The sequence below is a fragment of the Gadus chalcogrammus genome, chromosome 23 (assembly GCF_026213295.1).
Source record: "Gadus chalcogrammus isolate NIFS_2021 chromosome 23, NIFS_Gcha_1.0, whole genome shotgun sequence".
Classification (NCBI taxonomy): domain Eukaryota; kingdom Metazoa; phylum Chordata; class Actinopteri; order Gadiformes; family Gadidae; genus Gadus; species Gadus chalcogrammus.
In genome coordinates, this window is record NC_079434.1 from 12797970 (window position 1) to 13032969 (window position 235000).

General features: G+C 43.2%; 11 protein-coding genes, 1 long non-coding RNA gene and 2 pseudogenes across 25 annotated transcripts; 4 read left to right on the top strand and 10 right to left on the bottom strand.

Annotated features, from left to right (window-relative positions):
• Positions 1 to 2: 2 nt before the first annotated feature.
• Positions 3 to 8517, top strand: LOC130377674 (uncharacterized; the record flags this gene model as incomplete). Its single annotated transcript, XM_056584830.1, has 5 exons — positions 3 to 44; positions 2585 to 2723; positions 3422 to 3555; positions 3981 to 4186; positions 5733 to 8517. Coding segments are annotated over 5 exons (1710 nt in total), but the record flags the coding sequence as incomplete, so codon positions are not given.
• A 444-nt stretch (positions 8518 to 8961) lies between these two features.
• LOC130377338 (leukocyte elastase inhibitor-like) lies at positions 8962 to 21282 on the top strand. 3 transcript variants are annotated; one of them, XM_056584409.1, is made up of 10 exons: positions 13842 to 14134; positions 14978 to 15159; positions 15612 to 15731; positions 16806 to 16931; positions 17335 to 17452; positions 17950 to 18092; positions 19825 to 19902; positions 20211 to 20300; positions 20541 to 20721; positions 21047 to 21282. In XM_056584409.1, exons 1-10 carry the CDS (start codon positions 14131 to 14133, stop codon positions 21268 to 21270), a joined length of 1266 nt encoding a protein of 421 aa, XP_056440384.1. In that variant the 5' UTR covers positions 13842 to 14130; the 3' UTR covers positions 21271 to 21282. The 3 variants fall into 3 exon arrangements, with proteins under 3 accessions (XP_056440383.1, XP_056440384.1, XP_056440382.1); XM_056584408.1 differs by lacking the exons at positions 13842 to 14134; positions 15612 to 15731 and adding an exon at positions 8962 to 9117 and having other exon boundaries at positions 16791 to 16931; XM_056584407.1 differs by lacking the exon at positions 15612 to 15731 and having other exon boundaries at positions 13846 to 14134; positions 16791 to 16931.
• A 5970-nt stretch (positions 21283 to 27252) lies between these two features.
• LOC130377365 (leukocyte elastase inhibitor-like) lies at positions 27253 to 35296 on the bottom strand. 2 transcript variants are annotated; one of them, XM_056584463.1, is made up of 10 exons: positions 35143 to 35296; positions 34499 to 34680; positions 32753 to 32872; positions 31871 to 32011; positions 31386 to 31503; positions 30801 to 30943; positions 29454 to 29531; positions 29056 to 29145; positions 28629 to 28809; positions 27253 to 28247 (listed from the first exon to the last, which is right to left on the bottom strand). In XM_056584463.1, the coding sequence occupies exons 2-10, from the start codon at positions 34673 to 34675 to the stop codon at positions 28021 to 28023; spliced, it is 1275 nt and encodes a 424-aa protein (XP_056440438.1). In that variant the 5' UTR covers positions 34676 to 34680; positions 35143 to 35296; the 3' UTR covers positions 27253 to 28020. The 2 variants fall into 2 exon arrangements, with proteins under 2 accessions (XP_056440438.1, XP_056440440.1); XM_056584465.1 differs by lacking the exon at positions 32753 to 32872 and having other exon boundaries at positions 27256 to 28247.
• A 23297-nt stretch (positions 35297 to 58593) lies between these two features.
• On the bottom strand, positions 58594 to 76934 carry LOC130377091 (leukocyte elastase inhibitor-like; annotated as a pseudogene).
• A 122-nt stretch (positions 76935 to 77056) lies between these two features.
• LOC130377092 (leukocyte elastase inhibitor-like) lies at positions 77057 to 87356 on the bottom strand. Of its 2 annotated transcripts, none has more exons than XM_056584062.1 (9): positions 87196 to 87356; positions 84093 to 84274; positions 81701 to 81841; positions 81180 to 81297; positions 80559 to 80701; positions 79571 to 79648; positions 78958 to 79047; positions 78529 to 78709; positions 77057 to 78148 (listed from the first exon to the last, which is right to left on the bottom strand). In XM_056584062.1, the coding sequence occupies exons 2-9, from the start codon at positions 84267 to 84269 to the stop codon at positions 77922 to 77924; spliced, it is 1155 nt and encodes a 384-aa protein (XP_056440037.1). In that variant the 5' UTR covers positions 84270 to 84274; positions 87196 to 87356; the 3' UTR covers positions 77057 to 77921. The 2 variants fall into 2 exon arrangements, with proteins under 2 accessions (XP_056440037.1, XP_056440038.1); XM_056584063.1 differs by having other exon boundaries at positions 87180 to 87356.
• A 680-nt stretch (positions 87357 to 88036) lies between these two features.
• LOC130376963 (copine-3-like) lies at positions 88037 to 98589 on the bottom strand. Of its 3 annotated transcripts, XM_056583891.1 has the most exons (17): positions 98480 to 98589; positions 98064 to 98207; positions 97423 to 97602; positions 94575 to 94649; positions 94399 to 94470; positions 94172 to 94252; positions 93688 to 93777; positions 92604 to 92702; positions 92403 to 92489; positions 92239 to 92298; positions 91973 to 92106; positions 91689 to 91743; positions 91535 to 91586; positions 91315 to 91448; positions 90288 to 90524; positions 89948 to 90061; positions 89099 to 89189 (listed from the first exon to the last, which is right to left on the bottom strand). In XM_056583891.1, the coding sequence occupies exons 2-16, from the start codon at positions 98196 to 98198 to the stop codon at positions 89951 to 89953; spliced, it is 1602 nt and encodes a 533-aa protein (XP_056439866.1). In that variant the 5' UTR covers positions 98199 to 98207; positions 98480 to 98589; the 3' UTR covers positions 89099 to 89189; positions 89948 to 89950. The 3 variants fall into 3 exon arrangements, with proteins under 3 accessions (XP_056439864.1, XP_056439865.1, XP_056439866.1); XM_056583889.1 differs by lacking the exon at positions 89948 to 90061 and having other exon boundaries at positions 88037 to 89189; XM_056583890.1 differs by lacking the exons at positions 89948 to 90061; positions 98480 to 98589 and adding an exon at positions 98333 to 98473 and having other exon boundaries at positions 88037 to 89189.
• A 1492-nt stretch (positions 98590 to 100081) lies between these two features.
• LOC130377675 (copine-3-like) lies at positions 100082 to 120453 on the bottom strand (annotated as a pseudogene).
• LOC130376964 (uncharacterized) lies at positions 111211 to 111969 on the top strand. Its single transcript, XR_008894116.1, has 4 exons — positions 111211 to 111324; positions 111404 to 111475; positions 111571 to 111804; positions 111902 to 111969. It is a non-coding gene; the product is annotated as an uncharacterized LOC130376964 (long non-coding RNA).
• Positions 120454 to 123154: 2701 nt separating the features above from the next.
• On the top strand, positions 123155 to 124301 carry LOC130376836 (regulator of microtubule dynamics protein 1-like). Its single transcript, XM_056583735.1, has 5 exons — positions 123155 to 123312; positions 123507 to 123562; positions 123702 to 123789; positions 123904 to 123934; positions 124049 to 124301. The coding sequence occupies exons 1-5, from the start codon at positions 123166 to 123168 to the stop codon at positions 124237 to 124239; spliced, it is 513 nt and encodes a 170-aa protein (XP_056439710.1). The 5' UTR covers positions 123155 to 123165; the 3' UTR covers positions 124240 to 124301.
• Positions 124302 to 128188: 3887 nt separating this feature from the next.
• Positions 128189 to 164569, bottom strand: LOC130376834 (NEDD4-like E3 ubiquitin-protein ligase WWP1). 4 transcript variants are annotated; one of them, XM_056583732.1, is made up of 25 exons: positions 164430 to 164569; positions 157158 to 157214; positions 156609 to 156696; positions 156295 to 156430; positions 150687 to 150811; positions 149313 to 149471; positions 148660 to 148732; positions 139762 to 139979; positions 138368 to 138797; positions 137406 to 137501; positions 136827 to 137001; positions 136045 to 136099; positions 135149 to 135233; positions 134841 to 134969; positions 134482 to 134554; positions 134278 to 134349; positions 133792 to 133880; positions 133384 to 133543; positions 131885 to 132018; positions 131405 to 131545; positions 129817 to 129937; positions 129578 to 129682; positions 129068 to 129164; positions 128801 to 128873; positions 128189 to 128394 (listed from the first exon to the last, which is right to left on the bottom strand). In XM_056583732.1, the coding sequence occupies exons 3-25, from the start codon at positions 156673 to 156675 to the stop codon at positions 128295 to 128297; spliced, it is 2913 nt and encodes a 970-aa protein (XP_056439707.1). In that variant the 5' UTR covers positions 156676 to 156696; positions 157158 to 157214; positions 164430 to 164569; the 3' UTR covers positions 128189 to 128294. The 4 variants fall into 4 exon arrangements, with proteins under 4 accessions (XP_056439707.1, XP_056439706.1, XP_056439708.1 ...); XM_056583731.1 differs by having other exon boundaries at positions 135149 to 135236; XM_056583733.1 differs by lacking the exons at positions 136827 to 137001; positions 137406 to 137501; positions 138368 to 138797; ... (6 more) ...; positions 157158 to 157214; positions 164430 to 164569 and adding an exon at positions 136451 to 136785 and having other exon boundaries at positions 128192 to 128394; positions 135149 to 135236.
• Positions 164570 to 165344: 775 nt separating this feature from the next.
• LOC130377540 (agouti-signaling protein-like) lies at positions 165345 to 173263 on the bottom strand. The gene is made up of 3 exons (XM_056584699.1): positions 173035 to 173263; positions 166341 to 166414; positions 165345 to 165846 (listed from the first exon to the last, which is right to left on the bottom strand). Exons 1-3 carry the CDS (start codon positions 173165 to 173167, stop codon positions 165643 to 165645), a joined length of 411 nt encoding a protein of 136 aa, XP_056440674.1. The 5' UTR covers positions 173168 to 173263; the 3' UTR covers positions 165345 to 165642.
• Positions 173264 to 185373: 12110 nt separating this feature from the next.
• On the bottom strand, positions 185374 to 202068 carry snx16 (sorting nexin 16). 4 transcript variants are annotated; one of them, XM_056584349.1, is made up of 9 exons: positions 201818 to 202066; positions 200349 to 200902; positions 198613 to 198699; positions 194086 to 194234; positions 193638 to 193707; positions 192102 to 192250; positions 191382 to 191456; positions 190250 to 190287; positions 187992 to 188076 (listed from the first exon to the last, which is right to left on the bottom strand). In XM_056584349.1, exons 2-8 carry the CDS (start codon positions 200754 to 200756, stop codon positions 190272 to 190274), a joined length of 954 nt encoding a protein of 317 aa, XP_056440324.1. In that variant the 5' UTR covers positions 200757 to 200902; positions 201818 to 202066; the 3' UTR covers positions 187992 to 188076; positions 190250 to 190271. The 4 variants fall into 4 exon arrangements, with proteins under 4 accessions (XP_056440321.1, XP_056440324.1, XP_056440323.1 ...); XM_056584348.1 differs by having other exon boundaries at positions 190250 to 190290; positions 201818 to 202065; XM_056584346.1 differs by lacking the exon at positions 190250 to 190287 and having other exon boundaries at positions 185374 to 188076; positions 201818 to 202068.
• Positions 202069 to 209174: 7106 nt separating this feature from the next.
• Positions 209175 to 222158, bottom strand: LOC130376961 (calponin-3-like). Of its 2 annotated transcripts, XM_056583887.1 has the most exons (8): positions 221909 to 222158; positions 213178 to 213299; positions 212864 to 212930; positions 212459 to 212596; positions 212213 to 212329; positions 211980 to 212126; positions 210094 to 210418; positions 209175 to 209487 (listed from the first exon to the last, which is right to left on the bottom strand). In XM_056583887.1, exons 1-8 carry the CDS (start codon positions 221963 to 221965, stop codon positions 209483 to 209485), a joined length of 978 nt encoding a protein of 325 aa, XP_056439862.1. In that variant the 5' UTR covers positions 221966 to 222158; the 3' UTR covers positions 209175 to 209482. The 2 variants fall into 2 exon arrangements, with proteins under 2 accessions (XP_056439862.1, XP_056439861.1); XM_056583886.1 differs by lacking the exon at positions 209175 to 209487 and having other exon boundaries at positions 210080 to 210418.
• Positions 222159 to 222287: 129 nt separating this feature from the next.
• Positions 222288 to 234847, bottom strand: alg14 (ALG14 UDP-N-acetylglucosaminyltransferase subunit). Its single transcript, XM_056583888.1, has 4 exons — positions 234668 to 234847; positions 233797 to 233948; positions 233080 to 233202; positions 222288 to 225633 (listed from the first exon to the last, which is right to left on the bottom strand). The coding sequence occupies exons 1-4, from the start codon at positions 234810 to 234812 to the stop codon at positions 225403 to 225405; spliced, it is 651 nt and encodes a 216-aa protein (XP_056439863.1). The 5' UTR covers positions 234813 to 234847; the 3' UTR covers positions 222288 to 225402.
• Positions 234848 to 235000: the final 153 nt, after the last annotated feature.

A 235000-nucleotide genomic window follows, 5' to 3' on the forward strand; every position in this document is an offset into this window, starting at 1 on the left:
TATACGCCTCCTCCACCATCGTGGACTACCTTGGATTCCATCAGGTGTGTCTGCTCCCCCTCACTTTGTTTATCCCTCAGCCCAATCAACATGACCAAAATAAAAAAGTTCACACGTTCAACAAACTCTCTTCTCTCATTGAACTTAAGCGTCTCTAAAAGCAGTTAACAACAGCCTCAAGCCCTCTGCCCCCTCTCCTCCACCCCCAACCGTGTGTGTGTGTGGTGTGGTGTGTGTGTGTGGGTGTGGGGTGTGTGTGTGCATGCCCCTAGTGTGCCAGTGGTATATGTATGATCAACATGGGCGCACCTGCCCTGCTGGTTTGGGAATCCTTGCACACAATTTATAAAGTGCTTTCACTGTAAAATCCCCCATGAGCCTGTAGCTTCACCACACACAACATCACAGACCTCTTGATTCTTCTGCTACAGTGTCTCCACCACAGCAGACAAGTCTCGCAGTGACACACCACCAAGAAATTGACATGGAAACCACAGAGTCTACACACCGCCACATTGGTGTGTGTGTGTGTGTGTGTGTGTGTGTGTGTGTGTGTGTGTGTGTGTGTGTGTGTGTGTGTGTGTGTGTGTGTGTGTGTGTGTGTGTGTGTGTGTGTGTGTGTGTGTGTGTGAGAGAGAGCTAGTGTTTGGCAGGTGTGAGGACAGAGGACGTCGCAAAGCACATAGTTAAATATGCACACGTGTGTATTTGTGTGCATGTTGAGGCTACGCCATCATCCGTCAACGTGTGTGTGTGTGTGTGTGTGTGTGTGTGTGTGTGTGTGTGTGTGTGTGTGTGTGTGTGTGCGTGTGCACGTCATGGAGCCTACACATGATACAACTTCTAAAGAGAGATTCATTCAGGAGGTGTATTCCCGAGCTCTACCCAAGCTCTGAGCAGAGCACTTCCTCTGGTTTCCGTGAACTTTGAGGTCCAAAACACAAAATGGTGGAACTAGACAAAGGGGGATGTTGCATGAGTCAGGAGAGAAAAGAAGTTAAGGTGCCCACATGTTGGTGGGCTACCATAGGCTTAGCAAGTTCCCAAAACGCAGCGTCAGAGCTGCTTCGATGGAAGACATCTTCTGGATGTCTAATACACCGCAGAACAAAACAAGGCCCACCAATACCCAGGGAGAAATGAGTAAATTTAGTGAGTAGAACCACAAGGAAGTCTTAAAGGCCCGAGCAGGAAACTCCCATGGCCAGCCTTTGATCGCATTTGTTTCTCTGACAGCTCCAGCGTTTGAAGGTCAGGGAAGGAAGACCGAAGAAAGAACAAGAAAATCTCTCATGCTCCCCCCCAACCACCCTTCCTCTTCTTCTGTACTTTTTCTTTCTCTCTTCTCTTTACGAGAAATATAAACAATAGTCATCCGATCCGTCCGTCTGTCTGTCTGCCCAAGCTGCGGTGGGCTGGGGACGGACCAGACCGCAGAGGGCCAATGGGAGCCCTCCCTGGGAACACTGTGTTTTCAGAGGCAAGCGATCAAAAAAGCTTGCGTGCCTCCACAGTGGAAAGAAAAGAGAGAGTGGGAGGGAGGGAGGGAGGGAGGGGGAGAAGAGAAGGGTTTGACATTTTAAGGATGCCGTCCGTCATGGGATGACTGTGTGTGTGTGTGTGTGTGTGTGTGTGTGTGTGTGTGTGTGTGTGTGTGTGTGTGTGTGTGTGTGTGTGTGTGTGTGTGTGTGTGTGTGTGTGTGTGTGCGTGCGTGCGTGCGTGCGTGCGTGCGTGTGAATATGTGTGTGTGCGTGCGTGTGAATATGTTTGTGTGTGTGTGTGTGTCTGTGTATTTCTGTGTGTATCGGGGAGGGGGGGCGGGGTTGTAAGCTAAGCTGTGCTGGACTGCTCTTTGGGAGTCGGTGTCACGCGATGTTTGACAAACACAGCTGCCCTCACCAGCCCTGCAGCTGGCCTTGGCCCCCATGTTGTACTGAGAGAGAGAGAGAGAGAGAGAGAGAGAGAGAGAGAGAGAGAGAGAGAGAGAGAGAGAGAGAGAGAGAGAGAGAGAGAGAGAGAGAGAGAGAGAGAGAGAGAGAGAGAGAGAGAGAGAGAGAGGGAGGGAGGGAGAGGGAGAGGGGGGGGGGGGGGGGGAGAAAGAGAAGGAGGGAGAGGGTGAAAGGGAGCGAGAGAGGGAGGGAGAGAGAGAGAGAGAGACAGACAGACAGACAGAGAGAGAGAGAGAGGGAGAGAGAGAGAGATTCTTCTGCCCTTCTGCACAGGCTCTTCGTTAACATCAGTGGAGCGTGTGGTTGATAGGTTGACTGTTGCCCTGCCATGGAGATGGCAGGGGGCCCCCCTGTAGGGGGCGATTACTCAGTGCCAACCTTGGACAGGAAGCACAACAATCTCTCTCTCTCTCTCTCTCTCTCTCTCTCTCTCTCTCTCTCTCTCTCTCTCTCTCTCTCCCTCCCTCGCCCACTCCCTCTCCCTCTCTCTAGTGCTGAATAGCAGGGGCTAATGTCAATGTTGACACAAAACACATGACAAAATATACGGGAAATATTGTATATTGAAAATGTCTCACCTCTATAACCTGACTGACTGATTACTGACCACTTCCCATCTGTTGTCTCTCTGCAGACGGACGTGATGCACCAGAATGTGTTTGACTACATCCACATTGACGACCGCCAGGAGTTCAAACGCCAGCTGCACTGGGCCATGTGTCCCCCACAACACAAGGGGGCGCACCAGGAGCACCAGCTCCCACCGGGGACTGGTGAGTCACAAAGGCCTGAGATAGAAAGAGAGCGTTGGGGGGGCGCGGGGGGGTGGTGGGGCACTGCCCTGGGTTGAGTTGCTGTGGGTGTGCACTGAGGACACAGGGGGTTTACTCTCTGTGCCTTCTGGGCCAATGGTGGTCCAACTCAAAGTGACGTCAATATTTAGAATCGGGTCCGAATTAAAGACTGATTACCGTCTCTCTAGCCACGCAAATTTGAAATACTTTCCGCTGATGAGATCATGCTCGGGAGAACGCAGTCACTGTCATCTGTCAAAGAGTAACGTTTGACGCTGAACAATATTTGAGGCATAAATCATTACAGTATTTTCATTAACATTTTTTCACTTAAATTGAGAAACCCCCCGCGGGCCAAAAGTAATACTGCATTACCCAAGTCCTGATTTTGCCAACTTCATATATTCGTACCAGCGTTGGCCTCTAAAGGGCGCTATCAATCATTTTCTAAGTAGGGCGTCTCTCCAACTCGGAGCGGAGATTTTTTTTTCATCCGTCTTTCCACTGCCATATGTTTGTCGTTTAAAGCGTTCATTTGTAATGCCACATACACTTTCCTCCGCACGCGATTCTAAATTGGCTTCTGTTCTTCTCCTCGTTGCCTCTTCTTCTTCATCTGGTCCTCCTCCTCCTCCTCCTCCTCCTCCTCCTGCTCCTCCTCACCTCCTCGGGAGCAGGTGAGGAGTACGTGGTGAGCAATCTCTTCCACTCCCCTGACGGAGGCAGTATCCCCCCGGAGCTCAACTCCTTCCTCAACCGTTGCTTCATTGCCCGGGTGCGCTGCCTGTTGGACAGCACCTCTGGCTTCCTGGTGAGTGTTTACAACACACACCCGCTGGTGCCCCACACACAAAACACTCATGCCCCCCCCCCCCCCCCCCCCCCCCCCCCTCACACACACACACACACATACACACACACACACATACACACACATACACACACATACACACACGCACACACACATAGATATCCCGGCACACACACACATACACACAAAACCCCTGCCCCACTCACACACCCACACACACACACACACACAAACACACAAACACGCACACAACACCCATCCCCCCCACATACACATACACACAACCCAAATAAATGCAATAGTTATCCTTTGAACACAAATTCTTAAATAAGTTATCAAACATGTCTGACAACACAACCTAGCCACCATTTGGGCCTGAGCCGCCGGGCGACTCGTCCCTAAAGGTTTCCCCCCGTCCCTCTCAGACTATGCAGTTCCAGGGACGACTGAAGTTCCTCGTGGGGCAGAAGAAGAAGTCTGGCTCGGGGGCCCTGCTGCCGCCCCAGCTGGCCCTGTTCTGTGTGGCCGTGCCCCTGCTGATGCCCTCCATCACAGAGATGAAGATGAAGAGCCTGCTGCTGAGGGGGAAGAGCAGGGGAGGCCCTGGGTTCCTCCCAGGCATGGATCCCAGGTGAGGAGCACACACACACACGAGGAACATCTAGTCTTAGTACGAGCTCCTCCTCCTGCCCCACCGCGCGGAGCGTGACACTGGCAGAGTGGAGGGCGGTGCTCACCGTCGCCCTACACAGGTTGATCGTAGATCCGACCCGAAGGTTGACGGCAAAGTACTATGTTTTAGCTAGGTAATTTGTAAGTGAAGTTGCACCTATCTTCAGTCTATTATTACCTAGGATTCATCTTAACTAAGCTTAATGTCGTTTATGTTGGATTGATGCCTCTCAAACCCAAAGTGGTTCATGTTTACTAATTACCCATAACTAAATATATATGATATATGATGAAATGACGTACGACATAGTGCCAAGAATATAGAACAGGAGCTTTGAATGTTGATTATAATCCGATGCAGATGCAATGCAAAAATAGTTTCCAGACTCCGGGAATTCCCTGTGACAAATGAAAGACGACTGGTCTTATCAGCCTAACTGTAATAATATGGAAATGTACATCCTGTCAGTTGAACACTCATTTGATCCGTCGTTGCAACCCAGATATATTTTAATCTACAATAGGTACAACAGACGTTCTCTAAAATAACAAATCCACACATTTTGAGGTAGAACTCCAATTCCAGTTGTTCAGTGTACGTCGAAAAACGTTTGTGAGCCCTTGCGGGGCTGTGTGAGTTGAGACCCTGAAAGACCAGTACGATAAGTAGTGTCCTGGTTCTATGATTGGTAATGCGGGGATCCCAACGGTGAACGGCCCACCCGGTCCTCAGGCCTTTGCTGGATCAAAAGCGAGACCGGAGAACCATAGACTGGGAGATGGCCGAAAGGATGCCAAGGACTGCAGGATAGCAAACACGCCTACAGCTATGCCGGGAAAACACATGCACACACAGTTTTCTTTGAAAAATGGGTTTACCTTGGTTAGAATTCCTTGCAGTTGCAAAACATTTTTAGGCCATTCATCTTTTAAAGGAACAGTTTGCCGTTGTAAGACATTGAGCCTATCATTGGGGGTAGTTAGAATCGTTTTTTTAGATAATGAAGTTATTGATTGAGTCTCATGGTTCTCTTGCAGCAGTTTGAGAACCATGAGACTCAACCATGAGATAGAATCACTGATTTCAGTTTAAACTACATGATTAAAAAAATTCCTTGTCCACTACCCCAATGCTAGCCTCCTCTATATCGGCGGAAAGTTTTTTTAATGAGATACCATATGATTAGGCAGGATGTTGAAGTATGAGACGACAGGTCCTGGGAGAGTTAGGTCACTTTTGTAAAGTCTCATAGATTCCAGTGAACTATGCTGAAATACTTGTGCTCATTCGTTTGTTAGTTCAATTCTGCCCGTAATGGGGGAAACCCTAGCCAAATCAAAAATGAAAAGCAGGCGATCTGCACTAATTCATAAATTGACTTATGTATACACTATAAGTCTACTCTAAGGCTAGGAAGACATGATGGTAACTCATTGTCCTCGTCTTCTAACCATCTGCTTTGTTTCTCCCTGCCCCATCCTATTGCGCTCCTCCTCTCTCGCAGCGAGCGAGGGGAGCCTTTCAGGAGACATTCAGGGAACGGAGGGATGGGGGAGGCCTGTGACCCTCTCTTGCTCCCTTGCTCCACGCCGAATGATGCCCAGCGGGGCCAGCACACCCCCTGGACCCCCCTCTCCAAGGACAACATCAAGTACCGGCCGGAGGGCTTCTACAACCAGGACGAGCCCCTCAACTACTGCAAGACCTCAATGGCTCCCCACAAAGGCCTCAGCCCAGGCCTGGGCGGTGGGTGGCCTCAGCGGCCCAACTCCGGAGCCATCAGGGCGGGGCAGGGAGGTGGCTACCTCCCCTCTAACAGGATGAACAAGGCCAACCACTACGGGAAGCCGTACCGCCAGCCCCCCAGCTGCAACGGAGGCCGGGGTGGCGAGGTGTTTGTCTCCCGTCTCTATGGCAACCTCCAGAGCCCAAACGAGCCGGACACGTACTGCGTGGACCTGGTGAAGAGCGAGGGCGGCTACGGCGAGTGCTACAACGCGCACCTGATGGCGGAGATGCCGCCCATCAAGGTGGAGCACGACTCGGACTCGGAGAACGGCCTGGACCCCTACGGCCGGCCCTGGGCCTGCCGCGACCCGGGCCTCATGGAGCGCTGCTACGGCAACGCGCTGTACGACCCCAACACCGGCGTCCAGCTCAAATCCGAGGCGGACTTCTACGACCAGCCGTACTCGCCGTGTCTGCGGGGGAAGGCCGCCATCAGCCCGCCGTACGTCCACCACGGTCACTACGACAACTACGCCGCCGTCAATGGCGTCAACGCGCCAGGGCGGCTGCAGAAGTACAACAAAGACCCCGGCCACATGCACAACAACAACAACCAAAACAACCACAACAACAACAACAGCCAGTTCAGCCCCCACCGGGGCCCGCACCCGGACCCCCTTTGTAGCAGCCAGACGCTGAACCTCATTGACGCCCAGGCCTACCAGGGCGCTCCCATGGAGCCCCACAAGGCCTTCATGCAGCAGGACTACGGCAAGCACAACGGCTACGAGTTCAAGGGTCACGGCATCATCCACTCCATCAAGCGGGAGCCAATGGACTCACCGCCGTGGTCGGAGAACGGCCATGACATGGGCCAGGCCTTGATGGGTGCCACCCGGAACGGTATGCCCTGCGCCATGAACGCAGGCCACCTCAAAACCAACCCGTACGTGTACATGCAGTGAAGAGCAGCAGGAGGTGTGTGAGGGGAATGGTGTTGCTGAAGTATTGTACATGCAGACGGGATGTTTGTTCTTTCGTAGAAAAGGATAGTGAGGAGTTTCATGTACTTGCATAACAAATTCACCCTTACATATACAAGAATAATACGTATTCCTTTTTTTCTTGAGGAACTTTCACTGTCAAAATTGTTGATTGCCTCTCGAATTAGTCATTAGAGAGACAACATTTTGAGACTTGACTTTGCAAATTTAATTTGCAATATAAAACATAGTACATAAGAGTTTTTAATTCAACTTGCACATTAGATTCGACAAGGGTACACAAATTTGGTCCGAAGGTGAAATACTTCTGCAACATTATTACCTACATAGTGGAAACGAGTACCTTTGCTGTGACACATGTGGACATTCTCGTGGTCCTTCCCTGAAAGAAACTAAACACATGTACAGTAATGTAAATCAATTTATCATGGCTTATCATGCACATGCACCAGCAGTACACAAAAACTACCTTTTAAGTCATGAAGACATCCAGGCTATTACACCGAGAGATATCAGCTTTCATTGGACAAAGGTTTCAGGGACTAGCATTGTGACAATCAAAAACAGTGATGCATACATTTTGTTTTGTTCTGTTTTTTGGATATGGTGACAAGTCCTGTTGACACCCGTTTGGTTTTTGTGCTTTGTGTTGTTCACACCTGGCTTTTTTGAGGTTTGGGGGATTTTAGTGTTTAGAGTCAAACGTTATTGTCGGTTAATATGAAGGTATACAGTTGTCGTGGTAATAAGCATATTTGTATCACCTTTGTTTGATAATCAGGGCCTGCAGCACATCTGACCTTGTTTCCAAAGAGGCCAAAGTGCTCTGTAGAATACAATGTCCCTGTTTGTTGGTCATGTGAAACGCCACTGCGTCATGCCCATCACAGTAAACTGCAGGTTGCTGACGTCCAACCTTCCAAAATAGTTTACAGAATGAAACCCTGTATGTTCGTCAACAAAGATTGGAATACATTAGTCTTGTTGGTTATTTCTGCTGTGGAGGGAAGGGGATCTTCTTATTGGCACATCATTAATGCAAGGCAACACATTACCTCTGTGCTTGCCTTCACAAAATTGTCTTTAAAAAGCAAATAATGATTATCTTTCTCTGACTTACTAGTTTCTAATTCAGAATGACTACATCGAAACCATACCCATAATTATGCAAGCAATGTCAGGCAAAAAAAAAAATCAAAATGGTTAAACTTTGCACAAATATACTGAATGCATGCATGCATAAAAATCAACTCCGTTCTGTGAAGCTACTATTGTAGTTTTAGTTGCACTATCGCGAGAGTTTCAATAAAAAGTCCAGCCTTCGCAGACAGGTTGCTTATTATCTTTGAAACGTGTTGCTTTTCAATTAATGTCAAAATGATTAATATTTATTGTCGGAGGCAGAAGTTCGTATTTAAAAAAAAAAAAAAAGGTTTTGAAGGCTTTGCTTGCTTTTTGATAAATACTGATAACGAGAGATGGTAAATACAGTGTACATATTGCAGTGTTTCTACGTGTTTTTGCATCTATTAAAAATACTTCTTTATATATGCACTTCTGGACTCAAGTCTTTTATATTCTCCTGCTATAAAGAAGTTTGTGGGTCCAGGTGTGGACCAACTGACTTCGTGTTGTTAGTGTTAAATAGTTGTATTAACATGGTAAATCACATGATACAAATTGTAAAAAGCATCTCATCGTTCCATTCTCATGAATTGTAATGTCGGTGATGAGGAGGTGAACAGGGAGGGGAGGAGAGGCTGGTGAGACTCGCAGTTGGGGTGAGACAATAGCGTGACCGTAATTCTCTCCACGATTGCTTCAATTATCACAGATGGGTACCTTACGTTACATACAACATGAGTTATTATGTGTGGGGGAAACAAGGGGTTAAGGCGGTATCGTTCATCACTAAGTGATCTGACGAGCCAAATCGCTTGCGGCGATCACGCGCCGCTTCCGATGTTAACCGCCGCGGAACTTCTACTTCCGCGTCACGCACCAGCGTTGTGGCCTCTGCCGTATGGAGACGACCCGCCCCGCGGTGCTCTCAAACCTTCTGATTTTTATCCCCTGATAAATAATGGATCCCCGCCGGAGCCGAGGAGAAACGGGTCGCACTAGTACCCGCACGACAGCTTCTTCACACGAGCAGGGGTAACTTTACACTATTTGTCGTACCGCTGTCTCAGGCAGACGGGACACTGCCAAGGGACTAGACTAGAGGCAACATCAAACACACACACACACACACACACACACACACACACACACACACACACACACACACACACACACAAAGCGAGAGAGCGAGATGAGACACCAATTGTGAATTATACAACTAACCTCCTTTTGACCTAAACTATTGACCTATGACTTTAATGTTAACTTGGAACATAAGATGCACATAAAACATCTTACTTCATGTTCTTCTTATCCCGAGCATGCTTTAAACATGAAGGATGGTAATATTGACAGCATGGGATGTGTATTTGACACTCATGACCAGGACTTGTACACTGTATTTATAATAATCATTTATAATAACAGTTGCCATATGAGAGAGGACAAGAAGTGATTAGGGTTTGACACCATCCACTTTACTACATCGATAAAGCATCAACCAGGCATTTCTCCCTTCTGTCATCAGAGGTGCTTCCACCATTTAGCCGGACAACAGAGAAGGTATCTGGAATATAGTTCTCAAGATTAAGTGCCGCATATCATGGACCCTCCAAAATCGCTCATTTTGAAGGAGGGGCAGAGAAAGTCAATCGTTGTGATCTGTGATTAATATGCAAGGGGGTTACCATCAAACTGAACCGAGGCTGAACCCAACTCGTACATTAATTTCCATCCCTCTCTACATGCATGCATCATCGCTACCATCCAACCCTCCCAGCCAGCCATCTCCACTATTGATCAGCGGCTGGATTCCAACGCCGCAGTGGCTCTAGAGTAGAACAACGCGAGCCCAGACCCAACACAGTGACGGCTCGGACACCACTTATGGCGAGTAGGCCTACAGTCCTCCAACGGAGGAAATAACGACCGGCCTATCGCTTCTACGTCCATGCGACAGCGTTGTTAAAAGCAGCAGGCTGAGAATGAGCTCAGTAGCTAAACCGTAGGCCTATATGACAATTACGCAGCACAGGATGACGGTTAACATAATGGGTAATTAAATTAGATTGGATTGGATGGGATTTAAATCAGTGAGCGGGGTCAGTGTTTAAATGCCGGGATCACCTCCCCCAGAAGTTTCAATCAGGGCTACGACTATTTTTGGAGACTCTTGTCTTTACTCCTGCTCCTGTAACTTGAGGTCAAGAGCGACAGGGTCTAATCTTCCGTTTGCGCAGACGAGGTAGCAATTGAAAAGGGGATCCAGGTGGGACTCACTCGTAGTTTTTGAGCAAACATCTGGCTGAACGATACTTTTACTGTTTGGACCTTATTGAACCTCTAACCACCGAAAACATTTATTTTACCTGTGACACTTCATGCTTACTTGGGCTGCATAACACCAAGCTAATCAAACGGAGTTACGCCTCATTAGGGGAGGGGAAGGTGCAACTCGACACCCGAACGGAAACTGCGGTCATGCCATCTGCACGTCGGAGAAGCTCGGTCACGCCATCGCAATTTTAAAAAACATTATTGCGCATCTTCATACGGTAAAGGTATTTTGCGCCGACAGGGCCTTCATAGTGCATTCCAGTGCACCTCGTAAACTCATAAATATTCCCGATTTCCACGAAAGTTGTTTTAAACGGACATGATTAAATTATGATCATTAGTATTAGCCAATCAAACACACACACATAGGGTAATGTATGCATTACTATGCCTAAAAAATCATAACAGAAATATAATAAAATAAAAAATCAACCACATAGGCTATGCCTAGCGATTCAGTGCAGTTCTTTTTTTACTGTAGCATTTCTTTTATGCATAGGCTAGATGTTAACCGTTCTGTCGTGTTCGGGTCATATCTGACCGATTTCCTACTTCCATCAATCATGAATATATATACAATTGCTGATCACCACTTTCATTGAATTTTGAGTGGTTTAGTCAACTTTGTAACACCTGTACCACGAAGCTCGCTTAGAGGGTTAGCGAGGTATGTTGAGCTCCAAGCCTGGGTTAGTTGTACCACGAAAGTCGATCTCTTTTAGCGTCGCTGTATCACCATGGTGACTTATGCTCGCAACCAAACCTGGTCGGGAGCAGTTTTTCGGCTTAGTCTAGCCGGAGATCGGCTACTTAAATCGGCGTGCGCAGCTTCCTAGCCCCTCCTCTGACAATGGCGTCACCATTTGTGGGTGTTCCCGTGGACCCCGGCGCACTTCTCCGGAGACAAGGGTTTTACGGGACAGAACCGATCCCTTGGCATTGTCTGACGATATTCAGATTTCAGACTTTATTGTCATTGTGCAAACAACGAAATTGGGGTTCTTCATGAGAGATACAGATTCTCATCAGAGGGTGTTCGTTATTTGATCGTCCTTTTGGACCTTATGTAGACAAAATGTTTACTGTTGCGCATTGTGTCTCAGTGACAGAGTGCTAGAGTGGAGGTAGCGCGTCAGTCTTGAATTTTTGCGCGGGGGGTTCGACTCCCAAGTGACGCGAATTTATGTGAAGCTTAAAAAGTCCTAATTCTCATGCATATGGAATACTTATTCACTAAAGCTTATGGAATTATATTTTTGTGCTTATTTCGAACTTCAACCCATATTTTCAAGGCCGTGCTGGCACCACATCTATGGGGGTAAAATGCATGATGATAGACCGGCGAATTTGAACCCCGGTCGCTGGCGTTCGGGTCTTATACTAATCCACTACTAGGCTACAGCCGCTACCTTTTAGCGGCCGTAAACATGCGATACATTTCTTAAATAGGGTGTATTTAAAGTGAATTCCCTAAATGATAGAATAAGGCAGGATGGACGTTGCTTATGCATTTTTAAATCATCATCATTCTATTTGGATTAATGGCGAACAATTCTGCATTTGGCATAGTTATTTTACAGACAATATGCAGAATATTTTCACTTATACTCATATAGACTGCTTGATCTATCGTAAAGGTGAGAAAAATGACGCAAAAAACGCCCCTTGCACGTGAACGCGCACTGAACCTAAAGCGGAAAACCTGGTTCAACTAATTGAATCTAAAGTGAGCTTCGTGGTACCATTTAACTCTGATTGCGTGTTGCGGCTCTGTCGAGCCAGGTTTTCCCAAGAAAGCCTGGGTATGTTCAGCGAGCTTCGTGGTATAGGGCTGGGCTAGGGTAAACCAGCCTGTTAGCTGGAGGACAACCCGATGAATAATAACATTAATACCTTTAGGCCAAAGATGACGGCCACACACACACACACACACACACACACACACACACACACACACACACACACACACACACACACACACACACACACACACACACACACACACACACACACACACACACACACACACACACACACACACACACACACACACACACACACACACACACACACACCGATTATCTGTGAGGGTAACGTGAGATTGATCCGACACGAGGAGAATGTCTCTACCTACTGGTTGTTTGTGTGCATTGCACTTGACATACATTTTTATAAACGTCATGCATTCTAATCTTGATGTAACAACCGCAATCAAAGACTTCCAGTTCTTAATGTCACTATTAAAAGCTGTAATATATACATTATATACATTTTGAACAAGCTAGACACTTGTATGTTGGGTAATGTATGACTACGTCACAAGCAGGCTGCGAGCCACTGCGCTCCAATGCTCTGGTAAGAATTGTTTACAGTGGAACATGGCCTCTGGGCCGGCGATCGGCGAGGCGATCGACTAGGGCGGCAAATCTGTTCGGGCGCCCTCTGGTGGATTTAATTAATTAATTAAATTGAATGAAACAAGCGAAATAAAAAATGTTGATTATTATACATGTTCCAAAATGGAACGGACGAGGGGGGAACGGGGGATAACTGTTAGTGCGGATTGAAACCCCTTACTGAAGCTCGCAGGGCAATGGCTGTGAATCCCACCAATTTTTGTAATGATTTACTTTTTATATCGATGTTTAACAGCATGCTTAACAGCACGTTTAAGTAGTATTCATGCAGTAGCATTCTTGAAGCCAACAAATGCCCTTAAATTATGTGGCTAGTGTGCATGACCATAGTTTGTATATATCTTGTATTTTCCTTTGTACCTTGGATTGTGTTTCTTTTAAGAGCACAAACACAAGCTGGAACACTTTAACTGCACAGCCATCCTCTTGACCTCAACTTTTTTTGTTTAGCATTATAATGGATGCTTATGAATACACACACGCACACGCGTGTTCTGCATCACAACTGTGCATGTATTAAACACATAGGTCCATATATTGTCTTACAGTATATACATGTGTAAGATTGGTCCATAGTCTATGGGGAGTTGTGCACAAAACATCGAATTTTATTATTACCAAAGTATTGTTTAGTGTGGTTTGTGTGTGTGTGTGTGTGTGTGTGTGTGTGTGTGTGTGTGTGTGTGTGTGTGTGTGTGTGTGTGTGTGTGTGTGTGTGTGTGTGTGTGTGTGTGTGTGTGTGTGTGTGTGTGTGTGTGTGTGTGACATAGATGACAGTATTGGTAGCTCTCTCCTTTCCAAACGGATGCTGACGCCTGTGCTGTCGCCGTCTCTCCTTAGGCGGAGTTCTATGTTTTTTAAATAAAGGTCTACTCAGAAACTAAACTTGTTGTAATCTGATTAGACGTCCAGTTGTATTAGTGGTTTTCGGAGTTTTCAACTCTTATCATTTGCTGCTCGCTTCATGATTAGCTGCAATCACTCACTACATGGTAAAAAGTAAAACGATGCACAGCTGCCTATTGTATTTGGATAGACAGTTGGTACACATAGAGAATCTTAGTGTAAAGCATTGTGTAGTAAACCTGAGTAAGGTTATAACTGTATTTTCCCCAATCGGCTTGCCGTAGAACTCGAAACCCAATGACAATTCAGGAAGTAGGGCTACTCCTTGGCGTTGGCCAAATATTGATTAGGCTTGAGCAAAAGGATTTGGGCGTTTCCGAATACCATCGACATTATCTATAAAGACTCTTCTCTTACCTGGTCGCTTGTCAAGGACAGGAATACACTGATGGGTAAATAAGTTATATGCCGTGAAAGACTTATCCATGGCTTTAAATCTTTTTAAGTTTGGTTTATTTATTATGTTTTTTGGATTGTTTAAAGTAAGTGTGTCGCACTTTGAATACATGACAAATAACAACGTTAGATCAGAATAGGTAACACTTCCTGACATGTGAAATGCTAAAGTAATATATTTAAAACAATTACTGATGCTTGCCACCTTTGGGACTTTGGCTGGAGTGAGACTGCAAAATATCGGTGGACGCGCGCGGCGAACATTTTGACAACCCTAACCCTATATATTTGACTTCTTTATTCAAAGTGTATTTTAATGTGCAAAGTGACAATGAAATCCTCAAAAAAATTTGCAAAAGTTATAACAATAAAAATAGAATAACATTTTGTCAAGGTGCGCGGTCGGTCCAAATAGATATATAGACAGATCTAGCCTACATAGGATGTTTCCTATATATTCTGTGGTCTAGTGAGTGATCAACGGACGGAAAAAAGTTTATTATTATTTTTTTTTTTTAAAGATGGGCTATTTTGCATGACATTACTTACGTGAGCGTGAGATTGATGCTGAAAGCGTGAGTGTCACGTCAGATGCGCTTTTGCAACCTTGTTTAGTTTACAATGTTGCAAATTGAAATGTCAGCTGTACGTTTGTTACAAGGGCTATTCAAATGATGGTATCAAGGAAAACTTCGCACTGTTCACTTTAATCAGTTTTTTTCTTGTGTTCCTCTTCCTCTTTCATGTTTGACCGACGGGGCATTTTGTGAATTCCGGACATAATGGATACAACACAGTTAATGTTTCATTATTCTCTCACGTTTCTTTCTATGTATCAGACACAATGGCATCCTCAACCCCTTTGACCCAGGCCAACACCACCTTTACCCTGGCGTTGTTCAAAAAAATCACGGAGGAAAACAAGTCTGGCAATGTCTTCTACTCTCCTCTCAGCATCTCTTCGGCCTTGGCCATGGTGCTGCTGGGTGCACGGGGGAACACCTCCACACAGATGTCAGAGGTATACACGCACACACGCGCCCTTAACAGGGCCGTCGCACCCGGGACGTGGCCTGGCGGCATTTTGCCGCTGAGCGCAGTGTGCGGCTCCTAGCCACTAGGGGGTGGTAGAAAATTCAAAAGATGATTATTTATTTATTTTATTCCAATGGGCCCCCCTCTGCCTTGGACCCCCCCCACAGCTGTCCACCTTACACCCGCAGTACGACGGCCCTGGTCCTTAACCTGTCAACCAACATTGAGGGTTGAACACACCTCAGCCTATTGCCAGGGTATTTTCTTTTTTTTTCACATGCATGTGTGCTTGCAAATACTCATGAGCAACCACACACACACACACACACACACACACACACACACACACACACACACACACACACACACACACACACACACACAGTGTGCACACAGCTGACCTCCTCGTGACCCCAAGTCCCTGCCGAACCCCCCCAGGTGCTCTGCTTCTCCGAGGCAGAGGGACCCCAGCAGCAGGCTCTTCCAGCACTGGCACAGATGCAGATGCAGCAGAGGGCGCCCACCACCTTTCTGCCACAGTTTCTGCTCAAGAGGATGGTACCAGGAGCCAAAGCCTCAAACGGGGCCATTTTGGATGTTGTAGCTAGCTTAAGTTACACTAACAGGTGGCTGATGTCTTTTGAACTGCAGGTCATGAGGCCAGAGAGCCAGTGGAGAAGTTCTGGGATGTTATGAGCAAGGCCGCCTTAAATCACGGGCTTACCTGGGCTGAAGCACCAGGGCCTACGACGACCAGGGGGCCTATCATGAGCTTCAGTAAATGTTTTTATTTAATTTTTTGTTTGTTTTGTAATACTGGCTCATGATGCCTCCCGATCTGCTTAGACCCAAGACAATGTGATTTTTTGTTTGGGGCTTACGAAGATCGAAGGCCTATCATGAGCCTATCAGCCTATCATGCCCCGACAACGGCAAAATGTCGGAAAATAATTGACACATCTTCATTGTAAGATCCCCCATCAGGGGGCCTAAAAAACCTCTCAGCCCCAGGGCCCAATGGCAGGTTAATGCAGGCCTGGTTATGACTGAGATGCGATGGGATGCTGTGTGACATGGCTGCTTCTTTACTAATGGGATGCCTTCATTCCCAATGTGGGACTTGTTGAGTGTGTATGCTGTGTTTGACTGTTTCTTTCTTGCTGTTTCTGTAAGAAAAATACTAAAAGCGCTAATCGTTGTTATTGCTAGACCGATTGAGCTGGTGAAGACTTCAGACTCACCTAAGCTCCTGCCTTAGAAATGTACAAAGCAAGATGTTTATTATGCCATACCTCTTTTAAATAATATATTGACAAATACATATTTCCCTCTCTGTCATTTTCCTTAAGGCTAGCAAATGTTTGCCTGTGGGTTCTTTCAAAGTCAATGGCAGTAGCATTACATTTCTTGCTGCTACTTACTACGTTCTAGTCTGTTTTGTGTGAGCATTCAGGTGGTGGAACGCGGCTGTACATGATCTTGCTGGTGGACAGGGGAAGCGGCAATCTCTCCCGCAACCTCTCCTCTCTCAGACAGTGGTCTAAGACCACTGGTCTTACGATGTGTTTCTCCCCCTCCCACCCATCCCTCCCCACACACATACTCTGCACGATGTAGGCGCTGCAACATCAGAAGGGCGAGGAGGACATCAACGCCAGCTTCTCCAAACTGCTGAGCGAGCTGAACAAGCCAGACGCGCTGTACTCCCTCAGTCTGGCCAACAGGCTGTATGGAGAGAAGACTTACCAGTTTGTTCAGGTGAGGATTAAATCTCAGAAGTGCAGTTCTATTCTTCTTTTCTGTACAGTAATTCAAGGTATGGTAGGTATTTTGTCTTTATTTTTACTTCTCATTTCTACTCATAATTAATTAACACTCAAAAAGACTGGGTAGTCCGGTTTTACGTCTGCATATTTATGCCTATGTGAAGTCAGAACACAACTCAGAGACGATAAATGATCATATTTAGTTGTTGCCCAGCACTAATGGCATCATTGATGAATGATGGCATGAATACGTCAATTAAAAGAAAATGTGAGAGGCCCATCATCTCATCATGTGACTTTCCATACATGACCTGGACCTATTTATCCTCCTTCTATAGGTATTATGCAATTGATTGTGTTATGCTACATGTGCGGGGTTGGTTGAATGTTTCCAGGGGTTCCTGGATGAAACCAGGAAGTACTACCAGGCAGACCTCCAGTCTGTGGACTTCAAAACCAAGGCAGAGGAGGCCAGGGTGGAGATAAACACCTGGGTGGAGAAACAGACACAAGGTGGGACACAAACACATGCAAACAAACCCACATACATTGTGTATGTGTGCTAGTAGTACTTCACACGTCTCTTGTTGTGTTATCTTGAAGTCGCAATGTGTTACATTTCAACTAATTGGTATCTTAAAGCTACCCTGACAATGTTATCAATAGTGGTTTCAATAATGTTATTATGTTATACATGATATAAAATAAATTATTTAAATTCTGGCCAGCCTATACCTCTCTCTTGGTTTACAAGAATCTCTTGACACTCAAAAAATCCCTCCTACTCACACCACCCAGCCAGCTGAGCTATGCTAGTTTGCATCACTCAGTTTCCAATCCAGTGAGTGAACAGAACCCTGTCATTGAGTTTTAGCATTCTGAACGTCCCCGTATACTCACTGGGAGGGGTTCATTCTTACACATTGCGACCTTACACATTCAATCGGAAGTTTCCACCAAAATGCTACATTTTCTTTCCTTCTTTTGATTCTTCGTCTTTGTTCACCTAGATAAAATCAAGGACCTGTTGGTACCTGGTGTGGTTGACTCGCTGACCAGGTTGGTGCTGGTCAACGCCATCTACTTCAAGGGAAAGTGGGACGAGCCGTTCAAGGAGGAAGCCACCGAGGAGACTGCCTTCAAACTGAACAAGGTAGCGCTGCAAGACCAGAGCCAAGGGTGGGCCAGTTCACCACTGCCATCTTGGCACTGGCACCCACCACAAATCAACCTAATGGTTGCAGATTGCAGGCTAGACTTGCAACAGCCAGCCCTCCATGCCTGGGAAACGTTATAGTGTCCGGTTGGGATTTGAGTCAGAGATGTGGAACATTTGAGAGTTTTTATTTCCTTGCATAACAAGCTTCATGTGTCTGTGAAGAGGGGGATAAATATGTTTGGTGAACAGAGAATTGATCTCCATACATCTAAGAAACATACAATTGCTGCTTTGTCTAACTTGACAGTTTGCTTGACACATTTTGTTAAAATATCAGTCTCTTTTATTTCAGAGCTATTTTCAAAATGGTCATCGTGTGCGTAAGAACCAGTCTTGCCACATACAGTATATGTATATGCTGACAGAGCACCATAATGAATGTGAAGGACACACACTCACTTCCACACAAAGAGGAGCTGCAGCGTGACAGAGGGGTGTGACCTCAACCGGGCTTGGCCGTGTTGCAACACAGAGCACACCCCCAAAAACATGTCTTGAGTGTGCTGATGAATCACATTTGTGAATGATGAAATTAAAATCAGGCCAACAAACGTTCATCATCCTTGTGATTAGAAAGAGAAATACGGCAAGCCACATCTTAGATTAGATTTCATGGACCGGCGTGTGCAATGTCAAGACTAGTCAAGTCAAATATGTTTGACCTGTGTTTAGTTACAGTTACAGTCCCAAAGGCCTTCGCAGGCCATACAGTTATGAAACCCTCTAACCTTAGCAATCAAAAGAGGAGCAGAAACTCCCTTAAATGGCAATGCAGGATGCAGGCTACCTTGACCGCATACTAGTGATCAAATTAGCAGAGGACAGTGCACACATATTCCTTCTGTACAGTTTTTCTTTGGACCAGCAATCTCTACAAAACCAACATTTCCATTTGTTTTTACTTGTTGTAGTTCATTCTAGTTTCGGGGGATGCAAGGCTTTTAAAATGGCAGCTAGAATCCATTGAGGAAAAATCCATGAGCATGGCAATATGTTTTTTCTTTTAATACATATGTATATCTAGTACATTAATACATACATTTCTTTTAATACATATGCTGAATGCACATAATAAGAATTCATGCACTAGCCACCTCCCAATTACCTTATATCATTATTAGAGCTGTCAGTTAAACACGTTATTAACGGCATTAACGCAAACCAATTTTAACGGCGTTAATTTTTATAACGGGCGATTAACGCAAATTATTATTATTTTTTTAAAATACATAATATATATATATTTATTTTTTTGGGCTCAAAACAAAGAAGCAGTAGCCTGACTGCTATGTTTAAGGCGTATCTTTGTATGTTCATCGTTTAATTGCATTATAGGCTTTTTTTAGTGCCGTCCTGTTTTGATCAGTTTATGCCAATGTTGTTAACAATAAAAAAACATTTGCACAAGGCAAGCCGATGCACTTCTCCATGTTGATAAGAGCATTAAAATGAGAAAAATAAATGGGACAAAGAATTCAAGGGATATTTAGCATAGAAAAAAAAAAAATGATTAATTGCGATTAATCGTGAGTTAACTATGGCATTAATGCGATTAATCGTGATTAAATATTTTAATCGCTTGACAGCCCTAATCATTATTAATATTATAAATAAGAAATATATATTATGAATGCATAACCCTGCTTGTCTTTTGTTTTACCCTCAGAATGACACTAAGAAAGTGAAGATGATGTACCGCAAAGCAACGTTCCCACTTGCCTTCATTCCTGAGGCGAATTGCCAGGTGACCCCATTGTACTATTTAAACTATCAGTGGTTACCAGCCGAATATTTCGTGTTAATTGTTTAGCTAGGTTTGTGGTGCACCAAGCTCATTCTTTATTATCTGTAACTTATGCAATCCTCTTTGTTTCAGAATAATTACAATGTCATACTGGGCACTGATTCCATACACTTTATTCAAATAAAAAAATAAATATGTTAATGTATGATATCCAATCATTTTTATATCTTACTATTTTTCTATCTTGAGAAATTGCTATAAACAGTTTCCTTTGGGATTAATACAATACTCTGAATGTGTTGGTAAAGATCCTGGAGCTGCCCTATGAAGGCAAAGAACTCAGCATGCTGATCTGCCTGCCTATGGAAATTGAGGACGGCACCACCGGCCTGGAGAAGGTAGGAACAGTGCAGAGAGGTACACGCAATAAAAATAACGACCAGTATTAAAGTGGCAGTGAACTGTAATGTCATCGTTACCCGGAGAAAAACATCTCCCTCCCCCTTCCCCTTCCTCGTCGAACTGAGAGCCAATCATCTTTTTTTAGTTTATAGTGAATTCGAGCTAAAGCAGGTGGCAATGGAATCAGACCCCACACGCTAACATTCAAATCAACCACCACCCCCAATTGTCTTCAGCTGGAAGCGATGCTGACCTACGAGACCTTCATGGAATGGACCCAGCCAGACAGGATGGGCCAGAGGGAAGTCTTAGTGGGCCTGCCGCGATTCAAGATGACCCAGACCTACGACATGAAAGACCTGCTGGTCAGCATGGGCATGGTGGACGCCTTCGACCAGGGCCTCAGTGACTTCTCTGGTAGGGACCACACAGCCGGATCGCGTGATCCAATTGTATTATATATCTTAAAAATACGCTATTGGAAGGGACCATATTACGTTCTTTAAAAAAAGGTGAATTTCCAATTTGCTTGACAATAAACACGACAATAGATACATTTAACTACATTAGAGATTTGCCAAAAAAAACTAAATATTCAATAAACGGCTGCCACTGCCCGGGCTGCTGAACACAGTCGTGAATGATAAACTCATTCAGCGCCAGCGGTAAACACTCCCACAGCCCCCGTATCATGTGTGCTAGAGAGCTCCACACCCCCTCAACACCTCCTCCTCTCCGATAGGCATGTCCTCGGCCAACGACCTGGTGCTGTCCAAGGTGGTCCACAAGGCCTTCGTGGAGGTCAACGAGGAGGGCACCAAGGCCGCCGCCGCCACGCATAGCCGGCAGAACCTTTGCTTCAGGATAACCCCCGAATTCGTCGCCGACCACCCCTTCCTCTTCTTCATCCGCCACAACCCCAGCAAGAGCATCCTGTTCGCCGGCCGCTACAGCTCACCTGAGTGATGGCTGAGAGTGGGGGGCAGAGGGGCGGGGGGGGGGGGTGGACACGTGTCTGTGAGAGCCTCCGATGTGAGGTGCATATAGCGCTTGCCTACATTCATTAAGTGTTCACTTGTCTTTTAAAGGTCCAATGGCATGCTTCTTTATGGATGCTTTAATATAGATATTAGTGGGCCCCTAACACAGTATTTAAAGACGTTCCCGAAATTCAGCCGTGGTGCAGAATTACGGCCACTACGAGTCAGTCGCACATGATTGAGCTTTCCCCAAACACGCCGTTTCGGTGTCTGTAGCTTTAATGCAAATGAGGAGGAGAGAGGCGGGTCAAGGAGGAGGGTGGGGGTTGGGCCCAGAGCAGCTTGCGGCCACGGTACCATGCGCTCTATTTACAGTAGATGTATCGCAATGGCGAGGCACACACAGCCTTTGGCCGTGTTCTGTCAATATTCTAGAACACTCCGGGTGCTCCGGCGGGAGTCCTGGAGTTCTATGTCTAAATTATATCATATTATACATAGATATCTATATCATCATAATATATATTATCACGGCCAAAAGCTGTGTGCGCCTCCAGACGATATCATGAATCTCAAACGACTGTGTCGGGTTCACTGAGGTCTCTGGTTCTTCCACGTCCACATCAATCTGAAGTAGACTGAACCACGACATGGAGGAGAAAGGGATTGTTGTGTGCGATTGTGTACCGCAGTGTTTTGGTTTTACGAATAGGTTATGGGCCAATTGCTCTGTCAGTTAGCATTGCTGCGCTTTAAAACCGTACTCCTTAAAACTGAGGTTTTGGAGTTTAACACGCAGCTGCGCACGAGGTTGAACGTGATTGCTGTGTAACGACTCGTACAGGATCAGCTGATTCCCAGCTGACTCGGTTTAAACTGCTTGGAAACCGGAAGTACTCTGATTTCTATTATACCCCAGCAGATGCAGTCTTAACTTAATGGTGGATGCATTTTGTGCTATAATTACCAACAAAAACTTAATGGGAATGTAAAGTGAACTTTAATATAATAAAACGATCATAAATAAAAACGCTAATAATGTTGACATATATTATGAAATAGTCTTCTAGGCTACTTTCTGTGGAAATCTGAGTCTGGAATCTGCCCTCACCTACCTCAATCACCTACTCAATTACTTGTCATTGCTAACCATTTTAGTTAAGCATTGACCTTTTAATGTTTCGTTGAATGGTACGATCCTCTGTGCGTTCATTTATTTTTTTTACAGACAAATAATCTTTTCTTTGTAGAGTTTTAGTTGGGCACTTTAAGCAACTCCTATATCGTAGCCTGTATTGTACTGAAGGCCTATGTGGTGTAATAAGTGTAAATGTATCATACCTATTAATAATAATTCATAATACTAATTCTGTGTCTTCGTGTCGGTTATGATGGAGCCTTGTTTCATCCTGCAAACTGGTTTAGTCTCCTCTAAAACCACGTCAGTGTCGAGATTAGACTAACACGCACAAAATACGCCCTCTAGCGTCTAATATGAATTTCTCTGAAACGCAGCTGCAGGTTAAACCACAAGTATATATGACACAGCAATGGGGCTTAAGACGTCACGTGACTTCTTGAGTTTAAAACCGTATTAAACTCTCAAAAGTGGCTAAGCTAGCGACAGAGCAATTGCCCCTATAGGTCTCGGGCTAGGCTGTGTCACTAAAAAAAAAGCTGTCCATTCGCATCTCAGAGTGACGTAACTAGACACCAGACAGCGATAAAAAAAATAAAAAAAAAGGTCAAGTTCAATACAAAAATAACTTATTTTACGCAGTTTAAACGTACTAGTCTAAACTGCTTAAAATGGAAAGATATTCCAAGGTGTCCCATCTATTTCCTAGCCAGCGGACCCTAGTTTAAGGGGAAAACAACACAATTGACGGCAAGAGGTCACCATATTGTTGTTTTGACGAATCCTGCGCAGCCCGCCCCCCCTTTTGAAAATAATCTCCCGATTGAAATGCATTGGTTTAATATTGAATGAATTAGTAGTAGACCATGTAGCTATTATCGTTATAACAAGATCGGTATCTGACCATGAAAATCCACTTACACCAATCCAATCAACGAAGAGGGTTTTAACACCAAGTAACACAGTGTACTTTTTCTATGGGGAATGTGGTTCAGGTGTGACAATATTTAAATATTTATAATATATAAAACTAGCCTATACGTAGGCCTACAGCATATCATACATTTGACAGATAGAGTTAGACAATTATATGTATAGGGTTAGGCCGAATTCGGTTAAAATGCAGCCTCTGCCGGCCCGCAACTAGATCGTCTCGTTGTCTCGTTATATGCTTTATAAGTTAATTATATTTAAATTATTATAACCATGTTGTTATGTTAGCAGAGTCACACTCTCACGGCGGAATAATAATTCTAAATCATTTCTCTCTTTAGCCGTACTGGCGTAGTTCATTTGTGAACCACGAACAGACGCACGCTCTCCTAGAGCCAAGTGCAGAGAGAGGGAAAATGCCTGTGACATTCCCTTGTATGGTCACAGCAATGGCGCAACAGCGCCTCCTTTTGGTTCTGAACAGGTAACTACAGTTACATGCAATCATACATATATCATACATATATCAACACTCCCACTTATGAATGACATGTATACTGTACAACTTTAACATATTCAAATAAACAATCAAAAAGAACATGGCAGTCAAATGTCAAACATTTATAATCAAAAAGAGCATGGCCGTCAAATGTCCAACATTTATAATCAAAAATTACATGGCAGTCAAATGTCAAACATTTATAATCAAAAGGAGCATGGCAATCAAATGTCAAACATTTACACACCAAACATGATCCCTGCAAATTTCATTAGCTTGAGTTTGGATACAGGCTTGGTCATAGCATCTGCAACCATGTGGGACAGTACACAAGTGTCATCTTCTGTTCTCTTATGGTGGACCTAATGAAGTGATACTTAATGTCCACATGCTTACATCTCTGCCTGCACACAGGGTTCCTAACAAGTGCAATAGCACCCTGGTTCTCCTCATAAACAACAGTTTTCATGTACCCATAGGTAGTGGCGATTCTAGAAAATTGTACATGGGGTGGCAGAAGGGTGGCAAGTTAAATTCAAGGGTGGCAAATCACACACACAAAGTCAAGTCAAGTCAAGTCTTTTTATTGTTGGAAACACACATGCCTGGTGTCTATATGTATTTATTTATACCAATCGCTAATGAAAACAGTTAACATATTGTGTCTATCTTTCTGTTTGTCTATATTTTAAGTTTTGTGTGTCTGTCTGTGTGTCTGTCTGTCAGTCTTGCGTCTATCTACCCGTCCATCTCTACACAAAAGACTTAAAGATTCAGTGTGGTTCCCTTCGGATGATCCGCCCATCATCCGAGCACATCGGGAAACAGCCACTGAAAAGCCAATTTAATACTTATTTTCTCTCCCTTTGATTAATATTAAATCAATTTAATATTTGATTCATTTACATCACCTCGTTGTGATGGGTTGTCATTGTTAATATTCATAAGACTCAGAGCTACGAGGAAAGGGCTAGTGGATTCTCTGCCTGTGGAGTTGCGTGTTTGGGAGGTCCCATTGTGCGCCGGCTGGACTTGATGTGGTGTCGATCGTTTGAAAAGTAATTGTGTTGTCTGTTACCTGAGAGAAGGGCAACACCTCCTGCCTTTGCACTGTGAAAGCGTGTGTGTGTGTGTGTGTGTGTGTGTGTGTGTGTGTGTGTGTGTGTGTGTGTGTGTGTGTGTGTGTGTGTGTGTGTGTGTGTGTGTGTGTGTGTGTGTGTGTGTGTGTGTGTGTGCGCGCGTTTGGATCTGTCCGATCTCGAAACCCCACCGTCAATCGCAATCAGTGTGTCAATGGCGAGCACGCACTCGTCCACACACGAACACAACAGGCATGCAGATTAAGACACATGCGACCACCCATCACATTTTCTTGATTCAAGTTTCAGCTGTACTGTACCTTTTTTCATCACTGCAAGCGTACAGTTGGCTTGTCTCCAGTTCTTTGGCTTTCAAACCGTTTCTGTCTTCATTTGAATGAAGCGGCAGATGCGCACGGTGAGAAGAGAGCAAATAGGATTCATGGACTCAACCATTTTACAGGGGAGGGGGGACATAAAGATTTTAGTTCTTAAACTTAAACAAGTTACCAATGAGATCAACAGCTTCAGTAGCAAAAAATATAATACCATTCACTAAATGTATATTGGAGACACTTCTAACAACCTGGGTGGCAAGTGGGGTGGCAAGCATTTTTTGGGGGGTGGCAGCTGCCACCCCTTGCCACCCCGGTAGTTTCGCCACTTATACCTTTCAGTTGCTCCAAATAGATACACTCCTGTATTGTTAGAGCTAGAGCCATGTACTCGGCTTCGCACGTGGATAGTGGTACTGTGGGCTGCTTCTTAGTTTTCCATGAGACCAATGAGCTGTCTTTACTCATGCTCACACAATAACCACTTGTACTACGCCTGTCGCTGGCGTCTGACCCCCAGTCTGCGTCCCTGTATGTGCGAAGGCCTAGACCCTCACTGCTCTTTCTAAAACAGCTGTTTGTCTACAGTACCCCTGAGATAGCGCAAAACATGTTTCACTGTAACAAGTGCTCATCTGTGGGGTTAGCGAAATGCTGTGATAGTCTGCTTACCACAAAGCATAGGTCAGGTCTTTTACAGGTAGATGAGACTGCCGACAACTTCTCTGTACTTCTTTACATCAGCCATTTCAGGCGCATCCTCAGAATAGTCTTATCTTTTGGTCACATGGTGTCTCCCTAGTTCTACACTCCTGCATGTCAAAACGATTTAGGATCTTTCCAACATACTTCCCTTGTGACATCTTCACGCAGCCATCAGACGTCTCGCCATAATCCATCCCTGCCCTTGGGCTATATCCTTCACAAACCTGGCCTTGTACTGGTCATGTCCATAACTTTCCTCCTTAATCGAGTATACCCACCTACCTCCCACTGTCTTTCTGCCCTCTGGCAATGTAGTCATGGTAAAGGTCTGGTTGTCCTCTAAGGACTCAATCTCCTCGTCCATTGCTCTTTTCCACTTTCCTGATTCAGTTGATGTCATGGCCTCTTTCAAGGTCAGCGGCACACCACAAACTGCTCAGTAGCAATAGTCTATACTAGTGAGTGTACTTTCCTCCTCGTCACCATCTCCCTGAGTATAATCTCCCAGATACCCTGGGGGTCTCTGGTGGGATATTTTCCACTGCTTGAGGCCTGTGGCGTCACCCTAGGGTGCTTCTCGCCATCATCCTCTGGTGACTGTGGACCGCCAGTCTGTATGTCTGTGCTGAGGACACTGGGTTGTGGTGTCTCTCTCTCCTCACCATCTATTTTGGGGTCCAGCCCTAACTCCTGAGTCCCGTTCTCGCAGGTTGTCTTTGTATCTAACTTTACCAGCCTGGGCTTTTGCACTTTCCCTTTATTGGGGTAGTAATCTAGAAAGGCGGGACTGCCCTTGTCATGCCCTACAAAGAGTCCTCTCTCACACCTAGGATCTAGTTTACCTCTGTCCTGTTGGTAGGCGTAGCATCCTGACCCAAACTTGTGCATCTTGGCTAGATCCCTGTCAGTGCTGTATAAGGGGTAGTGCCTGTGACGAAAAACTGTAAGATATGATTAGCATTACAATTACGGAGAGACACTTTCATAAAGTTCTGAGTGTCTTCTAGTTTCGGTGTTCCTGAATCCTCGAACGCCAGACTTCCGAGCGCATGATGGTTGAAACTGGAACACGGAAATGAGGTAGGGTTTTTATGTGACGTCAAAGTTTGCCAGGTTGGTCCTAAATCCGCAATTATCATACAGGCATGCTCTCGTAGCTCTCTCCAAGTATAAGATATTGATTTATTTTTCGTAATCTGATCATATGATTATACATACTTACTTACTAGTCAATACAAAATGTTACAGCATGTTGTTCTTATTAGTAAAAAAAAAAAAATCATATTCGAGTGTATGAAAGAATTGCTGTTTTTTATATTGTTATTTATTTCTGAGGGCATAAGGCTCCTAAAAGAATAATTATTAACCATTAATTATGGTAAGGGGATAAGGTCAAAGAAACAATTTACAACCACCAACATTGAGCATGTTTAGTCTTTATAAAGTCTCTATAAGCCAGACACAAATTTACACACACTTAAAATAAATGTTTTCCACGGTTAATGACATCTTTGGTTGAATAAAATTCATCATTAAGTGTATATCTGGCATACTATGTCATTAGAAAAATACAACCAAGCTACTACTACTGCAGTAAAGGAGTTAATGTGGAGGACTTAAAGCGGTTTAGAATGGGCCTACATATGGGGGACCTAAGGCTGGAGAGTGACAAACCGGGGGTATACAGCGCAAGGCTAGTGTGTCATACCAGTAAATCCATTGTTCCACTCAGTGTTGACCCAACAGTAGACTGTATGTGAATGCATACCACCAACATGAGTGATCTCAATGCAAAAAAATTATTATATACGGAATTATTATATAATGCTAAAAATGTATTATGTACGGAAATTATATACGTGCATCGAAAAAAGTTTCGAAGCACCACCCCGGTTTGATTAAGGCAGGTCTCCTCCAGTTTAAAAGACAAGTGAACACTTAATAGATGTGGGCAAGCGCTATGCACTTCACACTGGAGGCTCTCATAGACACGCACACACACGCACACACACACGTGTCCACCCCCCCCGCCCCCCACCCTCAGCCATCACTCAGGTGAGCTGTAGCGGCCGGCGAACAGGATGCTCTTGCTGGGGTTGTGGCGGATGAAGAAGAGGAAGGGGTGGTCGGCGACGAATTGGGGGATAATCCTGATGCATCGCAGCATCATGATGGCAGCGGTGGCGGCGGCGGCCTCGGTGCCCTCCTCGTTGACCTCCACGAAGGCCTTGTGGACCACCTTGGACAGAACCAGGTCGTTGGCCGAGGACATGCCTATCGGAGAGGAGAAGGTGTTGAGGGGGTGTGGAGCTCTCTAGCACACTTGATACGGGGGCTGTGGGAGTGTTTCACTACCGCTGGCGCTGAACGAGTTTATCACTCACGACTGTGTGCTCAGGCGGTGCAGCCTCGGCAGTGGCAGCCGTTTATTCAATTGTTAGTTTTTTTAAACAACTTTAATACAGTTAAATGTGTCTATTGACGGATTCATTTATAATTTATTTATTTATATATATACATACAGTGCTTATAGTATCAAGCAAATTGGTTATTCCCTTCTTTTTTCTTAAAGAACGTAATACGGTCCCTTCCAATAGTGTATTTTTAAGATATATAATACAATTGGATCACGCGATCCGGCTGTGAGGTCCCTACCAGAGAAGTCACTGAGGCCCTGGTCGAAGGCGTCCACCATGCCCATGCTGACCAGCAGGTCTTTCATGTCGTAGGTCTGGGTCATCTTGAATCGCGGCAGGCCCACATTGACTTCACTCTGGTCCATCATGTCTGGTCGGGTCCATTCCATGAAGGTCTCGTAGGTCAGCATCGCTTCCAGCTGAAGGAAGACAATCGGTGGTTGATTTGACTGTTGGCGTGTGGGGTCTGATTCCATTGCAAGTGAGCCACCTGCTTTAGCTCGAATTCACTATGAACTAAAAAAAGATGATTGGCTCTCAGTTCGACGAGGAAGGGGAAGGGGGAGTGAGATGTGTTTCTCTGGGTAATGATGACATTACAGTTCACTGCCACTTTAACACTGGTCGTTCTTTTTACTGCGTGTACCTCTCTGCACTGTTCCTACCTTCTCCAGGCCGGTGGTGCCGTCCTCAATTTCCATAGGGAGGCAGATCAGCATGCTGAGTTCTTTGCCTTCATAGGGCAGCTCCAGGATCTTTACCAACACATTCAGAGTACGGTATTAATCCCAAAGGAAACTGTTTATAGCAATTTCTCAAGATAGAAAACTAGTAAGATATAAAAATGATTGGATATCATACATTGACATATATTTATTTATTTAAATAAAATGTATGGAATCAGTGCCAAGTATCACATTGTAATTATTCTGAAACAAAGAGGATTGCATTAGTTACAGATAATAAAGAATGAGCTTGGTGCACCACTAATTTAGTTAAACACTTACTGAATATTCGGCTGATAACCACTGATGGTTTGAATAGTACAATGCGTTTACCTTACCTGGCAATTGGCCTCAGGGATGAAGGCAAGTGGGAAAGTTGCTTTGTGGTGCATCATCTTCACCTTCTTAGTGTCTTTCTGAGGGTAAAACAAAAGACAAGCAGGGTTATGCATTCATAATATATATTTATTATTTATAATATTAATAATGATGCTAATTGGGATCAATTTTTATTATGTGCATTCAGCATATGTATTAAGAGAAACCACATATTGCCATGCTCATGGATTTTTCCTCAATGGATTTTAGCTGCTATTTGAAAGCCTTGCATCCCCCATATGGGAATACAAAAATAGAATGAACTACAAACAAGTGGAAAGAAATGGAAATGTTGATATAGAAATTGCAAATGGTCGGGTTGTTGGACCAAAGAAAATCTGTACAGTAGCAAAATGTGTGTACTGTCCTCTGCTAATTTGATCCATAGTATGCGATCAAGGTAGCCTGCATCCTGCATTGCCATTCAAGGGAGTTTCTGCTCCTCTTTTGATTGATAAGGTTATAGTCCATAAAATCGAATCTAAGGTGTGGCTTGCCGTATTTCTCTTTCTAATCACAAGGATGATGAACGTTTGTTGGCCTGATTTGAATTTGATAATTCAAGAATGTGATGCATCAGCAGACTCAAGACATTATTTTTGGGGTGTGCTCTGTGTTGCAACACCCGTCTGTCACACTGCAGCTCCTCTTTGTGTGGAAGTAAGGGTGTGTCCTTCCCATTCATTATGGTTCTCTTTCAGCATATACATTCAAGAATGTGATGCATCAGCAGACTCAAGACATTATTTTGGGGGTGTGCTCTGTGTTGCAACACCTCAACAGGGCCAAGCCCTGTTGAGGTCACACCCGTCTGTCACGCTGCAGCTCCTCTTTGTGTGGAAGTAAGGGTCTGTCCTTCCCATTCATTATGGTTCTCTTTCAGCATATACATGTACTGTATGTGGCAAGACTGGTTCTTACGCAGACGATGACCATTTTGAAAACAGCTCTGAATTAAAAGAGAGAGTGATATTTTAACAAAATGTGTCAAGCACGTGTTAGAAAAAGCAGCAATTGTATGTTTCTTAGATGTATGGAGATCAATTCTCTGTTCACCAAACGTATTTATCCCCCTTTTCACGGACACCTGAAGCTTGTTATTCAAGGAAATATAAACTTCTCTCAAATGTTCCACATCTCTGACTCAAATCCCAACCGGACACTATAACGTTTCCCAGGCATGGAGGGCTGGCTGTTGCAAGTCATAGCCTGCAATCTGCAACCATTAGGTTGAGTTGTGGTGGGTGTCAGTGCCAAGATGGCAGTGGTGAACTGGCCCACCCTTGGCTCCGGTCTTGCAGCGCTACCTTGTTCAGTTTGAAGGCAGTCTCCTTGGTGGCTTCCTCCTTGAACTGCTTGTCCCACTTTCCCTTGAAGTAGATTGCGTTGACCAGCACCAACCTGGTCAGCGAGTCAACCACACCAGGTACCAACAGGTCCTTGATTTTATCTAGGTGAACAAAGAAAAAGAATCAAAAGAAGGAAAGAAAATGCAGCATTTTGGTGGAAACTTCCAATTGAATGCGTAAGGTCGCAATGTGTAAGAATGAACCCCTCTCAGTGAGTATACGGGGACGTTCAGAATGCTAAAACTCAATGACAGGGTTTTATCCACTCAATGGATGGGAAACTCATTGTTAGGGTTAACCCTAACCCTTGAAAACCAAGAGAGAGGTATAGGCTGGCCAGAATTTAAATAATTTATTTTATATCATGTATAAGATAATACCATTATTGAAACAACTATCGATAACATTGTCAGGGTAGCTTTAAGATACCAACTAGTTGAAACACATTGCGACTTCAAGATAACACAATAAGAGACACACGTACTACTCGCACACATACACAATGTATGTGTGTTTGTTTGCATATGTGTGTTAGTGTCCCACCTTGTGTCTGTTTCTCCACCCAGGTGTTTATCTCCACCCTGGCCTCCTCTGCCTTGGCTTTGAAGTCCACAGACTGAAGGTCTGCCTGGTAGTACTTCCTGGTTTCATCCAGGAACTCCTGGAAACATTCAACCAATCCCCCACATGTAGCTTATCACAATACATTACATAATACCTATAAATGGAGGATAAATAGGTCCAGGTCATGTATGGAAAGTCACATGATGAGATGATGAGACACCTTTTATTTGTATTAACGTATTCATGCGATCATTCATCAATGATGCAATTAGTGCTAGGCAACAATTAAATATGATCATTTATCGTCTTTGAGTTGTGTTCTGTGTACCCAGTGTTAACTAATTACGAGTAGAATTGAGTAGAAAAAATAAAAACCTATCCTACCTATAATACCTACCTACCATACCTTGAATTACTGTACAGAAAAGAAGAATAGAACGGCATTTTTGATATTTAATCCTCACCTGAACAAACTGGAAAGTCTTCTCTCCATACAGCCTGTTGGCCAGACTGAGGGAGTACAGCGCGTCTGGCTTGTTCAGCTCGCTCAGTAGTTTGCAGAAGCTGGCGTTGATGTCCTCTTCGCCCTTCTGATGTTGCAGCGCCTACATCGTACAGAGTATGTGTGTGGGGAGGGGAGGGGAGGGGGAGAAACACAACGTAAGACCAGTGGTCTTAGACCACTGTCTGAGAGAGGAGAGGTTGCGTGAGAGATTGCTGCTTCCCCTGTCCACCAGCAAGATGATGCACAGCTGCGTTCCACCACCCGAATGCTCACACAAAACAGACTAGAATGCCATGTACTTTGATAGAGCCCACATAGGCAAGGCAGAGTCAAACATTTGCTAAACTTGAGGAAAATGACAGAGAGGGAAATTGTAGAAATATGTAAAGTTACATTATTGAGAAGAGCTGAGGTGAGTCTGAAGTTTTCACAAGCTCAATCGGTCTAGCAATAACAACGATTGGCGCTTCCAGTATTTTTCTTACAGAAACAGCAAGAAAGAAACAGTCAAACACAGCATACACACTCAACAAGTCCCGCATTGGGAATGAAGGCACCCCATTAGTAAAGAAGCATTCATGTTACACAGCATCCCATCGCATCTCATAACATCCCAGAAAATCTCCACTGGCTCTCTGGCCTCTTGACCTGCAGCCCGTTCAAAAGACATGCACACAACGTCATAGCAGTGCAACGGAAGAGAAGAAGGAGCCATGTTATTTCCCTGGGGATAATAACGCTTTGGTTGACTCCAAAAGACCCTGATCAGCCACCTGTTAGTGTAACTTAAGCTAGCGACAAAATCCAAAATGGCCCCGTTTGAGGTTTTGGCTCCTGGTACCATCCTCTTGAGCAGAAACGGTGGCAGAAAGGTGGTGGGCGCCCTCTGCTGCATCTGCATCTGTGCCAGTGCTGGAAGAGCCTGCTGCTGGGGTCCCTCTGCCTCAGAGAAGCAGAGCACCTGGGGGGGTTCGGCAGGGACTTGTGGTCACGAGGACGGCTGGGGTGTGTGTGTGTGTGTGTGTGTGTGTGTGTGTGTGTGTGTGTGTGTGTGTGTGTGTGTGTGTGTGTGTGTGTGTGTGTGTGTGTGTGTGTGTGTGTGTGTGTGTGTGTGTGTGTGTGTGTGTGTGTGTGTGTGTGTGCTTATAAGCATGCATTAACATGCAAAAATTGACAAAATACAATTAAACAGTTGAAGTCAAGAGGATGGCTGTGCAGTTCAACAGTGTGCCCGCTTTTGTGTGTGTGTGTGTGTGTGTTTGTGTGCGTGCGTGTGGTTGCTAGTGAGTATTTGCAAGCACACATGAAAAAAAAAGAAACAACTCTGTCAATAGGCCGTGGCATGCTTAACCCTCAATGTTGGTGGACAGGTTAAGGACCAAAGTAGGTCACTGGGTTTTACGGCATTCAACTCCTCGGGAGGACTCCGGTGACTCAAAGCCCCTCCTTGCATTCATCACTCATTGCATACCTTTCTCTGTCAGTCGATCTTCTCTTTTTTTACACATTTACATTAAGGCACACATGGCTTCTTTTACTAGCGTCAACGGAAGATAAGGAGAGGCAAGCTCTTGATAACAACCAACTAGAAAGAGAACACTTATCCATACAACAAGGTCTAACCCCATGGTTGTGCAAGACACCTGAGCTTAGTTAACAAGTTGAATTAACTGCATGAATACTACTCTAATGTGCTGTTAAACATGCTACCTACAGTGAAGGGGGGGACCTCACTAACCACCAAGAGCTTGCATCCCCTATAAACAGCAAAACTTAAATCCTACGGAAAACCGTAACATACACAGTCATACATATTGTGAAAGAGCGAAAAGAGGGATGGGCAAATGTCTTTGTGGAATACAACTACTACTGTTTGTAGTAGGTTTATTGGTTTATTGGCATTACACATCTGGTGTGTGTGTGTGTGTGTGTGTGTGTGTGTGTGTGTGTGTGTGTGTGTGTGTGTGTGTGTGTGTGTGTGTGTGTGTGTGTGTGTGTGTGTGTGTGTGTGTGTGTGTGTGTGTTTTGTTGCTATAGTAACATAACATATGAAAAGGGAGTGGGGGATCACAGAACAGTCAGCATTGTGCTGACTGTGAGATAAACCTACAATGATTCATACTGAAAAAGGCTGAATAGGATTGCAACCATGTTGATTTTTAAAAAGGGCAGGTCATGAGACAGGTGAGATCATGAGCAGGATACATAACCTTCAGTGGTAACACTGAAGGTTACACTTTGGTTCACTTTGATAACACATTGATAGTATTCTAAAACAATGATTTCTAAATGAATGGTCCTAACCTAAAAAGGGAAATATTATGCATATCATTTCATTTATTTTTCTTTACTTTTATATTTCTGTATACTATTACTCAACAAGAATGTTGCGACATGCCTTTACCAACTTAATTACACTTAACCTATGGAATAAACCCATACATTCACTGTGTAAAATGATTTAATTGTGTAAATCATTTTCCCAAATACATCCACTTCAAATGGTGCATCCAAACTAATTATGCTACATACTTTCACGTATTAGGTGTGCGTGCGCGTGTGCTTGCTCGTGTGCGTGCGTGTATACCTCTGACATCTGTGTGGAGGTGTTCCCCCGTGCACCCAGCAGCACCATGGCCAAGGCCGAAGAAATGCTGAGAGGAGAGTAGAAGACATTGCCAGACTTGTTTTCCTCCGTGATCTTTTTGAACAACGCCAGGGTAAAGGTGGTGTTGGCCTCAGTCAAAGGGGTTGAGGATGCCATTGTGTCTGATACAAAGAAAGAAACGTGAGAGAATAATGAAACAGTAACTATGTTGTATCCACTATGTCTGGAATTCACAAAATGCCCTGTCGGTCAAACATAAAAGAGGAAGAGGAACACAAGAGAAAACACATACAAGTGAACAGTGCGAAGTTTTCCTTAATACCACCATTTACATAGCCCTTGTAACAAAAGTACAGCTGTCATTTCAATTTGCGACATTGTAAAGTAAATGTTTAGAACTCCTATTACTTTAGCATTTCACATGTCAGGAAGTGCTACCTATTCTAATCTAACGTTGCTATTTATCATGTATCCAAACTCCCACACACGTACACACTTACTTTACACAATCCTAATAAGACATAATAAATCGACCTATATATGCCTATAAATATATAACACTAACTTAAAAAGAGTTAAAGCCATGAGAGAGTTAGTCTTTCAACGTCATATGAACTACTTACGCAGTGTGTTCCTGTCCTTGACAAGCGATAGGTAAAGGTAAGAAAAGAGTCTAATGTCGATAATGTCGATGGTATTCGGAAACGCCCATAACCTTTTACTCAAGCCAATCGTTGGCCAACGCCAACGAACCTGTCAGGAGTGCTTCCTGAATTGTCATTGGGTTTCGAGTTCTACGGCAAGCCGATTGGAAAAAAATAAATCGTTATTACCTACGCGGGTTTAAATAGCAATTGTTTGAAAAGATACTACACAATGCTTTATACTAGGACTATTCTATGTGTGCCAACTGCCTTCTTTTATTATATCCAAATACAATAGGCAGCTGTGCATCGTTTTACTTTTTAATATGTAGTGAGTCATTTGCAGCTAATCATGGGAGCAGCAAATAACAGGAGTTGAAAACTCAGAAAACCACTAATACAACTAGACGTCTATTCAGAATACAACAAGTTTAGTTTCTGAGTAGACCTTTATTTATAAAACAGAGATCATCGAACTCCGGCTGAGGAGAGAGAGCGACAGGCGTCAGCATCCGTTTGGAAAGGAGAGAGGAACAAATACTGTCATCTATATCTCACACACACGCACACACTAAACTGTGACCAGTTTAGTTAAACTGTGAACAGTTCAGTTAAACTTGAACTGAAAAAAAAAAATGACAATGTACCCTACATATAAACTGGTGGGTCAATTCATAACATGATAATCCAGTCAACGATGAAAGATAATGCAGGAGATACACATTAGTTAAAATTGTAAATGCATGATCAACAATGAATTAACGTGATGTTGAATTAGGGTTAAGGAGTGGATAGTGAATTTTGGACAACAATGGACTTGATGAAGCTTTGGGGCTACTCTTCTCTGGAAATGATACTCCCTTCTTTGGAAATTATACCATGTCATGAGTCTCCTGGATTGTGATTAATATAACATTCCTGAGACACAAATCATGACACAGAACGCAAAGTAACGGCACTGAAACAACAAAAGCCTTAGAATATAACAAAACATTGTTTACATCATTGGCCTGAACAATACTTTTTTTTCTTCCTCCATGGGCCCCTGACGCCGTCTGGGCCCCGGGCAGCTGCACCTGTTGCACCGCCGATTTTTACTCCACTAACTCCCTCATCATGCAAAATTAGACCGTCCGCACGGGAGCCAGCGTGGGGTTGGTGCTCCCGTTGTTGTCGGTGGGTTCAGGCCGACGTGAAAAAGCCCACCACCTGCGTGGGGACTTCAGCCAACACACTCCGGGCCAGGGCCTCTGGGGGGGCCTGGATCAGGGAGGAGACATGACACATCGGGGGGTTTGATATCGTACACGAGGACCAGAAGCACATATCCAAAAGCACTTAACAGCAACAGAGTCAATTAATGAACTTGAGGAAGGGGTGGGCGGTCTACATGCAGTGAATGAATGAATGCTGTAGTCAAACCGCACTCCAGTTACAGCTGTCACTCTCTGGCTCTCCCCAAGTACCTGTGTCTGTCAATACATGTACAGTATGCTTGTTGCAGTTGACCTCTAAGCATGAAACATCTAAAGACAATAGATAAATTAGACAATACATAAATTAGACACTTAGACACACAATAGATAAATTAGACAATAGATAAATTAGACACAAATTAGACACAATAGATAAATTAGACACAAATAGGCGCCAAATAACAATGTATTATAAAAACTTTCACTTTGCTGGTTAATATATGCTTGCATTAATAATGCAGGTTATAAAGGCAGCCTAAAACGAATGTTTAAAAACGTTGGTAGCCAAGCCAGTATGTCACAGTTTCACTGATATTTGAATGAAATCTTACAAGGCCTCGAACAGATACAAAAGAGAAAAGATAACCAGGGCAATGGCAAGGGCAAGGGTCACCCTTCTAAACAATGAAAGAAAATCGTCTCAAAAATGACATCTGAATGGGAAAGGGGGTGGCATCCACATGGAGACGTACAAAAAACGCTTCTGAGCTTAAGGACAGAAAGTCATGCATGGACTGAGGGAGAAAGGTATGAAGGTATTATTGTAGCAAAAGTCTTTAGCACCTGTTACTGCAGAAGTTGCCAAAAAAAACATAGATAAAAAAAAAAAATTGAATCCCCCCCATCGCCCAAATGATTCGAAAATATGATTTAAGAGCCGGTTTGAACCGGTAAAATGATAGTCACCAGATATCACGCGATCACCAGATAGATAGGCTAGTGGTACATACCCACCTGCAAAGAGTATGCTGCATCTCTATAGGTCCATGTCTGGCAATGCGTGTCCCGTGTCCTTGCTCTCTGTCCAAGAGCCAGTGCGGCGACTGGTGGTCATTAGGGGCAAGTGGGGCTCGGCCCCACCTACTCTCACAAGAAAAAAATAAAAGAAAAAGAAAAAATAAATTAATTTATATATATATATATATATATATATATATATATATATATATATATATATATATGTATATGTATATGTATATGTATATGTATATATATATATTTATGTATATATATATATGTATATGTATATATATATATATATATATATATATATATATATATATATATATATATATATATATACATATATATATATATATATATATATATATACATATATATATATACATATATATATATATATATACATATATATATATATATATATATATATATATATATATATATATACATATATATATAAAAAAAAATATCTCCCCGGAAAGTACTAGAAAATAAAAAGTTCGGCGCTTTTATTTAATTTTTAGTCGACCCTGGCTTGCCTCTTCCGGCTGAGTTCCTCTGGAGGGGCAAGGGGCTCTAGCCCATGCTCTGACAGCCCAATGCAATGTGTATGGAGTGGCGAAGTCCCGCCCCTTCCGGTAGAGCTCATGGGACCTATGAGATCGAAAAATATGAATGGGTGTCAATGGAGAGAAAATAATTATTTTCTGGTCCCAGTCTTTATATGCCCTGGATTACACATATGTTGTTTGTGGATTTAAATGATAATTTTTCATGCAAAGAAAACTAAACATTTTCGTGAAGAAGTTTGATCATTTTAGGTTTTATTTGAGGCCGCTTCTTGAACTACAGCTCTTCGCTGCCCTCGACGCATATGATATACGTCACCACACCCGCACTTGGAACTCGGCACAGAGATGGCGATCTCTCTGCTCCACTTCACCACTTTTTTTCAAGGCGAGGATAAAAGCATAGAAAGAGGTGAAAACCACTATAATTTGGGGCATGTGGAGAGTTTTAGTTATGTGCCATCTCTGTGCCGAGTTCCAAGTGCGGGTGTGATGACGTGTATCATATGCGTCGAGTGCAGCGAAGAGCTGTAGTTCACAAAGCGGCCTCTCATAAAACCTAAAATTATCCAACTTCTTCAGGAAAAAAATTTGTTTTCTTTGCATGAAAAATTATCATTTAAATCCACAAACAACATATGTGTAATCCTGGGCATATAAAGACTGGGACCAGAAAATAATTATTTTCTCTCCATTGACACCCATTCATATTTTTCGATCTCATAGGTCCCATGCGCTCTAACGGAAGGGGCGTGACTTCGCCACTCCATTGGACTTGAAACATTGAAATGCGCATGCTCAGAGTGTTTCTCTGTTGAAGTGGACGGAGATTATTTTACGTCCTGGTGGGGCTAGCCCCACCGGGACCACAATGGACATATATGGTTCGTTCCACTACAGCGTCATTTGGTTTTTCACAGTTCATTGGCTGTAGGGTGAGGCAAGTGATGAGTCATGACTCGTGTGACCTCCCACCTCACCTCACGTGCCGCTCGAAGGAGAAGGATAACTTTGCTAACAAACATGCCGGAGGCACACAACAAGAATGTGGTAGGTAGATCATCTATTGGAGCACAGATTTGAGACCCTTAGTCTGGAGGAAAAATTAAAGGTAAAACGCCTTATGTCTTGTGCTCTTCAGTCTATTTATGTTTTCCCAGTCTTATATGTTCCCACTGCTGGCCTGCGCCTTGTAGTGGTGGCGAGTGGGCTTTAAACCAAGACAGGCCATTCTGAATCTTTTCTTTCACAGCTATTTTCTTTGATTTCTCCTCCAGGACACTGCTTAGGCCTATGGGAGGTGTACTCCATGGTGAAATGATATTGGGTTTTATAGTAGCTCTTACAGCTGTTTGCAGTAGTATCATTTTATTCTGAGGTTTACGGGAAGCTTAGTTTAAAGTTTAAAAACTTTTAAAAACTATACTTTCATTCTTGCAATGTTTTGATGTCAGCAATAAAAGATTAAAAGCTGCACTAATGTACTTTATTAATTTAATATATATAACTGATACATGGAGAACAGTCCCTTAGTTAAAAAACAAAAAGCCCAGCATACTGAATAGTGTTAAAGTACGTCCACACCAGAAGCGAATTGAGCGACCAAATCGCCGGAAGTCATTCACTTTCTATGGGCAAGAGCGACCAACGCTACCAGCGGCCAAAGTTGAGCGACCAGAGCGTCAAAAAGAAGTTGAAAACGTTTTAACTTTATGCAAATGACTATGACGCGCCTCAGCGGCCAAACACTGACAGCCAATCGGAATGTAGACGCTCTTCGCTTGCGTGGATCCCAGGGAACACCGGCAGGCACTTTGGTTCCTACCTACCTTTATTCACTCACTGAACAAAATGTCGGCGGAAGTATTAATCGCGGCTGTAACTGGGCACCCGGTGTTGTACGACCCAACCCTTTTTCAGTTCAGAGATCGAAACGCCATAGTGGTTTGGATACCAAGTGATGATAAGCGGGAGTATTTATACATCTAGAACGTTCGTATTTAAGCGGGAATCATTTTCATTTGCTTTCCATGCCACCAATCTAACCAACCAATCGCGTGTAGCATGCTTTAAACAAAACCCAAAAAGGTTTGGAAATCGTCACACAAACAAACTAATCGACAAGACAAGGGATAAATGACAATATATCTCTTGTCTTTTATCCCTCTATTCCCCACTATTCACGGAGCCTGAGGTGAATAATTCTTAATTAAATAGTCTAGATAGATAGCCTAGTCAAGTCTTTATTGATACCAAACGACACAAATCGTCGGGAATCCATTTAGGTGGTTCGGCCCACACAGGACAGTAGCCTACAAGACCACACAGAACAAGTCTGACTGGACATACACACAATACATCACATTAAAAATAGACACGCGTTGATAGATAGATATGTTCCATTATTTGCTTTGCGGAGCCAACCAGTCCTGTGCACGTATGCAAATTAGCCATGTGCGCCAATGTCGATTTGTTTTGAGTGCGACGAATGAGTGCAGATGGAGATCAGTGAAACATATTTTAACTAGCCTACTACAGCACGCAGGGTTTTTTGTTCTCGGTTGTAATTAGCCTACATTTTAGGAGTTTTTTTATATTCGGGGGAATCACTGTTGTCGAAGCACTTTATCCAACAAGCAAAACCGTCTCGGCAATATGGCCAAAGTGTATGGGAGTTAACTCTTTGATATGGCTGTCTGTGCTAAAAGCAGATGGCTCCTTTTAAATCCGTCTGCATAATTGAATTGTACGTCATGAGCGACTTGAGCGACCAAAGCGAACAGAAATATTCGCTGAGAAACTTTGTGAGCGACCAAAGCGTCTGACGCTTTGGTCGCTCCTGGTGTGGACTTACGGTAATGGTTGTGATGGCCCCAGGGCTGAATAGAGAATGGGAAACACCAAGACAGGGCTACAAACAGCATCGTGGGACACTTGACTTAGTAAGATAAAAGAAGGAAGCTCAATCTCTATTTTGATATACTTTAGCTTTTTAGGAAAATTACCATTTTTATTTGTAATATATTAGGGCTGTAACTTTTCCAAAAATGAATTTCAAACAAAACTAGAACCCCATCATTTTTTTGGATGGATGTCTGTATCCCTGAAAAGCCAGTAGAAACACTTACAAAAGTGAAGGGGTCTACCATTTTTGTTGAATGATTTCGGCAGTTTTGACACTAGAGTATGAATGCCCTTCACAGCTCAGATGTTGTACTAGATTATTTACATACAGTCCTGTGTTGTGCAGGATAGCCGGGAGCAGGCCGGGAGTCAACGTCTACAAAGATCGCCACAACTGTGAAAATAAACGGGTTTCGTCACGAACACTGATTCGTCATTTAAAAGATTAAAAAATGTTAGCCTAGCCCCACCTGTTTTTTACATGTAGAAACGACACTGCCTACTCCAGACCCATCCAAATGAAATTTTAAAACCCACACCTATTAAAAATGAAGTCATTGGCATGAGATGCACGGCTAACCAATGGCATGGAGGCACTGGGCGTGTCGGATAATCATAATTAAATTCCAATAACACCCCTTCCCCCCAAATCCAGAATTTGCAACAGAAGTCGTCAAACTATTATTTGAACAACCCAGTTAAAACTCAAACTATAGTACATTTCAGCAAATAGCAACTTAACTTTAGTCGTGGCTTGATAAGGACTTAAACATATAGTGGGGAGTGTCAGAGCCTAACCAAATACCTAATCATAATTGTTGCCCCATACCCCAGAAGCTCCTGTTGATATTTACAATGATCTGATATAGAAATAGTCATTAATAATCACAGGGCTCAGGATTTGTAGTCAGTGCGCCCAAATATTGAAATGGTTAAACCTGCACTATGTAACTTTTCCACTAGAGCTAATAACTCTATTAAACAAGAATCTACAATTTCAGAACTAAAAAGTTTTCAAGAATAATACGCCGATCTACAAGTCGATCCATACAGTGAGTTGTTTACGATAAAGCATTTTCATTTGTTCTGATAAACCTTTTGACATTAACAGTCATCTGAAAATGGTGAAGCCACAACTCAAGTCACTAGAGAGGCTGCTGATAATAATCAGCCTACATAATGCAGGTTAACACCGTTCTATTAGATTCCACTATCTCCATCCATCTGGCTGGGTCTGAGGCTGCTATGGTTTGCTTCGTCACACTGACTGGACACTAACCATCTAGAACTGCTTGATAAGGGCTAACGTATCTAGAGGGAAAACAATTATGGTGTTTTTTTCGCCCCGCATGAGACTACATTTATTATTACTACTTATTTATTTATTTATTTTTTGTTTTTTAAAAAATTTATGATGACTATATGCTCTGTAAGGTGACCTTGGGTGTTTTGAAAGGCGCCTCTAAATTAAATGTATTATTATTATTATTACATTAGCATCAAGTGAGCATTTTGTTGCAAGCTCATCCATGCGTCCTCTACTTTACTTAGAATGTTATTTTGCTTTCCGATGTAAGTTGCGCACTGTCCTTGCAACTCTTTCCATTTCGTTAGTAGCGTACGTCTTGTGTCCCCATGACTGCATGTTGCACGGCTCTAAGGAAAAGCGACAAATTAAAAGTCACCGATATGCAGGCAGTCCCTCACCCTTTTCCTTTCCTCCCCCAGGAATCCACCTGTGCCGCCCAGTTGATCACCGAGGACGAGGGCTTGGGTCGACTGGCCCACACGGTGTAGGTCTTGGTGGACCTCGCGCCGACTGCTGCCAGCCACCGCCGCACTAGCAGACCGGAGCTGCTAGGGGCGGACAGGCTAAGCACTGCTCCTTCCTTCTCTTAGCTCCATGTCGTCCACTGATTTTGCTGTCATCCAAAGGTCCAAAATGGTACCCAAAAAAATCAATGAAACACTTAGTTTGTAATCATTGGTTGTTGAAAGTGAAAGATGGATTCCTTCCGTGTTTACAAGTAAAAGCAGGCGTTTAGTTCGATTTTTTTTGGTTTTCAAGCAGGCCTTTATAAATTATGCACATTGCAAGTTTAAGTCGAGCAACTTGTTTTAAAGTTGATTCATATTTATTTTTTTATAGGATTTTTAATTTTAAACATTTTTTTACTCGTCAAACATCTAATTATCAGGCAATTATTCATACGGCGTTATCATTATCATTATCGGCCATTCCCTGTCGTCGTCATTCAGTAAATTCAAATAAAATGCTATACATTTTGATCGACTATATGGGCAGTGACTTGAGTGTTGCTGTTTATTCCTGTGCCCATCAGACTCCATCCCACCTCTCATATTCAGTCGACGAAGAGAACACAGTCTATCTCTTGTTAAACAGTTCTACCGATAACTATAACCCTAACCCTCAACCAATCAGAACCCATTATGAAGGGCTCATAGGCCCTATGGTTCTTTTTAGCCCTGTTAAGCTTGGGCGCAACTTTGAAAATGCTTTGTATTTTTGTTTTTTATGAACGTTTTTTGTAAATCTAACAACATTGTGTGATGTTACATCAAATCATGATGTCACAAGGGTGCAGCAGATAAAGCTGTTTATAGCGACCCCTGGAGTCCTGCCACGATAGATCTTCACTGGAGCTTGATGTAGAGTTAGAAGCCGAACAATGTCATGTAAGTTTTAAGTCAACTACCATAACCTCCGGCCACTTAGTAGTGTCTCGACGCTGCAGCGGGTGAGTGCTCTTGGATGGCAGCGCTCGAGACCTCGATCATTCGGCTTGAGCGTTGTCATGTGGTCTGAGTGACAAACATCATTCAGACCACGATTGAATGAGTGACAGAGTGAAGTCCGAAGATTAATGTCATGTAAAAGCCCTACTTTGGGTGGTCTCCACTACAAAGTGGAGACCACTACGTTATTCATACAGTCAAGTATAAGTTATTCATACAGTCAAGCATAACTTTTAACTATACCCAGGCCTGTGACTCCGTGGTGCAGCGGAGAGAGCACACGACTCTAGGCCCTGGAGTTCAAGTCCTGTCAGTATGTCTCTATTGCAAAAATTCTAAGGGAAGGTGGGGGACTTTACTTTCATCACTATGAAATAGTGTGTACAATAATGTGTCCTACTAAAAATTAGCAAGTGGCCTTTGGTTAATAACGACTCAGTGGGTTCACTGAATGTTCTCGGTGTTCAGCAGAGGATCAATTTACACTTAAAGTTCGGGGGTTCACTGAATAAATAGCACAATAGAGGCTTCGTCTCCATCTCATCTTCATAATTCTTTTTTTTTTTTTCCTGAGTAAGTTTGAATTCTGATCATAGAAAATTGAGAGAAAGGACTAGTGTTTGAAACGTAAACCAGGAAACAAGGAAAATCCTTGAGAAAGAAATCGAGTCCTGAAACTTTGTACGAAAATAAAGCGTTCAATTCTCCAACACACGCCATAACCCTTCGGTGTATAAGCTACATGTAGTGTTTGTTAAACACACGTTGGATTAATTTCATGATTTCACCTTGTTCAGTGTACAATGATTTCAACAACAACTTTTTTCCAGAATTTTCTGTATTGTTATTAAAAATAAATGATTTTTCCTTAAATCGAAGACCGTTAGAGGAACTGGGAGCTGAGTCCCATTGAACAGCCATAGATCCCGCACGGATGAGCCGCTTGGGACGCGGGAAATCAGTCCGAGGGAGGGGGGTGCTGAGAGAGAGTCTATTAAGACGTCATAATAAATGCTGCGCAACATCCATTTTTTTTTCATTTCATGTTTTTTTTCATGACGACCAATAAAAAACAACAGGTGTTGCCCCCCCATGTTTTTTTCATGGGTCCTCATGAAAAAAAACATAAGGGGTAACACTGTTGTTTTTTATTGGTCGTCATGAAAAAAAACATAAGGTGTAACACTGTTGTTTTTTATTGGTCGTCATGAAAAAAAACATAAGCGGTAACACTGTCGTTTTTTATCAGCGGTCATGAAAAAAAACATGAGGGGTAACACTTGTTTTTTATTGGTCTTCATGAAAAAAAACATGAGGGGTAACACTTGTTTTTTATTGGTCTTCATGAAAAAAAAACATAAGGGGTAACACTGTCGTTTTTATTGGTCGTCATGAAAAAAAAACAAGGGGTAACACTGTCGTTTTTTTCTGGCCGTTTTGAAAAAAACATAAGGGGTAACACTGTCGTTGTTTTCTGGCCGTTTTGAAAAAAACATAAGGGGTAACACTGTCGTTTTTTTCTGGCCGTTTTGAAAAAAACATAAGGGGTAACACTGGTTTTTTTCTGGCCGTTTTGAAAAAAACATAAGGGGTAACACTGTTTTTTTTCTGGCCGTTTTGAAAAAAACCAATAAGGGGTAACACTGTTGTTTTTTTCTGGCCATTTTGAAAAAAAACATAGGGGGTAACACTGTCGGGTTTTTTTGGCATTTTTGAAAAAGACATAAGGGTTAACACTCGTTTTTTTCTGGCCGTTTTGAAAAAACATAAGGGGTAAAACTGCCGTTTTGAAAAAAACACAAGGGGTAACACTGTCGTTTTTTTCTGGCCGTTTTGAAAAAAACATAATGGGTAAGACTGTCGTTTTGAAAAAACATAAGGGGTAACACTGTTGTTTTCTTCTGGCCGTTTTGAAAAAAACATAAGGGGTAACACTCGTTTTTTTCTGGCCGTTTTGAAAAAAACATAAGGGGTAACACTGTTGTTTTTTCTGGCCGTTTTGAAAAAAACATAAGGGGTAACACTGTCGTTTTTTTCTGGCCGTTTTGAAAAAAACATAAGGGGTAACACTGTCGTTTTTTTTCTGGCCTTTTTGAAAAAAACAGTAAGGGGTAACACTGTCATTTTTTTCTGGCCGTTTTGAAAAAAACGTCAGGGGTAACACTGTCGTTTTTTTCTGGCCGTTTTGAAAAAAACATAAGGGGTAACACTTGTTTTTTTCTGGCCGTTTTGAAAATAACATAAGGGGTAACACTGTAGTTTTTTTCTGGCCGTTTTGAAAAAAACATAAGGGGTAACACTGTCGTTTTTTTCTGGCCGTTTTGAAAAAAACATAAGGGGTAACACTAGTTTTTTACTGGCCGTTTTGAAAAAAACATAAGGGGTAACACTGTCGTTTTTTTCTGGCCGTTTTGAAAAAAACATAAGGGGTAACACTGTCGTTTTTTCTGGCCGTTTTGAAAAAAACATAAGGGGTAACACTGTCGTTTTAAAAAAAATGAGGGGCACTGTTTATGTCTATGTCAATTTGAAATGAAAGGTGAGGGTTGGCTTAGCTCAGGAGGTAGAGCAGTTGTCTTTTGAGCGACAGGTTGCGTGTTCAATCCCCAGGGGTGGCACAGTCTTTTTGTAAAAAACGTAAGGGGTAACACTGTCGTTTTTTTCTGGCCGTTTTGAAAAAAACGTAAGGGGTAACGCTGTCGTTTTGAAAAAAACGTAAGGGGTAACGCTGTCGTTTTGAAAAAAACATAGGGGGTAACACTGTCGTTTTGAAAAAAACGTAAGGGGTAACACTCGTTTTTTTCTGGCATTTTTTAAAAATCGTAAGGGGTAACACTGTCGTTTTAAAAAAAATGAGGGGTAACACTGTCTATTTATATGTCAATTTGAAATGAAAGGTAAGGGTTGGCTTTGCTCAGGAGGTAGAGCAGTTGCCTTGAAAGCGGACACTGTTTTTTTTTATTGGTCGTCATGTAAAAAAACATAAGGGGTAACACTGTTGTTTTTTATTGGTCGTCATGAAAAAAACCATAAGGTGTAACACTGTTTTTTATTGGTCGTCATTAAAAAAAACATAAGGGGTAACACTGTTGTTATTTATTGGTCTTCATGAAAAAAAACATAAGGGGTAACACTGTTGTTTTTGATTGGTCGTCATGAAAAAAAACATAAGGTATAACACTGTTTTTTATTGTTCGTCATGAAAAGAAACAAGGGGTAACACTGTTGTTTTTTATTGGTCGTCATGAAAAAAAACAAGGGGTAACACTGTTTTTTATTGGTCGTCAAGAAAAAAAACATAAGGGGTAACACTTGTTTTTTATTGGTCGTCATGAAAAAAAAACATAAGGGGTAACACTGTTGTTTTTTATTGGTCTTCATGAAAAAAAACATAAAGGGTAAACACTGTTGTTTTTTATTGGTCGTCATGAAAAGAAACATAAGGGTACCACTGTTGTTTTTTATTGGTCTTCATGAAAAAAAACATAAGGGGTAACAATGTTGTTTTTATTGGTCGTCATGAAAAAAAACATAAGGGGTATAACTGTTGTTTTTTATTGGTCGTCATGAAAAAAACAAGGGGTAACACTGTTGATATTTATTGGTCGTCATGTAAAAAAAACATAAGGGTAACACTTATTTTTTTATTGGTCTCATGAAAAAAAACATAAGGGGTAACACTGTTGTTTTTATTGGTCGTCATGAAAAAAAAAACATAAGGGGTAACACTGTTGTTTTTTATTGGTCGTCATGAAAAAAAACATAAGGGTAACACTGTTGTTTTTTATTGGTCTTCATGAAAAAAAACATAAGGGGTAACACTGTTGTTTTTTTATTGGTCGTCATGAAAAAAAACAATAAGGTGTAACACTGTCGTTTTTATTGGTCGTCATGAAAAAAAACAAGGGGTAACACAGTCGTTTTTTTCTGGCCGTTTGAAAAAAACTAAGGGGTAACACTGTCGTTGTTTTTCTGGCCGTTTTGAAAAAAACATAAGGGGTAACACTGTTGTTTTCTTCTGGCCGTTTTAAAAAAAACATAAGGGGTAACACCGTGGTTTTTTTCTGGCCGTTTTGAAAAAACATAAGGGGTAACACTGTCGTTTTTTTCTGGCCGTTTTGAAAAAAACATAAGGGGTAACACTGGTTTTTTTTCTGGCCGTTTTTGAAAAAAACATACGGGGTAACACTGTGGTTTTTTTCGTGCCGTTTTGAAAAAAACATAAGGGGTAACACTGTCGTTTTTTTCTGGCCATTTTGAAAAAAACATAGGGGGTAACACTGTCGGTTTTTTTGGCCGTTTTGAAAAAGACATAAGGGGTAACACTCGTTTTTTTCTGGCCGTTTTGAAAAAACATAAGGGGTAACACTGTTGTTTTTTTCTGGCCGTTTTGAAAAAAACATAAGGGGTAACACTGCGTTTTTTGAAAAAAAACATAAGGGGTAACACTGGTTTTTTCTGGCCGTTTTGAAAAAAACAAGGGGTAACACTGTCGTTTTGAAAAAAACATAAGGGGTAACACTGTTGTTTTCTTCTGGCCGTTTTGAAAAAAACATAAGGGGTAACACTGTGGTTTTTTTCTGGCCGTTTTGAAAAAAACATAAGGGGTAACACTGTCGTTTTTTCTGGCCTTTTTGAAAAAGGTAAGGGGGTAACACTGTCGTTTTTTTTGGCTGTTTTGAAAAAAACATGAGGGGTAAACTGTCGTTTTTTTCTGGCCTTTTTGAACAAAAACGTAAGGGGTAACACTGTCATTTTTTTCTGGACGTTTTGAAAAAAAACATAAGGGGTAACACTGTTGTTTTTTTCTGGCCGTTTTGAAAAAACATAAGGGGTAACACTGTCGTTTTTTTCTGGCTGTTTTGAAAAAAACATAAGGGGTACACTGTCGTTTTTTTCTGGCCTTTTTGAAAAAAACGTAAGGGGTAACACTCATTTTCTGGCCGTTTTGAAAAAAACGTCAGGGGTGACACTGTCGTTTTTTTCTGGCCGTTTTGAAAAAACATAAGGGGCAACACGTTTTTTTTTCTGGCCGTTTTGAAAAAAACATAAGGGGTAACACTGTCGTTTTTTTTTGGACGTTTTAAAAAAACATAAGGGGTAACACTGTAGTTTTTTACTGGCCGTTTTGAAAAAAACATAAGGGGTAACACTGTCGTTTTTTTCTGGCCGTTTTGAAAAAAACATAAGGGGTAACACTGTCGTTTTTTTCTGGCCGTTTTGAAAAAAACATAAGGGGTAACACTGTCGTTTTTTTCTGGCCGTTTTGAAAAAAACACAAGGGGTAACACTGTCGTTTTAAAAAAAATGAGGGGTAACACTGTCTATCTATATGTCAATTTGAAATGAAAGGTGAGGGTTGGCATAGCTCAGGAGGTAGAGCAGTTGTCTTCTGACCGACAGGTTGCGTGTTCAATCCCCAGGGGTGGCACAGTCTTTTGTAAAAAACGTAAGGGGTAAACACTGTCGTTTTAAAAAAAATGAGGGGTAACACTGTCTATTTATATGTCAATTTGAAATGAAAGGAAAGGGTTGGCTTTGCTCAGGAGGTAGAGCAGATTGCCTTGAAAGCGACAGGTTGCATGTTCAATCCCCAGGGGTAGCACAGTCATATTGAAAAAAACGTAAGGGGTAACACTGTCGTTTTTTTCTGGCCGTTTTGAAAAAAACATAAGGCGTAACACTGTCGTTTTTTTCTGGCCGTTTTGAAAAAAACACAAGGGATAACACTGTCGTTTTTTCTGGCCGTTTTGAAAAAAACATAAGGGGTAACTCTGTCGTTTTTTTCTGGCCGTTTTGAAAAAAAACGGCCGTTTTGAAAAAAACAACAAACGTAAGGGGTAACACTGTCGTTTTGAAAAAAACATAAGGGGTAACACTGTAGTTTTTTTCTGGCATTTTTTTAAAAAAACGTAAGGGGTAACACTGACGTTTTAAAAAAAATGAGGGGTAACACGGTCTATTTATATGTCAATTTGAAATGAAAGGTTAGGGTTGGCTTTGCTCAGGAGGTAGAGCAGTTGCCTTGAAAGCGACAGGTTGCGTGTTCAATCCCCAGGGGTAGCACAGTCATATTGAAAAAAACGTGAGGGGTAACACTGTCGTTTTTTTCTGGCCGTTTTGAAAAAAACACAAGGGGTAACACTGTCGTTTTTCTGGCCGTTTTGAAAAAAACATAAGGGCAACACTGTAGTTTTTTCTGGCCGTTTTGAAAAAAACATAAGGGGTAACACTGTCGTTTTTTTCTGGCCGTTTTGAAAAAAACGTAAGGGGTAACACTGTCGTTTTTTTGTGGCCGTTTTGAAAAAAAATAAGGGGTAACACTGTCGTTTTTTTTCTGGCCGTTTTGAAAAAAACATAAGGGGTAACACTGTCGTTTTTTTATGGCCGTTTTGAAAAAAACATAAGGGGTAACACTGTCGTTTTTTTTGGCCTTTTTCAAAAAAACGTAAGGGGAACACTGTCGTTTTTTTTCTGGCCGTTTTGAAAAACATAAGGGGTAACACTGTCGTTTTTTCTGGCCGTTTTGAAAAAAACAAGGGGAACACTGTCATTTTTTTCTGGCCGTTTTGAAAAAAACATAAGGGGTAAACACTGTCGTTTTTTCTGGCCGTTTTGAAAAAACATAAGGGGTAACACTGTCGTTTTTTCTGACCGTTTTGAAAAAAACATAAGGGGTAACACTGTCGTTTTTTTTCTGACCGTTTGAAATAAAACATAAGGGGGTAACACTGTCGTTTTTTTCTGACCGTTTTGAAAAAAAATAAGGGGTAACACTGTCGTTTTTTTTCTGGCCGTTTTGAAAAAACATATAAGGGGCAACACTGTCGTTTTTTTCTGCCGATTGAAAAAAAACATAAGGGGTAACACTGTCGTTTTTTTTCTGGCCGGTTTGAAAAAAACATAAGGGGTAACACTGTCGTTTTTTTCTGGCCGTTTTTGAAAAAAAACGTAAGGGGTAACACTCGTTTTTTTCTGGCCGTTTTGAAAAAAACATGAGGGGTAACACTGTCGTTTTTTTCTGGCTGTTTTGAAAAAACATAAGGGGTACACTGCGTTTTTTTCTGGCCGTTTGGAAAAAAAACATATGGGGGTAAACACTGTTGTTTTTTATTGGTCGTCATGGAAAAAACATAAGGGGTAACACTGTTGTTTTTTATTGGTCGTCATGAAAGAAAACATACCGTTGTTTTTTATTGGTCGTCATGAAAAGAAACATAAGGTGTAACACTGTTGTTTTTTATTGGTCGTCAGGAAAAAAACATAAGGGGTAACACTGTCGTTTTTTTGACCGTTTTGAAAAAAACATAAGGGGTAACACTGTCGTTTTTTTCTGTTGCGAAAAAAACATAAGGGGTAACACTGTTGTTTTTTTCTGGCCGATTTGAAAAAAAACACAAGGGGTAACACTGTCGTTTTTTTCTGGCCGTTTTGAAAAAACATAAGGGGTAACGCTGTCGTTTTTTCTGGCCGTTTTGAAAAAAACATAAGGGGTAACACTGTCGTTTTTTTCTGGCTGTTTTGAAAAACATGAGGGGTAACACTGTCGTTTTTTTCTGGCCGTTTTGAAAAAAATAAGGGGTAACACTGTTGTTTTTTATTGGTCGTCATGAAAAAAACATAAGGGGTAACACTGTTGTTTTTTATGGTCGTCATGAAAGAAAACATACTGTTGTTTTTTATTGGTCGCCATGAAAAAAAACATAAGGTGTAACACTGTTGTTTTTTATTGGTCGTCAGGAAAAAAAACATAAGGGGTAACACTGTTGTTTCTTATTGGTCGTCATGAAAAAAAACATAAGGGGTAACACTGTTGTTTTTTATTGTTCGTCATTGAAAAAAACAGAAGGGGTAACACTGTTGTTTTTTATTGGTCCGTCATGAAAAAAAAACAGAAGGGGTAACACTGTCGTTTTTTATCGGCGGGTCATGAAAAAAAACATAAGGGGTAACACTGTCGATAATCATCAAATAAAACATAGGGGGTAACACTGTCGTCTTTCTTTGGTTGTCATGAAATAAAAACATAAAGGGGTAACACCTGTCGTTTTTTATTGGTCGTCATGAAGAAAAACATAAGGGGTAACACTGTTGTTGTTTATTGGTCTTCATGAAAAAAAACATAGGGGGTAACACTGTTGTTTTTTATTGGTCGTCATGAAAAAAAAACATAAGGGGTAACTCTGTTGTTTTTTTTAAATGGTCGTCATGAAAAAAAAACAGAGGGGTAACACTGTTTTTTTTTATCGGCGGTCATGAAAAAAAACATAAGGGGTAACACTGTCGATAATCATCAAATAAAAACATAGGGGGTCACACTGTCGTCTTTCTTTGGTTGTCATGAAATAAAAACATAAGGGGTAACACTGTTGATTTTATTGGTCGTCATGAATAAAAACATAAGGGGTAACACTGTTGTTTTTTAATTGGTCGTCATGAAAAAAACATAAGGGGTAACACTGTTGTTTTTTATTGGTCTTCATGAAAAAAAACATAAGGGGTAACCCTGTTGTTTTTTATTGGTCATCATGAAAAAAAAAACATAAGGGGTAACACCTGTTTTTTATTGGGGCGTCATGAAAAAAAACATAAGGGGTAACACTGTTGTTTTTTAATGGTCGTCATGAAAAAAAACAGAGGGGGTAACACTGTCTTTTTTTATCGCGGTCATGAAAAAAAAACATAAGGGGTAACACTGTCGATAATCATCAAATAAAACATAGGGGGTCACACTGTCGTCTTTCTTTGGTTGTCATGAAATAAAAACATAAGGGTAACACTGTTGTTGTTTATTGGTCGTCATGAATAAAAACATAAGGGGTAACACTGTGTGTTTTAATATTGGTCCGTGCATGAAAAAAAAACATAAGGAGGGTAAGCACTAGTTGTTGTTTATTGGTCTCATGAAAAAAACATAAGGGGTTAACACTGTTGTTTCTTATTGGTCGTCGTGAAAAAAAAACATAAGGGGTTAACACGGTTGTTTTTTTAATTGGGTCGTCATGGAAAAAAAACAGAAGGGGTAACACTTGTTTTGTATTGGTCGTCATGAAAAACAACAGAAAGGGGTAACACTGTCTTTTTTTATCGGGCGGTCATGAAAAAAAACATAAAGGGGTAACACTGTCGATAATCATCAAATAAACATAGGGGGTAACACTGTCGTTCTTTCTTTGGTTGTCATGAAATAAAACATAAAGGGGTACACTGTCCGTTTTTTCTTGGTAGTCATGAAGAAAAACATAAGGGGTAACCTGTTGTTTTTTATTGGTCTTCATGAAAAAAACATAAGGGGTAACACTGTTGTTTTTTATTGGTCGTCATGAAAAAAACATAAGGGGTAACACTGTCTTTTTTTATCGGCGGTCATGAAAAAAAACATAAGGGGTAACACTGTCGATAATCTCAAATAAAACATAGGGGGTCACACTGTCGTCTTTCTTTGGTTGTCATGAAATAAAACATAAGGGGTAACACTGTTGTTGTTTATTGGTCGTCATGAATAAAAACATAAGGGGTAACACTGTTGTTTTTATTGGTCGTCATGAAAAAAAACATAAGGGGTAACACTGTTGTTGTTTATTGGTCTTCATGAAAAAACATAAGGGGTAACACTGTTGTTTTTCTTTGGTCGTCGTGAAAAAAACATAAGGGGTAACACTGTTGTTTTTTTGGTCGTCATGAAAAAAAACAGAAGGGGGGTAACACTTGTTTTTATTGGTCGTCATGAAAAAAAACAGAAGGGGTACACTGTCTTTTTTATCGGCGGTCATGAAAAAACATAAGGGGTAACACTGTCGATAATCATCAAATAAAACATAGGGGGTAACACTGTCGTCTTTCTTTGGTTGTCATGAAATAAAAACATAAAGGGGTAACACTGTCGTTTTTTATTGGTCGTCATGAAGAAAAACATAAGGGGTAACACTGTTGTTGTTATTGGTCTTCATGAAAAAAAAATAAGGGGTAACACTGTTGTTTTTTATTGGTCGTCATGAAAAAAAACATAAGGGGTAACCCTGTTGTTTTTTATTGGTCGTCATGAAAAAAAAACATAAGGGGTAACACTGTGTTTTTTTATTGGTCTTCATGAAAAAAAACATAAGGGGTAACTCTGTTGTTTTTTAATGGTCGTCATGAAAAAACAGAAGGGGTAACACTGTCTTTTTTTATCGGCGGTCGTGAAAAAAAACATAAGGGGTAACACAATCGATAATCATCATAAAACATAGGGGGCACACTGTCGTCTTTCTTTGGTTGTTCCATGAAATAAAAACTAAAGGGTAACACTGTCGTTTTTTATTGGTCGTCATGAAGAAAACATAAGTGTAACATGTTGGTTTTTTGTTTGGTCGTCATGAAAAAAACATAAAGGTGTAACATGTTGTTGTGTATTGGTCTTCAATGAAAAAAACATAAGGGTACACTGTTGTTTCTTACTGGTCGTCATGAAAAAACTAAGGGGTAACACTTTGTTTTTTAATGGGTCGTCAGAAAAAAAAACATAAGGGTACACTGTTGTTTTTTATTGTCTCATGAAAAAAAACATAAGGGGTACACTGTGGTTTTTTATTGGTCATCATGAAAAAAAACATGAAGGGGTAACAACTGTTGTTTTTTATGGTCGTCATGAAAAAAACATAAGGGGTAACACTGTCGTTTTTTCGGCCGCCATGAAAAAAACATCAGGGAAACTGTCGATAATCATCAATAAACATAGGGGTAACACTGTCGTTTTTCTTGGTCGTCATGAAATAAAAACATAGGGGTAACACTGTCGTTTTTTTTGGTCGTCATGAAGAAAACATAAGGGGTAACACTGTTGTTTTTATTGGTCTTCATGAAAAAAAACATAAGGGGTAACACTGTTGATTTTTATTGGTCGTCATGAATAAAAACATAAGGGTAACACTGTGTTTTTTATTGGTCGTCATGAAAAAAACATAAGGGGTAACACTGTTGTTGTTATTGGTCTTCATGAAAAAAACATAAGGGGTAACACTGTTGTTTCTTATTGGTCGCCATGAAAAAAACATAAGGGGTAACACTGTTGTTTTTTATTGGTCGTCATGAAAAAAACAGAAGGGGTAACACTGTCTTTTTTTACGCGGTCATGAAAAAAACCATAAGGGGTAACACTGTCGATAATCATCAATAAAACATAGGGGGTAACACTGTCGTCTTTCTTTGGTTGTCATGAATAAAAACATAAAGGGGTAACACTGTCGTTTTTTATTGGTCGTCATGAAGAAAAACATAAGGGGTAACACTCGTTTTTCTTTGATCATCATGAAAAAAAACATAAGGGGTAACACTGTTGTTTTTCTTTGGTCGTCATGAAAAAAACATAAGGGGTAACACTGTTGTTTTTTATTGGTCGTCATGAAAAAACCATAAGGGGTAACACTGTTGTTTTTCTTTGGTCGTCATGAAAAAAACATAAGGGGTAACAGTTGTTTTTTATTGGTCGTCATGAAAAAAACCATAAGGGGTAACACTGTTGTTGTTTTTTTGGTCGTCATGAAAAAACATAAGGGGTAACACTGTTGTTTTTTATTGGTCGTCATGAAAAAAACATAAGGGGTAACACTTGTTTTTTATTGGTCGTCATGAAAAAAAACATAAGGGGTAACACTGTTGTTTTTTATTGGTCGTCATGAAAAAAACATAAGGGGTAACACTGCCGTTTTTATCAAATGAAACATAAGGGGTAACACTGTTGTTTTTCTTTGGTCGTCATGAAAAACATAGGGGTAACACTGTTGGTTTTTATTGTTCGTCCTGAAAAGAACATAAGGGGTAACACTGCCGTTTTTATCAAATGAAACATAAGGGGTAACGCTTGTTTTTTATTGGTCGTCATGAAAAAAAACATAAGGGGTAACACTGTTGTTTTTTTATTGGTCGTCATGAAACATAAGGGGTAACACTGTTGTCTTTGTCAAATAAAATATGTTGTTTTTCTTTGGTCGTCATGAAAAAAACATGAGGGGTAACACTGTCTTTTTTCTTTGGTCGTCATGAAAAAAAACATGAGGGGTAACACTGTTGTTTTTCTTTGGTCGTCATGAAAAAAACATAAGGGGTAACACTTCGTTTTTTTTTGGTCGTCATGAAAAAAACCATAAGGGGTAACACTGTTGTTTTTCTTTGGTCGTCATGAAAAAAACATAAGGGTAACACTGTTGTTTATTTTATTGGTCGTCATGAAAAAACATAAGGGGTAACACTTGTTTTTTATTGGTCGTCATGAAAAAAAACAAAGGGGTAACACTGTTGTTTTTTATTGGTCGTCATGAAAAAAAACATAAGGGTAACACTGCCGTTTTATCAAATGAAACATAAGGGGTAACACTGTCGTTTTTCTTTGGTCGTCATGAAAAAAAACATAAGGGGTAACACTGTTGTTTTTCTTTGGTCGTCATGAAAAAACATAAGGGGTAACACTGTTGGTTTTTATTGTTCGTCCTGAAAAGAACATAAGGGGTAACACTGCCGTTTTTTTTAAATGAAACATAAGGGATAACGCTTGTTTTTATTGGTCGTCATGAAAAAAAACATAAGGGGTAACACTGTTGTTTTTTTATGGTCGTCATGAAAAGAACATAAGGGGTAACACTGTTGTCTTTGTCAAATAAAATATGTTGTCTTTCTTTGGTCGTCATGAAAAAAACATGAGGGGTAACCCTGCGTTCACACCAAAAGATGCATTTGCTGCCCGAACGCGTTGACGCCTGAGTTTTGCGGCGCGTCAAAGTTTTGCGGCGCGTCAAAGTTGAAATTTCAACTCGACAGCATTTGACGCGCCGCAAAATACGTGAACGCGCCCTTCGCCCGTCCCGCCGCAAATCAGATTTTGACGCGCCGCAAATCAAGTTTTGCTGCCCGTTTTCTCGGCAGCAAAACTCTACATTCACTTTGAATGGGATCACGACGCGCGTCAACTTTTTGCATCTTTTGGTGTGAACGCAGGGTAACACTGTCTTTTTTCTTTGGTCGTCATGAAAAAAACCCATAAGGGGTGACACTGCCGTTTTTATCAAATGAAACATAAGGGGTACCACTGTCGTTTTTTATTGGTCGTCATGAAAAAAACATAAGGGGTAACACTGCCGTTTTTATCAAATGAAACATAAGGGGTAACACTGTCGTTTTTCTTTGGTCGTCATGAAAAAAACATAAGGGGTAACACTGTTGTTTTTTTTGGTCGTCATGAAAAAACTAAGGGGTAACACTGTTGGTTTTTATTGTTCGTCCTGAAAAGAACATAAGGGGTAACACTGCCGTTTTTTTTAAATGAACATAAGGGATACGCTTGTTTTTTATTGGTCCGTCATGAAAAAAACATAAGGGGTAACACTGTTGTTTTTTTATTGGTCGTCATGAAAAGAATAAGGGGTAACACTGTTGTCTTTGTCAATAAAATGTTGTCTTTCTTTGGTCGTCATGAAAAAAACATGAGGGGTAACCCTGCGTTCACACCAAAAGATGCATTTGCTGCCCGAACGCGTTGACGCCTGAGTTTTGCGGCGCGTCAAAGTTTTGCGGCGCGTCAAAAGTTGAAATATTTCAACTCGAGCAGCATTTGACGCGCCGCAAAATACGTGAACGCGCCCTTCGCCCGTGCCCGCCGCAAATCAGATTTTGACGCGCCGCAAATCAAGTTTTGCTGCCCGTTTTCTCGGCAGCAAAACTCTACATTCACTTTGAATGGGATCACGACGCGCGTCAACTTTTTGCATCTTTTGGTGTGAACGCAGGGTAACACTGTCTTTTTTCTTTGGTCGTCATGAAAAAAACCCATAAGGGGTGACACTGCCGTTTTTATCAAATGAAACATAAGGGGTACCACTGTCGTATTTTATTGGTCGTCATGAAAAAAACCATAAGGGGTAACACTGCCGTTTTTATCAAATGAACATAAGGGTAACACTGTCGTTTTTCTTTGGTGGTCATGAAAAAAAACATAGGGGGTAACACTGTTGTTTTTTTATTGGGTAACACTGTTGTTTTTTATTGGTCGTCATGAAAAAAAACTTAAGGGGTAACACTGTTTTTTTATTGGCCGTCATGAAAAAAAACATAAGGGGTAACACTGTTGTTTTTTATTGGTCGTCATGAATAAAAACATGAGGGGTAACACTGTTGTTTTTATTGGTCGTCATGAAAAAAAAAACATTTGAAAAAAATATATATATATGTTGTTTTTCAAGTCATCATGGGGGAAAAAAACATAAGGGGTAAGGAGAGGTGGTCACCAAGGGGACAGGCTACGAAACAGATGTTCAAGAATGCTGGTAGGCCCGATACTGAGTAGACGTAACGACGAACTGGCGCCGGCTGATGGTCGATCCCCGGCTGAAGTAGGGAATGGTGATTGGTGATTGTCTGGTGTGTCAGGAGAAGGACCACTGGCGTCAAGTAGCCACTAGATGGAGGTATTGGACCGCGTAGCAGGACGCGGCGTGACATAACACGCCCCTCTACTTCCTACAACTTTTAATTAATTTAGGTTTGAACGAGTTCTCTCTAGAGCTGTCGGTCCGTTCTGGTCTAACATGGTGTACTCTGTAGAAGAGAACCCGGCCGTTCACTATGTAGTCTAGACGAAAGGGCTCATTTCTAGGATACGAAAACACATCAATTCATGTTTTCATGCTATAATTAAAACAATCATGAATATAATATTTAATTTCTGCCATGTCTGCGCAATAACCGTTTTAAAGGTCCCATGGCATGCTCGTTTAATGTATAATCATTAAAACGAGCCGTTTTAATGATTATACATATATTTCCTAGTCAATAGAAAAGGTTGCAGCTTTTTGTTCTTATTAGTTAATAAAATGTTCATATTCGAGTGTATAAGAAAAACTGGTAAACGGCTCCAAAATAATTATTAGCGATTAATTATGGTAAGGGAGTAAGGTCAAAGAAACAATTTACAACCACCAAAAAACGAACCTATATTTAATGTTGTTTAGTCTTTATTACGTCTCTGTAAGCCATACACAAATTCACACACACTTAAAATAAATGTTTTCCAATGGTTAATGACATCATCTTTGGTTGAATACAATTCAGCATTAAGTGTATATCTGGCATACTATGTCATTAGAAAAATACAAGAGAAGTAAAAGACAAGTGAACACTTAATGAATGTAGGCAAGCGCTGTGCGCTTCACACCGGAGGCTCTCACAGACACGTGTCCACCCCCCCCCCGCCCCCCCCCTCAGCCATCACTCAGGTGAGCTGTAGCGGCCGGCGAACAGGATGCTCTTGCTGGGGTTGTGGCGGATGAAGAAGAGGAAGGGGTGGTCGGCGACGAATTGGGGGGGTATCATCATGCAGCATCCCACCATCATGCGGCCAGCGGTGGCGGCGGCGGCCTCGGTGCCCTCCTCGTTGACCTCCACGAAGGCCTTGTGGACCACCGCGGACAGCACCAGGTCGTTGGCCGAGGACATGCCTATCGGAGAGGAGGAGGTGTTGAGGGGGTGTGGAGCTCTCTAGCACACTTGATACGGGGGCTGTGGGAGTGTTTCACTACCGCTGGCGCTGAACGAGTTTATCATTCACGACTGTGTGCTCAGGTGGTGCAGCCTCGGCAGTGGCAGCCGTTTATTCAATTGTTAGTTTTTTTACACAACTTTAATATAGTTAAATGTGTCTATTGTCGGATTTATTTATAAGTTATTATTTATATATATATACATACATTGCTTATAGTATCAAGCAAATATGATACTCCCTTTTTTTTCGTAAAGACGTAATACGGTCCCATCCAAAAGTGTATTTTAAGATATATAATACAATTGGATCACGCGATCCGGCTGTGTGGTCCCTACCAAGTCACTGAGGCCCTGGTCGAAGGCGTCCACCATGCCCATGCTGACCAGCAGGTCTTTCATGTCGTAGGTCTGCGTCATCTTGAATCGCGGCAGGCCCACATTGACTTCCCTCTGGCCCATCCTGTCTGGCTGGGTCCATTTCATGAAGGTCTCGTAGGTCAGCATCGCTTCCAGCTGAAGACAATTGGGGGTGGTGGTTGATTTGACTGTTAGCGTGTGGGGTCTGATTCCATTGCAAGTGAACCACCTGCTTTAGCTCGAATTCACTATGACATAAAAAAGATGATTGGCTCTCAGTTCGACGAGGAAGGGGAAGGGGAGGGAGATGTGTTTCTCCGGGTAACGATGACATTACAGTTCACTGCCACTTTAACACTGGTCGTTCTTTTTACTGCGTGTACCTCTGCACTGTTCCTACCTTCTCCAGGCCGGTGGTGCCGTCCTCAATTTCCATAGGGAGGCAGATCAGCATGCTGAGTTCTTTGCCTTCATAGGGCAGCTCCAGGATCTTTACCAACACATTCAGAGTACGGTATTAATCCCAAAGGAAACTGTTTATAGCAATTTCTCAAGATAGAAAATAGTAAGATATAAAATGATTGGATATCATACATTAACATTTTTTTTTAAATTTAATAAAATGTATGGAATCAGTGCCCAGTTGACATTGTAAGTTATTCTGAAACAAGAGGATGCATAAGTTTACAGATAATACAGAATGAGCTTGGTGCACCACAACCTAGCTAAACAATTAACACTGAATATTTGGCTGATAACCACTGATAGTTAAATAGTACAATGGGGTCACCTGGCAATTCGCCTCAGGAATGAAGCAAGAGGGAACCTTGCTTTGTGTACATCCATCTTCACTTTCTTAGTGTCATTCTGAGGGTAAAACAAGAACAATCAGGGGTTGCATTATAATATATATTTCTTATTTATAATATTAATAATGATATAAGGTATTGGGAGTGGCTACTGCAATGAAATTTATTCATGTGCATCATATGATTAAAGAAATGTATGTATTAATGCCATACATACATATCTATTAAAAGAACACATATTGCCGTGCTCACTGATTTTTCCTCAATGGATTCTAGCTGCTATTTTAAACCCTTGCAGACCCCCTAAACTAGAATGAACTACAACAAGAAAACAAATGTAAATGTTGGTTTTGTAGAGATTGAAAATGGTCGGGTTGTTGGTCCAAAGCAAAACTGTACGCAGCAATATGTGTGTACTGTCTCTGCTAATTTGATCCATAGTATGCGATCAAGGTAACCTGCATCCCGCGTTGCCATTTAAGGGAGTTTTCTGCTCCTCTTTGGATTGCTAAGGTTGGTTTCATAACTGTAGGGCTGCGTAGGCCTTTGGGACTGTAAACTGTAACTAAACACAGGTCAAACATATTTGACTTGACTAGTCTTGACGTTGCTCACCCGGTCCATGAATCTAATCTAAGTGTGGCTTGCCGTATGTCTCTTTCTAATCACTAGATGTGAAATGAACGTTTAGACAAAGCGCAATTATGTTTCTTAGATGTATGGAGATCAATTCTCTGTTCACCAAAATTATCCCTTTTTCACAGACACCTGAAGTTTTTTATCAAGGACGGATTAACATGACCACATGGGTCCCTGGGACAAACCAGCCAATACCACACGCAAAACACACACAGTAAACCGAATTTGGTTGCAATAACTCATGCAATCCACAATCCACACAGCCGGAGAGGAAAGAGAAAGAGAAAAAGATGAAAGAGTGAAAGAGAGAGAGAGAGAGAGAAAGAGAAAGAGAAGAAGAAGAGAAGAGAGAGAGAGAGGAGAGAGAGAGAGAGAGAGAGAGAGAGAGAGAGAGAGAGAGAGAGAGAGAGAGAGAGAGAGAGAGAGAGAGAGAGAGAGAGAGAGAGAGAGAAAAGAGAGAGGGAGAGAGAGAGAGAGAGAGAGAGAGAGAGAGAGAGAGGAGATGAGTGTGGTGAGTAAGGGTTACCCCCCTCCCCATGCATAATGATGTAAAATAATTAAAAGACTGACTATCAGAAGCCAGGATGCCACAAGTTGGAGGGAGGGGGGAGAGAAAAGAGAGGAAGCTGCAACGGTACGATATATGCAGCATTCTTAGAGAAGTATCCTCATAGAGGCAGTCTTGGATCCAATTGAAACGAGTACACTTACATTGTTTGATATAAGACAGTGGGGGGGGGAGGGAGGGAGAGAGAGAGGAGAGAGAGAGAGAGAGAGAGAGAGAGAGAGAGATTATCTAACCCCGCGGCTGCGGGGCAATGCATAGTGCCAGCCGCTCGCCTTAACGGCAGAACATGGAATCTGTCAGGTTAATATCATGACTTTTAAAAGCACTACTGACTTCCTCTAAACGAATTAAACGAGTCAAAATGTTGAGATGGATGGTATTTGTTGCCAACCAGGGCAGTATCTTTAGAGTCTTTTTCTTTCTTTCTTTTACTCTATGCCTGACCGGACCCGCTTAGCAACACGGTTTCTCCATTTTCACTGTGAAATTGACGGTGGACCACTACGACATTAACGTTCCGTCACGATATTCTTTTTAAATGACCAAGAGAATGATTTGGAATTTTTTTAATAAAAATAAATGAAGAATAATATATATATCAAGGCCCCCCCCCATTCGCCAGGGCACTGGACATGTGCCCTCTTTGCCCATGCGAAAATCCGTCATTGCTTGTTATGCAAAGAAATTTAACAAAGGTTCCACATCTCTGACTCAAATCCCCAACCGGACACTATAACGTTTCCCAGGCATGAGGGCTGGCTGTTGCAAGTCATAGCCGCAATCTGCACCATTAGGTTGAGTTGTGGTGGGTGCCAGTGCCAAGATGGCAGTGGTGAACTGGCCCACCCTTGCTCCGGTCCTTGCACGCGCTACCTTGTTCAGTTGAAGGCAGTCTCCTTGGTGCTTCCCTCCTTGAACTGCTTGTCCCACTTTCCCTTGAAGTAGATGGCGTTGACCAGCACCAACCTGGTCAGCGAGTCAACCACACCAGGTACCAACAGTTCGTGATTTTATCTAGGTGAAAAAAGACAAAGAAGTAAAAGAAGGAAGAAAATGCAGCATTTTTGGTGGAAACTTCCAATTGAATGTGTAAGGTCGCAATGTGTAGAATGAACCCCTCCCAGTGAGTATACTGGGACGTTCAGAATTCTAAAACTCAATGACAGGGGTTCTGTTCACTCACTGGATTGGAAAACTGAGTGATGCAAACTAGCAAAGCTCAGGCTGCTGGGTAGGAGGGATTTTTTATTTTATATCAGGTATAACATAAACATTATTGAAACCAACCATTGATAACATTGTCAGGGTAGCTTAAGCCATACCTGCCCACTAGTGGGAATGTAACACATCAATTTGGCATGTGTGTGTTTGTGTCCAACCTTGTGTCTGTTTCTCCACCCAGGTGTTTATCTCCACCCTGGCCTCCATCTGCCTTGGCTTTGAAGTCCACAGACTGGAGGTCTGCCTGTAGTACTTCCTGGTTTCCAAGCAGGAACCCTGGAAACATTCAACCAATCCCCCAGATGAGCATACAATAATTTACATAATACCTATAAATGGAGGATAAATAGGTCCTGGTCATGTATGGAAAGTCACATGATGCGATGATAGGCCCCTCATTTTTTCTTTTATTGACGTATTCAATGCCATCATTCATCAATGATGGCCCTTCAGTGCTGGGCAACAATTAATTATGATCATTTATCGTCTCTGAGTTGTGTCTGGACCTTCACATAGTGCATGAATATGCGACGTAAAACCGGTGTACCCAGTCTTTTTGAGTGTTAATTAATTACGAGTAGAAAAATACCTACCATACCTTGAATTACTGTACAGAAAAGAAGAATAGAACTGCAATTCTGAGATTTAATCCTCCCTTAACAAACTGGTAGGTCTTCTCTCCATACAGCCTTTGGCCATACTGAGGGAGTACACAGCGCGTCTGGCTTGTTCAGCTCGCTCAGCAGGTTGGAGAAGCTGGCGTTGATGTCCCTCTTCGCCCTTCTGATGTTGCAGCGCCTACATCGTACAGAGTATGTGTGGGGGAGGGGAGGGGAGGGGGAGAAACACAACGTAAGACAACTGTCTGAAGAGATTGACGCTTCCCCTGTCCACCAGCAAGATCATGTACAGCCTGCGTTCCCCCACCCTAATGCTCACACAAAACAGACTAGAACGTAGTAAGTAGCAGCAAAGAAATGTACTGCTACTGCCATGTACTTTGATAGAGCCCACATAGGCAAGGCACAGTCAAACATTTGCTAGCCTTGAGGAAAATGACAGAGAGGGAAATTGTAGAAATATGTAAATATATGTCAATATATTATTAGAAGAGGTATGGCATGATAAACATCTTGCTTTGTACATTTCTAGAGGCAGGAGCATTAGGTGAGTCTGAAGTCTTCACCAGCTCAATCGGTCTAGCAATAACAACGATTAGCGCTTCAAGTATTTTTCTTACAGAAACAGCAAGAAAGAAACAGTCAAACACAGCATACACACTCAACAAGTCCCGCATTGGGAATGAAGGCATCCCATTAGTAAAGAAGCAGCCATGTCACACAGCATCCCATCACATCTCAGTCATAACCAGGCCTGCATTAACCTGCCATTGGGCCCTGGGGCTAAGAGGTTTTTTAGGCCCCCTGATAGGGGGTCTTACAATGAAGATGTGTCAATTATTTTCCGCCATTTTGCGTTGTCGGGGGGGGGGGGGGGGGGGGTGCCCGCTAGTGGCCCCCTTTTTCTTGGCTCATGAAAGGCCTTCGATCTTTGTAAGCCCCAAAGAAAAAAATCACATTGTCTTGGGTCTAAGCCAATCGGGGGCATCATGAGCCAGTATTAAAAAATAAAAATAAATAAATAAACATTACTGAAGCTCATGTAGGGCGAATTTGCTCTTTCCTGGTTCACATCCTACCTGACGAACCGCACCTATCAAGTGACATGGAATGGCTCCTTGTCCAAACCTTGTACGCTTGAAACTGGTGTTCCCTCAAGGCTCTGTACTGGGGCCTCTTTTGTTCTCCCTCTTTACCAGATCTCTGGGCTTGGTAATTGCATCACAACGGCTTTTTCTATCACTGCTATGCTGACGACACTCAGCTATTTCTCTCTTTCCCCATCTGATTGCAACACGCATATCGGAATGTCTGGCGGACGTCAGCACCTGGAAAACTGCCCATCACCTGAGGCTTAACCTCAACAAAACCGAGCTCCTCCTAATCCCAGGGAAAGATTGCCCACACATGACTTACTGGTCACCGTCGAGAACATCACTGTATCTCCCTCTCCAACTGCCAGAAACCTCGGTGTGGTATTGGACAATCAGTTTATCCTGCACTGCAAATATCACTGCGGTCGCCCTATCCTGCAGATTTGCACTTTTCAACATCTGCAGAATCCGGCCCTTCCTCACAAGGGAAGCAGCTCAGCTTTTAGTCCAATCACTGGTCATCTCCCGCCTCGACTACTGCAACCCACTCCTGGCTGGACTTCCTGCCTCTGCGATTAAACCTTTGCAGCGCATCCAGAATGCGGCAGCACGCCTCGTGTTCAACCTACCGAAGTTCTCCCATGTGACCCCCCTCTTCCGGGACCTCCACTGGCTCCCTGTAGTAGCTCGCATCAAATTTAAGACGATGGTACTGGCATACAAGGCAGTCGATGGAACTGCCCCTGCCTACCTCCAAGCATTGCTAAAGCCACACACCCCAGCTCGATCCCTCCGCTCAACTACCTCAGCTGGACGCCTGGTACCGCCATCGCTAAGAGCTAGCAAGGCCGCTCAGCAAAGTCACAACTTTTCTCGGTTCTGGGACCTCAGGGGTGGAGCGAGCTCCCTGCCGCTCTCAGGACCGCAGAGTCGCTCACTATCTTCCAAAAAGGACTCAAGACTCACCTGTTCAGAGTCCACCTCGACACTGCATAGCCACCCTCCCCCTTCTGGCCACCATTGTACACTGTATTGTATTGTATTGTATTGTGTTGTATTGTATTGTACTTTAGCACTTAACTGTGTAGCAACTGCAGTAGCTGCTATCATGGTTGTAACACGGGGATTGGTTAGCCTAGAGATTGCTGTGCTTGCACTTGGTTCTATGAACATCCTATCTGTACCGACAGCAATATATTGTTTGACTATCTTATGACAAATGTACTGATTGTAAGTCGCTTTGGATAAAGCGTCCGCTAAATGCCCTAAATGTAAATATAAATGTAGGTGCTGGGGCTTCAGCCCAGGTAAGCCCGTGCTTTAAGGCGGCCTTGCTCAAAACATCCCAGAACATCTCCACTGGCTCTCTGGCCTCTTGACCTGCAGTTCAAAATACATCAGCCACCTGTTAGTGTAACTTAAGCTAGCTACAACATCCAAAATGGCCCCGTTTGAGGCTTTGGCTCCTGGTACCATCCTCTTGAGCAGAAACGGTGGCAGAAAGGTGGTGGGCGCCCTCTGCTGCATCTGCATCTGTGCCAGTGCTGGAAGAGCCTGCTGCTGGGGTCCCTCTGCCTCGGAGAGGGACCCCAGCAGCAGGCAGGGCAGCAGGCAGCGCACCTGGGGGGTTCGGCAGGTCACGAGGACTGTGGTCACGAGGACTGGGGAGGTCAGCTGTGTGTGTGTGTGTGTGTGTGTGTGTGTGTGTGTGTGTGTGTGTGTGTGTGTGTGTGTGTGTGTGTGTGTGTGTGTGTGTGTGTGTGTGTGAGACATAGATGAGGGTATTGGTTCCTCTCTCTCCTTCCAAACGGATACTGACGCCTGTATTGTCGCTCTCCCTTCCTCAGGCGGAGTTTGACTGCGTCAACAGCAAAAAAAAAAAGGAAATACCCTGTCAATAGGCTGTGGTGTGTTCAACCCTCAATGTTGGCGGACAGGTTAAGGACCAGGGCCGTCGTACTGCTGGTGTAAGGTGGACAGTTGTGGGGGGGCCAAGGCAGAGGGGGTCCCATGGGAATAAAAAAATAATAATCATCTTTAGAATTTTCTAACACCCCCTAGTGGCTAGGAGCCGCACACTGCGCTCAACGGCAAAATGCCGCCAGGCCACGTCCCAGAATTTGGGGACCAATGTAGGTCACTGGGTTTTACTCCATTCAACTCCTCGGGAGGATTCTGGTGACTCAAGGCCCCTCCTTGCATTCATCATAACATACGTTTCTCTGTCAGTCTTTCTTTTCTTTTTTACACATTTACATTAAGGCACACATGGCTTATTTTAGTACCGTCAACGGACGATAAGGAGAGGCAAGCTCTTTATGAAAACCAACTAGAAAGGAAACACGTCCATACACCAAGGTCTAACCCCATGATTGTGCTAGACACCTGAACTTTGTTAAAAAGTTTGACACGTGACTCGGCCACACGACTGTGGGTTCAGGTTGGAATCCAAGATTTATACAATTTACATTGCCCTAATGTGGGACACTGCCTAATCTGTCCCAGATTAGAGCAAACGCATTTTCTTGAGCAATTTTGCACATGGAGCACTAATATATGTGAAATGTCTTCTCTGAGTATGATACCTGAATATTTTTGCTTTTTTTGTTTTCAGTAGCCAACATCTTGAGGATTTCAGAATGGTATCAGGTGCGGGTCAAATGTAGTGGCTTAGTTTGGTAATATCGCACATAAATTGAAATTGCAAAAAGTGTCCCACATTAGGAGGACAACTCACCCTACACTAGCCACAGAATTTAAGGGCATTTGTGTGCGTGCGTGTATACCTCTGACATCTGTGTGGAGGTGTTCCCCCGTGCACCCAGCAGCACCATGGCCAGGGCCGAAGAGATGCTGAGAGGAGAGTAGAAGACATTGCCAGACTTGTTTCCCTCCGTGATCTTTTTGAACAACGCCAGGGTAAAGGTGGTGTTGGCCTCGGTCAAAGGGGTTGAGGATGCCATTGTGTCTGATACATAGAAAGAAACGTGAGAGAATAATGAAACATTAACTGTGTTGTATCCATTATGTGTCCGGAATTCACAAAATGCCCTGTAGGTCAAACATGAAATAGGACGAGGAACATAAAAAAACACATGATTTTGAACAGAGCGAAGTTTTCCTACCATTTACTAAAATAATAATAGGCTAATCAACTGTTGTCGGTCCGTTGATCACTCACGACCACAGAATATAGAGGAAACATGAGCGGTAGATCTTTCTATCTATTCGAACCGACTGCATTGCGTTGACCAGGGGCGGGCCGTACTATTAGGCAAACCAGGCATTTGCCTGGAGCCCCGGGCCCCATAGAAGGTTTTTGGGGCCCCCAATTTTATTTTATTTTTTTTTATTTTTTTTTTAAACTTTATTTTTCCCGATAAAACATTAAGAACAGTTTCTTATTTACAATATTGATCTGGTCAAGAGGGCCCCAATGCATATATTTTGTCCCCATATTTATTATTTTTATAAAAATCTCTTCACAATAGTAGCATCGGGATGTCTAATTATTACTCATGTTTTGACGATCTTTCCGTGTGCACCCCCCTTCAGTCTGCACTACATGGACTATTCCATGTACGCGCATCACGCTCATCATGCGTATGCGGAAATTATGTCAAATTCAAAACAGTAAGCGGTAAGAGAGAGAGAGAGAGAAATCGAGTGAGACATAAATCGAGTGAAACATGAAGCGATCGTACGAAAGCGGGTCACATAAAAAGAAAGACCAAAGGCAGGACTTTCTTTCAAAGCTGCCAAAGCTATCCAGCTGTTTTACAGCCACCGCAGTGGCAGCGGGACCGTCGGCGGATCAAGAGCAGCCGTCAACGTCGTTTGCTGTCACGTTACTGCTCCTTTCATTCCAAGTGGCTCTGGCTCAGCCAGCAGCGATGCTAATGACGTGTGTCAACAAACTGACGGAGATGATGCACAACTGGTAGTGAATATTTCTCACTCTCCTTCTTCCACTTTGGTTATTGAAATTTATGACAATAACGATAACAATGACTGCGAGACACATTTTCCTGTGGATGACCCAGCACTCTGGCCCAAGCTGCTGTGTCTTGGGCAGGTGCACACATATTCTTGTGGATGACCCAGCACTCTGGCCCAACGGCCGCAGATTCACAAAAGCATACTATTACATAGTAATGAAAAATGGTGAGAGGGTGAACAGGTCTTGGTTAGTCTACAGTGAAAGTGCAGACCGTGTTTTTTGCTTTTGTTGTTGCCTTTCTGGAAAACAAAAACAACTGAGTGAGGAAGGATTTAAAGACTAGAATAACCTTGCAATGCATCTAATCAACCATGAAAGGTCTGAAGAGCACAGGAAATATAGTGATAGCTGGACGCAGCTATCAGTGGGTTTCCAGTAGTGGTTTCCAGTAGCTCACAGCAGATAGCTGCTGTGAGCTACTGGAAACCCTCAGGTAAATGAGGACTTATGGTTAACAGTCAGTGTAATGTGTCAACATAACTAATCTTATTGTTTTGTATGTTATTCTCAATTTGTAAATAGATAATTAACATTTGCATGAAAGAAGGATAGTGACTTTTGTTCATCCCTTGTATGGAGTATCTCATTATGCGATATAAGGTACTGAGACCGGTAGATGCAGGGGCCCCCAAATGACTGTTCGCCTGGAGCCCCCAAAGGGCTAAGTTCGCCACTGGCGTTGACCGCAGTGCAGGGCTGATCTACGTCCTCCGCGCACCTTTCTCTGTTGATACGCCGCACCCTTTGCGTCTTTTTTTTGCGCGTGAAATTGTGACTGAAAGACGTGCGTTTTGGGAAAAGAAAATAAAGTGTTGGTTAAGGTCACTCTGGGAGCGTAAATAAATGCCTCAAACTAGTGCCAAGATGGCGAAAAGTTACCCAGAGAACTTCTCATAAATGGTCCTTTCCAAAAACTCTTCCAGTCTGTCTCCCTCCCACCTTCCATGTCTACTGTCTCTCTTGCCTCTCTGTGTTGGCTTTGGACCTTGTTGGAATTCAACTAGAACTTGTTGGTTTGGTGTTACTTAGCCTGTATTTTATTTATATTAGAAGTGCCTTTCGACTCGTAAGCACGGGAAGAACACTTCTATATAGGCATTCGTTTACTGAATATCTTAGTTTACTACTTAATCCATATGTAACAGTTACAAATATTTTAATTAGGATAATATAATACTTTAATTCTGATTTAACATTAATTCCATCTTGTTACTTTTTAATATCTGTCATTAGGCTAAATAAAGTCACGTTTGGCTACGAGCAGGGTCCAATTCTCGCAATATCAACCCTTAAGGTTTCTCATAATTTGACAGCCCTCCACAAAATAAAATGACAAGGTGTCTTAATGTAGTCTAGGCTATCAACCAATAAACAAATGATGAGGATGAGGATATGACACATTTTTACCTTTTGTTAAATTCCTTCTTTCTGGGACTGGGAATAAATTCAGAGGTCTTTGTTAAATGCATATCTATGGCAGCAGGTGTCTGACTGTGTCTTGAATGTCCTACGTCAACAACAGCCAATGGCTTTTATGTTATCCTTCCTTCAATTTGTTTATAATAAGTAAACGAGGACTGTTTTGTAAAAAAAAAAAATAGGTTATGGGTTGTCAAAAATGTTCGCCGCGCGCGTCCACTGATATTTTGCAGTCTCACTCAGCCAAAGTTGACAACCCTCAGTAAATGTTGAACCTATTCTAATCTAACGTTATTTGTCATGTATTCAAACTGCAACACACTTACTATAAACAATCCTAATAAAACATAATAAATAAACCTAACTTAAAAAGATTTAAAGTCATGGATTAGTCTTTCAACGGCATATAAACTACTTACCAATCAGTGTGTTCCTGTCCTTGACAAGCGATCAGTAAAGGTAAGAGAAGATTCTTTATAGATAATGTCGATGGTATTCGGAAACGCCCACAACCTTTTTTTCTCAAGCAGAAACAATCTTTGGCCAACGCCAACGCCAAGGAGCAAGGTGTAGGCCTATTTCCTGAATTGTCATTGGTTTTCGAGTTCTACGGCAAGCCGATTGGGGAAAATACATAGTTATAAGCTTACGCAGGTTTAAATAGCAATTGTTTGAAAGGATACTATACAATGCTTTATACTAGGACTATTCTATGTGTGCCAAATGCCTTCTTTTTTTTATATCCAAATACAATAGGCAGCTGTGCATCGTTTTACTTTTTAACATGTAGTGATTTGAGTTGTTGAAAAAAAGAGTTGAAAACTCAGAAAACCACTAATACAACTGGACGTCTATTCAGAATACAACAAGTTTAGTTTCTGAGTAGACCTTTGAATATAAAACATAGGTCATCGAACTCCACCTGAGGGGGAGAGCGACAGCACAGGCGTCAGCATCCGTTTGGAAAGGAGAGAGGAACAAATACTGTCATCTATATCTCACACACACACACACACACACACACACAGACAGACAGACAGACAGACAGACAGACAGACAGACAGACAGACAGACAGACAGACAGACAGACAGACAGACAGACAGACAGACAGACAGACAGACAGACAGACAGACAGACATTTCATAACATGATAATCAAGTCAACGATGAGAGATAATGCAGGAGATACACATTCGTTAAAATTGTAAATGCATGATCAACAGTGAAATACACGTGATGTTGAATTAGGGTTAAGGATTGGAAAGTGAATTTTGGACAACAATGGACTTGATGAAGCTTTGGGGCTACTCTTCTCTGGAAATTATACTCCCTTCTTTGGAAATTATACTGGGTCAAGAGTCTCCTGGATTGTGATTATTATAACATTCCTGAGGCACAAATCATGTCAAAGAACGCAAAGTAATTGTACTGTAACAACAAAAGCCTTTTTATTTATAGTTCATACTTTGGGAATGTGAAAATGTCCCCCCCTGCCCCTCCCCCCAGAGGCAAACACATAAGATATACAAATCTCCGGGAGCATCACTTGTCTTTTCGCCCTTGTGCGGCCTGTGCTACAGGTCTGTAATGGACTACGATCTGAACTAAGATGAAGCAGTTGATGACTAGGAAGAGCAGTCCGGCCAACCAGATGGCCAGGAATGTGTTGTGACCTTTGAACTCCAGGAAGTAGGCGGGGCCCAACCAAGCACCCTTGCAAAGGGAGAGAACATGTGTAACTTTGACTGAGTGACTGAATCACATAGGAGTTGATACTGTGTTTTTCTGTATCAAAGTGTATGAGTGCACCGCAAAAAGAAAATAAAAAAATTGACATCGATAGCTTTGCAATTCAAAAACATTGTCATAATAATTACATTGATCCAAATGTACAAAAGGATAAAAAAATATCCACATATCTTTTTGGTCTTTAATGGGAAAAAGTTCATGTTACCTGTCCGGTGAACCAGAGAGCCAGCAGGGCCACTCCTTGCCATGTTGAGAGACTCAGGTTAGGGATCACCAGTGGGAGCAAGCACAGGTACCACAGGAAATACTGGAAAAACAAGGACAGAAACATAGCCAATCAAGCACCGGCACCCAAGCAGGAAGTAATGGAGGAACAAGGTTGGACCATCAGCCCACAAATGCAGCCCAACTCTACACATTGAAATGAACAAAGAAATGAATGAAACCAATTTTTTTTATTTTTTTTATACCACCTCAACCATATTTAAAAATCATTCTACCATAATAGAGTAATATTTATTGTCACAACATAAAGGGACATTTTTTCGTCGCATTGCCCTTTGTTTTTTACCCTTTGTGTTCTGTGCATTTACGCTCTGTACCTGCGAGGTGCAGACTTTGTTGAAGGAAACAAAGATGGCCGTGTGCAGGAAGCAGCAGAGCGCCAGGTCGCGGTGATGGACCCAGGACACCAGGAGGAGCAGCGCTAGCTGGGGCATGAAGGCTGCCAGGCCCAGCCACTGGCTCCACTCACTGTCTGCATGCAGAATGAAGAATTACTTTATTCCCGAATCCAAGTTCCATAGAAAGACAATATAATAGACGATGCAAATACAAGGTCTACAATACATAGACATAACACAGCAGGGAGAAGCACCACCTGAGAAGCCACACCTAGAAGGGTTGCTTAGGCAGGGAAAACGATTTTAGTTGTCAAGTCCTTGGCAATGCAGTAGTAGGGGAATATAAGCAACCACAATCCCGTTATCATATTATGAAAAATATGGAAGTTCCCTGCTATAAGGGGCATATTCAAATAAAAATGATACTTATTTTTCAGTTCCCTGCTATAAGTGGCATATTAAAATAAAAATTATACTTATTTTCCAGTTTCACACACAGCTCAACTAGTGCTGCATTGGAGTTGAGTGATGGCTAGATGGATGGGAGGATACCAACCTGCAGTGAGATAGAGCATGTAAAAGTATGGGGAGAAGTTGTGCCTGATGTCCCTCCTGGTCAGGTGGTAGAGGTAGGTCTCATGGAGGAAGTCCCAGCCGTACCTTAACATAAAGGGACGAGACAGACAGGGGAGGGTGTTGGTGTTACCACTGAAGGTGTCTGAGGTGACCCTTCATGTTTCATTCAATTTAGATTTAAAAAGGTTCTTGTGGCATACAGCTGAACAGACTTGGCAGAAATTGAATATAATATTCATGGTTGTTTTAATTATCGCACGGAAATATGAATTGATGTGTTTTCGTCACCTAGGAATGAGCACTTTACATATACATAGAGAACTATTCTACAGAATACTCCATGTTAGACCAGAACGGACCGACAGCTCTAGAGAGAACTCGTTCAAGACCTATTTGTGTTTATTTTTTAGTACCGTTGTTTAAGAGCATGATAATGTTGTGATGTTGTCTATAAAATGTGCCACTCTGTTTCAATACACTACAAAGATCTGAGACGCTAAACCCTCTTTGGAGGATACTAAATACCGTTCTAACCAAACTCAAATTTCAAAATATCTTTTAAGGAGGTGACCCACATGTGATAGAAGAGTGCGCCAAGCCCAAAGAACACGATGGCTGCCACCACGGCGAACAGCAGCAGCTCTCCGTTCAGGAAGCTACGGAGGAACCCCCACAGACTGCTCCCCCAACCCCGGCGCTGCGGGTGCACTGCCTCCCTCCCCCCACCAGGGGTCACCTGCGTGCGGAGGGCCAGGGCGATGGGCAGAGCGTATGTGACCGGGTAGATCTTCATGTGGACCGACAGGCCGTACAGCGCTGCTGCCCACGTCAGACGACGGCCTTTAAAACAAAAAATGGACGCTTTTTATGGATCAGGAAAAATAAATATAAATATGAATAGACATAAGAGTCAGTATCTATTGACATAGAAATACATTATATTAAACCAGTCTATATAAAAAATTCATTTTCTTCGTTTTTAAGTAAGCCGTAAAAACAATGATACAAGGGATTTGGTTTGGTGCACTGTGCTGAAAGGCCCAATAAACGCACACTAGGGCAGCATCGTATAGCAGTAGGTATAGTTTCATCTACTTTTACTTTACTGTAAGTGCAAGTTACAATGCCTCACTCCTTAAATATTCCAAAACAATCCAGTACATCCAAACATAAATCCTACAGCAAGATGTAGGCTATAGTACTGGACATCCCTTGGTAAAACTAGTCCAGCATTATCAATGTACATCACAATTCATTGTTCATATTCATCAGAACTCCTCCACAATGTATGTATTCTGCAGACCACTCTAGAACTTGTTCGCCGTTGTTGTGTCTGGCTGTGAGTGCGTGCATGCTGCTATGCGTAGGCTGAATCGCATCAAGACAAATCTGATTGGCCAATCAGCTAACCAATCCATCCTGGGCAGTGTTCCTACAAAGCTCTTGCCTTTTGACATATGCACAGAGCTGAAATCTATTTACATTTTTAGCGTGTCAATTTGTTTGAAATGACATGAAATTAATTTTGTTGTATGTACTGTTGTATATGTTTAATAAACAATACACACAATGAAGAAATGTTTAAGAGTACATCTTTCTCATACACACACACACACACACACACACACACACACACACACACACACACACACACACACACACACACACACACACACACACACACACACACACACACACACACACACACACACACACACACACACACACACACACACACGTTATGTCTTTTTCACTGATCCAAGCACTGCAGTACAAAAATGTGGACTAGCTATGTTAAAGCACTAGCTTTTAGTCACACTAAAATCAAGCTAGCTAGACTAGCTAGCCAGGACAAAGGCTTTTAGTCACTCACACATCGCACGCACGCGCGCACACGCACACGCACACACACACACACGTTATGTCTTTTTCACTGATCCAAGCACTGCAGTACAAAAATGTGGACTAGCTATGTTAAAGCACTAGCTTTTAGTCACACTAAAATCAAGCTAGCTAGACTAGCTAGCCAGGACAAAGGCTTTTAGTCACGCACGCACGCACGCACGCACGCGCACGCACACACACACACACACACACACACACACACACACACACACACACACACACACACACACACACACACACACACACACACACACACACACACACACACACACACACACACACACACACACACACACACGTTATGTCTTTTTCACTGATCCAAGCACTGCAGTACAAAAATGTGAAGTAACTTGTAATTTGAGTAACTTTGTAGCAAAGTACTTTTTTACTCTTAGGTTTTCCAATTGGAACATTTACTTTTAGTGGGTAGATTTTGAAGGAAGTAATTGTACTTTAACTTGAGTATAGTTTTTCAGTACTCTACCCACCACTGGTTAAACTGTGGACTTGGTGTAAACAATTCGACTTTGATGGTGTGAACTCAACCATGTCTTCCATTTACGGTATGCAAGTCAACAACAGGTTGTCTCTGAGTCCAACCCACCTTCTAGACACAGCAGTGTACACAGTACTAGGGCCGTCAGTATGGACTCGGCATTGCCCCGGCTGGAGACACCCATGGGCAAGGGGTTGAGAAGCCACAGGGAGCAGACACGACACGCAACCTGGTCACAGATCAAAAATAAAATAACAAAGAGTTGGTTGTTCCCTCTCATCATTCAGAAAGATCCTGATTGATGAGATTCTTCTCATCATTCATCATGATTCTTCTAGTAAAAGCCCTTTGTGGCTGTGGCTGTGTAAAGTAGCGTACTACACAAAAATCACCTTGCTTGACCACGGCGAACCAACTTAAATTACAGATGTTCTGATACTCTTTTTATTTCCGATTCTGATTCCGGAACTCGCCCGATACCGAGTATATACCGCTACAGCATCGAGCATTAACTACTAATAGCACTTTTTCTAATTGAAGGGTTATGTATCAAGTTATTTCTGATACTGGTATCGTTATCTGAACAACTCTTATTTAAACTGACCTCTGAGCTGATCCCCCGCAGGCAGAGGTACTGGTAGATGAGCAAGCCAGTCAGCACATCACAGAGGATGAAGAGGATCTTCCCGAACGTGAAGTTCAGGTAGATGTTGGGAGTGAGAATCCAGGCCAGGACAGGAGTGTAACGGTATGTTGATCTGTTGTATGGCGACTCGCCCTGTGTGAAAAACACAACAGCAGCACTGAACACGACACAAACACATTATGTACAGCAAAAGCCATTATCAATTGTGTCATTATTGTGGTGGCAACTACGTTGGTTGTAAGATGTATGTGTATCAATGTATAGTGGTATTTGTATTTTATGAATTGCCATCTGTATTGTATTGTGGTTTTATGATATTGAAAACTGTATTGCGTTATTAGGTGTATTTTATTGTATTTTCATATCGGTCATGTATTGTGGTTCTATGATTCGATTTTCGTTCTATTTTAATACATGTCAAATCAGACAGTTGAAAATGATCAATACCCCTGTTGGAACTGTGTTGATTTGCACAGTCCATGTCAAATCAAATTCAAACATTTGATAGATCAAACCCCTTTGGTACCTTGCATCTGAAAATAATGACTTTTCCGAGTCACATGTAGCATAACTGATACACTACAACCACACATACCGATATACAAGATGAGAGATGACAAGTCTGCTTATGTTGATGAGGATACCTGAGTGATGAACCTCGCAGCATCGGTAAACACGTGATAGTCGATGTCTGTGTATTTCACCTCCATGGTTCTGTCCTGGTAGTCGCCATAAATGACCAAAGCGAGTCGTATAATAAAAGAAGCGGGGAAAAGGAAATGTTTCTTTGTAATCCATGATGTATACCATTCCATCTTTACAGCAGGTTATACGATTTATGGTTCAAATTGAACTAGAAACAGCAATGCGAAGTAGTGGATGCTGGATGAATGTCCGATTATGTTTTCCTTTTCTATAAACTTCATTTTAAGCAATGATTAAATTTACATTTACGGAGACTGTCATAAAATTTTGTAAGAGCGTCTTCAAGTTTCGGTGCAAGCATATTGATGGTTGAACCTGGAACCCGGAAATGCGATACGGTTTTTATGTGACGTAGAGGGTTGCCAGGTTTATCCTAAATCCGCAAGTTATTCATACAGACACACTCTCCTTGCTCGCTCCAACTAAGGGATTTGTAATTATTAGTCAGCCTTGGTCTGAATATTGATTTGTTTTTCGTAGCTTGATCATATATGATTATTATTACTTATTTCCTAGTCAATACAAAAATCAAAATGTTGCAGCATGTTTTTCTTATTAGTTATTAAAAAGATACATATTCACGTGCATAAAAAAAAAAGCAATTTATTATGGGGAATAATGTCAAAGAAACTAACCACCAAAAATGTATTTCATAATTTTTTGGTACGTTTGTTTAGTCTTTGTCTTTGTAAGCCAAACACAACTTCACACACTTAACATCACATCACATCAACATAACATCACCTAGCATGTGAGAGAAAAGTAAACTGCATTACTGACTGAACTACTGCATTAAAGGAGTTTATGTATTTAGGTATTTATTAGGTATTATTTAGGTATTTATTTATTTAGGTATTAGGTATTTTTTTATTTTTTTATTTTTTTATTTTTTTCCACAATGTCTTGTTTTTTAAAAAATTTATGATGACTATATGCTCTGTAAGGTGACCTTGGGTGTTTTGAAAGGCGCCTCTAAATTAAATGTATTATTATTATTTATTATTATGTGGAGGACTTAAAGCAGCTTAGAATGGGCCTACATATGGGGGACCTAAGGCTGGAGAGTGACAAACCGGGGGTATACAGCGCAAGGCTAGTGTGTAAGGCTAGTAAATCCATGGTTCCACTCAGTGTTAACACAACAATTAACTGGATGTGAATGCATACCACCAACATGAGTTACCTCAATACTAAAAACAAGTACATTTCAAAGCTTTGCAGCAACAACCCGGTCTGATCAAGGCAGGTCTCCTCCAGTTTAAAAGACAAGTGAACACTTAATGAATGTAGGCAAGCGCTGTGCACTTCACATTGGAGGCTCTCACAGACACGTGTCCACCCCCCCGCCCCGTCCGCCCCCCACCCTCAGCCATCACTCAGGTGAGCTGTAGCGGCCAGCGAACAGGATGCTCTTGCTGGGGTTGTGGCGGATGAAGAAGAGGAAGGGGTGGTCGGCGACGAATCGGGGGGGTATTATGAGGCATAACATCATATCGCCACCAGCGGTGGCGGCGGCGGCCTCGGTGCCCTCCTCGTTGACCTCCACGAAGGCCTTGTGGACCACCTTGGACAGCACCAGGTCGTTGGCCGAGGACATGCCTATCGGAGAGGAGGAGGTGTTGAGGGGGTGTGGAGCTCTCTAGCACACTTGATACGAGGGCTGTGGGAGTGTTTCACTACCGCTGGCGCTGAACGAGTTTATCATTCACGACTGTGTTCAGCAGCCCGGGCTGTGGCAGCCGTTTATTGAATATTTAGTTTTTTTTTTAAAAATCTCTAATGTAGCTAAATGTGTCTATTGCCGTGTTTATTGTTAAGTTAACTTATACGTTATTTACATATATATATACTGTGCTTATAGTATCAAGCAAATTGGCAATTCACCTTTTTTTAAAGAACGTAATATGGTCCCTTCCAATAGCGTATTTTTAAGATATATAATACAATTGGATCACGCGATCCGGCTGTGTGGTCCCTACCAGAGAAGTCACTGAGGCCCTGGTCGAAGGCGTCCACCATGCCCATGCTGACCAGCAGGTCTTTCATGTCGTAGGTCTGGGTCATCTTGAATCGCGGCAGGCCCACATTGACTTCCCTCCGGCGCATCCTGTCTGGCTGGGTCCATTCCATGAAGGTCTCGTAGGTCAGCATCGCTTCCAGCTGAACACAATTGGGGGTGGTGGTTGATTTGACTGTTAGCGTGTGGGGTCTGATTCCATTGCAAGTGAGCCACCTGCTTTAGCTCGAATTCACTATGACATAAAAAAAGATGATTGGCTCTCAGTTCGAGGGGGAAGGGGAAGGGGGAGTGAGATGTTTTTCTCTGGGTAACGATGACATTACAGTTCACTGCCACTTTAACCCTGGTCGTTCTTTTTACTGCGTGTACCTCTCTGCACTGTTCCTACCTTCTCCAGGCCGGTGGTGCCGTCCTCAATTTCCATAGGCAGGCAGATCAGCATGCTGAGTTCTTTGCCTTCATAGGGCAGCTCCAGGATCTTTACCAACATATTCAGAGAATTGTATTAATCCCAAAGGAAACTGTTTGTAGCAATTTCTCAAGATAGAAAAATAGTAAGATAGAAAAATGATTGGATATCATTTTTCTATCTTCTATCTTCTTGATTTTTCTATCAAATGAAACTTGAAAAAGGCCCCAGGCCGAAACGTTGTTCATTACAATATTATTCGGCATCTGAAAAAGAGTGTGCGGTTTCTCTTAACCTGTCGTTATCACGTACACGATACTGTCACCAGCACCTCGAAAAAGCTATTAAGAATTGGTGTGCGTTGGATTTCTCAACAAATGGATATCATACATTAACATATTTATTTTTTTATTTAAATAAAATGTATGGAATCAGTGCCCAGTATGACATTGTAATTATTCTGAAATAAAGAGGATTGCAGAAGTTACAGAAAATAAAGAATGAGCTTGGTGTACCACAAACCTAGCTGAACAATTAACACTGAATATTCGGCTGATAACCACTGATAGTTTAAATAGTACAACGGGGTCACCTGGCAATTCGCCTCACGAATGAGGGCAAATGGGAACCTTGCTTTGTGGTACATCATCTTCACTTTCTTAGTGTCATTCTGAGGGTAAAACAAAAGACGAGCAGGGTTATGCATTCATAATATATATTTCTTATTTATAATATTAATAATATTATTAGGTAATTGGGAGGTGGCTTGTGCATGCATTTTTATTATGTGCATTCAGCATATGTATTAAAAGAAATGTCTGTATATTAATGCATATATGCATATCTATTAACAGAAAACACATATTGCCATGCTCATGGATTTTTCCTCAAGGGATTCTAGCTGCTATTTTAAAAGCCTTGAATCCCCCGAAATTAGAATGAACTACAACAAGTGAAAACAAATGGAAATGTTGGTTTTGTAGAGATTACAAATGGTCGGGTTGTTGGTCCAAAGAAAAACTGTACAGAAGCAATATGTGTGCACTGTCCTCTGCTAATTTGATCCATAGTATGAGATCAAGGTAGCCTGCATCCTGCATTGCCATTTAAGGGAGTTTCTGCTCCTCTTTTGATTGCTAAGGTTAGAGGGTTTCATAACTGTATGGCCTGCGAAGGCCTTTGGGACTGTAACTGTAACTAAACACTGGTCAAACCTATTTGACTCAAGGTGTGGCTTGCCATATGTCTCTTTCTAATCACAAGCATGATGAACGCTTAGACAAAACAGAAATTATGTTTCTTAGTAGATGTATGGAGATCAATTCTCGGTTCACCTAACATATTTATCCCCCTTTTCGCAGACACCTGAAGCTTGTTATGAAATATAAACTTCTCACAAATGTTCCACATCTCTGACTCAAATCCCAACCGGACACTATAACGTTTCCCAGGCATGGAGGGCTGGCTGTTGCAAGTCATAGCCTGCAATCTGCAACCATTAGGTTGAGTTGTGGTGGGTGTCAGTGCCAAGATGGCAGTGGTGAACTGGCCCACCCTTGGCTCCGGTCTTGCAGCGCTACCTTGTTCAGTTTGAAGGCAGTATCCTTGGTGGCTTCCTCCTTAAACTGCTCGTCCCACTTTCCCTTGAAGTAGATGGCGTTGACCAGCACCAACCTGGTCAGCGAGTCAATCACACCAGGTACCAACAGGTCCTTGATTTTATCTAGGTGAACAAAGACAAAGAATCAAAAGAAGGAAAGAAAATTTAGCATTTTGGTGGAAACTTCCAATTTAATGTGTAAGGTCGCAATGTGTAAGAATGAACCCCTCCCAGTGAGTATACGGGGACGTTCAGAATTCCAAAACTAAATGACAGGGTCCTGTCCACTCACTGGATGGGAAAATGAGGGATGCAAACTAGCATAGCTCAGCTGGCTGGGTGGTGTGAGTAGGAGGGATTTTTTGAGTGTCAAGAGAGGTATAGGCCGGCTAGAATTTAAATAATTTATTTTATATCAGGTATAACATAATAAGATTATTGAAACCACTATTGATAACATTGTCAGGGTTGCTATAAACTGCAAACTAGTTGAAATGTAACACATTGCGACTTCAAGATAACACAATAAGAGACACACGTACTACTCGCACACATACACACTGTATGTGTGTTTGTTTGCATATGTGTGTTTGTGTCCCACCTTGTGTCTGTTTCTCCACCCAGGTGTTTATCTCCACCCTGGCCTCCTCTGCCTTGGCTTGGAAGTCCACAGATTGGAGGTCTGCCTGGTAGTACTTCCTGGTTTCATCCAGGAACTCCTGGAAACATTCAACCAACCCCGCACATGTAGCATAACACAATCAATTGCATAATACCTATAAATGGAGGATAAATAGGTCCAGGTCATGTATGGAAAGTCACATGATGAGATGATGGGCCTCTCACTTTTTCTTTTTATTGACGTATTCATGCCATCATTCATCAATGATGCCATTAGTGCTGGGCAACAATTAAATATGATCATTTATCGTCTCTGAGATGTGTTCTGATTCCATATAGGCATGAATATGCAGACGTAAAACCGGACTGAACAGTTTTTTTGAGTGTTAACTAATTACGAGTAGAAATGAGAAGTAAAAATAAAGACAAAATACCTACCATACCTTAAATTACTGTACAGAAAAGAAGAATAGAACTGCATTCCTGATATTTAATCCTCACCTGAACAAACTGGTAAGTCTTCTCTCCATACAGCCTGTTGGCCAGACTGAGGGAGTACAGCGCGTCTGGCTTGTTCAGCTCGCTCAGCAGTTTGGAGAAGCTGGCGTTGATATCCTCTTCGCCCTTCTGATGTTGCAGCGCCTACATCGTACAGAGTATGTGTGTGGGGAGGGGAGGGGAGGGGGAGAAACACATCGTAAGACCACTGTCTGAGAGAGGAGAGGATGCGTGAGATATTGCCGCATCCCCTGTCCACAAGCGAGATGATGCACAGCCGCGTTCCACCACCCGAATGCTCACAGAAAACAGATTAGAACGTAGTAAGTAGCAGCAAGAAATGTAATGCTACTGCCATTGACTTTGAAAGAACCCACAGGCAGAGTCAAACTTTTTTTTTTAGAAGAGGTATGGCATAATACACATCTTGCTTTGTACACTTCTAAGGCAGTAACTAAGGTGAGACTGAAGTCTTCACCAGCTCAATCGGTCTAGCAATAACAACGATTAGCGCTTCCAGTATTTTTCTTACAGAAACAGCAAGAAAGAAATTAAACAACAGTCAAACACAGCATACACACTCAACAAGTCCCGCATTGGGAATGAAGGCATCCCATTAGTAAAGAAGCAGCCTTGTTACACAGCATCCCATCGCATCATATAACATCCCAGAACTTCTCCAATGGCTCTCTGGCCTCTTGACCTGCAGCCCGTTCAAAAGACATGCGCACAACGTCATAGCAGTGCAACGGAAGAGAAGAAGGAGCCGTGTTATTTCCCTGGGGATAATAACGCTTTGGTTGACTCCAAAAGACCCTGACAAGCCACCTGTTAGTTTAACTTAATTAAGCTAGGGGCAACATCCGTAATGGCCCCGTTTGAGGCTTTGGCTCCTGGTACCATCCTCTTGAGCAGAAACGGTGGCAGAAAGGTGGTGGGCGCCCTCTGCTGCATCTGCATCTGTGCCAGTGCTGGAAGAGCCTGCTGCTGGGGTCCCTCTGCCTCGGAGAAGCAGAGCACCAGGGGGGGTTCGGCAGGGACTTGTGGTCACGAGGACAGCTGGGGAGGGCAGCTGTGTGCACACTGTGTGTGGTGTGTCTGTGTTTATTCATAAGCATGCATTAACATGCAAAAAAAAATTGTTAAGGTCAAGAGGATGGCTGTGCAGTTCAACAGTGTGCCAGCTTTTGTGTGTGTGTGTGTGTGTGTGTGTGTGTGTGTGTGTGTGTGTGTGTGTGTGTGTGTGTGTGTGTGTGTGTGTGTGTGTGTGTGTGTGTGTGTGTGTGTGTGTGTGTGTGTGTGTGTGTGTGTGTGTGTGTGTGTGTGTGTGTGTGTGTGTGTGCTCATGAGTATTTGCAAGCACACATGCATGTGAAAAAAAAAGAAAATACCCTGTCAATAGGCTGAGGTGTGTTCAACCCTCAATGTTGGTGGACAGGTTAAGGACCAGGGCCGTCGTACTGCGGGTGTAAGGGGACAGCTGTGGGGGGGGGGGGTCCAAGGCAGAGGGGGGCCCATGGGAATAAAAAAATAAATAATCATCTTTAGACTTTTCTACCTCCCCCTAGTGGCTAGGAGCAGCACACTGCGCTCGTCCCAGAATTTGGTGCGACGGCCCTGTTAAGGACCAATGTCGGTCACTGTGTTTTACTCCATTCAACTCCTCGGGAGGATTCCGGTGACTCAAAGCCCCTCCTTGCATTCATCATCACATACGTTTCTCTGTCAGTCTTTCTTTTTATACATTTACACTAAGGCACACATGGCTTCTTTTACAACCGTCAGATAAGGAGAGGGAAGCTCTGAAAGCCAACTAGAAAGAGAACACGTCCATACACCAAGGTCTAAGCCCACGATTGTACAAGACACCTGAATTTAGCACAATCCAAGGTAAGAGAAAATACAAGATCCATACAAACAATTTATATGCACACTAGCCACAGAATTTAAGGGCATTTGTTGGCTTCAAGAATGGTACTGCATTAATACTCTACTTTATCTACTTTAACATACTGTTAAGCATCCTTGATGTTTAAGAGCTTGCATCGACTGTTAAAACGTAAATGATACGGGAAATCGTCATCCGCACTAACAGTTAATCCCCCGTTACCCCCATTGTCCCTTCCATTTGGGAACATGTTTAAAAAATATGTTTTATTTCGCTTGTTTCATTAACGCTATTATACCGTACTCAACAAGAATGTTGCGATATGCCTTTACCAACTTAATTACGCTTAACCTATGGAATAAACCCATACATTTACTGTGTAATTGGTTAGATGCGAACTCAACATAATTTTCAGAATACACACACTTCGAATGGTGTATACATAATAATTATAATACATACTTTCACATTATGCGTATGCGCGCGTGTGCGTGCGTGCGTGTATACCTCTGACATCTGTGTGGAGGTGTTCCCCCGTGCACCCAGCAGCACCATGGCCAGGGCCGAAGAGATGCTGAGAGGAGAGTAGAAGACATTGCCAGTCTTGTTTTCCTCCGTGATCTTTTTGAACAAGGCCAGGGTAAAGGTGGTGTTGGCCTCGGTCAAAGGGGTTGAGGATGCCATTGGGTCTGATACAAAGAAAGAAACGTCAGAGAATAATGAAACATTAACTGTGTTGTATCCATTATGTCCGGAATTCACAAAATGCCCCGTCGGTCAAACATGAAAGAGGAAGAGGAACACAAGAAAAAACGCATACAAGTCAACAGTGCGAAGTTTTCCTTGATACCATCATTTGAATAGCCCTTGTTACAAACGTACAGCCAGGCTCGGACTGGTAATCTGTGATACCGGGCATTTGCCAGAAGGGCCGGTCCACATTTCGGCGTGCGAGGGCCGGCCCTCCTTCAATCATACCGGCCCCAATACTGATTATACGACCGCCTTACTTACCTGACAATACGGATAACTCAAAGAGCCCAAGAAAGAACCTAACGTCAAATTGTTGCAATGGTGCATCCAGTATATATAGCGCTTCCTTGTCATGCACATCTATGTGACGGTTGGTATATGGTATAATTTTCTATTTCTTCAAACTGTAAAATCCTGTTTCTTCAAACTGTACAATCATTGCAACAAACTAAATTAAAATAAAACTAAAATGCTTTCTTTAAACTAAACTACGATTTTCTTCTTATATTTGGCGAATTTATGTTCGAATATTTTGCAAAAATATGTTGCGGTGCACGATGGGATTATACATCTAACAGCGAACGTTAACGGTCCATGGATGCTGCGGATGTTGCTTCGCTTATATTTTAATTTCAGTGGATGGGCTAAAAATCATGGAAAGAGTTGGCAAAAGGAGAAAGGGGGAGCAGAGAAGATTCGGGACAAAAGGCCGAAATCTCTACAAGCTGAGGCGTCTGGATCTTAAAATAGATCGCTTGTTTGCTGTGGCCAGTGCTTCAACCGTTGCTGCTAGTGCCCCCGACGTCCCTGCTGCTACAACCTGACATAATCCATTGCTTGCTAGCAGGACTGTCCGGGTATGTTAAACCGTGAGGATTAATGTGGAATAATTGCAACTTGCAAGAAGCCCCGCGATCAAGACAGCGTCAAGGTAGGCCGTTTGGTTTTTAATTGTGCCCACCGCGACATGTTGAATTCGGCTCACAGGTCTTTCTTAAAGGGGTAGTTCAGAATTTTGGACATAGGGCCTGATTCCGAAGTGAGCATTGGTATTCTATATCACTGGAGACAGTTTAACACATTTCATTCAGTCCTTCTAGTTGCAGAGTTCGCTCGTGCTAGGCTAGCGCACGTCAACGGGCAATGCTAGCCTGCTATTAAAAACAGTCTTACCCACTCCACAGTACACCCGAGGTAAATCAATTATAACGCCAGACTATAGATTGAAATGTCTGTGTTGATAGAATAATGTAAGAAATAAAACTAACCTTGCATCGCATGAATCATCGAGGGACTACTTTCTCAGCAGAAGTGGAATTCTACTATGCGCTGGTTAGGTTTGTAACCGAATCACGACAGAAGAACGTAAACAGAGAAGCGTGGGACAGAAGCGCAATTGAACGACTAGGCAACATGATGTTTCAGTGTGCTTTTAGAAATTGTAGAAATAAACGGTACAGATGGGCACCACAAAGTTTCCACCAATTTCCAGTGCGAGATCCAGAAAGGACTCAACTGTGGCTTGTTGCTGCTGGCTTTGACATCGAAACACCGGCTCGTACATGTACGGTTCGTTGGACAACAAATTCCTTATAATCGTCTTCAAAAGCAGATGCATCGCTAACTCCTCCAAACGTGGCCATATCTTGTTAATTTAATACGCTTGTAGAATTCCTTCGTTCACTGTACTCTGCGTTTGTAGCAATGACAGCGGCAGGTAACCTAGGTATCAGTCCGCCACTGCCGTAGCCTACGTACAGGAATATAAACACTGCTGCTGAGACCCCGCAATTCCCTCAAAATGCAATGCAATGCAAGGTTGGTTTTATTTCTAACATTATTCTATAAACAGACATTTAGATTTATAGTCTGTCGTTATAATTGATTTACCTCGGGTGTACTGTGGAGTGGGTAAGACTGTTTTTAATAGCAGGCTAGCATTGCCCGTTGACGTGCGCTAGCCTAGCACGAGCGAACTCTGCAACTAGAAGGACTGAATGAAATGTGTTGAAAACTGTCTCCAGTGATATAGAATACCAATGCTCACTTCGGAATCAGGCCCTATGTCCAAAATTCCGAACTACCCCTTTAAGTAGGTTCGCTGAAGTTGGTTCGGCTCATTTGCGCTAAAGGGGGGGGGGGGGGGGGGGGGGTCGGTCGGTCCATAAGGGGCCGGTGTAGATGGAAAAATGCCAGGGCCGAAAATCGTTCCCAGTCCGACCCTGCGTACAGCTGACATTTCAATTTGCAACATTGCAAAGTGAACAAGCTTGCAAACGCATCCTGCGTGAGACATTTCAGCATCAATCTCATGCTCACGTAAGTCATGCAAAATAGCCCATAGCAAAATAGCCCAAAAAAAAACAAAACCTTTTTCCGTTCGTTGATCACTCACTAGACCACAGAATATATAGGAAACATCCTCGGTAGATCTCTCTATATATCTATTCGGACCGACCGCGCACCTTGACAAAAGGTTATTCTATTTTTATTGTTATAACTTTTGCAAATTTTATTGAGGAATTCATTGTCACTTTGCACATTAAAATAAACTTGGATAAAGGAGTAAAATATGGTTAACGGTTGTCAAAAATGTTCGCCGCGCGCGTCCACTGATATTTTGCAGTCTCACTCCAGCGAAAGTACGTGGCAAGCCTCAGTAATTGTTTTGAATAGGCTATATTACTTCAGCATTTCACATGTCAGGAAGTGTTACCTATTCTGATCTAACGTTGTTATTTGTCATGTATTCAAACTGCGACACACTTACACACTAACTTTAAACAATCCAAAAAAACATAATAAATAAACCACTTAAAAAGATTTAAAGCCATGGATTACTCTTTCAACGGCATACCAATCAGTGTGTTCCTGTCCTTGACAAGCGACCAGTATAGGTAAGAGAAGAGTCTTTATAGATAATGTCGATGGTATTCGGAAACGCCCACAAACTTTTGCTCAAGCCTAAGCAATCTTTGGCCAACGCCAAAGAGTAGGCCTACTTCCTGAATTGTCTTTGGGTTTCGAGTTCTACGGCAAGCTGATTGGGGAAAATACCTTACGCAGGTAACGGTTTATTGTTTGAAAGGATACTACACAATGCTTTATACTAAGATTTTCTATGTGTGCCAACTGTCTATCCAAATACGATAGGCAGCTGTGCATCGTTTTACCTTTTACCATGTAGTGAGTGATTTGCAGCTAATCATGAAGGGAGCAGCAAATAACCAGAGTTCAAAACTCAGAAAACCACTAATACAACTAGAAGTTTAGTTTCTGAGTAGACCTTTATTTATAAAACATAGATCATCGAACTCCGCCTGAGGAGAGAGAGCGACAGCACAGGCGTCAGCATCCGTTTGGAAAGGAGAGAGGAACAAATACTGTCATCACACACACACACACACACACACACACACACACACACACACACACACACACACACACACACACACACACACACACACACACACACACACACACACACACACACACACACACACACACACACACACACACACAAAGTCCCTGCCGAACCCCCCCAGGTGCTCTGCTTCTCTGAGGCAGAGGGACCCCAGCAGCAGGCTCTTCCAGCACTGGCACAGATGCAGCAGAGGGCGCCCACCACCTTTCTGCCACAGTTTCTGCTCAACACACAGTTTAGTTAAACTTGAACAGAAAAAAAAAAAAGCAGTGCTGGTGTGATACTTACATTTATTTCAACATTAATGATTACAATGTAAATATAAACTGGTGGGTCATTTCCTAACATGATAATCCAGTCAATGATGAAAGATAATGCATGAGCTACACATTAGTTAAAATTGTAAACGCATGAACAACAATATAGTTGTGTATGCATATTTGTATAATATAGGATAGTGAATTTTAGACAACAATGGATTTGACGATGCTTTGAGGCTACTCTTCTCTGGAAATGAAATGATACTCCCTTTTTTCGAAATTATACTCCCTTCTTTGGAAATTATACATGTCATGAGTCTCCTGGATTGCGATTATTTAAACATTCCTGAGATCCAAGTCATGTCAAAGAACGCAAAGAAATGGCAATGCAACAATAAAAGCCTCAGAATATTACAAAACATGTTAAAGAATTGGCCAATAACGTAAAAAAAAACACACTAAACAATACTTTGGTAATAATAAAATTAGATGTTTTGGGCAAAACTCCCCATAGGCTATGGACCAATCTTACACATGTATATACTATAAGACAATATATGGACCTACAGGTGTTTAATAAATGCACAGTTGTGACACAGAACACAGAAAATCTTAAAAACTAAATAATTAAAAAAATAGAAAATTGTGCTGTGTGATAAAGATAAATGTTGAATACATAATGCTATATATACACAGGGGATAACATTGGATAAAACATGCATGCGAGCAAAGTCCCTTTGCCGATTGGCTAAAGCAAACATATCCATCAGTGCAGAGTGTAAGAGTGTGCTTGGTCACTTTCGCTGGTGCACAGGCAAGAGGGGAGCCAGGCAGGCGATATTTGGCACAGAAGGCTTGCAGAACGAGCTACATTATGCGTGTACAGATACCCTTCTAGAGCCACGCTCGTGGGGTCAGGGGAAGGTTTGACTCAGGGACCTTGCGGTCCGTACGGTACTTCTTTAGGTGCTGGACGGTGACTAGTGGCGAGTTCCCCCTGTAACCCTCCCTCATCATGCACAGTTAGACCGTCCCCACGGGAGCCGGCGTGGGGTTGGTGCTCCTGTTGTTGTCGGCGGGTGGGTTCAGGCCCGTGGAGGTGAAAAAGCCCACCACCTGCGCGGGGACTTCAGCCAACACGCTCCGGGCCAGGGCCTCTGGCGGGGCCTGGATCAGGGAGGAGACATGACACATCGGGGGGTTTGATATCGTACACGAGGACCAGAAGTGCAAAAGCACTTAACAGCTACAGAGTCAATTAATGAACTTGAGGAAGGGGTGGGCGGTCTACATGCAGTGAATGAATGAATGCTGTAGTCAAACCGCACTCCAGTTACAGCTGTCACTCTCTGGCTCTCCCCAAGTACCTGTGTAAGTCAATACATGTAGGCGTGTTGCAGATGACCTCTAAACATGAAACATCTAAAGACAATAGATAAATTAGACACTTGCCTTTGATTTTGAATTAGACCATTTTTTCAACATCACTGGCGGCGCCAAATAACAATGTATTATAAAAACGTTTACTTTGCTGGTTAATATATGCTTGCATTAATAATGCAGATTATAAAGGCAGCCTAACGAATGTTTAAAAACGTTGGTAGCCAAGCCAGTATGTCACAGTGTCACTGATATTTGAATGAAATCTTACAAGGCCTCGAACAAATACAAAAGAGAAAAGATAACCAGGGCAATGGCAAGGGCAAGGGTCACTCTTCTAAACAATGAAAGAAATGTGAATGGGAAAGGGGGTGGCATCCACATGGAGACGTACAAAAAACGCTGCTGAGCTTGAGGACAGAAAGTCATGCAGGGGCGGAGGGAGAAAGGGTTCATGCACGAAGGTTAAGGACAAGCGGCCAAGGCAGCGGGTTAAGGGTTTGTTTCTTGTTGCTGTTATAAACAATTCTAAAGAACCGAGGTACCCCCTAGGATGCACTGGCCTCCTTGGGAGGCTTCAGCCCAAATAGGCCGAAGAAGGTGGCCACTTGCTGCGGGAGCTCGGCCAGTACGCTCTGGGCAAGAGCCTGGCTTGGGGCCTGTAAAGACACGGATACACAGGGCACACAGGTGAGCTGGGCGTGCACCGGGCCCACGGGTCGGTCGGAATTCAGAACCAGAGACCAGAAGCGACAGGACAGTGTCAGGCCGTTTAGCACCATGTTTTTTTTTTAGGCTTAATTCAACTATTAATCGGCCGGTGGTTACGAGCAAAGCACGATCCATGCGGTGACAAACCTCAGAGCTATCGTCTCGCCTACTTACATTCTGGAAGTCCCTGAAGGGGACAAACTGGACGATGTCCCGCATGGCCGACTCGCCGGTCTGAGAGCGCAGCCGCCCGTCGTCCCCGTCCAGGAACTCCATGGCGCTGAAGTCGGCTCCGCCCACGCCGATGATGATGATGGACATGGGGAGGCGGGAGGCGTTGACGATGGCGTTACGCGTCTGGTCCATGTCCGTGATCACGCCGTCGGTGAGGATGAGCAGCACAAAGTATTGCTGCAAAGAGTTGGATTGTTAAAGTTGCATTGTGTAACATTCCAACTGGCTGGTAGTTTAAAATAACCGGAACATACCTGTAGTCTAGTAGTAATGTTCTCAATAAAATCACTTCCTATAACGCATATATATTATACAAACAAAAGATGCGTACCTGTGTTTCCAAGTATGTTCGTGCGCATGCACGCACGCGTGTGTGCATGCGGTGTGTATATGCGCGCTTGCGGTGTAGCTATGCGTTTGCGCGTGCTGTGTGTGTGTGTGTGTGTGTGTGTGTGTGTGTGTGTGTGTGTGTGTGTGTGTGTGTGTGTGTGTGTGTGTGTGTGTGTGTGTGTGTGTGTGTGTGTGTGTGTGTGTGTGTGTGTGTGTGTGTGTGTGTGTGTGTGTGTGTGTGTGTGTGTGTGTGTGTGTGTGTGTGTGTGTGTGTGTGAGCTGCTGACTGCTTGGCACATGCGCACATGAGTAACTGGTGCGACAGCCCTGCTATTATAGATATAAAAAATAAATAAAAATGCGGCCCAGCCCATACCCCCCTTTGTACACAATAATCGTACCATCGACAGTTGCACAGCCAGTTAGTGGACAGAATCCTGATTTTGTTTCTTGAATTCTAAAGGTCTCTTGCCTACTAACCAGCTTGTGGCTCTAACTCACACATTGCGGAGGAAGGAAACGTAGCCCTGTAATATAAACTACAGTGATAGAAAAACTCAAGTGGGTTTCAGACACAAGCCTAACCAAAATAACCCAAAGACAGTTAGACCTTTGCGGTCTACGGCAACGTGCTCACCGATGCGGTGGTCTGCTGGATGGCCTGTTTGGCGAAGCAGGCCACGTGGTTGATGACGGGGGAGAAGTTGGTGGGGCCATAGAGCTTCACCTGGGGCAGACACACACGGTAGGCCTCCACCACCCCGGCCACCCCTACACAGATACGGTTCAGGGATATCACCTCTTGGTTAGGGAGAACACATGGAAAAACCTGCCCTAGCTTGTATGTGGAAACCTACCGGAGCAGAAAGGGTTAGACGGGTTGAAGTTCAGAGGGAACTGGTGAGAAACCTGGAAAGAAGAAACAGGAAATCGGTTGAAAAGAAGAACCATGCGTCAATAACAACTGAATTAACTGTCCTGTAGCAACCCCAATGTGATGCAAGTACTGACCTGCCATTGGGGAGGAACCTGAGCTCCAAATCCAAAGGCAGGGAACATCTTGTCACTGAGCAGGAAACATTACAAAACACAAGGTGAAATGTCAAGTTAAAACAGCATTGTTTGAATGCAAAAATTACTTTTGTTTTGATCAGTTTATATTTGAGCCATTTCATACTTTTATTGTTATCAATCATCTACCATAACCTCATACTACGTTTTTGCTGTGTAGTGGTTTCTGTGAAAGCACACAAACTTTTGCTCATGGGTCGGAGTGCAGAGTGGGTTTGTATTACCTGTCGTAGTCCTGGATGACGTTGCCCACGGACCATGTGGCCGTGAGGTACTGGTTGACCCCCTGTGGGCTAATGTAGTGGAGTGACTCCGGAGATCGGGGGTCACCGTTGGACGCCGTGAAGTCGATGGCGACCTGAAGACAAGGGGCCAATGAGTGAAGAGTAAAGGGATGGATCGTGAGACACATTTAGATGACACTGATTGCTGCACAAAAAGGAAAAAAGCTTCTTACGATTTAAGAGGACTGGGACGACACACAACTTACAGTAAAGTTGAGCTGACAACCTCCCATGATGTAATCCAAGAAGGTGTACTCCTTCTTCACCTAAAGAATTTTAATAGCAAATGATTGAGGATGGTAGTGAGAGATGGGTGCAATGTAAAATCAAACAAACTCAAAGAAATGGGTTCAAGGCGAGGGCAACTGGCCTCACAAAGCTTCACGCTGATGACGCCAGAGTTTTTGTAGCCCTTCTTCTTCTGTTTCTTTTTGCTGTTGACGCAGTCGAACTCCGCCTGAGGAAGGGCGAGCGACAATACTGGCGTCAGTATCCGTTTGGAAAGGACAGAGAGGAACCAATACCCTCATCTATGTCACACACACGCACACAAACACAAACACAAACAGACCGGAGAGGATCGAGTCGCCTCCTGGAAGCGTTTCAACGTGGTCTCGCAGGATCCAATGAGGTCATGTGATCCGTCGTTGTCGTAGTCGTAACATTCCACCTGCGGGAAGAGGGCAGAAGCAAAACAATTCAACGCGCATTGAAACTTTTGCGCAAGTAGCGGACGTGCAGCACATGCCAACAACATGCCATTTCCCAGATTTAAAAGCCAGTGTCACTTTTCACGGCAGCCATCACTTTGAATGATGTCTTTTCCTTTTTTCTCTCTTTTTTCATCTCTGGAAAAAAATCTAGGTGATAACAATTTAACATTATTTCTTAACAGTTTTTGAAAAAATTGATGTCTGTCGTGAAAAAGAAGATAGTGTAGGTTGAAGTGCTCCAGTTAGCAGAAGTATTAACAAAGAAGCATGCAATGTCCGTGATGAAATAAAGAACTAAACCCCTGATAGGCTTGGTAAGGTGGAGGCAGCCCGGCCCTACTCAGAAGAAAGACCAAAGGACCGCGTCAAATAATGGGCATATGGTGATATCCACCCACTGAGTCGTAACCCATTGCTCATCTCCCCTCTATCACATGTGCACACACATGCCCATGCACACACCTCACCCGTGAACTCATGGAAAATAGTCCATTGAAGACACAAAAGGCCTCGATGCCAAACTTACATGTTCAACACCGCTGGTAGACACATTGGCTCACTTCGAAGGTTGAAAATCCACAGAAAAGGGAGCTCATTAACAGGCCAATATCAGTTAAGTTTCCCAGAGGCCTTGGGGCTCATAACAACTCAACACATTCCTATATGTGTTAATGCCTGTGTGTGTATTACTGTTCCTGTGTGTGTATTTGTGTATGTACGTGCGCAAGCAAGGCAATAGGTAATTTCTAGCAAATAATCAGCCACCCTAAACCAGATTATGCATTTCAAGTCTGATCATGATAAATAATTAGCAAAGAAAACAATGCAACCCTGTGTTAATGATCCAGCAATAGCAGAAGGAGTGCTTGTTGTGTTTGTTCAAGCGGCAGGAGGATGGGGGAGAGAGGGGGTTGGGGGAGAGGGGGAGGCTGGTCACAGTACCTTTATGGGTTTCTCCATGTCTCCACCACAGAGCGACTGTACCGGGATACGGAAGGGCTTCCATGTTGGATTCAGGTTGTTGTTCACCACCTGGGAACATTGAAAACTTGGCATTCATCTTGGCTGTAGTCTCTGAGAGGTTCTCCTTTATACAATCCAATTACAAGACTAATCCAGGAACTATTAACTGCTTTCAAAGAGAACCACCAGATTACATTTCTTCCCTTCATTATCAACATAGCTGGGGCAGAGACGGCTTCGTTACCAATTGTTAGATGTTCATGATCTAGGGTTTGGCCTTAACTAGTGAATTGATACAATAGAACAAATAGTGAATGACATTGCCTACTTGTGAAGCTTGACTCACAACTCTATTTTTGTATTTAAATTACAAATCATGTATTCTTCTGTTATTACACAAAAAATGTGTTCGGTCAAAATACAACAGCAGAATACACTAACGCCAACAGCAGAATCTGTATACCTCTGTCCTGTGAGCTAGCTGCCACCCAGTTTCTGTCTGCTTGTAAAACTCCAAGTAAGGGTCAGACTTTCCAAAGAAATCCTAAAAAAAAACAAAAACACAAAGAAGAAGTTGAAATTACACTGGAAATCTCTTGGTAGAAATTGCATATTTTTTCAGTTTTGTACTATTTCAAAATGCACAAGTAGCAGTTGCTGTCACTTCCAGAAAGTTACGATGGTCTGCACCTTGTTATCCAGTTTCCTTGCTTCCACCTCAAAATTGGCCACTCTGTTGTCATTTATTTCTTCAGCCATGATCTGTGGTGAGCCACAGAAGGATCAAAGAAACAATGGGTCAAGGGATGGATGCGATGATAGGACATTGCATCTCTTTTCTCTCCATTTCTTTATTCATCACTTACCGTGATGCTGCCACGCCCTGCTGGAGTAGAGTTCTTCAAGATGAGCGGTCTAGTTAACTTTCTGCTGGACACCACCTGGGCAAAAGGAGCACGCCAGTCACTCTACAGCCTCTTAAAGTGTAATTCCGGTGAAAATTTAACCCAGGGTCTTTTTCGGCATGAAGACCCATAAATAAGCCCTGCAGACACTTATTTTCGTTGATAATCGAGTATAGAGCTTGCCCACTGATGCCCGGAGCAATGCAACAGCCCAAAAGGCTACCATGTAATTGGCTAGGGGCAGTGTGAACTCTTCCAAATCAAATTTTTTTAAAGGGCAGAATTACAGCCACTACGAGCCAGTCGCACATTGAGCTTTCCCCAAACGCGCCATTTCGGTGTCTGTAGCTTTAGTGCAAATGAGGAGGAGAGAGGCGGGTCAAGAAGGAGAGTGGGGGTGTGGCCCTGAGAAGCTTGCGACCATGGTACCATGTGCTCCGTTTACAGTGGATGTATCCCAATGGCGAGGCGCACACAGCCAGGCAGTGTTCTGTAAATATTCTAGAACACTCCGGGTGCTTCGGCGGGAGTCCTGGAGCTCTATATCTAAATTATTTCATATTATACATATATATCTATATCATACTATACATATTATCACGGACAAAAGCTGTGTGTGCCTCCAGACGATATTATGAATCTCAAACGACTGGGTCGGGTTCTCCAACGTCTCTGGTTCTTCCACTTCCACATCAATCTGAAGTAGACTGAAATGCGACATGGAGGAGAAAGGGATCGTTTCCCGCGATTGTTGACCGCTGGAGCCTCGCTGCCCGCTGCCGAGGGACCACCGCCTCGGCAGCGGGCAGCGGGGCTCCAGCGGGAAACAATCGCGGGCAACAATCCCTTTCTCCTCCATGTCGTTGTTCATGTACTTCAGGGAGTCAAAGCCAAAGTTCCTTTCCACCCAATTCCTTCTCAACCATGGCTGAGATAACCCCCACTACAGTCTCATTGTGGAAATACCAGAGACGTCAGAGGACCCGACGTGTTATGCGCCATAACACCAACAGCAGAAAAAAGTGTTCAACACCTGCGTTACAGTCCTGGAACTCTATATCTAAATAATAGATATCTATATCATCTTATACATATTATCACGGCCAAAAGCTGTGTGTGCCTCCACACGAGTGACAGTGTGTGTATTCACACACACACACACACACACACACACACACACACACACACACACACACACACACACACACACACACACACACACACACACACACACACACACACACACACACACACACACACACACACACACGTGGCGCTCGCACGGTCGTAGCTCATTGGGCAAAGCAGAGAAAAGGGAGTTAACATGTCCCTGTATGATGACATACATGAAAAAATTCCCAATCGGCGGGTCTGAGCTTTGTTCTTTCAAAGGCAGAGTAGGATAGCTAGTGCTCGTTAACCATTTCTAGCTACTGGGGGACCATAGTCAGGCTAGGGGAACTCATATGAAGGTTATAAAACCTCAAAGTGAAATTTCCATGCCATGGGACCTTTATCCTCCAATATTGCTAAATATATAGCAATATTTTTCTGTTCCTTACCAGTAACAAATAAAAATGTTGTAGGATGGTAGGGGCAAGTACCGCCTTTCGCTTCTGATTGGTTAGAAGGGCTCTCCTTTAGATCGCTATTTTAAACCACTTAAAAGGCTAAAAGTAGCCCGATAGGTAGATTGACGAACGAAGAGATTGTGACATCCGTCAACACGCAAACTCTGTGCTCGCCAATCTACTTATCGATTCTTAAAAACAAAATGGCGTTGACGGGTGATCTACTGATGGTAGTGTGTATAAAATGTCCTTTTTAATAAACAATCTGTACACTTACAAAGTTCTCAATGACTTGTTTTATATGTTAAGACCCTTATTAGACTATCAAAGAAGTGTTGGGCTACTTTTAGCCTTCTAAGTGGTTTAAAATAGCGATTTAGTTTTTACCATAACCAGTGCCCCCATCGTTCCAAGGTTATAGCGTTTTGATAGAATCGGCTAAAAACAGCCAACTGAAGAAAGCGTCTATATGCGCTTTTTGTGCTCCAAAACGAACGTTTGAACTCGTTATACAAAACATATCCCAAATCCATTTTACACCGGAATTACCCTTTAAAACAGCCAAGTATCAAGAGGGGCGATTGTTAAATTAATTTACTTGGCGCCTCTATTATATTATTTACGGTAGCCCGCAATCGACTTGTGTGGACCTCCTGGAAAGATGGACCTACCGTTAAGGCAAAAACAGTATTTTTTAATAAACTCCAGGTACTCTTACGAAGTTGTTGTTGCTTAGTTTCATGTGTAGGGACCCTAGTCATACTACTGCAGAGGTTTGGTGCTGTTTTGATTAATATTACTGGTTAAGAAATGTTGATTTGGAAGAGTACACAATGCCCCGAGCCAATAACATGGTAGCCATTTGGGCTGTTACATTGCTCCGGGCATTCGTGGGCAAGTTCTATTCTCAATTATCACCGAAAAAAAGTGTCTGGAGGGTTTACTTTATTGGTCTTCTTGCCGAAAAGGCCCTGGGTTAAATTTTTGCCGGAATTACACTTTAATACAACTCCTCTGAAGCACACCCGCACCCTCAGACATGAGCCTGAATGTGTGTGGGAGGCCCACAGGACTGTAGAAACCCCAACAAAAAATCTAACAGGGGCCTTGGTGCTACATGTGGGCTCTGATTTCAAAAGCAGTGATGGTGTCTGCTTGTGTTGAGTGTAGATACACACGTGTTGTGTAACACTCCACTACAAGTGAATAAAAGGAGCGGAGTGACAGAGAGGCCTCACCTGGCCCATGGTGCACTCCAGCTGTCCCAGGAAGTCATCGTCACTCAGGTCCACCGTTTTGTTGTCAATGTCGTAGATGCCAAACTGCAGCTTCTGCACGATCTCAAAGTAGTAGTCCACGACAAATTTCTTGGCAAACTTGGGGCTTAGGCAATTTTGGACCTGCTCTGTGCGACCAACCTGTTAAAATACTAGGGTTTTTTCGGTGGTTCTTTGCGAAATGTACATTTCAACATATAAACAAGGAAAATAAATGTCGTTTTTAAACGAGGCAATAATGGAAGCATATTAACCAAACATAGTAAAATAGTAAAATGTTTCACAGACCAGGCAGGGCTAGGTTTAGGAAATTAAACTTCCTCTCAGGTTAACTTGAATTATCCTTGGTGTACAGTACAAAATCATAAAGGTGTATGCATACTAGCACTCGTGTGCATATAAGTGTATGTCAAAGGTCTAAAATGACGATTGAGCTGTCCATTAATTATTATTATTCTTTTTGCACTGTCTGCATCCATCACTTTTGTTCAAAAGTATTGGCACTGAATGTCGTCCAATGCTGAACTGCAGGTTCAATGGTCTTTACTTCAGACCTGTCCCTGTGGACTCTGGCAAGCCAACACATTCAGCCTCCTACTGACCTCATACCAATGGCCCTCCTTGCTGCTCATCAGCAGCACACACAGAGGGTCGGACTTGGAGCCGATATCTTTATCCAGGAGATTATCACAAGTCACAGTTAGCTCCACCTTCGTGACACATTGTGTAGCAGCCATGACTGACGCCTGAAACACACAAGTGAGGGAAATGGGGCACTGTCAAAACCCTGGCAACCACTGTCAATGCAAAGTGATGTTTCCTTACAGTGCGTTTGTGTAAGTGAGGTACACGCAGCCTACATTAAAGTTACCTGACGTCAATACGGAGCAGACGAGATGTTCAATGCAGCAAGACTTTACGTAGATTTACGACGTCTACTAAACTTTCGCTAGCTTAAAATAGCCGTCTAATTCCCGTTGCAGATATATTGAATGTGATAAGCAAACTTGCCACCTACCGTCAAATGTTCAAATGGGTAAGATAGACGAGTGAAATAGAAGACGATAGCTGTCAATGTTGCCACACAAGTAGTTGGGTGGTTCGGAAATAAAACCCCGCCCTGCACAGCCCACCTCGTCGATTAAATGGTCTGCCTGACTCTGGGTGCGCTCGTTTGTGAACCGCGTCGCGGTGGCGCTAGTGGTAGACACCGGAGAGCTATCAGCAGGATAAAAGTATAACTACTTTCATGATAGGCTGTTGGTAGGCCTATGACTTCCTTTTTGCAACATTCATGTATAAAATAGGCGAAATAAATGACAAAAGATTTTGTTACAATTATAATTATAACGACAGAGTTCAAAATAATCACTGCTGTGCAGGCACTGAAAGTAGCTACATTATTAAGAGGTATGGCATTAATAATGACATAAACGTACTAACAACAGTGCTCTATATATTTATATAAAATCAAAGACCATCGAGTGTGAATTGTATACATGAAACATAAATGTAAAACATGTTATTGATATAAGACACTGTTGGACATAGATAATAAAAAAAACAATATTATTTACTACAGCGAGTTAGCATTTAGGAAGATAACGTCACTCCAGGACCATCTTACTGTAGTACATGATAGATTAACTATTAAACAATTCAATCTAAATGTGGCTATAGTTTTTAAAGTTTGGCAAACCTAATAATCCATATTAATAATTGTTCTAAATATTTTGATTCAGAGCTGTTTAACAGTCAAAATGTCAGATAATGATAACTCTGAAACAAAAATATATAAACTATTTGTAGAATTAGTACAAAGATGTTTACATGCAGAACACCTGAATATTGTTGGATTTACAATCACAAGAATGCACATGACAATATGTTACCAACCAAATGGTTACTGGCTCTCCACTGTAAACATTGCTAAAGTGCAGATTTTTCTGGTGATGGCTGAAACCGTTTCGAATGACTGGTTATAAAGGATTCCTCAAGCAGGGCTATACATCATTGAACAAGAAATGGTCATTCAATAGCATTGTGGTAAACAATTAAGCAATCGATTTGCAGCCCAAACATGTGGATTACTCTCAATAAACATAAAAAGATCCTCTGTAGGTTTACGATGATATATTCTGAGCGGTTTTCAGAGGGCAAAAACATGTTGTCATTGAATAACTAAACATATCTTGAGAAAACACTGTTAATAGTCAATGAAAACCCTGAGACCCATGCATTTTTTTTCTCTTTCCCTTTCAAATAACTTCATTTGGCAGCAGAGTAAAAATGCAGTTCTTGGCGGACAGGAGAATAGGTTATTCTTGCATGAAAGATCATGTACGAACTACAGGTAGGCTTTCCATGCTCTTGATGTTCTAGTACATGTTATGATACCGACAGTATGATACCGACAGTACTTGCGGTACTTGTAAGTGTCCAGTAGGATATGTGGTTTGGGTGTTCTGCAGAGACATCCACTGGTTGGGTTAGTGACCCGACGTCATCGACGCCCCAGGTTCACCACGCAGCGCTGGGGGCTGAGGCCTGGGAGTCGGGGGCGGCGGGGGCAGGGGCGATGGTGTTATTCGTGGTCGCGTCTGGCGGTGGCGGCGGTGGCGGCAGCTTCATGGTGCGAAAGAAGTCCACAACCTGACCTGGGACCTCGGCCAGGACGCTCTTGGCCAGCGCCTCCCGTGGGGCCTGGAGACGAGGGAAGGAGGAGAGGGGCGGAGGAGCAGGAGATAAGGAACGGAGGAGGACAGCGGGCATGGGGGGACGGAGCTGTAGTAAAGCGAAGAGAGCAGAGCTGGTGGAGAGTAAAAGGATCTAGAAGAACCTTAGAGAAGGTCAAGGTGGATCTCCCTTCAAAAACCACAGGTGGCTTTACAAATAAAAAAGCCCAGGATCTTTACGGCTCTCTGGCTTTAAAGCTTTATCTTCCAAACTTGAGGGTAAACTTGTCCTCATGGCTGATGGATAGATAAGCAGCATTTGCTATAGTCCACCGACTGGTTAGACTGGTACACTGATCTATCCTGCCCTCTAAGCATAGGGTATGAATGGGTACAAGTAAAATGTTAAATAAATAAACAGACAAGGCCTTGAAGAAGAATGATTGCAGCTGTGAGGTGTACTGCAGTAGATAACACAGCTTACTAGCCATTATACAAAGCCATGCATTAGCTTCCTAATGCTAAGGCCGATTTAGAGAGCATTTATCTCTTAAACGGGTACGCGGGGCACAGTCACCTTCCCACCTTCCCTAGAAAATATCATAATTTTTTCAACGAAGTCTGAGCCTTTACTTCTGTCTTGATAGACCTCTTAATTTACAAGTTTGAAGGTCTGGTTGTCGACCCTTATTTCACAACACTGTGCCGATAGACAAACTTGTGTTTCGCACCTAGCCTGGAGACCATCCTGATCACATGACCTCACATTCTGTTACGCTACACGGATCAGTCTGGACCTCGTTGCTTCGGGAGACGCCATTAATGTTTAGCAGCGGCATGTAGGTTACATCATCAACCATGCCGCCAGTCCCTAATTGGATCCACAACGTCATTACCCAGAACACAGTCCGCCAAGATTGCATTACAATTTCTGTAACTCGAGGTTGGCGGCAGGAGATCCAGACGGATTTGTGCAGGGAAACAGAATGGCAGGTCATGTGATTAGGATGGTCTCCAGGCTATTCCGCAGCAGCAAAAGTTGAAAACCCCTTCAACTTTTTCCCCACCGCGTTGTTTGTATCACAGAGGAGCTCTTTACCCAGAGATGTTAATGCTGTCTAAATCCTTACACACAAGAGGGGGAGGTGAAGCAGGAAAGCAGATCAAGGGCTGACAGACAAGACGAAGGGGCTGCGCCTACGCTTCTAGGGAGGGCTGGGTTCCGTTGGAGGCTTCAGCTTGAACGCATGGAAGAAGGAAGCCACTTGGTCAGGCAGCTCTGCCAGTACACTTTGCGCAAGGGCTGCTGTTCCGGCCTGAATGTGTTGTGTAGACATTGCATATACGAATTACGCTGACTTCAGAAATCCCCCACTCGCCAAACGAGGTCTGATGACATTGCTGTTTAGAATAAGGACTATTAAACTATACCTCTGTTGCTTCTTTTTTGTTAGAGAGGTGTTGGATGAGCTCATTATTAGGATTAGCTCAAATTAATACAAAATTTGAGTTGCTGCTGTAACTGCAGTATATTGGTTGCCATTTTGGTTTTGCTCACAATTAAATCCTAAAGAGTTGCACTGAATATTTTTGTTTGCCTGACGGGGAGATAAGAGAAAAAATATGATTTAGTTCATATTGGTTTAAAAAATATTTAAAAAACAACAAACAAGTAATCAAAGGATAATACATTTCTGTCAATCAACAAATCGAGTTTTCATCTTAATGGATTGGTGAATTGTTTTAGCAGTCTATAAGGGGCATAGACAACCGATCACAGAATCAACACACCTCATGCGGTCTCTCCTGCAATTCGCAAAATAAGTGTTGTGGTGATTGGCATGTGGAGCAAGCATGAAACAAAACCTGTGTTAAGATCTGGTGCTCAATCAAACCCTTGCATCTCATAGCACTATGTGGAAAGAGTTGGAGAATAGACACCGGGTCCGAACAGGGTCTTTATAAAAGCAGCACGACACACAGAAGAAGAGCAAACGTTGAAGGTTCTCCCTGCTTACGCGTTGGAACTGACGGAAGGGGACGAACTGCACGATGTCCCGCATGGCAGCCTCGCCTGTGGTGGAGCGCAGCATGCCGTCGTCCCCGTCCAGGAACTCCATGGCGCTGAAGTCGGCTCCGCCCACGCCGATGATGATGATGGACATGGGGAGGCGGGAGGCGTTGACGATGGCGCTACGCGTCTGGTCCATGTCCGTGATCACGCCGTCGGTGATGATGAGCAGCACAAAGTATTGCTGGTGACGTGGGACAGCAGGTGAGGGAAGGGTGGATAATTCTTTTTTTATAATTATAAAAAAGGCGAATGTTAAATCAATGCTAAGTAACTCTGGACAACCCTACTTATACAGAGTTACTCAGCATTCCCCGAGATGCAGATGGTAATTCAATACATTTGAGAGGTTTGTAGAGGTTATTGACTTGCAATACCTAGGCCTAGCCGCAACATGAATTTACAAAAAAAAGACTATCCCCATCACTATGAACTATCCCTTTCAGAAGGATGGAATTCAAATACTGATCCCCACCCCCTCCCACTATTATAAAGGATGTACATCTGTCAGAGGCTCACAATTAGCATGGGTAACTTCATGGCAGAACCAAACCTACTCCAAACCACATTTAGACGGTTTTCCTACATTTGCGTTTTGGCTAAAGTAAAAAAAACAAGAATATGTTCCATGCAATTGCTAGAAACCTTGACGCATAGTTAACTGTTGCACTGTTTAGTCCAATGAATGACCTCATGTCGTTAAAAAGTACTGCCATCGCAACCACACCCAAACATGGAGGCTTCAGCTTGCCCAGGAACTCACTGAGGCAGTGTTCTGCTGCATGGCCTGTTTAGCGAAGCAGGCCACGTGGTTGATGATGGGAGAGAAGCTGGTGGGTCCGTAGAGCTTAACCTGAGGCAGACACTGCTGGTAAGCGGGACACCACCCCTTCGATGCCTGGAAACGAACAAAACAAGCGTACGCATTACTCATTAAATTCAATTTGTCATTAAATTCCCTCCACAAATACTTGTTACATACCTAAAAACGCATTTGTTTTATTCTTAATAATTAATAAACTAAGAAAAAACATTTTAGAGATATTATGCATGCTCAGTGATGGTTTACCCTCTTGAAGTGGTAGAACCTTTTATTAAGCAAATATGTAGAGGCAAGTTCACCATGATTTAAGCTGTTCTATACTATTTGTGAATAATGATGTTAAAAAACATATTGCCTTTACGTTTAACAATGTCAGAAAGTGCTAGGCAACTAAACATTAGATCGTGTGTGCGTACAGCTTAACAGCGCAAGAATATGCATGCACAGGCTCCAACATACCGGCACAAAAGGGATTAGCAGGGTTGAAGTTGATGGGGAATTCATGGGAAACCTGGGAAAAAACCACACACCACCCCTCATTGAAGCCCTCTTCTGATTGATATGAAAAACCTGCATAGGCAAGAGGCCTGTTGGACATTCAGCTGACCTGCCAGGACGGGGGGACCTGTGCTCCGAACCCAAAGGCTGGGAACATCTTGTCGCTGTAGGGGGGGGGAGGGAGAAAGGGAGAGGGCAAGGGAGAGATCACCAATAAGTCATACTAACCAACCATTATTTATAGAATCATAACAACTAGGTAAGTGGAGTGTATTTTTGTATAGTCCTTCAACCAAATGACAGATTCACATGCTTCCCAGACGAGGTTCGAATAAGATTTGATGTTCAATATTGGATCTAGTCCAATTCTCCAAAAGTAGGAAAAGGAGGAAACCTTGATAAGGGACACACACTATTAGGACGGGAGAGAGGTGGTTGGACATCATAATGCCGTGTATCTTCATCGAGAATTGCAGTGAATGTTTTGAGATATCATTGAGGAGCGTGAGACAGGGGCCAGCACACCGGTCTCAAAGGTTCCTACTGCGTCATTGAGCTTCCAACCAGGAACCCATATAGTAGGAGACACTCCCGACACAAGATCAACCCGCCGCATACACCATAATAGATGAACAATGGATCCAAAGAACTGAACACACAATGAAACACACCGATGGAAATCTATCCCCGTCGATGCATTTGCGTCCTTGGAAGCAGGGACTCACCTGTCGTAGTCCTGGATCACCGAGCCCACGGCCCAGATGGCGGCCAGGTACTCGTTGTAGCCCTGAGGGTCGATGAAGTGGAGGGACTGGGGGGTCCGCGGGTCCCCGTTGGGAACCTGTGAAGTCTATGGCTATCTGAGGCAGAACCGAGACGAGGATTAGGGGGGGATGAGGTTGTTTATTCTGATGTCTGCCTCCTCCCAGGATCCACACTCACAGTATCAATTGTCAGCGTTGTTATCTTGGTTGTCTGATTGTTTGTCAAACACAAACTTAATACAAGCTTGCACACCTTTGTTAAAAGATACGACGATTGCCTGTTAATACGTTCAAATGAAACCGGTAGAGTCCAAGTCTGTTTGGCTTTACCCCATATAAACTGTACAGTAACACAAATATCAGTTTCTTCAGATTTTTAAGAGATGGTAGACTAGTCCTATTGCTGTATTAACAGATCCCCAAAAGTATCAAAAGACCATACTTACTGTAAAGTTGAGTTGACAGCCTCCCATGATGTAATCCAAGAACGTGTACTGCCTCACTATCTGCACATAAACATAATCCCAATTACACACTGATCGTGCTTAAATGTGCAGCTGGTCTTTAGAAAGCCTCGCCCCTTGGGCTTGTAATGGTGTACATATATTAACATGACATCAAGTCACAGTATGGGACTGACATGATAAATACACTGGCTTGACCTGACGAAATGAGCGACTACAATTATCTATCTCACACACACACACACACACACACACACCTTCTACGCTAACTTGACTGTTATACTGACCTGATTCAAACTTGATAAAAAAGAAAAAAGTTTCAACCTCATTTTGCACTACAGCACTCACTGCATTTTCTACAGTGAATTAATTTTATAGTAACTTTTGGAACTTCTAGACATTTGCAGTTAACGTCAACTGAGGCCTATAGTTGCATAAAAAAATATTGCGACACACATTTTCCATGCGTTAGTTGAGTGTTACGAATGGAAGGGTCATGTCATATTTGGGTGTTCTGCACTGCCTCATTGTGAGCCGCTACCAGATAAAATATAAAAAGACTGAAGCATGCTTCAAGCTAGTATCAAGAAATGCTGGTTTGTAAGCCGTTTTCTTGTTCGGAGTAAATGGAAGAGGGGGAACGGGAAAGCTCCTCCAACGAGTTAGTTCAAAATGTTCAAGCTCTGCCTAAGAACAAAAAAAGATGGAATGCTGATCTGTTTAAATTAAATGTAGAAGATAAGTATTAATCCTGTAGTTCATTATCATTCTACTATAAATGTTATGTCTCATTATTTTATAACTAAACATATACAGTACAAGCTTCACAAAACCAGTGCTTTGGAAAGGAATCCCCATGAATCCCCTCCGAAAGTTTGATTTGATCTCCAACATCCGCCACAACAACATTCCTCAACCGAAGGAGAAAAAAATACAAATACTGAGGGAAATCAATCCAAGACCCAACATACCTCGCATTTTTTGATAATGATCACCCCAGAGTTTTTATAGCCCTTCTTCTTCTGCTTCTTCTTGCTGTTGATGCATTCAAACTCGGCCTGGAAGGGGGGGGGGGGGGTGCCATAAAACAGGCACATCTGTGTCAGAGGTAGCGCATTACCGTCACCCCAATGAAGTTCCTATGATAATAATAATAATAATAATAATAATAAATTTTATTTATAATGCACTTTATATTCAAGAATCTCAAAGTGCTTCAGAGAAAAAAAGACCAAAAAACTATTAAAAAGGGGGAACCTCAAAGAAAGTTTAGCTAAATGCTCTTTTAAGAGATGGGTTTTGAGGTTCCGTTTAAAAGAGCTGTAGTCTGTGGAGCCCTCAGGTGGTCAGGGAGGGCGTTCCATAGTCTAGGGGCAGCAGCAGTGATGCTCTGCCTTCAATTCCAATATCCACACTGGCAACAAGAACAGGTAATTCAGATGGACAGGGGAATTGCAAGTAGACCATGTGACACAGACAAGTGCACTGACCCACATTTACACACACCTTACCGCGTATGACTTGGATGACTCTTGTATTTGGGCAAGGTTTGTCTCAAAGGTCCCTATGTAGTCATGGGACCCGCTGCTATTGTAGTCATAGCACTCACCTAGCATACAGGCAGCAAGGGACAAAAACAATGTTTTTTTAATGGCCTGGTAGATAGAAAAATGATATTAATTTATTTAGCTAGGAATGGCTTTGAATTAGGATGGGCACAGGACAGGGGAAGAGAGAAATGCTTGTTTTGACTGATGTGTTGTTTTTTTTAAATCATTGCATTTATTCTCTTGTCCAGGAAATGGAAAAAGGGGGTCACTCATTGGCCTTCTACAAACGTCAAGACAGGATACACAGTCCAGCAAACATAATGCTGTTAAAGGTCTTCAGCCATTGATGCGATTTGATATTAACATGATCAGACATGAGTTGGTCTCCTTGGCAACGCAGTTATATAAAGGGCCAATAAATGGCCTTTTTTTTTTACTGTGTATCCTTCTGGTTCAATCTAACCAGTATCATGATGGGCGGATGGTTTGAGACTGAAAACAGAGAACACAGGAGGGGAAATGGTAGGCCTGAAGACCAGCAGGAGGAAAGTCTAGCCCACTAATGAGTACCAGCCTGGATGAGTAGCAGAAGAACACACTTTGACCCCTTTGATGAACTCAAAAAACGCCAAAGACTACAAATCAATAAATTCGCCCCGCAATACAGAGCTTTAATCTGAAGCACACACAGCAAAAGTTGTGAACTCACTTGTAGCACTGTCGACTGGGAAGTGCCACACTCTGACAAGCTTGTTGTTCAAAAAGAAAACGATACACACATCAGCTATAATGGTTTTGTTTATGCTGGGTATGGGAGCACAACACATGACCTAACAGAAAGTACCTTATTACGTCATGCGTAGACAATACGGGTGATTTTAGCTCCAAACAAGTACAGACCACAGCAGCACAGCTTAAGGTCGATTGTACAAGAGGCATCCATGAGCTATTATCTTGGGCACTTGGCCTGCAGCATTGTACCTATGACCGAATCACAGCCGTGCTGTTATTCAGTATAACAGCACTCCCTTTCATATGAACACTTAATTACTAATGATTACCAACTCTGTAGGCAATTTGTCTTCATTTTAGGGAATTATTACTACGCAAATAAACGAACACTGTAAGATTGGGGGAAATGCAAGGAAATCAGCCTTGTAAAACACACCATATAATCCAGACATATGCAGGTATGAATATTTGTATGTTTTAGTATTGAGGCATAAGCTTCTATGTGTTAATGTATGTATGTGTGTATCCATGCATCCGTGTGTGTGTGTGTGTGTGTGTGGTGTGTGTGTGTGTGTGTGTGTGTGTGTGTGTGTGTGTGTGTGTGTGTGTGTGTGTGTGTGTGTGTGTGTGTGTGTAAGTGTTTTTAGTGCACCTTTATCCGTCTCTCTATGTCGCCCCCACAGAGTGACTGCAGAGGCACCATGAAGGGTTTCCACGTGGGGCTCAGGTTGTTCATCACCACCTGAAATGAGGAAACCAAAAAAACACCCTGCAATGAGCTGGTGTGCTGGCCAGACATTAGCCGCCACACGTGAAGCGATAGGAGAGGACTGAGGTTTGAGGCATGAAAATGTCTTGCTGTCATAATGGGCAGTGTCGCAGTTTAGTGCTTTTTATTTGTGTGGCCGTTCTGATGTCTGGGGGGAAAAACGCTAAGAGCAGGTAGAATGGAAACGTGTGTGTGTATGTTGACCTGACGTTTTCTCGTCAGGTCAAGCCAGTGTATTATGATGTAGGTCCCATGCTGTGGCATGATGTCACGTGTATATATGTACACCATTACGAGCCCTAGGGGCGAAGCTTTTAAAGACCGGTTTCATGCCAGTAATGCACATCTAAGCACGATCAGTGTGCGTCATTGTGTCCTCGCCTCAGTCCGGTGAGCCAGCTGCCAATCTGTGTCGGATTGCTTGTAGATTCCAGAAAAGGATCCGAGAGTCCGAAGAAATCCTTAAAACAAACAAGTTAACGTCACATGCAATCAAATGGAATGGATTTATTTCTTCTGATTCTTCCTGTCAGCGATTATTATCATCAACCGAGTCCACCTTTTTATCCAGCTCCTAGCAGCCATCTCAAAATTCACCACTCTGTTGTCCGTCTTCTCTTCAGCAAACAATCTTGATAGAAAACAAAAATAAGAATACATCTAAATATATAGATAACTGTATGTGGACACACAGTTGCTAGATGACAACAAACAAAGAGTACCCCCTTCACATGGAGATGCTAGTGAGTGACCTACTGTGATGGTCCCCTCCCAGCCGGTTTCCCTGTCTCTCCTCAGTAGGGGTCGAGTCAGCTTTCTGGAAGACACAATCTAAACAAAAACCACAGAAAGATTGATTAATTGGATTCGCTTTTGTACAGTTTTGGCTAAAGTAAAAAAAACAAGAATATGTTCCATGCCATTGCTAGAAACAGAGTTCTGAGCCTGTTGGGTTTCATTTGAAGCGGTTTTTGACCTTTAATATATTGCTACCATTGAGCTAGACTGTGTTGTTGTTGTTTGTGGAATTATCCCAAATTTGGGGAAGAACATCGTTTTAGAAAATACATGACATTTGGGTTGCTTGACTTCTAATCTGATTTATTTCCAAATGTAATAAACCAAAGTGAGAATTTAAAAAACAATGTCCAACACACTTTCTCAACCCTGATATCTCACAGTTTTATTAAAACCTGTATGAGAAAGGTGCAATTTTAAAGCAATGTAAAACAGTAAAACCTCAAACGCTTTAAACCTCAAAAGCAGCCCAATACTTGACAATACTTTAACTGGTCTCAGGAGAAACTGTCCTCACCTGGCCCACGGTGCACTCCAGGGAGACCCGAGGAAGTCATCATCCTCCAGGTCATAGGTGGCGTTGTCAATGTCGTACACAGAGAACCTGGATTTTTCTGCACCACCTCAAAGAAGTAGTCGATCTCAAAGTTTTGGAAAACTTTGGATCTAGGGTATGTTTATTCGTTCCGTGCGCCCAACCTGGACAGACAAATGTTATTTCAGACAAGCTTCCATGAAAAACAAATGTTTGATAAAACACAAGTTAAGTTATTGTAATAACAACAGGCGAGGTAGTGAGCGAAGTATTATATTATATCATTATTATAATGGCAAAAATGACGCAGACCCAGTAGTAGGTCCTATGTTCCTGGTCCCTGTGTAACATTGTTTTTATTATTGTATGTGTTTGTATTATTGTATGAATATATTTTGCAAGTAGAAGTATCATCACGGACTGGGGCGTTTCTCTCCTCCACACTGACCTCATACCACTGGGACTCCGAGGAAGTCATGTGGATCACCACATAACGGATCGGACTTTGAGAACACGTCCATGTCCAGGAGATTGTTACAGAGACGCTCAGTACCACTTTGGATAGGAACTGAGAGTTCCCGGGTCCCGCAGTCGGGGCTGGTCCAGCGGCCATGACAACCTCTCGTCAAACACACGCGATCCAGCGGCTCTGTGAACGTAAACAGCAGGAAGGTGTGAATCCAGCTTTTCCACTTTTTTCAACCTTATGGTTGCGTACTACTAGGCAATACGTGGTATGGAAGTGGAAGCGATGTGATTTTACTCATACTCTTGATTAACAGTTTCCCGTATGCCTAGATAGTCAGATTATAAGATGTTTTGGTGAAGAAAAAAGCACATTCCGTTAAAAAACGCGTTGGGTTACTCACTGTTACGCTAACCCAAATATCCTGTTAATGTCGCGGTATAAACCGTTTCATCATACACATTGTTGCAATTAAAGTTTACACAATGGTGAAAGATACTCTCAATATCCATATTTGCCAGTGTATGCTGCATTAGTAATATCAATGTGGATCTTTTAAGAGTTCTTACCATTTGTCTTGGGGCGATTGAACCGTTGTCAGAGCTGCTGGGGCACGGAGTGGGCGTGGTCCGCCTCTCAGCACCCGGGTGCGTTTGTTTTCGGTACTAGTAGGGCCAGTGTTCTGACTATTACCGTGTTCGGCCAGATTATGCTCCCTCGTCATATTTTGCTACCGTATCGCGACTCGATAGCAGAATCTGTAAAACTCATGCTACCCTATAAAAAAGTGCTACTTTATTTGTTTGATAGTGGCAATTGGTCTACAGATCAAATACGCTATCAAACTATGGTCCCACTGCAGTATCACTTGTGCTATTTTCACCACTAATCACCCAATGTACACTGTAAGAATAGGGGGCATATTTTGATACCGTTTTATTGAAAACTTCAGGGTGTTCTGCCAATTTATGCTACCTATCAATTGTGCGACGTGGTTGTCTGCGCATGCGCGTCGACAACAATGAACATGCGTGCGCATCCACAATTTGTGCTACTATTATTTTGGCTGATGGTGAGTACTTCTTTAAAACATGTTTTTAACTGCGCCTTTTGACCGGTAAGCGTGTAAATATGTGCATGTACCAACTGGCTTTGCTGCTAAATGTAGAAATAAGATTATATATATATGTGTTATCTTAGGGGACTGGGATCGGAGAAGGTTTTGTTCGGTGGTGGGGGAGGGAGGCGGCGACATCTTGTCGTGTTATAACAAGGATATGTATCGTATGTTTATATCAATTCTAAATACTTGTGTGTTATTGCTTTTTTTGTTAAGCGATGGACAAAAGGTGGGACGAATTATTTGACCTACTTTCTCACGGAACATTCCCGGCTGGGTATGATAAGTCCCAGAAATTAAACCTGAGGAGGTACGCTTCAAAATTCACGTTAAAGGGTGAGTTTCCAAAGTACATTAAAATGTGGATAGTGTCTTGGTAAGATTGCTCTTTAATGATGAAAGTTCTTTAATGAATGTTTACTGCAGAAGGGAGCTCTACGTTAGAGGCGAAGAGCCATTAAATCAAAGAGGATGCAAGAAACTCTTCACAGAATTCCACTCCTCTCCAATCGGGGGCCATTCGGGCATCCTGAAAACCCGGACTGCAATGTCCTCCAGATTTTACTGGCTTGGCATGTCCGTGGACATTAACAACTGGGTAGGCAATGTGTTTGAGTTATTGTTATTGTATTGTTATTGTTATTTTTTGTGTTTTATTAACAACTACTTTCTTAAAGGTCTTGGAATGTGATAAATGCCAGAAGTTTGGAAAACCTTCGACTGCTGCACAGCCATTACAGTGTATACAGGTAAATGTGTACAGTGTTATCTTGATATTATCGTACAGCTATTAATAAAGAAATATTGAGAATTAAAAATAATTGTATTTGTTTTACCTTGATAGGTGTCTGCTGTCTGGGATCTCGTTGGCATTGACCTGATAGGGCCTCTCCCAAAAACTGTGGATGGCTTCCAGTATATTTTAACAGCCACAGATTACTTTTCCAAATGGGTTGAGGCTTTCCCATTAAAGACTAAAACCGCAGCTGAAGTGGGACGCCACATCTGCTCTATTATTTATAGACATGGTTGTCCCAAAAGAATCCTATCTGACCAGGGAAAAGAATTTGTTAATGAAGTATGTGCATTTTAAAAAGGCGTTTGTAGTAAATACAATTCAGGAATAATTCCTTTCTGTTTTGGATTTTTTTTTACTGTAACTCTTTTTATTTCAGCTCAACACCAGCCTCTGCAATATGTTGGCTATTGAAAGGAGTGTGACAGCTGCCTATCATCCCAAAACCAATAGTCTGGATGTGAAGACAAGCCCACAACATAAGCAGCAAGTTTATTTCAAAACTTTTTAGTATAGCTTGCTGACAGCGGGTCTTGTTTCGTTCCACTCTGATTTCCCGAAACGGGAACTGTGTTGCTTTTAAACCATGGATAATATAAATGTATTCACAAATTTATATCTATTACTATTCATTCAATATTGATATGTATTTCATACCAATACGTGATGTAGTGCATCGTTGGGCCAGACATTTTGAAGCATTTGTGAGACAGGCGTAATTTAATTTGTTTATATTGTGTTTCTTATTTTACATCTTAGAGCTCTCATAAAATTGGTCACGACAAGCAGAACACTGGATGTCTTCTTGGAAGCTACGTTGTTTTCATTAAGGGTAGAAGGTCCAGACCACCACCAACAACACAGTCCTTTCCTCCATGATGTATGGGAGAGAGGCTGTTTCCCATCCGAGGGTTCCTGTTGACATGCCGGTCAGTTTCAGGAGTCCTTGAAAAAATTATCATAATTGAATGAACGATTAGTAGATTTTCCTCCATCCATAAACATAAAATTGCACATAACAGGTTGAAACTGTTTTTGATTACATTAAACTGTAAAATACTTGGAATGAAGTTACTATTTTTCACACCTTGTTTGCATTTCAGCTTTCCACCATCAGTTTGCCCGAGGAGGAGGACCTTTCATTCATTTTGGATGAAAAAAAATAAAGTCGATGGAGTGTGTAAAAAAAAGAACTGCGGAAAACATCTCAAAGTCGCAGGACAAACAGAAGCAGGCATATGCTAAACGTGTACAAAAGAAGAACCAAAATACACTGTCTTACTTGAGAGGAGGTGCTTTGGTTCAAGTGAAGAGGGAGAGGAAGGAAAGGAAAATGGAGCCTGGCATGATGCAGGGTTGCATGTAGCTTCAGTCCAAAGGTCAGTGGCATCAAACTGCAGGAAGCATTGCCATCAAAAATAGTTTCTTAGTCAAAGTCAATGCAAATTCCATCACCTCAGTCACATAAGTGGATTAGTCTGTGTGGGGTCATGCACTATAAAAGCAAGGTTACTTTTTACATTATTAAAACATAACTATTGATTACACTATTATTGGGTATTTGGTCAGTCTTCTGTGAAATTTATTTTTTCTACGATAACATGTACCATGTGTGTACAATGATTTATATACTCACCAATAATGATTTGAGTTGCCACAGTTTAAAAGCTTTGAAAGAACATTGTTTTCTAGGGAAGGGCAGAGGACAACTGTGTGGTGTTCTTTTGCTCAAAAAAAATGCAGACGAGAGCATAATTGAAATGGTAAAGTATAACATAAAATATGTATGACCATAACATTTATCTCATTGTAGATTTTTTGGTGTACCAATGCTCTTTTTATTGTTTTTTTGGTAGGTGCAGTGTGAATTGTGCATTAGATGGGCACATTTTGAGTGTGACCAATATGGCCACGACAGGAGCGCTCTATATTTCTGTAAGAAATGTCTAAAAGGAAAATAAAGATTTACGATCTTTGGTTGTTATTATTATTTTTTGAATAATTATTCTCTATTGCATATTCAGTATAAAACACATACAGAATCCATTCACAATATATATATATCCGTTTTAATAATATCTTAGCAACACTTTCTTGTTGAATATATTTATTTAGTTTAAATTAATATTATTGATGCTTTTTCTTAAATGCTATGTATATATTTTTACATTACATACATTGCCCACACTGTACCCCTGAAATCTTCAATAAAGACGTTATAATACAGCATCAACTATAATCCCCATATTCTTACAGTGTCAATGGTGTGTGTCCACTACTGTTGTTTTACAGTATGCTGTAAAACACTTGATTCTGCAGCGGGTGCATCTTTTGATAGAGGCAATGGTCTAACCATTAAATATGCTGCCAAATACATAACGTAGCATTTTTTAATAGGGTAGCATGGTTTGATAGACTTCTAGTGACATTACAGTAGCAACAACTGACAAGCGAGCATAAGAGACATTCAAGTGAATTCTGCGTTTACAATTTTATTTTTAGAAGATGAGTGACATAAAGCAATCTAAACAGTTATGAAGTTCAAGAAATATATGAAGCATACAGGCCACCACAGAAGACTGATAATGTTGTTTTTAACACTATAATTCTGAATACAATTATTAAAAACAACCTTAATGTCAAGGCAGTTATATAAGCCTGCAGCTCCTATCCTTTAATTCATTCCATGTTGATAGTCATTCTGTTGGTAATGCATATACGTATGAATATGAACATCCTGAATGTTCCAAGAGATAACACTTTCAACTAACCATGCGTGAGTCACGGGGGCCACCGGTAGTCTTGGGGTCTGGTTTGTCCTTTTACTTTGATTTGAGTCTGACCAGTAGCACAATTGCAAGGGAATTCCTGTTAAAGGGCTCAAATAAAATAAGATGCCATCTGATAATACATATATATAGATTTACATAAGAACCAATATAATACAATAAGGCTCTTCAAAAAGCATGTACGAACCAAAATTGTGTGCAAAGCTTACTACCAAAACAAGGATAACTAAAATAATCAACACGAGGTGAGGAGACTAAGCTGAACAAAGCAAATATCTCACAGCGTTGGCACTGATAGACCACACACCGGTTACCAAGGCGACTATAGCTACTGGGTCACAAGCCAGCAATTTCCACTGCACACCACCATATATAGGTCAGCCACAGGTACAAGCCAGTTTCAACCACAGCCTATGAGTCAAGTACGAGCACTCATCTTGAGCCATTCAGAGCTGGTTCATACCTTCTCTATATGAGTGCTTGCTTGACTGGAGTCTTCATTGGGAGGCTTCAGTTTGAAGAAGTTGAAAAAGTGGCCCACTTGGTACGGCACTCTGCCAGGACACTCTGAGCTAGAGCAATGCTGTTTTGCCTGCGAGGGAAGAGAACACACAAATAACCAGACGAGGTAAGCCTTTATTTATTATCTTACCCACCAATTTATATAAATATATATTTTCTTTTTACTCTTCATATATTTATGAATGATCTAATAATGATTTATTGTCCAATCTTAATACCGGCGCTCACCTTGAATGCCCTGAAAGGCACAAACTGGACGATGTCACGGAAGGCCACGTCGCCCCGCGACGACCGCAGCAGTTTGTCGTCGCTGTCGAGGAACTCCATGGCGCTGAAGTCGGCCGCGCCCACCCCGATGATGATGATGGACCATGGGGAGGCGGAGGCGTTGACGACGGCAGTTTAGTGTCTGGTCCATGTCCGTGATCACGCGTCGGTGATGATGAGCAGAACAAAGTATTGCTGTGAGGGACAGGAATGTTGTTGGGAGCGGGCAAACACACACAGGTGGACAGGTAAACACAGAATGATATAAGCGGACGCGTCAGGGATCGGGCAAAGTGCAATGCTTGGCTTGTCTAACATCCGATGCCGTGCAGAAAATGAACTAAAATAATTCTGTTCAGACTTTACAAGAAGGGATAAAAAGAAATTATTAGATGATCCAAGGAGTTGTTTCAAAGAAGTCTGTTTTCCGACAGTGTATCTGATTAACAGTCGCTCAGCTCATTCTAAATCACTAGTCAAATCTGTCATGTCTGACTGTAACTACCTTAAAAAACCACATTAAGCTGGATCTCTCTATACTAAATTGACAAGATGAGCTATGATGAGTGCAGCCAGTTCAGCTACTGGTCCACATGGCTGCTCCCGATAGGGGTCGGGTAAGCGCCAGCTAGGACGTTATCTCACCGAGGCAGTGTTCTGCTGCATGGCCTGTCTGGCGAGCAGGCCACGTGGTTGATGATGGGGGCGAAGCAGGTGGGTCCGTAGAGCTTCACTACCGGGCAGACACTGCTGGTAGGCAGACACCACCCCTTCGAATGCCTGAACATGGAACCCACAAGTATTCATGGTAAGCATATACAACATGGGTCGCATTTCCACAGAGATAGACTGTTGGATCACAGCATCACAGGTAAATATACAACTTTTGGAAAATAAGCTTTGGACCGACCATGACAGAATGGATAATCTGGGGTAAAGTTTATCGGGAACTCATGGGACACCTGGGGAAAAAGAATCAATGTAGTATTATATAATCTAACCTAACTGTGAAACAACTCTCAACAAGTCTCTATTTTAAAAACCCTGGCTCAATCAACCCATGGATAGTGTCTTTAAAAAATCGATTTGGTCTGCACGAATGAAGAGGAAATATAATGTTTTATTCTCTACGGAATTGTTGAGAATATGCACTGACACATTGATATTTTTGAATTGAAATTGGGTAGGATAGAGGAGTCAACCGATAGTGACGTTATTGGCGACTCATTCGAGTTGGATGCAGTGGATGCTTTCAAATGATGAATGAGATTTTGAGGTGACGTGACCACGTAACTATATCTCTCCTCGTGTCGTTCCATTGTCCCCATCCTACTGGTAACTACTGGAGGATTTTGTAAAGTAGATTAAGATCACATGCTACAACTAATTTGCGATGGTTTTTTTATTGGGTTGGACATACCGTCCCAGTGGGAGGCACGATGGCTCCAAACCCGAAGGCGGGAAAGGTTTTGGTACTGCACAGGTAGGAAAGAGTTCAGTATTATAGTGAATTATCGCTTGTATTTCATAACTTTTGAGGTCATTTAAAGTTAATATTTTCACATTAACAGGCACATTAATTGACTCCCAAAGATAATGATGACTATTGTTGACATTCCTCTGGAAACATTAGGACCCAACATAGAGGACGGGTTGTTGGTAAATAGGGAAAGGACAACGCAATGTTTGCCATCAGCACTGCGGCTCACCTGTCGTAGTCCTGGATCACAGAGCCCACGGCCCAGATGGCGGCCAGGTACTCGTTGTAGCCCTGAGGGTCGATGAAGTGGAGGGACTGGGGGCTCCGGGGGTCCCCGTTCGAGGCTGTGAAGTCTATGGCTATCTGGAGCAGGCGGGGGGGGATAAGGATCAACTTATGAAGCAGGAAAACGTACCGCCAAGACAAGGTGCAACATCGTACTGATCCTTTGTATTCATGGCTTGTTCTGCCACCCACCGTGAAGTTTGAGTTGGCAACCCCCCATGATGTAATTCAAGAAGGTGTACTCCTTCACCACTGAACGTTGAATACAAAGCTTTTATTCTTACATACACCATTCATTTCGATAACATATCAGATGTCTTATTTTGACATTGTCATTGAGGGCGGTAGCAATCACTAATATTGACTCCGCAGATTGGTGGATGAAGATGATGTGGACCATATATTAATACATTTAGACTGACTCAGTTGTCACTTTTTCTTAAACAAATTTGTTACTTGTGACCTTAACCCTAAGCCAAGCAAGCTTATTATAAACATGATATGACATATACCATCACATCTCTTGATGCAAAATGACACCAGAATTCTTGTAGCCTGCTTCCTCTCAGACTTTTTCCTGTTCACAGCACTGCAAACTCAGCCTGAAAATCAGGAAAAAAATATCTACATTTTGACGAAACACCCTTAACACACAAATAAGTGCACACAAAAACGCACACAATTCCCACCGGAGATGGTATGTGCCGGCTTCCAACTGTGACAGTGTGGTCACAAAGGATCCGATAATGCTGTGGGCGCCGTTCGTGTAGTGGTCGTAACAGTCCACCTGGGGCGGGAGAAGGACCACAGACCACAATGTCATCTAGTCTCCTCTCACAAGTCAGAGGCGCACACACGCACACACACACACACACACACAGGTGCATTAAAAAACAAAAAAACATTGCATTCAAATGGTGCACACACCACCCAGCTACTTAAGAGTGCCACAGACAGACCAACACAGACTGTGTGTGAGAGTGAGTGAGTGAGTGAGTGAGTGAGTGAGTGAGTTGAGGTGAGTGAGGTGAGTGAGTGAGTGATGAGTGAGTGAGTGAGAGATTTTTCACACCTTCGTGATGCCTGCCATGAAACTCGGGCCGGAGGCCGCAAGCATACCTTCGTCAAAAAGCTGTTTTCCACACTGGGATGCGCTGTTAACTGAGCCACACACACAAGTTAGAAAATGTAAAGAAAAGCTAAAGAAAATAACAGCACTACATCACACTGTTAATGAAGATTTTAGGGAGCAACGTGCAAGGTTAATACAAGAATGCAATTATTACAGTGGTAGTTGTGTGCGTGTGCGTGTGCGTGTGTGTGTGTACTCGATGGGTTTTCCCACGTCGCCTCCACAGAGCGACTGCACAGTGATACGGAAGGGCCTCCATGTTGGATTCAGGTTGTTTTTCACCACCTGGGCGACACAAGCCGATATGAGGGCGGTTGAACACGGACTGCTGTGAGTAGTAAGACCGCTGTAAGACCGTAAGACAAGACGGTGGAAGGATTGTTATGCTGTGTACCTCAGTTCTGTGGGCCAGCTGCCACCCAGCTTCTGTCTGCTTGTGGAATTCCAGGAAAGGGTCGGACCACCACAAATACTGCAATAAAATAATTTCACATAAACCAAAGAGACACATATCATAATAGCCCGCCTGAAATCTGAGACAAACTTTGTCAGTATTCTTTAGAAAAGGATGGAGGAGGTACACACGACAATAGTTGGGAACTGTTGGATGGGAAGGCAGTGTCCTCGGAATCCCAGTTAAGAGTATGAATGCCTTTTAACTTTTTGCACACCTGGCCTTCTCACAAGGAAGAGGTACAGGATCTCAAAGTGTCGGATAAAAAGCTATAATATCGTGGAGGTGCAGGTTGCTGTACCTTTTGTCTAGCTTCCGAGCTGAAAAACTTCAAAATGAGCCACTCTGTTGTCCTGAATCTCCTCAGCGCAGATCTTGGAAGAAAAATATTTCATTGTTTGTTCTTCGTTATATTAAATTAAATTCAGGTTATAGACCATTCATCCTAGTAGTCTAGAGTGATATGATTAAGGGGAAACCTGTCCTACCCGATATATGCTAGTTAAAGATATATACTATAGAGCCAGTCACATGTAGAAAAGAAATACTCATTATTGACTGATCTTTTTATATACTTTGTCGCTATCGAAATTGAAGCAGCAAGATAAGTAATATTATTGTAAGGTTGACCATGAATGTTCCATTGTACTAAAGTAAACTCGAACTTCTGTGAACGTTCTTGAAATAGACCTGATATCATAGAGGAGATAATTCCATTCTTTCTGAGGGCCTTCCATGGTTGCATAACTACGACAATAACAACATGACTGAGGAAGTTTACTGTGATGGTTCCCTTCCCGGCGTCCTCCTGTCCTTCAGCAGAAGAGGGCGAGTCATCCTTCTACACGAACAATCTGAAGGAACGTCAAAATGCTTGAGGATACAGGGAACCATTACTCACATACAGCACAGCACGAATGGGAACATATGACAGCACACAATACATATCCGAGCGCAAACCATAAACAAAGCAGGGCATTTAAGGATAGTGGTTTCGGGTAGTTTGAACTCCCGGTGTAACGGTTCCAGGTTCAAACCCCATTGTCCATATCTTAAACCGTAGGCACTTAGCATGCAACATTCATCTGTATCATGCAAGTGCGGTGGATACAAGTGTCCTAAAGTTGCTTAAATTATGTGAGAGTGGACTCACTGGGCCTAAAGTGGCACTCCAGCTCTCCAGGAAGGTCGTCGTCTCCCAGGTCATGGACGTGTCGTTGTCGAGGCATACACGCAGAACTTCAGCTTTTGAAGCGTCTCAAAGAAGTAGTCAATTTAAACTTCTTGGAGAACCTTGGATTAAGGCTGTTCAGAACCATCTCGGTGGCGACCAAACTGATGGGGGTTGGAGAAGCATTGTACAGATATACAAAAAGCATTTATTAATGTGCAGAATTAATGATGTACTATACATTAACTTTTGTGAGAGATGTAAGACTGATTGTGTTTTCACCTGAAAGCATAGAATGGCTGCACAACACAGCTTAATATATGTGCCGCTTTGAATAGATAATGGATAATAATGTTGAAAATGTGTTTTAATTAAACTAAACTAATCCACTTAAAGGATGTCTGACGGCTGTCCTCCCCCATAATCTATTCTGAGTGCATGGAGTAGGCCTATTGGTGAACTTATTTTGCAATAATGTTTGCAATCATGCAGGGTTTAAATAAGTAATATGTGTACTGGAGCAACTACACACCTCATACCAGCCAGTTCCTGATTCGATGTACAACGCACAGAGTGGATCAGACTTGGAGAACACATCCATGTCCATTAGATTCTCACAAGAGATCGTCAGCTCCACCTTGGTCACACATTGGAGAGGAACCACGGGCACTGGCCCACCGGTAGCCATTGCAGCTTTTTAGACGCAAAAAAAAACCTCAGCCCCAACAGAAACTTCTCACTGAATAGAGAAAGCATTCATTGATGACAACTGAATACCATCTAACCTAATCCTACCATCTAAGAATACCCTACTGATATTTCAATATTAGAACAGTCAAATTTTACATAAACAATACACAAAGATTCCCTATGCTGCTGTTCACGCTAGTCAGATGCCATCTGACAGCAGTGGGCGTTTCCCCTCACTGACGTTATGTGGAATGTACACAACGCCCAAATACATCATGTCGACTTTAACACAACACCCAAATCCATTTAATTAATGTCCGGTGTGGATTAAGTGAATTATATCATAATTATCAGTCGTTAACTAAATGTACCAATCTAAAATGATTCCGGAACTATTATGCTCATATTCTGTTTCATATCGACAGCAAACACGTGGGGGGCGCTATTGAGTTGCATTCAATAGCAGTCACGTAAAACCGAACAGTTAAAACTGAATAACCACCGCTAAATTGTTTTTTTTATATGTATTTAGTTAACGTTTGATTATAGTACCAATTGAAATGAAATTCTTGATAGGTCAACATATTCATATGGAAAAGCTTTGCGGTTTTGCAACATTATCCAGTGCGTTGCAATCTTGAATGCCCTCCTCTTTTTTTCAAACAAGTATCCGTCTATTTGTTTATCGTTCATGCAGCAGTACCTTGTAGACATCTGCAAGCATGACAGGGACACTACTATGCGGTTTTTAACAAGGAGTTTGTTGTCTGGCAACCCGATCATCAGGAGCAGGGGAGTTGCATCGTTTATTTGGACAACGGCGAAGAGAACTAACGCATTTTTAATTGTAAATAATGATTCATACTGCTATTCAATGGAAGTTGATGATGACTAATGGTTAGTTGCATCGGACCGTAATTTAGTTTCTTAAGGGTTAGATCATCGTGTTTTGACCTTGGAATTATCGGTATGATTTAATGCGATGTAGGTGAAAGGGCAAGCATTGATAGATCTGTAGCTTAGTTATTAACCATCATAACCCCACTTTACTGAGTTATAGTGAAGCTTAAGAAAACCTAAAAGGATGCCCTCCTGAGCAAACAGTGGCATGACAACTGTGCATGTGTAGGCCCTACCTGTTAATTAATAGATGCACCTGGTAACTGAGCTGACTTTGTTTCTCTTTCTCTACAGAGTGGGAGAGTAGCGTTCTGCCTAGGACTACCTACAGTGTGTTACCTGGGCCATGAAGCTTACAGAGGAATTCATAGTGCAGCAGTGGTCTTTGCTTTAGAAAAAGGTGATTTGCCTATCCATCCATCCATACAAATATTACAAAACACATTCATTCTAAACAAATTCATTGTGCTTTCTATTGTACAGCAGAAGGAGGAGATAATTGAGCAGGCTGACTACCTCCACAGTTGTGCAGAGACAGAAAAGCTTTATCAACTTCTACAACAGTATAACACAGGTTATATCTTACTGCCTTGTTTATAATATGCTCTTAAAATGATCTGCCGTTGAAAAGGTTAGGCATTAGGCATTAAGGCCTAGATATCTGTTAATGTATTGGGATCAGGTTATCACATCTCACAGCTTAAACAAAATCACCCTGCCTTTTGAGTCTGGCTCTTCCTAACCTTTCAGTGCCGTTTTTAGAGCAGTAATAAGGTCTAGGCATAGCCGTCAGTCTTAATCCAGTGACATGTTAAATTTGTGTGTATCACGAGTATGAGTTGCAGTCATGACACCCAAGAATCGGACAGTGGTATGAATCACAGGTCTGAATGGCATCACACACGAGTCTACCCTGCGTGGTTTCAGCAATGACGTAGAGTTCTTATGGAGGCTGGCGCGGGCCACGCGGGACCGGGCCATGGTACAGGGCGTGCCCGCCGACCAGAAGAAGGCGCTGGTGTACGAGGCCTTTGGCTACGCCGAGAAGGCCCTTGAGAAAGACGATGCATGCTTTGCGTCGCACAAGTAAGTAAAGCTCACCCCCATCACCTCTGTGTACTCACATTAATTATAACCATTATTAATTCAAAGATTATGCTCACCTCTCGGTTGGTGGGTTCATCATGCTGGTAAACAAACCAGTACTTGACTAGTTGGAGTAGGTTTGTCTGTTCTACTTAGAGCAATAGATGTATAGCTACGTATTGACACAGACAAAAAAAGTACCAAATTCAGTCATATAATGTATCCTGGAAAACCTTGATATTAAAAAGTTGTTTTCCAGTCATAGAACATTTTCAAATGTAAAGAGTGTCCTGGAACACGTCATGGAAATTGGAAAGTTTGGGTAAAGCGAGTTTAACATCCTACCAATGCGTCAGGGAGTTCCATGAGGGCTTTCGCAGTAACTCCAGGAGCTGGCCCCATTCTGGTGGTCACTGAATCCTTCCAAGCCTAAAGCAGCTTAGTTCCAATCCAGGAGTTCCATCTCATTGTTCCGTCCAGCTTCCTCCAGAAAATAAATTAAATATAAAAGAAAGGCTTTTCAAAAAATCTATTTGCAAATAGATTGACGTTAATGCTTGTATATCCTAGGTATAATACACCTCAATGAATTTGGTTCACTGTGAATGAAAATGTATCACGGTACACATTCAACTGAATAGGATTGCTGCCACTGACAGTCCGTACGGGGAATATTGCACAACTGAGCACAGAAAGGTTTGGTTGATGTCTTGGAAAATACCAGAAAATAAGATCAAAATAATGGGAATCCTGTATAATGTAAACTAACCGTATCTAATGGCCTCTCTGCCTTGTGTCATAAAACTCAATGAGCTGGCGCTTTTGATTCAGATGCGTTTGACTTTGCGTACTTGGATACTAGTTACTATGGAAGATGCTAAACCACATACACGTTTCATCCTCATTTTCTCCCCTCTCACACAGTGGTACGGTATCCTCCTCAGTGATTTAGGGGACTACATGGGAACCAAACACAAGCTGGAGAAGTCCCTTGTTATCCGGAAGCATCTGGAGGTAAACCCTAATTTTCTGCAGGGTCGAATTATAACCATGTGTATATGTATATAAATACATAGGGTGTTCCAAAGGTGTTCCAAGGTACACATAGGTTGTTCCAGTACATTGTGTGTGACCTTTATGAATCCTGACGGGGGAAAATACTCATGTTTGTAATGCTTTTGAAATATTTATCTGTCCTCCCTTTGCAGAGAGCTAAGGAGCTCAATCCCAATGACCCTACCACAGTATACATATTAGGATACTGGTGAGTCTGTTTTAATGTCCTCGGGTCTGTCTGACATGTTGTGCACCATTAAAAGTGAATCCAGTTATTGGAGAACTTTGCACTTGAGACGTGCAATTGGTCAAACAGTAAACACCAACGCTCCCTGCTCGTCCAAAAGGTGCTTCTCTTTTGCCGAGTTGTCATGGTCCCTCCGGAAATTGGCACCCGTGATTTTCGGGACGCCCCCAACGTCCTCGTACGAAGAGGTGAGCAGTCGGCACTCCTTAGCCCGATTACAAATGTTAAAAGAGCTGCAAGAACACATGAGCAGCTCTTTACAATATGAACAGGAATAAGTCATATTTTACTGACTCCATTAGGCTCTGGAGTTCTTCTTGAAAGCAGAAGAAGGTAAAAGAGGAGCGCCATCAAACACACCAATTTAAATAACAAAGTGGGGTTTGGATCCGAACTTTGCCCCATCATTGACCGGCTCATCCCAAGTGCTGTGTTTTCCCCCCTCAGTGAAACCGGGCTTCTACAGTAAGAATCTGCTGATGCTGGGGAAGACCTACCTGGCCCTGAAGGACAAGGAGAACGCCCACCTGTGGCTGACCAAGGCCAGAGACTACCGGCCCATCACCACAGAGGACAAAGAGGTAGGCCTCAGCCATACCCAATGGGATGGGACCCTAGAAAACAACACTTATTCTTGAATTGGGAAAGGTATAGTTGAAAAGGAAAAAGCTAAAAAAGTACGAGTGAGTGATACAAGTCCTAGCTATTTATTTTTTATGTCTGTATGAGTGTTTCATTCATACAATTATGTATTCCTTACAAACGCATCCCCAAAATAGCCCCTGATTTTACAGCTCAACTATTGTAATGCCAACAATTTCGATAATTTATTAGTCGAGTCCAAATACCTTGAGGGAAGCATATGTTGTTTGGGTTGTTTTGTGGCTGAAGCTGAATACATGCACCTCTCCACAGGTCCATCAGAAGCTGTACAGCTCCTCAAACGGTTGGGCTGAGGGGACAAATATCTCACCCTGATCTTCGTAGGCTTTACTTCGAGCCCCCGCTTTCTTAATCTTAATTTATTGCATTTGTAACAATGAGTATAGTGAAATAATGTGATAGGAGCTGATAATGTTATTTGACCCTTTTGATAACAGAAAATCGAAAAAAATAATTGTATTTCCTGGAAGAGGGCATTCGTTAATCATGGGCAACGCTAGCAGAAATAAACGGTGTCAATATAGGCTACGTCCGTATCTGTCTCAACTTCAATGCATAAACCTGTCAATCTACAAAGAAACACGCATACAATGAGAAATGCGAATAAAGACAAAGTCAACCTTCCGTAAAGGTGGTCAGATATATTTATTAAATATGGTTCCATTTCCACAGGCAAGATCCAACCAAAAGAAACAAATAATAATCAAAAAGGAAATCTATTGTTTTTACTTTGCTTCAAGAACAGAATAAAAATTGTTCCTTTTGACTCCTGAGCAGAAGGAATCGAGTTCCCTGTGATTCTTAACGACATAACATCATTGGAGGTCATCGGAGGGGTTCATTCAGCTATTTGGCTCATACATCGATCTCTTCATTTAAAACGCGGTTAAAGGGTGTGGGGGGGGGTATATTACGCAACGACTCCACTATAGCATCTTCCATACAGTGTAGTTGATGGTTACAGTGTGTATCTACACGCGATATGTTACGTTTGGGGTTGTTTTGCGTTTCAGATTGCCTCGATAAAAGTCACAGCAGCACTCTCCCCGATTAACCCCACCTTCAGTTTTTCAACGGCCTCTCATCACATTTTGGTTCGACAGCTAGATCACGAGTAGGCATAGGGTGTGTGCTCCGTGCTCCCCAGGGTGCCGGGGCGCCTCAAGGCAACCTGATACGAAAACCTCCACGTCTGAGAATGAAGGTTATTGAAAAAAAAAAAAAAAAGGCTTTAAGATTTTTCATCAATGAAACATCGGTTCCGCGCGATTAATTACAATAACTAATTGCTTTAATTTCTTAATGTTCTCTGTACAATGAATACTCATACAGTTTGATTTCCTTCCTCTGATAGTGGATTTTGTAGTTCAGAAGGAAGCACAGCGTTACACGATCATTATTTTTTTTTTAATCTCCTTTTGTCGGTAATAATTCCTCTTTTTTCCTGCAGTCCCTGTGGTCAGCTTCGACCAGCGGGATCAATGAAATGTTATATACAAGGCATATATTTATTTTGACATGGGCTACTCCTCTGTGAGACAAAAAGCGTTTTTAACAGGGACACACTCACACGCACGCACACAGTGGTTTCGCTTGCCTTGCCTCCAGACATTCGACATGAAGCACCAGAGTTTTCTTCCAACACTATTTATACACGTGTATAATTCACATTAATAACTGTGAAAATGTCACCTGAAAACAAAAAACAAACATAAAAATGGGATGACGAAGCAGAGGGGGGACATTTGAAGATAAAGACGGACAGCCCAAGTTTCTTTTTTAAACAAACATTGGTCGCTGTCAAACTGAATTTGGCTACATTATCTCTTCTGTAAAAAAATCGGAATCAAGGAGAAATGTGGAAAAGGATTTAGTTCAGCTAGAATACAGTTCGGAGCTGATTTAGAAGGGACATTCATGTATACTGTATGAGTCATTCATTTAATTTCAACATCTACAATCTCTAACATATGTTTTAAGGGCCATTTTACAATCCAAGCGGCAAAAATATGTTGTTCGTAAACACTCACTTTATGTTTGCATTCGTGTCCATTTCTTAGTATACATGTTGCCTTTTGTGCATTATGGAAATAAATGATTGTGTCAAATGGCCAGTGTAAATGTTTCAACATTAACATTGCAGATGTGGCAACCCATGACAACTTGCATCACACAGAAGTTTTGAATGGTAATTCTCCAATGTTTGTTCAAATGCTGCTATACCAGTTCTAACTACACTTTCCAGCGGTTCACATCGATTTCCACAATCTTAATCCCAAACTGCTGACTGTATTAGCACAATGAACCCAGGCGTTGTATGTAGGCCTATAAAGCGGTTATGGTAAATGACAACACTTGTGTGAAGCGCCCCCTGCATTCAATGTCATACTGCTATAGGTCACTATAAAATAAATAAACTGATGGCGCGATTGCACTCCAAACTGTTAAATACATACATTTAAAGGCAGAAAATAAACAAGGTGTGCAGTTTTCTAATAGACATTTGAGTTACACTTATTAGCTTATTGCGCGTTCCTTATCAAAGTCTTGCACGGCAGTGCGTTTCTATGCGGAAATATATTAAAGGGATTGGCCAAATTGTTTACTGCCTCTTTCCTAGTTGGCCAACAAAAGAATCTAGGTTTTTACAAATGCTTATCTATTTTGGTTACCAGGTTACATTTCATGCTGAATGTAGACCCTATAGAGACCCTTCAGACTGTGAGCTTACAACGGCCTTCTAAACAAGCGTTACGGGCGATTTGTGGCGAAACGGTTTGTAAGGTATTTATTTCTACCCATGATCAAAGCTTGTTCCCTACTCCATGTGTGCAAAGGAAAGTGAAACACGTTAAACTCTCTGAGGTCTATTCGTCACTATACTGTGATGGATGAGAAACGAATAAGTGTTGGGGGACGTCTCTGCTGTCGTCATCACGGCGACCCTGGAAAGCCTACGTTTCCCCCGGCAACGCAAAGACACCCCAGAAAGAACCAGCTGCAAGTCGCAAGCAGCAAAATAAATACATGGCACGGTTTAAGTTGTGTGTGTGTGTGTTAAACCCTGCATCTTGGATGAGTCACCAATTTTCACAAGGTTACAGGTGAGTAATTTTTGTCTTTTCTCAAGGAGGGGATCTTTGTCCCAGCTTGGGTTTCAAGGCCATCCAATCACAGGGAGAGGGAAGAGTGTGAGTCTGTGTGTGTGTGTGTGTGTGTGTGTGTGTGTGTGTGTGTGTGTGTGTGTGTGTGTGTGTGTGTGTGTGTGTGTGTGTGTGGTCAAGGGAAGTATGATCTATGTCTTGCGTACTGCGATGTACTGCGGTAAAGGAAACGAAGGGGGGACAATACTCTTCATTCAGTCATGATGTGGTCGGGTGTTACCGTGGGAACACACCGGCGTGAGCTATGAGTGGCGTGTGTCCATCAGGTGGTTTGTTTTCTTGTAAAGTCAGTGGGCGATAAGACGAGGCGGACAGGGCTTCCCCATCCCCCACCCAAACCTGGGGGGGGGGGATGGGGTCCGATGGGGGGGGAGGAGGGGATGAGGGGGTGAAATCCCAGGCACTCTGAAACTACAATCAGCCTTTTAAAAGCTCTATAGAACTAGAGCCGTAGAAGAAGTTAAACGCTTTAGCTATAAAATCCTCTTCAGAACACTTTCAGTTTCCTTAATAACGATAAAAAAAAAACGATGATTTCGTCTCCTCAAGACGGCGCGGCTTAGGTGCTTGCATATCTCATGACGGGTTAGCGATACTCTGAAGGGCGTAGGGGGGGACAAAGGGATTGCTGCAGAGAAATGATTCTGTGGATTAAGATTTGGTTTAAAATGACAAAATAGCTTATATACATTGGTATTCATCTGTGCAATTCTTCCTTTTTTTGTTTACTTGGCTGTATAAACAGCACGGGAGGGGAGGGGAGGGGGAAGGGGGTGGGTCAGGCAGCGCGAGAGGGAGGGAGGGGGAGATAGTGATGAAGCACCCCCCGCCTCCCCCCGTCCTCCCGCCATGCTCTTGTTGGCTCTCTACTCCTGTCCGAATCCTTCAGTCTCCTCGATGGCGAACAGCAGCTTCTCCTTCAGCTGCTCAAAGCTCTTGTAGGGGGGGAGGTCCAGCCGGTTAAAGCTGGAAGGGAAAACAAACGCACCCCAGGGTGAATAACAGGGGAACCATGGAGCACGGCTGGAAGTGGTCCAGGACACTGGCCTTGAGAATACATAGAGAAGAGGATAATGGCTGATCACTGCAACAAGGCGAAGCACCAGATCCCCTCAGTCAGACAGTCTCCCTTCATCCTGTACTGTTCATTTATTGTATTTTTAATACAAATAACACATTCCTCGTAAGTGAAAGCCGACCTTGTAATACAACCCTCTGGTTCTGATATCACAGGGATCTGATATCATTGAAAGTTTTTTGTTACCTTGTTAGTTGCTCCTTTATAGAGGCGTGCCAAGGGTGCATGCAAGGTAGGGTGTGTTGGTCCAGGGTGTTTCGATAGGATACGTAATAGACCTATGGTTGTACTCACCATGTGTGACTTCTGGGAAGCCAGGTTTCCTTCCCCACCTTCTCGATGCAGAACTTCTGAGGCCCGTTACTCCCTAGGGTAGGAAAACCCGGCACAAGAATTATGGACAGGGTATAAGACATTTAAAATACTGGGTTAGGGCAAAACCGACCTCTTAAAAGAATCAGGGCTCAGGACTAGAATTTTCAAACAAATTTGGCCACAACACTATTTACATTTGTAATTAACAGAATATTAATTTGTTGTTGTGTGTGTGAGTAAGTGTACCCATGAGCTCGGCGAAGCCCCCCAGCGGCAGCCTGCAGGTCCCAGTGACAAACTGCATGAGCCTCAGACGCACCTCGTTGTCCACCTCCTTCACCAACTGCAGGGGGCGCCAGAGAAACACAAACACTGAGCAGTCCTCACCACAAACACACACAAGCATCACGGGTGTGAAGTGGATGAGGATTAGGTTAATAAGGATACTTAAATCTCAAGGGCTGAGTAAACTAGAGGAAGTCACGTAAAAGGTAAGCTTGCTTAACAATTAAAAAGCCCCCATGTTGTAGGAATCCAAATTAGTTTTTTTTAATGCGAAATGATACATTGTCAATATTTATGCCCTATTAAAATAAATGTAAGTCTATATCATTAGTAAAAATGCCCTCATCCTTGTAATAAAACCATAAATGGGAATCAGATACCCCCGGCTGAAGATACACAAAGTACTATTTAAGAATAACTTTCCCGCTCTTCCTCAAGGTCCAACCAACGGAAAGACCTCGTCTACATTACCTGCCAGAACCAAATGATCTGTTTGCTGTTTCTAGTGTAGTGGCGATACACAGTGTTCCTCTGCCAGTCCTGCAGATCCACCTCCTGCATGCCACACAGCATCACCTGCATCGACACACACACACACACACACACACGTGTGAGTGTTTGGCTCATTTTTCATACATCGGTACTGGCCATAATACCAACCATAGTGCTGTGCCGAACATGTGCGTGTGTGGAAGAGCACAGCCACTCACCTCTAACTCCTTCTCGTCAAAGTACTGGAGCCACTGGAGCGGAACCACCTCATTGAACCCGTCCAGGAAGGCCTTGGTCTGGCCCTCCACCCCCCGGGAGAACCGCCACTCTGCCATCAAGCTGCACACACACACACACACACACACACACACACACACACACACACACACACACACACACACACACACACACACACACACACACACACACACACACACACACACACACACACACACACACACACACATTAGCACTAGTATGGATGCCAATGTGTAAGCCTGGACAATAATCAATACAACCTTTTATCGGTATGAAATGAAGAGATCGACTCAACGCGATGCCCCGTTTTATATTCAAAAGAAGTTACGATAAGAAGACCCTTATAATGATCAAACATGAGATTTAAAACTTTTAGTGGGATAACACATTACATCTCCATATGCTTCAATGTAATAACCCTCAGTTTGACTGTTTAGGAAAGTGTTTAGAATACAGGAGTATATTGTGGTATATACATCCCGTACAATACCCAATAATTATCCATTTCATCCTAACACCCCACGAATGCATGCGTGTGTGGTGTTTCCAATCATTATGAGGAATTACAATCACTATGACAAAACCTCCTCCTCAATCTGATTAGCGTGTCCTAAAGGCCCAGGGGCCGGTTGCACCAACTGGGCGTAAGCCTGGTCGTAACTACGCCTGGTCGTAACTTGGCGTTCTAAGTCCAACCTAACCGTTACGCCGGTTGCACCAACTGGGCTTAGCGTTCTTTTCACTAAGACCAGGCGTAAATCCTACGCCTGGTCAGGGGCAGGCGTAGAGTTGAAATTCCAGGCTGTTTCTATAGCAATTACATCCAATCCAATGCAACTGCTCAGTACGCTTCACTAAACTGCATTTCAAAGCACAGCCGGCGATATGATCAGTGTTCACAGATCGACTGCCTGTCGGGAAGATATCGCTGGCCGATTAGTCCGTTCTCAACTTATAATCAGTTGCGAATGTTGTTTTAACTATGTTTATATGTTTTATATAGGCCGACAAATTAAGCAAAACTCTCCTACAGTCTCAAAACAACTCAATTTAGCTCCGTGTCATTTGATAATGTTCAATGCATTGCTTCTGTCAAAAAGAACCATTCCCGTCTAAATGCCTGCTCGTCGTAAACCAGACATTACAAATACATATTTTAATTATATTCATTTGCAGTGTTTTATTGTTAGGCATTAACACAATTGATGAATGACAATGAGTGAACGAATGAATTATTTATTTCGGTGTCCAACAGCATGTCAGGTAAAATAGTAAACAGCTGTTGTCACGAGGTATCCTAGCAACGCGGTGATATGCGCATTACATGGAACATTCACATGGCCGCGCATGGCTAAGACCGGGCGTAGTTGAGACCAGTCGTAAGTCCCGTTGGTGCAACCGGCGTTAGTTCCATTCTAACGCCAGGTCGTAACTAAGACCTACTTAGCAGTTACGACCAGGCTTAGTTACGCCCAGTTGGTGCAACCGGCCCCAGAGGTGGCCCTCAGGAAGGCCTGTCCCGGCGGGACCACCCAGAGTGCACCCTACCTGATGTACTCCTCCTTGTTCTCCTCGGTGACCTGCACGTTGGTGCCGTCGGCCTTCAGGTCGTGGGAGGTGATCTTGCCCAGGATCTCCATGTCCACCGAGAAGAACATCTCCAGGCCGCACTCCTCTATGTTGTTGTCCCTGCGGAGGGGGAGGAGGAGGAGGGGAACCGATAATGGAAGAGAGGAAAGATTAATGTTTTCGCCCTGACTAGCATGAAAAATTCTTTCCCCAGTGCAAGCGGGTGATGTAAAACATGTCCTGGATTCGCACACTAGGGCTGGCCCGAAAACCAATTTTCAAGCATAGTATATCTTAAAAAAAAAAAATCTCTGTTACAAAGTGTTCTTTTGGAGAGATTTTCAAACTCGAAAATAATTGTTTGAATAATCCTGATTCAAAAATTGACCAAAATAACCGTGATTATGATTTTTTCCATAATGGTGCAGCCCCAGCAGAAGGCGGGTCGGGTGGCGTTACCGGATCCAGATGAGGGAGTTGTAGAACTCTGGGTCGATGGACTCCAGGTCCTTCAGGAGCAGCTTCTTGTTGAGCATGCGCTTGTAGAAGGGCAGCGAGAAGCCCGTGTCGATGAACTTGCCGTGGAACAGCGCCTGTCGACCGCACAGACAAAAGAGCCAAAGAGACCGATGTCAACACGGTGACAGAGAGCGAGAGATGGAAACAAAGCCCCTCAGTCTGTGGATAAATAAAAACCCTTTCAAACAAAGCTATGGGGACAAGGGGACACTTAGTGATTGGATACCAAAGTAATTGTACTGACATTGTGAAGCGCGATTTGTAATGAAATATTGTCATGCAAAAAACAAGAGCACACAAACGATGGAGATTATGGTGATTCAGCGTGCTGCCCTCATTGTGCTTATACTGATTGGTTTTATACAGTTACAAACATTTGCAGTACTTTTTTTCTTTTTGAGCATCAGAGGCGTTTGGCACAACGTCGACTTTATGATGTTATGCCATACGCGGACGCTCGAACGCCTTCTCACCCATCCTTGTACTGAATGTATTAAATGCATCGGAATTTTTACAAGTGTTCTCAAAAATACTTTATATTTTGGCGTCTGCCCAAATATCCACAAGAAATTTCGTCTCCTCTTCGCTCCATGTTGAGCCACGACTCATTTTTTAACGGGTCTGATAACGTGATGCCGGTCTGATAACGTGACGTTGATCTTTGAATTAACTGAGCTAATCAAACAATATAAATGAATACACAAGCAGCAATGGGAGTCTGTGGCGTCCAATAAGGCATTTTATTTTCATAACTGGGTCGGACCGAGCGTGGTCGCATTCACATCCAAAGGGAACCGCACCAGGGTGCGTTTGGAAGCGACCCGAGACCACCTCTCCAGCTGGGTCTCGGACCGGCTGTTTGGTCCGCAACCAAGTTCGATGGTTTGTATTCACACCAGCCCAAAAGGTCTGCACCAGCGATTTTTTTGGTTTGGTTCGAACCGAACAAGGCAGGTATGAATTTGCCCTTATATTCCAAAATAAAAACATGTACTTATTTGCGTATTCCAAAATAAGAATAAGTCTGGAACCTCTCAGGGGCGACAAACATGTGACAAATCAGTGTCACCCATCTTGGTTGTTTCCTGTTCCTCCTCTCAAAGTCGTTGTAAACCCGCCCCATATAAAATTGGACCAACTCGGGACCGGTCTGCTGGAAATCCTTCTGACCCGGAGGGGGGCCAGACGCCGATGCCAGAGCAGCTAAGACAACTACCAGATTTGTCTGGTTCCCACGCTCGGCCGAAACACTTTGCGTCGACAACTTTACAAGGAAGCATAACGCGCTGACACCTGATTCGACTTGGTACGGCCACCTGGAGTGCTGAATCGCCACTACAGCTCGAATCCACACAGGACTCTCTTAAACTTTGCAGGTGTGGGCAGGAAGAAGGTGATGGGTGAGCATGAAGGGTGCGTGAGTGTGCGTTCGGACTTACCATGGCGATAAAGCGCCCTATGAAGCAGAAGTAGGAGAGGTGGTCAGGGTTGATGGTGGAGGCGGGGTTGATCTGCAGGCAGTAGTTGCTCTTGCCGGCGTACTCAAACAGACAGTACATGGGGTTGAGCACCTCGTGGGACAGCAGGAAGAACCACTCCCTGAGTGGGGGTGGGGGAGAGAGAGAGAGAGATGGAGAGAGAAAAAAAGGACGTGTGAACGAGAGAGGGCACCAAAACAAAATCAGACTACATAATTAGTTTAGCCATCTACTACTTGGGGCTAAATACAGAAAGTGAGAGAATTTGAACCCTGAGTTCTCTCACTGATGCAACACAGACATGGGTTACGGTTCATCAGACTGCTGCATTTCGAAGCACCAACGATTTGCATTCATTGCCATTCTTACCGAGCCAGGCCACCGTAGTCCAGTCCCTCCTCTCCTCTGAAGATGACGTAGAGCCTCCTTCTCAGGTCGTAGGGTTTAAGGGCCATAATCTAAAAGCACGCGTCAAAAGAAATTATTTTATTATAAAATATATCCTTACTTTCCGTGTGTCACCTTTGCTGCCGTAGCGCATCTACAAAAAAAAGCAACCAAATAAAAGTACCCAAAGATATGAATAATCTAATTAGCTACCCATTCGTTTTGTATTTTTATCATACATTAGTCGAAACCTTTTGGTTATTGTTCTTATCGGTTAATGACAAGCGTAGGTAATCGGTCAGCAAATAAATAATAAGCAAAAAGAAGAAAGGGTAATAATGGAGAATGTTCAATGCAGTTGCTAGTTTAATGCATTTGGGGATAGTAGGCTTTGTATCCACGATGCACAGAAGAGCGTCAGATCAGTGACTTCTGCCTCAGGGTCGCAGGCTCTGACAACTCACTCACTTGCTGGAAAGAGTCTTCGAACAGGGTCTGTCTCGACACAGTGATCTTCACATGGCTGGGAAGTGCATTGGACTGAGGTAACAGAGAGAGAGAGACAGAGACACACGAGTACGTCTGTGAAAACACTGCATTTTCAACATATCTTCTCCATCCACGACACTGGGAAGTGATTACCTAAAGTAATAAGTAATGGGAAGTAATTACCTGGCACAGGTAGCGAAAGTGGGCGAGCTTCCACCTGAAGCTGCGCTCGTAGGCAATTTGAGGCCCCTTGGTGCTAGGGAGAGAGCGCGAGAGAGAGAGGGAGCGAGAGAGAGTGCAAGAGGAGTCATTTACGATGTCAACAAGGAGAGGGCATCTCAGGTCATATTCAAAGCACCTAGGTCCAATAAACATGTCAGGTCCGTGAATCACCACTTTAGGGGTCATTGTTATGGCAAGGCCAATTCATCAAGCCTAGGACACTTGAATGGATGACGAGGGGCCCATAAAGAAAGCACGAAACTGCCCCGGCGGAGGCAGGGGTCTGAATGGGACTACTGAGTGCATTAGTGTGCCCCTACACAGAGGATTTTCCGGTGCGTGGGTCATTGAAGGTGGTGGTCCGGGTGTTATGGTCCACAAAGTAGCGCACCCCTTCTCTGGTGTAGCGGATCTCCCAGCCCTCTGGGAGCGGCTCCTCGTTCTGGAGCCTGAAAGCCAGGAAACCCACAACGCCCACTCAGAGAAGCACACACACACACAACAACACAGACCACGGTGACACTCCCGCTTTGAGGCCCACCACTCGGCGGCCTGCCGACAGGATGCTCGCCGTACACAGAGCGTTGACATGCCATTGCGTTGAACCGGGCAAAAACCCGCTACTCACCCCTGTGTCCGGGGGTCCTCCCACTGCGTGGTCTTAGTGCTGTGGTTGACGAAGTACACGCGGTCGTTGGAGTCCACACGCCTCTCTGCTTGGGGTGGAGGACAGGCAGGCAATCAGCGCCGGGGTACATAACGAGCCAGGCGCGTATTGTGACCACTGTGGTCTGTGGACCACCCTAGTGTTTGTGAACGAGTCTGGGTCACATCTGGATCCAAATTACATCAGACTCGGATGGTACATGGAATAACGGCTGTTGTGTGACCTCCCGAGAAGAACGGCTAAGAAGCGCACTAGTGACTAGGCAGTATACGAATGATTAAAGAGCTTCCCACAAAGAACAATCTAACATTTACCCATCCAAATCAGTGTACGCTCTGTGCTCCATTGTACATCAACATTACCTACTCAAATCCCAAGATAATAGTGTCTATCAGGCAGATAATACCAGAGCCACCAACGTTTATACAGAGTGTACCCATGAAAGCTATTTAAAATAAAGCAGGCGGAAAAAATGCTTAAACTTGACATGGGCAAGATTGATACATTTAAAAAGGTATACCCTTGCTATTCACTACTATGCTACCACAGTACAGCACGGAAAATAACTGGAAAGTTCAACTCTGCCCCCAGCAGTGTTACAATTAAAATATATCGCTTTTCAAATTACCGGTGAGAGAATAGGGATGAAAATGCCACCAGGGCCGAGGTTGCATCAAACATGGGACCAGAATGTTGTTGTACTTTCACAAGCGTTTTGCTGCTTGTGTATGCTTTGTGTCCATGCACGCTGAGGTGAGGTCGATAGCGTACATGGACTACAGTAGGCTCATGCTGCAGCCATAAGCCCTGGTGAATGGTGGCCCTCTGTGAACCTCAGGTAGAGGAGCAGAACTCACCCCAGCCAGGCGGAAGCGGGCCTAGGGGGTCGTTCTCCGCCGACATCATGGAGGCCTGGCGATCGGGGGGGGGGGGGGGGGGGAGAGAGGTGGAGTGAAGTGGAGAGGACGAAGAGGATCCGATCCACCGAGAAGTAAACAAAGAAAATTGATCAAAACCATGAAGCCCAAATGTTCAACTGAAAGGATCAAATAGCCAAACACGCTCTTCAAGATAAAAACAAAAAAATAAGCGAAAGCAAGATTCAAATCAAAGCTATGTTTTTCTATCGAGCCCGACAGGGCGAGCAGCAGGCCGCCTCTGTAGCCTTGCAACGCTGGTTTCGCTCTCCTACGACTGGGTCGTTAATCATGATGGCATCGGGCTCAAATCAAAGACTCAGAGAGAGGCCTTCCCGAAGAACACCTGGAATAATGGGCAGATGGAGGAAGGGAAGGGGGGCAGGACCCCCCACCACCACCACCCCCCCCTACTGCGTAGGCCATGGATCACCGTGGAGCAGCCTCCCCAGACACACTGCTGAACTGCCGCTTAATCAAAGTTTCATAGCACCTGAGGGAAATAAATGAGCTGGTTTATCGGTTTTGCACCCCGCGGGACTTGTAAATATGAGAACAATTCTGTCAAAAACTCAAGAGCGGTCGTAAAATAGAAATAAAATTTTATTTTACAAAAGCCCTCAAGGGTGACACAATTAGGTCATCAGGCTTGAAAGACCCTTAACTCATCCTGAACGCCCTTCGGAGGGCCTGTGAAGTGGTGAGCAACGGCGTCCCCTTACGGAATAGAGGTATCTCTGGTTGAACTGGTGCATGGCTCCCTGAAGCTGGCTCCTCTGGCTCTGCCACTGCTCAAAGTTGCGGACCGACTCCATGGTGGGCCGCTGCCACGTGGTGGTGCGGGTGTTGTGGTCCACGTAGTAGATACGGCCCCGGTCGTCCACCCTTCTCTCCCAGCTAGAGAGAGAGAGAGGCGCAGAAAGAGAGTGAGTGAGAGAGCGAGAGAGAGACAGAGATACAGAGACAGAGATACAGAGACAGAGACAGAGAGACAGAGACAGAGACGGACAGAGACAGACAGAGACGGACAGAGACGGACAGAGACGGACAGAGACGGACAGAGACGGACAGAGACGGACAGAGACGGACAGAGACGGACAGAGTTAGGGACGTTGATCAAAAACATGAAGCCAAGCAAACAAGGCAGAGAGAGCTTTGTGAAAGGTTAGGGTCATGGAAGCGGAAGGCAATAGTTCACAAACAGTGGCATTTGTTCCACACACTGATAAATATACTAATTTCCTCCCCTGTCACTAAGATCTAGAGGATATACGTTGAGGGATGGGGTGAGTGAGACTGACCCTGGGGGTAGAGGCTGCGGCCTCTCCCAGGTGGTGGTCCTGGTGTTGTGGTCTACGTAGTACGTCCGGCCATGTGGGTCTTTCCTCTGCTCCCACCTGGTAGTCCCAAGGAACAGTAAAATGATTTACACAAAACACAGGGCTGTTGTTCCGGCCCTTTGAACAGTGAGCCTGGCTTGCCGCTTGAGCCATCGTTTAGCAGTTCAAACGCAGACACGACACAGATGGAAACCTGATGACAAGACACTTGATCGGAGGCGCATCTAGAGCGGCATTGTTGCCTCCATGGCCCTGAGCATTTCCAGATTCAACAGGATTTTAGGTATTGGATGTTAGATAATGGATGGATTGACCGTTAAGTACAGAGGATGTAATGATATGACCATAATCCACAAACAGTATCTCATGTGGCTTCAAAGCCTATGCAATGTCACAATAGAGATCAATGCTGTTATTTCGTACCCTTCAGACCGTCCGGATCACCTGACCACACATTCTGTTTTGCTTCACGAATCGGCCCGTCTACATCATCAACTACCACACAGTCCCTGATTGGCCCGTCTACATCATCAACTACCACACAGTCCCTGATTGGCCCGTCTACATCATCAACTACCACACAGTCCCTGATTGGCCCGTCTACATCATCAACTACCACACAGTCCCTGATTGGCCCGTCTACATCATCAACTACCACACAGTCCCTGATTGGCCCGTCTACATCATCAACTACCACACAGTCCCTGATTGGCCCGTCTACATCATCAACTACCACACAGTCCCTGATTGGCCCGTCTACATCATCAACTATCACACAGTCCCTGATCGGCCCGGCTACGTAGTAATGTCAGGATTTGATGTGTGCAGCTAGGGGTCCAGACTGATGCATGTCATGTGATCAGGATAGACTCCAGGCTAATCCCAACGCCCCCCCCCCCCCCCAACAAGGCCGGCTGGTTTACCCCGGCGGCAGGGCGTCGGAGGCGGCCGCCGTGCTGCTGGGGGTCGTCTGCTGTCTGGGCTTGGCCCCGTCCGCCGGTGGGTCCTCAGTGCCTCCGGCGACAGCCCCGCCCTCCCCCCCGGGGGGGGGTGCCGGTTCCCCCGGAGCAGGGCAGGGCGACGTCCCGGCCGCGGGGTCCGGGGCGGGAGCAGCTGACGCACGGGTCGGGGTGCTGGAGTCGGAGGGAGCAGCAGGCGCTGCAGTAACGGAGGACGAGGAGGTGGTGGTGGTGGCGGCGGCGGCGGGGCCTGGGGTTGTGCTGCCGGCGGCCGGGTCTGGGTCTGGCGGGACGGGGTTCTGGCTAGGGTCTTCATGGCTCTGGGAGGAGGGCGGTGCGTCCTCTGTTGCTGCGGTAGAAGAGGGGTGGGCTGCGTCAACGCCGTCTCCGTTCACTGTAGCGTTCAGAGAGAGGGCCAGGGGCGAGCGTGACGGAGTATAATAAATAACATCATGAATCAACATTTCCTTTGACATATACTGCACCCCTTCTATAGAATATTTCCCCATTGGAGTTCAGTGATTCTCTCATACACACACACACACATACACGGAGAAAGAGACAGAGAGACAGATTAGGGACGACTGCATGATTCATGCGTGCGAAGCAACTAAGGGGATTTAGGTCTGCAGATGGCATGGATCTACAGGCCTACATGCTCTAAAGTATTGTGAAGCAGGTGAAGGTTTGAGGTTTTTTTAAGCGAGGAGGCACCGAGGTAGCCTGGCTCCGCCCGCCTAAGTACTTCCGCTCAATTTGAATTTCCCTTCAGTACTAGGTCTGGACCTGCTGTATGTAATTTGGTTTTCTGGCGCCGCCACAGCGGCGCCCAATCAGCGAACAGAGGGCGTGTCTGAGAACAATGACGATAAAGTCGTGCGCCAGTTTGAGTTGTTGTTGTAGGTCGGTAGTTGATTTACAATGTGCAATTTTTCCCTGATAAATTCAATTCGACGAACAAAACCTGCAGCTGTCGTTGACGGACATTTTCGTGCAGACGCGCAAGGTGTTTGGTTTGTGTACAACCTGCGCGTGATTCCCGGCGCATGACATACGTCACAACCAAACGTTAGCGATTGGTTATGGCAGATCCAGAGTGGCACTGGGCAGATCCAATCATTTTAAACTTCAACAGACACCCGCCTTCAAGTGAGTCAACGTTTGTCAATTGATTAGGTCCAGACTCTCTGTACAAATTAAATGAAATGAAGTGAAGTACGAGAGTCTGGTAGAACCAGGCTAGCACCGAGGTGCGAGTGAAGAGGAAATAGCATCCCGTCGTCAGCAGGCAATCACAATTATTCGGTGACAAGGGTTTTGAGCCTGTGCCTGGGCTACACCTGCCAGAGTTTCCTCACCAGTGCCGTTGGTGGTGGTGGTGGTGGTGCTTGCGTCACTGTCTAGGGGTTTGCAGGCAGCGGTGAGGTTGGATGTGGTGGCGTTTCCGTTGACGACAGGGCAAGGGTTGTGAAGGGAGGAAGGGTCGTGCACCGAATCGGTGTCTTCGCCATTGGGGGCTGAACAGGAGCCTGGGCTGGAGCCATTGGCTGGTCCCGCTTCCGTACCATTCGATGTGCTTTAGGAGAACAAAAGCACAACGCCAGAAAAATGAGTAGTTATATATAAATGAGGGCTGCTCGATTATGGGAAAAATCATAATCACGATTATTTTGGTCAATATTGAAATCGTTTGAGTCAATATTCAAACGATTTTTTTTGAGTTTGAAGACATGTATTCATTTCAGCATGATTCTCCGAATTTTTTAGTTTTAACCGAAAACTTTGAAATTATGCCGTAAAAATATACACAAAATGGTCAAAAAGAAAATGTTCCAATCTAAAATGATATACAGATATGTATCCAGCTGTTCTGCCCTTTCTATAAAACATACAAATAAAATAAAGATTGTCAATTTTGTGATCGTTTGAGGCTAAAATCAAAATCGCGATCAAAATACGATTAATCGCCCATCCTTAATATAAGTAGTGATAAATGGCAATGAAAGGAGCAGAGCACTATTCAGAGATAGAGATACAGAGACACACACAGAGAGAGAGAGAGACACAGAGACACAGAGAGAGAGAGAGAGAGAGAGAGAGAGAGAGAGAGAGAGAGACACAGAGACACAGAGACACAGAGAGAGAGAGAGAGAGAGAGAGAGAGAGAGAGAGAGAGAGAGAGAGAGCGAGAGCGAGAGCGAGAGCGAGAGAGAGAGAGAGAGAGAGAGAGAGACACACACAGAGAGACAGAGACAGAGACACAGAGAGACAGAGAGACACAGAGAGACAGAGAGAGAGACAGAGACAGAGAGAGAGAGAGAGCGACAGAGCGACAGAGCGACAGAGAGACGGAGAGACAGATGCTGCTTTCACACCAAAAAGAACCAAGAGCCAGTTCCGGGCTGGTGCTAGGGCCAGTTCCAAACAGGTTCCAGCCTTATCCCAGTTAAGAACCAGTTGGTTTCACACCGGCCAGAGCCAGCCATGGAGCCGGCGTGAGCAACGTCATGACGTCACTGCAAACGTCTCCGCTTTCCCCAATAGTATCTGTCTGCGTCCTGCAAGACGGAGGCGTAACTTGTAGTAGGAGGCGTAACTTGTTCTTTTCTAAATCGCGGTCCACGCGAGATCTTTCTCTTTTCGCGGTAAACAAAAAGCGTTGTAAATCACGGTTCACACGAGATCTTCATTGAAGTCGGGTCTTCCGATAATCATGACGGTAAGTACATTTAAGACCTAATATTTGTGGTCCGAGTTGCGGTCATTTATGTACCCGCGCGTGGCGCACCACTGCTACATACAGATCAATTCCACGATTTAGAAAAGTACTAGACACGCCTCCGACTACAAGTTACGCCTCCGCCTACATGTTACGCCTCCTAGTGCAAGTTACGCCTCCTCCGACTACAAGTTACGCCTCCTACTACAAGTTACGCCTCCGTCTTGCAGGACGCAGACAGACCCAACTCGTCACTGGCAGAGTAGTGAGCTTGGACAGAAGCATACTGCCGACATCTTTATTTATTCTGGGTGGAAATAGTAACATAGTTACGCCATTAAATGCGTTTATGGAAACATTTTTAGCGAGAAATTTGCATTTTACTTTCATAATGTTCGCTCGGTGAATGTGAAGGATGTTTGGTTTGATAGTTATGACGAAGAGGGAACGGTCCGTTCACTTGCATGGACATGGACTCATCTAGCTGCGTTGGCGCGTTGACGCGTTGAACCCCCACACAATTATGGCAAGCCATCCCCGCCAGAAAACGGCATCATTTAGACACGTATCACCTTCATTACGCCGTAAAAAACGCCGTAAAATGTAGAAAAACGCCGTATTTTAGGCCTTCATGCGCAAAAAAGCGCCGCTTTTTACTCCGCAATTAAGCCTTTCAAGAGCGCGCGTAAAATACGGCGCTTTTGTGCACATCACAACGCCGTAAAATACGGCGTCTCTCTAGTATGCTAATAATCTCTGCCCTTCTTTTCTCTCAGCCAATGCATTTGAAGTGTTTGCGCCCAATCGCTGAACAAGACAAGCAGACCAAATCAGTTTAGCACAGATCTGCTTTGAGGAGTTCTCCTCTCATTTGTTGTTAGTTGTAGCGTCATATCCAGGGCCGACGGACTGCGGGGGAAAGTGAGGCATTCGTGGGGGGCCCAAGGCAGAGGGGGTGCCCATGGCAAAAAAAAAAAAGAAAAAAAAAAAAAAAGAAATTCGAATTATCCACCAGCCCATAGTGTCAGGAGTCGCACATAGTTCACGAATAAAATCACCATAAGGTTCAAGTGCGGCCATAACTAAGGCTAAATATAATTAGACATCGTCTATTGCTGGTTTAGGTGGTTGGCTCTTTTTTCTTCGCTGCGTTCTGCCTTCTGGTGTAGCCTATAACTATAAATGTATCTATTTTTGTAGGCCCCATTTGTTTTTCTGTTTCGGGTTTTAAAAACCAACACTCAAACACAAAAATCAAATGCAGTTTATTTGTTTATTCCTTTTGCCCTTTTTCAGTTTCAAAACCAAATCAGAAAAACCAAAAAACAATCCTGTTAATTGTTTTTTCTGATTTTGTTATAAATCGGAATATTCAAAGAACGAACCATACACAGATTCTCCTACCTCATCACTTTACTGACACACACAATGTGTGGCAGTTAAGTGACAGGATCATTCCATAGACAAAAATCTTTCCATCTAACCAATTTAATTTAGGAGGATAGTCATTGCACAGATGTAAGTTAACCAAGTATTCTCATTATAGCCTAGTTATTTCGTAGTTTTGCATATTTATACATTGCATCCTATTTTCATATTTCATGTGGCATCTGTATTTGTATGTAGGCTACAGCATCTGTATTTTAAATGTAGCTTATATCTTCTTTTTACATTTTACCTTTTGCTGAGGTGGGCGCTGTATTAGCCTACTGTATAGGCTGTCTGTATTTGTGTAAGAGTTATTTGTATTGTGTAACCTGCTGGATTATGAAAGTTAGTTTGGGGTAAATAAAGTGTCTGTCTGTCTGTCTGGGGGAAAATGCCGTGAAAAATGTACGCACGGTGCGTTCAGGATTAGGACTGATATTATGTCGGCATAGGCCTAATCAATTGGGTTTTAATATTTGAAGCATTCATATCAGTCTATTCTTTTCGTAGGCTACTCTGCTGTTGGCCTTGATGGGGAGATATTTTTTTGCTTCCATGCACAAATAGTTGAATCCAACAACATTCCTGCGTCTCCAGAGCCCATTTAAGCACCGTGTCAGACTCAGTAGACTGTTACAAGCCAGGCCTCTGGACGTTGTTAGAGCATGGCTCCCCAGTTCATCAGTGTCTCTCTCTATGGCTCCCTCTCACTCCTTTCCACTGTGTATTTATATCGATTGAACAAGAGAGGACGTTACGATAACTCTGCGAAAATAAAGGCTCCATGGCTGTAATAATTTAAATATAATTAACTTATAAAGCGTGTAACAAGACACCTAGATGATCTGGCTGGCTGACTAAAAAGGCACTGAATTTGGATCTTATAACACAGGAGGTCTGGCTTGCGGACTAAAAAGCATTGTGATCATAAAAGCGTGACCATCTGACAAAAGCACAAATCTGACAATAAATGGTTTCGATCCGACAACCTCTTCCCTACATAGCAAGCGTCTATCGATTGGACCACGGTTATCACAACGTTGAAACTGCATTTACTAATCTATATATCTATATGAATATGACGCTACAACTAACGCCAAATGAGAGGAGATCTGTGTTGAACTGATTTGGTCTGCTTGTCTTGTTCAGCGATTGGGCGCAAACACTTCAAATGCATTGGCTGAGAGAAAAGAAGGGTGGAGATTATTAGCATACTAGAGAAACGCCGTATTTTACGGCGTTGTGATGTGCACAAAAGCGCCGTATTTTACGCGCGGTTTGATGTTCAAAACTGCGCTTTTTACGCGCGCTCTTGAAAGGCTCAATTGCGGAGTAAAAAGCGGCGCTTTTTTGCACATGACGGCGTATTTTACGGCGTTTTTCTACATTTTACGGCATTTTACGGCGTAATGAAGGTGATACGCGTCTAAATGATGCCGTTTTCCGGCGGGGATGGCTTGCCATACACAATGATCAAGCGTCAGGTTAGGCGCGTTACTCGCGTTATCCAACGCGAGTAACGCGTTTGGTGTGGCCGTACCATTAGAAGAAGAACCCTCGCGCCAGTTTCAAACACAACAACAACAACAATTTCGTCTTCGATTCAATCCGTGTATGGTTCGTTCTTTGAATATTCCGATTTAAAACAAAATCAGAAAAAACAAAAAATGACTGTTTTAAATCAAAATTAAAGCAATATTAAAGAATATTCAAAGAACGAACCATACACGGATTCACGTCCATTGATTACTTCTGTGTTTTAAAAAATGCCGGTCTTCGTTGGTCTTCCTGTTTATGAAGGTACGGATAACTCCGCCCCCTGCCCCCGGCGTAAAAGCGGTTCTAGTTCTAGCCCAGCTCAAAAGTGGGGCTGGAGTTGAACCGGTTTTTAGGGGCCGGAGCCGGTTCTTTGGCGGTGTGAAACCAAAACACTGGCCCTAGCTCCGAACTGGCCCGGCACTGGCTCCTATTTTCCGGTGGTGTGAAAGGGGCAAGAGAGAGAGAGAGAGACAGAGAGACAGAGAGACAGAGAGACAGAGAGACAGAGAGACAGAGAGACAGAGACAGAGAGACAGAGAGACAGAGGCTGCATCCGAATACCTAGTACATACTATTTCTGTCTAGTGTCTACTACTTGACCATACTACACTTGACTGTGTAGTACGGTCTACAGACATGCGTAGAACGCCTCCGAACGCCGCCGAAACACCACCGGATGTTTGGAGATGACGTATCTCCCCCCAGATGGCGGCAGAATTTACCTGTTTTCCGTCTTGTTATCGTTGCTATTAAATAAAAAAATGTCTCTTTCTACGCGAATGGCTCTTGAAATGGATATCTCTGCTAGAAGGCGTCGTCGTCGGTCATCTCGTAGAGCGACTTACCGGCAGGTTATGTTGTATATATGTAGACATTTGGTAAGTCATTTTTTTGGAATAATAATAATACATTTACAGTTATTTGTTACTCCGTGAAAAAGACGATTGAAGTTAATTTTTCCTTTTTTATTGAACACACACACACACACAAATAAAAAGCCGCTGTTGGTGGTGTCGGGTCAGCCATCTCTTCTTCGTTTGTTACCAGACTCCGGTTGCATTGTGGGATAGCGTAGTGTGGTCCGTGGTTCACTTTGGCGGTAGTATGCATTCGGAAACGACTTCCGTACTACAGAATGCATACTGGGTATTCGGACGCGCTAGATTTTTCGCATACTACAAAATGCATACTATATAGTATGCAAGTACGAGTATTCGGATGCAGCCAGAGAATGTGAGAACAACAGAGGGACATAGGCACAGTTGGAGACGGCCCGTAATGGCTTTAACCCAGGACACATATGGCATGATCTTCACTCCATCACACACTACAAAGAGAGAATTACATGGCTTGGATCCCCCGCCATGTGTCTCATGCCCTGACAGCAGGGAACCGGACTGCAGCCTGACCCCCGCGCCAAAGATGTGGGCGCGTTTTGGACGCAGCTCCGCTGTGCCCTCCATACAGGGATCAGTATTAAATCTGACACCGAGACCCCCCAGTCTGACCGAGAACTTTAATGAGAGGCGACGAACGGGACTGCAGGAAATACAAACCAAAGACAGACGTTTGACAGATAAGGGTTGCACTGTTAAAGGAACCACAGTTCCCACCGAGAGGCCGGGGAGTCTTGCCAAGGTCGTGGACGGTTCAACATTAGCTGAACTCAAAATGTACTGGTACATTAATCTACAAAAGATGTATCACCAGAGCCACGGTTTAACAATCTGTTCAATGAAATCTGAGTTTTCGATTAGCACATTTTATGCTGTCCAGGTACAGTCTATTCTTCCAGCCAGGAGTCCTACTATGTCCAGGTACAGTCTATTCTTCCAGCCAGGAGTCCTACTATGTCCAGGTACAGTCTATTCTTCCAGCCAGGAGTCCTACTATGTTCAGCGTTTCCCTGATAATGTACTCCGAGGTTCCCCTCCAGGCCAAGAGTCTACAAGCAATGGTTGTACTTTTTTGGAGGTAAATACTGTAGCGAATGGCTGTTCGTGTATGAAAAGGATTGTGATGGGTGGGTGTGTTTTGGAGCGTTTCCCTGTTCAATAACTAAAATAGGCCATCAATCTTCTCAAAGAAAGTTGGTATCACTACGAGAGATAGTGATAACATTTCCCATTTACAAAAAGTAGAAAGGTCGTTAGGCAGCCTTGAAAATGGTATCAATAAAAATGAACGATCCCCAGCCCTAATCCACAGCGAGGAGAAACACGCACGTGTCTTTTAAGACCTCTATTTAATTGACATGACCTGGCCTGGCATGTATAAAACCTGCACTTAGCGAATAACATGTGTTTATCCCGTATACTGGCCATTTAAGTGCGGCAATATTCATTAATAAATGCCCCGTGTGCTGCTTTAAAATGTACTACCAGTACCTACTGCTACTTTTAACTACTTCCTGCTTGCATGCCTGCCATAAGGAAAGCGGCTGAGTTTCTTTTTCTGTGGAATGCATCTGGTGTACCTGCTAACAGTATGTGATTTCAGAACTCGTTGGTTAAAGGATGCTGATTTCAGCCAATAAGGAACAAGACGCGCATGTGTTTGTGTCCCCGGAACTGTAGAGTCTGGTGTGGTGACATAAAGGCCCCCTTCAAAACCAGCTCACACACTCACTTCTATGGATTAAAGCTCAAGCTTAAGGCTAAGGTCCATTAAAGTGGTATCAATTAAAGAGAACATGTTCTCTGTCTTGCTTGCCAAATCCATACTGCCGGCAGCGTTTTGAATTATACGCATGGCGGCGTCTTTCAGGGATAACCGACACCTTTCCAGGATAACTTTGGGATACCACTGGACCTTGTTTTCCCATCGTGGGATTAATGTGGACAACATTTATTTGTAATTTGTCTGCATATATCCCATAGACCAAGAATTATAGGAAAATAGGGTCCAGGTTGGAAAAAGTTATAATTAAGAGCGCTGTAAGCAATATTTAATATGGAATAAATATTCAATGGATAAGCAAACCCATAACACGCCCTGACTATTCCAGACAATCCATTGGCATACCTTTTCCATTCATAAAAACAGTATATAACAGACTTGCATGTAAGGGACACATTCAATGTATGAATGTGAAAAGTCAGATAAAGAAACATCTGGAGGGAGAGGGGATTCAACTCTGCTGGCTTGCATTGGTCTATGTTTGTGAACGAGTGTGTGTGCATGCGTTGTCTTTCCTATGAAGGCATAGCAGCCAGGAACTGCAATGCAGATGCCCGCCTGGCTGGGGCTGTCCCCCCACCCCCGTCTGCTTGCTGCAGCAGCGTGCAGACGACTCGTTCAGTTGGTTTTCAGCACATACGGGCTGCGTCTAAATTACACTTTGGTGCACAGACAAAATCGGCACTGTGGTTCCGGAGAGACAAACTAAAAGAAGCAAGGACAGCAATAGAAGGAGTGAATTAAAGGGTGACGAGGGAGAGGTGAAAAGAAAGGGGTGAAATGGATTTGATGTAGAAGTATTAAAGGATAACTTCAACCTGGACCCCATTCTCCGATCTTTTAGGGTGGCAAATGCCGAAAAAAAAAATGTAACTGATCCATCCAACATTAAATCGAGAGTGCTTCAGACACTGCAGTGGCAAACCAGCAGCAATGGCACCCTAGGGGAATAACGCCGAGTCAATGTACGTCCCTAAAAAGGACTGGATTGTCATTATAAGGGTCTTGACAACATTATGGAAAGGATGGGGTCCCTATTTTGTGCGACCAAGTCTCACTCAAGGAGAAGTCTCACCCTGAAATCTTGTTGTTGCAGGACATTTCCTTATTGACACTACAATATCAACCCTCCCTCACCCGAATCGCTCCGATGAAACAAAGCTATGCATTCTGTAGTCCGACAAAACAAACACCTGCAGGGCAGTCCTCTCTCACTTAGGGTTCAGAGGCTTTTCCTTCACTACTACTTCAGCGAGAATTGGTTAGAGCACAATAACAAACCGACCGGATCAAGTAAAAGGTCAAGAAAAGGTTGAAAAAGGAAGCCTTTCCATAACATTGTCAGACATATAATAACAATTTGAGCCCGTCAGCGGCAAAAACAAGCACTTTTCGAGGAGGTACATTGACGGGGTGCGGTTGCCCCAGAGGATTACATTGCAGACCGTTTGGTGGATTACGGCTGCAGCATTATCATCCCTTTAGACCCTTACAGTGTAAACGATGGGAAAACAGGGTCCAGTTTGAAAACGCCCAAAGTTATCCTTTAAGTGTGAGGGATGAGACCCATGCCGTTCCTCCGGCCAACACTGATAGTTATTACATTCTCAAAATGCCAATTTGAGACGGTGCACTGCACCCTTTGACCCAGGGTACAGTCTCAAACACACTCCTGACACAAACCCTATTTGAAACAGCAACATACTTGGCAACAGTATTAAACTTTCGGCGGAATATTTGAGGGCTAGTTCACCAACCCTGCTTTCCAATTGCAAGGTAGCTATAGTGCTGAATCTGAAGGTCGGCTCACTCCTTTAAAACGACACTGTTCTGCAACATTGGTATGATCAGCAGCTATCCAGTCATAGCTCTACCCCGCTGGATGTTGTACCTGTTGGCTGCCCTTGAAGAGGAAGACAAATCTTCGCCATTTTCATGAATGGCATCTCCGTTCTGTTGGGTTTCTGTAGAGGGAATGACAGCGATGGTCAATTCTCAAACGCTTATTACTCTGGAACCGCTCAGTTTATTTTGGGATTTCCATGGGGGCGTTATCAACGGTTGCAGATCAAAATGCTTCAGGACAAAATTGGACAGACCTACAGCTAATCAGAGCAACGAAAGGTGTGATACATCATCGGTAGTCTTCCTGGTTTGTTCATGAAAATGCCTCAACAGCGCTCCAATAAGGATCTCCTCTGTACAGTCAACATATCAAACCTGCTCAAAAGAATAGATCAGCGGGGGGCCATACACATAAGGCAGGGCCAATAAAACATGAGCTTGCCGATTCGTCTGCTCTATCGGCTAGATTAAATAAAATACAAAAACTCAATTTCATTTCTACACCTCATGGGAGACCCTTCTGAAAAACCAAATATAAAACAAAAGGAGGGATGCCCACTGACCCCCGCTTCTCTCTCACACACACACACACACACACACACACACACACACACACACACACACACACACACACACACACACACACACACACACACACACACACACACACACACACACACACACACACACGGCTCTTACTGGTGGGGTTGGTGGTTGTTGTGTTGCCGTTGGTCAGGGGCTGCACCGCCTCCTGGTCAGCGACCGTCAGCCCGTCCAGATACACCGTCAGCTCCCCCGTGGACACCGCCGCTCCCTTCTGCTCCACGCTCAGCTTCAGCACCTCCTTCACATTCTCCACTGACGGGGGGGAGGACGGGGACACGCCAGAACATGAGTTACCACTGTATCGCACGCACACCCATTCATGGATATCATTTATTTTGAGAAGATATAAAGTATACAAAAAGGTTGTGATGATTGTAGATAGTTTATCAATACAGGTAAGCGTTCAGTAACTTATGCTCATCTGATTTTGATAACATATAATCTAATCCATATTCCGACCCCAATGTTTCAATCTATACGATAATCCAATTTTAAAGGTTGGGTATGGAATTCTCTTTTTTGGCCATTTTTGCAAAATTACTTGAAATCCTTATCATAACCCACTTACAGCCACTGAGTTAGAAGTACTGACATGAAAATTAAACTAGTCAATCATCTGTGGAACGGGCAGGGCTCGAAAAACCCCAGCCAATGATTTCCAGAACCACCGAGTGTCATTGGACAGTAAGTACGTCAATCAAACGGTCGTACTGCACTCCCCCTCCCCCTCCCCCGCTCCCCGCGCGTGACCCCTTCATGCACGTACTCAAAGCTCGTGACCCAGAGCAAGCTTCTGTTTGTTGTTATCCTGCGGTAGCTACTGGAGCTAGCTAACTAGCTAATCCACATTTGGACCTACCACTAGAAGACAACCCTAAACTCAAACCTAGCTGGCCTGGCTCGCTCTCGCGCATCTGTGTTCGCGCTCGTGCATGATTGCGCGTCCATGTACTTGGAATGGGTGGAGTCAGAGTCAGTGTTGAAGGAGAGGGGGTAGGACCATTTGAGTTGTGCATTTTCAAAATCTGCAGGGGTTTCGCAAATCCCATACCCAACCTTTAATAATAAATAGTGAATCGTTCTCATGAATGAATGTTCACAAATGTTTTTGCTGCTAGGCTGGTCTATGCAATCAACATTTCATAACTTTGTGCCTAGGGAAATACTGCACTATAACAACAGCTTGTTGCTCTTAGCAGCCCAGTGGGGGGGTCAGAGCAGTCAGCTTGGGAAAGCGGCGAGGAATGTACAGACATGTATACGGCGGTGGCTTACTAAAGCACCTAAGCCAAAACACATCTGACCTTTGATTAAGCTACCTCAGGAAAATAATTGCACCCAGGAGCATGACATTGTTGGTGTGCTAGTGTATATATCCAAGTGTGCTATATGTCCAAGTGTGCGTGTGTATATGTCAGCGTGTGTGCGTGCGTGAGTATATGTCCTTGTGTGCGTGCAAAAGCATACATTTTCTTTCATGCTGGTCCAGGACTTGCCGCAGGTTCAAAGTGGCTTTGCCCAGCAGAGAGTCTGCCTTAATTGTATGGTGGCTCCATACCTTGAAGTCCACCTCTGATTGGGGCGATACATTCCTGAAGGAAAAACACAATACACACACACACGTTACACAAACATGCACATACACGCCTTTCAGATAATACTTAAACATGTTTGTTTTCGACTGGTCAACCAGAAAGTCAAGTTGAGGGCTCTTTTGTTCTGAGAAAAGCACTTGTGCCGATATATAAATCGCGAAAGAACGCCATGGGCTAATGATAGAAATATGCATACAAGAATTAGACCAGGTTTTATATAGTCCCAATAAACCACCTTTAAACAATGTTTAGGTTTCGCAAAAAACATCTAAATCTTTTATAATTCTGAATTTCATTATATCTGGTTCATAATTTTCCATAGCATTCTGCACCCCAGTCAGTAACCGCGGCCCGGTAAGGCATGCTGCCCTTCTCCATCTGTTGTTCTTTACATGCCTTCATTAAAAAAACTGTTTTAATTAGATTCTGAATAATAACCTTGGCTCTAAGAAGCTTGTTTTGCCACTATTGTAATCTGCCAGACACACACACACAGCTCCAGAGCAATGGAAATATCAATCAATTCAGTCCGTTTCACATTATAGAAACCATGATCCAGCTGATTCAATTATATTTAGGGCATTTAGCAGACGCTTCTATCCAAAGAGACTTACAACCATTCTTACACACATTCACACACGGACACATAAAGCCTGCTCGCACGAACAGCCTGCTCAGTCAGTGATCAGATGGATAGATAAATAAAAAATCACAATCATTGTCATCATGTCACTCGACAGACAGCTGCATATTTTGGATGATTATTTGATTTAAACATTCAACTGCTAACTGCTTATCCCCCCTCCATAACAGTTCAACGGAACGATGCGTCACACATCCACTACACGTTCACTACAGCTGACTGAAACGCTGCACGTTGAAAAATGTCACACTTCCCAGCCTTATTTAAGACAGGAATTCATCATAAGCATTTCAGATGACTCTTATAATACACAATGTTTAGTCCAACCACGTTGGGCCTCTTAGATTGTAATGTGCTCAACTTCTACAGACTTCCAAGTAAGCATTATCATTTGTATGCATTAGTCGTTCACAAAACGTCCGGTTATTTAGTCTTGCCCAAAACACAGATAAATAAAAAGTCCACATAATAAAAACAGGCCGTTACGTTTTTGGTTCAGATATTCACCATCATCAAAATTGAGATGTTTCCAAAACCAAAACTCTCCTGTTCCTGTTTAGTTGTACATTTAGAGTAAATGTATAATGTGGCTGAACTTTATGTTTAAGGGTGGAAGAGGTCAGATAATTTAATATTTTTGTAAAGAGGTTAAAAACAGGATGAGTGAGTGATTTCGTTTCTACAATATTGTGAAATGCAGTGTCTCAACCTTTTAGGATAAGGATCAATCACATTTTTGAAATTGATATAGGACAATGGTGTGTCATAAATTTACTTCCCAGGATACAACTGGGCTGCCCAGAGCAGCGGTTTTAAACTGCCTCTGACAGTAGGGTTTCTTGGTCTTAAAGTTGTCTCTTTTTGACAGCTTCCTCAGTTTTTTGGAAGATGTAAGGCCCATTGTAGTGTGGCGTTGTTATGATAGTTCCAATTGAGTGAAACACGAGTTTTGTGTGGGAACCCAACACCATAAACTCAGCTATCGACATTCACTTCACATAATTGCAGTTGCATTTCGTAAATTGCCCTTGAGAAAAATGAACATGCAACTACAGTGGAGGAACGTGTAAATCCACTTATATTTTTTTAATAAACAAATAACATGGTCAAAAGTCATGAGCACGAAACAGCGCATGAAAAACAATTGGTACATTTATGGAAAACTGGTTCTGGGAAATCCATTTGCAGGGATCACCTTGTGCTACACCTGTGGTGATATCATTTATCGGGGACGACTTGAAATAATAAATTATGTCCTCATTATGATCTTTCAACTTTAACCCGTTCTGGGACACAGTCCTCTCGTATTTTGCAAGCCATCTCAAGACGCAATTATAATTTATTGATTTGAATTGTAAACCCTTAACAAACTCCTTCCCCGGCTGCATGCTGGACGTCTCTCTGCCACAGAGCATGACGGTATTGCTGCGGCTGTGGACATAACTCAAAGGACCGCCTGAAGGGTACACCAGTAAAATGAATTGGGGGGGAAAAACTAGGAGGGAGGTAGATACAGGAAAGAGGCAGTCGGCACGCACCCCATAAATCCCTAACACTAGGGGTGTGACGATTTACTCAGCTCACAATTCGATACGATACATGATATATTGGGTTCACGATTCGAAATTATAACTAAATTTTGAACAAAACCTGAATGAAGAACATTTTTATTTATTTTAAGAGACACAAAACAACGCCATTTGCTCTATATTTCCATTTCTTATGAAATTGTAAACAAGATGTGTTAATTGACCACTGATTGGCCAGAGAGTTACACCACTGGACGAGTGCGACGTCCGAGCCTGACACCAGGGTGTTGAAAATGGAATCCCCGTCTGAAATCGCAGCCCCTTCCGCTTTATAGCAGTGTTTACATCATATCGTCACAAGATGAGATATTTATCGCAGAAAGCAATATGTTCGATTTCTTCTTCTGACGAAAGGAGGGTTTATAGTTTATAGCAGTGTTTATATCATATCATCACAAGATGAGCAACGTCACAAAAAGCGATGTTTCATTTTATAGGCGACCCACAACGTACGATTTCCCAGTCACGATAATGAACTACGAATGCACTAAAATACGTAATAGTTTAAAATTCATACATGTATGCATGATGTTACCCTAGAAAGCACAGAAGAAATAAGAGAAAGCGTGTTCAAGCGGAGAGGGGGTGCGATTAGAGCAAATTTATGTCCATAAAAAAAGTCAGAAAAAGGTAATTTATATTGCAAACCACTTTTTCGTCTCACCTACGCATTTCGTCACGTTTTAATATCTTGATATTTTGCAGCACGAAATATCGTCACACCCCTACAGCAGAAAAAACAACAAAAACGTAAATGTTCCATTATGATTCGAGGGGAGGACACCGGTGACACAACATCCAAGGGCTGCAGCCTCCTGGCCTATGTGACATGTGTGTCCGCTGGTTCGCTTAATCGTGTATAATTAATGAAGTTTCATTCATCAAATTAGCAGTGGCATTTAAACATGCCTGGAATCAAGCATAGCCAATAAGATAGCCTCCCTTCCCTTACCAAACAGGGCTCTAAACTAACATTTTTCACTGGTTGCACTGGTGCGCCTAACTTTTTTTCTTAGGTGCACCAGCACAAAAGTTAGGTGCACCCAAATTGTCGACCATATCGCATTCAACACTGCAGTTTCACAGGTTCACGTTTTATAAATAGCTGTCCATATAGGCACTATTGACTTGTAAATGATGAACTAAGAATCTGGTCAACATAATGTCCTTTATTTGAATATTTGCACAAGAAAGGTAATTTCACTGAAACATTTTGGTGCTGTAAGTGCTTTACTGAGCTGCAATTTAAACTTTAAACATCTGAAGATAAATGAAATAAAAAGAAAATCTAAATTAAAAGTGCAAGTGTTTTAAACTGAAACTTCAAACTGAACATCTCATGGCTCCAGGTCTTATGGACTATCCTCAATTGCAGTCACATGCCCCTCTGATGGCCAACTCATGTAGTTTGGCCTTCTTGATCTTTGGCAATAGCCCGGGCTATTATTTGTTTTCTATCACTGAACTTTCGAACAAAACTCTTGCTCAGCAACGATGGGAAATAGCCTACTATCAAATGCATTATTTAAACCAGTATGAATATTACCGTAGGCCTATATGTTTACCAGGCAATTGAATAAGCCTGCACACACACACACAGGCACGCACGCACGCACACGCAGAGTGGTAATCGGGAGAGTTGGGAGAATTCCCCGTGGCCCGTTAACGTTTCGGGCGGCGCCGGGTCAACGTCGCAACCAATTCGGTTTTGTCTAGAGGGGAGTAACTGAGCGCCCCCTCCCGAAGTGGTACAGCCCAGGTCGGCCTTGAACTGCGATTGGTCAGAAAGACGTAACACAGCTAATGACAACATTGAACTCTCATGCAGGCTCGAACAGAGTGACACACAAACACACACACACACACACACATCGTTTTTCACCCACTCCGTATCCAGCTTATTCCATGCTTAAAGCACCCAGGCTACTATGCGGCGAGCTGGGGCTCTCATGTTCTCCCCTGCGGTGTATACCTTGTCCGCATCCCCTGCCATCCAATTGTCATACGATTCATGCAGACTGGTTTTGAACGGCTGATTCCATGGATGTAGCCTACTTTGCGTGTGCCGTGTTTCCCGCCGATGTGGCGAAGCTGTATGGTTATGCTGTTGAGAGCTTAAATAAATGCACGATATAAGTTGACTATGAACAATTATTGAAGTTTAACATTTTGTTCAGCAAATTTGACAACTGACAGATGCAATATTGCAGCCTGTGAAAATCGTAAAATTCTGACGAGTATTCTTAAATGAAGTTGAATAAACAGGAATATCTGGACCACAGCCAATCAGAGGGGGGTCCCGCTCTTCATTATCTCTGATTGGTTTAGACCATGATATGGTCCTTTCAGAGTCGCAGAGGTTTTTTCTTTTTGAACGGCTGGTTGCACCGGTGCGACCTCCGATTTTTTTTAGTCGCACCATTGAGAAATTAGGTCGCATGTGCGACCAAATTGGTCGCACTTTAGAGCCCTGCCAAATCAATGTGGATGACATTTTTGGTAGAATCCTCATGTTTAAAATGCAAAGCCAAGTCTCTCTAGAAGCACAGCCCTGAGGGTTGCATAGTGAGGCAGAGATCTGCTGTTGCCCTGAAAGGGGGAGGGCTGTGGGGAGAATTCCAGCCGTTTCATTGGTTGACATGGACTTCCTTTCGTCGCATTGGTGCCGTGTCCACATTGCTGTGGTCTCCAGGGATTTATGAACTACAACTGAGTGCAACCACCACCACAACCCCCACCAGCACTGTAAAGGTTCCTGGGGTGCATTACGTTAGGCCCTAGCTCGCAAAACACACTGATGAGCACATGTGGTCAAGAACAGACACATAACAACCACAAAGAGTAGACTGGAAAGAAAGAGACGGATCTCTGTCTGTCTTCCATCTCAAGGTTTCTACTCATTCTTCCATCACTGGTGTCTAGCTTTATGGTCAGTGCCCTACTGGGGGGGGGGGGGGCTGCCTGATCTGGGACCCCTGAAGCCCTTTAAGACCAAGGACAAAGGCTTCACTGTGTGAATGCGGGCATGATGATGGACCCGACAGGCCGAATGATAGAAACACAAGCAGACAGACAGACAGACAGACAGACAGACAGACAGACAGACAGATCACCAGAGCCGTTGGGTGTGAGTCTGACTGGCCAAATGATAGAAACACAATTAGTCAGAGAGCACAGACAGACAGACAGACAGACAGACAGACAGACAGACAGACGTCAGACAGACGACCAGAGCCGTTGGGTCTTACAGTGCGAGTCTCTCGTCCCACTTAGGGTTGGAGGAGCTGTGGGTCTTTGCCGTGCGCCGCGTCTCCCCGTCCGCTGTCACCTCCACGTAGATGGACCCGAACAGGCTCTTCTTCCTCCGGAGCTTGGCACAAGAAACTGGCAGGGGACAAGAAGGACCCGTCAGATCCCCATGGTCGAATCCTATATTTCATTTACTTATTGTGTCATTTTGGAGAAGAATCACTGATGTGAAACGATGTGTAGGTTTTCGAGGGCACTTGTCTTCGTAGTGACATGGTCTCTCATCTCCGAGACTGAATGTAAGCAGACTCACTGATGGCATGAAGTTGTGAAGATTCTCCATGGTTATGGCTGGACTCCGCCCTGGAGGCCGTGGCCATGTCACAGACCTCAGTGAGAGACTTCAGGAGCAGACACAGTAGCTGGTTAGGGCTGCACTTTACAAATCTTGTCTAGTTAACAGGTTATTGCGTTTATAGTCCATGAAATATCATAATTAATGGGGATAATCATAAAGTGTATTATTTTTCAATGCATGAGAAGGACAAACATGAACATGATGATTTCCTATTCAGCTCTGGTACTAATCATAATAGAATAGAATAGCCAAGGGTCCTACCGTTTTTGGATAAACTAATACTGGGCTGGGAGTGTGAGTGTTACACTGAATAATGCTAGAAGACATTTTTTTGTTCCATGGATCAAAATATATGCAGACAAAGCATACCCCTGTCTCTCATAGCGATAGGGGCAGAAGATAAAACAAAGTTAAAGCCAAACCCAGACACTGTGGGCTACTTTACGGCTCAGTCGCCCTCCTGCTACACCTGAGAGTCGCAGGTCGCAGGTCGCGGCTACCTACGTCTGGTGTGCGTGGCTGGGCTGTCTGGTTCAGCCCACTCCGTGTCCCATGGTTCCGCTGCAAACAAGAAACAGGAAGTGCCAGAATCAGCTGAGCTGGTAACAACAGTGCAATGACTCATTGTCGGCAGCCTCTTACAAGTTGTCCTCGTCGACTACAAAGCCTGGTCCACTTTTGCATTCTGCTGGTTAGCATTTTTACAACCCTTTTAAGCATGTTGTAATTGCCAACTGTGCAAAATCAAACATGTTTCCTCCCTTCGCAGCTAAATAGAGTCGGCGATGACCACATGTTCTACAAGAGAACAAACTACTGTATCACTGTACCCCACTTTTATACTTCCTATTGTATACTTGCTCATATTGCTAACAGTGACAAGTTAGTTCAAATACAACATATTTTGGCTATTGACAGCTTTCTATGATATAATTTAGGGCTGGGCGATATGGACAAAATCTTATATCACGATATGAGTAATATTATATCACGATATGGATATATATCACGATATGGTATTTTTGAAGTAAATTAAAATAATAAATGGCTTAAAATAACCATACTTCACATTTGATCAGTTTTTTCTTTTATTTTGAACTTGAATTTCCATGCTTACAAAGGAGTAAGTAGCGAACAATCTGTCATTAACTGCAGTGTCATATAGTGCAAACATCTTGTAAACATTGAACTGTTTTTTGAATACAAATAAAAAAACATTTTAAAGGTGTGCTTCACACCTGCCTGGCTGTCAGTCAGTGCAGTGTAATATAAAATAAAAATCACAGCATCACACAAATATTTTAAATACTAATTATACACATTGTATACATAGCCGGTGGTAAAAATAGAACTGTTTCTTCAATACAAATGAGATTTTTTTTCTCTCTCGGTATAAACGATATGGCCAAAACTCTCCCGGTAGACACTTTCATATCGTCCACGGTATGATATCGTCATATCGCCCAGTCCTAATATAATTACATTTATATTTAACGTTTGTGTACTAATTCTCCTATACAAGAAGTAATTCCGTGGTACAGCCCCGATGGCTTACTCATAATACAAGTCATCTGCAGAGGAAAGAAACAAAAACATACAACCAGACAGACATCAACACGACGGAACAAACTGTCAGCAAGTTAAAATTCTTTGTAGAGTGAATACAGCATTCTGCAGCATCTTTCTAATCCTGCAAATTTGCACCAAGAAGAGATAAAAAGCATTCTATATGATGAAGAGGATCCTTCATAATTTAGAACATCTGAATCAAAATGTCGGGTACGTGGACGTCTCAAAACTTTGATACCTCACAATATCTGAATACTAGCCTTGCGTAAGTAAGGTTTTGTGAATAACAAGGTACTAGTGTTTTTCCCCTTGAACATTTACAGTCAGTGCTGATGTGCACGATGCTGACGTGCGTGTGCAAACAATGCTGATGCATGTGCGTGTGGAGCAAATGTGCACAGGCACATAGGATTGAGTGTGATCAGTTGGGGTGAAGCAGTTCACAAAACCACAGTTTGGTACAATACGGTTTAGTGTTGCCAACAAAATAAATGCCTGAAAATTTTTCATTTGCCTTTAGATTTTTCCATTTATCAACATGGATAGCTTGGCCTGGAGCAGCATATGGAGACATAAACCAAACAATGCCTGTTCTATAACATAATTTTCCGTGGAGAGGTCTCGCTTTGAATATTTACAGTACAGTCCAACAAGCCAGAATGTTTTCAGCAGCAGCTGACGTGTGTTTTCATCTTGCCGTGCTTGAGAACACAATGGGAGCGTCATTTCACTTTATGTGGATATTTAACACATGTTAATTCCGTCATAGGCTATTCCCATGGTTACGCATCTTCTTCATGAAATTGATGAATGAGAATTTGATTAGTAACATAATGAAAATTGCGGTAACCTGTGAAGAGAACTCAAATAATATTAAAAATGAAAACTGCAGACAGATAGGGCCTAGGTATGTGTGGTTACAACACTATGAAGTCTACCTCCCCAAGGCATTCTACTCGTATATATGACAGCACCCCATTAAAAACTTCTTCTTTACAACCTGTGGGTAGAAGCTAAGTCTCATCAACTCCAAATTCTCCAAACAATGTGAAGAATGAATTGCAGCTACCGCATAGACAAAGACAAGTCTTCAACGACTCAAGCTTATGTCTGTGTCAGAGGGTTGCCAGCTGACCAAGTCTGGTCATTAATTAACAAATGGATTGTTTTGTTTGCCTCGTCTGCATTCTCTTTAAGGACGTCCTTGTTTATCTCAATAAAAACAAAAACGGATTACAAAAAAATAACTGAAAACGATACACTAAATTGGAGATTTATTTTAAAACAACAAATCAAAAGGTTATTTTTACTACAGATCGTCGTCATAAATCGACTTGTTGATTAAACTGCACACCCTAGCCGGCTCCAGAAATACTAGTCAGTTCAACGCTTTGGCAACACTATATGATAACGTTTATATACAAGACATATACATGCCTTCAGTCATGAACTAATCATTAACAAAACCTTAATATACATAGATAATGACCAAGGGCTCAGTCTACCAGCCTATCTAGACAGTAGCAACTGGGAGACTAGTCTACCAGCCTATCTAGAGGACTGTTCCAACTGGGAGCCTAACAGGTAGTCATCATACATCTGGTGGACACTCCGCCTGGAGAAGACACTGGGACATGGCGGGTAATAGCCCTTTCAACTTCACGCCTGTTGGTAAAGTAGGGTGCCATAAAAGCATCAGTTATCAGCATGATTATATTTATATTTTCTTTAGGGAGTTTGAGAGAAAAGCGGCTTCATTGTTATCACGTCATGACAGACGATCATGCAGACTGCAGTGAAGCATGTCGTAAAATGTCCCCCTTTTAGTCTCATCTAAAAAAAATGATTAATATTTCCCATTCTGACTTCTGAACCAGGCACCAGCTGATGTGAAAATGTTATGTTTTACATCCCTTTGACAGAGCACTTAAAACTAATTGTTGGAAATGTATTGGAACCACTGAAGTATAATGATATTACATCCATCATTGAAATAAAAAGAAAATAAACAGTGAATTTGAATGATACATTTCCCATGTAACATTATGAATAAAATGTCCAAAGAGGGCCAACTGGCTAGATTCCCCATTCCCCAGCAAGCCAAGTAGACACAGCACTCAAAGTTCGGCAACAAAACCTTGGTTGGCCAAACCAACGCATGAATCCCAAACCATTGACGGAAACCACTTCATCACGGCTGTTTTCTCTACGATTCTGTCTTGGACAGAACAACAGACCAAGTGAAAAAATGACATTGCCCCTTGCCATCCTTAAATCCTTTGCTTTCGCAAGTGCGGCTAAAAGGGGAGAAGAAGCTGGATGCGGTCTTACCCACAGAGAAGCTGTACATGAAAGCAAGGGGAGAGGGCTAAGTGCAAGAGACTGGGACTCAATGTTTGTGCCAATGTTTTTAACGCCCCGGCTAATGACTAACAAAAACGGGCAGCCCTTTCAAACTGCTTCTGAGACTTTAGATATGTCAACCAATAGGTCTGGTCAATTTTTGCTCATCACTAAGAGGTTCAAACGTCACAGCCCTCTCAAATGATAAGACCAAAAACATAATAAATAACAAGTTGTATAATGTGATTAACGATAGTTAATCTGTTCTACTAGTTTACATTTAGGGAACTACGTTTTTACAAACACACACACACATTCTCTCTCTCAATGCTGCCAGGCAATTTAAATCACACTTTCCAGATAACAAGGCCATCTTGTAGCGATTACTTCCTCTATTTGCAGGGTTTTAAATGCAAAAGAGCAATACTAACGCACTAAAGAGATGGATGGCAGATGTGTTCTCTTCAAATGCAAAAAGGAAAGGAAAAATAGCAACAGTAAGTATAAGTAACCTATGTCTCCCTTAGACTACCTCTTAATACAAGAGGGAGTAATTGAAGGATTTGTGACACACGCACACACTTATGCACAAGTGTAACCCAGTGACGCATCTCATTTATCTTACGCTTCTCACAATCAAACTGCTAGATCTTTATCCTTAGGTATATAACTAAATCCCAGAAAGTCTCCTCATTCCACACAGTAGCGTGGGTACAATCTGACCAGAGCCAAGTCCACTCTGTTGTTTTGCAACACCAGACAGAGCTATGAATAGTAGGTTCAAAAACAATACACAGTTAGTGTGCGAGTTTGAGTATGTGTGATAATTCAAGTTAATTTAGTTTTGTATTAATGTGTAATTTATTAAAGAAAGTGGAAGAGATGGCGTTTGTAAAGAATATGTAAGACCAAAAGAGAAGATCCCTAAAACAAGATTGAGGGCCAATTCAGGCCAGGTAGACAGGAGATAAATAATCAGTTACTTTGGCATGTAGTGGCTTAATTGGCAGTGGCAAAAACCAAAACAAAGCTTAAGCACGTACACAGCCTGCCAGTGGATAAGTACCATAATGCTATAAGAGGGGCTTTTGAATTTGAAGGTAAACATGGCCTTAAGGAGTAATGACTTGATTGTAGAATAAGGCTTTATGGTTTTTCATAAATGTTCAGCTTCATCGTTTTTAATAAATGTTCAGCTCATAGAAAACATTGCTTTGCTGAGGTCAGGCGATACAATAAAAAAAAAAAAAGTAAAAAGATTTGTGTTTTTATGTTTTGGCTTGGTTTAGGCACCAGGTTGTCTAGACTCAGTCACTCAGTATATTGTTTACCAAATCAACACCGACATACCGAAATAAATACTGATCTTCCGGATACAACCAAGGACAGAGCACAATACCAGACTGAATGGTTGTGTGAGGAAGTCTTATTTGACAGAGCTTTTGCAATACATGCAGGGCATGTACTGCTCTGCAGATTGGAGTGGTAAAACCCTATCGGCCCTGCTAGAGCAGACAACAACAGCTACAGGAGACAAGAGTGATAATGGAGTCTTTTGCGGTTTGTCATTATAGGGTCATACAACATTTTTTAAATTGTAATAACTTTTGAAAGGTTCTGATGAAATATTTTCTTTATACCAACAATCTTCTGGAGACTAAGTCAAAGTCAAAGACAAAGTCCTCAAAAAACGTCAATATGTCCAGAACTCAGCTGCACGCCTCCTCACTGGTACCCGCTCCAGAGAACACATCACACCTGTCCTCCGTGAACTCCATTGGCTTCCAATTAAACACAGAATCAACTACAAAATATTACTCATCACCTACAAGGCCCTCAACAGCCTAGCCCCCCCCTACCTAGCCAACCTCCTCCATCACCACGCCCCCTCCCGATTCCTCAGGTCCAATTCTGCCAACCGGCTACAAGTTCCACGGACTGAGCGACGGACTTGGGGTGATCGGGCCTTCTCAGTTGCTGCCCCCACCCTTTGGAATTCACTCCCCTCCCACATCAGTCTCTCCAACCCTCTTCTTTCAAATCTGCCCTCAAAACATACCTTTTCACACTAGCCTTCCCCACCTAACTCCCACCTTATTCTTCATGTTTAACCTCTGTTTTTCTTTTATTCCTAGTCTGTCTTACATAGTTTTGATAGGCCAATATGTAAAGCGTCTTAGAGTACCATATTAAGCGCTATATAAATTTAATTTATTATTATTATTAAGTATTTGGAATTATTTAAATGTGTAGTGAAAACTTTAATTCATTCCCTTGAAGTGAGACACTGACACGATTACATTATGTTGTAAAAGCCAAAGTTAGTGTAACTCTGATGACAGGGAAAAGTCTATGGAAGACCTAATTGATCAGATCTGGCGCTGTTTTTGTGCTACTATTTCCCCATGTGAATTTGCTTAAGCTCATGTAGGGGAAGACACAAACAAAGTTGGTTAACATACCTTATTGAGTCTATTTACATGGACACAAATAACCGAATTTAACTATATAAAAACAATAACGCAATTAGATGCGCACGTTTGCCAATTAAAACAGAATATTTAAAGTCAGCATGACAATGCCTAACATTGCTTGGTATGAGGAAGTCTATTTGGCATTAATTATTTAAGCATCCACCCTTTTTTCTTCAATGCTAGACTCTGTCTTGAATGTCTTCTCATTTCCAGATGGGGTGAGACAGCATGACAGTATCATCGTTTCCGGTTAATTTGAAACTAAGTTGGACAAGATTTCAAACTTTACACTTAAAGCCCAAAGTGTGCCAAACATTGCATTATAGTATTTTAATATTGAACTGCGATTATTCAAGTCATGAGATGCAAGTCCGGTACGTCTGTTCTGCTTGCTGTCATTTAGCAGCAGCATAACAATAAACGGAAGTATTTTTAAGCGTCTTTAATATACTGTTTTGTGCTGTATAATTCATAGAGCAGGTAATACATTTCACAGGCCTGTTTTCCATTTGTGCTATGCTCCAAAACTTCGTGAGTGAATAGACATCTTGCACACAACACTCAACTTAAACGTTAGTGTGAGCACCAAGGTATCCCGCATTACCTGCAATACAGTACAGATTGTATTGCAAGGACTAGCCATACAGTTCAGTACACAAGGGATTTCATTTGCACTTGTTCCAATGTCTCGGGAGATTTCAGTCCAGAGCGGTTGATGCCTAGAGCCCTGTTGTTGATGCCTCAACCACGGCAGTATCGACTAATGTCACGGCAGCCAACTCCGATGACAAACTTGCATTAGCTCAAACTGCCTCTAGTTTTTGACAGTGCTTGCGACGTCAGGATTTAAAAGCTGCTCGAATAGCTCTAACTAACAAGGTACTCAGTTTTAATGTGGTGATTTTTGTTATCACAGTATTCGATGCGAGCAAATCCAGATAGAAACAAGCTAAAAGACTGGCGAAGGGGTAAAAACAATGCTAACGTCTTGTTGGCAAAGTAATTTAGCTAGCCTCCCTAGCTGTCCCATGAACCTGAAATGCTCGGACCAAATGCATTAAGGACTGAAGAACAGCTACACTAGAATGCAAACGTTGCATAGGCCTGCTGAATAGCTAGAGAGACTCCTAGATAGCATGCAGTACAGCTTAAGTCACCTAGGTCCACTCTTACTAGCCGTTAGCCAGCTGCTTGCAGAAGGGCCCAGTAGCTTGCTAGTTAGCTATCTAGCTAGCTCCTTAGCAGCCATGTCCGCCATCACAAAGATGGGCAGTCAGCTGGCTGAAAGTGGAAATAGACCGTTAAGAAACTATCTGTGAAACGACACGGCTTCGGGTCTTTGTGATCGGGTGTAAGGAGTTAGTGTAGTCAGCCAGGTATGTTTTATTACCGTGTCAGTCGCTCCTGCTTCCCGTTACTCCGAGTTACTCCGGGGTTCCTTTTTGCTGGCTGGTAAAATGCCAGTCGTTTTGGCTTTCTGGGCCCGACGAAGTGCTCCGATCAGTGGCCATAAAGCCCCAGTACCGCAAAAACAAAATAGACACCATCCACGGCTAAATCTGATCCAGCGCGCTACCCCAAATAATGAAGTGTAATGACATTGTAGATATAAAAGTCGGTATTTTAATAAGTGATTTTACTTATTATTTTATATATAAAAAATAAATAAATATATATTTATATATACATAATAAATACATTTAATTTCAATAAATAGAAGAAAAGTGTATTTTATTTTTGTAGACTTACTGAAAACAGGAAAACTTAAGTTATAGAATAATATAGGCCTACACACACACACACACACACACACACACACACACACACACACACACACACACACACACACACACACACACACACACACACACACACACACGCGTAATATACTTTATATGTAAAAATGCACACATAAGTTTAAACAGCTTCAGATTGCTGGCCTACTCATATCCACAGTATTGAATTGAATGTGCACTTCATGTAAGACTGCTGCAGATGGTGAACTATATGCAGAGCTTTAAATCATGCAACAATATCACCAATAACATTAATTAAATATGAATCAGTTATAAAATGGCAAATAGATGTACTCTATATAATCTATACATTAGTTTCAAGTAATTGACCCAAGACCATGTCAATGGGGGTAAATTACTAAATTGCGCCACCATCTGATTGTATTAAATCACTGTTATCACCATCTGTTAAAATTTGATTTGAGTATTCTCCTGGAAAAAACATTTACATAAATTATGCTAACATATAAACATACGTTTATAGAAACAACATGGAATGACAGGTGACAAGTCATATTGTTTATTGTAATTGAGAAAATATAGCTTAATAGCCATAACGGAGCCAAAAACTCACGTCATAGGCATTTTTGGATTTGTACAAGAAAATATACACTGGAGAATACATATAGATTACAAACTCTAAAGCAGCTATAGACGATGACAAAAATGATCATTTTGTACCAGCAATGGTTCCTTCTGTTCAGTAAATAGGTCTATGCTCTATTATCGACATGCATTTGTTATTATAGTTATATCACATCTGTTCTTGTGGTACGGTTGCATGTGTGTCTTTCCTCATGTTCCGTTCTATGCCTTCTTTCCGCACATCGAGTTGGTCTTGCGGCAGAAGCAGATGGTGTTAAAGAATCGACACTGGCAGCTTGCGCACGGGTCACAGCAGCGGGAATTGGGTAGGCAGCCTTCGGAAACCTTGGTGCACCTTGGAGCATCGGGGAGCTTAGCCACTTTAGGAGGCGGCCCTTTGGGGTATGCCGGGCGCACCCTGGGCCGCTGTAAAGGAAGCACAACAGGAGGGCAAAGGGGTTGTGGATGTCTTGTGGTTGGGGTCGACTTGTAGTTCAAGACTGAGGGGCTGAGAGCACGTCATTCCTTGAGAATTCCCCTTCCTATCAATTGTTATATTCCATAACTGTGTCAGATTTATCCCCCACACTAGCAGGTCAAGTTATGGCCATAGGCTGCACTGATGTACCAAGAAGGACATGTAATATTTAAAATCCAATGCAGCTAATCTGATAAGGCAACCTATATTAAGATGGATAACCCAGACTATCGCACATTAATGAATTCCAACTATGTTCTTGTTTATACAATGATGTATATATTTTTATATTAGCGCTCTATTGCCAATAAACGGTTCAATGGTTCATATCTGACACTGCCTGTTATGTTTCAACCTGAGAGCGAGCGCTGGAGAGAGATACGAAGGAAGGTCTGGAACGAAAGACGAAGAGCGCAATGATTGAGACAGAATTTCACCTTACCATCTCATAGACTCTTTGCCGCTCGTACATTCTTCGTGCAAACAGTGGCCTCTGTTTGCCTTGGATGAGGAAATCTGTTATGGCACAAAACACACAAAAAACAAGGCGTCTTTATAGTGTCCATTAGAGTTAGATCATCAATTTACTTCAGAAGAACCAACTGAAGAGGCTGATATCACAGGAGTTATTTAAATAGGAACCAGATAAAGGTTGTTGAAATACAAATTGTAGTGTGTGTGTGTGTGTGTGTGTTTGTGTGTGCGAGATGCTCTGATAAAAAGGTGTGCATACATTTTCAACAGACATGCCGAATATGTGTGTACAGTACAGTGTAGGTGTTTCACAAATCTTAATGTAGATGGTCAAAAGAGGCAAAAAAAGGTTGGACTAGACACTATTACATTCCAATGGAGGTATAATCTAATTTAGGAGCAAGGAATGTAGAATGGACTCTTCTTCTACGCACTCAAAAGAGCATAAATCAGCCAACGGGCATTAAGTAGCTTGCCTGATGTGCCGGCACTGAATCATTATCATTACTTCTTAAAGATTATGCCTTGTCCCACACTTTACAAGCCCTTTAAAAGGACCATTCCATACATTTTAACGGATCACAATTGTCGATCCCTGCTAGTAGAGGCCAACTGAAATCACAACATATTAATTTGTTAGGAATCAAATTCGCCTGAAACACAGTCATAAAATAGCAGTCACACCTCAATATAGTCCAGCCATGAAAAAAGGGTTGCATATACTATCCATCCCGAAGTAATCTAGAACTGATGTACTTCTTTAAGTAGTGTCACTTGACTAATGGCTCAGTCACCTCCCCCCCTTCGGCCCAGGCTGTGGGCCGGCTAACCCCAGAACTTCTGCTATTACACAGTACGAATGCTTGATCCGAGGTAAATTTATCACAGACAGCATCAAATCCCTGGCACCGCTTGAAGGGCTCCCTATTAGGACACAAACCTGAGATTTCACAGATTACTTTAAAAGCACACTAGACATGCCAAACTCTTATGAGGTATCTAGGGTGTGACCATTGATATTCACATGCAGCCCTATTGGCAGATCCATGCAAGTCAAGGCTTATAACTTAAGGCATCTGTGCATTCACCTTCAGAGATCCCTAGGCTCTGGAACACCCTAACAGCGGGAATAAGGCGTTAACCCCTAGCAATTGAGTGGTTTGTTAAAAGAATGCGAGAATATCTGTTTTGAGTTGATTGTGTCTGTATCTAGATTTTAGACTGCTCCTTGCTAATTTCTCTTCCCTTATTGATGAATCCATTTTGTTGGTCAATCTAAGGTGTGTGAATGGAGCACTGGTGGAGAAACGAAGGGAGGGAGCAGAGGGTTTGCTCTTTTGATTGTTTTGGTTTAAAAGGTTGATCTCGCTTGTTTTTATTCTGAACTTTACGTTTATGTATAACACTTTTATATGGCTATTTTGAATGATGCATATATTTAAGGGAATAAAGAGAAGGTTTTTTAATGCATAAATCGCTTTTAAAGGCCCAATCTGCAATTTTCTGCCACTAGGTGGCTCTCTCTTAAAACAAACAAACAAAAGTCTTAGTTTGATGACGTCGTTTAGTAGCATGGGCTCATTTCCAGTGGAAATCAAGCTGACCAAGCAGGACTCATTTTCACAGACGAGGTAATGCAATGAAAGATTTATTCACGTTAAATTTAATCACACGTCATTTCATTGTAATGATATAGCCACAACTGATTAGTTAGTCAAATTAGCATTACCCTGCTAATTTTAGTTAATTAGATTACGCAAACATCTAATTTTTTGAGGTACGGTTCAGGTGCGTTCATAAATAGCAGGTCACCGTTATCCAACAATGGTAGAAAGGTTGCAGTGAACAAATGTTTCCTGGCCTGCATTCTGAAGCAAGATTATTTTAAAGTTTTTCAATATGTAGTTTAAAATATTTATTTTCATCAATAAAAAAATAACAGGTATTTGTACAAATTCACCCTTTCAATTTCAACCTTGTGGGTTGTTAAAAGCTTTGGCATTTTATTTGGTAGCTCTTTACCATTTGAAAAAAACATTAATTTATTTTTATCTATATTTAAAACCAATTTAAATTCTGACAGCTGTGACTGTAAAACATCAAAAGCAGACTGCAGGAAATAAAACGTTTCTACCATTGAAGGGGATAACATATATACAACAGTATCATTTGTATAGAAATGACAGGCAGCATTGGATATTTTGTCACAAAGATTGTTTATATATATTGAGAACAACAGTGGCCCTAGTATGGAACCCTGGGGCACGCCCTTTAAAAGAGGAAGAAAGGAGGACGAAGACCCAGCAAACTGGACACATTGGGTTCGCACTGACAAATAATTTGAAAACCAGTTTACGGCCTGCCTGGATAAACCAATTTTGTGTAGTCTATCTGCCAAGGTGGCACGGTCAACCATATCAAATGTCTTGGAGAGATCAATAAAAACAGTGATTCAATAATATCGTTAGCAACTTTTAAGGCTGCAGTAATTGTGCCATGTCATTTTCTAAAACCTGATTGGTGTTCGGATAAAATATTACTCATGTCAAGAACTTCTTTAAGTTGGTCACTGACAGACTTTAAGGACTTGAGCTTAACACATAGTTAAAAAATTGGCCTGTAATTGTTTAACACTGTAGGATCGCCTCCTTTAAACAGAGGCAGGACAAGGGCAGATTTCCAAATGTTAGGAATCTTATTGTTGAGAAATGTAAAAATGGGTCAGAGATTCTGCTATAAAGTCTAAACCCACTTCAAAAATAATGGCTCAAGCTTGTCAGGACCTGCAGATTTAGCAGGGCCAGATGTTTTAGTGCTCTCTGGACCTCAATTATGTCCAGTGGAACAATATTAAAAGATTGAACAGAATGTGTTTAGCCAAGCAATGTTATCCATGGTCACAACAATCATACTTAAAATAGCGTTTTCAGCGTTCATAGCACATCGTAGTAGGCTTGATCGATATTTAAATGTCACATCATTAAATAAGATCGTTTTTACTGTATTGAAAATCTAAGAAATTTGAAATTACGCACAGCTGGTGCAACAGGTTGACTTGCTAATTATGTATAACTATCCTGCATTGGAAGTCATTGCCAGTCAGATTCATGTTTTTAAACCAAACCTTTGTTTTAATTGCATAAGCAGAAAAGCATTGTAATAAACCATCATATGTATAGAGACACAAACAAAGAATGCAAGTAGTACTACATAAAACACATGACAGCTCTTTCAATGTAGCCAAATAAATGTTGTCAGCTGATGATATCCTCTCTGCATCTCAAGGTACAATATGTTACAGGCAGACCGATCTCATTGGATGTATCAATGTAAACTGTTGAGACCTGGAGATCTCATCTAGCGGTGGCAACTGGAAGAGGGACGGCCTCAGCAGGCGGCACAACAAGAGTGAGCAGAATAGTGTGAGAGATACATGACCAATACCCAGACCCAAACCCACATGGCCAGCACACTTGGTCCATGGCGGCAGTATTATAATTACTATAACAACATCACTCCTGTTATGTTCTTTGGAAATATCTTCCTGGAAGTGTATGGCTGGTATTCTATTCTTGTTATAAAAATGTATATTCTATATTTCCATACTGCAATACATTCATATTTGCAATGAATGTATTTACATGAAAAATGAAAACAATGTAATAAAGTGCAGCTCGAGTGCGAAGGAATGAGGTTGTAGTTCAGCTCTTATCACTTGTCTCTTGTTGTGGAGAGCAGGCCCCTGTGAGGTCAAAGACATTGCATTCAGATGTGTAGGAATAACCACGTTTTGACATCTCAGATAAATATAGACCAGGGCCATACCACTATTTATTATAGTAGACAGTAGAAATTTCAAAGCTCTGCTATTCCAGTCTCTGATAGATATAGTCCTCGTCAAAACTAATATCTTCACCTTCTGCTGGATGCTAATGGAGTGGAGTGTATAGCTTAGTGTTCATTTAAAACAACCAACACCACATACCCTTTATAAAACATCACATTTCATGTAGGACCAGTGATTATTTTTTCTGACATGGAAAGGTCTTCAACTCCAGGCTCTAGAAAACAGTGGATAAGTTATACTCAGTATTCCTAGCCTATCTGATGGTGAGTCAGTGGATGGGGCTGTGGTGGAGGCTGCTAGGTAGAACAGACCTCAAGATGCTTTCAAGGTCTCCTGCTAGAAGTTGAGGAGGATTGTCCTCCTGTTTGGTAACTACACATATTGAGCATGTTCCAAAAACTGATAATACATTGATGGCAAAAATTAAGGCAAGGGATACTTACGAAATAACGGACAACCCTTCATAACATGCCTCTGTGAAATTGAACACAAGCACAGAATATAGTCTTGGTTTATGAACTTAGTGAGAAAAATACTGCATGCTAGGATAACTGTTAGTACTATACTTGAATAGCGTAGCCCAATGGGTGCTTCCCTGTCTAAGAGAGCACTATCTCTCCTCCTGTCAGATAATCTTCTTGGGTCCTTTGAGTCACAGGTATATTTATGCTTCACATGCCCAGCCTCGGCAAGTCAGAGCAAACTGGACTGAATAATCGTGAACCAAATCGAGTGAGCAATAGAATAAAAAAAATCACATTTTAAATAGCTATCTAGTTTGTCGACTTCCATCCTCACGCTCTGTGTTTCCCGTATTTCTCGGATGCTAAGGGTTAAAGGGCAGATGGCGCTGTTAAAACTCGAAAAATTGCCCAGGACGTTACCCTAATAAAAAGGAAAGATATCTTTCCTCTTTACAAATGATTGGAAACATTTAGGATATTGTAAGTGCACAAGAAAAATAAAAATATATAATGTAGGTCTAGGATGTTTTTGATATTTTGATGCCTAAACCTTACATATATACCTTTAAATGGCCACTATATGAACAGGATGTGATTTAACTTATAAAATGAGACCTTCAAAAACCCAGACTGAAAAAAACAAAAAAAACAGACTGTGGGCTGATTTTGTTTGGGAAAAACTCAGGAAGAGTTTCTTATGCATAATACCTTTCATATTTAAACTAATATTTAACCTCTCTAATATTTTGTCTTCTCTGGTGGCTGGATGCTATGAAGACGTTAGTAGATGTTAGGGCTTTTTTTAATTATTTGATGGGTTGTCTTTCCCTGCAGTGTAATGGGGAAACCCGGCACAATACTTTGATCCCATGGGTGGGGCTTGTGTGGTACGACTTTGTTAGGGATGCGCTCTGGCCAAAAGGGGGCGTTTCTGAAATGTTGTCCTGGGGTTTGCTGATTGGCTAGGTGCATTGTGTCTGTGAATGTCCCTGGTTCTAGGACTAATCTTTTCGAAGAGTTCTGTGTATCTGTTGGTTACAGTATTTATTTTTTTAACCCCACTTGTATGCAAGTCATTGCTATTGTGTTATAATTTCAATAGTTTATATTTAGTTTAAGATTTTTTATTTGATTATTCTGCCTCATACAAAATCACAATAGCCAAAATAAATAATGAAATGATAAATGAACTTACATTTCAACCTGCAGTACATATTTCACAACTAGCCATTATGATAGTCTATAATTTATAGTAAGAACAGTAGGCCTATAGCCTGCAACTTACCCATCCAGTCCTTCAAAGCGCCTTCTTATTTAAAAGGAAGCTCTATAGCCTCGCTTATCGCTACCATCTTGACGAACCTCTTAACTAATCGCTTCGATAGACAATTACGAAGGACTAAATCAGTTAAACCTTTAAACAGTTTCTTAAATGGGCATGTCATGCTGATAACGTATGGAACCATAAACATGTCAATCTTAAAATGGAACATAGACATCTATGGTCGGGGAGTTATTCATCTGAATCGACTTTAACAGGCTCATAAAAGTGTATTGCATGTAAGAATTCCACTGTCACAAACAGCACCAACACGTCCAGCAAGATCCGATGCAACATTCCAAAAATTGCGCTGTTTGCACAATATTTTATTTGCACGAATCACGTCTCCTCCAACCCAAACTATCTATCGCTATAAAGACAAAATAAAAAGAATAGGCCTAAAGCAACTCATATGTCCGATCGCATGTTTTTATTAGGCCTATATATAAGATAAGATAAGATGATACTTTGTCTGTTACACAAGGGTTACAGAAATGTTTATGTGACATGGCTCCAGTAACAAATAAACATTCACACAGACATAAAGTGTGTTGAGGTAGGGTTCTGATATTGGTAGCACGGTGCCGCCTAAAACGCCTTCAAAGTGTCAATATCAACAACATAGACGTATCCTAAATAAAAAAGTAGCCCTATAAATGGATGCTATCACCACTATTTCCAGATAGACCGACTTGTATTGACACCTGATTAACAGACGAAAGTAAAACTCATTCGCAAATATTCCTTGGATATTATTTTCAAACTAATTATTTTGAATTACTAATTATTTAACCTTTTATTAATTTGCTAGAGCTATTAATAGCTTTTTAGTAATGTCCTAATTGTTCTTTACATTTCAGCTTTCAAGCACATCGAAGCAAGAAAATAAGTTTATAGCCATGTCACAAATACAAAAAAAGAACAGATTTTGGAACAGAGTAGTAGACTATTGTAATCACTTTAAATGATCCAATATGCACTGCACTGAGAAGGAACAGCTTGTAAGAAAACATGGCCTACGCATCCTCACCTGAGTTATGAGCAGATTTACCGGGGCCCGTTAATCTGCTGCGGATAAATTTGCCGTCACTTTTTGATAAAAGTCTAGCATTTAAGCATTTCAGCTGGAGAAGCAACAAACACAAAAATATCGAGAACTTCATTCCGACTCTACAGTTATATCCTAAGTTTGTCAGCAAGTTGTCCGTGGAAAAACAGACGTCCTCTCCTTGCGAGAGCTCAACACTTCATTATTGATGTCTCTTTTCTCCCTCACTCTCCTCCAGACAAGGACACGCCCCGTCCCATCATGACCCGTTACTCACTAACCTAGTGGTCCACCTTATTTTTCCTTCCGGGTAATTCCCTCTCTGTTTTTGCGCTCCCTACACCTGCTCAAGCTTGTTTGACATGACTCACTGAAGGTAAAAGTAGCAGAATATCAGCATTTATAAAACATGGCCTAATACATAACATAATTACATCTGAAGTGTATTTTTACCTTATGTCAAAGTGTAAGAGTCAAGTCTTAATTTCCCAACCACCATGTTAGATAACGATTACATTTTCCTGGTTGGATTCTCCCAGCCTTGTCTTTGTTCATCTCACATGCTGACAAGTTTGAGGAAACAGGCCAAAGCCGTTAAACGTGTCCAACAAACAGTGCTTTGATGAATAGTCTAATCTCAGGGATTTACCCATTTCCAGGGTGTCACGGGAAAATGTATCCTCATAATATCGAATTAAATATCAAATGAAATACAAATTATACAACCTTGTTTACTTGGTGGATGGCTGCGTGGTCATGTGCGCTGTTTTTCCCACACTTTGGTGGCTGGCCATCGTCTAAATCTGCCGTAAAATTTAGTCCCATGAACCACATTTAAACTGACTAATATGGTTCATTCGGGCCCTAGTTGTCTTCGTGTCCAACGCGGTGCTAAAGACCAGCGATGGTAAATATTGGGTTAGGTCATTTTTTACATCGAGCACATAACGAATAAAATAGGGGCACCAAATACAAGGCCACTCAACCCTACCCACTTAGCATGGGCTGAACCAAAGTTGAATGGTCTCATGACATGCCACCAGCTGTGGTGTGATTAGCCGACAAGCCGTTTTGGAAATCTGCCCCAAGATGAGCGACGTTTGCTACAGTCCACTGGGTAGGCTGGTAGACTGATCTATCCAGCACACATCTAGGTGGACACGCCCACCTGTGATGTCATAATGAGCAGTTTTCCAAAACGGATTGTAACGGCTAATCACACCACACCTGGTGGCATGTCATGGGACCTTTATCAAACCCTCAACACCTAGAGAGCAAAAGGTGAACAAAGACCACAGTGGCAACTGGCAACAAACAGCACAAAACGAAGCTAACAGGCAGGGACACAAAAAGTGCATGTATCCAAAAAGCATGAGCTTGATGGAGCATCCGGAGACCAGGAAAAACTGATGAGGCCTTTAATCGGCAGGTTGGCCCTCGGTAGCAGGCCTCCACCAATCATTTCAGTGCGGACTGCAGAACGACCATATTTGTAGTCCTAAAAATATAGGACAGGGAGAAAAAAAAGAAAGAAAGGGGCAAACCAAAACCGCACAAATACATAGGAACGTAACACCCCTACCCATGCAATTTCACATCAAGTAAACAACTTCTTGTAGCTTATCTCAAGGTTGTATAATTGAGTTGTGTAATTGATTTTTTTACCGCACTTTTTATGAAAGCAAAGTGAGTTTGGTGTTATTTCTTTCAGCACTCACATTATTTGAATGAGGTTCAAGGGGGCTACTTCCAGAGCTGGCCCCCAAATAGACACGGCCATACAACCTTCAACCAGTTGTGTCACATCTATCATCAGGCAAGGGAAGTAACGCACGTTCCAGCGATCCCCTGATGCATCTGGGTTAGAATCTCGGTGTGGTGCCTCTTCATTTATCTTTGTCCACTCTGGTGAATGACAGGTGGCCTCACAGGGACTATGAACACCGCAAGCCAAGAACCTCCGGCCTGCGGCAGGGTTCTGATGGGCACCCACTCACCTTGTTGTTGGCAACAGTAATAAGACTCCCCTGAAGCTAAAGTCTCTCTTCTTTGAAGTGTACTTTTCTCTCTACCTTCATGGGTACGCATGTTTTCATTCAGATATAAAGTCCCAGTTTCCAGATGGAGACTCCAGATGGTCCTGCTTCAGAGAGGTTCTGGAATATGCATTTGTTTCATGGGAATTAAGCCTTGTGGAACTCACTGTTGGGGACACAGGCATCATCGGGTTTCGACATTCGGCTCACACTGTTTCAGCCAATGCCTCACGCAGTGCTTGCATGCTTCCCCCTTGGGTTTTCCATCCTGTTTTGAACATTCATGCCAAACCTCCATTTGAACTTTTAAACCAGTCTGGAACAGGGCCTTAAGACTTCCTTTTTCCTCACCATTGACGACAAAGGTGTGCCAAAAGATTGACGTCCTGTACTGTTTGTACAACCCCCTCATGTCTGCTACAGGAATGAGAGGGCACTGAGTTAACTCCAACACAAATCCTGATGTAGAGCCAGTAATCTACTTCAGTGTTTTAAACTCGGCCATTCATTTTTGAGGCGTTGTTATGTGGAGCTATGTGGCTTGCACAATAACACAAAGCCATGTTTTATTGGATGTGGAGAGGCCAGGTCATGTCTGAACTGCATCTGGCCAACTGGGTGTTTTGTGTAATAAGTGGCAGCAGCTGGCTTGACTTTCCCAGATGTTTGCTTGGATTAACACCTAAATGCGACATCATCCTCCCTCCCACAGACACACACTTTACTTGTATTACTTAGTTATAGTTGTAGCATTAACTCAGCAACATTTCAATAACAACCACAATGACATGGGTTTGTGGGCCCCACCTATGCAACCCCCTCTCGGATATGCTAAACAATTTGGGTTGATTGAAATTAAATGGAACGAGTACACTCTGTACTAAGGACAGCGCATAGGGTTATAACAGGGCTGCTTGTTGGCAAAAACAGAATGTATGCGCGGACACACAGTCATATTTATAGCTGGTGACGACTGCTGCACCGTAAGCGGCAGGATAATTGCTGTATAGTCTTTAAGACGGCTGACTCTCTTGGGGAGACTGACCAATACAGTTGCGTGTTTAGAGTTATTAATAGAACCGAAACCAACACCAGTCCTTAGGGGAAAATAAGCATTACGGCAGGTGAGGACCGAGGGCATGCTTTCAAAAGAAAAACATGATAATAAGTTGATAAGTTTGATAGGTGATTATTGTTCTCTCTCATTTTTGTTAATTTCGTTTCTTAATTTCTCCTCAGATAGACGTATTTGGTTTGCTTTCTTTGGACCAAAAGGACCATCTGTGCTGCATCTCATATTCAACCCTGTGGGGATTTATTAGGATATTTATTTTCATAAGGATGTTGAGTGCATGCCTGTCATGTGAAATGTGCTACGGTGTGGTGGTGGCGGACAGAAGCCCGTCAACCTATAGCCCCCTCTACTTTCTCCTTTTGCCCTTGATAATTTTCGACATCAAGTAGAGCAAGAAGTCGAGCAAAATGACCAATTAAATGCTTGTTCACTTCACATCTCCCCAAAACTGATCAAGAGCACCTGCTCATCATTGAGTTAGAATTAAGAAATTTTAAATTCTGATTAAATGGATTTATGGGGTTTATTTTTCATTCATAAAACATTCGAGCCACAAATGCCCAGGCCTAGCGACGCAGCTGCATGTAGGCCTACATTCCAATAAAAATATAAAAAGACGTTTTCATGGTATATATAAAACCTATATTAACATACATTTCAACTGCAAATGTATATACGTTCTATAGCTAAACGTATATTACCATTAATTCTAAAGGGCACCCAAACCCATTACCGGCCAAACCACAATTTAAATTCAGCTGCTTCTGTTGCTGCTGAGCTTCATTGGGGGACTTCTGCCCTGGTAATCTATTCCTCGTGAACCCTGAAGGAATGCCTCTGGCAAGAGCATCTCATAAAACCTTTAAACAGCCAGCAAACCCATAACCGTTCATATTTTTCAAAAGGTGGTGATTAGTCTCATATGATCGTCCGCATAGCCATCTATTCCATGTCATCACTGTGACTGATATTTTTTTTCCTAAAGTCCTATGTTTTTGCCAGTCTCCAAACACTGTGATTGTCCATATGCTGCGAACGCAGATGGTGTTATTTTCCTGAGTGGCGGAGTGGTAATCAGGAGAGACGGGACCATTCCCTGTGGGCCGTTATTGTTTCGGGGCCACCGGGCTGATTACCGCAGGCTAACAATATTGCGTTTATAAAATTCCCTTGTTGCGCCATCCAGCCAGCCTGACCTGTGCGCTCCTCTCACACACTGTCTCCCACATACAAACAAATGCAAGCACTCACAAACTGTTAACGTCGCTACCAGGTCTTTGCAGAGGGGAGTAAACGAGCGCCCCCTCCCCAAGTGGCACAGCCCAGTTGGTCCTTGAACAGCTATGACATCACTGAATTGTCATGCAGCTCGTAGAGAGTGTAAAGATTATCCTGGGATAGCTAGTTGCCAACATGCAAAGTCATGATTATGTCACATTTCAACTAAAAGCTTTCCCCAATTTGTATTGTATCACTAGCTGGCAAGCCTGGCCATCAAGTTATAACAAATAAATCGATGTAGGCAAAGAAGAAGATGAAAATGGGCAGATTTTAGAAAAAGTAGCTAGCTAACCATCAGAATCAACATTATTTATCATTACAAATGTTGTATGGTGGTAGCATGTATGTTTCCACAGAATGTTTTTATTTTTCGAGCCACAGAACTGAGTCAGCCCAGTGATGCTGATGAGACAGGTCAGGAGGCAGCAGAGACAACACAGCTACCGTTGTGCACACTGCACAATGTTATAAGTGCAACAAAGGATAGAATGAAGTTTCTACTGTAATATTGCAGGAAATTACATAACTGCATGTGCTATAACTGCAACATATGGAGAAATATAGAAAAACATATGCCATAATATGTTGGCCGCAGAGTCAATTTGTGATTTAGCTAATTTTAACCTCAAACCTGAAGGAATTTCTCAGGCATGAGCATCTCATAAAACCTTTAAAAAGCCGGTGAACCAAAAAAGTTTTTGCTTGTAAAACCTGGTGATCTAATATGATCGTCCACAAATTAATCAATTTAACGATGATTGTGATAACGTGGCATAGATATGGTGACACGGCGTCGCTAAGCCTAGGCATTTGTTTCTTGAATGTTTTATGAGTGAGAGCCCTATAAATGAATACAATCGATAATAAAAAAACGCGTTTTGGCCAGAGGGGATTGGCTCGTGACTTGTTTGTGACGTCAGAGTGCCTCTGAAAAGGTAATCTGACGTCAAAAAAAGTAATCCATCTGCGTTCGCAGAGTGTACAATCAAAGTGTTTTGAGGAGAATGGCAAAAACAAGATTTTATAGATTTTTCCTCTAAATTAGGCACTTATTTCAGTAACAGTCAGAACATGGAATAGATTACTATGTTGACGATCATAAGAGACAAATCACCACTTTTGAAAAGTATAAAAAAGGGTTTTGGGTTCACTGGCTCTGAGTATTTCACAACATGGAGAACAAAAATGTGGCTTGACATCTTCTGTAATGACAATATTTTTGTAAATCTTTCGGTGAACCAATAACCTAGCACATACCAACCGCACTTTTAAGTGAAATCAACTTCTGGTTGAATTTCATGACTACGAACTGATTTGCTTTTGTATTCTATAATACATTTTCTATGTGTGCTACTCAGCAGTTATCCAGATGCAACATATATTATGAGCTGCAGGGGAGAGAGATCTTCAATGAACATCGAGGTACACTAATAGTTAGCTGCTGTCGGTATCCCCTTTTTGACCTTTTCACACACAAAACGAGATCACTCGCCTTGCCTTTATTTGGGTTTAACTGTGTGACAGCAGGCTTCCTATCACCATCTTATGGTACTTTATGATGAGAATCTATGGAGAGAACTACATTGGGAATGCAAAAATGGCTTCAGATATCAACCTTGACCATGCTCCCATCATTTTGGGTCCAATGGACTAATAGAGAAAGTATTTTTTGACATTGGGAGAACACTTCAACCTTTGAAGTTGATAAAAAAGGGAGGCAATTTGAACCCTTAACCCGCAATAGCGCCCTGTCAATGTTCGTCGTCTCAAAGTGCTTGTTTTTGCCAGTGAAGTGTTATGTTGTGTCCTTTTGTCTTTAGCTTTCACTTTTGTGTCTTTTTGTTTCTAACTATAAGTCTCTTTCAAGGAGAAGTTGAGTTGAGTGGTCGCAGGAAGGAAATCTGGTCATATTACGCATATCATATTAGGTATTGTGATTTACTTGACTCTTTTTCGAGAGTATAGCCATGGCACAACTGACCCCCTCAGACTTATGCTTTAGAATTTGTTAATAAAAGAAAAACAGATCATCTTTAGCATTGGCTTAGTGTGAAAAAGCTACTAGCAATTGCTGGGTGCTCAATGGTACATAACATTGGGATGGATGGGATTTTCTTAACTCCCCTCCTGGCCTGGAAGCATAAAAGGCTGTCTTTGATTTAACACAGATGCCTTTGTTTGTTGGTTGCATAGGAGAGAGGCCCCCCCAAAGTAATGGTCTTATATATATACTGTATAAAGCTCGACCCTGCAATCAACTCCTTGAGCCCTCCTTACTTACAGAGTGTTTACTCAACAGAATTTCAGCCAAGCAGATATGTGTACGTCGTGCAAAATGTATGTTTAAAATAACATCAAATTACATACAAATGATATAACCAAAGGACATTTTTTCTGATATTAATGAAAAAAAATCACAAAATTTAATATTTAGTAGCATGGATAAAAGGGTCTGCTACAATGTGTTAATAGATACATAAACTGCATACAAAAACACTGTTTGTTGTTGGTGGTTCATCTAATAGTAATCCATAGTAGGAGCTGATCTAAGATCACTTAAGTGATGATTAAAAAAGGACAAATATTTCCTTTGGAATGCGGCAGAGTGTACCATCCACAGACCCATACTGTCTTATCACTAGGTTACCCTCTATTTGCAGTATGTTTTCATACTGATTTGTTTCCAATAGCACTAACATTGGGCAAATCTCCTGTTTTATATGACTACTTAGGATATCAAATATTTTAATACATTTATAAACCCTCTAATGATGATTGCTATATTTATGCTTCTCATTTAGTGGGTCTATGCATACACTGCATGTAAAGAGTAAAATAAATAGTGTCCTTGTTATGGTTAGCTACTTTCACAACGGGGAAAACCGGTCTAAGGTTTCTTATAATGGCACCCTGACATGTGCTACTCATCAGAACAAGCAGACCCCTTACCTTGTACTGGAGTATACATGGACCTTTTCAGTTTGAGAAATATACTGTCTCTGGGGGGGTTGTTGCCTAAAAAAGTAATTAGCAAACCAACATCATTTCCTGCATCGATATCCCCTTAGAAGTACGTCTATAAGACAAGAGAATGACATGTCAAATGTGCACTACGCAAACTGCAATATACAGAATTGAATGATATCATTGAGGCTTACAATGTAGGCTATTCATTAAGGAGCCCATTGAGAAACCTTTTGCAAATGTCGAGAGATATTATGTACCATGTGTGAAGTATAACTGATAAAAATGTAAAATGTAAAAGTCCCTTTTAAACCTTGTGGGTTAACATTTTTTGAATTCAATAGTTGGAGGTGGTTTTATTTTAGAAATGTACAGGCTAGAAAGCAGGCTATTGTTCATAGTCATTCTTAATTTTCTTTCACTGTGGGCTTTAGCGGCAATATTTAAATCGATAGGGAACAATCTAACAAGGTGCTTTCAAACCACTTGTCCCTCCTAAGGATGTACAGGGACAACTGCAGCAGGCTACAGATTTGTTAATCATAATCCACCATGGAGGTCGTTACATTTGTAATCCAAATGTTGGAGTCAATATTCTGACACACACGAAGACATGCATATTTAAAAATCCCCCCCCCCCAAGGTTCTCCTGTTGGTTCTCCAGAGGGGGCCCTCATCACATCTGCCCCCCCTATAACCTTAACCTTGTGTAGGATGGGACATTCAACAAAAAGTCACCCTCTTTGAACGTTATCACTCGATAGAATAGACACTAACTCTTTTTCTCACAAGATGTAATGTCTGCAGCCTCACTTGAAGGGGGGCAGAATGGACCCAGGGTCAGAGAGACCATTCTTCAACGGTTGGCTCCAACAAAATACACAAAAGTCTGTCCCCAGAGAACCGACAGGTACGTTTCCAGGGTGTAACTACAACCAAATGGACCTCTGAACTGAACATGAGTGTGTTTGCATTTGTGTGTGTATGTATATATATACATACAAAAAGAGAGAGCTTCCAGAGAGAACTTCCAGTGGAGTTCACAGAATAACAGTCTCGGCCAAAGCTCATACTTTAATATAAATATATAAGCTCTTTAAGTTGCTGACTCTGGAAGCCCCAAGAAAAAAACACATGCATACAGAACTGCACCAAAAGCATGATAGCCTGCACATCGAAGAGGCCCCTGCTAAAGGCGCCCATCAGAATGTCTGTCCCGTCGCCCCCCCAATGACGGCGTCGTTGCCCTCTCAATCGTAAACTGTCCGGCGTGTTATACTATGTTATTGTATGTTATGTGTTAATGCGGTTCAAACATCAGGTTTAATGGTTCAAATAAACAGAAAAATACGAACACCCCTTTAAACCCCCCCAGCTGTTGACAACAGAAGCAGAATCTACCCAACACCGCCCTCCACTCTGACATGTTAAGACGCCAGCTTCTCTCACTAGTCGCTCTGACCAAAATAAAAACCATGAAACTGTAGAACTGACATGAGGGTAACGAGCCGGACGTTAACCTTCTAAGTTGGGCTCAAACAACCTTCCCATAAAAATATATGTCACGAGGCATAAAAAGAGCACTAAGGAGTTAAGGGCTCTTTATGGTTCCACGTTCCCGCAACGCAATGACAATGCAGACGCTTCGATGCAGTCGTGAACGTTTATGGTTCTGCGTTGGGTTTTAGTAAGCGGACCAATCACAGCCCTTGCTGCTGTGTCGCCTCGACGGAAGGTTGCGATTTTTGGGAGGCGCACGTCCGGCCCCTGCGGTAGACGCATGGAGGGTCCGCATTGCGTTGCGTGAACATGGAACCTTAAAGAGCCCTTAAGAGCCCTTTATGGTGATCCGTCAGCCCCTCTCTGTGCACCGCTGTAATGCTCTTCAATCTTTAACCTTTTCTTCCTCTTCTTTCCTTTTCACTTATAGTTGGGTAATCTATAAAAGTTCCGTGACCGTGGAGAGCAAAGGTTTGTTTCTCACTGGATTTGTCATCATTTCTCAAGGATTTGTATAAAGGTTGAATAAAAAAATTTGCCGGGGTGCCCCTTACAAAAATGTTGGGACATTTTGGGAGAGCCCTATATCCAAAATGGCTGCTGTCAGCCAAGCTGGAAATGCAATTTTTAATGTTTTTTCCCACAGCGCTGCATAATAAATGGTTTCTGAGACTATTTGTGTCAAGAAATTCACAAATGATGTAGATTTATTGATTTGACCTTCAAATGCAAGATTGCTACCACTTTTGGCTCTTTAAATGTCAATTATTCAAAATCGTCATATAGCCTTAATATTAGGCACAAATGAAAAAGGTCTGCTCAAACTGAGTTCAGTTATGGACAGTAAAATTACAATATACACATAGGTCATCAGATGTCTGGGGTTGAACCAATGAAAGCAGGGAGACAGAGAAGATTCTTTAGGTTGGAGTTGTTTTTATTAACATAACATTAACGTTTTTTTTTTATTATTTATTGAATTAACTAAAAATACTCCATCTGAATCTGTTGAATCTCCACACTGACTCCTGTCATCATCACTGCTACTCTCATCAGAGCAGTCATGAGGTGTGAGCTACTGCGGCAAGGGGGGCAGGGTGTGACGCACTGGTCCACACTTTCCGTTCACTAGTTCCCAGAAGTGACCAATGGGAGAAGGAGGCTCTTGTAGGTTGTAATGGAGCTGGCAGTATGTAAGGTTTGACCTTTCCATATGAAGCTTCATAGAGTCAGGTGGGAGACGGATTATATTCTTATTCTTCAGTTTGTGCCATTTGGAAACTCAGGCCTGCCCGCAGCTCACATCTGCACTCTCAGCATAAATTATGGAGAGGACAAATGCCTTCATATCCGCTCTAACTTCATGTTTTAATTCCAGACTCTCGCCCACTCGTCCCAGGAGCTCTCTTGCCTCAGAATTGATCTTCACCTCCTCCAACACATTCTCCTTCCCATACCCATAGAACCCTGAGGTGTGGTCAATGCCAGTGATCACATGGAGAGGTATGATGATATCTGCAACCTCTTCCGAGAGCATAGCACGGCAGTTGATTAATGCATGCTTGCGTTTAATCAGCAGATCCCCTCTGACTTGCTGCGAGACGTAAGCTGCTTGGACATACACATCAGGTCCACTGTACTTACTGGCTCTCACCTTTGCATAGAAAGAGAGCAGCATTGTATCTGCTGCTGGATGTCTGAAGACATAGTCCCCATTAGCCACGCCAGTGCACTATCGACAATGATGACTTCAAAAATTGACACCCTGACCCGCAACTCAACAGGAGCCCATCGAACAAATGTTATGTATGTGCAGCCAGAGAGCTATAACAAGAAACCAGATGAAGTTCCTGCAAGGCTCTCCAAGAAGAAGGAAATCTCTGCACAGCTGAGGTAGAAGTGTGCAGAGCTGACAAAGGTTCATCAGTAAAGATTCTAACCTGGTGGCAAGAGTGAGCCACCAGCTCGTCCCATGGTAGATCTACCAGTGAATGGCACAGCTCCACAGCGTGCTCGCTCTGTCATGCATGCACTGTCTCGCATAGACACTGATGGTTCAAGACCACCACCTTAAGAGCAGAAGATTCAGGGATACAGTGTTGCTCAGTCTTGCCATCATCTACCACACAACAAGAGCAAGCCTTACTACCACACAACCTACAATGAACCTCCAAGCAGGTCAGTGGTGCATGACATTATTGCATCCAGCTCTGGAGAGAGGCTCCAATACATACACGACGAATTAAGACTAGACTAATTAAAACATGAAGTTAGAGCGGATATGAAGGCATTTGTCCTCTCCATAATTTATGCCGAGAGTGCAGATGTGAGTTTCCAAATGGCACAAACTGAAGAATAAGAGTGCAATCCGTCTCCCACCTGATGACTCTTTGAATCTTCAAATGGAAAGGTCAAACTAACTTACATTATTGCCTGCTCCATTGCAACCTACAAGAGCCTCCTTCTCCCATTGGTCACGGCTGAGAACTAGTGAACGGAAAGTGTGGACCAGTGCGTCAAACCCTGCCCCCCTTGCTCCGGCAGCTCACACCTCATGACTGCTCAGATGAGAGTAGCAGTGATGATGACAGGAGTCAGTGTGGAGATTCAACAGATTCAGGTGGAGTCTTTTTAGTTAATTCAATAAATAAATGATACAAATAATGTTAATGTTATGTTAATTAAAACAACTCCAAGCTAAAGAATCTTCTGTCTCCCTGCTTTCATAGGTTCCACCCCAGACATCTGATGACCTATGTGTATGCTGTACTTTTACTGTCCTCAACTGAACTCAGAATGAGCAGACCTTTGATTTGAGCCTAATATTAACACTCTATGACGATTTTGAAAAATTGACATATAAAGAGCCAAAAGTGGCAGGCATCTTGAATTTGAAGGTCTTGAATAGGTCAAATCAATAATTCTACATCATTTATGAATTTCTTGAACCAAATAGTCCCAGAAACCATGTATTATGCGACACTGTGGGCAAAACCATTAAAAATTGCATTTCCAGCTTGGCTGACAGCAGCAATTTTGGATATAGGGCTCTCCCAAAATTTCCCCACATTTTTGTGAGGGGCACCACACAAAAATAGATGACAAATCCAGTGAGAAACAAACCTTTGCTCTCCACAGTCACGGAACTTCTATAGATGACCCAACTATTATCTTTTATTAAAGCTGCAATCATCAACATTTGCTCTGAAGTTTTTTGATGCAAGTCTCCAAGATGTCAACAAGTGGTTAGAATCCTGGTCATTGCTATTATAGATCCCAATAACAAGCGAAACCATGAGACTCAATCAAAACACAATGTAACCAAAAAAAAACTGGGCCTGCAAAAATGGCTAATTTCTGCTTGCAAATTGGGGGGCACATTCGAAGATGGCCAATGCAGCGGTCTGCTAAATAGCACAACCTAAAAATATAGCACAGCCTAAAAATATGCCGGTAATTTAAAGAATGAATTATGGCATTTTATCCACGTAAAGCAAGGAATTTTAGCCGAAGAAGAAATTCTCCTGAAGGTGTCTTTAAATACAAAATCTTTTATTTCCATTAGTCAGAAGAATCAACAGTTTGACTATAGAATCGTCAAATTGTTAATGTAAACAAATAACAAGTGTGCGCACACCTTTTAAACCTACTGACTATAACGAATATACTAGCAACAAGGAGAAACCCAAACGAGAGATCAGAGACCAGATAATGACACAAATAATCAATGAATTGTTTTTAGGATAATTAGGCTGTCATAAAATGTCTTAAAAAATGGCTTCAAGTTACCAGAATCCAAAGCGTTTATTAATTTCATACTCATCAGAATATTTCTATTTCGGATTGCAAGTCTGTAGCTGGATCACTACAATGATTGAAGAAAAGCATAATTAATTACCAATAAATTAAAAAAACATTTATTTCAGCACCAATCAGTGGTAGTGTGGAGTGTTAGTGTAGGATTATATATTAAGGCCTATGTATTACACTTGGAAAGACAATAATTACTCACAATATTTTGAAAAGATACACATTTTTACTTTAATAAGTTGTGACATTTAGTCCAGTGTCAAAAAACTTTTTTGGAGTGAGCTATCGATATTTACCCATCACATATTCTTTTTTATAACCATATACATTCAATTTTAACTTTATTTTAAGAATTTAAACAAATGGAGAAATTAGATGCCATTGAAACAAAGTCCCATAATCTTAGAAAAGGGAACATTTCAAACACAAACCCAAAGCTAAAAGTCAAATAGACAGAAATATGAAATGGAGGTCACAAAGAAAGTCAAGGCACTTCATACACAAAACAAAAACAATCATGAGGAACATACAATGCGCACAAACAAAAAAGGCACTACTTTTAACCAGTGATCAGCAAAACAAAAACCTGTGTTCTTCCCATAGCTCCATAAAGTGCATGACTTGGCGCCTTGCTGACGCCGTTCTGTTTTAAAAGTACTCAAGCTTACCCAGCTCACTGTATAAAGCAACTACACACTCAGTCACCGCGGGTGGTCCCATCACAACTTCATGCTTAAAAAAAAAGAAGGTCAAACTTTGAAGGCCAGGCAGACCTATAATATGGCTTTTGTCTCGGGACTGAGATGGATTAGGATGATCGACAGCCCCTACCTCTGTCACAGCGGTAGCAGAGCACCTGGGAGTTTTTATTGCATTCTGTGAAACAGTATGATAGTTTCTCAAATGTGGACGAAAGTATACAAAGACTGATTGAAGTTTGTAAAAGATAAAATAAAAAATAAAACCATTTAAAAAGCACAGGCATCCATTGGAACTACTTTGGGAAGTCTAGAGAGAGCCTTAGGCCACACCGTCCCCTGCCCGGTTCTTTCTTTAATTATAAGACAAACATCCAGCTGAATCCACAGGGGCTAGGGCCGATTTTATAGAAAGACTGGCCAGCCAAAGAATACATACATTCTGGCACAGACCAAAGGCCTCAATCACAACCACGCTGATGAATGTAAGAACATGTGAAAAAGCCGAACGCTCGACCCATGGGCGGTATTCAGTAGAGACGACCAATAAATAATCATTCGCTCTCACCGAGTTGATGCAATGAATGGAAAAAGAAAAAGGAAAAACAAGAAAAACTGTAGAATGTGCGAGTGTAACATGCAGCCCATTCCATAAGAACCCGTAACATATAGCCCCCTACACCAATGCCCGTTTACCGCAAGAGATAGAAATGGTTGGAAATGCCTCTACAAGTCTGTGTACTCTGATGCATTTATTTTTTCTTTCGTATCCACGACGACATGAGCGTATTCACATGTATAGCGACGGCACAAACATATTCATTGTATCTGCAAATTCCACATTGACTTTGTGGCCTTTGTGGCCCTTCTGGCCAGGACATCACTGGCTCCCCAAGAAAGTTGGTGCATGAACCCTAACTAAAACCATGAGCCCTGAGACGCAACTACTCAAGTAAATACCGTCCATGGCCACAAGGGGGTGGTCTTTCACCAACGAGTCATTACAGGCATATGTTGGTTAGTGGCTGCCATTACCATGGCAATGGCAATTAATTAGTGAAGGGAAACGGGGTCTTATGCAGATTGTCATCATGTCTTATGCAATGTCTCTTGCAAGGAAAATATGATTGAAAAAAAATACATCAACCCACCCACACAGTGTTTTATTCTTTCCAAGGCAGCTCCGTCGGTATCGTGGTATTGTGGTCGGTATTTTTGCACCTCCTGCAAGGTTAAACCAGCCATCCAACGGGTTGTCAGTATGAAGAAATATCTACAATGTCCTCCGTCAAAGATGAAATTATATTCAAACCAGATGCTGCAAAGGCAGAGAAAAGCTAAAAAGCTGGGATGCAGGGACCCTCTTTCCCACCAGAACTCTAGCAGCTCAGGGTCTACCCGATCACAGGGAGTGGGCCCAGCATTCACAAGGGCCAGGGGAGTGGTTGAGGGCTTGGGTAGGGGGGTGATGGGTCCTCACCCTAGCACCCTCCTACTGGCAGAGGGGGGGGGGGGGGGGGGGGGGGGGCAGGGGGGGGGAGCTCATTGCTCCGATGGCTGACGGCCGGGCCAGGGGACCCTCACGGCCGGGGGGGAGTTGCCCAGCGGGGGTCCGCATAAACAGGCGGAGGAGCGCAGAGGAAGGACCCTGCAGAGGCCACTGAAGAGAACGGAGAGAGGCAGAGACAGAGAGAGGGATGGAGGCACATGTTTAATGGCAGTGTTAAAACCAATATTTCCCATCTGGGGTTGATATTTTCTATCTTGTTTCGTATTGTGTTTTTATCTTGTTTCTTGTTTCGTATTCGGGATCAATTAAAGGTGTTGTTGATTCATGTAAAGAAGGAGAATGCAAAACCAGATCCGAGTTAGAGCTCAATCTCTGGTGAAACTTATTATTGCAGCTAGCGCAATTGGGATTTATAGTTATGTGTTTGTGATTTTATTTTAATGCTTGGTTAAAAAAAAATGTTGGTAACACTTTATAATAAGGTGCCATAATAAATAGCAAACTAGTCATTACCTAACCCTTTGTTAATATTTGTTAATTGTTACTAAAATATCTATTTGGCACAAGTTAATCGTTTTTTTTTTTTCACTGACCAGAGTGTCGCTGGTTAGGGTTAGGGTTAGGGCCGTGTGTTAAGGTTAGGGCCGTGTGTTAGGGTTAGGGCCGTGTGTTAGGGTTAGGGCCGTGTGTTAGGGTCGTGTGTTAGGGTTAGGGCCGTGTGTTAAGGTTAGGGCCGTGTGTTAGGGTTAGGGCCGTGTGTTAGGGTTAGGGCCGTGTGTTAGGGTTAGGGCCGTGTGTTAGGGTTAGGGCCGTGTGTTAGGGTTATGCAAACAACTAATATTTAATTAAAGATGAAAAAACGATTAACTTGTGCCAAATAGATATTTTAGTAGTAATTAACAAATATTAACAAAGGGTTAGGTAATGACTAGTTTGCTTTTTATTATGGCACCTTATTATAAAGTGTAACCAAAAATTTCCTTCATGTTGCATGCTGTGAGCAACACAATGAGCATTTGTTCCCCTTTATATCTTGTGTAGCAATTGCCAAAAAACCATAGCAATATTAGAATATGGTTGAATTCTGAATTTAGTAGCAAATCCGAGACCAAGCAATCAAATTGTCAAGTCAGACTAAGCAGTAAACATGGATGACCGAACGCCCCAGAAGGTGAAGAAACCCTGAGGAGAGACACAAACCGGGAGAGGCCAAAGAGACAGGCCGAAACGAAGAGAAAGTCTGTGGAAACAACGACAGATGAAGCGCGTGTTAAGGCACAACAAGAGCATGTAAGGAGTAAAACAGCCATGCTCCCGTCCATTAGACCGACTCCTCAACCTCTCCGCCCGGCGTACGGCGAGCGCTGTGATGCACCGGGCACGGCAAAAGGCAATTATCCTCCTATAACAATGTCGTTACGTTTGATGATTGCCAAACTGTGGGCCAGAGAGATGCGATTGGAGCGAGAATACGGGGCACAGAGAGAGATGGGATTGGAGGGAACTAACGGACGCGGTGAGAGGGGATTAGAGGGAGACCAAAACAAACATGCTGTGAACAAACCGCTTTGTCCACACCAGGTGTCATTGGGATCCACTCTTGGTCCGATCAGACCCGTCACGTAGTACGAACCACAGCACGTGCCAGAAGATTTGATTCTAGCTCTTGTTGCCTATTGCATGGAATGGTATTGCTTGGACAGGTGGATGGAAACTGTAAAAACAAAGACATGCAGACGCGGCATCGGAAAGGTCCACATATCGGTGGCGAACACACCTTGGAAAGAGAGGGAGGCGGACAGGTAGAGAAAGACGGACGGACTGACGGTTCTGTAAGGAGTTGTGTTGAAAGGCAGACCACACACACACAAACAGACCCGCTTACATGACCGCACACAGGAACCAACACACATATGTACAGGAGAACACACCTTGGGCTCAACTGAAGGCCTGCTTAAGTCCTGTGTGTCAATGTCTATATTCCTATAGACATATCACGTGTGTATATAATTACATGGGTCTCACTCCATCTATCCATCTTTATGTATACAATCACTTTTCGATACATAATAAAAGGTAAGCTTTCCTGCTGCAGCTGAGCCCATAGTGAGAGTTCTCCGAACCCTTGGAGCACACAGTAGCTGTCCATCACCCCTGATGGACGTGCTGTGGCCACACACACCGCGGCATGACGCAGCATACACCAGAGGGGGCCAAACGGTGTGTGTGTTTGTATGGGGGTCAGAAGGAAGCAAGAGAGCGAGAGAGAGAGCGAGAGCGACGAGAGAGAGAGAGAGAGAGAGCGCGGCTCGGTACCGTGTACCTCGCGTCGCTGGTCTGTGTGCTCAGACTGGGGCGGCGCTGCTGTGAGGGGAGGAGAACAGGCATCAGAAAGAGGACCTGGGAGAGACACTGCGGAGGTGACGGTGACGACTGGCCGGCGCTCTGAGCTGCAGACTGAGTCATCCTTACAGTTCCCGATCAAATTCGGACTAGTAATGTTCTATTGACATTGAGAACTGCGTCATCGTCTCCAGGATTGAGGACGCTAAAAGAAAAACGTGTGTTTGGGAAGGCACATATTAGGTAGGGGTCAGGAAAAGGCTCTTTAATCTACAAAGGGCAGGGTTTATAGTCTAGACTTGGTTTTAGGTCTAGTTTAAACTGCCGTGATAGGAAGAACACTGCTTTATCGTCTGGTTGAGGTGAATGAGGACGCCAATGAATCAAGCTCATGCCTTAGTCACGTAGAACTGCAGAGAGAGGAAGCTGTTCAGTCACTGCACTTTGAAAAACTCGGGAAGGGGGGGGTCAATATGTGTGTGTGTGTGTGTGTGTGTGTGTGTGTGTGTGTGTGTGTGTGTGTGTGTGTGTGTGTGTGTGTGTGTGTGTGTGTGTGTGTGTGTGTGTGTGTGTGTGTGTGTGTGTGTGTGTGTGTGTGTGTGTGTAAAAAGTATAGCAAAGAGTCAAATTCCTACACAGACAGAATCAAGGGAAGCCCAACAGTCCTTGTAATTTAAAAGGATGACTTGTGGTTACTGGAAACTGAAGGCTTTTAACTTGATTAGATAGGCTGGCGGCTGTACATCTGGGGCGTTTCAGACCTGAATGATTCAATGTCACGTCTTTGTGGGAGTGGGAGGATTACGCTCGTGTGTGTGGATCGCTTGTCAGGGATTTGTGTGAGGATTGCTTGTGTGGATTGTGTGTGTGCTTATTTTGTGTGTGCGTGCAAGCGAGCGTCTGCGCACGTGTGATTGCGTGCGTGTGTGGATTGCGTGTGTGTGTGGATTGCGTGCGTGTGTGGATTGCGCGTGTGTGTACGGAGTGTGTGTGTATGGACGGTGTGTGTTTGTGTGAGCGCGTGTGTGGATTGCTTGCGTGTGTGTGAATTGCTTGTTTGTGGATTGCGTCTGTGCAGAGTGTTCAGAGTGTGCGTGTGTGTGCTCTGTTACCCTCTCTCCTGGGTGAGGCCCTGGTCAGCCTCGGTGGAGGAGGACTCCATGTGGGACTCTGGGCTCGCCCCGACGCTGCAGGAGAGAGAGAGAGGAGCCGTAAGAGGTGATCCTTGGGCGAATTGATAGAGGGAATTATAAAATGTATTAAACTAAGGTTTTAAAAGTTTAGCATCAACGCATTTTATTGTGCATGTGTGCACGTGTGTTTCCTACATAAGCCTGGGAATTGGATCAAGGGTCCACACCTAAAGCACCACACCTGCTGGCATGTCATGGGACCTTAAATATAAAAAGTTGGAGGGCAGGCTAGATCACGTCAGGGCATGGAACCTTCTTTCGCTAATTCGCTATCTGTTTTGACCAATCAGGTGACAGAAGGTGGGAATCAGTATAATCAGCGTAAATGGCAAATACGAACTCGGAAAACAGTGTAGACCGGCTGCTGTAGAAATACATATGTGAAAAAAAAAAAAAAAGCTTCATCCACCTTCACATACAAGCTTTCTTCTGTAAAATATCTTTATAAACGTAACAATCAAGTCGCAACTCAAGTCGAAACTCCGCCCCTTGCGGTTCCTGGCCCGGGCTCCGTGCCGTCTGCCCACAGACGTTCTGCGTGAACACAGTAGGACCCCCCCCGGTCCCAGATACACGCCCGTCACTGCTCTGACGACCCATTACAGCGTCACAACACCCCAGGGCGTCCCGGCCGTGTACCTGTGTATCTGCACTGCCCGGACGCCTCTCTCCAGCAGCAGCGCCTCCTGCTCCCGCAACCTCCTCCTCAGAGCCTCGATCTCCTTCTGCTTCTCCTGCACCTCCTTCTGCAGACGGTAGTTGCTCTCCTCCAGGGTCTCGCAGAATGCCTGCGAGAGGGAGCGATTCAGAGAGACGTACGGAGGGAAAGACACAGACAGAGAGAGCGAGAGACAGACAGTCATGGACTTTAGACACTAGCATACCTTTGTTAATATGACACTTCACTCCCTGTCTGTTTCTGTCTGTTCCCAATGAGTGCACTATTGCACATTTACTCCACATTGTAAATATGGACTTATTAAACATTGTGTGCAATGTTAACGTTTGCCATGATGCCAATAAATCTTTTTCGAATTACATTGAGAGAGAGAGAGAGCGAGAGAGAGCGAGAGAGAGAAGTCAGAGCTGAAGCTGATTGCGCAAAACGCCTGGCCCTTTCACGCGGAACCTTTCGGAAGCGAGGCGGTTATCGGGACGGTTGCCGCGCGGCGGTGTGGAAGCAGCTCGAGAGTGAAACAGGAGAGGTGGGAGAGAAGAAAAATCAAGAGGGCCGAGGGTGGGAGAGAATTTGAGACACAAAGGATTTTTGTTGCTAATGAAAAACAAGTTCAGCTCTATTGTGCCATGGACTTTTGCTGTGTGGGAAGTTATTTGATGATGCACAAATACCTCAAATGAAGCCTGCTATCTGGTTTCAAAATCTGGGTCAGCTGTAAGCTCACAGCCAGGACTGATTAAGATCTAACCAATCACCTTCAAACCTACCTACATGCACAAACAAACACATCTCAACCAGTGGCTTCTTCATATTAAGTAAGGAAGGGTTGTAGCTTGTTTAATGAGCGGTGTAAAATCCACCCAGGAACATATTCCAAGAATAGCTAATTAATAATAATTAATAATAATTAATTAATTTAGTCAAAAACTGATCCATCAACAGTGTGTCTATAGTATTATAGCCTAAAACCCTGGGACAGAAGTCTAAACTTTATAGAAGTAACTAAATGTGTGAAACTAAAGTGGTCTTAAATAGGCTGCATCAGAGGAATCAGAGGAATCAGAATGATCTGGATTAAAAGTATCATGAACATCAGATTTACAGAACCTTAATTCTGGACTACTTAAGTACTGTGTACTGATGCAGCAGAAGGCATGCATGCTTGCGTTTGATAAGGCAGACGAGAATGCATCGCCAAGTATGATCCTTTGCTGCGTTTTAAATGGAATGCCGCCCGGCTGGCTGGAGAGTGGCGGTGGGCGTGGCCTGAGCTGGGTATCTGTGCGTGGAGCAGTGTACGCTGGTTCCTAGGAAAGAGCTCTGGGACTGTTGTCATTGGTTTCACGAAGCCCTCCAATAAAACGTATTGTGTTAAAAAAGGGAACCCGATCGTGAAACCAGATTCACTTTGCTAAAAGCGGATCCGACAATGTGTCGGTGGGCGGGACGGACACACACACACACACACAGACACACGCACACACACACACACTGACCCGGCTCTCCTCCAGGCTGTCAAAAGGACCGGGCGGGTCATCGAAACACAGGAACTCTCTCACAGGGAAGCTAATGGAGGGAAAGAGAGACCTATGAATGTGTGTTTGGTCACAGGGCTGCATGCCTGTTTCTTTTGGCAGACAGCATACCAGCAATCCAGAACATCAAATGAGATATGTAACGTAATAAAACCTACGAAAAGGATGCTCTGTGCGGGGAGAGGGGTCTATATAGCTTCTGTGAGCATGCATGGCTGTTTCCGCAGGGTTTGGGGATTACAATAAAGTCAAGACAAACTAAATTAGTTAAAAAGTAAAAACATGCCCATCTGTATACAACATGTGTAAAAAAACACAATAGCTCTCATAAGAGCACTCCTGACTCCATGACCGGCTTGTCGATTTCTGCCAACAACAACACCAAACACACACACATGCACAAACGCACCAGTTGGCAATGTCCTTGTGTGCGACCAGGTTCTCCAGGAAGACCTGGAGGCCCCTCTGCCGCGCCTCCAGGAAGTCTGCCTCGTAGTTGTCCTTGAACCAGCGCTTGGGAGGCAGACAGAGGCGGAAGCCTGGAAACATCTCCTTCAACTACGGCCCAAAAACAGGAAATACACAGTGAGTGGCTACTCTACACACTGTGGTACAAGATGTGTAGGAGAACTGTTCCACACACTGTGGTACAAGATGTGTAGAAGACCTATTCTACACATTGTGATACAAAAATGCAAATTATTTTATGATATAGGTTTTCAACGACAGTCGCTCACACGCTGAGTGAGACGCGGGTGCGGGACGAGATACTTTATAGGGGACATATTATACCACCAGGTGTGAATGGGATTAGCCACTACAAGCCGTTTTGAAAATCAGCCTTTTCTGCCATCACATGTGCACACGTCCACCTGGATTTGTGCTGCATAGATCAGCCTACCCAGTGGACCGTAGCAAACGTTGCTCATCTATCCGTCATATGTCTAGGCGGACACGCCCACTTGTGATGTCAGAAGAGGCCTATTTTCCAAACAGCTTTCACGCGAGTGCTAATCTCACTCGCACCTGGTGCTATAATATGTCACCTTTAACATTCAGCCACGCAGACAGAACAGCTGTGCCAATAAGCAGGTTTGGGCCCCATCCTGCGAACTCACACATGGCCGTCCTCGGGGGAGGACGACCACAAGACCGGTTTAGTTGCGGTCATAAGCCACGCCAGCGGGAGCACCTGAGGGACAGTTTGTTTGAACTGTTTTCGAAAGGCATAACCGATAACAACATTCAAATAGTCAAGTGGATTAGGCCCCGTCCACATGGGCTAAAAACTATCTTTTCCCCTCCGCTTTCCTTGGCAGCGTTGTTACTTGTTGCGAAAATTCATCAAGAAACACTGTATTACATATTCAAGGCCACTGTGTGGCGCTGGTTCTCCCAACAAAAAGGAAAAAGACGAGGGTGAGCGTATCAAGCCTGCACGCTGGCTGTATACAAACAAACAGTCGAGAAGGAGAGACAGTTGTTAAACCTTGTAGATTGAGCAGAAAATACTTTTCAATGTACAGTTAGTAATTACATTTACCAAGGGGCTGTATTTAAAGCTACACAAATAAAAGAAATCTAATAAAAAAATAAAAATACGGAACTCAAACATTGCCCAGCTGGTGGGGGGGGCGAATGATAAAAAAAAACACCTGTCTTCTCTGACAGTTGCTAAGATGATGAGGATATTCTTCCTATGAATAACCTCTAGAGACCACGCATGTTAAGATCAATTGAGACATTGACATTGAGACCGTCATAAAATGGAGGGTGTCAAACCAAAGTGGAAACTGTATAGCTCTGAGTTTTACTGTGTGCATTTTACAGCGAGTCTGCTTTCTAATGAGAGTGTGTGTGTGCGTGTGTCCATCTAGCATCACATACATACAAACACGTCACTAGGGAAAGGGACCGTTACGTTTTACTGACATCAGTCTCGTATTCGAGGAACTGCTCATAGATCTGAGCGAGACGACAACAAATTCTTAATAGAAATGGTATTTATTTTAGTGTTTAACTGACTCTGTGACTGAGTCGTCACTCAGTATTTTGTTTTGACCACATCTCACAAGCCGGCTGTTTAGCAAACACTGATTTATTTAGGGTTTATGGAGAACACTGATATAGCACATTTAAGAGATTGGATATTTTATAATTATTAACAATAATATTATTATTATTATAATTATTATTATTATTATAACGAACAGGACTTGCTACAAAGTTTGGGCTGCTTGCACCATGAGAGGAGAAGGATGACTGGACCACAACCGCAGCCGGAGATGGAGATCAATATCCAACTCTCAAAGACAGTCTAAGTTACCCTGTTTTGGTGGCCTGGGAACCACAACTGTTTATTTAACATGAGGCGGGATACATGTGATGACGGTGCAGAGGAGCCCCGCGGAGGCACTTTTGAACGACAAAGATGGCTCGATATAGGGTTGGGCGAATAATACATTTCGATGATTTATTTGAGAGAAATACGGAAAATGCATCATGTTTTTAAACTCAAAAATAATTGTGATTTCAATATTGACCAAAATAATCGTGATTCTGATTTTATCCATAATCGAACAGCCCTAACGCGATGTAGGACGTTCTGTTGATTACGCTATCGTGATTCGTGACGGTACCAGACGGTATAATTTCACTAAAATAAAAACAAACGACTTCACTCAAAGCTTTTGTTGTGAAGAAAGATGTTTTCTTGTTGCTCAGGGCTGCGCAATCCCCTTTCATTGCCATTATTGGTTATAGACCGATCAAAGTGCGTCCAGAGGCTTTTTTGAACCATGCCCTTTGGTGACACCCTTTGGAAATTGCAAATGACCGTAGGGGTTCCCCGACTAATTGCAATTGGATCCTCATCCGTACATGTTACAGACACGCAGAAACTTTTCTTCAACATACTGAGGTTTCGGCTGCGGATAGAAACACGGTGCCTTGGGAAGGCAGCCTTGGCCGATGGCCCAAGCGAGTACATATCTAATCCGGCACCATTTCGCTTTTGGCAGCCACGTCGCTGGGATCTGGTCCCTAACCATGCGAGAGCTTGATGGAGTGCTGAGTGAGGCTGATATTTATGCTGTCGTAAATATTATACAGATGTTTGGACTTCATCACGTGCCTGGGAAGCTTAGAATTATGGGAGCTGAATTCTACTCGACAAACACTGAGAGTGAGGGAGGGAAAATAATAAGCTAAAGTGGGACTACGACAAAGCTCCCCAGAGCGAGTTTGTACATTGTGAGCGAGGTGTTTTTTCTTAGACATTAGGACCATCCAAAACACAATGCGTGTGGGAACAATTGATTTTGAGTGTACAGGGAAGACGCAGACCCAACAGGCTGGGTTATTCTAACCCTAGCTTGTTCTCCTTCGCCAAGTGACCATGTGATTTAGAAATACAACAAAAGACACATATTATTGCTGTTTCGAGAGTGAGCGTCCACATCTTTACGACTTCACTGTAGTGAGTGTCGTTGTAGTGGGGGTGGGTTGACCTGCACGGCCTCCTTTCCCTTGAGCCTTTGTGATCTCCAATTCAATACTGGAGGAGTTCCAACCTGCTCAGAATACGATTTCCATTTCCAAAGCAATGAAGGTCTGCTGATTAGCTTTGCACAAAAGGTCACGGCAACTCTGAAGGACAAGCTCCAAGAGATTGTACTGAACATGAATGTTATAATAATATGTTATAATAACAACTGGCCTTTTTGTATAGTGTATATCACTCATCATTATCCTAATCAAAATGTTGTTGTCTGCAATCCTCAATACTATTCATGGTTAAAGGAAGCCTGTCCCTCGTGGATTGGCACCGATCCATCAGTTCAAACAGTAGGTCTTTGTGCAGCAACAACAACGAAAGCAAACCAAGGAGGGTCTTAGTCACAGTGCCCTTGGCATTTTTACGTGCACGTAATCAAGGTAGAATTCATTAATATCTATGGCGTCTAGCACAATAAACACAATACTGTCTACCAATTTTCCCTAATTTAGTTTATTAATGAATTATAATCAGTCTTTTTGTTTTAACGTCCATTTGAGGTTTTGAATTCAGCTTTCGTCTGCTGTTTTCAACAACACAGAGAGCTCCGACATTTTGGTTCACTTTACATTTGTATTCAAGATCAAATACCCTTGCTGGACACAATATCTTGAACAAGCCGAAATATTCGGAAGGAACACCAGAAGTTGAATCTTTGCCTAAATAAATAACGATATCTAGAGATTTTAGAGCAATAGGTGGAGAGATTGAGCGACTTTCAGATATAATTTTATACTATCAGATGCGAGCCAGTGGGACAAAGGGTAGTTTAATAAGTAGCCGTAAATGATTGGCTATTAAGAAAATAATAAGTAATCCTGTAGTAATGACTGTGGAGAGAGAAACAGGATATGCCCCTATGTCTATATGATCTGTATGAATTCAGTTGTATTTTCCCCCTTATGAATCTTTGTGTGAAGATAATAACTTCAATCCGACTTGGTGTGAAAGGTACCGACCCTTCAAAGTCTCCTCTGCTTTAACAGTGCCGAATAATCGAACTTGGCGTGCAAAGGCCTTTAGCCATCATAGTAATTGTCAGGCCAATTCATATTTATACATTCCATTGTAGGAAGATAAAGATCCATTGTAGGTAAATCACAGCTACTATCACCATGTGTAACAGATTTGCACCGTACTGGTTGGAAGTATAAGTCATTAATATTTCAGATAATAGACCTTTATCACAGAGGCGTAACAGCAGGAGTGAACACAGGTGCCTCTAATGAGATGAATGATGGGCACTGGCTTGCCTACAGATCGTTCATTTACTTAAGGATCTACACCGGTTTTTTCAACTATGTTAAAACCTCTCTGCTAAAGGTCGATATGGCATTTGACTTGAGACTGACATTGCAAACCCAAACATGATGTACACACCTTGTCGTTGAGCCGTGAGAAGTCTGTGTATCTTCTGAAGACAACCCAGCTCTCCTCATGGGACTTCTTGACTAGGACCTTATACACCTTTAACAAAGACACACACACACACGCGTTTAGCCTGGAAAACAACAGTCATTTGACAGAAACTCAACTACTCAACTTCCTTCGTCCTAGCATCAGTAAGCAGTGGTAAATGCAGCCTACGATGACTACTAACAAACACAAGACAGTACAGTCATATGGTTGGTGTAGAATTGTTCTGACCGAGTTCAAACTTCAATGTCTGCTTTCTATCTGTAGGCATCAGGCCCTTCCAGCTCCTAAAATGACATGCATCTGAATTCACCGCAAGTCATTTTGGATAAAAGAGTCTCCTCAATGGCAACAACAAAACAATACAATACAATGCTTGAAAGGTTCAGAGAGAATAGAGGGATGAACATTGAGGGTCAAAGGCAGGGAAGGAACACTCTGAGTAAAAACAATTAGGCGCCCAGAACAAAGGCCCAATCCCATTTCTTCCCCTTACCCCTTGGCCCATGGGATTGGGCCAAAGTATCATAGGAGTCAGTGGACAGGATCTAATCGCGTCACAGTTCCTGGATGCCATGATGGAGCTTTACGTTAGGCATTACATTAGATGATCCATTAATGGGAATCAATGATGAGCAAACAATATACCCCTCTTAAAAAAGTCCATATTAAGGCTCTGTCGACATTAATGCTATTCTCAAACGCATTGCAATTTCCCAGGCCGTAGACAAAGTGAGGGTCTGTGTCCTGGAAAAAAAATCAATTTTCTCCCCTCGGCTGAATTCTCCCAACGCCTCAGCTTTCTACGCTCGGTAGTAAAAACATTCTGCTCCTCCGTCGCATCCTGTTACACGAGGATGCTCTCCACTGCCAAGGCCTGAGTCATTGTGTGGATTGGTACGAGGGAACCTCCTGGGGCAGCACAAGTCTATTCTGGATGGACTCCAAATACATTTGTGTATCTAGGAAGATATTTGCCTTCATGTGTCAAAACTGAACGTCAAGTACCTTTAAAGTAGCATTCATGTATGACACGGCACGTATGTCCACCATAGTCATACATCTGAAAATGTGTGTCATCTAAAATTATCAAATCGTTAAAAACGTATCAAATGAATCAAGTCAATGTATCAAAATGTATCTCTAACCCAAAAGATTTTAACGTGATTGTCATGTAATAGTAACATGCTCACTAGCCAGACAGACACCCTACTAGATTGAATGGGTGAAAGGACGCGTGAATGGGTGAAAGGTCGGTCAGCAAAGTCACAACTTTTCTCTGTTTTGGGACCTCATTGGTGGAACGAGCTCCCTGCCGATGTCAGGATCGCAGAGTCGCTCACCAGCTTCCGCAAAAGACTCAAAACTCACCTGTTCAGAGTTCACCTCGACTCTGCATAGCTACCCAGCCCCTTCCGGCCACCATTGTATGTTGTACATCCTGGCATTTAATGTACGCACTTATTTATAGTACTTAATTGTGTAGCATCTACAGTAGCTGCCATCACTGCTGTACACAGGGAATGGGTTAGCCTAGCGATTGTTAGTACTTGCATTTGGTTCAATGAACATCTTTAATGTACTGACAGCGATATATTGTTTCACTTCTTATGACAAATGTACATATTGTAAGTCGCTTTGGATAAAAGCGTCTGCTAAATGCCCTAAATGTAAATGTAAATGTGACCAGGGCAATGTACCGTGAACTTGGCCCGTTCCTCCATGACCTCGTAGCCCAACAGCGTGGGTGCGACGGGCCGAGCGCCCTCGGGGTCTGACGCAGAGCGCGGGCAGGTGGAGTACTCCACCGACGCCTCCAGACAACCACCGTTCACCCGGGCCTGCGGCGCAGGGCTATGGGTGGCCGGAGGCGTCCGGCTCCTGCTGCCCCTGCCTTCCGGCTCGGTCCTGCCCCGGTCCTGTCGGCTCCCCCTGGGGACGCCTGACACGGATGACGTGGACGACGACATGGACGACTCGGTCGCACTGCCGGAGACGCACCCCAGCGACGAGGCCCGCTGGGCCCGCCGCGGCTTGCTGGCGCCACCCCCCCGTAGGCCCCTTTCCTTGGGCATGGGCATGGGGACCGGCACGAAGGGAGATGCCATCGTCCCCGAAGCCCCCCACTCTCTGTACGACCGTCTCCCACTCCCACTAGGGAAGTGCTGCTGTACGATGAGCTGGCTAGCAAGGACCAAGTGGACCCCCGCAAGGAAACACAACTCTGTATGTTCAGCACACGGGACCCATTAATCTGGAAGACACAAACCAAAAGCAAAAAGGACATCAACTTAATATTGCTAGTTTGTATGTGCAGCAAAACATGATTGCCATTTCATTATTCACCACATGCTCACATCCATGGAGTATGTTGTCAATGAGTAAGTGTGGTGAAATGAGGGCAACAGACTTCCAGGGATTATCAATTATTGAAACTATGAAGCGAATGCCATTTATAATTCATTCAATATGTGGGCTACAGAGTCTGGTAGAAGGAATGTGCCGACCCGGTTGCTTCGTTCCTCCTGTCCTTTGAATCAGGGCAGGAACGTTTTGCATATGGGCCCTTGTCGCAAGGCCCTCAGCAGGATAAGTCAAATGGTCCACTTGTGTATTTGTCCTACACTTTCACTTCGGCATGCAGCCTAATATTTACCTGTCAACTCACTGGGAAATGTCTCGACAGCGCCATAAGAATAAAAGTGGGACAGAGCTGGAGGCTACTCCACCACGTACAACAATTGAATGGAAGTGTTCATACAGATATGATGCGGATGAATGTAAAAGGAGCAAACAAATCACAGAGCAACACAACACGCAACTTAATAAAAGTTCGGGAACTAGGTTAGGTTGTAGTCATGTTTCTTGAACATAAAGCTAGCCAGTTAAAGCCGGGTAGGGAGACGGCTTGCCGTTGTGCTTATCAGATAAGCAGTTTAATGATGAAACTATTCAATAAAGATTATTCTAGCCTTTTTTCTCCAAAGACATGACATGTTTAAGCGTGGGTCAGAGTCAGAGGCGTCCGGCTAATCAGCTAGCCTTTCCCTCCAACAAGTACGCCGACTAGCAAACACAGCAGCGCATATGTGCAATGCTCAAGTTACCGCATGATCACTCGGGACTAAACCATATAAACATAAAATACTCTTATTCAAGTACTACTTACCGCTGAGCCTCTCCTCGCGTGAACCCGCGATCAACAAACCAACGTAAAGCGGATCATGACACGTTCAAAAACGTAACCTTTCCTTCCCACATCCTTGTTAGCCCGCCCGCGTTACACAGCACGATGGGAATAACAGAGCCAGGAGCCCTGTCAGAGCGCTGCTACGACCAGCGGCCCCGGACGAGGGCGCCATGGCGGTACATCCACAGGTCGGGGCTAGTCCTGCAGAATCTGATAGTCAGATGCGCCCGAATGTATTCACTTGAACACCTGTATATTTAGTGAGCATTTTGCAGTATTAAACGACATTGCATCACATTGTATTGAAATGTTCAGATACATCTCGATAAGACTACTAAAAAAATGTATTTTACTGTTTAAGTGGATGTCGTTTTCATGTTTTGCCATTCAATGTTGTAGGTCACACACTTTTAACGACAGAACTATCTGTTGTAGTGCGTGCGCGTGTGTGTGATATTTTTGATTTGTTGGAAAAGTCCACATAAACGACAGTAGATGGCAGCAAGACACCTCTAAATAATTTTCCAATTGCAAAACGCATGCCGTAAGCAATGTTCTCTGCGATATATTCTTTCGATTGTTCTATAGTTTCATAAAGTATATATGAGGCTATTCTATTCACATACAAATCTCACAACCTGTGTGGTAGTGTGAGTAGTTTTTAAATATCCTGCCATAAATTGAAGGCCTACATTTGGAGGATTAAACATTCATATTTTTTATTATATCGCAAAGTCAACATTTAAAAGTATTCAGCTGCAGACATAGCCAATGTTTCACTGTCAGCTAACAGGGATTCTAATAAAATCCTAAATCGTAGCTAAAGTAAGATTATTTTGTTCATGTCTGCCTTCAGGTAGCTGTGTGTGTGTGTGTGTGTGTGTGTGTGTGTGTGTGTGTGTGTGTGTGTGTGTGTGTGTGTGTGTGTGTGTGTGTGTGTGTGTGTGTGTGTGTGTGTGTGTGTGTGTGTGTGTGTGCAGGGCCGGCGATCGGCATAGGCGAGCTAGGCGACCGCCTAGGGCGACAAATGCGTTGGGGGCGCCCTCTGGTGGCGCCCTTAATTAAAAAATATATCAATTAAAATATACGACGCGAACGGAGAAGCGAGGGGGCGCGTGAGCAATTGTCAGGGCGGCCCGAAACCGTCAGCGTAGCACCCCCCCCCCCCCCCCCCCCCCCCCCCGCTCGCAAGACCTGTCCAGGGCGCAAGTTGATTTCGAGTCGCCTAGGGCTCCGAAACGTCCAGCGCCGGCCCTGTGTGTGTGTGTGTGTCTGCGTGTGCCTCTGCGTCTGCGTGTGCGTCTGCGTGTGCGTGTGCGTGTGTCACCCGTGTGTGTCTTCCAACAGGTGGCGATATTGTATTATATGTGAAGGCTTTATGTCACTCAACAGAATGAGCTCGGCTGATGTTTTTGTGTCTTACTCAAAATACACTACACACATTATAGCTGAAGAAAATCATCAGCTAGGCTCAATGCCCTATAATAGAATAATGCATTTGTCACCCCGGCCTGTGTCTGGCATTTCAACCAAGCGACTTTTTCTTACTTTTACATTTTTACTTTGGAAAGGCGGAAAAGGGGAGGCCTCCCAATGTTTCCATGCTCTAATCGCTGAGCCCTCCCCCTCCCTGGGCCAGCCATCGATAGGATAACTAGTTGGTGTCTGACTCTCCCAGCCATCTTCTCAAGATACACTTGGAGGTCTAGGGTCTGTAGCTGCCTGTCTGTACGGCGATGCTTTATGCCTCACTCCCTCTATTCGATTAGGCCTATGTGTGGAATGCTGCCATGTCACCCCATCACTGTTACTGCCTTTTAGGTTTTTTTTTACCAAACAGTACGCCACTGTGTGCTCTCTTTGACACAGACACGGTCTGGCCTGGAGTCACACGGGAGCTGCGCTATGCTACTGCCGTGGAAAAGGGTTGTCGTGTGCGGTTCTCTCAGCCCACTGCCCTCTCCTGTTCAGATACACAGTATTGAAAGACAAAACGTTTCCGACGTGATATAGAGTCCGTCCAAGGCCACACGTGTTTAAAGGGTCCCTGTGAGTTTGCTGCCATCTATTGACATCTCTATTAAGAACTCATGTAGTAACATGCAAGGCTAATCTTAGTTTATTGGTAATATTGGTGTACGCATAAAAACAGTAAAGCACATATACAACCTTCTATGCACTTTATGTGAAATTGTTATATCCAACAGGCTGTTTCATTTGGGTCGGAACACACCAATTGGAACACTGCTTGTTAATAGTGCACCATGAATAAAGTCATTTTGATCAATGTTTGTTGATGTAATGGAACAGTTTGTGCGTGCGTGCGTGTGTTTGTGCGTGCAATGCAGCTCCGCCATCATCAATAAAATAAAAACGACTTTTAAGAGTCACATGACGCTGTGATCTGCTGTGGTTCCTCTATTGTCCCACCTGCCCAAGCAACAGCGATACCCCGAGGACACCCCCCTCCCTGGGTGTGCATGAGTCACTCGGACCATAGCCTCATACTCTGAACCCTGAACCACACAAGGGGGGCCTTGTATCCTGTATCTGCCGCTCCGGCCGCCGTCGGCCCCAGACCCCAAGTGCTCATTCATCCAGTGAATTATGTCACAAACGAGGCTGTAGTCGATTGGATGGGAGCCAATACAGTCATGTCAATGATGTCAAGGAACGTATATATCAAGGGACTTCCTTTCTTGATTTGCCCGCGGGCCTCGTTTAGTCTTCTGTTGTGGATGGTCAGGTCATTCAGAGTTTGACTGATTTTGTGCTGGATTTGTCATGCATAGGAAACGTTTTAATAATCGGTTAAAACCTGATGCTGTAATATTGACTCCAATCCCCTTGCATCCTTTTAATGTTAAAGCAGTCATTCAGAACCCTATGTGGAGAACATCTTCTCTGGCAATGCTAAATGGGGCCCTCTCCAGTTTCCACCATGTACTGTTATGTTGTGTACTGTACATTAGGTTCTATAAACCCATGCTTGAATGGCTGTCACGCAACCACTCACCTGTGGTGACAGACATGGCAGATATCTGTGCGTGCATACATGTGTGAGAAATGCTTAAGCTTTTACTAGATGTACGCAGTTAAAAAACTGGAGTTTAGTCCCGGAGCATTCCGTGCAGCGAACCGGATTTCATTTGTCCAAACAAAAGCCATTGAAAGTGAAAGCCCCTCACCAGGAGGTGAACAGACCGGCCTCTGTCCCGGGGTGTGGCCCTAGGCCACTGAGGTGGAGGCGTGAACGGACTAACTAAGCTTACACCTTGCTCTAAAAGGCTATAAGGCGTGAAAGAGTTCGGACGACGCCATACAGTGAAAAAAGTCTGCTTCAATAACACCATTGGAATCACACCTCATAACGGGTTAACGCACTTTGGGCTAATTCATTGGACTTGTTGTTTTTAAATGTTTATGTTTATGCGTTTCCTGTTTTCGATGTACAATGTGGTTCAGTGTAGGGATTGGTGTTTCTAAATGTGTTATCTATACACTTTCTAACTTATTATTACTGTTATCTTAAGTTATATGTTTTCCATGCAGTGGAAATGAACAGCTTTATTCTTGGCTCAAACTTCTCCTTCCCCCCCTTCTCCTTCCCCTGCTTTAGGATTTGTGAAAAAATAAAAGAATTTTCCACTGTCCCAAAAAAAGAAGCAAATTCTATTGCCAAAATAGGCCGTTTTGGGTTCAGTCTCTGGGATTCTCATCCATCTGCAAGACGTCTTTAAAGACGTACCCACACATGACATGCACAGAGAATTATTAGGTACTTATGTGGTATACAACCGGCATTTGCTATCCACCCTGGAATTTGCTCATTTTCAAGGCATTTGAAGACATGGACATTTGGCAGGCCTTGTATTCGGAAAGCTATAGTATAGATAGACTTATACCGTATATTATATACTAGCACACGCATAGAAACTTTACAACAATTGAAATGAACATCATGTCGCTCACAGGGTGTTCATATAAGCCATTCATAAACAACTAATAAATTGCATGAGTTTCCGCCAGAAGGTTACAGGAAACGACCCAGAAATCAACATTCCAGAAGGGTCTGTGTGGTGGAGGAGCTCTCTGCGTGCTTCACCTCCTCCACTCACAACAGGCTTGTTTTAACGTCACAACCAGTGCTCACTAATTGGCAGTTCAACAAAGGGAGCCCTGGGGTTCCCATTGGCCCAAATGGAAACGGAGGCATTTAAAGTCTGCAACACGGGGACATAGGGACTCCATTGTGCTGCCTTCTGCAGACCTCTCTTATCACTGACCTGGCGGTAGAGAGAGCGAGTCAAAAGTCAGTTGTTCTATCACTTTCCTCCTCTCCACAGAGATAGAAGGCTTTCCTCAACGCATCACTTTCGTACCAAGACGAAAAACCTACACGAGGCAAAAAATAAGAAGATTAGGAAAATTTTGCGCAGCTATTACTGGGGCACCATCTGGGTCCAGTTATGTAAGGCCTTTAACAACATTAGGCAAACAGACCTTTTGTTGAGATTTTCTCACTTCTTTTTCCCCTTAGCCTCTCTTTTGGAATGAAAATGAGCACCGCTGTTATCCTAAGGCTGGGCAAAGTGTAACAACTCACATAAGAACATAAACCTAGTATCCGTTCCTTGGAAGTTGGACTCCTGCAAGCGCTTTGCTGATGTGGTCGATTTAACACTAAAATCCCCCAAATGTGGGTTGCCGGCTATGTTATGTTTTCGACACTTGAGTAGCATCAAATTATTGCTGTGTTCATAACGATGTGTTATTCTGGTTGTATCATAAAAGGTAGCCGTCAAATGAGACAGGAGTCAAACTTGTCAAAGTTGGACCTCAAAGTCAGAAAATGTCCAGTGACGGCATGACAGACAATCCTTTAACACCGTTGTCATCAGAGTCCAACACTTCACAGTCCACCAACCAGAGCTCAAAGGCGTGTTTGGGTGGGGGGGGGGGATCAATCACTTCTCGGTACCATCCCTAGGAATACCGGCCCCTCCGTGTGACCAGAGGCTGAGCCAAGGCCCCGGGTAGGAGCGAGGGCCGGAGATAATAAAGTCCAGGCGCTCTGGAGCAACAAGGTTTCCTTCCACAGAAGTGTGTGTTTGTGTATGAGTGTGTTTTTCCCGACAGGAATTGGGATCTTCATGTGAGACTTTGTGTTTAACAATCCAAGGCCATCTCTTGTAAACAGACGTTTCATCTAATGCTAGGTATTGGAGACTATTTCTCGTGAAAAACAAGTGATTGCAATTGTTCAAAATGATGAGGTGAGGTCATCTGCCCTTCATCTACCGTGACATCACAAGGCCCTAATTCAATCCGACCAGATAATTGTAATACGTCTATGTGCTTTGATTTCGGTGTTCGGTTTCTATTTGAAATTCAAGAAATGGTGGGTTGGTATGTTCCAGGACGCTGTGGTTAAAAATGTCAGCACAAACCATCAAGCCCTAATCCTGCACCTCATCAATTTTAACTCTCTGGCCTGGGGTAAAATGTATTGGCAACCTGATACAACACACACACACACACACACACACACACACACACACACACACACACACACACACACACACACACACACACACACACACACACACACACACACACACACACACACACACACAAATATTTAATAGTATAACAGCACCATGGCTGTAAGGTAATACTTTGTGTAATTAATCAAAAGTGCCAGGCATGATGTACGTCTGGCCCCTGAAAGACATGTGTGGGGTTGTGGCTTTAAGGAGCGAAGCCGGTTATACTGTCAAGTCTGCTTTCTGTTTGGGACGGCGCATGCTTTGGAGGCCTTTGCAGGAATGGATGTCTTTCATTTTTTGTATGTGTGGGTATGTTTCTGCCCTTCCCTTTTGTAAAGCCCTCTGTGGTTGCTAGCAGTTACCATGCTGGTTTGGACTCCCGCTCTATAATTGAGTCCTTTGCGTCTTTCACCCTGGATTCCGCAGGCTTGCACAAAGCAGTGATTATTCCAGAGCAGTGGACTGGTGGGGGACTGGGGTTGGGGGGGGGGTGAGAGAGAGAGAGAGAGAGAGAGAGAGAGAGAGAGAGAGAGAGAGAGAGAGAGAGTTGCAAGAGATTGAGAGCCAGGGGTCTTGAATGAATGCCATGGTTTTCTCATGTATCCCATTGGCTGACCCCCTCCAAACCCGGTGGCCAGGCGTCCTGCTCATTGGACACATAGGTAACCTCACCCCTCCACCCTGGTGCAAGAGCTACAACACAGAGACTCATCACAGCACAGCCCTAATGAAAAGTGACCCGGGTCCCACCAGTAGGATCCTGTGTCCCTGTGTGCACAATGACATCGGTGCAGACCTCCTAATTGGGATTAAAATAGCCTTTTATTCAGGGAGAAAGCCCCTTTGTGACATACCCCTTTGTGTATGTGTATGATGGTCCCCGTCATACACCGACATGCTAAGGGTCAACTCTGTTTAAGGGCTGGATGACTTTTGCTTCTTGGCCTGCTGATGAAAAATGTGTCCCGTGGCCCGTGCCTGCATCGATAGCACTCAGTATCCGTATCCAACGAGATAAGTCAGCGCACAACATGTTGCGGCTTTCAACATTCCCCCCTTGTTTGAGGCCTTGGACTAGTTGCCATGGCATTGTTTACCGATGAAATCCAATGAAAATGCCCCCCTCCCCTATACATCCCCATAACAACGACCCGACTACTTGAGGTGAATTACGTTAAAACATTTTACTAACTGTTATTAACTATCTATCTACAAATCTGGTAGAGAAACTGTTTGCGTACTTTAATTTGACAAGGCTAACAGCAAGGGAGTGAGGGGGTAGGAACTGCAGTTGTACATTAGCCTCAGCATATATGCTGATCCGCATTCCTTTGTATTTGTGTCAACTACTCTATGTTGACACTGCAAACAGTACCAAGGAGGTCCATAAACCAATATTTGAATGAAGAAAGCAACTTTTGGGGCATGGGATGTGTCACTTCTATACTCTCAGAGGTTAATAGTCGCAGGTTAGCTTTGCAGAGCCTGACTACAAGACACAATAAGGTTCCGTTAGTTCTGATTATGTAATGATTATGGTTGATGATTTAGGGTGTTAGTCTGCATAACAAAAATGTAAAGTTGAGGAGCTGAGGTTATTAGAGACCGTATTAAAACAAATAATGCTCACCTTTCCATTAATCTTGAATAATGAATTCCCTTTGTGATGAAAAGTTAATCAGATTTACAAGGGAATGTTTGAATTCTTTGTTGATCTTGGAGACCAAGTTACACGATAGCGCTCAGCCATACAATAGACCACAAATAGGACTCATTCAGAAACTAAGCACTGTAAAAAGATACTTTAGGATCCAAGGAATTTAAGGCTTTATTTATATTGAAACATACAATTTATCTTAAAAAGAAAACATCACACAAGGGACTGGTTTATGATCAGACACATGGCAATAAATACACTTTAGGAATGTAAAAGGAAACAATGGACATTGTAACATGCTGGGACCGCGGGAATCACCTCCATAGCCCCAATTGATAAAACTGGAATGGCACGAACTACAGTCTGATCCTCCAACTCAATGGGAGATGCGGGCAAGTGTGTGTATATTGGTGTTGGAGGTTGGTCAAAGCAGTCTTTTTAACCTTGAAAAACAGGTACATGGAAACTGGTACATTATTCATACGTATCAATTATGAAGCATCACAATTTAAAAACAAAAAGATAAGGGATAGACAAGTTGGATTTTAAACTTGGCTGTTGCTACAACGCTGGTTAGACGAATGCTATTGCTAGTTCACAGTGTCCTGTATTTTTTATATTTTTTATAAAAACAGTAGATTTTCTTTATTTTTTTTTAAAAGGAATGTTCTCGAGCTCAAAAAACTAAACAAAACGCGGAAACATTGACCTCACGGTTCTATTGTAATGAATGAAAGAGAATCATTTAAACCATCGCCGCTTAGGTTGGGGGGGGGGGGAGTAGCGAATGAGGTGAAACGCACTCAAGGCAACGACTGAATCTTATTGCTTAGAAACAAAAAAGAGTAAAAGAAAAAACGAAGACTAGCGAGGATAGCAAAAGACTTGCTCTGTTGTGTTGTCGATAAAATACGCATTGTGTTAATACTGCTCCGACTAGCGGTATAGTAGGGAAGGGGTTAAAGGGGCAGGCCGTCTCGTGGTTGGGAGGGGGGACGGGGGGGGACGGGGGGGGACGGGGTGTGCAGGTAGCCACTAATAGTCAATACCCTGGTCGTTGTAATGGGTGCTGTAGTCGTCGTGGTAACCGGCCGGGTACTCCTCGTCGGGGAACTCCGCCTGATAGTCACTGTCGCTGATTTCCGATCCGTTGGTGCCCGTGCCCTGGCTGCCGTTGGTGTGGACGGCCGGCTCCGTGGCCGTGGCACAGTACTTGGGGTCGTACACCTGCCGGCCCAGCCCGTACACGCTCATGCCCTTCTGCGACGCCACCTTGTTGGTGCCCATCTGCAGGGAGATGGTGGAGTTGTCCATGGGCACGGCCGACTTCTGGTCGTAGATGTCCCTGCGGGTGCCCGGGGCGGACATGCCTGCCTGCTCGGACACAGAGCACACGCCGAGGCGACACATTAACGATGGGTTTCAGGGGAGAAGGCGTTTCAAGCAGGAGGCCCTCAGAAGGTGAGGCAACTTGTTTTAGACAAATATACGCCGGTCCGCAATTGTAAACCCGGAAGCATTCAGAAGTATTGCCCCAAGTTTTCTCCTTTTCTCCTTATTGTACCGTGGGTCAGAGACTAACGCAATTTCAATTCCTCTAATTGTCTGGCACATAATTTGGAAATGACAATAAAGCTGACTTTGGCTTTGAAGTTTGTGTTTTTGGACTCCACCTCAAAGTAGTCTATTTGTTGATCTTTTTTTATTGTTATACATGCTGAAAATAAAAGACGATACAATGAATGAACTACCGAAAGAATGCATTACCCCATCTAGGTTTGCCACCTGTCCCTTGATATGGGATTGTTCCGTACTTTCCCCAACACGTCTTACATACACAACCACACAATCATGCTATGATTATAGAGTGGTGAAAGAGAAAGTGTTGGACTACAGTGAGGTAGTCCAACACTTAAGACCGCGGCTCTCTTAAGACCGTACAAGCTGCCGTTGGCTGGTCCTTTAGTGCTCTGTTTATATCTCTTGCGTGTTTATTGGTCTAATTATAGTAAACGGCTTGGGTAGAATCTACAAAAAACTGATTCTTCCGCTTTTCATTTTGCGAAAGCTCTTTGAGAAAGGAATTAAAAGGCTTGTCCAAAATAAAGGCCCTGGTGGTGATCATGATGGAAGCAAAATAGACACCCGGGCTTAAAATGGACGTTTTATACCAACCTGGTCTCACAGGAATCCGTGAAATGACTACGGACGAATAACTCGAAATCCGTGGACACATCACGGAAACACGCCGATTTCCGTGATGTGGCCACGGAATTCGCTCCAATGCAAGTTAATGACGCTGATGTTCCGTGGCTCACACACAGATCCCCGTTTCAACGAGCGAGTCGACCACGCGGTCTTAACTCAAAACCCGGGGTGGTCTCACTGAAACACTTAAATTGTCCATGTTGTGTCCACGGAAGTTGCTAGGGAATAATGTCAGAAAATGAGGAATAATGCAAGTAAATCACAATGATATTCCGTTGCACACAAACAGATTCCCGTTTCAATCTGTGTGTGTGCTCCCGTTTCAATCTGTGTGTGTGCCACATGTGACCACAGCGGGGGCTTAACTCAAAATCCGTGGTGGTCTGACGGAATCACTTCAATTGTCCGTGATGTGGCCACGGAATTTGCTCCAATGCAAGTAAATGACACTTTTATTCCGTGGCTCACACACGGATATCGGCGTGTTTCCGTGATGTGGCCACGGATTTCGAGTTAAGCGTCCGACCGTAGTCATTTCACGGATTCCTGTGAGACCAGGTTGTTTTATACACTATTTTGTTTTGCAATTTCCACACATCAGTGTTGAGCATAAGTGCATGGGGGTTCAGTCAAAGTGGTTTTGAGTCGACTTCCTTATCAACTCTTGATCAACAACATTTGACTCCATCTCCACGGCCCTGCGGGGGCTTGGTGGGCGATTCCTCACCTGGCTGGCTCCCTTGTTGGTGCCCATCTGGAGGCTGATGGTGGTCTGGTCGAAGGGTTTGTCCGTGTGCGTCTTTGGGTCATAGAGATGTCTTCTGGTGCCATAAGCAGTCATTCCTGCCTGACTCGCACACTTGTTTGTTCCCATCTGAATAGAAGAAGGATTTTTTTCCTGTTAGATACATACATGCAAAAACATACAACAAACACACAAAAGTGCTTAAACGGTCGCACCTGTAGTCCAATGACACACTGGCCTGCCTTGATCTTGTCGTCGTCGAAATGCCGAGCCTGTTTGTCTGCATATTTCACACCAATGTCAAACTTTGTGTCAATACCTTTGGTCTTTGCCTAAGAAAACAAAAATAGGTTACTCACTAACAATGGCTGTTGAAAAAAAATTGGGAGAGAAAAAGAGGGGAGGGCGAACACAGAGGACACAAACACATGAGCGTTCATAGTAGGTCGGCGGTGGCTCACCATGTTCGCCAGGGCAAGCAGTGTGGTCTGAACTTGAGTGAGGTTCCCGTTTTCAAACAGGTCGTTGGCCTCAAAGATGTCGTTGGGCTTCATGCCGTAGGCCAAGATGGCTTTGATGAAGTTCCCGAGGTTCTCCAGCTGCAGGGCGAGAGGGCAGGGAGGCGAAGAGAGAGAAGAATGGGAATGACTGTGTGTTGGGGGTACTGGGGAATCCCAGCTCAGAGCAGGGTTAGAGTGCAGCGCTGGCTCGGTCACTTGAAGCGGAGCGAGTTTCATGAATGACTTGTTCCCAGGTCGTGTTCTGAATAGCTTCATTATTATTGGGAACTTTTTTTGTTTGTTGCAAGGATCCATAAAGGAAATGAACAGTTCTATAAAATGAGGGTAAAAACACTTAGGTCTCACCTTGTGCCAGTTGAGTTGTGAGTGATTGATCTTCTTCACCGAGCCGGGGTGCAGTTTGTTAATCAATCTGGGGGAAGACAAGCGAGATAAGATCAGACATGGAACATCATCATTTGGCTGACAGGCGCCAATCAAGTGTGAAAAGAGACTCATTATGATCTGCTGTTCTGACCATAACTGGATATTGGACATGAGCATATTTTATTTTCTTGCAGAGCTCAGCCCAGAACATTGCAAGTCCCCCACACATCTGCAATGTCAACCCCATCAGCGCGCAAACACACACACACGCACACACACAAACACACACTTACTCGCTCAGGATGACCCCATCTTTCAAGCCCTTCTGGAAGTTGTCTCCAATGGGCATCCCGGTCACCTCCTCGATCCAGTAGCGCAGCTCCTCTTCCCGTTGCAGGTCGTACTTCTGAGCGATCTAGGCAAGGGTCAAACAATACATATGATTAATTAACAATGTTAATTGTGACTTAAAAACAGTGCAACTGGTGTGTGCTTAAGGAATACATCCGCATCGGCCAACCCTCCTCAGAAACTAAAATATGCCGGTCATCTTGCGGCTTTTGAAGACCAACATCTCAAGTGACGTTATGTGCATTGGTCAACCGAAACCAATGACAAACTGACCGGTCAAAACATCAGAGGCCTTGTAGAGAAGTATGACATCCGTAGGACTAAAACATTTCGGCCCAGAGAGCATTTAGATGTTCAAAAGTCGTCCATACCAGTAGTTTTGCCATCACAATTGTAAGTCAGTGTTTTCAGATATATACGTTGTGCCCGTCAAATAAGCATCAACATGTTGGTAATGGTACGTGTACAGAGGAAAATGAGTTGCATGTTTATTTTGCGTTGTGTGAACAATTGCCTTTTAGATGCTGAAAGCAAAGCCATTTTCCCCCACCCTCTTCTTTTCCGTTAGGATTTCTTCCTTTTAGATTCCCCAGATGGGGGGCAGAAGGGGTTACAACTGAATTTATACACAACTAACCACATGGACTATAAGGCCCAGAGACCCTGCTTCAGAAGATCAAAGACTTCTTTGAAGTCCAGCCCAACTTTGCATTGTTGCTACAATTGTGGTGGTTGCAACCATTGCTGATCCAACTGGACTCTTACAAGGTAAGGCTATTGCTATATAGTATATAGTATACATAAGAAAGCTTGGGCATCCAAGAGTTCCGAATCGGAAAATACATCCAAACAATAGTGTACGACTTCCATCTGGGTTTGTTGTGCTGAAAATGACAGTCTGGCACAGATTCCGCATGTCAAACTACACCATTCGGATCAGCATTGTTTCGCTCTAGCCTTGACCTCAAAAAGAACAGGCCTAAGATCACAACTGATTGCGTCTGAAAACTCTCTCCATCCAAGAAGCGCTATTTGTGAGAACGAGTCCACTTGTGAGCCCCATCTCTACGGCTTATTTTCTTTCCGTCCTTCTTGTAAACACTCCATCTCTGGGTCAAGGTCAAGTCTAGTCAGATTTCAGGAACTGAAATGGAGGCAGCAGAAAATAAATAGGAAAATGACGTTCGCCATGTGAATTTACATCTGGAAGCTCACATTATGGAAAGGTATACATGCAATCAGAATGGGTCAGAAAAACACATGTTTCCCAAATCAGTCAGTAGATGGAACATTTCTTTTACAAGTGGGAAGTATAAAAAGTGACTCTGAACAGCGAAAGGTCCTTGACCGTGCGTGCGTTTCCGGGCAGACGATGGTGTGTGAAACAATCCCTTTTGGTCTTTCCTGTAATAAAACTTCCATGGCGGCTGCAGCCATTAGCTCATGGGCTCGTTGTAAACAGCACTCTAGTATTGGCTGCAGTCCCGTAAACACAGCGTTCCTAGCTCGTCAGTTTCTGAGGACTACAATAAAAGAAAGAGAGCGAGGGAGAGAGATAAAACATCTGGTCTTCCTGCCAAACCCCAGTAGTTCCCCCTCATCCTGGGGGGGTACTCTAGGACATTGACCACTGGAACGGGAACTGAAATAGCACATTTTACAGTTGCCTATTTGGCCATTTCAAACGGAAGGAATACAGAGCTTGAAAGTCTGACCAGACATTTTCAGTTTGGGGGCTTCCACGAGATGGGGTCCTGCTATAGTATCTAAACAAGGAAAGGTGCTGAATCTTGTCTAAATACAACCCATAATGGGAACCCTTAACAGCTTCTACACCCCAACCGGTCCCGACCACTTAAAATAGACGATCAAATTGTCGTCAGACATTGTACAGATTTGCAAACGCCCGTGTTGCCAACTACTGGGTGATGAAAGGTGTGCCAAATACGTTATATGTGCGCTCATCGCAAGCACCAAAACTGGGCAGAGGTGAGGAGCGGAGGACGGGGAACACGATGCCCGGTTTGAACTCCATAAAACGTGCTACGCAGGCTCCATCATCTGGGAGATCGCCGACTCTCATGAGATCTTCGAGCCCCGAGTGCTATAGATGGAAGGCTTCGATAGTATAGTGAGGAAAATAAAGTTTGACCGCATCACTTCACGTCAGCAGTTCAGCACAGTTTGGACCACCGAAAAAAACGAAACACATTGAAGTTCATCCACTGTACAGAGTCTGCACTTCTGCTGGCCTTCACGCAAACAGAAAGGATTGTTTCATTTCGGCTACGTTCCATGCCCTCCCCCCCCCGCCTCCAATCGCCGTTTCAGTGTAGCATCCAGAAACCAGACGCCACCAGGGCAGGATGTGACCAAACTGCTTAGTTTGTAACTTGAGGCTGAAAACATATCTGTATCGTTCCTCATATTACCCACTGGAGCGAGAGAAAAAAACCAAAGCTAAAATGTTCACGCGCTCTTGTTAAAGGGCAAGCGATGTTGTGTTCCACGACCATGACTGCATGGGAGGTTGGAGAGAAAAGGTTAAAGTGGAAAGTTGTCCATAGTACCAGGCTGGAAAGCACTGTCATTTAGGAATTAATCAGACAGGGATTTAGTGTACACAGTTTTTGAGTTCTCCTCTGGGAAACACGGAGAGCACAGAAAGAGAGAGAGACAGAAAGAGCGCAAGAGAGAGGGCTAGAGCAGGGAGAGGGTGATTATAGAGAAGAGATTTCCCTCCTCTCACTCCGCACCAGTTCACTTCTAAGAAAAAAACTTAAAAAGATCCTGTTCTCTTTTATCTTCTGAGGCATTACAAAATCTGGAATAAAACAAGAAATGTCAAAGTTGAAAACTGTCCCCAGTGACGACCTTTCAGCCAATCCCGTCTCTCTAGTACCTACCCAGTTATGACAGTATGAAAAACATACAGCCACATACCAAGAGAGAAAGCAATGTGGAACCCGTTCACCTTTTTAAAAACCAATGTAGACATGCACCCACCCACAATACATGCCAACACTAGGTTGTAAAAAACACTTGTGTTATACTGATATCAATTGTAACCGTTATATCAGCAAACATTTGGATTCCAGCCACATAAGTAACCAGCTAGCCAGTCTACAGCCCAGCCCTACGTGGAAAACCCCTCCACTGAACAATGGCATGTGGTTATAGTTGAAAGAGAAGGAATTGGGGGTCAAAACCCTCTCGGATCAAATGGACAACAATCTTAATGTGAACGAGGACCGCAGTGCCTGAACTGAAACGAGCAGTTGGCCAACCACCGGTGTGTGACCCCATGTTGGCTAGCACCACAATGCAGATTAACCATTTAGTGAATCATACACATGGCGTTTACTGCACTATGGCTAGATCAATATTGCAGCTGGTTCCCTTTAATATTTAACCACAGCCCGACTCAACTTGGGAAGAGATTCAAAGAATAAGGGTTGATCGACAGTTGACATCAAGGTCAACTGAACAGACAACAGAATAATCATAAGGCAAAACCAGTTTCCACTACTTTAACATTCATAGCTGGAAGTCAAGTGAAGAGCAGTGTCTCACAGCCTTCCAAACCAAGACAGGAACACAAGTGACAGATTTACAGCCTCTAGAAAGCAGAGATCTTTTTCTTATTGAAAACAGAAATGGAAGCAATCACCCAATGGTCTCAAATAAAATGTTTACTTTATTTGAGCTTTGATTGAAAAGTGTTTGTGCTATACTGTAGATAGAAAAAGACTCTAAACAATTCTGAACTCGATAGAAATAAACACAGGTCAGGTTTTCTTTGCTATAAAAAGGATAAAGCCTGAAACTACTAAACAACAAAACCATATTGAAAGGAAAATCCCAACTTGGAAAAACAGTTCCTCAACATTCGTGAAGGGACCATGACAACCAGAACAACAGTCTCCATCCTGTTCATTAATGAAAGCATTTGGTTAACAACAACAGACCTATCAAGGTGCAGCCTGGCAGACTGAACGCCACACTGACTTCGAAGAACGTCGCAGTGTCAGCACATTGCATGGGAAAAATACTGTACACAGCCTCCCAGGAGGTCTCCCCCCGCCCTCCTACACCCCCCCCCCCTCCCCCCGCCCCCCCCACACTCCCACAAGAGCCATTACTCTGAAGGATGGCCACGTCCGTTGAGTTGTAAATAAGGGGATCTGCCCTTGGCACTGATACCTTGTTGTAGTGGCCATGCAGAGGTCGTGAAGTCAGGACGGGGGGGGGGGGGGGGGGGCAGCGACGCCACGTTAGTCGCCCCTCTCCCAGGGAAGCCTCAAGCTGAGCCCTATACATCCGGGCTCTGGGCCAGAACCGCCCCCCCCCTCCCCCTCTTCCCATTGAGTTTAAAGGCCAATGAATGATCGCCCACGGAGCGACAGCACTACGTGTGTGTGCGTGTGCGCGTGTGTGTGTGTAAACATAGCACAGAAAAACCACACCTGCTTCTTGACAGGGGTGGAAGTGGATTGAAATAATCCATTGTCTGTGAGACTTAGTAGTCTTACGGAGACGAGTACGTCTCGATAAAAAAGAAAAAGAAATGCAGTCTCAACAAAAACTGAATGCCTGGTGAGGTGCGGCGGGACAATAACAACCGCCACTGCATCCCGTTATTCTAGAGGTCTGGATCTGAATAAGAGGACGCACTTGCGGGGGTTTCACTGGGCCCGAGCTTGTGGGAACAGGCAGGCACAAAGGCCTTCTTTAGTCGAGCTGCCTACTCTGATCAATTGAGACAGATGTGGTTCAATAAGCTGCTGTCGTTGGCAGTATTGTCATTAAATGCCATTTGACATTTACCAATCTTCAGCTGTGCAGAGCCACTGGGAAGACACTCTGCACCCTCTGTGTGGAGAGGTCCATCGCCTCCCATCAGGGGACACGTTCAGTTTCCCAGGATGGTACAGACCATCCTCTTATAAATTCAGCCATTGGTTTCTTCAACAAATGGAGTCAAGAGGCTTCCTTGTTAATGTTTGATTTTTAACTAGCTTACACGGTTGTGAATTGTCATTCTTATCACTTGTTTAGTTTAAGAGTTGACTCCCAGTATGTCCCAGGCTGGCCCTCATTGATTGTATGGCTTTATCTCTGATGATTACGATGTTGGTGTAATCCATTTGTTGTTTGCATGGGACTACTTTGAGTAGGCTACTGTTGTACAACCAATTGTCCCCTGGGGGACATTAATGATTCACTCTACTGCAATAACCAACCAACCAACCAACCAACGCATAAAGGATTATTAGTCTCCCATTTGTATTGGTCACAATGGTACTTGGTTTAAGGACTTTTGTCCGGCAAGCCCTAAACAAACAAAGATCTGTTTGCTTAGTTCAGAGGCAACAGGCCCGGCCATGATCTAACTAAAACCACGACGGGAAAGGGAAAAACAAAGACAAGAGACACACTTTTTTTAGAGACACAAGAGACACAAGGATTACCGGTCCCAAACTAGGAACAACTATACCTTAAGGCGTCCATTGACAATGGACAAATAATTATTGAGCTTGCTTGCACTGAAATGTGGGTAAAGTCAAATGTCAAGAATAAATATTGTTACTACTACATCTGAATTTTTGGCAAACATATTTCAATCATTAAAAAAATATTTTCTTTAAAACTTCAAAAAAAGGAGTGGACAGGGAACTGTAGCTTCTTGCCAAGTTAGTGTCAGCTGCAAACAGGTTTAAAGATTGTCATCTATAGTAAGAAAAGCAAACCGTAATTCAATACGACAAACAGTATTTCAGATCAGACAAAAGCATTGTAGATTAGGTCCCAAAATTTTCCAAAAAGTCATTCAAACAGGGTAGCCATTTCAAAGAAAAAAACAGTCCATGCTTGGCTAGATAATCTTTTGCAAATGATTATTAATGAACGGGATATTTCTCAATATAATAACAATAATTTGAATCAACGAAACAAAAACACCTCACGCAATAAGCACTAAACAGGTTATTTTGCATAAACATCCATGAAAACCTAAAGCTAAAATAACTCCAGCAGGTTTAACTAGAGGAACGAGTCTTCGTGAGAGTTCATGAACTCTGCCAGGGCTGTCCAAGACAAGGGTCTGGGGAGAAGCGTGTAAACAGAGCGCTGGCGCGTGGGAGGGCTCTCTGGCTGCCAATCTAATACTCTGCCAGCACTTCTCCATCTCGCTTCCCTGACTAGAAGGAGGGGGTTCTGAATAGGAGGAGTTGCCGTGGCCTACTGCATACCCAGATTCATTAAAAACTAACAACCAAGACCAGGTAGACAAGTGGAGGCTGGCTCCATCTGTGGCGCTACATTTCAATTAGTGAAATTATAGTATTAACCATCTGAGGCCTTTAAATAGTCAATATAATAACGGCAGTAATGTAATATTGGCATGATTCGCTTGTTGCTCCCATCACTGACCTGAAACAGAACCACAACGCTAGACCAGAGTACAAGATTATTATAGTAACGAGGGGTTTGAAGAGGACAAGTTAACCTCGGGACATATCTGCAACATCATTCACTTCAGTATTGATTCATCAATAGCATGTTGAAAGGTTATGCCTACAAGGTCATTTCATGACCCCGAACCAATAGATTGGATTCAGTCTCCTGTCTGAGAAGATCATTGTTAGTTTGTTGGTGGTGGGAGAGGGGGAGTACTGGTGCATCAGTATTTATAGGAAACTCATTGAGTGACAAGTGTTCATGGCGTTCATTGCTGTGTTAACAGGCAGAAAACAGCTTGGCTGAGCTGTTTTTCATGCTCTCCATCACACACACACACACACACACACGCCAGTGGATGTTGAGCGACTGCACTCCAGTTAAAAAAAAGTGTGGCCACTGGCCAGCATATTGGCAGTGACGGTGGAAAGAATGAAAAAAAAGTCTGAGAAAAAAAAAAAAAAAGATGAACATGAGATTGGAATCAATTTTCAACTGCAGTTCCCCAAATACACTTCCAGAAGCTCCTGTGAGCCAATGGGTTTGACGGATTGAAAGAAGCAAAGTGTGAACTTACACTTTATATTAGGCAGATATTTAGGAAAGTTATACATAGCTTTCGTCTAAATCATCACTTCAGACATTAAAACCAACTTCATTCAGAAAAATCCAACTAAGCTTTAATAGACAATAGGATTTCCAATAATATGTTTCATGAGGGCTAGTAGGCTCCAGAATCCCTTGTGTGTGTGTGTGTGTGTGTGTGTGTGTGTGTGTGTGTGTGTGTGTGTGTGTGTGTGTGTGTGTGTGTGTGTGTGTGTGTGTGTGTGTGTGTGTGTGTGTGTGTGTGTGTGTGTGTGTGGTAGTATGATATATAGTGTAAGTGTAAGTGCTTCATTTGAGCTCTGGAATTCCAGGCATGCAGCGCGCGCAGCTTCCCAAGGAGCCCAGGGTAGGGAATCACACCTATAGCAACACAGCCCGCAGAGGGAGAGGGCCCCCTGCCCGGCCACATTCTTTTGTCCCAGGAAAATGTCTCTGCGTCACATTTTGGTTTTCCAGTTAAGTGAGAACTGGAATTGAGAAAACGAAAATAAGACTGAGATGAGACTTCACCTTTAGAAAGGTAGACTGTTGGCCTGCGGCAGAATATAATTCCCTTTCAATTAGTGTTCCGTTCATTAGGTTCATTAAAAAAATAAACGCCAGTTGAGTGTTGACCTTCCGTGTTTCTGTTAACCAAACGAACGTGACTGTAAACAACATTATGCAAGTTAAAGCCTATCTGTGGAATTCGACCTATTCACTAAAAAGGACCTATTCAAATCGGCTCCTGCTCTGAGGTTTTTCCTATGATGTCATGATTTAGCCATTTCCTACGAACAGGAGACAACACCAAAAACCCATTGATGCGACATAAGGCCTATACCATCGTCAGTCTGAAAATCTAGCATAATTTACGACACAAACAGATTTCCCATCCTAAAAAACTAATTTGTTTACAAAGGTTCTTCGAAGTCTGCAAAGCAGATAGAGCATGAGGCAAACGTATTAGATCGTGTTGAAACACAAAATGTGGCTTTTTATTTACACTTTTATGCCTACTGGCACACATCACTATGCAGTAAAAGTTTAGAGGATTAAAGGTGAATAGGATAATCATTCCCACAAGTAAACTAAACGGTCTCAGGAGCCATCTACTGTGCTGCAGCTAGCGGAGCTCCTCCCTATAGGAACAATGAGCTTGATCTGGATTTCACTATAATCAAGTATTTCCATGGCCTTTTCCCTTCAGTAAAGTTATACATCCCAAAAGATAATTACCAAAAAAGGCACAAACTTCGGCGTTCACCGCACAATAGGATCCCACATCTCCTCCAAACCAGACCGCAGTAGCTCCACATCAAGAGACAAAATGGAAACTTTAGAAGAGATTAAATAAAAAACAATGAAAGGTTGCACATGCATGAAAAAAATGCCAATCGGGGCGATGCAAATCGACTGCGATGAATTGGTCTGCAAAGTTCGGGAGAAAAGTGTGTTTATTCATAGGTGAACGCATAAAGCCAGTATTCATGATGAGCCCGACATGTGGTTCAACTTTGTAAGCCCTTCAAGTCTTCGACTACTGATTTAATTGAAAGATCGCTCCACGAAAGATGAATTCGTAAAACGCCTTTTCATTTACGAAGGAGAAAAAAACAGCCTACTTACTTTGCTTTTGACTTCGGCGGATAATCCGTAGGCCGGTCCCTTATTGAATTGAGTCATTTTTTTTTATTTAGATAAATAAAAAAGAATAGGCTAAGTTTATATCTTCGGCTACACTGCAATAAAATGTAGCAAAAGCACTTGAGCTATGCAACTTTGTAAAAACCACAGTCCCCTTCAAAACAAAAGTCCTCAGAGAAAATAAATCCGTGCAGAACTGGTGTGGGAAAGCGAAGCGGAGTGAAGCAGCCTGTCTGAGTCAACAAACTAACCGAGGCTTTTTTTTCTCTCCTGAGTGTCAACGACCGACATAACATGATGGACCAATCAGAGGCGCCTATTTTACATTGTGGGCGGGTACCTACGTTCCTCTTGGAGGGTCTCTGCTGTGTTGCCTATGTATGCTGCTGTTTAGCAATCATTGTGTACCTGTTAATATCACAAATAACATGGGGATTACTACGAGCCATAAAGAGATCCCTATTAAAGTAGCCTTTAATAGCCAGTCCTTGGTATTTCCATATTTCCTCAACTTGAATAAACCGCGTAAACAGTGGATGGCAGATTTAGGATGTCTTTCTATAGCCACACTGGTTGAATGAAGAAGGCCTGAATGAAAAATATATCACATAACGGCTGGAAATCAGTAACACGGTACTTTTTATTCATAAACAGAGAAAGGTTGCTTTGTTTGAGCTACCCTCGGCTTCTTAGATCCAGGGCCAGGGTGTAATTCTTACAAAAAAGTGGGTCGTCAGCGGAATAAGGGCTGCTCTGATTTCAAACGATAAGCATTGGGTTACTGTGACTCAGTCATCATTCATAATAATCATGCTCTGCCTTCACGGGGTATAGTGTGATAACGTGGAAACGGATGAGAACTAATTTAACCCCTTTTTCTTTTCCTTTTCCAAATCATGGAGAAGCCCTTTAAACAATTGCCTGTGTGTGTATGTTGTAGCCTTGGTGGTGGTGGTTTTGAGGACAATCCAAGGACCAATACGAGACAGGTTGGAATAAGCCCCGACTTGGCCTGGCCTTGCCTTCTCCCCGAACAACCTCACATACATGGCAGACATCTCAAGGGCTCCCCGAGTCAGGTTCAGATTACCTCTCCGGTTGGACGTCTGCCACCGTGCTCCTCATCTCATTCCCGGCGATTTCGTGACCCTGCAAGTGGGTCGTTTGCCAACAGCTACACCGGAGGCCTCGCCTGCAGCACCCGCAGATGAGGGCGGGGCTACGGAGCCTGTACGGCCGGTAATAATTCGTGGTGATACAGGCGTGGCAGTTTATTATATGGTAAACGACGGACGGGCCGTCGAAAGGGTATCATTTATGGTTCTGTGTGCGGTGACCGCAGACAACTCCCAGTGAATTCGCATTCCTGTACTGTCGTCTCTATGTTCAAGTCATGGATCACTCATGTTTCAACTGCACCGTCCACACGGAACGAACTGGTGTCCTATTATTGTGGGGAAAAAACGCAACTACAGATGTTTTATATTGTAAATGTTTGACTGCATACTGGGAGCAAAAACATGAAGTTATTGCGTGGAGCAGACACCAGCTGTGTGTGCATATCCCACACGGATGATTAAATATAAGTATACATTATGAATTACCACAGCCCCGTGTTCATCTGCACTCTCCAATCTCTTTCACCCCATTATTGGTGTCGCTCAAGAGGAGCTCTTAATTTAGACCATGTGCTTTTCCGGTCCCGCTCTACATCCAGGAACGGGAAATGGACAGAAAAAAGTTAAGACAAACAGTAGAAACAATGTTCATGAACACAAACATGAACACCAACGAACACAAACAGCTCCCTAAATCAGTACAACGGAGGTTCACTTATTTTTTGGGATTCGTCTTAAACAAGTGTAGACTGATATACTTCAATAAGTGAGTCCTGCTGTTATATCTAAACGGTTCAACCAAAAAAAAAAGTAGGAGTCTGCATTCTCTACTATGATAATTTCAATTTCTACATAAAAAAAAAGATTTAGGTTGAATATAGATCAGATGTCACCACAAGCTAAGCATGTGTTCATGTTTACCAAAATGAGGCTGGGAAATTGATGCCAGAGCAACATGTGTATTTTTCAATGGTAAATCACTGGGTCTGTAAAGCCAATAATAGGCACATATAGTGTCAATGTGTCTGTGTGTAGCTGACATTTCACAGCCCATACTAAGAAGATATATCGGCTGGTTTGGCCACACCCAAACATAAATGATCCCTTCCCATGATCCCAGACACTTTCTGAAAGCGTTGTGATGGGGGTTCATCAAGAATGGGGGACGACATGAACCCTGGTCCGACTGGAATTATGGGTAACTTATACCTTTCCTACCTCTCTCTCTCCGACACTTTACCAGCAAAGAGCTCCCAACAGCTACCGTGATAAAACTAATTAAACCACACTCAACACCACAGCTAAAAATAATACCAACACTCAAATTGCAGTTGTAACATTTAGTAGCTTGCCTACATACAGCTGGCTACTATAATAATTGAAGGCTTTGATAAAATTGTTGAGACAAATAAGAACAGCTATGTCAGTAATGGGCACGTACTGCCACCGGCGAGAAAAACTTGTTATTATGGGCTGTTGTGCACCACTTGCACTACAGTCACCATGAGAAAACTTCCTTGGTGAAGTTGGTGCAATAATTAACAACAAAAATGGTTCCCAAATTTGCTTGAAAGAGTTGAGGGAAGGACCTGTAGTGTACTGGTATGAGATATTGGTATATTAGCAAATGATATGATGAAAATCACCTTTATTTCTAACATTGCACGTGGTCCAACTCGCATTGTGATGCTCTTAACCATTTAGCCTTCTAATATTGTTCATACATCTTCTATATGGTTTCTATGGGATAAATATAGTCTAATTCTAATGTCCTATATTACCACCATGATGTGTGGTTAAGTCTTTAGTTGTCAGTTAATGGAACACTTTGGTTCGGGTCACGTTTCCATCTTATTAACCGGTACTAAAAAGACTTGAAATGGTTGTCAGCAGTGGAAAAAGTGGGACTGGCCGTCCTTGGTGGAAACATTTAGAGAAGTCCTTCCTCCTTGTGTCTGTGTACGTCATCGTACCTCTTATTGAATGTCCCTTGACCGAGACCAGTGACTGAGACCAGTGACCGAGACCAGTGACCGAGACCAGTGACTGAGACCAGTGACCGAGACCAGTGACTGAGACCAGTGACTGAGACCAGTGACCGAGACCAGTGACAGGTGGGCTTCCTCCAGGTTCAGGTTCCGGGCCCTGGGGAATGTACCTGGTTCTTTTCAAAACCCAAACACCAGGACGATCTCATGTCAACTAAATTTAGAAAGCACTAATAAAAATACAGACCTGTATCTATAAGAGTTTGCTCTGACGGAGCGTTCCACAAGAAAAAAAGAAAGAAAAAAAGTTGTACTTTCCCCAAAATTCGGTGCTCAGTCCAGAATACGTTCCACACACGATTCAGACTTTTCAAACCAGTCTCCCGAGGAAAATAGATCTGGGGTATTTGTCTCTCAGAGTCGACCACTGCACGAAAAAGTAGTCGGCCACCGGATAGAGGATCTTCCCAGAGAGCGACATGGTCTCCACCCGACACAGGCTCTCCACGTAGACGATCAGGACCCTCTTTAGCCCGAGCACCCCCAGCAGGAGCGCCGACGCGCACAGGGGGACGCAGGTACCCGGGCCGTTGCACAGCACCTGTAACAACGACACACAGAGAGACCGGGTTACCGGGAGCCACCCGGGAACAGGGCTACGGTTAGGAATATTGCGGTGCGTGAAACACAGTTGGGGGGGGGGGGGGGGGGGGGGAGAAAGCATCAAACGTCTCCAACTGTATGGCTGTGTAGGCGTGTGAGCACTTCCACTACAGCCTACTAGGGTAGGCTGAGAAATAGGACGGCAGTCTGTTATCCAAGATAACTTTCCTTAAAATGAAATTATCTTTTTTGTAAATATCTTTTTTTACTTTAACAGCAAACACCATGGGCGTCAAAATTAATTGGAGAGGGAAACTATTCGCTATCATAATCGCGGATAACATTGCATTGCGTTTATCTCTTTATGTTTTGGTGTAATATGGAAATGAGTAAACATGAGGGTCAGCTGATACTAAGTGTTGTAAAGTGGTTGTCTTCTGTTGATAGTTATTTTTGCGCTGTAGCTCACATGCAAGATAATTGTCGACGCACAGGTCAATGTGTGTTTCGTTGTAGCCCCAGCTTAGGACACACGGACACACAAATCTGTAGATTTGTAGACCTCCAATATAAATCCAGCCAGTTGCCTCTTTAATATAAAAAGGAATGTCTCAGACACAGCGTGTACAATTTCAGGTGGATTCACTCTTGAAAATACAAATCTTTTTCAAACAAAAAGTAAGAACCCCCCCCCCCCCCCCTCCTCTTTTAAGAAGGGCCTCAGCTCAATTTGCTCTCCAAGCAGAGGAATGTGCTGAACTCTGTTGAGCATGAAAGTACAGCCTCAAGACAGAGACCGAGACAGAGGGAGAGGAGACAGACAGACAGACAGACAGAGGGAGAGAGACACAGACAGACAGACAGACAGAAGTGTGAGAGAGACACAGACAGAGAGAAAGAGAGGAGAAAGGCAGAGAGACCGACAAAGAGATAGGGGATAGGACATAAGACACAGAGAGGGGATAGGACATAAGACACAGAGACAGAGAGACAGAGAGAGAGAGAGACGGAGAGACAGAGAGAGAGACCGACAAAGAGATAGGGGGAGAGAGGAGAGATACAGAGAGAGAGACAGAAATAAGGAGACAGTCAGACATTTTAGACAGGTGATTCAGACAAAAAGCCCGGGGGCTTAACCAGGGAGTGTGAGGGGGTCGAAGGAGAGACAATTTAAACAAGCAAAAGGTGAGCGATCAGATGAAGAACTGGCTTTGGGCTAAATAGGATCAACAGGGAGTTGGGCAGATGAGGTGGGGTTTGGAGGGGGGGTTTACGAGAAACAGCGAGAAAGGAGAAACAGAGAGCGAGGGGAAAGAGAGAGAAGGAGAGAGAGAAAGCCCTGAATTGTCTGGAGAAGTCATCATTAAAGTCTGCGCTGCACAGACATGGCAGACTGCACTCATGCTACAGCTGTAATATCCCTTTCCCTCTGCGCTAGGCTGCTGGCGCCTGGCCATTGTATAATTATTCGGTTTCTTTTCACAAACGATACTTTCAGGCACACTCTAATTTCCACAGTGTATTTACAGGTAAAATGGGAAGTTGCCCTTCTATTCACAATTTCTTAAAGATAATATATGTTTCATTGACACCGAGCGCTAAAAATTAGTACTGCAAATTAAGTACTTCGAAATTCACAATATTGGAGAGGTGTCAATGCCTGACCTCCCCTCCTTAGAATCAAAGCTCAGGTGGGTTGCCAGGTTGAGTACACTGAACGAACAAGAGTGCAAGATGAGCCCAGAGCATCGTCTTAGAATACAACCCCAAGATTTAGCCGTGTTTTAGCACGGCTCTGGTTTATGAGCTTTTTCGAAAGAAGATGAGGCTTTTAGGTTGGGGAAAGTCTAGTACAATCTCAGTTGATACAGTAGGTTTGCTTGCGTCCATACCGCCAGCATGCTATGTTTCTGTGCCAATGTGTTTCATATCTGGCAGCCCGGGAAACTCTGCGAATAGTGAATCATAGACAGGCCATAAAACAAACGTCCCAACTCCAAAAGCAAATGTTCACAGAACATACTGCCTGCAGCATTGTTGCCAGCCATCCTTTCAGTTGAGCAATTCCTTCTTTAATCTCTGATTACATATCATTGTCATTTTGATGTGTTAACTTGTTAAGTCGTTACTTTAAACTAAATAAGGGCTGCAGCAGCAAAGGTCATTGAGTTTTACCATGAAACTTTTGCACAATCTTTTTACACAGCGAAGCATCGCCAGCCATGTCCCAATAACTCCCGACCATCCCTCAAAATGTGACCGATTCTAAATAGACTTGTTGATATGGGGGTTGGTATTTCCCACACAACTGTTGGTCCAGCTAAGTGGCAATGAGGCTAGGCTGTCGACCGCTGGTGAAGTGCTGACCGCACGGATCGAAACGCGGCCTTTGGAAAGGCGTCAGCGACATTGTTTACCCGCTGGTCGGTCCGGAGGTATTCGTGCAGGGGTTGCAAATGCCTCAAGCACAATAACAGGAGAGATAAATGAAGAGAGTGTACTAAATGATGAGGGACCACAAGCAAGTATGTAACCAGTGTTTGTTAGGTGAATAGTCACACCCCAAAAAGCCTGAACTTCAGATCCAAAAACAAGTGCTACAATGTAATTCACAAAACAAGGAATCAGAAACATCAAAAACATGTGCCGTTATGAGTTTAGTGTTGGGTTAGACTTTTTATATTGTATAGGTGTTAGGTACAACCTAGTACTCTCTAACACATAGTAGCATAGGTTAATACTCATTACGCAGTCTTCTCTGGGATAGGTGGGAAATCTCAAACACCATATGACATGACCCATACAATTTCCCCCTTAGAAAATCTGCTCAATCACTCTTTAGAAGTGCTGACCCTGGAACATTCCTTATCCGGGGACTGGGTCACTGGAACCCATTCTAGCGCGAGCTGAAAGACCACTGGCCAGCCAGCTCTGGAGGCCTCGGGAGAGAGTTCACTGGGTTTATTTGCGAAAATCTTGTCCATTTATCAACCTGTGAAGCGCGGTCAGAATCAGGATGGCGCACGCACACACGCACGCCGCACACATAATATCAACCTTATAGTTTGGGAAACATGAGACTACAGTATTTGACTAATGCTCAGAAGAGCGCAATCTATAATGATAGATTCTTGGTTTACTGTAAGTCATTGCTTCTGCTTTTCCCCTGTAAGAGAATCCAAAAAACTCATGAGTAGCTGAAGTGGTCTGAACGTTAGCCAATACTAGCTTATTGGGCTTACAGGAAGGCATGCAGAAGCGTGACAGCTAACAGGTATGCTACCTGACACCTGCTTTTTGGTTTGAAGACTGTAATCTTCGTCCGTCGCACTTCAAAATATACCGCTGGTTCTATAATGACAACTTGCCGTGGCAGTTTTTATCTTTTTACATTTGTGTTAATATATGGAATTTTCATTATGGCAGGGGTGGTTCAAAATGTAGGTCACAGTAATTTTGAAAGTTACTTCATATTGGTTAATCGTAGGTGTGGGGTTTGTGGGAAGGCAGCTGGTAGGATGAGGGAAGGGCTGCCTGCTGTGATGACTAAGGTCATTGCCTGTTCCCAGAAACCGGTGCTCACCAACTCATCAACGTTACTGTATGTTTACATGGCCTTGGTCTATGACATCTACTTCCTCGTCATTGACCTGCACGCCTCTTTCCTACGAATCATTAGTCTATAAAATGTCATACATAATGGAAAATGCCTCAGAAACCACAAGGTGATAGTTTTATACTGAAGGTAAAATTAAAAAAAATCGTAGGAAAGTATGCTCTATCTATACTAAGCAAATCGGTGTCGTAAAAAGACAGACGGGTAACCCGATAGCAGGTGATTCCCAGCGAGCCACTTTCAATACCTGACTACCTGACAACAACAGGGCCACCGTATCACCAGATCCCTGATTAGCACCTGGTCAACAATGAACAGACAAGGCCATTGTGAGGGCATGCATGGCTGCTTTCATCGAGGGTTAAGGTAAAACAGATGGGCCAATCAGGCCCGTCCTCTGGGAGGAGGGACCACCAACCACACATTGAGTAGAATCCTTCTTGAAACGAGCTCCACACAGAGGAGAATACCCACGGGCTCGTTATTGCCTCTTGGCCTCTGACCGTTGTCACCCGCGCCTTCCTGCGTGACTTAGGGCTGGCTCTGCGGGCCTACACAAGCTAAACAACACAGAAGCGGTTGTCCAAGTGCGTGGTCTGTTACCACAGGACATCAGGCTGTCCCGTACTAGTAGTTCTACAAACGAAACCCGGATCCTATACCTTTGACGTTCTCTGATGCATTTTACCCTGTCGTTTTTATTTATTGTTAAAGTAAGGGTTTATTTATGTGTCTCAAAATGTTCTACATGGGACACTAAATTGCTGAAAAGTAAACAAAGCTTTATTTATATTTGGGGGCAACATGTTTCCACCCGGGCCACCCATACTAATGTATGCACTTTGGATAAACGTGTCCATCAAATGAAAGGGCATAAACTATAATAAATTACATTTTTATAGCGTCTTTCATTCATTGAAAGTCTGCCCTGCCCTGTGCCTTAGTGACATCACAAGTGGGACTGTCCACCTAGATGGCTAATCCCAGTCACACCTGGTTGTTAAATATCCCTTTAATGTCAAGAGTGAAATTACTTAATAATATAATTAACGATTTTCATGTAAAATAACAAATGAACTGATTCCCGGGTGTCTTCAAGGAGATGTTTTGAGCAAAGGCTTGACCCCAGATAAGTGGGTTACTGGGCTACTGGCTAACCCCACACCATAGTAACCCAGGCCTGGTGGATGAACCCACACATCTGGAGTTAATGGACGGGGTGGTGGTGGTGGTGGTGGTGGTGGGGGAGCCGTCGGTCTATAGAGTGACTGAGGAGTGTGAGCTCACAAAATGCCCTTTTATGGAGAACACACGCACATACCCCAGAACCGTTCGGGGTCCCCCCTTTTCCGCTTTCTCTCCCCTTTTCCCCCCCGGCATTCTACAACCCCCCAACCCGGCCTCCTCTACTCCCCCCGCGTTCCCAACGTACGTCTGCTGGCTGGGACTCTCGGGGGAGGAGGATCGAGGGCGCGGGGGGGGGGGGGGCGGGGTACCCCCTCCTAACACAGCATTCCCCGGTCGTATGTGGAACACACATGCAAAAACCCCGACCCGTTTGCCGCTGCCGTGGCAAAGTGTTTGTTCCTTGTTTGGTCGAGACAAACAACTGACAAACCACTATCTTCCCAGGCCCTCCGCTCTGCGACACCGGCCAGCCGACAACAACACAGTTGGGGGTAGGAGGTGGTGTGGGAGCAACGCTGAAGTCACCGGGGCCTCAGAAAGAACTGGATCGGACATTCCACAGAGCAAAGGCAGGGAGAGACGTCGTAGTGGCAGTAGTAAGAGGAGCCGTTAAAGATGAGATATCTGCAAGCTACCTGGGACCCTGGCGCCTGGCTTCAGTGGCGCCAGGATCTCTCCACGCAGAGGAAAGAAAAAAAGAGGAGGAGAGGAAGAAGTGGAACTTACACTTTACTCAAAAGAAGATCAATGTGTATTCCTGCCGCAGTAGATGATTAATTTTCTTTTTCACATTCCATTTTTAGCCACGGCGGTGTGTCAGAAGAGGGGGTGTGGCGGGGAATATGTGTGCGTTACTATCCTGGCCGGACACAGTGATGACATGCCCTCATCTGGACCCGAAGCAACGCAACCCAAACTCGATCTTCCTGCGTAGCTGTTTCTGTTGACGTGCTCTGTCCCAGGGCCCCTGCTTAGTCACCCAGCTCCGCCCACGTACGCCTCTCTCTTCCTATTCATCCTCCCCCATGAAACAGATAACAGGAAACCTGATGTAGCCGCGCGCGCACGCGCACGCACACGCACGCACACACACACACACACACACACACACACACACACACACACACACACACACACACACACACCCCCCCCCCCCCCCTTGTGAACAGGACCCTTTCTTGCCGGGCCCCTGTAGTTACACAACACACTCAGCGGGGGGAGTGTGCAGAGGAACTGGAGAGAGGAGGGGACCAGGGGAAAGGGAGAGGGCTGGGGATGGGCGGGAACAGGGAGGGGAGAAGGGAGTGAGAAGGCAGAATAGGGCCCACGATGCTGATTAAGTCTGAGATTCTAAAACCAATAACCGTGTTCCACTACGCTTGGGGTCAGTGAGTCCAAATAAGAAAGAAATACGGTGTACTCACTTTGATACCTGAAGCACTTTCTTAAAAAAGAAAAAAAGACACTTTGGCTGCCGTGGACTAAATCCGGGGTTGCAGTAAGTGTGCGATTGCCTCGTTACTTAGAGGACTAACCTGTGTAAATAGAGGGCTATGAAGGAGTCCAGGTGGCAGCCTAGCAGTGAAAAGAGGTAACGCTAAGTGCCCCTGTTTATGGGATTGTCGAGGCTGCGCCCTTCAATTTAATTCACATGAAACAGCTGCTTTTGCATTAGAAGATTTATTAGATTACCGATGGCTTTGTCCGTCGCCTGAAACACAAAGGCAAGATCTAAGGACGGATGTGTTTGAGCATGATCTTTGAAGCCGTAATAGATCTCCAAAGCCACTCCATTACTGAGCCGGCCTCGATGGGATTGGATCACCTGATCTGGTTATGACAGATGGGCAGAATGTCACCGTTCTGAATTCTAATTTAAAAAACAATGTGCTAGCGAGCAAAGCTAGGCAACACAGTCTTAATGCCAGAATGATAGCTTTCCCTTCCAACTCTAAAGTGCTCAGAAACCACAGGTACCGAGAGAAAGACAAGGTTTCCTCTGAAGCATAACTGCATACATAAAAACCTGCCTCTGATATTAAATATGCTCCAGGAGAGCTGCATTGTGACCAGATGGTGGAAGATAGTCGGTCCAGCCGAGACCGTCTCAGGTGGGGGGTTTTGAGAATCAAACTGAAGGGAATGCTGGGCGAAGAGGCCGCTGATTTCTCTGGGATGCATGGTTTCAATTTATTTTACATGCCTAAAGTGTCATGGACACAGCAGTTAAAAGTTTGAACACAACTATAACATTTCGGGTAAAACAATTGAAATGGGCAAATGCGGTTGGATCAGACTGCGGAGGGTGTTTTTTTTGGAGTTACAACGCTGGACAAGAAGACAGCTGTGTTCCCTGTGGGCCAGGGTGATTATGTGCTGGGAGTTTGAGGGCCTTTTCCAGATATCCAGTCAGCTTCTGCATCTGTCAGCATTGCAAACAACACGCCCACTAGGGTTGCACGCTACTTCGAGACCATTCACCATTGAGGGTACTCGTAACTGTGAGCTAGGGAATTGTACTAGCTGGATACACACGCATACACACACACACGCACGTACACACACACACACAAACACACACACGCGCACACACACAGTCTGGAGTCATTATTCAAATGCTGAGCGGCAGGTTGAACGTACCACGTCCGGTTGGAGTCTAAAGACCAAGGGTACGGAGTAGAGCAGGGCGTTGAGGGTACTCTTCAACGAAGAACTCCAGGACTGCAGAACCTCTCGACTGCGTGGGATCCGGTGGACCGTATACTAGAGGAGATAAAAATCGCCTTTTATCAGTAATGCCGGAGCTATTGCACATCAATACTACTAACTGGGCACTTCTGCCCAATGGTTACCAACTTCAGTCGGCAGATATACAATGTGTTTCAAACAATGTAAAAAAATAAATACTTATTGAAACTGATCCAGTATGAACAAGATGTATGCATAGCATTCTATCCTTGGTAACCATTCCTCTAGTCTAGCCTCATGAGGCAGCTTCACATTTAAAAGGCTTAAATTATGTGCCTAAGTTATGGCCAAACTACCGTTGGTTCAGCCCAATATGTGTCCCATGAGGAACAACTTGATCTACGCTGATGGACAGATGGTTCATACAATCACCTGCCAAGTATTTTTCGAAAGTGCCTGCTCTTTTCCTAACAATTTCCAAGGACAACTTACCATATGGTTCTTTGAAACAAACCTACTGGCAGGTTACCGTTCCAGTTTTGTGAATCTCAAACAAAAACTACAATGACGCCATCTGCTGGAGGTGGTGATTTACACATGGCTGGTTTCATGACAGACTATCTCCCATTTACTTAGCGTTTAGCGTTCTATCTGGCGTGGCGTGTATACCTTTGACCCGCTGGCTGCATTTTCCTTGACGCTTTCAAATGCACGGATTTTCTCCTCACTCATCCGGTCAGTGTCCGCGATGACGTAGTGGCGGGGTTTGTAGGACGGCGACAGACTCTCCATCAGTCGGAGAATTTCTGTAGTGTGGCCCCCTGTTTAGGACACACATGACAACTCTTCAGTTCAACGTATTGTTAAAACATGCAGTCATGAAAGAAAAACAAATGTATTTCTAGGGAAGACAAATGAAACCAATGTCTGTCTCTGAAAACTATGGGACTCAGATCCAAGTTTTGGGGATTTGAAGGAAAGACTATTCTTAATCTTATCCAAGAGTTTACGGGTAAATGTAATAGCCGATCCAACCATTTAGTGTAATGAATAAAGTGTAATGTTATACCATGACAGATCATTGTCATATTTGTATTAGAAGAGACACACTTTCAAAGCCAGATACCAAGGCAATTGCACACAACACATAAATGCGCCCAACTTCTCACACACAGACACAGACACACACGTCGTTGAATGCTGAGAGCCAGATACTATGATTCTATAGTACGTTTATTTGTATAGTTTATTACAAGATCAGTACTTAAGAAATACAATAACACTCAACACTTCCGTAGTGTCTTTGCAATAGTATTGCAACCTAACAACAATGTTGTATGAAGAATACGACTACATACTATTTCAGGAGAAACCATCATCTCCAGAGATAGTATGCATCAAAGCGGCATCATCAACCTTCTTCTACCTTGGCAGATACTGATTTATGTGGCTGATCTTTCAAGAGGCGTAAAAAGTACAGCTGCTGAAGTATGATCATTTACAAATAATATCGGCAACGTTTATAATACAAAGCAATTACCTGACCCAGCTACTACCAGCACGCAGACAGAGCCTTTCCCTCCAGGTTTACAGTTCGGACCAGAATTGACTACTAAAAGTAATCTTAACAAAAATATACACACTGTGCAGAATAAACCCAACAACAATCCTAGCATAAGCGACATGATTGCAGGTAAGGGTGCTTAGATGCGCCAAATGTGTTACAAATGCAAAACCAGTATTAGCGCCCCCAAACGTTTCACAAGCACAACTGCAACAGAATAGTCAATACTACGGAGTTTGGACACACAAAATGATTAGACCCACATACTATTGCATTGAAAATATAATTTTATTGATAATTTAGTGTAAC

What these genes read in the sequence shown, in the direction of transcription:
- LOC130376961 (XM_056583886.1), bottom strand. Translation starts at nt 221,965, where the DNA reads ATGACTCAATTCAATAAGGGACCGGCCTACGGATTATCCGCCGAAGTC. An exon ending in CACAACTCAACTGGCACAAG is followed by an intron (nt 212,597 to 212,863) that starts GTGAGACCTAAG and finishes CTCGCCCTGCAG; the next exon opens with CTGGAGAACCTCGGGAACTT. An exon ending in AGTGTGTCATTGGACTACAG is followed by an intron (nt 212,127 to 212,212) that starts GTGCGACCGTTT and finishes TCTTCTATTCAG; the next exon opens with ATGGGAACAAACAAGTGTGC.
- LOC130377540 (XM_056584699.1), bottom strand. Translation starts at nt 173,167, where the DNA reads ATGAAGTTCTCGATATTTTTGTGTTTGTTGCTTCTCCAGCTGAAATGC. An exon ending in TAAATCTGCTCATAACTCAG is followed by an intron (nt 166,415 to 173,034) that starts GTGAGGATGCGT and finishes GTGCCATAACAG; the next exon opens with ATTTCCTCATCCAAGGCAAA. An exon ending in GGCAAAGAGTCTATGAGATG is followed by an intron (nt 165,847 to 166,340) that starts GTAAGGTGAAAT and finishes CTTCCTTTACAG; the next exon opens with CGGCCCAGGGTGCGCCCGGC.
- LOC130376836 (XM_056583735.1), top strand. Translation starts at nt 123,166, where the DNA reads ATGGAAGATGCTAAACCACATACACGTTTCATCCTCATTTTCTCCCCT. An exon ending in TTATCCGGAAGCATCTGGAG is followed by an intron (nt 123,313 to 123,506) that starts GTAAACCCTAAT and finishes CTCCCTTTGCAG; the next exon opens with AGAGCTAAGGAGCTCAATCC. An exon ending in GTATACATATTAGGATACTG is followed by an intron (nt 123,563 to 123,701) that starts GTGAGTCTGTTT and finishes CTCGTCCAAAAG; the next exon opens with GTGCTTCTCTTTTGCCGAGT.
- LOC130376834 (XM_056583731.1), bottom strand. Translation starts at nt 156,675, where the DNA reads ATGGCCACGGCCTCCAGGGCGGAGTCCAGCCATAACCATGGAGAATCT. An exon ending in AACAACCACCAACCCCACCA is followed by an intron (nt 148,733 to 149,312) that starts GTAAGAGCCGTG and finishes TTCCCTCTACAG; the next exon opens with AAACCCAACAGAACGGAGAT. An exon ending in GGGCTTCGCCGAGCTCATGG is followed by an intron (nt 128,874 to 129,067) that starts GTACACTTACTC and finishes TTCCTACCCTAG; the next exon opens with GGAGTAACGGGCCTCAGAAG.
- alg14 (XM_056583888.1), bottom strand. Translation starts at nt 234,812, where the DNA reads ATGTCGCTTATGCTAGGATTGTTGTTGGGTTTATTCTGCACAGTGTGT. An exon ending in GCTGGTAGTAGCTGGGTCAG is followed by an intron (nt 233,949 to 234,667) that starts GTAATTGCTTTG and finishes TGTCCTAAACAG; the next exon opens with GGGGCCACACTACAGAAATT. An exon ending in TTAGACTCCAACCGGACGTG is followed by an intron (nt 225,634 to 233,079) that starts GTACGTTCAACC and finishes TCGTTGTTACAG; the next exon opens with GTGCTGTGCAACGGCCCGGG.
- snx16 (XM_056584346.1), bottom strand. Translation starts at nt 200,756, where the DNA reads ATGGCATCTCCCTTCGTGCCGGTCCCCATGCCCATGCCCAAGGAAAGG. An exon ending in CGGGCAGTGCAGATACACAG is followed by an intron (nt 191,457 to 192,101) that starts GTACACGGCCGG and finishes TCTCTCCTGCAG; the next exon opens with CGTCGGGGCGAGCCCAGAGT. An exon ending in GGCCTCACCCAGGAGAGAGG is followed by an intron (nt 188,077 to 191,381) that starts GTAACAGAGCAC and finishes CGTTCTCTTCAG; the next exon opens with TGGCCTCTGCAGGGTCCTTC.
- LOC130377365 (XM_056584463.1), bottom strand. Translation starts at nt 34,675, where the DNA reads ATGGCATCCTCAACCCCTTTGACTGAGGCCAACACCACCTTTACCCTG. An exon ending in CCTCCACACAGATGTCAGAG is followed by an intron (nt 32,873 to 34,498) that starts GTATACACGCAC and finishes GAACCCCCCCAG; the next exon opens with GTGCTCTGCTTCTCTGAGGC. An exon ending in CTGCCTTCAAACTGAACAAG is followed by an intron (nt 29,532 to 30,800) that starts GTAGCGCTGCAA and finishes TTTTACCCTCAG; the next exon opens with AAAGACACTAAGAAGGTGAA.
- LOC130377338 (XM_056584409.1), top strand. An exon ending in GGTGGAGAAACAGACACAAG is followed by an intron (nt 17,453 to 17,949) that starts GTGGGACACAAA and finishes TTGTTCACCTAG; the next exon opens with ATAAAATCAAGGACCTGTTG. An exon ending in TTCCTGAGGCGAATTGCCAG is followed by an intron (nt 19,903 to 20,210) that starts GTGACCCCATTG and finishes GTGTTGGTAAAG; the next exon opens with ATCCTGGAGCTGCCCTATGA.
- LOC130376963 (XM_056583889.1), bottom strand. Translation starts at nt 98,198, where the DNA reads ATGGCTGCTACACAATGTGTCACGAAGGTGGAGCTAACTGTGACTTGT. An exon ending in ACATGGAGAAACCCATAAAG is followed by an intron (nt 92,703 to 93,687) that starts GTACTGTGACCA and finishes CTCTTCCCGCAG; the next exon opens with GTGGAATGTTACGACTACGA. An exon ending in GTTGTCAGCTCAACTTTACT is followed by an intron (nt 92,107 to 92,238) that starts GTAAGTTGTGTG and finishes CCTTGTCTTCAG; the next exon opens with GTCGCCATCGACTTCACGGC.
- LOC130377092 (XM_056584062.1), bottom strand. Translation starts at nt 84,269, where the DNA reads ATGGCATCCTCAACCCCTTTGACCGAGGCCAACACCACCTTTACCCTG. An exon ending in GGTGGAGAAACAGACACAAG is followed by an intron (nt 80,702 to 81,179) that starts GTGGGACACAAA and finishes TTGTTCACCTAG; the next exon opens with ATAAAATCAAGGACCTGTTG. An exon ending in GGGCCTCAGTGACTTCTCTG is followed by an intron (nt 78,149 to 78,528) that starts GTAGGGACCACA and finishes CCTCTCCGATAG; the next exon opens with GCATGTCCTCGGCCAACGAC.